The 264,869-nt window shown below is 39.6% G+C and overlaps 5 protein-coding genes and 3 long non-coding RNA genes across 14 annotated transcripts in view; 2 read left to right on the forward strand and 6 right to left on the reverse strand.

Annotated features, from left to right (window-relative positions):
* LOC103468151 (voltage-gated potassium channel KCNC1-like) overlaps positions 1-28,650 on the reverse strand; it is a gene marked incomplete at its 3' end in the record, with an annotated part of 38,255 nt that extends 9,605 nt beyond the window's left edge. Inside the window, 1 exon segment of the mRNA XM_081609639.1 lies at positions 27,806-28,650. Coding sequence (XP_081465765.1) covers positions 27,806-28,348 — 543 coding nt within the window.
* Positions 12,689-14,310, forward strand: LOC145552439 (uncharacterized). The gene is made up of 5 exons (XR_014088491.1): positions 12,689-12,927; positions 13,026-13,147; positions 13,244-13,331; positions 13,437-13,498; positions 13,914-14,310. It is a non-coding gene; the product is annotated as an uncharacterized LOC145552439 (long non-coding RNA).
* A 19,673-nt stretch (positions 28,651-48,323) lies between the features above and the next one.
* On the forward strand, positions 48,324-61,465 carry LOC103468149 (uncharacterized). The gene is made up of 3 exons (XR_534164.3): positions 48,324-48,413; positions 48,502-48,800; positions 60,968-61,465. It is a non-coding gene; the product is annotated as an uncharacterized LOC103468149 (long non-coding RNA).
* On the reverse strand, positions 50,146-68,834 carry aoc2 (amine oxidase copper containing 2). Its single transcript, XM_008415025.3, has 5 exons — positions 67,208-68,834; positions 64,053-64,171; positions 61,912-62,078; positions 51,273-51,405; positions 50,146-51,182 (listed from the first exon to the last, which is right to left on the reverse strand). The coding sequence occupies exons 1-5, from the start codon at positions 68,778-68,780 to the stop codon at positions 50,892-50,894; spliced, it is 2,283 nt and encodes a 760-aa protein (XP_008413247.1). The 5' UTR covers positions 68,781-68,834; the 3' UTR covers positions 50,146-50,891.
* Positions 68,835-77,249: 8,415 nt separating this feature from the next.
* LOC145552440 (uncharacterized) lies at positions 77,250-81,773 on the reverse strand. Of its 2 annotated transcripts, XR_014088493.1 has the most exons (4): positions 80,214-81,773; positions 78,169-78,297; positions 77,952-78,057; positions 77,250-77,853 (listed from the first exon to the last, which is right to left on the reverse strand). It is a non-coding gene; the product is annotated as an uncharacterized LOC145552440 (long non-coding RNA). The 2 variants fall into 2 exon arrangements; XR_014088492.1 differs by lacking the exon at positions 80,214-81,773 and having other exon boundaries at positions 78,169-79,955.
* Positions 81,774-108,920: 27,147 nt separating this feature from the next.
* On the reverse strand, positions 108,921-136,756 carry LOC103468148 (chaperone Ric-8A). Of its 2 annotated transcripts, none has more exons than XM_008415024.3 (14): positions 136,633-136,756; positions 131,424-131,523; positions 130,657-130,704; positions 129,860-129,877; positions 128,006-128,095; positions 127,049-127,551; positions 122,463-122,598; positions 120,492-120,680; positions 120,106-120,200; positions 119,842-119,992; positions 119,213-119,308; positions 116,730-116,874; positions 115,210-115,492; positions 108,921-111,906 (listed from the first exon to the last, which is right to left on the reverse strand). In XM_008415024.3, the coding sequence occupies exons 2-14, from the start codon at positions 131,511-131,513 to the stop codon at positions 111,741-111,743; spliced, it is 2,010 nt and encodes a 669-aa protein (XP_008413246.1). In that variant the 5' UTR covers positions 131,514-131,523; positions 136,633-136,756; the 3' UTR covers positions 108,921-111,740. The 2 variants fall into 2 exon arrangements, with proteins under 2 accessions (XP_008413246.1, XP_008413245.1); XM_008415023.3 differs by having other exon boundaries at positions 131,424-131,526.
* Positions 136,757-138,017: 1,261 nt separating this feature from the next.
* Positions 138,018-203,681, reverse strand: prr12b (proline rich 12b). Of its 5 annotated transcripts, XM_081609641.1 has the most exons (17): positions 203,408-203,620; positions 188,812-188,969; positions 180,065-180,226; positions 175,433-179,901; positions 171,780-171,992; positions 169,624-169,707; positions 166,440-167,253; positions 165,287-165,438; positions 164,849-165,157; positions 156,071-156,187; positions 145,937-146,070; positions 145,094-145,818; positions 142,810-142,929; positions 141,854-141,951; positions 141,607-141,738; positions 140,204-140,299; positions 138,018-139,040 (listed from the first exon to the last, which is right to left on the reverse strand). In XM_081609641.1, exons 1-17 carry the CDS (start codon positions 203,488-203,490, stop codon positions 138,906-138,908), a joined length of 8,001 nt encoding a protein of 2,666 aa, XP_081465767.1. In that variant the 5' UTR covers positions 203,491-203,620; the 3' UTR covers positions 138,018-138,905. The 5 variants fall into 5 exon arrangements, with proteins under 5 accessions (XP_081465767.1, XP_017161745.2, XP_081465770.1 ...); XM_017306256.2 differs by having other exon boundaries at positions 164,849-165,438; XM_081609644.1 differs by lacking the exons at positions 175,433-179,901; positions 180,065-180,226; positions 188,812-188,969; positions 203,408-203,620 and adding an exon at positions 172,703-173,154 and having other exon boundaries at positions 164,849-165,438.
* Positions 203,682-204,092: 411 nt separating this feature from the next.
* prrg2 (proline rich Gla (G-carboxyglutamic acid) 2) lies at positions 204,093-238,147 on the reverse strand. The gene is made up of 7 exons (XM_008415021.3): positions 237,997-238,147; positions 237,811-237,901; positions 234,880-235,052; positions 231,669-231,702; positions 207,238-207,376; positions 206,220-206,369; positions 204,093-204,443 (listed from the first exon to the last, which is right to left on the reverse strand). Exons 1-7 carry the CDS (start codon positions 238,036-238,038, stop codon positions 204,404-204,406), a joined length of 669 nt encoding a protein of 222 aa, XP_008413243.1. The 5' UTR covers positions 238,039-238,147; the 3' UTR covers positions 204,093-204,403.
* Between the last annotated feature and the right edge of the window lie 26,722 nt (positions 238,148-264,869).

Raw genomic sequence — 264,869 nt, forward strand, 5'->3', positions numbered from 1 at the left:
GCCCTACATATAAACACACACACACACACACGCAGGCACGCACACACACACACACACACCGCGCCCCCCACACACACACACACACATCTGAGCAGCTGTGGCTCAGCTAGGAAAAAAATATTTTTCAAGCATTTGGGAAGTTGTGAGTTAGATTTCAGTTTCTCTTCCCGCTATATTTCAAAGTGCACATAGGCAAGACACTCATCCCAGAGTGGCCTACCAATCTGTGGATCAAATTATAAATGTTTTTATTGCATCACATGGGTCATTGCATCACTGAAAATGTGTCAATGTGAGACATTTACCATCATGAGCTCATGCAAACATTGGAGATTCTTAGTTTAGAAGATTTTAGTTTGATTTTGAAGCACCAACTGTACACAGATGCACCAGTTTCCTCATTGGCTGATACAGAGATGAGGGATCATTATTTATTTTTTATTTGCAATTAAGTGTAAAGAGAGAGATTACCAAGAATTATCATAAAATTTGTGTTTCAAATGTTTAAAAAGTCAAAGACAGTAAGTATACCTATAAATAATTGCTGAGGGAAATTTATCAAATCTAGCAATTTAGATCAAAATTACCATGTTGGGGCAACACCTGGTTATCAGGAAATAATAGCCAGGTAGATCAGTCTCTTGTTCAGTTATCACCTATAAATACCACCCTGCTAAGGCTTAGGTATTAAAAAAACAATAAATGAAAGAATAAGTCAAGTACTGGCCACAAACAGCTTCACTGCAAGATCAACTGGTGAGTTAAAATATTTTAATTCAGACATAATGATCGCAAAGGGAAATTAAATGTTGTTTTAACTCATTAATTCAGATTCTTGAAAGAATTGCAGATGGTGATGATAGCTGGTAGGAATGTCTGTATTGCAGTGAATTTGAAGAAGCCTCTGCCTGAAGATATTCAGTTTTCTCAAGACTTGTGAAGAGAATTGTGAGGGTTGTCCATAATTTTCTTGATTTTCTATAAAATTGTTATTTGTATCATCATCTCCAAAGGTTCCACCGTTGTCCCCAGAAAAGAAGCAGAACAGAACCAGCCTTTTTTATCGAGTTGTTGAGTCTTTTTAGGTCCCTGGTTCAGATGCTGCAGCCCCAACAGATGATGGCAGCAGAGATGACGCAGTGTCTTGCTGCAAACCTTGAAGAATCTTAGCTTCCTCAAGAAGTACAGTGTGCTATGCTCCTTCTTATAGATACTTCACTGTTGTGTCTCCAGTCCAGTCTGTTGTCCAGATGAACATTAAGATATTGATATTCCTCAACTACCTCCACTTCTTCTCCCATGATGGAAATAGGGTTTGATCTAATCCTGTTCCTCCTGTAATCAACAACCATCTCCTTTGTTTTGTTCACATTTAAGACACCATGACACAAAGCGCTCCAACACATCTCTGTACTCAGCCTCTTATCCATCTCTGATACTGTGGTGCTCCTGTGTAGCTGACCACCTGGGGCCTCGTGCATAAAAGAGTGCGCAGTTTTCACACTAAAACTTGGTGTACAGAAAATTTTAGAAAAGTGTGGCGCTCAAAAAAATTCTGATGTACGTGGCCGCGCATCTTTCCTTTGTACATCCCAATTTGCAGGAAATTTAGCGTAGCTGTTGGTCCACCCTGTCGCCTTCATAAATACATTTGGAAATTAGTATAAATGCCGGGAAGTCAGCCACCACGTGAAGCAATAACCATGGCAACGTCTGTGTTTGTAGCAGTATAAATATGTATAATAAAAATAACTATATATTTTATTTAAAATGTGCTTTCAGGACACATATGGTCACCTCACAAAAATCAAAATAATAAATTTTAAAGAAAAAAATCAAAATAAATAAAGAGATCGTGCAAATGCCTGTTAGAACAGTAGCACTTTCAGCTGGGCAGACAGCGTGTCAGGGAATCATTTGAGTGGGAATGTGGACGTTTATTCTAAGTAGTAGAATCATGTGTATAAGTTGTACATTTACAGAATAAAGATGCCTTCGGTCCATAAAGGCGCATTCACAAAGCTGGCGGCTCCACTGAAGGATGACTGCAACTGACCGGTATCTGTAGCGCACGGCTCTTTAAGTTTTGTTCAAAGATAAAGGATGATCAGTCTCTGCAATCTAGACGCTAATAAACCATCAACATTTCACAGCATATCATTGGCGATGTTCTCCACAAGAGCCAAAGCGCTCCATATGTACGCGGCACACTTTGCGCAGCTACTTGAATACGTGTGATTATACACACTTTCATCACCTTAAAAATAATCAAAGCTGTCTGGAGTTAATCTGCTGATCCAACCCTGTTTTCTTTTTCAGTGAGAATAAAATTACCCCATAGATGCGTTTTACGCGCTTTGACGCACAGACCAATGCGATACATCTTTGAGACAAAAACTGAGGAAAATTACTATTTACATTCGAGCAAGGTTTTCACATACTTTTATTTTTATTTTCTTTATTTTGTGTGCATGTTAGCTTATTGTCTGAGGAAAAATGCGATTCAGTTTCATCATTAACGTTTAAACAATAAAATATTAAAATAATGAAAAAACATCAGCTTTGATGCTTCTTGGTCTAAATAACACCGAATGTAGTCAGATTTCAGTGTATTTAGGTGAGTTTTGACGCTTTGTAGTTTGATATTGTCCACAGAAAGAATTTGCGTGGCTGACGCACATTTTCACGCCAGCGAAAAAGTATGCGTATATTTACGCAAACTTTGACGCAAAGTTAATTTTTATACGTGCCGACTTGTGCGTAAAATATGCCGCTGCACAATTTTTGTGCGCACGCACTCTTTATGCATGAGGCCCCTGATTAGATACACAGTCCTCCAGGCTGGTCACTGTTCAAGTTTTTGTGATGCTAAAAGCACAACTACAACAAAAACAAAACAATTTTAAGTGTAAAGTATAGCTATGTTTTCCAAAGTCATTGCTGGAGACATTTAACTTGTTGAATACAGAGCAAAATTAGATGCATTCATACATGTTAAGTGTACAGTGAAACAAAATTATTTTAATACTTTACATCTCTTTTTTTTTTTTTTTGCAACAGACACAGCTTGCTCTGTGAATGTTGCCAAAGGTCATTCCTCCTGTTATGATTCGGCTAATTAAGTTAAACTGTTACTCAAAAAAACCCATTATAAATGGTTGTTACTTTATAGACAAAAATGTAACAAGAAATTCATAAGTAACACTCTGATGTCAATTTTATTCCCCTCTACATTGGAAAGAAAACATTTGTTTACAAATCATAATGTCTCTAAAGAAAATAAGAACCAAATACCTTTCTTTTCCACTCTTACAAAAACGCTTAAGAAATTTATTTCAGAATGATGTATGAAGTATTCCCTGTAATTACTTTCTGTAAAAGAAATTCAAAATCAAGAGGGCCTGAGAGAAAACCATGCTAACAGGGACACAAATGCTATAAATGTCTGGGCAAGGTGAGAGTTTATCTATTTAATCGCCGGAAATGAATACATAAACTAAAAGCTAGAATATAGACCTTTTTTATAAGTGTATTTGTGAGCTTGTGTCTTTATTATTAAATTGAATATTTCAGATTTTGGTATAAATTTTCTTCAGGTTAACTTAGAAAGTGAGTCATTATTGTTACAGGTTCATTTTCTAAACTACAGAAAAGTAATTGGTAGGTAAGCTCAAATATGAAAAGTTGGACTGATGTCGATATCCGATAGTAACACTGCTGTCATGTTAGATTTACCAATGTTTTATTTTATAAAATTTTTTAAATCAAATTATTCGATTAATCTTAAGAATAATCGATAGAATACTTGATTACTAAAATATTCGTCTACAGTCCTACATGTAAGTATCGGCTGATCACTCATCTCCCAAAAGTAAGGAAATCCACCAATCGATAAATCGGTGCACCCCTATTACCCACAATTAGCTGCATGTAAAATTTTGAGTTAAAAGGAATTATGGCAATGTGGTTTTTTTGGTTTGATAATTTAGAGAAAATAGTAGGTCAAGGCACAAATCAGTTACAAAGGTTTCAGATAAGCTGAGCACAAAAAAGAATAAATAAAAAATGAAAGACTAAAGGTACACCTTTGTACTAATATTGTACTAATTTGTATTCTTTACATCTCAGAAAATCCAGAGTCAGAAAATAAAAATCTTTCCCTTATAGTTTTACCCCAAATGATCCAAAATAAATTATGTAAAACATCCATCCATTCATTTTCTTACACCCTTGTCCCTTAGTGGGGTCGGGAGGGTTGCTGGCGCCTATCTCCAGCTAACGTTCCTGGCGAGAAGCAGGGTACACCATGGACAGGTTGCCAGTCTGTCGCAGGGCAACACAGAGACATGTGGCACTATGAAAGTGAGTCATGAAACTAGTAGCCCCCCCATTTTCCATTTTGTTTGTTTCCTTCGTAGAGTTTTTCTGTTTTGGTTTTGAAATGTCATCGTTTTGAGTGTTTGCAGCTAGTTTTCTGCGTTAGCTGCAGCTGTTAGAATTTATTAGATTTAACAATGTTTATTAGATTTAACAATGTTTGGGTTTCGCCATCGGAGGGCGCTCAGCACCATATGCAACAGCGGGTGACGCTCTGGCAGGCTGAAGGAGTCCGCCATTGCCGAGAGGACAGCTTGTTGCAGCAGATGTTGGGAGCGCTACTGTAACCGCTGTATTTTCTTTTCGCAGGTAAGCTGAGTATTAGAATGCATAGCTCATAACACCAGTAGCCTCCGATTGGGTACGGAATAACACAACAAAGGTGCCTCAGTATAGCTGCATTACCGAGCTAGATATAAAGCCAGAGTTAGCACTAGGCTAAAGTAGCGAGGCTAATGGCTCGCGCTTATGTGGGCTCGGTGGGTCGGCTAAATAGGGCCGTAAAATGTGTTCGAAACTGATGTATTGTTTGAGTTAATGAAAGTATGTTGGATGTAGATGTACAGTGATGTCAGTAGAGAGCATGTGTATTTGTTGTAGCACCATATGCAACAGCGGGTGAAGCTCTGGCAGACTGAAGGAGTCCGCCATTGCAGAGAGGACAGCTTGTTGCAGCGGATGTTGGGAGCGCTACTGTAACCGTTGTATTTTCTTTTCGCAGTTTACACTGAATAAATATGCTACACGCGGAGTGACTCAGCCCATCATTTCCTGAGGTGTAACAGACATACAGGACAAACAACCATCCACACACACACACATTCACACCTAGGGAGAATTTAGACAGATTAATTAACCTGACAGTTATGTTTTTGGACTGTGGGAGGAAACCGGAGTACCCGGAGAAAACCCACGCATGCACAGGGAGAGCATGCAAACTCCATGCAGAAAGACCAGGGCCGGGAATCGAACTTGTTCTTGCTGCAACGCAACACATCTACCAACTGTGCCACTGTGCAGCCCTGATGTAAAAAAAGCACCTGTATTTATATCTTCACACAGACACTTTTTAAAAAAGATTTCCTTCATAAACATAGAAACAAGTCAGTGAATGCAGCCACCAGAAACTGCTGATGTGAGTCACAATTAGGCCTGTCGTGATAACAAATTTTGCTGGACGATTGTCTAAAAAATTACCCTAACCCAAAAAATAATTGTTTGATAGAGGAAAAGCCTCTCAGACTCTGAGCCGAACAGCACTAAACTATTTTTTTATATTAGACAATTAATCTAATTTCACATAATTATCGCGGTAGAAGCCATTTGTTTGTTAAATACTTAATGAAACATATTTACCATGTTTGATGTTTGTTGTAAATGACGTATCACAAAGAACGAGATAATTAGTCCAAGTTTGTCGTTTATTCGTTAAGAAACTACAGCGACTGTGATGCGCCAAGACAAAGGTAAACAAAAGTAAAACAACCTGAACAGGTGATCAACTCTAAACCACTCGCACCTTTTTACTCTCCGTCTCTGTCATTTAAGCACACCCGTTGCCATGACAACAGTCTGCGCTACACGAGCCGACCAGAGATTACGTTAAAAACATAACATTCAGTCCGTTACGATATTAGATTTGCAGGCTTGATATTTATTTTGCGATCATTAATAAGCCTCTCATGAACACAGCAATGGTTTATTAGTTAATTTTAAACTCCTGCTCTGCTCATTATTTTAGTAATGGAACCGAAACGCACAGAATTGCGCAACTCCTTGTTGAAACAATAATTACTGAGATTATTATTGCTGTTGGGTCATAATTTGAACACGTTTTGTTGATTTTTCTTGTTCTTTAAAAAAGTTACGAACGTTTAAGCGAGCCAGAGGAGTACGTGCTGGTCTCAGTGTCCTGGCGGTGTTCAGTTTGTCTCCTAATGCCGAGATCGACTCAAAACCTTCCGCGATCGACATGTTGCACCTCTGCTCTAGCAAAGCATGAAGAGTTCAGAAACAATATGAAATGAAGAAAAAGCTATTTATTAACTGATTAAGTCGTGTTTTAGATTGTTCTTGAAAAAACTAATCAGTCACGGCTGATTAGTGGGTGCACTCACGGCTGCACAGTGAGCCCAATCATTTTTTTTTTTTTTACAGAATACAGCTGCTCCCCTCTCTTGCAGGTACTGCTGCGTACCCCCGCTAAATCTTTTAGGGGTATGCAGTACCCTGCCATACCCCCTTACTTTTACCCCTGGGTATAACAAACCACAAATACCACAATGCTTAGGACCTAGTGTTGTTGATACTATCTTATACTATATAAATAGTATTATATCTAATGCAATAATTATGTGTGATGGTATTGTGTGAATGAATGTTTGTAAGGGAAGGCACACAATTTCGTTATGGTCCATGTATTTTTACATATTTTTATAATAAAAGATATAGATCCTTATTATTGTTATTTTTAAAATAGTGTTTTAATTGTCAAATTCCTGGTCAATTTATTTATTAGAGTCTTTCTCCTTTGTTGCCTCCTTAATAAGTTTATCCTACAAACAATTCTGGCAGAGGATATTTCAGACATATTCTCTAAGTGTCATCAGGTAAATATAAAGCATCCAAGTTTGAGTATCATGACAAAGTTCAGGGGTGCAGTTGGTAGGTAACACCAACTGCACCCCTGAAGAAGGTTCTGGGTTCGATTCCCGGCCTGGGGTCTTTCTACATGGAGTTTGTATGTTCTCCCTGTGCATGTGTGGCTTTTCTCCGGGTACTCCGGTTTCCTCCCACAGTCCTAAAACATGACAGGTTAATTGGTTTCTCTAAATTCTCCCTAGGTGTGTGTGTGTGTGTGTGTGTGCATGGTTGTTTGTCCTGTTTGTCTCTGTGTTGCCCTGCGACAGACTGGCGACCTCTCCAGGGTGTACCCCGCCTCTTGCCCGGAATGTTAACTGGAGATAGGCACAAGCAACCCACCCGACCCCACTAAGGGAAGAGGGTGTTAGAAAATGGATGGATGGAAAAAGTTCAGTATTTTCTGCCACTCATTTCTGAAAAAGAAACTCACATAAAATATAGACTCATTACACATACAGTTTAATATTTCAAGCCTTTATTTCTTCAATTTTTTATGATTATGGGTTACAAGTAATAAAACAGCACCTCAGAAGATAACAAAAAGGAGAAGTAATAAATAGCATTTTTAATGTATGGGAAGACTGCTGACAGATCTCCAAGGATATTAATAGAACAAATGGAGTGAACAACAAAATAAGCATTTTTGCACAATCACATTATCTATAGCAAAACTCCATAGAGATTTGATGGTGTCATGATGTGGTGTTGGGGTGCGGTGAGGAAGGATGCCATGGACCCAGGTAAGAGATGAAACGTAGATTTAATAATGAAGATGCTCAAACACAGTCCAAGAATCTGGCAGCACGGCAGAGAAGCTAAGCTCAGCACCGGTAGCAACAGTACAGACTGACAACAAGAGCTGCGTCGACTCAGGACTTCACACTTCTACTGAGACGGCTAACAAATGACAAAACTCAAATTGACAATTGACAACTGACGTCTGATAAAGACCCAACAAAAGACAAGGACAAGAGGTGGATGTAAATACACAGGAGGTAATCACAGGGAACGAGACACAGCCAGGAACAATCAAGAGGGAAGACAAGACAACACGGAGACTCACTGGACAAAGAAACCAAAAGTAAACACACAGAAAACTCAAATCCTCACAGTTGGTATGTTGTCAACAGGGACATGGAAAACCCCAGGCCTAATAATTCAAAATACTCCTGTCAAAGCAACCTGAGCTTTCATTGCATCTTAGCAGAACCACAAGCTGATTGCCTTCATGCCACACAGCACTGAAGTCAAAAATGCAAAAGGACACCCAAATAAGCATTCAGTGCATAGAAGTGAATAAGCTTTTCAGAAGCCTGGTATTTCTGTTCAAATAATATTTTTATTGATCTTCTATTTTAATTTCTCACACACTCTAGATTTTCATTACTGTATGCCATAGCAATTAAAATTATTATAAAAACTAAAGGGGTGCTGCGGTGGCACAGGGATAAAGCACAACCCATGTATGGAGGCCTCAGTCCTCGATGCACCTGATACAGGTTCAAGTCCCGCCTGATGACTCATTGCTGCATGTCTTCCTCCTCTCTCATTATCCACTTTCCTGTCTGACCACTCTTAAATAAAGACCACTAGAGCCAACAAAACCCTTTGAAAAAATAAAAGGTCTATCAGAAACAGACCTCACTGTGTTCTTGTGTAAAATATTTAGCCAGCTGGAACTATTCACAAAGGACTAAGTTTCATATGCAACCCTTGATAAAATATAAAGGGTCAAGCATTCCCAAATAATTTTGGATCTGGCCAAGCATTTACTTTACATACAGTACAATAAATTATTTCACAAAAATGGTGTAATAACAGACCGTTCTTGAATAAAAAATTATTTTCCTTTTTAGTTCCAAATGCATTTTAAAACTCATCTAATCGTTTATTAAAAAATGCCTACAGACACATTCAAATCTGTTATCATATCTTTAACTCAGTCTGGCTGCTTTCTTCTTTTATTTTACCTTCTTCTTTTTTTCCATCTTTTTCATGTCACTTTTTAGCATATGAACCTCCAGGGGCATTTAGGACCACTACATTACCTCTGGGATGACAAGAATAGCACAAGATAATAGAGTCTAATACAATGCTATGGAGAGGAAAAGGAGAAAGAAAGGAAGGAAGGACAAATGTATTAAAGTAAAACAGAAAAGTCTTTTTTGTAATGACAACTTCAAGACATCTCCTATGTGGAGAAACAAGTCACTTGAATTGGTCAGGTGTGATTTTGACTCATTCCAGCTATCATCCTCAAATCATCAGGATTCCAGGGATCCTCACTTCAAAGTCAGATCATAACAGCTTTTTGACGAATAGCTAACATTTAATGTGTTTGAAGAACACATTAAATGTTAGCTATTTAACATTTAATGGGTTAAATAGCTAACATGTTAATGTTCACTAGATATGATTTATATCTAGTGAGTAGATATAAATCATTGTTGAGTTCTGCTGTAAGTCACTGACAGGTTTACATATTTGAAAATAGTTGAGAGACATATATGCAATCAAATTTATAAACATATCTGAAAAGTTATTAAATCTAATAAATTACTTCAACATAGCAATATAAATACTTTAAATACTTTGTAATGTAGCTGGTTGCAGGTTCACGTGAACCTCCTGCCACTGCAGCAGGCGATAAAGACCTTGAGGCCCCAATGACAGACCTGGACATGCACCACGCAGCCTCCTCTGGAACTTGACTGTCTTAGACGTTTGAGCTCCCAGCTCACCATCACCACTCGTTTGTGCTTAGCTGTAATGTAATGCAGATCTCCCCGGCCCCCACCCCAACAACGTGCACACACACGTGCGCGCGCACACACACACACACACACCCTTGTCTTTACCTAAATGCCCAAGATGTAAACCTGCAGGTGTATGATTGTATGACACACCGTTGGCCAAAAATCACAGAAAAAAGGATGTTTGCCGTTGCGTCTTTTTTAGATGGTGGGCTGAGTTAAAAAAAAAAAAAAAACTTGTTTCAGTTACTTTGTCTGCTTTAACCCCAGTGACAACAAAAATTACCATTGTACTATTCTTCTCAGCAGCGTTTTGAATGCTGCTATAAAAATATATGCACAGAAATCTAAATATAACACCAAAAACAAGAACATCACAAATAGAAAGATAAAATTAGAAATAAGTATCAGTACATGATCCACCACTAAGGGAAAGCTCATCAAATGCAGCAAACAAAGATGGCCAAAAATTAAGCTATGGTTGCACATACAAAGTTGAATGTGCTGACAACTAAATCATACAAAAACCATCAATGGAAATCAAATTTATTAACCAATGGAGGCCTGGATTTGGCGCCACACACAAAATTAAAGTGAAAAAACACACTACAGGCATGTCCAACTTTAATGTAATGTCCTTAAACAAGTCAAAATGAGGCTCAGTATTGTGTGTGGCCTCCACGTGCTTGTATGACCTCCCTACAACGCCTGGGCATGCTCTTGATGAGGTGGCGGATGGTCTCCTGAGAGATCTCCTCCCAGACCTGGACTAAAGCATCCGCCAACTCCTGGACAGTCTGTGGTGCAACGTGACGTTGGTGGATGGAGCGAGACATGATGTCCCAGATGTGCTCAATCGGATTCAGGTCTGGGGAACGGGCGGGCCAGTCCATAGCTTCAATGCCTTCATCTTGCAGGAACTGCTGACACACTCCAGCCACATGAGGTCTAGCATTGTCCTGCATTAGGAGTAGCCCCTCCCTGTGCTCACCTCTGAGGTAGCACAGAGGTGAGCACCCCTCACCAGAGGTAGCTCTGGTGAGCACATGGAGGGCTGTGCGGCCCTCCAAAGAAACGCCACCCCACACCATTACTGACCCACTGCCAAACCGGTCATGCTGAAGGATGTTGCAGGCAGCACACCGCTCTCCACGTGCTCAATCCAGACTGTCACGTCTGTCACATGTGCTCAGTGTGAACCTGCTTTCATCTGTGAAGAGCACAATTTGCCAATCCTGGTGTTCTCTGGCAAATGCCAAGCGTCCTGCACGGTGTTGGGCTGTGAGCACAACCCGCATCTGTGGACGTCGGGCCCTCATACCATCCTCATGGAGTCGGTTTCTAACCGTTTGTGCAGACACATGCACATTTGTGGCCTGCTGGAGGTCATTTTGCAGGGCTCTGGCAGTGCTCCTCCTGTTCCTTCTTGCACAAAGGCGGAGGTAGCGGTCCTGCTGCTGGGTTGTTGCCCTCCTATGACCTCCTCCACGTCTCCTGGTGTACTGGGCTGTCTCCTGGTAGCGCCTCCAGCCTCTGGACACTACGCTGACAGACACAGCAAACCTTCTTGCCACAGCTCGCATTGATGTGCCATCCTGGATGAGCTGCACTACCTGAGCCACTTGTGTGGGTTGTAGAGTCCGTCTCATGCTACCACGAGTGTGAAAGCACCACCAACATTCAAAACTGACCAAAACATCAGCCAGACAGCATAGGTACTGAGAAGTGGTCTGTGGTCCCCACCTGCAGAACCACTCCTTTATTGAGTGTGTCTTGCTAATTGCCAATAATGTCCATCTGTTGTCTGTTCCATTTGCACAACAACAGGGGAAATTGATTGTCAATCAGTGTTGCTTCCTAAGTGGACAGTTTGATTTCACAGAAGTTTGATTTACTTGGAGTTATATTGTGTTGTTTAAGTGTTCCCTTTATTTTTTGAGCAGTGTATTACATGTGTGTTAGGAGCACTGAAAAACTTAGTTTTGGTTGAATTGATTATATAAAACAAGAATATGCATGATTACATACAATAGACTTTTGTGAAACGTGATCTTACTTTGACATTCCTCCTATCTGAAGATTTATCTTGTGATGGGAGGAATTGCACAACTTAATCAAAAATAATAATAAAAACCATGTTCCAGAGTGGTAGATTGTACATAAAGTATTTTTGTGAATAATATTCAAACTAATGTTAATGTTTACTGATTGCTTTAAAGACCCAGAGTCATGCTATATTGGAGTGGTAGTGGTCATTCCACATCACAATACAGGACTTAAGAAATTACAGATTTTTCAGTATTCAGTTGCTTAACTCTCAAGTTTAAACTGAAGAACAAAATGGTTGAAAGTTTGTGATACCTTCTGATAGAGTATAAACATTTGTGTTCTTTTTTAAAAAGTTTTGTTAGCTAAGCACTAAATATAACTCACGGATTATGAATCATATTCTGTATAAACTAAAAAGGAGACAGCTCAAAGTAGAATTGAGTAAATAAACATATAATTAATTGCTAAAAACATTTTTGCAATTAATTATAATAAAAAAAAATATATTGTCACATAACTTGAAAAAATAACTTTTAGAATGTATTTTTTTCTGTCAACTTTCATTTAACACTCCAGTCCAGTTGGTGGCAGTAATGCGCTTTCATAGTCGATCAAGCAGCCGCCATTAAACTCCAGAGGAAGATATGCACTGGTGGTAACGAGTGCTAACTCCCTCACCCAACATGGACGAAAATACCCGTGCGTTGTGTGAAATGGTGGAAAAGGTCCTATTTCACGGAGTTACCTTTTCAGTATCGTTTTGATATTAAGCAATGTTCCGGTGGAAAACAACAGATGACACCGCGGCGGTCCAACAAAACCGAACTCACGGTAAGAAAGCTTTTATGAGTAGCATGTGGAGCGAGGCCAGTTGCTTTGTTTGTTTCTTACAGAAAGCGGTCTGTCGTTTTCTTAATGCCGAAACAAGTGTAGGGTGAGATTTTGTATTGTAATCTCTATTACATGTGATGTTCTGAACTCTTAAAAATACTCGCATCTTCTTTGATTTTTTCAGACCTGAAAAATGGCCAAGCCGTACCAGCCAGATCTCAGACCACGGTGCCGAGGAGCTCTTACGGAGTCCTCCAGGGCGAACAGAAATTCAGTAAGTTATGATTTCACATTTAGTGAATAGTGAACACTCGCATATTTGAAAGGAAAACTGATCTTCCCGTTATTTTATTTATTTTTGTTGTAACTCAGTACAGCAAGGCAAAGTGTGTAACGCAGTAAAAATCTACAAAATGGTGGACGGAGGACGGATCTGAGGACGAAGTCATGAAGCATTATGTACAATCACTGCGTTGATTCCCGACTGTATAATGGTTGGTTGAGAATAATTTTAACTTATTTACTTACGTATTTTTGAGAAAGCGATATATTTGCTTCAATATTTTTTCATTTTACATTTATTTCCACAGACTCCACAGAATGAGAGTCACATTTGTGTCAATCAGACTCTTCAGGAACGTTCTGATGTCCGTGATGAGGACAGAGATGCAACTGTGTGTGAGTATCTACTATTTTAGGATGTTGATATTTTATGCTTCAACATTGTTTATGTACATAATGTAATTATGCTATGTATTGACAATGCACAAAAATGTTTTCCAGCTGCATCCAGCTGGAAAACAGCTGGATTAGCTACATCCAGATGTAGCTAAAGAAAGAAGCAGGTAAGATTTATTACTAGAGATGTCACAATTGCATCAAATGCATCAGTTTTGCATGCATGTTTGTATATATGTGTGTATGAATGCAATCAGCAGTGAAAAGAAAAATAACATAACATTTTCTTAAGAAGCTGTAACATTTTGGGATAAGATGGTGTGCAATAATTTTAATGTAGCCTCAATGGTTAATGACAAATCACTTAAGTACTTTTATCAATGTTTTGTTAAATATCATGTTTATTCACATGATATTCAGGAGTTGATACTTTACCACATAGCCATAGTTTTCAATGACAAATGGATTACACCTCCCCATATTTGGTGTTTCTAAACCAAGACACTTAAAATGTCAGTATAGTTTAAACAATATGTTTTCATAAAGATTCTTTATGACTTAATGTCTGTTCTGTGTCAACAGCTGCTGGAGGCGAGGGAGAGCGTCCTGGCAGCAGAGGAGATTTTCTTTTGGGAAGGTGTCACCATTGACCTCATGTCTGATGAAGAGGATGGCGTCTTCGAGGGTGAATCGGGCTGGATTGTGAGACCACCTAGTTTCCGCAGCCAGGAGCTCGGCAACCTCTGCTCCAAACTACAAGAGAGACTTGAAGCCAACCCTAAGTACAGCATATTGCGTCATAAGCGTTTGTATATTTATTGTATTGTATGTATTTATTTATAGATGTGTGGTTTCTTTATTTGTAGATGTGTTTTATTTTATATATGTGTGGTTTCTTTATTTGTAGATGTGTGTTATATGCATGTATGTACATATTTCTTTTTCAACAAAAATTTAAAATATAAACTTATGCCTTGTGCTTGGTGTATTTTTATTTCTGGGTTATTTTTTATAATTTATTAGGGAGGGGCTTAACCAGGCCTGTAATTATAAAGGTCTAGTGTGTCCAATAGGGAGATATCTACCAACCAATCACATGTAAGTAATGAATTGTGATGACATTGTTTTTTCATCCAATGACTGACAATTCACGTGGGTCTCCTGTTGCTATTCACGTTAAGTAGAGTCGCTAAGCTGTAACACCCGCGTCAGAATACAGGGTCAAAAATCCCACTTTTCGTCCAGTGTGTTAGCTTCTTGGCACAGCTCCGTTCTCCTGCTACTGGTAGCTAAAATTTTGCTTTCTGTTGTTATCACACGCTTTTTCAGGATAATGTCTTGATGCGCAACAAACAACTGGATACAATCATCTCAGCGTCCTTATATAACTTTTTACTATTTTTAGAATATTGAGATTACATTTATTATTAATTGATTCTATGTAAAAGTACTGAACTGAATTAATTGAACTGACACCACTTAGGCATTTCTGAGAGGACCAATTGACATCTGGCCTTCTATGTACTCTTTCCAGTGTCACTAAAAACAGATTCAGAGAATCTGTTTTTAGTGACACTGGAAAGAGTACATAGATTTACATAATAAAAAAAATTATATATAAATTTCTCAATGAGAAATTTATAAATTTCTCATTGACTTTTATGTAAATTGACATATTGGAAGATTACTAACCTAATGACCAATTGCCCAGGAGAGTACTAAATTCAGGTACCAAAAATCAACATATTGTAATTTGCCAAATATCTGCAGATTTTTGGGAGAATACAGCAAAGCATTTAGCATGGTGTGTGCTTGCATGTGTGTCCATACATTGACTGATTTTAAGCAAAATGTGAAGTTCAGAATTAAACGTATTTACAAGCACATCAAAAAATAAGTCTCTTTGTCTTTGTAGGATTTTCTGCCAACTGCTGCCAGAGCTAAGTTAATGCAGGTATTTGCTTCGCACCAATTCTTATAACCGCTGCCACAAACGTTGGTGTTAGTGTTATCTTAAATGAGCCAGAAGAAAAGCCTTATGTTAGCTCAAACATAAGGGGCCAACAAAAAAACAATTAAAAAGTTTTGAGTGCCGTGATTAAAGCTCCTGAGCTGTTTTTGATCTCCCCGAATTAGGACAATTGATAAAAAGTACATTTAAAAACACTGAGAAAAGGCAGATCAGCAGTAAAATAAGGTGGACTCATCTTTTCATGATCCTGAAGTTTTTTGATATCACTCCACTATGGAGTGGTCCATCCATCCATCCATCCATCCATCCATCCATCCATCCATCTTCTTCTGTTTATCTGGAGTGGGATCACGGGAATAGCAGTAAGGAGGCCCAAACTTTCCTCTCCCCTGCCACTTGTTCCACCTCACCCGGGGAAATCCCAAGGTATTCACAGGCCAGACAAGAAACATAGTCCCTCCAGCATCCTGGGCCTTCTCCAGGGGCCCAGGAGAACACCTCACCAAGGAGGCATCCTAACCAGATGCCCAAAGCCACCTCAACTGGTTCCTCTCAATGTGAAGGAGCAGCGGCTCTACTCTGAGTCCAGATGATTGAGCTTCTCACCCTATCTCTAAGGGAGAGCCCAGACACCCTACAGAGTAAACTCATTTTGGCCACTTGTATCCATGACCTCCTTCTTTTGGTCATGACCCAAAGCTCATGACCATAGATGAGGGTAGGAACGTAGATTGACCGGTAAATCGAGAGCTTTGCCTTTTAACTCAGCTCTTTCTTCACCACGACAGACCTAATTAGACAAGAGATTAATTGGTTGAGATAGGGAAGGGTTAATAACCTCGCTTGTTGTCTAAAACAGCATTAATAAATTATGCCACAATAAGAATATCTGCAGGGATATTCAGGAAACGGTTATAATTTGTATAGGTTAATTCTTTCCCTGCACTACGATCCTTCTACCAAAACTGAAAAAAAAAAAAAACAGAAAAAGAATTAAACTTTCACTAGATGTTTATTATTATGTAATCCCAAGACACCAAGTTAGCTCTGGTGCTATGTAACCAAATGTCCTCCAGCACCAGTGCGTCCCCCACCACCCCCCCACACACTCACCTCCCTTCCTCTCTGGCAACAAAGAGAGCACTGTCGCAGCATTATCATGTAAAAATGGGGGAAGGGAACCCAGGTGGATATATTGCTTATATTGCATCAAAACCAGGAGGCATGTGGTGTAGGGATGGGATAAGAGCAGTACTAAAAAATTTCAAAGAGGAAAAATTTGTGTATGTCTACTATTGTGAGAAAAAAGATGGAGGGTGGAAATGGGATGAAGGGCTAAATGTGGTCTTCTATTATGCAGACTTTACTGTCCAGCATGAGGATTCGTCCTGATGACTATAAAAAAAAATTATCATCTAAATTTATTTATCTTTCCAATATTTTAATAAAATAAACATTGGTTTTTACCTTCAGTGGATATTCAACTGAAAACTCAGATGTATAATTTGATCCAAAATGCTTATGAATATCCCTCCTTGCCCAAATTAGAATGAAAAAGATAAAAGGCATGTAGTACAAGTGTAAAGAAAGGATAGTCGAAAGTGACCCCTATTCTGTTCTTTTTTAGTCTTGTACTGCTTCATACTCATGAATTTCCCACTCCAACTAAAACACCTCCCATTCTGTCACTCCCTCCCTCTCTCTGTTCCTCTCCTCCTCATTCTCTGCAGCACTCTAGAGCGCAGTCAGCTACTATGAAGACTGCAGTATTACGCTATAGCACAAGCAGAATGGGGGGCTAGGGGTTGGGGTTGGTCCAGGGAGGAGAAAGACATGCAGTGGATACTTGCTTGAAGGGACTTCATAAAGATATTGGGCTATGCAGCTCTCACTTTTCAAACTGTGAAAATCATAAGGACTCTGCTGATTCCAGGGAGAGGAAGGGGAAGAAAAGATTAAAAGAAAGCACAAAAATACAAAGTCATACTTTGAAACCATTTTTAAAGGGTGTCATATAAATTACATGGCTATACTACATCAGACGACTGATTGCTTCTTTTTCTTCCTTCTAAAACTAAGTGATAAATCCTTTAATTTTAAACCACCATAAACTACTATTGTAAACAAGACTTGTCTCCATGTTATACATTTAACAAATTAATGTTTTCATGTTGGCAGCACAAGGTGGTGTTGGACACATAGCTGGGTACAAATGTCAGAACAAAACTCATGCAGACTGACAAAGTTACTTTGTCCAATCACTGACAAATGCAGCACCTTGGGAGACATTTATTCATCAATAGCACTGGAGCACAGAGCAATTCCTCAAGTGAAATAAAGTACCTGCTATGTGTAATAATGTGAGTGTATAAAGTATGAGTGACCAATGAATTTCCCCACTGTGAGATCAGTAAAATATATATTAGTATTGTGTGACGCAGTTAGGAGTGTAGCAGTAAATGTATTCACACCTAAAATATCCAGTGCTAGTCTGTCAGTTTTTTATGCACATGTACCAAATCATTCTTTTATACCTAGGCATGTATAGAAAGTTCTTATGAATGAACTAAGTGGACCATTCTGTACTATTCTGAAGACTCAGGTACTGAGTCAGGTACTACAAAAACATAAGCTGATTTCAAAACATAGCTGTTCAACCGTTTCAAATATGGTAAATGGTAAAATGACTTGTTCTTTTATAGCACTGTATCCAAATCAGGATCAAAACAGCTTAATTTTATTTTTTATTATGAAAGAAAAGAAAACCAAAACACTTATTTTCAGGTGTGTTTATCATTTTCCACCCACCCGTCAGTCTATCCTTCTGTCCATCTATTCATACATACATACATTTTATTTAGCTATGTAGTGTGTTCCCCTTTATTCCCCTTTATTTTCATATAAAAAGTATTTCATATTTTCACAAAACAATTGTTTTAAAGATCTTTAAAGATCTGCTGTTATCAAGATGGAGTGGTTGATAATGAGAGCTGAAAGATTAAAAAAAGTAGGGAGTCAGCTCTCACTCCATAGGAGTCGACTCTTCTGATTCACTGCAAAGCACTGGCTCTTAGAACCAATGCTTTTCAACATGGCCTATCATTAACAATAATTACAAAAGTTCTGCAAAGTTTCAACAAGTTCCTTTTAAACATAAAAAAAAAATGTAATGCCTCCTTGAATGAAATTTAACACAGAGGAAATATAAATATAGGTGATGGTTGGAGGAACATGCTATATTACAATCAAACATAGCAAAAACGGACAATTCTGAGGTCTGTATGTGGCTTTTGGCAGTGGCTTTGTGCTTCCCTGCATATGGCTATACAGCCTTAACACCCATTGTGCTGAGCTTAAAAGTGTTTTTGCACAGAATGTACCTAGCCTTGTACGCGTTGGCAACACAAGACAGCCTGTGGTGGAGACGAATGCCATCCAGTCAACTGGCGATAAATTTCACCTTACCCATGAAAGACACAAAAAGCTAACTAGCTAGATGGCAAAAGTATTTTAAGAGTCTTAAGTGCCTTCAGTCATACAACATAATGGAGATGTCAGCAAGCAATTAAAATTTATGCCTGACAGAAGAGTAAGAAAAAAAAAACTACATATTGGAGAATATACAAGAATACATATAGCTGCCATAACAACATTTAAGAAATAATGTATATATCCATCCATCCATTTTCTTCCGCTTATCCGGGGTCGGGTCGCGGGGGCAGCAGCTTCAGAAGGGAGGCCCAGACTTCCCTCTCCCCAGCCACTTCTTCCAGCTCCTCTGGGGGAATCCCAAGGCGTTCCCAGGCCAGCCGAGAGACGTAATCCCTCCAGCGTGTCCTGGGTCTTCCCCGAGGCCTCCTCCCGGTGGGACGTGCCCGGAACACCTCACCAGGGAGGCGTCCAGGAGGCATCCTGACCAGATGCCCAAGCCTCAACTGGCTCCTCTCGACGTGGAGGAGCAGCGGCTCTACTCTGAGTCCCTCCCGGATGACCGAGCTTCTCACCCTATCTCTAAGGGAGAGCCCAGCCACCCTGCGGAGGAAACTCATTTCGGCCGCTTGTACCCGTGATCTCGTTCTTTCGGTCATGACCCAAAGCTCATGACCATAGATGAGGGTGGGAACGTAGATCGACCGGTAAATCGAGAGCTTCGCTTTTTGGCTCAGCTCTCTCTTCACCACGACGGACCGGTACAGCGGCCGCTTCACAGTAGACGCTGCCCCAATCCGCCTGTCGATCTCCCGTTCCCCTCTTCCCTCATTCGTGAACAAGATTATAATAATGTATATAAAGCTTACTTAAATTTTTCTCATGGAATCAAAACATTTTAAGGCTTTAAGACTTTTTAAGCAGGTATGGACACCGTGAATTAAAAGAAAACATTCCCAGGCAGAACTAATATAATTTTCATTTAAAATAAGAAACAATAGCACAGGATATGTAATCGAGAGAGCTGCTTACATTGGTGAAGAACAAACATGCCTGAAAACTGGTTTGCACTTTGTTTGACATTGGTCAAACAAAGGCCACTGTCAAAGGCCACAGAATATCATATTATGGTTTGTATACCATATTATGATTTGTATATATTATACTGTGGTCAAAAAAGTACTTTATACAGATGCCTGTATAAAGTACTATTTTTTAGCCTATAATTCATTAATTATAAGGTTAATTTATTCTATATTCACTGGCTGTCTGGCTTTATTGGTTGAGCCACACAACCAATAAAGCTGGTTGTGTGGCTCAAAAAGAACTACAAATAATTCAACTTATAGTGGCTCTTTTAGTGGTTTGTGTTGAGCGCGGTGAGAATGATGTGATTGCAGATATGATTGTATACAAAAGGATAATGTGTGACTTGTGCGTTTACATCTCACACAGAGATTGGTTCTGTGTCTGTGCTTGCTGCTTGATAAAGTTCAAATTCAAATTCAAATACAAATATACTTTATTTGATCCCAAAAGGAAAATAGAACTGCATACAGTTTTAATGGGTTTCTCGCTTGACCTGGAAAGTCCCCCATTTGAAATACCCCTCCCGGAACATCTCCCACTCACACACCCCTCACGCGTGTGTTCCTCGACCTGGGTTTTGCTGGCACACTGTGTGCATCGACCAAGTTGGCAATTTTTCAAGAAAGTTTTCAGCCCGAAGAGCATTCAGATGCAGGACAGTCCTAAAAATAAATTTGAGTTATACATTTATTTATTAAGAGTCTTTTACTGATGTTCACAATTAGCTAACTTGTGTCTTGCACCACTTCTGGTGCACAACAGGCTGGTGTTGTAATTGAAGAGGATTTAATGCAAAAAAAAAGTGTGAACATGAAACAATACAAAACAGAAAAATATATACAAATCATATTACGGTAGACAAACCAGTATGAATATCATACTGTAGCCAAAAAAACAGAACTTTATACAGACATGATTAGTTATAAGGATAATTTATTCTACATTCACTGTAGATTAAATTAGACAAGGTACGTCAAGGTTTAGACACATGTCACTTGCTGGCCAAAATAATTGTGGATATTGTTGGGATCTGTGTTTTCAGTGTTTATTTCTAGATTTTCTGTGTTCTGTTCCCTGTGAGTCTCTGTGGTGTCCTGTCTCATCCCCCTTGATTGTGTCTTGTTGCTTGATTACCCTCCATGTGTATTTAAACCCATCTGTGTCCTTTGTTCCTCGTCGAGTCCTTGTCGTAAGTCAGATTGTCGTTTGTCGAGTGTCGTATGTCTAGCCCAGGGGTGGGCAATCCTGGTCCTCGAGGGCCGGTGTCCTGCAACTCTTAGATGTCTCCCTGGTCCAACACACTTGAATTCAATAGCTGAATAACCTCATAAGTGCAGTCTAGTACTAGTTCTCAAAAGTCCTGCTAATGACCTCATTATTTGACTCAGGTGTGTTGAAGTAGAGATGCATCTAAAAATTGCAGGAGACCGGCCCTTGAGGCCTGGAGTTGCCCACCCCTGGTCTAGCCAGTCTTGGCATTTCGTCAGCTCTGGTGTCAGTCTCCTGATCTGTTGCTAGATCTGTAGAACTAGTGTTCCCGTTCTAGCTGTGCTGCCAGTACCTGGACTGTATGAGCTCTCTTCATTAAAACCATCATTTTCACCTCTCTACCTGGGTCTGCATCCGTCTACTTCACTGTCACACCACTAATCATGACAGAAGGACCCAACCAGAAATGGGTGAGGAACGCAAGAAGTATGGTCCCACCAAACGACGAAACCCCTGGCGGAGGTCCGGAATGGAGGCAGCAGTTCTCATGGAGGAGTTTTTTGGAGGAGCTCGTTCCAGCCCGAGGCTGATGTGGCGGTCCTCCCGCCAGACCTCCAGGTGTCTGCCTCCTGCATCGGTGCCGTCCGCCGGACTCGCCTCTTGGGTCCCACCGCTGACCACTGGAGTGATCACGGCAGGTTCCGCCCTGACTGTGTGGTGTTTTTTTTTGCCCCTCCCTGTGAGTCTCTGTGGTGTTCTGTCTTGTCCCCCTTGATTGTGTGTCTTGTTCCTTGATTACCCTCCCTGTGTATTTAAACCCACCTGTGTCCTTTGTTCCTCATCGGGTCCTTGTCGTAGGTCATATTGTCGTTTGTCGAGTGTCGTGTGTCTAGCCAGTCTCGTCATTTCGTCAGCTCTAGAGTCAGTCAGCTGATCTGTTAATACCAGTGTAGAACTAGTGCTCCCGTTCTAGCTGTGCTGCCAGTACCTGGACTGTATGAGCCTTCTTCAAATCAATATTTTCACCTCTCTACCTTGGTCTGCATGTATCTACTTCACCGTCACACCACAAATCATGACAGATATGGCTTCATTATATGGCTAAAAAGAATTACTACACTACCATGGGAAGTTATTTCTCATCTGTTGAAAATGTCAGGTCATGTGAAGGCATTTTACACGAAAAAAATATAAACATATGAAGAAAACACTGCAAACAAATGAACAGAAAAGAATCATAATAATAAGTCATTATATTATGATACATTCAACCATAACTGCACTAAGGCTGAATAAACAGTTTATATAGATATGATGGCTTAAATAGTTCACTTCATATTGATAAGATGTGAAGTGAACTACATGGAAGATGACCTGTCAATCACTGATGCTATAAGGAACTTTATTATTTGCAAAAGTAAACTACTTTTGCAAATAAGGTAGTTTAGATCAAGTACTTTTATTTAAAAGTACTTTAAAGATGTACCGCATTTTTCGCACTATAAGGTGCACCTAAAAACCTTCAATTTCCTCAAAAGCCGACAGTGCGTCTTATAATCCAGTGCGCCTTATATATGAACCAATATTGAGCCACAACAGGTCTAGCAACTACGGTAAGCATCCGCCGACTTCATTTTCCCCCGTAGAAGAAGAGCGCGGTGCATGCTGGTATAATGGTCAGAACGCTGGTTTGTAATCTATTAAAGTTTGACTGACCTATCTACCTATTGACCGTCTAGAATCAGGTCATCTGCGGGCCATTTAGCACCATTTTCTCCACGGACATGCTGCGCTCCGATGGAGAAGGGTGACCATCGTCCGGCCACGCCCCGGCCCAGTCGCGGAAGACTCTCCTCGCCAACTGGAGTCAGACTGTTTTGTTGACATTCCGTTTAGTGCAGCTCCATCTAGTGGATGCATAACATAACTCCAGCCTCTACTGTAGCATCTATCCTATGCGCCTTATAATGCGTTGCGCCTTATATATGAAAAAAGTTTTAAAATAGGCCATTCATTGAAGGTGAACTTTATAATCCGGTGCGCCTTATAGTGCGGAGAATACAGTACTTTTAATTACTTAAAGAATTGGACCACCAAATTTGTTTTTGTGTTCTGGATCTGGTCTCTCCACCAGACTTGAGAGCTTTAGCCATGGCCATTTTCAGGACTTGGAGTTCTTCCTACTTGTTTGCCAGTGATCCCACACTGTCCATTATGACTGTTGGAAGACATGGCTTGAGCATCCTCTTCCATTTCTGAATCTGTGAGTAACACAAAACACCCCCAAGGAGAATTGTTCCTAATTTGAAATAGGGAGTTTAATTTCTGGTGTTGGTATATGAGGAATGCACAGAATATTTTGATGTAAACAAATCTCAATTTGTTAAAACTCATTAGCACATACCAAAATCCTCATGAAATAAATCTGGATTCTCAATAGTCACAATTGTCAATTAATATCACAAGAAGAACCAGTGCTGGAAGCAACACTGATGCCAGTGATTTTGATAGTGACCTAAGTCCTCAGACTCTCCAATAGATAGTGTCAGCAATCCAATTGCAGATGTCAGGCTAACTGGCTCAAAAATATAGCAGTGGCTTAAGCAATAATGGTGAAATGAGCTGATCTATTTGTACAAACTATCCAATTCTACACACTATGAACCTTTGCACTGCAGCTCAGATGGTGTTCCTCATTCAGAAGAGGTAAAAAGAAAACTCAAGGAAGATTAATTGAGAAATGGTATGTAACATGCATTTATATAGAGACAATTCAGAAAACAGATTAGTTTGAATTGGACCAAAGCTAATCCTTAAATACAAATGGTTTCTCTATACTCCTGCAATGAACTATCAACCTGTCCAGGGTATACTCTGCCTCTCACCCGTTGACCGCTGGAGGTAGGCACCAGCACCGGTCGCAGCCCCACTATGTATGTATGTATGTATGTATGTATGTATGTATGTATGTATGTATGTATGCGTGTGTGTGTGTGTGTGTGCGTGCGTGCGTGCGTGCGCGTCTGTCTGTCTGTATGTACGTATGTATGTATGTATGGATGTATTTCTCAATACTCAATTATCTTGATGTTCTCTGAAGACAAAATTTTGAGATCCTCACAATGTGTCAAAACGAAAGAAATATTTTGAAATATGAGAAATAAAAAGAACTATTATGTGTTTCAAGCACAGGTGGAAGTAAAACAACACTATTAAACTAGTGACACTAAAGAATCCTCCTAACTCAGAAATGCTGAAACTAATTAGAAAATTAATTCTAAATCTCAGTCAGCAAAGGATCTGTGACCAACGACAGTCCTTGAGACGTAGGGGTTTTATGCTATGATGCAGTATATCACATTCCACCATGCTTACACTGGTACAAGTGTTCCTCTGTAGTAGAGCATATGTCGTCACTGCAATAATAGTGTGAGCATAATTCATATTACAAAAGTCTATTTGTATTGCAATAATTTTTGGCTAATATATTCCAACGACCAATTGTCATTCACTCCTTGTTGGTTCCTTCTGTTTAATCCCTGTTAACCCTGTTATGTACCTTGTGGTTTTGGTTGCTGGTTTTGTATTACTCTAGATACCTGTGAGTTTTGTTCTACCATCACTTTTTCCGATTTATTGGTCAGCCAATTTATCGGTGCCGAGTTCCTTCATTTTGGGAGATTGGTGATCGGCTGATACTTGCATGTGAAGCCGATCTTATCTACTATGTGTGTGGCAGAGAGGAAGATGGCAACCGGAGCAGCAGTAGTTAGTAAAAGTCTGTGCAGCCTGTTATTGTCGAACATAGGAACTATTAAACAGTTATCTCTTCAGCACCTCAGTGCCACCGTGTTTTCATGTGCTTCGCCCCCATCATGGGCAAAAGAGGGAGTTAACCCTAAAGAACACATCTTCTTTGGTCCTGGAGGAAATATCTCCCCTGTGTTTTCCAACTACAGTCAGAAGACAAAAGCAGGAACGGTTAACAATATAGAATATTCACTGAACTCCGATTCAGAACTGCACAGATTTCTGGGGGATGTAGGCAGAGGAAAGGTTTTAGCCACTCAGCCTCTCCTGGCTAGCAAAAACAAGGTGCTTTGGTTACCTAACAATAACCTGTTGAGCAATTTGCACAGTAGTTTACGGTTTGGCCACTATGACTCAAACTGCTTAAAAATACAAAACAATGGCATGGAGGGAAAATGGTGAATATAACAGGAAAGGTCACAAAACCAGTTTGGTAGAATTTCGGATTTTTAAAACAAAAGACTAATCAATAATTAATCGATATTGACTAATATGAAATATTGTATCATGATGGGTTAAGCAAGAGTGATTGGGGTTTTCATTATCAGTAAGTGATAATCAACAAGATTATTATAATTAAAGGTTTTAAATATTTAACTATATACTGAATCTGTTTAATGAGTTTAACTTTCTATGAGTAACTACAATTAACTTTTTCCACTATTAAAATTTTTCAAGATGCACCTGTTAGGCCTGCATGATATTTGAACATATTGTGAATGTAAGTCTGAAGTTTCTGACTTGAGAAAACAGTGCTAGATTGTGTTAAATGGACAGATGAGATCAAAATGATCCCCTCAGTGCTGCCTTCTTAATCCATATGACAGTGATTTTGATGAAGATGTACAATGCATTTTGACTTCAGCCCCAAGGTAAAATGCAAACTGCAGTGGGTGCTGAGAGGTACTTGTTTGCTTATTCAACCAATAGGATTCTGTCAGGACCTTAATAATGCGAGATGGTCAACAGGTCTAAGGTCATTAGGGACTGAATGATTGTCTTTGGTGCAGGATAGAATCCCACAGAGCTGCTCCTCAAAGCCCTTCATGACTGGGCTAACATCTCTGGATCTGCAGCATTGTCACAGTTCAGCTTTTTAAGCTGCCTCTTTAGTTGACTTCTAGAGACAGATAGACAGAATGGGGAGACAAAGTGATCACCAGAATGTTCTGGCTTTATTAAGAAGTAGCAGAATCCATGGATGAGCTGCAAGGTGACATATTTGGGGTGTGACAAGAAAGCTGTTGGTCAAAGTCGTGTAGGAGGAGGGATAGACCCTGAGCTTTTTGCTGAACTAAACCTGTTGAGGAATGAGTTTAGCAGAAAGGCTCTACATATAAATGAAAAAGTAACATATGCATGGATGGCAAGGATTCCCAGCATAACATTGCACAAAATATCATACTGCCTTCTTGCCACAGCAGATCCTTTGACATATGTTCCTTAAGGAAGCAATGTGGGCCCAATCAGCTATCCATGTGATACAAAAGAAAACATTATTCACTGAACAAGCCATTACCTTCCATTTATTGGTGGTCCATTTCTGACAGCAGTCAGAAGTCACCATAAGCACCTTGACTGGTCTCTGCTTCTATGCAGCACCATATGCAACAAACTGCAGTGCACTGTCAAAATACATAGTGCACCAGAATTTTCTTCTCTAGTAAGTTGAGCTACAGTAGCTCATTTATTGGATTCAATCGCACAGCTTCCACCCTGCAACCACCATAAATGCACCATGATTCTGTCACAGGTGTTCTTTTCCCTAGATCCTTTTTGATCAGCTCTGTCCACTGCAATCCAGAGACACCCCACAGAAACTGTCCTGTTTTCTTGCCATCACCATGTTGCCTTTGTCAAACTCACTCAAATTCTTAGGCTACCCAGTTTTCTAACACTTCAGATTTAAGGACAAACTGTTCACTTGCTGCTTAATATACATCACCCAACAGGAAGGGGTCATCAGTGTATCTCTGTGGACGGACTTTTATGCTTGAGTTGCATCAAAAATTGTCAGGAAAATAGAAAGACAAAAGAAATCTGCTTACAGATGAACATTAATATGTGTCTCAGTACTTCCACATGCAATCCACCACTCTCCATTCATTTCCAGACTCTCCATTCATTGCTCCGCTATGCACAACTAATAAAATAAACAGAATGCATGAGATTTCAACAGTCAGAAGTGTTGTTTTGCAATACAAAGCGTTAGATCTTTCCTCAAGAAGAAATCTACATATTGTAAATGTTTTTGTATATACTGTATCTTGGAATTTATTTAATTAAATTTTTTATTGATTTATTAATTATTATTAATAAAACAAATTGTATTTTTCTTTTATTAATAAATCCATAAGCAAAATTGAATTCTATTATTTAAAGTAAAGATGCCAGTATTAGTACAACAGATGCAAGGGGTGTTTCTTTAATATATTGTTTTAACAGAGTTTCAATTTCTGTTTCTCAGCATCAGAAGTCAAAAAGACTAAAAAACATTTTTAGCTCAGATACTAAGGAAATTATCAGAAACATACATGGACATATTATTTCGATTACCAGACATATAGTCTAATGAATCTGACGGAATATTTTAAGAAATTTACTACCTCCATTTTTACCTTCTAACGACAACGAACCACCAACCAAAAAAAGTAAAAAAAATGCCACTAATGTTATCAATCAAAGCATGCTACTGCACATAAATGGAAAAACATTTGTGACAAAGTAAGAATCTAAACTACTTGACGAGTACATAGTTACAACTACTAAATTGTTTAATGAAAATGTGTCCGTTTCTTTTGGGGGGTAAAGCCGCAGTATGCTTGAAATCTTTCAAACTGTCGAATCCAGAAGTTGAACATATGTCAAGGCCCAAATTAATAGAGCGCACAGAAACAAATTTTAGGAAAATTAGCATTTAAAAAAATATATTAAATAGATACTGGAGTTCTGTCCAGTCACTTACCCGGGCGTATTTGGAGGAGTAAGGGTCCTCGAACAGCGCCCACATTCTGGGCTGCCATACTTCCCACCAAGTCGCTTTGCGGCCGTCCTCCTGCATGCAAAGCCGCTTTAGGTCTCCATCCACTCCGCCGGTGAGCGCCGGGTCATCCTCAGGTACGTCTGGCTCCGGAGTCTCAAAGCTGTCCAAGGCTTCCTCTGCGTCGCGGTGCTGCCTGTAGTTCATCCAGCAGCACGCCTCCACGTCAGTTTCATCAATGCCCCAAAAGGCGAGCTCCTCTTCAAATAATGGTCCACAGACATCGTTTGGACAGTGGAGCTTACCGGTGCGGTAGTAATTTAGGATGAAAGCGAAGGTAGCTGGATGGCGGTCGAAAAAGAATTCGTCCGACTTAGGGTCGTAATCGAAGTTGCTGAAGGCATCGGGCTCGGTCAGCCAAGACAAACGCGTCCCAGGCAATGTCTTCAAAGTGCTCCGGTAGGTTTCGTGTCGGATCCCGCCGCAGTTTATCACAATCTTCTCGCTGTCTGAAGCCGAGCAAGTCATGGCTGCCCTGGGGCATGCTTCGGTCCTGCGCCCAACTGCTGTGGATGATGCTCTCCCTCATCCACCGTTGGTCCCTGCTCAGCACTCAGTCAGGACAGTGCCAGTGAAAAAAACAGGGCAGCAGAATTCACGAAAAGAGGAGGAGTTTGGTCATTGTGTTTCTGAGAGAGAGAACACACACAGTACACACACGCGGAGAGAGGGAGAGAGAAATGACAGATTTCTTGTTTGATGATTAAGCCTAGTGCAGCTTTTTGTTCAGTAGCATCGTGTTTTCTTTTGTTTTACTTCATCCTTTTTAAGAATTTGCCCAGAAATACAATGTACCTGAAGATAGACCGCACACCACCGATAAGTCTTCTGATGACTGCCTGATCACAAACTGCCATGCAGATTTGTTCACCCGTTGTGAATCCGCAAAGATAACGGATGTATGAAAGGATTCAATTTCAATTATCATTCATTCAAATTAATTCCAAGAACTGTCTAAAAACAATGTAAACCAAGACAAGGTCAGATTCAGTTCAAGTGAAGTGAATTTTACAAACTTTAATGTAACCACGCCAAAACATTTTTTCTTGAGTGACTGGTTTTGAATTGTGTTTTTAATACCAGTCGTTCAGTTGTTCAGTGGAAAGATGGCAGAAATCTTTCAAAAGTGCTACAGCCCATGTTCATTTGGTGACATGCATTTTTTCTATTGGAATAATTCTAGAAATTCTGTCTGGATTTGAAAGTTGACACGTTTTGGAGAAATTACTAATTTGATCATGTAAATGTAAAGATTATTGGAGAAAACATTCATGTGTATTCATAAATTTATATAAATTATGAAGTCCTGACATAATTTAAGTACAATTTGTTTATCTTACATTAAGGTAAGTTTTCATTACTAAAACACTTTGGTGTCCTTTCCTCCCTCTACTCCGCATCACTTCCCACTATCTTTCAATCTACTAAAGCACTTTACTTAATTAGAACACAGCAAAAGGAGTACGGAATAGCTTTTTATGCCCACTAAACATTCTCTCTCTTTTTTTCTTTCCAAGATTGTCCCTGTACCACTAACCAAAGAGGAGGGGGGAGACCAGAAGCAGAATGAGTATCTGCTGAGCATCACAGAAAATGCAGAAAATACTGCAGACCATCAGTTCATTAGACTTTTCTCATTTTTTCCACTCTATTTTCTTCAAATATTACATCCTTTTTCCCTATCAGTCAGTCTTCAACATCATCATCACATCGCCTCCCCTCCATCACACACGCATTAACACATACACATACACACACAAAGACGTATACCTTCCCCTCCCCACTTATCTCTGCCTCTTTCTCTGGTGCAGAGCTAATGTGCTGTGTCGGTCTATTGAGAAAAGCCTGCAGCACTGTGCAGCACACTACAGCATGAGCCTGTTCCAATATCACTGGAGCACACACTTGCACTCTATTGGGCTATAGCCTTTTCAGTTTGATGCCCTCAACTACCACATTAACTAGTGTCCACTGTTGATGACCAGACGGTGATTCATATCCGAAGATGACATGTAAGGAGAAAATTACTTATTCTTGGGACTGCAATCAAACATGTTTTACAGCATGTTCAGCATGCTGTTGAAGCCAAAAAGAATCTTTGTCAGTGGTCTCTAATAAAACAAGTCAGTGTGGGATTAGTTTTTTCTATCTGCGTGGTTTTTCCAACGTGGTTAGGGAGGTTGAGCTCACATGGGAGGCAGTTCCTTCCCTGACTCTCCAAAGGATGTATTCACAGTCCCACATTAGCTTGCCTGTGTAAGGGCAAGCCAGCTTCATAGGTGGACTGGCCATCTGGAGTAATTGGCAATGCCATGTTGGCCATCGCAATTCACGGCTCAAGGCTGTTATAACTTAACTAAAAAAGTCAAAATATTTTTTGTCGTCCTGATTTTCTTGAAGGCTAATCCAATAAAATCTCTCATTCTCTCTCCTTTTACCAAAGTTACCAGATTTTGCCATTTAACCTGAGGGTTAAAAGTGACATAATTAAATAAAAAATACATAATTAAATAATTAATGAAATGTAATTAAATGTTTAAGGAATGTACTGTATATAATATGTATATTAATTTGTGTAATATTGCATTAAATTTTAAAAATTTAAAGTTAAAACACATTATATGTATCAATAATATAATGTGTATTTATTTGCTTTATGGTTCCTGTTCCTGCAGTTCCACCATGATTTATTTTATCCGTCAAACTCATCCATCAAAGTTGAAGGGCAGAGTTCAGTAGTGGAACAAGTCAGAGTCGGGCCGGGGGGGCGGAGCTAATTACCAGGCCCTTTATATCCAAATAATAAAGTTCATGATAATATAACTTTACAATATAGACATGCCTGCAACAGCAGAGCTTACACGTTTCACCACCACAGAGAGCTAATGTTATCCCATCAAACAAACATGAACAAATCAAGAGAACAATAGATACATCAGCATAGACATGAATGAACATCAGGCTAAGGATGTATCTTAGCCTGATCATTTCCGTAGGGTCGTTTCACTAATGATGAAACGACACAAATTCAAAGCTGTTCAGAACCACACAGCAAATTCGAAAGTGTTAGATTTCCAGTGTAAGTGTTGTATGTTAAAAATACAGTGTTAATTCAACAACAACTCATGTTGTTAGTTTAACTCTTTGGAACTCACTAAAGAGTTCCAAAGAGTTAAACCAAAAGCAATCCAGTCCACTGTTGATTTCTAAATTAACACCAACAGTCTAAATCAACACTCAGTCTGGTTGTGATTTAGAAATCAACATCAGACAGTTCCTCCCACAATTGTAACATATTTGTGGCATCACTTCAGGGAAGGAGCTACACATAGGGTAGGGGTTGCAGCAGAGGGGACCTAGAGGGTGCTCACATGGGAGGCAGAACATGCCTTCAGAGATCCAATTTTTTTTATCACATCTGAAGAGAACTGTAAAGAAGAGCCATCTCCTGTTAAAAACTGATTACCATACCTCAGTAGGTTATATAGTAGGGTGCCCCATTGTTGACTCATGGTTGCTAAAAATCTTACCAGACTGACTGATTTTGGTGACATAGTGCAGGGTTTCCCCCAGTGTATTATAAGCCTGGCGGCCCGCCATGCTGTACTAGCCCCGCTGCCAGGTTAAGCGTTGCTTGTTTACATTTCTGGGGGGAGGAAAAAAAAAAATTGCTTTTTTTTTTTTTAAGCTGGGCTTCAAGCGTCTCTGTTGCTCTGAGCATTTCACTAGCAGAGCAGATTTATTCCTAAATGATTTATAATAGATAGGTTTATAGTTCATGCATTCACACAGCTGCCTTGCACGCTGCCGCTGCTTTACCTCAGCGGGATCGCGCTCCTATTTTCACTCAAGCTGGGCACAGGCTGACCTGTATGGATGTTTACATAAACCTACTGTGAGGAATTATGATCCTTTGGAGAACTCTAGGTAAGAGTTTAAAACCCGCCGCGTTAGCTCTGGTTGCACAGAATAACCGCAGGAATAACTTGTAGCAAATTCAGAGGTTCGCTTTGGGAAGTGTTGAGAATGATTTATCTTTGTGAACGAACAATTGTATGCAGCATTTACATCTCAACACGCTACCTAGCATGTGGCTCTGCGTCTGTCTTCCCTGTAAAGTTTATGTCTGTGGCCAGAGCGTTTGTAGATAGACCAGCACTAACCTCATCATGCAGGTTCAGCCCAGTGAGGAGCTTTTCCGCCCTCGGGTCTGTATCGCATCAAGCTGATTTTATATAATTTATTTTTTTTGTATTATTTCTCCGGTTACACTTTGCATCAAAGCATTTCGCGGCCACACGGAGATCTGAGAAACTCGTCCAGAAACTCGACCAACCAAAGCAGTTTCTGTGACGATTAAAAACTCAACAGACATGAAATGAAAGAGCTACTAAAGCCACATTAGCAGCATTGAATTAAATCTCCCATTTGTTGCGCATCTCTGCCCAGTGCGGATTACCTCATCATGCAGGACCGGTCCAAGGCTGAGGTCTTGAGCAGACTTTGACTTAGAGGCCCCTCTTGCTGCTAAAAACATCAGCACCTCTAACAGCTTCTGTGTTAGATTTAGTGAAATATAGGAGAAGGGAATAGTTTAATTGGCCAGCCTAAAAAGCAATCGCAGTTTACTAATTTGTGTAGATTCAAAGGTTAAACTCACAGCATCAGATTGTTGGTATGGTAACAAAACAATCTAACTATGAATATTGTTCTTTGAAGTTTTACAAAGTAAACTTGCCAGCTCCTTAAAATCTTGGATCTAAATGTTAAACAATTTCAAATCTTAATTTATGCCTGAACAATTGAATCGAATTTAACAGCATTGATAATCTCAATAAACAAGTGTTACATTTATGCATCTGTGGTCGGTTTTAAAATATTAGCGTTTATGGGGCCCCTGAAGCCCTTGGGGGCCTGATGGACCAGTTTGACACGCTCTTCTGAAATAACAAATTTACTCAGTTTGCCTTTAGTTACACATTATCAATAATGATTAATGATTCTCATCTATGGGAAGACACTGTTCACTTTAATGATTTCTCACAATAATTTGCAATGAAAACAAGGTGGGAAACAGATATCAATATTCAGCACGTTATCTTTTAATCTCAGTAATTGGGTGATTCTTTTTTTGCGGCAACATTTCGGCCTCAGGATTTTTGAAAAAAGAAGTGTTGTTATAAGTTTTAAATATTTTGTTACAACACTGACATGTTTAACAATAAGAAATTAATAATGGGCAAGCTCAGGATTGGATAAATTAATAATTACATTTGTTTTTTTTCACCATTGTCTCTGAATGTGTTCCACCCTGTTATGAACATTTACATATGGACCACAAATAGTTAAACATTTAAATTTTGAAAAATAATGACTTTTTCTTAGAAAGTGTGTCCCTTTTACTATATAATAAGTTTTATTCTTGAAATTGTAACACATCATGAAGTTACGAATCATTTATGACTGTATTGTAAAGAAAAACTGTTTTTTTACTCATTATTACTGAGAGCATTGAAAATATTGGTAATTTTAAAAACTTATACCAATATTTGCATTTATTGGTCTTCAACTCCCAACATGGCTCAGAAAAATTCACAGTACTTAATGTTTCTGTAACAATATTTAATAAAAGCATGTGTGGAATGGAACATAACATGGTGGATTGTCCCATAACAGGGTGGAAAATCAAAGTCTTTGATTCTAAACTCTGATTATTTTCATTATTAGTTGCAGGATTGGCTCTTTCAAGTCAAAATACATGTAGAGTATTTGTCCTAGCTCTGTTTGCCAAGAACATGTGATATCCCGGTAGTGCATTTTCCCATGACAGGTAATCATTGTTCCCCTCACAGGAGTCATTGGGGGTAACTAGTAAAATGAAAACAGACAAATGGCAAATACATCTGATAATACTTCAGACTACTCTGCAACTTTATTCCATCATCTGAAATATTTTTATTTGACTTAAAATTATCTCTTTTCACCCTAATTTCTACCTTATTTGGTTCATGAACATAACAGGGTGGAAAATAACAGGGTGGAACTTTTCAAACTAATTTACCTGTAGCTCTTTATGTGGTCAACATTTAGCTAGCTAACATTCAACAGAATAACAAACCTTTAATGACTAAATCTAACACTATGTTTTTTAAATTCTACTGAATAAACATTTTTCACAATCTTTCCTAACAGGGTGGAACATAACAGGGTGGAACTTTCTAACTAATCTACCTGTAGCTCTTTATGTGGTCAACATTTAGCTAGCTAACCTTTAGCAAAATAACAAACCTTTAATAACTAAATATAATAGGTTTTTTTAATTCTACTGAATACATTTTTCACAATCTTTCCTAACAGGGTGGAACTTTAAGCTTTACATATACAGGTTCAACATATTTAAGATAAGAAAAAGTACAGAGATGGTGACAGTTGAAGCTCACTTTGTTTTCCATGGTTGAATTCACATCAAAACCAATTGATGTCACTTACATTAAATGGTTTTTATGGAATTTTAGACTTTTTGAAGGCAGAAGTGAAACATCCTAACAGGGTGGAAAGTTAGTACTGGGACATGTATAATATGAAGAAAATATCAAATGAGAAAATAGTTTCAGTAGATTAAATTGCATATTAAAATAAGGTTTAGTCTAGTCAATCAACTTATTGAAGAAAAACATAAATATATATATTTTATAGTTTAAATGGTATGAGGAAGTCTATTACACTGCACTGGGGACACATGAAATTGAACATGTCACTCAACAAAAAGGTGTGTAAAGAACAAAATAATATTTAAAAGGCATTTCGTTTATATTTGAATAACGGCAAGGCAAACATCTAAATGTATAAGTAAAATACTTTGTTGTAAATATTTGGCACATTTTACAAAAAATAATTGTAAGCAAAACATGGGGACATGGAATGTTGCCGCAAAAAAAGAATCACCCAAATGTTACATTTTTAAATAACCACTTACATCTCTACATTTCATAGGAAAAATTTCCAATTTTCACTAGCCACTCACAAATATTTTTTTAACAAATTATGAACTATGTTGCACCATGCTTCAAAAAGTTATCAATTATGTAATGTTAAAGAAAAATCAACTTACATATTTTTAAATAAATCTTATCACATTTTGAACTCATGACCAAATCTGCTGCATTTTTAACAAAATTATAACTGTTATATGTCATGAACACACTTTTAAATTGAACACAATTCCTCAATATTTTAATTAAACTTTGCCATGACACTGCCATGTTGCCAATGACATCTGGTATTGGTTTCCTTATTAGTGAGAAGACTGGCATTGCATGCTGTTCACCAGTGCTCTGTAATCTGGTGTGTAACTTGAAATTGCAACTGTGAGTGCATCTGTCAGATGTGCATCAGTGAGGCATGTTCTGTGTTTGTTCTTGATGAAGTTAATGTCAGAAAACGCTGATTCACAGAGATAGGTTGAACCAAACAGGCTGGTAACTTTCATAGCTGCTGTGCATGCACCACTGCACCATCTACTTTACTTGGCTTTCAACACAAGCGGGATCTAGATTTAAATTGTATGTTTTTGTTTTTAAACTGTAAGTTTTTATTTTTTGTTTATTATGTTGTGTTTTAATGTACAGCACTTTGTATCAGCTGTGGTTGTTTTAAAGTGCCTTATAAATAAAGTTGGTTTGGTTTGGTTTGATAAATCTAGAGGGCAAAGTGGAGTCAAGTTATAATGTAATAATGTAGCTGTCACATTCAGTCTTCAGTTTTTTTAGTGGCTACGTGTATTAGCTGTGTGCAAGTTTTCCTGCCGTGTTGCCCGTACTGGACTGTGTTTGAGCTTCTCTTTATTAAATCATAATAAACATCATCATCGTCATCATCATCACCTGGGTCTCAGTGTTCATCCTCACCACCAACAACCACAAATCATGACAGTTTAAGTTTTGGGAGAATGTATGTGCATCTGAACAGCTTGATTGATACTTTATCTTGTCACTTGTGTTGACATTAGCTGCATTGTGTTTACAGCAGTGCTCCCTGGTGCAGCCCGCAACATCTCATGCAGATTGGCCAATGTAGAGAGGAGATACAGCTATTTGATTAACCGAAGTGGTGCAGTGGAGTCAAGTTATAATCTAATGCTATTGGGCTCTTTAGAGGTTCACCAGAGTCGATCATAGAAAATCTGGTGCAAATTGGATGAAGCCTGGTTGATTTAGAAACGATCGTAGACATGGCTGGCATTGCTATTTGTGATAAGGCACACCCACATGCTTCAGCTAGCAGCCAACATACACAGAGTTCATCATCATGTCATTTTATATCAATTTGCACAGCATTGAACACATTTGAATCAGAGTAAAAGTAAGACTTCCGGCAGACAAAAACAGGTGACTTCCTGTTGGAGGGGGTCGTGGCTAAGGTGATGTCATCATATGACATTGTGAATGTGATCAAGGCTGGTCAATAATGAGACATGGAAAGTCTGATGAAGTTGTCACTTTTCCTGTAGAAGTTATTGCATTTTAGTATTTCATGGCACAAAGCCAGAGTTTGACACTTAGCCACGCCCACATGCTTTGATGTACAATAATTATTTTTGATAAATTTTCGCCTTCCATGTCTTAAGTGTGTGCTGAGTGAGTTTGAAGTCTGTATCTCAAAAGCTGTAGGAGGAGTTCGATCAGATGCGATGTCTATGAAAAACAGGAAATGGCGGCTTTGACCCAAAATGGCCGACTTCCTGTTTGGTTTGGACCATGGCTCCAAGAGACTTTTTTGTACATCCTGACAAGATACACATGTGTACCAAGTTTCATAATTCTAGGTTAAAGCATGGCTTGGGGCTGATTATTTAAAATCTTCCGGGGGGCGCTGTTGAGACATTAGGCCACGCCCACCAAATATTGCACTGGATTCCTGTCTGGAGTTGGATAAGGATCCATCCCAGTGAGGTTGGTGCAGCTGGACTCAAAATTGTGGAATTCAGAGCCAAAAGTATAGACACGGCATTACAGGTAAATTTGCCACGCCTCCACGCACAACTGCTGCATCCAAACCAAACGGTGTTGGAGACCATTACACACCAACATGTCTTCCGTCTGTTGACACAGTTTCAAGTTGATTAGGCCAAAGGGGTCACATAGTGACCGTTCACAGTAAAACATGACACTTCCTGTACTAAGGGGGCGTGGCCTAGGTGATCTCAAAATTTCATGACTGGGTCTTGTAGGTCATCCAAAGGTGATCACACACAGAAAGATTGGTGGCTCTGTGAGTTTCTTTGTAGGAGATATAACTGTTTATTATTTTCTGGTGAGTCAGTGAACTTTGACCCCTGGTATCACCACTTCAGCATGCACGAAAACTCACCATTTTGATAACTTTGAATCGGGCATGCCTTATGAAACAACTGACCAAGATTGAAGCCGATCCATCAAAAGCCCTAGGAGGAGTTCGATCAAATGCGAAGGCTATAAACGGCCAAACTGGGGTGAAATTTGCAAATTCAATCCAAAATGGCCGACTTCCTGTTTGACATGCACTATGAGAACAATTATAAATTCTGAGTGCCTTGGGGAGTTCTACAAGTGTACCAAATTTCAAGTCTCTACAATAAAGTAACTGAATAGGAAAGGGTCTTTTGAAATTTTCTAGGGGGCACTGTTGAGCCATTTGTTTTGCAATTTTTGCATAGACCTTAAAATACGTAAATTTTTCAGAGTCTCTATGGGCCCACCAATTTCTGTGAGTTTTTGAATATGTTAAAGCCCCAAAAAAGGCAATTCATTTGACAGAAGAAAAAAAAAAAAAAACAACATTCGAAAAACAATAGGCCTTCGCAGCGCTTAGCTGCTCGGGCCTAATAATAAACAGCGCAATTACAATAGGCCTTCACAGCGCTTAGCTGCTCGGGCCTAATAATTTACAGCATGATTACAATAGGCCTTCGCAGCGCTTAGCTGCTCGGGCCTAATAATAATTTAGAGCACGATTACAATAGGCCTTCACAGCGCTTAGCTGCTCGGGCCTAATTAAAGCTCTGCAGAGCCTCAAGCGGCCCTCGTAGCCAAGCGCCGCTCCGGTCTATAGCCACCGCGGGGGATCCATCACCACCGCCCGCCTGCCACCGCGTATACTCTCACGCAATTTAAGCATGCATCAGCCAGGCTGTATGCACCGATGAGTTCGCCATGGTTCCCTGGCAACACACCACAAATTTGGTGCAGATCGGTTGATGTAGAGAGGAGATATAGCTCATGGAATGACCTAGGGGGCGCAGTGCAGTCAAATTACTATTCAATCCAGTTGGGCTCTTTAGCGGTACACAAAGGTCATATGCATCCAGTTTGGTGCCAATCGAAAGGTGCGTGTGTGATTCAGAGACAATCCTGTTCATATGGCAAGGGACAGCCAGTTGGCCATGCCCCCATGGGTGAGAGTTCATCATCAGAGTTCTTCATCATGTCATATTATGTCAGGTGGCAGAGGATTAATTCCATATGAATAACACAGTAAAAGTAAGACATACAGTAGAAAAAACAGGTGACTTCCTGTCGGAAGTGGGCGGGGCTAAGGTGACGTCATCATAAGACCATGAGAATGTGATGAGGGTTGGTCAGTAGTGAGACATAGGATGTCTGATGCAGCTGTGACCTTATATGTGGAAGTTATATCTGTTTGTTTTATGGCGAATAGTCAGTTTGGCACTTAGCCACGCCCACATGCTTTGATCTACAAAGATTCCTGTGATAACTTTAGACCTTTAATGTCTAAACTCTGTGCTGACTGAGTTTGAAGTCTGTATCTCAAACCCTGTAGGAGGAGTTTGATCAGATGCGACGTCTGTGACAAACAGGAAATGGTGGATTTGATCCAAAATGGCCGACTTCCTGTTGAGTTTGGACCATGACTCCAAGAGACATTTTTGTAGGTCCTGAGAAGATTCACAAGTGTACCAAGTTTCATATATCTAGGGTAAAGCATGGCGTAGGGCTGATCATTTTTAAAAATTCTAGGGGGCGTTGTAGAGAAATTTGGCCACACCCACAAAATATTGCACTGGATTCCTGTCGAGGATCCCAAAAGGATCGATCCTAGTGAGTTTGGTGCACCTGGGCTTTAAACTGTGTAATTAAAGGCCAAACGTAAGGAGACGGCGTTACAGGTCACTTTGCCATGCCGCCACGCCCACCTGCTGTATCCAAACCACATGGGGTTGTAATCCATAACACACCACGTTTTCTATCTGTGGACACAGTTTCATGTTGATTAGGTCAAAGGGGTCTGATAGCGACCGTTCAGAGTATAATGTGACACTTCCTGTCCTCAGGGGGCGTGACCAAAGTGATGTCATCATTTGACTATTGATTATTCTAGGGGACCCTATGATGATCAATCACTGAAAGTTTGGTGCCTCTGTGATCTTTTGTGTAAGAGTTATAACATGTAAGAGTTATAACAGTTTCGTTTTTCATGCCGAGTTGGTGAACTTTGACCCCTGGTATGGCCCCTTCAGCATGCACGAAAACTGACCGTTTTGATAACTTTGAATTGGCCATGCCTTATGAACGATCTGACCAAGTTTGAAGCCGATCGATCGAAATCCCTAGGAGGAGTTTGATCAAATGCGACATCTGTAAACGGCCAAAATGGGGTCAAAATCGGAACTTCAATCCAAAATGGCCGACTTCCTAGGATACTTGCACTATGACATTAATTATAAATTCTGAGTGTCTTGGGGAGCTCTACAAGTGTACCAAATTTCAAGTCCCTACGATAGAGTAAGTGAATAGGAAAGGGTCTTTTGAAAGTTGCTAGGTGGCGCCCTTGAGCAGTTCCTTGTGCGATTTTTGCGACGACCTTAAAATACGTAAATTTGTGGTTTGTTGGTGGATCCAAATGCAGAGAGGCTGAGATATCAAGTAGATGATGAAAGTTTTAATGAAAAAAATAGGGTGAAACAACAAAACTTATAGCAGTTGTTGGGAATGGAAATCCCGATCGATGAATCATAATTTGTATTGACACACGGAGCATAACATCAGCCAAGAAAAGCATTCAGACTTTACTTATTTTATTCACTTTCAGCGCTGAAAGGAGACGCTTTAACCATTGCATCCGAGAAGAGTTTCTAAAAAGTCTGTGCAGCGTCTGAGGAGGATGAGGAGGGTAGCTGATTATATGGACTGAAAACACTCCCTCAAATCACACCATGTCTCTGTGGCCTGGGAAAACGTTTCTTTTCCGTGAGAAATGGACCTTGGTGTCTAACAGAATCAAACATGTAACTTTTTACTATGGGCCTTTTGTCTAACAGCGTGTGACTCTTTCTCGACCTTGGTAAAGCGTCTCAACACAGTGAACACAAAATCAGGAACCAGGAACTCAAGGAGCATGACAAGGGGAATAGACAGGGTACACTGGGTGAACCAGCAAGGAATGTGAGCAGGAGAAAGGTTTAGTTACTGTGAGAGTTAATGCTGGAACAATAGACCTGGTATGGTGAGCTAACAGGCCTCTAGTGTGACAGAAAACAGAGAAACAGGAAGTGACACACTGGGGACTAGGAAATGAATCTGTCATAAAATAATAACTAAACATAATAAACAGCTAAAATATCCAGAAAGCACACAATGTTAAAGCAACGTTGAAAAATAGTTAGAATCGTTGATTTTTTGTTGAAGTCAACAAATGACAGTGGATCAAAATCAAACAACCATCCAATCAAACCGTTGAAACTGTGTCATTAAATCAATGTTGTTTTGTGGTTGAAATCTGACGACTGAAATGCCGAGGTCTGATTAATGGTTGATTTTTGGTTGAAGCCAACAAATGATGGTGGAGCAACCATCAAACAACCATCCACCTCTAGCCAAGTAACTAACGTTGAAACTGTGTCATTGAATCAATGTTTTGTTGTTGAAATCTAATGACTGAAATGTATTTGTCTTATCAACATCTCATCAAAGCACTTTACACTAGAGTCACATTCACTTAATGCACAGATCAGTTGGGGTTAGGTGCCCAGGGGTCACATGGGCACATTGACATGTGGCAGAAGGGAGCTGGAATTGAACTGTCAACCTTCCGACCACAAGACAACTGCTCTACCTACAGAGCCACGGTGGCTTACCAGGGAATCTGTCCCTGGTTAGCTTAAGTGATTGTGTCAGACGAGGGATACAAATGTATCGAACTTAATTATTTCAAGTAAAGTCAAAGTGAATCCAGTGTGTTTCAGCACTGGTCCTCCAAGCCCTGCAAGTTTTCGGCATTTCCCTAATTCGGCACACATGATTTTAATTGATGTCTGATTAACGGGGGTTTGCTGAAATGAAAACATGCTGGTCAGTTTGCCTTGAGGACAAGGTTTGGGGAAGAACTCGTGATCTAAATGTTCAATCAATGTAAGCTGTTTTCACACCCCTCTTCACACCTCCCTTTCCCCCCACCACCCACCCCTCACCTGGGCCCTTCTACCCCTCAATCTCCTCCCCCTTTCCACTCTCCTCCCCTCCTCCTTGGGCTCTGGGTGAAACAAAAGTAATTTTAGGTGAGGGTTTTAAATTTTCACGTTTTATTGGTTTCTAGTGGCCTTTATCCATCCATCCATCCATTTTCTTCCGCTTATCCGGGGTCGGGTCGCGGGGGCAGCAGCTTCAAAAGGGAGGCCCAGACTTCCCTCTCCCCAGCCACTTCTTCCAGTTCCTCCGGGGGAATCCCAAGGCGTTCCCAGGCCAGCCGAGAGACGTAATCCCTCCAGCATGTCCTGGGTCTTCCCCGAGGCCTCCTCCCGGTGGGACGTGCCCGGAACACCTCACCAGGGAGGCGTCCAGGAGGCATCCTTACCAGATGCCCAAGCCACCTCAACTGACTCCTCTCGACGTGGAGGAGCAGCGGCTCTACTCTGAGTCCCTCCCGGATGACCGAGCTTCTCACCCTATCTCTAAGGGAGAGCCCAGCCACCCTGCGGAGGAAACCCATTTCGGCCGCTTGTACCCGTGATCTCGTTCTTTTGGTCATGACCCAAAGCTCATGACCATAGATGAGGGTGGGAACGTAGATCGACCGGTAAATCGAGAGCTTCGCTTTTTGACTCAGCTCTCTTCACCACGACGGACCGGTACAGCGGCCGCTTCACAGTAGAGGCTGCCCCAATCCGCCTGTCGATCTCCCGTTCCCTTCTTCCCTCATTCGTGAACAAGATCCCCAGATACTTAAACTCCTTCACTTGAGGCAGGACGACCCCCCTGACCCGGAGAAGGCACTCTACCCTTCAGCTGCTTCTGGAGTCCCACAGGCCAAAAAGGCCCGGTAGGACTCCTTCTTCAGCTTGACAGCATCCCTCACCGAAGGTGTCCACCAACGGGTTCGAGGGTTGCCGCCGCGACAGGCACCAACAACCTTGCGGCCGCAGCTCTGATAGGCCGCCTCGGCAATGGAGGTACGGAACATGGTCCACTCAGACTCAATGTCCCCCACCTCCCCCGGAACGTGTTCGAAGTTCTGCCGGAGATGAGAGTTGAAGCTCCGTCTCACAGGGGACTCCGCCAGACGTTCCCAGCAGACCCTCACTACACGTTTGGGCCTGCCAGGTCTGACCGGCTTCCTCCCCCACCACCGGAGCCAACTCGTCACCAGGTAGTGGTCAGTGGACAGCTCCGCACCTCTCTTCACCCGAGTGTCCAAGACATACGGCCGCAAATCCGATGAGACGATGACAAAGTCAATCATCGAACTGCGGCCTAGGGCGTCCTGGTGCCAAGTGCACATATGGACGCCCTTATGCCTGAACATAGTGTTCGTGATGGACAATCCGTGACGAGCACAGAAGTCCAACAACAGAACACCGCTTGGGTTCAGATCGGGGGGGCCGTTCCTCCCAACCACGCCTCTCCAGGTCTCACTGTCATTGCCCACGTGAGCGTTGAAGTCTCCCAGTAGAACAAGGGAGTCCCCAGGAGGGGCACTCTCCAGTACCCCCTCTAAGGACTCCAAGAAGGGTGGGTAATCTGAACTGCCGTTCGGCCCGTAAGCACAAACAACAGTCAGAACCCGTCCCCCCACCCGTAGGCGGAGGGAGGCTACCCTCTCGTTCACCGGGGTGAACCCCAACGTACAGGCGCCCAAATGGGGTGCAACAAGTATGCCCACTCCAGCCCGGCGCCTCTCACCGTGGGCAACTCCAGAGTGGAAGTACGTCCAGCTCCTCTCAAGGAGACTGGTTCCAGAACCAGAGCCATGCGTCGAGGTGAGGCTGACTATTTCTAGCCGGAACCTCTCAGCCTCGCACACTAGCTCCGGCTCCTTCCCCACCAGAGAGGTGACGTTCCACGTCCCAAGAGCCAGCTTCTGCAGCCGAGGATCAGACCGCCAGGGTCCCCTCCCTTGGCTGCCGCCCATAGCACAATGCACCCGACCCCTTTGGCCCCTCGGACGGGTGGTGAGCCCATCGGAAGGGGGACCCACGTCTCCTCTTCGGGCTGAGCCCGGCCGGGCTCCGTGGGTAAAAGCCCGGCCACCAGGCGCTCGCCATCGTGCCCCACCTCCAGGCCTGGCTCCAGAGTGGGGCCCCGGTGACCCGCGTCCGGGCGAGGGAAAACGCAGTCCAAAGTTTGTATTCATCATAGGGGTCTTCAGCCTTTATTTGATAGTTAATTGACAAGAAAGGGGGTAATGAGAAAAGGGGGAAGACATGCAGCAAAGGTTGCCAGGCCAGGAATTGAGCCTGTGACGGCTGCGTCAGGGATGGGGGCGGGGGTGGGCAACTCCATGCCTTGAGGGCCGGTCTCTTGCAACTTTTAGATGTCTCTACTTCAACACACCTGAGTCAAATAATAAGGTCGTTAGGAGGACTCGGGAGAACCTGCCTGAACAGAGGAAGTGATTCAGCTATTGGATCCAGGTGTCCAAACCAGCAGCCACTTTGCTGCTGGTTTGTTTGCAACTGGCTTCTGAATTGAATTCTCTGAGCAGTTTTATGGTAAGTTTTTCAATATTACTTTGATCTTAAATGTGTTTATTGAAAAATAAGGGTATTGTTTTGTGCCCATACTAATCCTGGTTATTTTGGGGCAAAACTGATATTTTTAATAATTGAGGTCATGTCTCATTTTGTATTATTTTCATCCTGCCCACTTTTCCAGGCCTAAGTATGAAATCCTGTGAGATTTGAGTTTTTAAAATAGGGTGGGGCCTATTGTTTGGTCTGGGAGAGCATGTGGTGGACAAGAAAGTATAAGGCTGGCTGCTCCAGGTGGGCTTTAAATTATTGTGATAGTAATCACTTGTTTTTCATTATTTATTATGATGTGCTTAGGGACCTGCTTGGATGTGTCTCTGTTCCAGAACAACTGAGTTAGATGATTGCATGACTGTCTGCAGCCATCAAGAAGTGCAGAAGGTTGTTAATCATCCACAGATTAAATCCAGGTGAGGCAGTAAGGAAACACTTAAAACATGTAAGGCAGGTGAAACACTGAACTAAACCTGCTAATGACTGATTCAGTCTGTTGTTTCTTGGATTGGTAACTGGTTAAACTGAACTTGCCTATTATTACTAGTGTGGGATCTTTATCAGCATTAGTGATGGGTAAATGAGGCGTCATGAGGCGTTTCGACTCATAGCTACACTGTATTGATGCTGTGTCACTCAATACTGACACCTGCTGGACATTAAAAATTCCTACAGGCAATGTAGTGATTTGATGACCTAGTCCATACAATAAGATTTAAGTCTTTGTATTTTCTTGAATATTATATGTTGTATTTTGTCATATCTTCAGTTGTATTTAAAATATATTTGATATACAGTCAATAAAGAATGTGAACATGTACCATAAATTGAAAATTTAAGTGAATGTGTTTGGAATGAGGATGCGTGGACTGTTTTTTCCCACACATTTTTATTTAAAAGTTTTTACAACCTTTTGAAATTAAGCCTGTTACTCTTTTTTTGACAAAACTTCTGCTGTAGAAAAAAAATTTACTTGACAGTACATTTACAGCGAACCCTTGTTTTTCTTGGGGTTGCGTTCCGAAAATAACCCGTGATAGGCGAAATCCGTGAAGTAGTTACCTTAATTTTTTAGTTATTACACAGCATAAATAAATACTCTACATTGAAACCAAAGAACAAAACCTGTTTTCAGGTCGGCGGATGTGCGTGTGCATCAATCGGTCATTAATGTGATCCGCAGTCATGTCATTAAAGCGTCTCCTCCAAGCTGCCCCACGAGATTCACAGCTGTATCTACGGCAGAGCGACGGATCTCATCAAACGAGCCTCCGGTCGAGTTTTGCGCTGCCTCTGGCCACAGTTTTTTTTTTTTTTGTTTTGTTTTCCAGCAGACATTGAAAGTTTCAGTTTCCATCTCCTGTGTGGCCAATCTGTATTAAACACCGTAACGTTATTGGCACTCGGGTAGCGCGGAGACTGTTTTTACCAATCATATGGTCAATTAGGACTAAGAACACTGTGGAAAAAAAACTGCACAAAAAAAACTGCACAAAAAAATCTGCGAAGTAGCGATACCGTGAAAAGTGAACCGCGTTACAGCGAGGGTTCACTGTATATGAAATTTATAAAAAGCAACTGAGTAATTTGTAGAATGGCTGCATATCTGAGTTTATCTAGGTGTATCTGTGACTTCATTCTCATGCCTGGCCTCTAATGCCTCAGCATTGAAAATATGGATTTATTTAAATAAGACAGTTTAGTTAAACATATGCGACACTTAACCTGCAGAACATAATATGAAAGTAAACTAAAAGTTAGTTTCATCTGAATTTGGGTTCAGATGGATTAAGTAGAAACTGACAATAACCTGATGAAACGACAAAAATGAAAACAAATTTATTTTCCAATATAAGATCAAAATGGTCCCACACTGCGGAAACATTTCCTTTGAAGCTGCTCCATAGATGACAATGTAAAAAATCAAGAATTTGTTTGGCAAATGCTTTTGACAGATTCGCTTCCTTATAAACAGTTTGGCATCCAGTGTCATTTCGAAACAGTTCCTGTATTGGTCACGTGACTTGCTGAAATCAATACGCGCACCGACACGGGTGTTGGTCTATGGGCCTGATGCATGCGTCGGTGTTGCTGGACCCATCACTAATGAGCATATGGACATTTTTTAATGAATTTAATCTACTTATTTGCAAATATTTGTAGTTGATTGAAGATTAAACCAGCTATCTGATGTAAGTTTATTCTGTATAAAATAATTTTTCCAACTACAGTATAAATCACCTTTTGGTCTATTTATTTGTCTCTGATGTGTTAAATAAACCCTGATCCTCCCTGAGTTATCTTTAGGTTTTATGATAAATGGCCTTTATTTTAAATATTTCCTCATTTTAACATAAGTGCAGAATCATAAATCCTACACTAGACTGCAGCTTCATGGGTAAATGTAGTTGTATAGGTAAACATTAAGATAAATATTAATGAAAAATTAAGATAAAAATTAACTTAACAGTGAGTGTACATGGGGAACTATATGGTTTGTATTTCTCATACCTGTAACCAGTACACTGTTTAATCTTTCAATGTCTTTCAGAACTTTTCAAATGTTTATCATCTAACTGGCACCTTCCTCACTTTTTTTTTTTGGTTTTTCAGCCGTTGCTCTGCGGTTTGACCGAAAGCTGACTCTTGAGGACTGCAGTAAAACTGTCAAGAAGTGGCTTCATTACACGCCAGAATGAGAGGAAGACATCACAAGGAATCAAAGTGATGCCAACCAGAGTCAATCAACTAAAATCTCAGTTTTTTGGAATGGGGAACTGTTATAATGGTTTCATTCCAGGGGCAGCTGACCTTATAGACCCCTCGGCACAAAGAGCAGCGTTTCTCAATTTTGGTTCTCGGGCACCTCTACCCTCAATATTTTAGATGTGTTTCTGTTCCAGAACACCTGATTCAAATGATTCCGTGACATCTTCTGCGTGATAACAGCCTGTTATTCACCTACATATTTATGTCAGGTGTGTGGTAGAAGGGAAACACCTAAAACACGAAGTGCAGTGGTTCCTGAGGACTGGGATTAAGAAACATTGGCTTAGAGGCAACAAAGGGGACTAACGGATCTAGTTGACTCCCAAGAGGGTACAGGCATTCAATAAGTGACTTTGGCTCAAAATGGGGAACTCCTTTGCAGCATTTAACAAAAACTGTCCAAAGGTACATCAGCAAACCTTAGCATTAAAACACAATCTTGTTTCAGCTCAGTTAGTTTCTCCTGCTCCTCTACAGTCATGTCCTTTCCAAAAACTGATGATTATCTAAATGAGCCCCTAATCCAGTCAAGGCATTCAGTAAATGATGAAGAGAAATAAAATGAACACTTCTCCTCGAGAGTCTTCAGATGTTTAGCTATTATCTCACAAGTGCAGCAGTGTTGGCACCTTGCTGTTTCTTTGAGTGGAAACATCTCAAGGTTGGCGCTTTGGACATGTCATGTTATTGCCAGAGATCCATTTACAAACAGAATGCATTTATTTTGTCTGTGCTTGTAAGCAGGTTCTTATGTGTTCAGTTCATTGAGATGGTGAAATATATCTGCCATACCAACCTTTAAACCCACTCATCTCTAGTATTTGAATATTCAGAGTTTTCATTTGTAAAAAATACTCTTTAAATACAGGGTGGCCCATGAAAAAGTAGCTACTTTAAAAAAAAAATTTTGTACACTTTTCAAAGTGTACGCAAACAACCCGAAAACTTTACAGCTGTTGAAAGACAATATTTGTAATGCAATTCAGAGCATTGGTGCCCCAGAGTTGCATTGCATATATGACAATATGTCAAGACGTGCCCAAAACTGCATTGACAAGTGGATCATTTCCAGCATTTTCTGTAAAGAGTGAGTAAAAATTTTGGCATTTCAAGTTCTTTCTTTCTTTACGGAAGGCCGCCAGTAATACTATAGTAACGTGGGCTACTTTTTCATGGGCCACCCTTAGTTCGTCCCAACGCTCATACATGCAGTGCTTCACCTTGCCCTGCAACAACCACAGACCTCCATATGGAGGAACTAGGCTTTATGCTCTTCTCCCATTTCATCACACAAGGATGAAAATTTGCACATTTTCACAGATTGGATCTTAACAAAGTTCACAATGTGCACAGCATCATCCATCAGAAGAACTACTTCTGCAAGTAAGGTCTTGGCAACGAAGGCCTCACAGTGCAAAAAGCAATGCGGAATAAAAACATCTGGGTTTTTTTTTCCTTCACTCTGCTAGTGAATCTTTTGGTGCACCTGACCTTGGTTATATGAGTGTGTGTGTGTGTGCGTGTGTGTGTGTGTATGTGTGTGTTTGTGTTGTGTACCAGGTTGTGGGGTTATTTTGCTTTCTCTTCAGTTACCACCGTTCATCCACCAGATGGTGCTATTAGGCTGTGTTTTTCTGGAGGGCGTGCCGGCAGGTCCTGATTCTTCACATTTGGGAATAATAATCATCTTCACCAGAGGAGTATATGAGCAGCAGACTGCCAACATCTCGTCAGTGTTTGCCAGTTTTGGTACACTAGCCCCTCGTAGTTTTGCTGAGATTTTGGAGATCTTTCCGAGTTTTCTTGTGCTAACCGTTCTTCTTTGAATCCTCCTCAGGACACCTTCGAGATCCTCTGGGACATCCTCATGTTCTCTGGGTTCTGAAGAAACCTTCTCATGATGCCGTGAATCTACTCACCGGATGCCCGAGCTCCACAGTCTCACCTCTCCGTTTCTCTGCAAGTATCCAGCTGGCAGTCAGTCTTGCTGCACCTCTGTGCCGACGTGAAACTTACCTGTCCGCCCTCCAACCTCCATCCATCCTCGACCAGCCCTCGACCAGCCGGCACCATCAGTAGTTTCCCCACTTCCTAGTACCGCTAGACCCTCCGTAGGTCTGAATCTCCGATCTACAGGTAAGAGCTGAGATTTTATGTCGTGTGAATTCAATTCCCCACAGAGATTGAACTTATCACCTCTCTCTCTGTGTGTGTTCAGTCGTCGTTCCCTAGAATCCTGGCCGCAGCTTCCCCACTAAGTAGCATTGTTTTGTTTTTTGTCACTGTTAAACATTTCAATCTTTATCATTCTCTCCGTGAGTGTTTCTGCATGTAAAAATAAATAAATAAATATATATACATATATATATATATATATATATATATATATATATATATATATATATATATAATATAAAACCCATCATGACAGTGTGTGTGTGTGTGCGCGCGTGTGTGTTTGATAACAGTAACAGACAGTAACAATGAATTTATCCAGCAAGTTTTTGGCGGTGCTGACCGTCCTGTTAAATATCTGACCATCCATTATCTAACACTAACTTCAACACTGTGCAGCTCATCATTTTAAATAGGCAATACTTATTCATCACAGAAGGTTGTTTAATATGCGCTGAATGGCTTGTGTAAAGTCTCTATAGAAAACAACTGCAGTCCCGACTGCAGATCACTGGGTATGGCAGGCCATAACATAAATTCAGTTTTATTGCATTTACTTTATGTCTTGGCTCCAGCTTATTTAAATTCTCTCCTACAACTGGAGCGTAAAAAACTAGACAATTTTTACGCTCCAGCAACATTTTTCCCTTACATGTTCCATGTGTTCGAACAGAAAAAAGGAAGCAAGCAATCAGCGCAGTTTGAACTTAAGATGTCAGATCTTATTTCATTGTACCTTTTTCAAGCAGTTCTTAAAAACATGCAACATACTCATATCAATCAGTGTCATTGCTTTTAAACTGTCAATCAGGGTCACTGCTTTTAAACTGTTTTGTAATTTGTTCTAAATTTGCGCATGTTTTAATTTATTTTACTGTTGTGTAAGGTTGTTGTGTATTGCAAATTTCTTTCACTCTTAAAATTGGATCTGGATGTCCGTGTGGTTTACCTAAACAAAGGTAATAGAAACTTTTATTTTATTTTTTTGGTTTGTTTTTAATTACAGCTTGTCAGACGAAACCGAATTTATGTTAGACTGGCCTGCCATACTCTGAGGATTTATAGTGCAGAATTTTATGGTGGAAAATGACTTCAGAGCAAGCAGCACCCTCTGCTGTACAGTCAGCTGAATTATTGTTAGGTCTCATCAGTTTTGCTCCATCTGTGAGACCAATGGTGCAAAATTGGTGCAATGATGCACCATTGATCTTCATGCATCAAGAAATATGCATGCATCATGCATATTTCTTTATGCATGAATTCATCAAGAAATATGACTTAATGATCCTCCAGTGCATAATCAAAATCAAATAGTAATTTTTTATTTTTCAAAAGTTCTGTGTAATGGCAAAATGGTGACATGCAAGGATTTTTACAAAAATATGAGTAATTAAAGTGAAAGGCATAAAAAACAGTTTTAGAGAGAGAGCTCTCAAAAAAATAAGAGACCACTGCACTGAACCGCATTCAAAATCTCCTGGTTCTTCCACCAAATATTGATTTCTGAACGCTTTCTGAGTTCAAACATTTGTATTGTTGTTTCTAAATGAATATGAGCTTGTTTTCATTGCATTATTTGAGGTCTGAAAGCACTGCATCTTTTTTGTTATTTTGACCATTTGTCATTTTCTGCAAATAAATACTAAATTTTTACTTGGAATTTCAAAGACATTTGTCAGTAGTTCATAGAATAAAAAACATTATTTTACTCAAACATACACCTATAAAGAGTAAAATCAGAGAACTGATCATTTTGCAGTGGTCTCTTCATTTTTTTCCAGAGCTATATATGTATGTATTTATATCTATATCATTAGAGTTCACTAGAGGTAAAACCGTTTTTTTTATCTTTAGTGAAGGTAAAAAAAATTAGTTTTTCACCTGTAAAGAACTGTGTTAATGATACGTAAATAAAACAGCATAATACAGAGGGATTTGTAGGCCTACAATATACTGTGTATTAATTCAGTTTGTTACACTAAGTTAAACACATAGTGTAAAACTTTTCTTACATACTAAAATAACTGAAGATTTTGCTCAGCAACACATAAATCATTTCCAGTCCTCAAACTTCATGACTCCGTCAAAGCCGTGGTAGGTAAAGGTCTCCAGGGTGGGGGTACAAGTCTCGTGTGTTAAGCATGCCATCCTGTTGTTCTCACAGCTGCCTTCAGCACCAGGGCTGAAGTACACAGAATCTGTAGAGCTGATAGATGGGTCTTCATCAAAGTAGTTATGTGGTCGTAGTATGACTCCACCACCATTACCTACTGTCACAGTGTTGGGTATGTCTTCAGCATGAGGGATATGAAGGAAGCCTGTGGTCACCCAGGCAACAAGGTCCTAAAGACACATAATAAGGCATGTTATATTTTTCAAATTTGAGGTCTTTTGAGTAGTTACATTCTTTTGTCAAATCACGTCACAACATACTTGATCTTCAATGCTTTCATTGTCTTCAATATACTTGCTGAAGTCAACAGCTGGAGTCCAAACATCATTCTGACTGTAAAGACTACTGCTGGTTTGTTCCGAGTCCTTGTGCTTGGTGATGGCAACCTTATACCTGGAAAAGACCGAAAATATACTGTAACAAACAGATTTGTTATCTTTGATTGTTTAGAGAGCTCAGACTGTGATGTTAGAAAGAGATTTCAACTTCTGACATTGATTAATGACCTTGAGTTTATGTCCTAGGAGTTGCGTACTGACATACTTTAAGGCATAATTTCAGGGATTTTCCAGACCCACATGCAGAAACAGATGTAAAAACTGAATTTAAGAGTTAAATAGTTCATTTGCAAAGGAACAGAAATATGTGCAAAAGGGAGTGCCCCTGGTTCTTCCGTTATTATGAAATGTCTGAAGAAGGATGATGAGTGCAGAATATTAGAGAGTTTGTGTCTTAAAGCTTATGATACATTGGAGAACTTTCAACGTGGAGGGAGGAGAAAAATCAGTAGCAATATGTGGAGGTCCTGGTTGTCTTGGGTAACCAAAGGGAAGTGAGAATCATCTGATTCAAACCTGGATTGACCAGAAAGCAGAGGTTTTGTCCTGGGATGGAGGAAATATAAATAAACTGAGTATTTCTGTACATGACACAAGTCTCACTTGTGCTAGAAGTCTGATACATGAAAATAAATTGTGGGAGTACAATCCCTAAGCCACTCCAAATTGCCTCCAACATGCAGAATTGCAATTCTGGAATTTTAGAAAAAGCTTGAAGGCTGTAAAGCTTTTTAAAAAATTTTTTGCTGTTGAAGGTATTTCTTGCATTGGTGGGCTGACGGGATCTGCTGGCCTTAAACACTATCAGAATCGCTGACATACTGTATATCTCTAACATATATCTTCAACCTAAATTACTAATCTAATTATATTTGAAAAAGAAAATGTTTTTTATGTAATAAATTTAAAATAATCTATTACTGTAAGACCCATGATTATCCTAAGACCCATGATTAATAAAAAGAGAAACTATATATGTCACTAAACAATGACAAATCCAAACAACTTCCATACCAAACCAAACCAACTTTATTTATAAAGCACTTTAAAAACAATCACAGCTGATACAAAGTGCTATACATTAAAACACAATATAACAATAAAAAAATTTAAACTCTTACAGTTTAAAAACAAAACATACAATTTAAAACTAGATGTTGAAAGCCAAGTAAAATAAATGGGTTTTAAGACGAATTTTAAAAATGGATAGTGAAGCGGCCTCTCTGACCTGCAAAGGCAAGTCGTTCCATAACTTTGGGCCAATGACAGAGAAGCCCTGTCCCCTCTGAGCTTCCTCCTGGATCTCGGTACCTCCAAGAGCAGCTGATCTGCGGACCTGAGAGACTGATAAGGTATGTAGGGGTGAAAAAGCTCAGAGACGTAAGCTGGGGCAAGATTATGTAGTGATTTAAAAACAAACATAAGAATTTTAAAATGAATCCTAAAATATACAGGCAGCTAGTGACCCCTGCCCCTGGACAGGGGTCACATGTTCCCTCTTTCGAGTTCCTGTCAAAAGTCGTGCAGCTGCATTCTGAACCAGCTGCAGACGTGAGAGCAGCGACTGACTGACTCCCAGATAAAGTGCGTTACAGTAATCCAATCGAGTTGAAATAAAAGTGTGGATCACTGTTTCAAAATGCTGCCTGGAAAGAAAAGATTTCACTGACGCCAATCGCCTTAAATGATAAAAGCTGGACTTAACCACGGCTCTGATTTGGCTGTCCAGTTTAAAATCACCTTAAAACCAAGATCTGTAATAACAGGTTTAAAATAAACCTCCAAGCTCCATTGCATCTAAAACATTACATAGTTTCATTATATCCCAAAGGACATAATGAACGTAATAGAATTTTTGGCATGGAAACTCTTTTAGAAACTCTTTGGTTCCCAGAGTTTCTAAAAGTAGCGCCCATGGGATAGTTTGTTTTAACTACAGTCCTGTGAAATTCTTACTAGTAGGCAGGATGTAGACAGCAGCAGAGTAAGTGCTGCTGTCTATAAAATCCCTTGAAGCGATTTTATAGTCCAAGTTCAGTTATGCCATTTTGACTTGCAAGGATGTTCGGTTCAGCACATATTAACGCATAGGATTCTTTACATTGGCCCTCAGCAGAACCTCTTCAAAGTGTCAGGTTGACTTTTATTTTTCAAGGGAATGTACCTATGGAGAACCAAAACTTATATAATAAGAAAAAAAAGAATAAGTATATAAATAAAATAATAAATATATTTCCAACATATATAAATAAAATAATAAATATATATAAATAAAATAATAAATATATATCCGACATAATAAGAAATAAAAGAATAAATATATATTTTGATAAGAAATAAAAGCATAAATATATATTTAGTTTTTCCTTTTCCTTACACATGAGTTTCTGTCAAGAAAAATAGATATTTTGCTTTGTCTTTTTTGCTTTTCCATTTTCTGCTCACTGTTTTTCAGTTTGCTGTTTTTCTGCTGCATCGTTATGTTAATGTGGAGAGCTGCCTTCTATGTCTATTATTGGCCAATAGAGCTTTAGGACCAATGTCACTGCGTCAGACGTTGTGGGGCATTTAGGTGCAGTCGCTCTGTACACAGACCAAAACAAATTTTTATCCCGGCTGCAGTGAAGTGAACCTCTGAGCGATTGAGGAGGGAGCTAGAGAACGGCTCGCCGAAATTAGTGTTCATAAATCGGATCAATCTTGAGCTAAACGCCGCTTGCTCGGCAGATATTGGAAAATCCAATATCCAATTCGAAACTAACTTCACTGCAGTCGGTAACACAACAAAACCACCAGGATAAAGTTTGTTTTGGTCTGTGGCCTGCAAAGATGGCACCGAGCAACTGCACCTAAACGCCCCACAACGTCTGACGCAGTGACGCTGGTACCAAAGCTCTATTGGCCAATAGTAGACATAGAAGGCATCTTTCCTCATTAACATAACGATGCAGCAGAAAAGCAGCAAACAGAAATACAGCCAGCAGAAAATGGAGATGCAGAAAAAGGCAAAGCAAAATATCTATTTTTTTTATATTTTCTTGACGGAAACTCATGTGTAAGGAAAAGGAAAAATTAAATATATATTTATGCTTTTATTTCTTATCAAAATATATATTTATTCTTTTAATTCTTATCAAAATATATATTTATTCTTTTATTTCTTATTATGTCGGATATATATTTATTCTTTTATTTATATATGTCGGATATATGTTCTTTTATTTATATACTTATTCTTTTATTTCTTATGTCGATTTTGGTCCTCCATATGTACTCACATCAGTGGAGAGAATCTGTTTCTGTAGCACTTGTGGACCACCACTTCAGCAACCTGTGCTGGTATGTAGAGGGATTTTCCAAAAGACTTCATCTGATTGATATGTCAGTTCCTTCCCTCTACTTAAACTACGTAAGCAGCAAAGCAGTAAGCTCAAACACTTCGCATGAGTGCAAACCTTGCTTTACACATGAATTTTGTGTGCTGATAATTAACTTGGGAAAACAAATGAATGTTACCCAGCTAAGTTCTGTTATTTTTATGGTTGTTATTTAGAAACAGTGCTGGTTATAGATCTGACAGCTGGTGGGAGGAAGGACCTGCAATATAATTTACTGCTGCATGTAACCTGTTGATGAACCAGCTACATATCCAGTCACAGTGCAAAGCCACAATGTCCACGGAAAATCTTGGTTGACTTTAAAGTTAGTTCCTTTGGTTCCTGTAAAGAACTTCTTATGTTCAGGGCAACTGCCAAACCCAAGGTATAGCGATAAGTGACCACAAGGTCCCTTGTGGTCATGGCTTTCAGTTTTTAGGTTGAAAGCCATGATTTGTTACTCCAGTGAACATGTTTATTTTTCTCTAGCATCAACAACTATGTGATGCATCTATCTTCCCCCAGCTGCATCCAAAGGATTCCACTGCAGTTGTTGATGTTAAAGCTTTACACACAGCTGCTCAGACACAGAAACATTGCATAAAGCTCTCTCCAAACTGTTTTTAAGTTCATCGCTAGGCCACATGAAGTTAGGTCGGTGGTATTGACCTACACTACATATATCTGTTGTGGATAATATCAAATTTAACCAAAGTGAAGTTATTAGAGCGTGGAGGAGGCTGTGTGAATCAACTGGAAACTGGAAAACAGGTGATGACAGAAGCTGAAAACTGTGCACAGTCAAGACTAGAACTCAGAAAAAGTCCAGGACTCTAACAATTGGCCAGCTGGGCAAACCTTGATAGTCCTTAAGCTCACTGACTGACAAAAGAGTGACAGGCATCTAAGGACATCAAGAGAGAAGTGAGTAAAAGATACTACATTATAGAAAGCAAAATACGAAATTATAAAAAAAAAAAAAAAAAAAAGATGAAGGCGTATCACAAGTGACTAGATAACCATACTGGGTTATTTATCTGAATATGGTCTGAGGCTGTTAAATGGCAGTATGTAAACTGAACTCCACTGTTCCCATGATGCTCCTATTTAACCCTAATTTCTCATTGATTCATTTCTTTTGAGATTTTTTGTGCTCGATACCCAGCTGGGTATCTGGGAGCAAGTTGCCCCCAATTGTTCTGGGAGCAACTTGGAAAGTGAGTTTAAAAGATAACTGTGTGCATATAAAGATGGCAGTAGGACGCAAGTGAAGGTTCTGTGGACATCCATCTTAAGATAAATAAGGAAATGGTCTATAAAAATAACTAGTGACAAAAGCTATCATAATTGTATGAATCTATCGTGTGAATGAAATAAAACACATTTTGCAAAAACAAAATGATAACTTTAATGCATAATCATGAATAACCACAGGAATAAGAATTTAAATTAGTATACCAATAGTGCCCTTGGCATCAGCAATATTATGTTTAAGTTTCAGTGTTGTTGTGAATTATATTGTGTAAAGGCCTGGTTGACTGACTTTAGATTAGATATTTGGAATCATATTGGAATCATATAATGCCATTGTGAACAGACTAAGGGCACTGCGCCGAGAACATTGATCTGGTTTTTGACAAACTTAAGCTATCTGACTGACAATGACTCTTTCCCAGAGACTGGACTGACCCCAACAAACCGCGACTGCTGAGACAACGCCTCCATGGAGGATAGGATTACTTCAGTTAATACTAATTTTCTTGTGAGAAACCCAATAAATGAAGTTAAAACAAACTAAAGTCCATGCCAAAAATTCTATTACATACATTAAATAAACAAAAATATACAATGAAATATTAATGAATAAATGGGTAAGTAAATAAGAAAAGAAAAGGCATGTGGAAAAAAAGGAGAACCTCAGCTTTCCTTCTTTGCCCAGGAACTTGAGCCGGTCTTTAAATGACCCAGATAGCACATGATGTTAAATCAACGATGAAAAATAGTTAGAATCCTTGATTTTTGGTTGAAGTCGACAAATGACGGTGGATCAACCATCAAACAACCATCCAATCAAACCTTTGAAACTGTGTCATTGAATCAACGTTGTTTGGTGGTTGAAATGTGATGACTGAAATGCCGAAGTCTGATTAATGGTTGATTTTTGGTTGAAGTCGACAAATAACGGTGGATCAACCATCAAACAACCATCCACCTCTAGCCAAGTAATGACCTCTAATGACTGAAATCCGTTTGTCTGATCAACATCTCATCAATGTTGAATCAATGTTAACTGTTTTGCCGCATCCCCTCCCCTCATCTTCATTTAAGCTCTGGGTCAGAGCATATTATTACTGAGTGGGGGTTATGTTTTAAATTAAGCACTGAAGAGGATAGTCGGTGCTGATTCCTTTCTGTACATTTTCTTACTTGTTCATAACAAATCTCACTGACTGTTTGCATGGGATATATTGATACAAAAACATCTCCAACTTACTACAAGGAGTGGAGCGGTCCATCCCCACATTTACATGAGTGGGATGGCCCAAACACACAGCTGCTTCGCTGTTGGCTTGTTGGCAAAAGATGTTAATTCAATGTTGAATTATTATAACAAAGGTTGCATGTATGGTTTAGGTCATCAACTGATGGTGGATCAACTATAAAACACACTCTAAAAAGAAAATAGTTGAACCAACTTAAATGAATTGCTTCTGTAGGTAACATGCAATTCAATTAAGTTTATCCAACTGAATTTATAAAATTTATCCAACTTAATTTATTAAGTTTAACCAATTCAATATATTCTAATCATCCAACTCAATTTGTTAATTTATTTTTAACAAATGTATTAAGTATGTTTAAGATAACAGATTTAAGTCAGTCTTACTCAAATCATTTAGTTTACTTCAAAAATGGTAAATAAACTTACATAGCACTTTTACCACTGAAAGCACTTTACACTAGAGTCACATTCACACATTCATTTAATGTACAGATCAGTTGGGGTTAAGTACCCAGGGGTCACATTGACATGTGGCAGGAGGAAGCTGGAACTGAACCATTCACCTTCCGATGGCAAGATAACTGCTCTACCCACAGAGCCACAGTGGCTTACCAGGGAATCTGTCCCTGGTTAGCTTGAGTCATTGTGTCAGACGAGGGATACAAATGTGGTATCGCACTTAATTATTTCAAGTAAAGTCAAAGTGAATCCAGTGTGTTTCAGCACTGGTCCTCCAAGCCCTGCAAGTTTTAGGCATTTCCCTAATTTGGCACACATGATTTTAATTGATGTCTGATTAATGGGGTTTTGCTGAAATGAAAACACGCAGGTCAGTTTGCCTTGAGGACAAGGTTTGGGGAAGAACTCGTGATCTAAATGTTCAATCAATGTAAGATGTTTTTCACACCCCTCTACATACACCCCTTCCCCCCCACCACCCACCGCTCACCTGGGCCCATCTACCCCTCAATCTCCTCCCAGCCTTCCCCTCTTTACCCCCTCTCTTCTTCCCTCCCCCCATCCTTGAGCTCTGGGTCAGAACATTTTATTACTAAGTGGGGGTTAATTATGTTTCAAATTACGCACTACATGTTGAGAACATTGGGTTGTGATTCTTTTATTTAAATTTTCTTACTTGTCTATAAATATTATTACTGACTGTGCATAATGTGTTGACACAAAAACATCTACAAGTCTCTACTAGGAGTTGTACAGTCCGACTCTCACTTTTTACACTAGTGTTTTGTCCTAACCAAACAGCCATTTTGCTGCTGGTTTGTTTGTAACCAGCTTCTGAATTGAATTCTCCTCTGAGCAGTTTTATGGTAAGTTTTTCAATATTACTTTGATATTAAATGCATTGTCAGTGCATTGTTTTGTGCCCATAGTAATCCTGGTTATTTGTGGGAAAAACATATATTTTTAATAATTGAGGTCATGTCTCATTTTGTATTATTTTCCTCCTAGGCCTAAGTATGAAATCCTGCAAGATTTTGTGAGATTTGAGTTTTTAAAATAGGGCAGGGCCTATTGTTTGGTCTGGAAGAGCATGTGGTGGACAAGGAAGTGTAAGGCTGGCTGCTCCAGGTGGGCTTTAAATTGTTGTGATAGTAATCACTTGTTTTTCATTTTTTATTATGATGTGCTTAGGGACGTGCTTAGATGTGCCTCTGTTCCAGAACAACTGAGTTAGATGATTGCATGACCGTCTGCAGCCATCAAGAAGTGCAGAAAGTTGTTAATCATCCACAGATTCCATCCAGGGGAGGCAGAAAGGAAACACTTAAAACATGTAAGGCAGGTGAAACACAGAACTAAACCTGCTAATGACTGATTCAGTCTGTTGTTTCATGGATTGGTAACTGGTTAAACTGAACTGGACTACTACTGGTATGGGATCTTTATCAGCACGTGGACATTTTGTAATGAATTTAATAAACTTATTTGGAAATATTTGTGGTTGATTGAAGATTAAACCAGCTATTTGATGGAAGCTTATTCTGTATAAATTATAAATAATTTTTCCAACTACAGTATAAATCACATTTTGCTCTATTTATCTGTCTCTGGTGTGTTAAATAAACCCTGATCCTCCCTGAGTTTTATCTTTAGGTTTTGTGATAAATAGCCTTTATTTTAAATATTCCCTCATTTTAACATGACAGAAGAATCATAAATCCTACACTAGACTGCAGCTTCATGGGTAAATGTAGTTGTATAGGTAAACATTAAGATAAATATTAATGAAAAATTAGGATAAAAATTAACTTAACAGTGAGTGTACATGGGGAACTATATGGTTTGTATTTCTCAGACCTGTAACCAGTACACTGTTTAACCTTTCAATGTCTTTCAGAATTTTTCAAATGTTTATCATCTTTCTAACTGGCACCTTCCTCACTTTTTTGTGTGTGTTTTTCAGCCGTTGCTCTGCGGTTTGACCGAAAGCTGACTCTTGAGGACTGCAGTAAGCAGCAAGAAGCGGCTTCATTACACGCCAGAATGAGAGGAAGACATCACAAGGAATCAAAGTGACGCCAACCAGAGTCAAACTGGGGTTACCACAACTTGTGCCATTTCCCTGGTTCATATAGTACAAAGCTTAACCTCATGGACTCTGTTCTTCTGTGGACAATAGACTGTTGTTCTGACAGTCAAAAATGAGTCAAATATGTTTAAAGATTTGTCCCTCTTTTCTTAAATAAAATGTTATATCAAACATATGTTGTCATTTTTAAACTTTTGTACACAGTTTACCCATGATCTGCCAATAATATAGTGTTTAACACCAGTGGAGAAACTTTTAGTGGTATGTTATGTAGACCTATCAGACCTAAAAATGTACATAAATCCTTAGCTTTCATCCAATATGAAATCAACCCAAATCTGCATGTCGATCCACATTCAGATGAAGGTTGAATCAACATTTATTCCTGACTGATTCAATGTAGAATAAACACAAATATGTACTTAGATTGACATACAAATGATGGTTGAATCAACATTGATATGTCAGTTATGGTTGAAATCCTAACGTTGATTCCAACATACAAGTCACCGACCACTTTCGATGTCGTTTCAATGTCAGCATTCAACGTTGATTCAATGTTTCTGGCTGACATTGATTCAATGTTGTTTCAATCATTCTGTGCTATCTGGAGAGAAGAGTCAGCCATGATTATGAATGCAACAATGGAAATAAATTAATCTTGTGAAGTTCAGTATGGTGATCAGAGGAACCAATGACGGAAGTTGACTGTGCTGCTAAAAAAAGTACATGAGAATTTTTTAGAATGTGAGCTTTAAATAATTACTGCTGGACACAGAACTAAATCCAGTTAGCTTAAAGAACAGAAAACAAGAATGTATACAACTGAACTGGTAAAACCTTTCTAGCAATAACAAACACAGGATCGGAATAACAAATGGCAATTTGACGTAAATTAACAACCAGAATGTTTTAGTATCCGGGTCCTTTTGGGTTTTTGTTTTTTCCTCCTGTTCCGTAGTTCCTTCCATCGACCACCAGATGGAGCCATAGAAATGAGCTCTGACCTCACCATTCACCCCGCTAACGATCAATCAGCTCGTCAGCGGGGCTTTAAGAGATGTCGACTGCCAGCACACCAACTCCTGAGTGTTAGGGTTGGTGATGGTAGCTCTGAGCCCTCTTGCGTATTTTGTGTGCTTTCCCTTGAAGACTAGAAGTAACGTTTACTTGTTTGGATCCTTTTCAGATTATCCTGTGATTCAAAGCCTGGCTGTGACTCCGCGTTTCCTAGTGACGCCGTGGATCAGTACCCATTGGTGCCCAAGCTCATACTCACCTTCCTCCGTTGAAAAACTCCTTCAGTACCTGTGTGCTCCGGCTGGCAGTCCGCTCGCTCCTTGTGACGCCTTCAAGTCCGACTTACCTGTCCGCCCTTCACCGCACGGACGGCTCCCACCTCCAGTCCTCTCTCTGAACTACCACCAACCTGGGCTCTGTGTCCGGTGAGAATTCCAACAAGACCCAAAAGACCCAGACCATCAGCACCCAACTCCCAAACAGCTCAGTTTATTCCAAGAGTAAGCAGAACTACTTTCAAGTTGATAACTGTAATTTACCATGTCCTCAAACTCACCACCAGTTCTGTTTCCAAAGTGCCCTGACGTTCCAGCGTTCTTTTTCCACTATTGGTTATCTGAGACCCTGTAGTTGACTTACCTGCTTGTAATAAACCTCTTAAAACTGATTATATTTTTCCTGATTTGTGTTCTGCATGTGGGTTCGAAATCTTAAAAATGATAGAATGTGGTGAAAACAAAAACAAAAATAGCACACAAAACTCACACAACCAAGGATCATAACATATATGTACATTCCTGGTCAAGAGATTGCAAAAATAATTTCAAGGATACTTGCAATTATTTATTTTTTATTCAAATTTTGTGCTGCTGGACTGTAATCAGATTGCAAATTGTGAAAAAAAAGTTTGAGGAACCATCAATGTTTGGCTGATGAAGTATTAATTATAATGGCTATATTTAATAAAGGTTAGTAATTAAATTATTAATTATTAATAATAAATTCTCAATCAGTCAATAAGTGAGAAGCAGGTACCACATTAATAATGTAGTAACTGCACCATAGCAAAGATTTTCCTTTATTTATGTATGTATTTAATTTGTTCATTCCTACCTGGCCCAGGACATTGATCTCTCTTCAATCTGGCTCTCTGGTAGGTGGTCTCCTGCAAAACTAAACACCTGCAGTTTGTAGGAACGCTGATGACCCCAACGATTGGTTTTCCTGCTAGCAATGTGAAGATAGCGAGGTATCTTGGTGTCATAACGCAGGGCGGCCTCCTGTGGAAGAGTTCCAGAAGTCTGACAGTCAAAATCCAAGATGTGACAAATGGAATGTGCAGATTTACAAGCAAATTGAGATTTACGAGTGAGAAGCAAAATGATGAGTTCGGCATCCTACGGAGATTCAGTTCTTCATTCAATTCATTTAGTTTGCATATGTGACAGTCATGAAGTGCACATTAGCCTTTGCCTACCAAGAAATTCTAAAATCTGCCCACTGTCAGTGTTTTCCACTGAAGCTGTTCTTGCCATGATATGCGATTTGATTGTGGACCCAAAAGCAGAAAGGCAAAGACATTGAGTAAAGGAAGAATGTTTAATAAAAAACATTATCGACATAAACTTACAAAAACGTAAAAAAAAGTGGCACAGGGGGAAAGAGAGAGGGACAAGGGACTATGAAATGAATTTAACACTAAAGAATAACTAGACAAAAGAAACAATTGAACTAGAGCAACAAGGACATAAAATTGAATCATTAGGAAAATCTCAACTAAAAAAACAGAAACAAGACTGATCTAGTCAAAGAAAGAAACAAGTGAACACAGAATAATAAACAAACCTCGAAACAACCCAGAACATAATATCCCCGTCCCCCTCCAGCCTCTCATATTTAAATATGGCAACATAAATGTTGCCATATTCATGACAAAAGTCATAAATATTCGTGAAGACTCCTTCATGTCCATAATATGTGTTATGTTATGTTTTCAGAAGCCAAACGAGTGAGAAGTTTGGCCACATTTTCAATTAAAGAAAATGTGGCCATATTAGTCCTCAGACTAATATGGCCACATTTTCTTTAAAGTTGCTCTGCTTTTTAGATTGATCTGTGATCAGTGGGGAGGTGGAAACAGGATCTCCACATTTACTTTTGACAGATGGTTCAATACCTGCAGCAATTCTTGCTACTTTGCTAGCTAGACTATTTGTTCTTCTGGTTGAAATTCTCATGATGTCTGGGTGTTTGGTGTTTTTGTCATGGGGTTTTATGTTATTCAAATTCTTTGCTTATTTATCTGTAAGTTTGGGTTCATAGGCATACCTGTCAAGTTTTGGACTTGAGAATACGGGAAATATTCTCAAGTCCAATACCTCAGTCCTGTTAGATTCTATTGTCAGAGTGGGGAGCATCGGGGGGGCATTGGGAGAGGGAGGCAAAATACAGTAGTTTTCCGGAAAAACTGGAAATTTGACAGCTATGTATAGCTGGTGTCGTGTCTTGTTTCTCTGTGTTTTATTTAAGTTACATTTTTATTTCAGTTAGTCTCTTATCTTGTTCTCATGGCTGATCTTGTCTATTCATTGTTATCCTAATCTTCCTCATCTGGGTTCTGTTCTAACCATGATTATCATCCCTATACCTCGGTCCTGTTATGTTCTAGTATCCATGTTTTGGTTTTCTTTAGCTTTCATTTGTGTTCTGGTATCCTTTAATTGTCATGTTTCATTTTTTGTTTTCATTTGTTCCTGCATTCTCTGCCTAGTCTGCTTCTCCAGCTAAGTTCCTCGGATCAGTCTTCAATAGTCTCTGTAAACAAAACTGTCCTTAAAAAAATGTTTAGTTGAGACCAAAGCACCAGACTGAAGACTTTTGTCATCCAGGTTTTGGCAGAAAGAAAGAAAAGAGAAAAACAATAAATCATGCGAATACAAATTATTGAGTTTGTTCTAATTTATCATGTGAATAATTTATTTATTTCCTACAGTGACAGGCCTAATTATCATTCCTAAAAACAACAAGATTCACATTTTGTAATTATCTCCACGTTTTATAATAATGTTATTTCATAATGTGGGAGAAAGAATTACAAAATACTTCATTATTGCATAATGCAGTATTACAAAGATATAATGGATTCAATACTGTGGCACCCTATAAGCTGCCACAGGATTGCTATGCATCAAAAAGCAGACGTTATTTTAAATAAAATAAAAACAGAAGAATAGCAGAGGAAAATTAGGACCGACCTGTTCAGTTCGGAGCTGCTTTTCCACCAGCCGAGGCACCATTGCATATCGATCAGGCATCCAAGGCAAAGACACATTGGTAAACTCCATGTCTTTAGCCTGAAATACATTCTCCACTCCTGAAAATGAAAAGTAGATATTACAACAAAACCCAACAAATATGCTTCTGCATTTACTATTTTTACTTTTTAGAATTGTTTCATGCAATGGGTCAAATATGTACTGAAGATGTCAGGGTTTTGTTTTAGTAAAGACATTCCAAATATGTCCCAAATAATCCACACATACAAAGAAATAAATAAAAAAAATGAGTCCACAAAGGACATTTTAGATAGAATATTGGAAGGATAAAGGAAAAGAAGTTATGCCATAACAGAAATATTTAAAATATTATGAGAAAAATTACATTACATTTATCCAGTAATTTTTCCTTCAGTTATCTGAGGGCTGGCCATACTGTACGCTTTAAGACAGTTCACACCATTATGTTTACTGCTGCAGATTTTCCATGTGGCATGGTGTTTCTGTGGTGATATGCACAGCAATTCTTCCACTAAACTTGATGTGGAAGAGTATAAATGACCACAGCTCATTTCTACTCAGCTTTGGTCTCATCTCAGTATAAATGAGTTAATCAGATATGTAAATGTCTTGTCTATCTGAAAGATTTCTATTTACTGAGAAAAATAACCACAGGTTCAATTCCTTTTTTGCCGATTGTAGAGACACGCTGCAAAGTTTTGTCCTGTCCACAGCAAATGTAGAAATAATGAAATGGTTTACATACTGTGCATCACTGTTCTACTTAAGAAAGAACAGCAGTGTCGATATTTCCATTTTAACATGAAAAAATACACAGCTTCTCATTTCTTTTTACAGATGCCTTTTTGAAAGCATTCTAACCTAAAGCAGGAAATAACAGCACAGAAATCACTGGGAAGGATGGGAGAGGTTTTCCTGTTTCTTACTGGCTTCCTTTCAGACACTGCTGATGAAATGGGGATTGACACGTACAATGAAGCAGTGACATGTCCAATGTGATGCGAGGCATCGTTTGCTATATGTCACGTGGCTTTCAGCAAGACGACACAATCATCGAAGCGGGGCTTCATCTGACACACCTTTTTATTTTGTACATGCCTGGGAGCTTGTTGTATTCTTTGTCTCCAGGTCCCACTTACCTGTCAATCCGTTTGTGGAATGGAAACTCTTCGAGTACATCTGCAACTCTGAGGTTCTAATCTACCTGCCTGCTTTTCAGCAACAAGCTCTTTACCCTCAAAATCCTGGCCTCTCTAGATCCTCAAACACCCCTGGATGTCCAATATGACTTCGAGATACCAATCCTTCAAGCCCACTGCACAACGGGCCTGATCTGCACCTTTACCTTTTCCTTTACCTTACCTAACAGTAAGCTGCCTTCAGCAGAATTTAGCTGGGGGATTATGGCTCACTAATCAGACTTTGTATTTAATATAAATATGTATATAAACATTTATGTAAAATGAAATAACCACGCTGGTGATTAATACAAAATAAACAAGAAATGACAGTGACATATAAGTGTGCATGAGTCACCAGAAAATGCTACGTAATTATGCTCAGATTAGAATAAACTTTAGCTCATACATTGCAGAAAAGCTTGATCTGTCATGAATGTTTACTAGAATTTAGATATATAGGTAGAGTCCAACCTGACCCAAAATACATGGTTGACAATCATGTCAGTGTCTTGCTTCTGTGGTATGTTTTTAATAAGCCTACAATACATACAGAACAGATAAAACTAAATGAGAATGCAGGAGATAAAGATAATATCTTGAGTACATTAGCATATTTAAGATTTCCCCCAGAAAACGTGCTAAGCCTGGTGGCTGGGGTGCTATTCATCCAGCAGCCCTCTGTGTTTTTGAGTTAAAAAATATTTAATGTTGACAGGAAATTTAAAAATATCACTTGATATTTAATGTGTGATTGGAAGATTTATTTCTGAACACCAACTATAAAATCTTAAAAAATGCAAACATTTTTTAAAAACTTATAATAAACTAGGGGAAACCTTGATATTGATAATATGCTGATGTACTTATTCAAGTCTAAATAGAGGAGTAGGTAATTCACCCTGGTGAGCAAAAAAGAAAATAACATGCATTCTTCATACTGGAAGAAGTGCTGCACATTCAACTCAAACATTTCCTGCTGAGATGTTCCAGCATTGAGAATGTGGTATAGTGGATCATCAATTCAGCTTCACAGAACATGCTCTGAGCTGTGTTATCTTCTTTATTTAGTTTAAAGTGAGCACTCGCTTTTGACACTTTTTGTCTCTTAAATTCAAAGCTGGGCTACGTTATTAAACAAAACCCAAGATATCTACCGCAGGGCTAGAAGTTCATTGCATATAGATGTTGTGTACAATGATATAGCAATAATGAATGTGTGATATATTGTGCAGTATAGACCAGAAGCTTTGAACTTCTCATGAAGCACTGCCTCCAAAAATGGAAAGAGTATGACAAAACTCCAAACCTAAAATGACCGACAATGAAGAGCATGAAAGAGGGGGGAAGAGAGGATGGCAGGGAGGGCTGTATAAAGCTCAAAATTCTTTTGAGCTTTATATCATGTCATAATGCCATTCTCTCATCAAAAATATACCCGCTGTGTTATGCTGGAGGGTATAATGCTGATCAATTTGACTTGATTAATGTTAGTCAAAATAAATAAACCTGACTGATTTAAATAAAATAAATAAAAGGAGTGTTGTATATAAGGGGGAAATCTATTAACCTAATCACTCTGTAATTCACTGATCAATGGAATCTAGACAGAATTCGCTTTTTCATTGACAAAACTTTTAGGTCATACTTTTTTCTTTTTTTTCTTTTTTTTTTTTTTACAAACAATTACCATGGTAAATGTTTGTTTTAAATTAGCGTGGTTTTACTTATTTACCTCTAGGATAAATCAAAAAGTAAAAAATTTTTTCAATTGAATTAATTAGAATTTTAACAAAATTGTATGGAGAATAATTTTTTTCTACCTAATAAAAAAACTGTTTATTCATATTTCCATATGTTGCACATGTACAGAGAATAGCTAACAGAGCACTAATTTTCAAAGGTCAGTAAGACATTAAATAATATGATGCTTACCTGCCACATCTAGGTCCACCTTGAAGTTGATGAAGTGTGTGTGGATGTTCCCGAGGACATTTTCTGCCACTTGGTGTCCATACTTCAGATTACCATTGACCAGGTAGGAAGATGAGATGTAGCCAGTCGCGTGCACTTTGGCTTCTACTGATCCACTTTGATAAAAGATGAAATCCCACATGTAGTCATAGTTTCCTATAGCTGTTATTGTTCTGAAGACTAACGCGCTGTTCACCATCCCACCATAACTGTTGTGGAAAAAATCTGCGAAGTGTCTTCTCAGGGGTTGACCCATGTTGTGCTCAAAGATGCATATGGAATTCCTGAACCTGACTGGAACCGGGACATCGATGTACCGGTATGTGTCGACATAGTCAGCGTTATAAGGACAATCGACACCACGAACTAGTTCATGTGCGAAGCGCCCAATCCCGATACTTGAATCCAAAAACTTTGTAAGAATCATCCCTGGTGTCACTGAACCATACACCGACATCGCCTCCTGCACGCTTATTTCATAGGCGATTCTTTCACCATTAAACCTCACATCAAACACTCTCATACCTGTGAGAGAACTAAGTCCGAAAGCGAAGCTCCAGTCCAGGTACAAGACGTGGTTGTCCTGAATACCGTAGCGCTTTCCCTCTGCATAAAACTGCTGGGGTGGGATCTGCAGCGGCTTTTTTCTAGGCTTGAGAGAACCATAGTCAGGAGATTCCTTGTACACAGTTTTGTTCACTTTCCCATTATCATATTTCATCTTAAGCTCTTCCACCGTGTTAAAATATTCCCCGTTGTAAAGCAGCTTCTCCACTTTCCACTGAGATGCGTTTGTACTCTCATGGTTCAGCAGCACCTCGAAGCCCACCGGGTGAATGTACATGCCGCTCATGTCTCTGAAGAAGGAAACCCAAGTCTTTCTGTCCCCTGACTGAACCCCACGGGGCATTTGTTCAAAGGCATTCAAGCGTTTTTCCCCATCCACACCAAAACTCTCTTTCAGGAGTTTCTTTAACTTAGAGAAGACCTCAGTGTCAAAAAATTGAAACATTAAAGCGTACTCCCCAATAGTAACCAGACGCTTGGTGATAGGTAATCCCATCTTGTATCTTTCCAGCGTTACATCTCTGTGGTATGCCGGATTGGGGAGAGGCCCCACCACATACTCCTTGATTTGGCCCTTCTTGCCATAGAAAACCACCACTGTTGCTTCTCTCACTGGCTTTTTGCCTTTCCCGTCTAAGTACGCCATAGCCTCCGATTTCTTTGGTAGTGAGAGATCAATTAGAAATAAAAAGTTTTCCGACGGCATGGTGGTCTGTCTGGTGGAGATATTCAGCTCCCTCTGTTTAAGCATGTACTGCTGGACTTGCAAGTACTCCTCTTGAGTGAGATCAGCAAACACCAGACTGCGGTCGTCGTGTTTACCTTTCAGCTGGTGGACATGCTGACCCGAACATTTGGGCTTCCTACCCGAGTGGATGCCTATGAGGACGATGTTGAGAATGACTGAGAATAGTCCAAAAAGTATGAGCGCCCATTTTACAAGGGAGTTCATCCTCCGCTCTACCATTACACACAGTGTGGAAAAAAGACAGGCAAGAATTCTGAAGGGGAGGAGGGCTGTGGTAGCTAAATAGTGTGGGAAAGGAGAGGCGTGTCTTGAAATGTAACCCATCCCTCTCCACATGGGCCCTTAACCTCTTGACACTCCTTTTTTCTTGGAATTCCTTCTCTCTCTCTCTCTCTCTTTCTTTCTCTTTCACTCTCTTTAACATACTATATAAAATTTGGAATCTTATTGCAAATTTCTCCTTGAAATTAGTCATTTATTTATCACCTCAGACAATGTGTTTACGTTATAAATACTACTTACTAATAGCTTTCACACACATTTTAGATGTTCATAAAAATTACTTTAAGCATTTTTTAATATAATGAAAGGTTAGCATAACTATTTTTACATCAGTAAACAGGTCATCATTTGGGATACTTTAAAACCAGTTTTAAACTGGATAAATTATAAACAGCACTTTGCAACCTGCATGCCATACAAATGCAGCAAGTACAGCAACTTGCTTTGGATTGAATATATCAACGCCACAGTCACTTAGTCTTCATTAATTCTAATCTTATACCCATTTTATCCATCTATTATTAATTATTAATTATTAGTTAATTACTAATTAATCAAAATATACACAGTAAAAAAAAACACGTAGATTTTACGCTAAAACGCGTAAAATCTACGAATGTGAAAAAATCTCTTTTTTCACATTCTAGTGAACTCACTATCTCTCGATAGTGAGTTCAGGGGTCGTGGAAAACGGCAGTGTCAGAATAAACGGACTGGTCTTGGGTGAAGGTAGGTCTTGTCTGGGGGGAAGAATCACTGTGGTTACTGGGGTTTGGTTCAGGTGGAGGGTTGCTGCTTCACCAATGAAGAGGTTGCGGAGAAGGGTGGACAGGTAAGTTTTGGATTACAGGAGGCGAGGAGCAAGTAAGAGTTGTCAGTGGAACTCGGGCAACCAACATCCACAGCGTCACGAGGAATAACCTGAGGAAGAGGCACAAGGAGATATCACTTGAGGTACACAACAGGAGATCACAGTGAGAAGCACGGAGGGCTGGAGTACCAAATACTGGCTAACACTCTGGAGCTGAAGTGTCGGCAGCTCCCTTCTCATATACTCCTCGAGATGATCTGATTAATTACAGGTGTGCAGGAATCCAGGAACCACCGGCAACGCCCTCAGGAAGGAACAGTTTCTTGGCACCCTTTGGTGGCAAAAGAGGGGGAAAGCAGCAAAAAGGAACCATTTCAACAACCCTGGTTCCCAACACCATAACTGTTTTTACGGTGGAATTTCGGCAACCCCAGCTGCTGGCGTTTTACCGTAAAATCTATGTTTTTTTTGTTGTTTTTTTGTTGTGTTTTTTTTACGTTGTGGGGTTGCCATAATTCCACTATAAAACCAAATTACGGATAAAATCAGTTTTTTTGTTTACAGTAAAACACCGGCAGCTGGGGTTACCGAAATTACTCCATAAAAAAAAAAATTATGAGTAAAATATGAAATATGAATTATCCCGAGCCACCTCAACTGGCTCCTCTCGACGTGGAGAAGCAGCGGCTCTACTCTGAGTCCCTCCCGGATGACCGAGCTTCTCACCCTATCTCTAAGGGAGAGCCCAGGCACCCTGCGGAGAAAACCAAGTTCGGCCGCTTGTATCCGTGATCTCATTCTTTCGGTCATGACCCAAAGCTCATGACCATAGATGAGGGTGGGAACGTAGATCGACCGGTAAATCGAGAGCTTCGCTTTTTGACTCAGCTCTCTTCACCACAACGGACCGGTACAGCGCCCGCTTCACGGCAGACGCTGCCCCAATCTGCCTGTCGATCTCCCGCTCCCTTTTTCCCTCATTCGTGAACAAGATCCCCAGATACTTAAATTCCTCCACTTGAGGCAGGACGACCCCCCTGACCCGGAGAAGGCACTCTACCCTTTTCCGACTGTAGTTTTTTAGCTAGAGTAAATTAAAGTTGCTGACAATAGTAAAAAATTAGGTTGAATCGCCCTTTACCCAACTTCACCTTCGTCCAAGCAGCAGGACCTAACATACAGTTCTCTAAATGTATGACAAATCCATGGTCGACATAAAATTAAATAATCCCAAATGCATAATTTAATCAAACTCTCTCATAAATGATGGAGGCGTCAGCTGTAGGAGTTTGCCCTGCAATCAGTGGATTGCACTTTTCCAGTCATTTTGACCACTGAAAGCACATTGATCACATTTATTTAATGCACAGATCAGTTGGGGTTAAGTGCCCAGGGGTCACATTGACATGTGGCAGGGGGGAGCTGGAATTGAGCTGTCAACCTTCTGATCACAAGACAACTGCTCTACCCACAGAGCCACGGTGGCTTAGTAGGGAATCTGTCCCTGGTTAGCTTGAGTCATTGTGTCAGACGAGGGATACAAATGTGGTATCGAACTTAATTATTTCAAGTAAAGTCAAAGGGAATCCAGTGCGTTTCAGCACTTAGGCATTTCCCTAATTCGGCACACATGATTTTAATTGATGTGTGATTAATGGGGTTTTGCTGAAATGAAAACATGCAGGTCAGTTTGCCTTGAGGACAAGGTTTGGGGAAGAACTCGTGATCTAAATGTTCAATCAATGTAAGCTGTTTTTCACACCCCTCTACACACACCCCTTCCCCCCATCACCCACCCCTCACCTGGGCCCATCTACCCCTCAATCTCCTCCCCCTTTCCACTCTCCTTCCCTCCTCCTTGGGCTCCGGCTGAAACAATTTTAATTTTAGGTGAGGGTTTTAAATTTTCAAATTTTATTTTGTTAAAGATTTTTTGGCTCTAGTTGCCTTTATTTGATAGTTAAGTGACCAGAAGTGGGTAATGAGAAAAGGGGGAAGACATGCAGCAAAGGTTGCCAAGGCCGGGAATCGAGCCTGTGATGGCTGCATCGGGGACTGGGGCAGGGTTGGGCAACTCCAGGCCTCGAGGGCCGGTCTCCTGCAACTTTTAGATGTGTCTCTACTTCAACACACCTGAGCCAAATAATAAGGTCATTAGCAGGACTCTGGAGAACCTGCCTGAACAGAGGAGGTGATTCAGCTATTGGATCCAGATGTGTTCTACCAGGGAGACATTTAAGAGTTGCAGGACACCGGCCCTCGAGGACCAGGATTGCCCACCCCTGGACTAAAGCCTCCATGTGTGCAATCTGTGCAGTTTGTTGCACCCCTCATCACTTTTTCATCTCCCCCTACTCCCTCCCAAAACTCCCCACACCCACTTGCTCCTCCCAGCCTTTCCCTCTTTGCCCCCTCTCACTTCTTTCCTCCCCCCATCCTTGATCTCTGGGTCAGAACATTTTATTACTAAGTGGGGGTTAATCATGTTTCAAATAACGCACTACATGTTGAGAACAGTGGGTTGTGATTCTTTATGTACATTGTATTACTTGTCTGTAAATATTATTACTGACTGTGCATAATGTGTTGACTCAAAAACATCTACAAGTCTCTACTAGGAGTTGTACAGTCCGACTCTCACTTTTTACACTAGTGGTTTGTCCCAACCACACAACATTTTGCTGCTGGCTTGTTTTGCAACCAGCTTCTGAATTGAATTCCCCTCTGAGCAGTTTTATGGTAAGTTTTTCAATAGGCAGATTTTGTGAGATTTGAGTTTTTAAAATAGGGCAGGGCCTATTGTTTGGTCTGGAAGAGCATGTGGTGGACAAGGAAGTGTAAGGCTGGCTGCTCCAGGTGGGCTTTAAATTGTTGTGAAAGTAATCACTTGTTTTTCATTTTTTTATTATAATGTGCTTAGGGACGTGCTTAGATGTGCCTCTGTTCCAGAACAACTGAGTTAGATGATTGCATGACAGTCAGCAGCCATCAAGAAGTGCAGAAGGTTGTTAATCATCCACAGATTCAATCCAGGTGAGACAGAAAGGAAACACTTAAAACATGTAAGGCAGGTGAAACACAGAACTAAACCTGCTAATGACTGATTCAGTCTGTTGATTCTTGGATTGGCAACTGGTTAAACTGAACTGGACTATTATTACTGGTGTGGGATCTTTATCAGCACGTGGACATTTTGTAATGAATTTAATAAACTTATTTGGAAATATTTGTAGTTGAAGATTAAACCAGCTATTTGATGGAAGTTTATTCAGTATAAATTATAATTTTTCCAACTACAGTATAAATCCCCTTTTGCTCTAAACCCAGATCCTCCCTGAGTTTTATCTTAAGGTTTTCTGATAAACAGCCTTTATTTTAAATATTGATTCCCTCATTTTAACATGAGTGCAGCATCATAAATCCTACACTAGACTGCAGCTTCATAGGTAAATGTAGTTGTATACGTAAATATTAATGAACAATTAAGATAAATATTAATACAACAGTGAGTGTACATGGGGAACTATATGGTTAGTATTTGTTCTCAGACCTGTAACTAGTACACTGTTTTACTGCAGTCCTTTTCAGCCATTGCTCTGCAGTTTGACCGGAAGCTGATTCTTGAGGACTGCAGTAAAACTGTCAAGAAGTGGCTTCATTACACGCCAGAATGAGAGGAAGACATCACAAGGAATCAAAGTGATGCCAACCAGAGTCAAACTGGGGTTACCACAACTTGTACCGTTTCCCTGGTTCATACAGTACAAAGCTTAACCTCATGAACTCTGTTCTTCTATTGACAATAGACTGTTATTCTGACTGTCAAAAATGAGTCAAATATGTTTAAAGATTTGTCCCTCTTAAATAAAATGCTATATCAAACCTATGTTGTCATTTTTAAACTTTTGTACACATGATCTGTCAATAATATAGAGTTTAACACCAGTGAAGAAACTTTTAGTGGTATGTTATGTAGACCTATCAGACCTAAAAACGTGCATAAATCCTTAGCTTTCATTCAATATGAAATCAACCCAAAGCTGCATGTAGATCCACATTCAGATGAAGGTTGAATCGATGTTGATTCCTAACTGATTCAATGTAAAATCAACAGAAATATGCATGAAAATTGACATACAAATGATGGTTGAATCAACGTTGATTCCTGACTGATTCAATGCAGTTATGGCAATGACCCCAAAATGGAATGAATTACATGTAATTCCATGTATTTTCTACGGTAATGAAGTGCTTTTTATATTACAGTCAGCAATCGTAATTATTTCACCATTTTTTACTATAAATTTATGGACTTATTTTGCAGTGTTGACTTATGGTAATTCCATGTATTTTCTATGGTAATAAAATGTTTTGGATATTACAGCCAGAAACTGTTGGTATTTTACGATTTTTTTACTGTGAAAGTTACTTTTTTTTTACAGTGTAGTCAATTTTGAATTTTATTGAGATCCAAAATTTGTTATATTGAACTGCATGTGCAGTTTATATCTAATTTATAGTTGCCACCATCTTTTACACATAGTATATTTTGAGGTCCACTCTCCATCACTGATGCATATAAAATAGTGTGGGAATCTGTTGGACTTGGATTTGCTTTCTTTGTTTTGATTCTGGGTTTTTGTTGTTCCTGTGTTTTGTGTGCTTTCTTGGGATTTATGCTTCTTCTCACTTGTGTGCTAGATAGATTTTGCTTACCCATTGTTTTCCTGTTTTTTTTTTTGTTTTCCATTGTGTTTATTCAGTCATTATTCACAATCAGCTTTACTTAGTTACATCTGTGTTCTGCACCTCATGTACTCCTACTCAGTGATCAATCAAACCTATAATTTTTCCAAGAAATCAGCTGTAGGTCAAACATTCCTGTAAGTTCACACATTCAAGCTCCTGCTCTTCTATCTGTGCTGCTGCTGTTGTTGCGTCACAAAAACAACCACACACAAGTTACCATAGTGACTTATTTTGAGAAGCTTGCCAGGCCAGCTGCAGGCATACAATGAAGTTTAATGGTGGAGGAGGGTGTTTTACATTCTATTTTACATTTTCAGCTACTGAAAATTAACATGTTTGCTGCATCTGGTTTAAGCAACTGTAAGCGTTCTTGAAGGCTGGACTTGGGCATCCCTGCCTTAGATATTTTAAACAATCTGAAGAGAGTGAACTGAACTTAATGCCCTGTTTGATCATTCTTTCTGAGTGGAGTTGGAATTTTCTCACTGTGCTCATATGTTCTCATGCTGTCCTGTGATGAATTATCAGCCCAGAGAGCACATAATGTTAAATCAACGTTGAAAAATAGTTAGAATCATTGATTTTTGTTTGAAGTCGACAAATGACGGCGGATCAAACAACCATCCAATCAAACCGTTGAAACTGTGTCATTGAATCAACGTTGTTTTGTGGTTGAAATCTGATGACTGAAATGCCGAGGTCTGATTAATGGTTGATTTTTGGTTGAAGTCGACAAATGACGGTGGATCAACCGTCAAACAACCTCTAGCCAAGTAACTAAAGTTGAAACTGTGTCATTGAATCAATGTTGTTTTGTCGTTGAAATCTAATGACTGAAATGCATTTGTCTGATCAATGTTGAATCAATGTCAGCTGTTTTGCCGCACCCTTTCCCCTCTCCTCCTCATCTGAGCTCTTGGTCAGAGCATTTTATTACTGAGTAGGGGTTAAAATGTTTTAAATTAAGCACTGTCGAGGATAGTCGGTGCTGATTCCTTTCTGTACATTTTCTTACTTGTTCATAACAAATCTCACTGACTGTTTGCTTGCGATATATTGACACAAAAACATCTCCAACTTACTACAAGGAGTGGAGCGGTCCACCCCCACCATTACATGAGTGGGATGGCCCAAACACACAGCTGCTTCGCTGTTGGCTTGTTGGCAAAAGATGTTAATTCAATGTTGAATTATTATCACAAAGGTTGCATGTATGGTTGAGGTCGACAACTGACGGTGGATCAACTATGATCCACCGTTGATCATAGGTGGATGATCACCTATGATCATCCACCTATGATGGATGATCATCATAGGTGGATGATGATCATCCATTTATGGATGATCATCACATACCCCTGGGTATGTTCTCCCAGGGTAACATCTGGGAGATTATACCCTGCCTCCCACCTGACTGCTGGTGATACCACACCCCCATCAATCGTGGATGGATGGATAAGGAGTGGAACAATTTACCTCTCACCTCTTTCCTGCAGGGGGGAATAAATAACAACAAACAAACTCACTCAGTTGTCTTAAAAATCATTCACGTGTGTGATATTCACAGAGAAATCACTGGAAACATAGTTCTGTTCATTACACTAACAGCCATAGATTCAATTCTCTGCATCTTTTAAGTATCATCTGAAAAGTTTTGCAAGTAAAACTTTTTGTTTGGAAAGTGTTTGCTTGATTGTTGATTGTTATTCCGTGTGCGTGTACCCAGAGTCATTGGTACATGACTCTAGGTAGAAGATAGTTTGACTGTAGCTATAAGTGCTTTCTGTTGAAATACTTAGTTAGGACTAAGTATTTCCTAACTTAGTCCTAAGTTAGGAAATACTTATGACTAAGTATTTCCTAACTTAGGAAATACTAAAATACTAGTTGTATTTTAGTTGTAAAATACAACTAATATCTTTAGATTTGTCTTTATTTATTGCTTCCATATAAAGGTCGAGATTAATTTGCCTTTGTTGCAGTTAATGTACCGTGATGTAAATTGCACCACAAAAGAAGCAAAAGAAAGCAACATTTTTTGTGCATGCTTGGTAATAACTTTCCCAAATTGTTGTGACCAGCAACTGAACTCTGAAAAGATGAATATCTTGTGAGCAATTCTGCTTATACAATTCATTCTTTGGATTCTTGTGACTCCTGGTCTGACTCAACTCCACACTTCCTCTGTTTCTATAGTTTTAGCTCTTGGAGAAGCTCAGCTTGGAGAAGCTGGGCTTCTCCAAGTGGAACATTATGGCCCTTAATAAAGGGCCATAATGTTCCACTGTTTCAGTGATCCATGTTTCTATCATCAGTATACTATTGAGCCCAAGTGGATCATAACTTTTTCCATCAAGTTCTTGTCTCTCTAACTTGCATCACATATACATGATGCAACAAAAATAAATCGGCAAATAAATAAACTGTATACCCTGGTGAAAATTTAATGTACTATGTTAAATTTGAACATACTTGAGCATACTTTAAGTCAGACTAATCATGAGTATATTTCAAGTATACTTAGGATTAGTTAAAGTGACATTTTGGAACAACTAATTTTGTGCTTAGTGTACTTTATAATTTAAAGTGTAGTACATACTTCAATGTACTTTTTTGGGACAACTGAAGGTGAACTTAGTGTACTTTAAGTATATTGCTTTTTATGTAATATAAACATGCTTGATTAGCATATTTTGAGTATTGTGATTGAATTACATTTAAAATATACTTAGAATGTATTTTAAGTATATTGGCATTACATATTTAATATATTAGTAGTGTGATTACAGTATGTTACAATTACACTTTTGGTTTATTAAAATTGTTAATTAAGTACACTTTTTAGTTACTTAATGCCTTTATTATCCTGCTTTGACACTTTGTACATTACATGTTTTTTATACACACTACAGTACTGCAAACACATCAGGCTACCAGAACACAGAAGGATCACTTACTACACACTTTATAGGTGAATCAAATTACATTGTGATTTCAATACATTACCATTTTGGTAACACTTTATTTGATGGGCTGTGCATAAGACTGACATGACACTGTCATAAACATGAAGGAGTCTTTATGAATGTCTGACTGTTGTCATGAAGTGTAATTCAGTAAATAGCGACATTCTTAATGCAAAGTTACTATAAAAGTTGGATTAAAAGTCCAATGTTACCCACATTTTTCAAGAGTACATTGCCAATATACTATAACAGAATTGTACAAATTGTCAATATGTTCAAAGTTTACAGTCAACATGCTTTTGAAAATTGGCACAATAAAACAATAGTTACACTTTGGAGGAAATGTGAAAAATATTTCACCAAGGACAGAGTATTGTTTTAATACGATGTCACAGTATTACTGCAGACAAACTGACATTTCTCCTTCCTAAGAAGAGTGAGGATCAACGACAGAACATTCCCATTCACTGCACTTTACAGAAACCTGCAACAAAGAACAATAGAGCAATTAAACAGAGAACAGAGAAAGAACTTGTATTTTAAAGAGTACAGAAAAACGGCAAGGAAAAAAGTAAGACTTACAATTTTAAGATGTTGTAGACTCGCTATGTATGTGACATCATCAGAACTGATGATGATTGGGAACGGATGCCTGGGGTGGAAAAACATTTCTGGGTATCTTCTTTACCTGTTTATATTAGAAGTAGATAAAAAAAACTGTCAGCAATTTCACAGAGTCAGTTGATGTTGGCATTAACTATGAAGCTGTTTTAAATGTGGACTTAAGGAGAAAAACTACCTCAAAACCATAATCTGAAGACGTTGATCCTTGCCGGGTGATGAGGGGAGCTGGTGGTGCCCATTTCCAGCAGCCATCAGATGAGAGGCAGGGTTCACCCTGGACAGGTCACCAGTCCATCACAGGGCCCTGAAAGCCAACAATGAATAAAATGCATAACAAGGGGAATAAATTCTGTCCAATTATTTTTAAATCAAATCATGTTTATTAAAACCTGTTAAGCCCGACGGACCCAACGGCGGGTCCAGCTGTCATGTGACCTCGACTCGCTCTGTAAACAAAGACTCCACGTGCCTTTAAAAAAATTTTTTTTTTATTATTCGCTAAAAAAAGCTTTAATCTTTCAAAAACTATTCTGCATAAAGGTTTTGCCCAAAATGTTAAGATTTTAGAGCTATTTAAAAACAGCTGATGAGATTTAAAGGTCCTCGGGCGATGACGCAACTGCCCGGAAAACCCCCGATCAGCTGATCATCACGGCCATTTTATGGCTTCACGAGACAGTGGAAAGACTCTCAGAGTATGGCACAAGATGTCGGCTACGCAAAATCATGAGGTATTTTCCGGAACCCGATCTAAATGTATGCGTAATTTATGCGGTCACGGTGCGCTCTCCGTGCGTTAGCAGGCGTGGTATACGGGAGTCTGAGCACGTGGAGTTATCTCGGTTCCGTGAGTTCAGTTTTGATTTATTTATGATAAATCGATCATAGCAGCAGAAACTGGACGATTTAGAGGCTTTTGAAGGCTTTTGAACAACAACGGTTTTTCGATTTGCTACGAGTGGAGCTAGCTCTTCTGATAGCTGGTGGGATTCGGACGAGGAGGAAGAGGAAGAGCCGGACACAGCTGACAGACTTGATCTCGGTGATGTGTAAGTTTCCCCCCGCAATTTCACACAAAATATTTGATGTTTTGGTTCTATTTATTTATTAATTTCAGTGATTATATGCTTGTAATAACGGCAGGAAGTAAAACCATGTGGTTATTTGTTTATTTATGTTTTACTAAAATATGTTTTATTTTACTAGTAAGGATTTCATGTTTACTTTGGTTCATTACTTTGTAATAAACCTCTAATTCTTCAAATACTTTATTTTTATTTATAGTCGAGTGGAAGCCGAACCATCAAGCTCAGGGGACGCTGAACCTCCCCCCACCTCCCCCACCTCTCATGATTCTTCACCTTCTTTGAGGTAAGATGTCCATTTTTTTGGTGGTGATGGTGGTGGTGGATTTTCAAAATTGTTTATTTGCTCTTTTAAATTATTCAAAAAGTATTTTTGACTGTTTTATCTTGTTTCAATAAAAGTTTTCTATTTGGAGTCAAAGAAAGAGCTTTCACATCATCATTATTATACATATTACACTGTGCACAATGGTACATTTTGCATATAAATGGGGTAAATGTCATGACCAATGGTTATATTATATGTAGAAAGTGTCATTAGATGGTAATAAGCTATTTAATTTTAACAAACCCCCAGTATTGATGTAAAAAACACATTTGGCACAGTTTGGTGACATTTTGGATAAATGTGCCAAAATGGCCTCTCCGCCTAAGAAATTTCTCACTAATACCATTCTAAAATAAATATGATTCATCTGATTGAGTCCAAATTTGGTATACTTTTACACAACATTTAGATTTAAAAGTCTGTACTACTTTTTTGTGTTACAAATACTATTTTGGTAGTGTTTTCAATGTTTATTTCAAAGAAAATTTTGGCGAGGTTAAAAAAATGCAAAATATTTTGTATTTTGTCCCTAATATTTCAGGCAGGGTCAAAGCTACAATGGTGCTGACACCAGAAAACCATTCTATGACATCTTACCTTTACAGAGGTACCAAAAGTTTCTTATTAAATCTAATAGCTGTGAGGCTATAAGTGATTTACTTTTGTGTGTTTTTGTCAGGCGGAAATTTATTTATACCCCTTAGGGTGTAAGAGGCTAAGCACTTAGTGTTGGTAACACACCAGTGTTCTGTTAAAACTGTGGCTGGCTGCTCAGTAAAAGAAAAAAAAAGAAAAAAAATGTCATACCATGAAGACGATGTGGAGGTTCATTCTCAGGACTGGTTGGTAATCTGGTGGAGCCAGAGCCTCTTCTGAGACAGAAAAGTTTTTATGTTTTCTAATACCTGATCCCTGGCTTCCTCTTTCACCTTCATTTGCTTAGACTGCAAACATATGTTGAAGATAAAAAGCATTGATGAACGAGTTATAACAGCAGCCTCACAATTAGGCCTGTCGCGATAAACGATAAATTTAATTTATCGCACAATAAAACCTCGACCTCATTTTAATTATCGTATTTATCGTCTCTTCCTGCCTTTTATTCTTTCTGTTGATGACACTGAATGAAATAAGGCTCAGCTCCTGTGCTCTCCACTGACCCTCCTTTCCTCATTTCCTTAGTCTAATGTCCAGTGCACACTACACGAGTTGTCGGCCCATTTTCAAAATCTCAGACACCTTAGCTGACAGAAATCCTTGTTATAACGGTTCGATTGGGTTCATCGTGCCCTGTGGTGTCCAGCCACATGGGCCCAAAATAATGGCTACAAGTCCAGTTAACTAATTTTAAAACCAGGCATTAATCAATGTTTTACTAGAATCTACTTGTGATGCATGTGGTTAGAGTCAGCGTAAAGTCCTGACTGAATGAAAATCATTATAACCTATTTATGTCACGTTAACAAAGAACAGCTGAAAACTTGCCGGGTTTATCAACTGCGGTAGCAATTTGGCTCCAACTCCTCCCCTGGTCATTTCTATATTCTTTGCATGAAATGTTGAATAAACATTAATGCTGTTTCCACATATCATCTTCAATGTCCACTGGACTTCGGGTTAGGCCCTGTCAGCTGTTTGGGAATCCCTTCCGTAATTTCCCCTCAGAAAGCGCGGAGAATAGCTTTCTGATTGGCTACCTGTCACATTCAACGTTAACGATCCCTGTCAGGGAAAACTCCTGATTTAGATCGGAGCGGCCACGAAGATCTACTTGTAACATGATGATTGGTTACAAATCACCAGCGACAATCTTAGATCGGCCAATGATCTAAGATTGTCATAAGGGGAAAATAGAGGCAAAAAATCATGTAGTGTGAACTACTGCATTAGGTAGTCGGATGTGCCCATCTTCTCTAATTAAATCTAATGATTACTGAAGGACAATGTAGTATACAGACTTCATAATCTGCACTCTTTTGGTTGAATGCAGTATTTATTTCCACTTTGGCTCTATGCTGTTTAGTTTTTATTCAAGTACGTTTTTTGTTAATGGAGACTGAGAATCCATTTTATTTTTGTTTTTGGTTGTTTTGTTTATTTAGTTTATCAGTTCCAGTGTTATGTGTTTTTTTGAAAATAAAGTGGCTTAGGTGACATTTTAATCCCTTATTACTGAGTGCAGGATTAGCCAACAGATCAAGGCAGAGTTAATTATATGAATTCATCAGAGGCTGGGCAAAGAGGCTGCCTGCTTTCCCCTTGGGCCAAGACCTACCACCCACTCTTTGTGCGCACACACACACACACACACAAACACACACACTGAGAAAAATGACAAGTGACATTCTATTTATGAGACACCAGCTAGCTTCTTATTAGTGATCACTTATTAGTGATGTAATAATGGAAATTATTACATCATTTCCATTAAATCAGTGTCAAAAAGTCTTGAAACAATATTATCGTTTATCGCAATAATTTTTTAGACAATTAATCGTCCAGCAAAATGTATTATCGTGACAGGCCTATCACAATATCAAAGTTTCTTTGGCATATTGAGCTAAATTAAAACTAGTTTATGAAGAAAACTATTAAATTGCAACAAACAGAGCCTTTATGCAGTTATAACATGAAGCTGAATGATTGTTATAGTAATAATCATAAAAGTCACAATAACATTGATAAAATAATTAATTCTGGAACCAACGTAAGTTTGTGTATATCTTTACTGCACTGTTTATAATTAAACTAAGATAATTAGCATTTTGAAGCAAACTTACCACCAGCTAGCAACATGTTAACAGCCTTTGTCCCTTCGGTTTCTTTCGTGACCCACATTTCGTTTCCATCCGGTTCTTCTCCAGTTGTGTTGTCGTCTAACTCGGACTAGCACGTAACAAGCTTGAATTTACCAAAAGTACTAACTATTATCCCTTGACATTAGTTAGTAGTTTTTTTCTATTTTTAAGGCAATATTCTGTGAGTAAAAATGGCGAATCTGAACAGCATCTGTTCTCTGGCGCATATCTTCTTCTTATTTTCTTTTTATGGCGCTTTTCAAAAAAATTTAAAGTGTGCAAACCGCCACCATCTGGTCTGGAGTGTGAACTGGAGCTAATGCTGATCACCATAGACATGAATACGTATTCTTGCATAGACATGCATTAATACTATTCATGCATGTCTGGGTCATGTGAGCACAACAATGTATATTTTCCTGTTATTTGCAGAATATTTTTTTATTTTAAACATTGTAGTCGGTGGATGATGCCTGTAAAAGCCCTTGTCCAGAGGCAGAACTCAATACATTATAATAGTTTAAAACTATTAAAGAAATATTAAAATTATATATTATGACAATTAAGTATAAGTAGTCATATAAATAATTATAAAGGTATCAATAAATTGAATTAAAAATAATTTTTATATATTTTCCAACTCCATTGAAATTTGTCCCTAGTTTTTGTCAACACCGTCAGACATGAAGAGAATGTAAAAAAATCAGGCATTATTGGGGGGCACCAGAACTTCTGAGGACCCCATGACCACTTCCTTTCTCTTCCTTTGCTAAGAGGGCTAGTTAGCTCTGGTTAGCTTATGTTATTCCTTAGTTTTTTAATCTTTTTATTCCTAAGTTGTTTGTCACAACCATAATGTGTCAACACCATAACTGACAATTTACAAAATTTTGATGACATTTTGTGAAATAAAAGCTTAATTTTGGTAAAATGTAAATATTTCACGGACCTGATGAGCTAGAATAACTCCATATAAATTGAGGTAGTTTGGCTTTTTGTCAACTCCGTTAGATGTCAACTCCATCAGAGTTTTTCTGACTCTTTCAGTGAAATTGTTGTCAAATCTCACTTAAATTTGCAATTCATTCATTTTAATGTATTTTACATAAATTGCATTACTTCACATGTACCAAGTTTTTCCTTTTACTCATTAGTTTGACAGCACCTTCAGTTCTGTGTCAACTCCGTCATGCAAACCCAGATAGCACAGAATGCTTGAAACAACATTGAATCAATGTCAGCCAGAAACATTGAATCAACGTTGAATGCTAACATTAAAACAACATTGACAGTGGTCGGTGACTTGTATGTTGCATCAGCGTTAGGGTTTCAACCATAACTGACATATCAATGTTGATTCAACCATCATTTGTATGTCAATCGACATGCATATTTGTGTTGATATTGCATTGAATAAGCTAGGAATCAACATTGATTCAACCTTCATCTGAATGTGGTTCTACACATTGAATGTTTATTTTACATTGAATTAATGTTGATTCAACACTCATTTGACTGTGGATCTGCATGCATATTTGTGTTGATTCTACATTGAATCAGTCAGGAATCAATGTTGGTTCAAACTTCACCTGAACATGGATCTGGACACATTTCTGTTGATTCTACATTGAATTAGTTAGGAATCAACATTGATTCAACCATCATTTGTATGTCAATTTACATGCATTTTTCTGTTGATTTTACATTGAATCAGTTAGGAATCAACATCGATTCAACCTTCATCTGAATGTGGATCTACATGCAGATTTGGGTAGATTTCATATTGAATGAAAGCTAAGGATTTATGTAAATTTTTAGGTCTGATAGGTCTACATAACATACCACCAAAAGTTTCTTCACTGGTGTTAAACTCTATATTATTGACAGATCATGTGTACAAAAGTTTAAAAATGACAACATAGGTTTGATATAGCATTTTATTTAAGAGGGACAAATCTTTAAACATATTTGACTCATTTTTGACAGTCAGAATAACAGTCTATTGTCAATAGAAGAACAGAGTTCATGAGGTTAAGCTTTGTACTGTATGAACCAGGGAAACGGTACAAGTTGTGGTAACCCCAGTTTGACTCTGGTTGGCATCACTTTGATTCCTTGTGATGTCTTCCTCTCAACACTCGTGTAATGAAGCCACTTCTTGACAGTTTTACTGCAGTCCTCAAGAATCAGCTCTCGGTCAAACTGCAGAGCAATGGCTGAAAAACACAAAAATAAAAGTGAGGAAGGTGCTGGTTAGAAATATGATAAACATTTGAAAAGTTCTGAAAGACATTGAAAGATTAAACAGTGTACTGGTTACAGGTCTGAGAACAAATACAAACCATATAGTTCCCCATGTACACTCACTGTTAATGAAAGATTAAGATAAAAATTAACTTAATATTTATCTTAATGTTTACGTATACAACTACATTTACCTATGAAGCTGCAGTCTAGTGTAGGATTTATGATGCTGCACTCATGTTAAAATGAGGGAATCAATATTTAAAATAAAGGCTGTTTATCAGAAAACCTAAAGATAAAACTCAGGGAGGATCAGGGTTTATTTAACACGCCAGAGAAATAAATAGAGCAAAAGGTGATTTATACTGTAGTTGGAAAAATTATTTATAATTTATACAGAATAAACTTCCATCAAATAGCTGGTTTAATCTTCAATCAACTACAAATATTTCCAAATAAGTTTATTAAATTCATTACAAAATGACCATGTGCTAATAAAGATCCAACATCAGTAATAATAGACCAGTTCAGTTTAACCAGTTACCAACCCAGGAAACAACAGACTGAATCAGTCATTAGCAGGTTTAGTTCTGTGTTTCACCTGCCTTACATGTTTTAAGTGTTTCCTTTCTGCCTCCCCTGGATTTAATCTGTATATGAACAACCTTCTGCACTTCTTGATGGCTGCAGACTGTCATGCAATCATCTAACTCAGTTGTTCTGGAACAGAGGCACATCTAAGCACGTCCCTAAGCACATCATAATAAAAAATGAAAAACTAGTGATTACTATCACAACAATTTAAAGCCCACCTGGAGCAGCCAGGCTTACACTTCCTTGTCCACCACATGCTCTCCCAGACCAAACAATAGGCCCTGCCCTATTTTAAAATCTCAAATTTCAAAATCTCGGAGGATTTCATACTTGGGCCTGGAGCGCTGGGTAGAATGAAAATAATACAAAATGAGACATGACCTCAATTATTAAAAATATCTGTTTTGCCCCAAAATAACCAGGATTACTATGGGCACAAAACAATGCCCTTGTTTTTCGATAAACACATTTAAGATCAAAGTAATATTGAAAAACTTACCATAAAACTGCTTAGAGGAGAATTCAATTCAGAAGCCGGTTGCAAACAAGCCAGCAGCAAAGTGGCTGTTTGGTTCTTCTTCTTCTTGTCAGTTTCATGGTGGTTGGCAAGAAACTTTTAGTAGCATTACCGCCACTTACTGGTATGGAGTGTGGTTTGTGATGGTTTAAATATTTATCCTCATCTATATATACAAATATTCTACCATAAATTCTATCTAAACATACACTCACACATTCACACTTCAAACATACATACTTGTGCATGACTTTGTATATCATGCCTTAATTCACAAACACACTTACTATAATTAAATAATTTAGTTTTCTTAAGAAATCGAATAATTATTTGTATATGTTTACTCCTTAAATTCTTCCTCAATATATCTAATAAATTAACTTTCTCTTTAATACTTTCAAACTGTCGCTTCATGTATCTTCTCTCCATTTCATATTTATGGCATTCTAATATAGCATGCTCTATGGTTTCATAGTTATCACAATAGTCACATTTGCCAGTTTTATGTTTTTGAATTTTAAAAAGTGTATAATTAAGTCCTGAATGTCCAAATCTTAACCTTATCACTCTTTCCTATTTCTTCTTTCTCCTACATTGTTGTTGCGCAACACCTCCCTCCCCTTCTCTCTCTCTCTCTACTTCCCCTTCTCAGAGGAGGGAGATGTGCAGCCAGCTCTCCATCTAACGGGTAAATTTAATTTTCTAAATCTGATGGGATTTACCCTGTCCAGAACTAAGTAAACTCTGCTTAAGCTGGCGTCGAGAAAGACTAGCCTGGTTTCTAACGACCTCCGCCTCCAGATGTCCCACCCTTCTTCACCCTGTGAATTAGCCAGATTGAGCAGCCTGCAATCAACTAGCTTCACAGAGCACACCTGTTAACGGTCGCTCTTTCTCTTTATTACAACTTGCACTTATTACTGAACCAGGTTGGTTTTAGTGACTTTAGTGAGTCCCAAGGGTGTTGTTTTAGTTTTGGCTAAAAGCAACCTATAAAACATTTTCCACTTTTTCCTCCCAGAATCAAACTTCATAGCTATTTTACAACCATCAAAAGAACTTTAAGGTGACTCAATTGAATGTCCACAACATCTTTTAGATTTTCTTAATGCTATTTTATTAGTAAGGAAATTTTGCAAGAGTCGGAACAGCTTAATTCAGTAGCAGAAATAATCAAATAAGTAAAATCAATGATCTAGCCTATCTTTCCCTAATGCTGACACTGAGAACTAAAAGAGGGAAACTTTGAGAGAGACGGACAGAGTTTGGCATTTTGAACCCCAGAACTGGCCTGATGATGAAGAAGGTGTTGCAGCAGCAGGAGGTTCCCAGTACAGGAAGAGTACTGACTTAGAGTGGCAGGTCTCGGGCCTCAGGGTGACTTCCTCATGCTTGTAGAGGTCCTCAGCTTCTTGTCTTGCTGCTCTGTAGCTCCCTTCTCCTCGTCTCATGATCTTCCTGGTCCCACGGAAGGAACACACCAGTTCTTCCTCTTTGCCTTTGTCTTTATCTTTGTCTTTATCTTCATCTTTGCCTTGGTCTTTGTCTTTGGGGGTCTAAACCCAGCTGATGTGAGAAGTGCAATTTGAAGCCACATGTTGACATGCTAACGGGTTGGTCCCCATGTGCAGAACAGTCTTCAGCTCTGTGGCCCCGGCTCTTCTTCAGCTGCAGAGTCCTTTGTCCATCTCAATCTTGGCTTGAAGCTGCCTGAAGGATCCAACCAAAGATTCCTCTTTTGCACCCACCTTATAAAGGGTTTATCCATCCTTTTGGTGTATTTGCATTGGCTAGCTTTGTTGCTGTGCCTGTTTCATTGGCTGACTGCTTGGACAGATGATCTCATATCCATCACCTTGGAGACCTCATGACCTGATGTCTGTGCTAATGTCCCCGAGTTGCTCAAGAGTCCTCCTATGCCTGTTGCTTGCCCAAACTTTTCGTAAGGAAAGTTGAAGTTTAGCAATAAGGCCTTGGTCATCTCCGCTCTCCTATCAGTTCCTCCTTTCCCCTGACTTTTCACCTTTCACCTACCATCTACCTTCAACACAACATCAGTGACCTTTAATTACAGTTACAACATTTTACACCTTTTGAAGTTCAATGTCAAAATCACATTTATAACCTTTTAGTTTCTCTGACTTAACATTCATTTATAATGTTATAATAACCATAACTTATTAGTTATTCTTATTATAATCATAATGTGCGTTATTACAGACATTTCTGAAAAGAAACCAAGAATATCCATTACTACAATTATCTGATACAAGTAACTGTAGTTACTTGTTTCACGTTTAAGTACTTCCACACGTGTAAGAGTAAGCGTAAATATTCTTATAGTCAAACCAACATCAACCACTGGTTAAACCAATATTAATTATTGGCCCAATTATAAGTCATTAATTTAAGTATTTTACTCTGGGTTTTATCCAATTACTCAAAATGTTTAGATTTTATTCTTTAAACCTTTAATGCTTTAAAATAAGGAATGGTCTGAACTATTTTTATACTGATGCAAGATAGAAACTTCCTCTTTATTAAGGAAACCAGATCTTCCTGTTCCATGACTCTCTTTCTGCCTGACTATGATTTTTTACGATTAAATAGAAAAAAGTAGAATTAAAGCAAAGTTTGCAGGACACAATAACAACACACACAATCAGATTAATTTTATTACCGTCTGACTCTACTGTTGGGTCTTGATGTCACCTGTGTAATTAATTTTAAGGTAATTTTATTTATTATTACTATTAAACTAAAATCTCCAGCATGGGGAAGTGGGATGAGCTCGACTTTTCTCGACAACATTCTTCTGAATTTTAAAAAGCCATCTTCCCGTCTTATCTTCATCCCACCTTTTTTGCCAAACTTTTATCAGTTTCTTTTTAACAATACTCTTTCCTTCAGATTTACTTATTTTAACTGTGAAACTAATAGGATTTTTAATTTCCCTCTTTGCCATTTTACCTGCCCTCTCGTTTCCTTCTACTCCAATATGTGCTGGAACCCACACAAATATAACTATCAGACTCATGTTTTGTATTCTGAATAGTGTATGATATATTTCTAATAAAATGTCCATCCTACTATCTGTTTGATTATTTTTTAAACTTAATAATGCAGAGCTTGAATCTGAACATATCGTTTTTAATGGTTTTATGTCTTCTACCCATTGTAAAGCTAATAATATTGCCAACATTTCTCCTGTCTATACTGATAATCCATCTGTAATTCGTTTTCCTGTTTTTATATTGAATTCTGGTACTACAAACGCTATTCCTATTTTCCCATTTATTTTTGATGCATCAGTATAAATTTGAACATATTTATAATAATTATTTAAATATAATTTTACTGAATAACCATCTATGATGTATGATTTATCTCGTTTCTTTTCCATTATTGACATATCTACTGTTGCTTCTGGTAGAATCCAGGGTGGTATAATTGATATTGGTGTTGTTTGACTAATTTCTAGATTATTCATTTTAAATTTTTTTATTTTATTTTCAATTATCCATCCAAAACTCATTTCTTTTTCTTTTTCCCAACGTGGATTTAAAATTTCCAGAGTTGGATGATCGCCGTTATTTCCTCGCAAAATTTAACCAATAATTAATTTCTGATTTTGTTCTTCTTAAATCTAACAGCATTTCTCCCATTTCTAATGCTGTTGTCTAATGTGTGGTTTTAAATGCTCCAGTACATAATCTTAGTGCCTGATGTTGGATAATGTCTAATTTAGCCAGATGTGTTTTAGCTGCTGAAACCGTAAACTAAACAACCAAAGTCTATGTTGGATCTTATCATGCCTGTGTAAATCTGTTTTAGTGATTTCATATCTGCTCCCCAGTCATTGCCAGCCAAACATCTCATAATGTTCAAAATGTTCTTACATTTGTCAACAATTTTTTGAATATGTATATGCCATTTAAATTTTTTATCAAACCATAATCCTAAAAATTTTATACACTTTTCTTGCTCCAACTCTTGATTATGTAATTTCAATTTTATTTCCTTGTTTATTTTTTTCGTTTTATCAACTGAGAACTTAAATCCCCATTGCAATGCCCATTTCTCTATTTCAATGATAACCTCTTGTAATTTTTTAACAATAAAATCAACGTTTTTCCTTTTTCAGCTCCATCATCAGCAAAAAGTGAACAACCCATGTCTTTTCCAATATATTTAAATACGTCATTTATCATAATTGAAAATAGTAATGGACTTATAATACTCCCCTGTGGAGTTCCATTTTCTACTACATATTTTCTTGAGATAATTTCTCCTATTCTAACTTGTATTTTCCTGTTTGTTAAAAAGTCTTTAATACATTTAAATATTCTCCCTTTAATACCCAACTTGTATAATTTAATTAATAATCCATCCACCCACATCATGTCATATGCCTTTTCTATATCAAAAAATACTGCCAGTACATTTTCTTTATTTACTTGAGCTCTTCTAACTTCATGCTCTAAACATAACGTTGGATTGTTTGTACTCCCTTTTCGAAAACCACTTTGATATTTTGATATATCCTTAACTATAAATAATATACTAGTCTATTATTAATAATTTTTCCATTATTTTACATAGATTTGATGTTAAAGCTATTGGTCTGTAGTTTTCTGGGTTTGAATTATCTTTTCCTGGTTTGGCTATTGGTATTATAATTGATTCCTTCCAATTTAATGGTAATTGACCCTCCTCCCAAATTGTAATATAATAAGATATATTACAACTATGTAATATATCTTTAGATTTTTCACTCAGTTGCCTAATCATTCTATACCAGATTTGATCTTTACCTGGTGCCGTGTTTTTTGTCTTCTTAAGTGCATTATTCAATTCCGTTTTTGTAAACTCAACATTCAACAAATCATTTGTTTCTTCATTGCTCTGTAATAAATCTTTATATATAATTTTTGTATGCTCTCTTCCTTTTCTTCCCTTTTCACTAATATTATTTGAACTATGAATTTTACTAAACGTTCTTGCCAATATTTCAACTTTGTCTTCATCTCTTATTATATTTGTATTATCTATTTTTAGTATAGGATATTCAAACTCTCTTTTTATACCATTCATTCTTTTCATTACTTTCCAAATTTTCTCTATTTTTGTTTTTCCCTATCGTATTACAAAAATTTCTCCAGTATTCTCTTTTTGCATTTTTATAGTTCTCCTTACTATTGCTTGTTATTGCCTTAGGATTGCATCTCTGCTTTTTGCGGATGATGTGGTCCTGTTGGCTTCATCGGAACGTGATCTGCAGCTCTCACTGGAGCGGTTCGCAGCCGAGTGTGAAGCGGCCGGGATGAGGCTCAGTGCCTCCAAATCCGAGGCCATGGTCTTGAGCCGGAAAAGGGTAGAGTGCCTTCTCCAGGTCAGGGGGGTCGTCCTGCCTCAAGTGGAGGAGTTTAAGTATCTGGGGATCTTGTTCACGAATGAGGGAAGAAGGGAGCGGGAGATCGACAGGCGGATTGGGGCAGCCTCTACTGTGAAGCGGGCGCTGTACCGGTCCGTCGTGGTGAAGAGAGAGCTGAGCCAAAAAGCGAAGCTCTCGATTTACCGGTCGATCTACGTTCATCTATGGTCATGAGCTTTGGGTCATGACCGAAAGAACGAGATCACGGGTACAAGCGGCCGAAATGGGTTTCCTCCGCAGGGTGGCTGGGCTCTCCCTTAGAGATAGGGTGAGAAGCTCGGTCATCCGGGAGGGACTCAGAGTAGAGCCGCTGCTCCTCCACGTCGAGAGGAGCTAGTTGAGGTGGCTCGGGCATCTGGTAAGGATGCCTCCTGGACGCCTCCCTGGTGAGGTGTTCCGGGCACGTCCCACCGGGAGGAGGCCTCGGGGAAGACCCAGGACACGCTGGAGGGATTACGTCTCTCGGCTGGACTGGGAACGCCTTGGGATTCCCCCGGAGGAGCTGGAAGAAGTGGCTGGGGAGAGGGAAGTCTGGGCCTCCCTTCTGAAGCTGCTGCCCCCGCGACCCGACCCTGGATGAAGCAGAAGAAAATGGATGGATGGATGGATGGATGGATGGATGGATGGATGGATGGATGGATGGATGGATGGATGGATGGATGGATGGATGGATGGATGGATGGATGGATGGATGGATGGATGGATGGATGGATGGATGGATTGGATTATGTTTGAGTACCTTAAATGCTTTATTTCTTAATTTTATTGCTTCTTTGCACTCATTTGTCCACCGTGGCACCATTTTCTTATCATTCTTACTCCCTGATTTCTTTATGGTAAGATCTGCTGCTTCCGTTATCTTACAAATTATTACATTTGCATAATTTATATCCATATTTATATCTACCTTTTCCAAGTTTCCAAATATCTAAAATTAATCCAGTCTGCCTTATTAAAATTGAACTTTGATCATGTCAGTTTTGTGTTTGGCTTGGTCAGTGCAGTTGATAACAAAAGCTATAAATAATAATAGTTTTTCCACTGGTATTGTGACATTTTCTCCTGTCTGTACTTTGCTTTGCTGTGCAGTTTGACTCACCGTTTGTTCAATCTCTCGTTTTCTGTTCCTTCACATTTTTAACTGCTTCTGCATAGCTTATGTTTTTAGTCGTTTTAATCTGTACGATTTCTTTTGCACTCTTCCTTCACACCTGTTACGGAGTGAAGCTTCTTCAAACAAAACGGAGGCTCGTATGTCTTTTACTGAACCTTTCTGTTCAGTTCTTTATTGAAGAGAGAAAACGGCGACAGCTGATAATGGCAACAGCTGTTCGTAACCAAGGCAACCAAAATATCAACAAAGCAAGATAGTGACAAAACAGAACCAGATACTTAAGCATTCTTCAAAATAAAAGACTTCTTCTATTCAAATAAATCATGTAAATAAATCATGTCTTGCACTTAAATATATTTCACTTCATCCTTGTAATTATATACAATCATGTTCAATTCAATTAATAATAATCATGTAATTTATGCTTAACATATAATTGTAAATCAGTCACTTATCATACTGAACAACATATAAGTGTAAAAAAGTCACAACATCCTCCCGCCCGATGAACAACTGTTCATTTGTATAAGATTTACCTTTCATTTAAAATACCTCTAAAGGATACAATAACTGAATAGGCCTGTGTAACAAGCCACCAGTCGAAGTACGAACATTGCATGAACGTATGAGACCATCCCTGCCTGGAAAGACCTCTACGATTCTACCCATTTTCCATGTCTGTCTGTGTGTATTGTCCTCTCCCAAGAGAACTACGTCTCCTACTTTAAGTAGTGTTGGAGTAGGACTGTTCACCCTGTGGGCTGATTTCAAATCCATCAAATAATCTCTGCGCCAGCGTTTGCAAAAGCCTATCAAAAGTTTCTGTTGGTATTTCCACCTTCTACCTAGCTGTTCACAGTTTGCAGTGAGTACCTGATTTAGGTGAGGTGAAGGAATAATCTTTGGTGGCAAGGAAGTTAAGCGTTTACCAACTAGGAAATGAGATGGGGTAAGTGGCTGGGGTTCCAATGCATCACTAGTTACATAGGACAGAGGCCTAGAGTTCAACACTGCCTCAACCTCAGTAAGAACAGTTGTGAGTTCCTCAAAGCTCAAGGATGCTTTCCCCAGTACCTTTCTTAAGCATGTTTTTACAGATCTCACAAGCCTTTCCCAGAATCCCCCCCACCAAGCTGCTCGCTCAGCAATAAACTTCCATGTGATTCCCTTGTCAGTGAAAAACTCTGTGAGTGTCGATCCTTGGATATTTTGCCACAACTCTTTTAAATCTTTGTCCGCCCTTTTGAATGTTCTAGCATTGTCGGAGTAAATGATCCTACATAGACCTCGTCTTGCGATGAATCTCTTTAAGGCCAATAAGAAATTCTCTGTAGTCTGTAGTTCTGGATTTGTGATCCCTTGTATTTCTGCCACTCTGTTGCTCACAAATGGTTTCCATCGTCGTGATGAGTTGCGGATCCAGTGAAGCGTAATCATAGAGTCCGTCCACATGTTGAGCTGGTTTTTCTCCATGTTCAGTGGCTTAAGGAGGCTGTATCCTAATCTTGCTCCAATAAGTGCACCCATGAGCTCCAAGCGAGGTAATGTCATTTTTTTTAATGGTGCTATTCGTGACTTGGAGGCCACAAAACTGGTAATAATCTCTCCTAGGTTGTTTTGTCCTTGAAGATATGCCACAGCACCATAAGCCTTTTCACTTGCATCACAGTAGATATGTAACTTTACAGTGTGTGACTCTTTGTTTATCTCAGTGTGGTACCATCTGGGAATGGACACCAGGTGTAACAGTGGTAACTCCACACACCACTGCTCCCACTTCTTTGCCAAGTCAGTGGGTAAAGGTTCATCCCAGCTGAGCCCCCTTTCCCACATCTCTTGGAAAAGGCACTTTACTCTGACTGTAAAAGGAGTAAGAAACCCAATAGGGTCGAATATACGGGCTGATGTTTGTAGTACACTTCTCTTTGTATTTTCTCTGTCTTTCAAAATGTCCATTAGCCCCTTTTGATCAAACACAAATTCATCGTTTTCCGGTCTCCAAACCAGTCCAAGTACCTTAAGCACATTTCCACTGGACCCTGTATCACCAGTGAGCTCTACTCCATTCTCTTTCCACATGGCTCTCAGATTAGTTGAGTTAGTAACCCATTTGCAGAGGATCATGCCTGCCTGAGAGAGAATGTCCTTTGCTGCAGTTGTCATGTGAAGAGCATCCTGCACAGTAGGTGAGCTTGAAATAAAATCATCTACATACATAGTCTCTGAGAGCCTGTACTGCTCTTGGCTGTTCTCTTTCAAATTGTTTGAGGTGTTTTCTGATGGTGGCGGCAAGCAGGAATGGGCTGGGAGTCACTCCAAAAACAACTCTTTTCATCCTCAGGACACGCACCTCATTTTTACAGTCCTTAGTTAAAGGTCCGTGCATCCACAAGAACCTGACAGCGTCTCTGTCCTTTTCTGCTAGTGAGATTTGAAGAAAAGCCTTAGTTATATCAACAGTAAATGCTATCTTGTGCAATCTGAACTTTATGAGCACATCTAGCAGGTTTGGATTCAGGTTAGGTCCAGTGTGCAGACAGTCGTTGAGTGATGGACTGTTTGTCTCATGTGAGGATGCATCAAATACCACTCTAAGTTTGGTTGTGGCCTTTTCTTCTCTTACTACAGCATGATGGGGCATGTAATATTTCACAGTCTGTTGATTCATTTCTGGTTTTCTATCTGCAACCTCTTCACAGATACCATTTTGAAGATAGTCCTCTATTACATCGTTGTATCTGGCAAATAAATTTGCATCAGTCTTCAGCCTTCTTGTTAGATTCTCAAAGCGTTTCTTTGCTACCCTGAAGTTGTCTGGAAGGAGGTCTTTGTCACATTGCCAGGGTAACTCAACTTGGTACCTTCCGTTTTCAAATGTTGTTGTTTGTTCAAAATGTTGCATAATTTCTGAATCCTCTGGATTTTCTGACTGTTTATTTACAATACCCAGGGACTCCACCTCCCAGAATGCATGCAACTGCTTAGACAGCTGGGTGTCTTCAGTCAAACTAATGTGCATGCATGTGGTGTCTGTAACACTGGAGGTCGTCACTGGTCCCTGTAAAGCCCATCCAAAAAGGGTTTCAACTGCCACTAATGAATCTGTAACCCTTTGGACCTTTCCAGTAACTGCCTGCCAGTAGTAATCTGCTCCAATTAACACCTGCAACTCCTCTTCATTAGCACCCTCTAGTGGGAAGTCTCCAAGCTGCAGCCCTCTTTTCTTAATCTCTGCTTGAATGGGCTCACTTGGTACCTTTATTACAGCAGTGCACACCTCAGGGGTCTCTACAGCCTCTATTTCGATTTTCCGTTCAGTGTTCCACACATTTTCAAGTTGAACTCTCACTATGTTGCGTTTCTCTGTTACAGGAGAGGTGGAACCAAAAACATGGAGGTTTAGTGTCTCTTGCCTCACAACTGGCAGTCCTAGGGCTCGGACAATGTTTCTGTGAACAAAACTGCGCTGGCTGCCTCCATCTACCAGACAGCAAATTATTTTTCTCTCTTTTGGTCCTACAGCCCATGCCTTAACCGTTTGGAGCAATACTGTTTTCTGGGTATTTGTCTTCACTTTGACTGAGCTGGTCAACGAAGACAACACAGCCTCTGCATTTCCACTATTGCTGGTACTGTCGACTTCTGGTTTAGCTGCAGATTGTTCACAAACTGACAAGTGGTGTTTTCGATTGCACTGCCTGCACAAATTCTTCACTCTGCAGTATTTCGCAATATGTTTTGGACCCAGGCACACAAAACACCGTCCAAGCCTTTTCAGCTTCTCTCTGCGTGCACTTATTGTGAAGTCAGGACAGTTCTCTGGTTTATGGTCATTACTGTCACAAAACACACAGGTTCGCGGCACGACGCTGGCTGTGTGCAAAGCAGTCACTGATGGGACGCTCCACTTTCTAGGTTGTTCACAGGCATAGGATGGCTTACCCACATGCTTGTGTTGTGGGCTCGGGCTCTTCCATGTGTGGCTTGGTCTGGTAAGCTGAAGCGCCCGTTCTCTGCTTTGCACTTCATTTTGCAGAAACTGAATCAATTCTGGGACTTTCCATTCATTGGTTGAGTTTTGTTGCCGTGTATAAGCAAGTGCTATGTCTTTTGGAATAAGCTGTAGCAACACTGGACATAGCAGACAGCCGTAAGTATCACTTTGCACTTCAAGAGACTCCAAGCTACGTATCTGGATTTCACATTCATCATATGATGATGAATGTGAAATCCAGCTGCAACATCAGAGGATCTTCTCACAGGTGTCAAGTTCAGTAATTTGGACATATGAGCACTTATCACAATATCCTTCCTCCCAAAACGATTCTGGAGTAATTCTATTGCAGCGTCGTAGTTGACATCTGTCATTGTCAGTCCTGCAATAGTCCAAGCAGCTGCTCCAGTCAGGTAGGATCTCAGGTAAGTGAACTTGTCCGTTTTACATAGTCCATCATTTCTGTGAATAGCTGATTCATACTGTGACCAGAATTCCTGCCATTGGCTTATTTCTCCATCATACTTGGTTATCGTTAGTTTGGGCAGTTTAACCGTCTGTTTGGATTGTGATGAAAATGAGCCGCGGTTTACGTCACTCGCGCGCGCTCTCAGGGCGTCTCCAGCGGTCTCCTGCAATCTAATAATGTTGGTGGTGCGAACCTTCCAAATGAGAATCTGGTCCGTGTAATCCTGTGAGTTCGTTATCTCAGTGTCCAAGTCTTCAGTAGACGTTTCATCTTCTATGATCTTGTCCAAATCCAATAAATTTTCCTCCTTAGAAGATAAAACTGCCAGGAACTCACGCAGTTTATCAATATCTGGATTCTCTTTGCCCACCTCCTCCTCTAGTCAGGTTAACAATTTCGTCGTTGCTGTTCGGATGGTCGACCGTTTCCTCTTTAACCGCTCCAGTCCTTCCGTCATGTTGGCTGCTAAACTGAGCCTTAGCTTCACTTCGTTCAGAAAAATCAAAAATGTCCTTATTCCCGGGTTTCGGCACCAAAATGTTACGGAGTGAAGCTTCTTCAAACAAAACGGAGGCTCGTATGTCTTTTACTGAACCTTTCTGTTCAGTTCTTTATTGAAGAGAGAAAACGGCGACAGCTGATAACGGCAACAGCTGTTCGTAACCAAGGCAACCAAAATATCAACAAAGCAAGATAGTGACAAAACAGAACCAGATACTTAAGCATTCTTCAAAATAAAAGACTTCTTCTATTCAAATAAATCATGTAAATAAATCATGTCTTGCACTTAAATATATTTCACTTCATCCTTGTAATTATATACAATCATGTTCAATTCAATTAATAATAATCATGTAATTTATGCTTAACATATAATTGTAAATCAGTCACTTATCATACTGAACAACATATAAGTGTAAAAAAGTCACAACAACACCCTCCAAATGTCACTATGATTCCCTCCATAGTTACATTTTTCTTGTGCTTCTTCTTTACAATCTTCTAACTTATGATCTTCTCCACATTTTGGACATCTCTGCTTCCCTTTACATGCTGCTGCTATGAGTCCATATCTTTGGCATTTGAAGCACCTAAGTGGTGGAGGTACATAGGGTCTGACCTGATAATTGAGGTATCCTATTTTGATGTTTTTTGGTAACTCTTTTTCTTCGAACTCGATAAGGATTGATAAACTTCCAACTCTTTCTCCATTCACTGTTTTTGACAATCTTTTCAAGTTATTCACTTTTGCACCTGCAACACTTCTCTTAATTTGATCAAGATCTTCATCTAGAGGGATCCCATAAATCACTCCAATTTTTTTATTTTCTCCCATAATGTTTTTTTCTCCAGCACAGATCTTTTGCAAATATTATCCACACTTAAAGCCTTATTCTTTTGTTCTACATCTTTACATACTACCAATAGGTTTGGGTCTCTCAAAATCTTTACCATTTCAACATCTCCAATTTTCTTTTTAATTTCTCTTGATACCACAATGGGGCTGATTTTATCCTGTTCTTCCTCGTTCTTAAGTTTTAATATTACTTTAAATTTCTCCCTCACCACTTTCCTCCTCACTGTCCTTTCTTCTTCTGAGCTACTTCCTTCCAGTTCCCATTTATTGCCTTGGGTATCACCAACTCCCTTTCCTTCATCCATTTTATTTCTTCCATGACCTCTCTCTCTCCATCTTCCCACTGACGTCCACCCTTCAAGCTCTCCTTCTTTCTCATTTCCTACCTCCATTTCCATTCGAACCATTCACATACCAGTTTATGCCAAAACCACCTTTTCCACAAACGATGTTTCTATTTTTGTTTTTTCCCCGTTGCTCCAACACACAGCTCTCCAGGTTCCGCGTCTCACAGGTGCAACCAATCATCAAAGAAGGAGTCCCAACAAGCCTGAGCAATCACCTGGCTGTTTGGTTGGGACAAACCACTAGTGTAAAAAGGGGGAGTCGGACTGTACATCTCCTAGTAGAGACTTGTAGATGTTTTTGTGTCAACACATTATGCACAGTCAGTAATAATATTTACAGACAAGTAAGAAAATGTTCATAAAGGAATCACAACCCAATGTTCTCAACATGTAGTGCATTATTTAAAACATGATTAACCCCCACTTAGTAATAAAGTGTTCTCTGACCCAAAGCTCAAGGATGGGGGGAGGGAAGAAGTGAGAGGGGGTAAAGACGGGAAGGCTGGGAGGAGCAAGTGGGTGTGGGGAGCCTTGGGAGGAAGTAGGGGGAGATGAGAAGGTGATGAGGGGTGCAAAAACTGCACAGATTGCACACATGGAGGCCTCAGGGGTGGGCAATCCTGGTCCTCAAGGGCCGGTGTCCTGCAACTCTTAGATGTCTCCCTGGTAGAACACACCTGGATCCAATAGCTGAATCACCTCCTCAGTGCAGGCAGGTTTTCCAGAGTCCTGCTAATGACCTTATTATTTGACTCAGGTGTGTTGAAGTAGAGACACATCTAAAAGTTGCAGGAGACTCCAGTTGCCCAGGCCCCTCAATGGCAAACCCAGGCCCTCCAGGCCTGGAGTTGCCCACCCCTGCCTCAGTCCCTGACGCAGCTGTCGCAGGCTCAATTCCTGGCCATGGCAACCTTTGCTGCATGTCTTCCCCCTTTCTTGTCAATTAACTCTCAAATAAAGGCCACTAGAGCCAAAAAAATCTTTAACAAAATAAAATGTGAAAATTTAAAACCCTCACCTAAAATTAAAATTGTTTCACCCGGAGCCCAAGGAGGAGAGGAGGAGGAGATTGGGGAGGAGATTGAGGGGTAGATGGGCCCAGGTGAGTGGTGGGGGGGGGGGGAAAGGTGTGTGTGTAGAGGGGTGTGAAAAACATCTTACATTGATTGAACATTTAGATCACGAGTTCTTCCCCAAACCTTGTCCTCAAGGCAAACTGACCTGCGTGTTTTCATTTCAGCAAAACCCCATTAATCACACATCAATTAAAATCATGTGTGCTGAATTAGGGAAATGCCTAAAACTAGCAAGGCTTGGAGGACCAGTGCTGAAACACACTGGATTTGATGCAGTTCATCTTATGGACTTATTTACATTAATTTCACTTAATTCTTTTGCTTTTGCTATGACAACTTACTTTTTTGTGTTTATTTAACTCAAAACTTACACATCTTAACCTAAAGGAACTTTTCACTTTGACTTTACTTGAAATGATTAAGTGTGATACATTTGTAGCCCTCGTCTGACACAATGACTCAACAGCGAAGCAGCTGTGTGTTTGGGCCATCCCACTCATGTAAATGTGGGGATGGACCGCTCCACTCCTTGTAGTAAGTTGGAGATGTTTTTGTGTCAATATATCCTATGCAAACAGTCAGTGAGAATTGTTATGAACAAGTAAGAAAATGTACAGAAAGGAATCAGCACCGACTATCCTCTAGAGTGCTTAATTTAAAACATGATAACCTCCGCTCAGTAATAAAATGCCCTGACCCAGAGCTCAGATGACGAGGAGAGGAGGGGAAGGGGTGCGGCAAAGCAGCTGACATTGATGAGATGTTGATCAGACAAAGCATTTCAGCAGTGGTGGAGAAAGTACTCAAATAATGTACTTAAGTAAAAGTACAAATACACAGACAAAAATGTACTCAAGTAAAAGTAAAACTACCACATTAACATTTGTACTTAAGTAAAAGTAAAAAAGTACTGGCTTTTAAAAATACTTAAGTATTAAAAGTAAAACTACTTGCTGAATGGATTACCTAATCGCTAATATCATTAAGTGAACCGGTCGTATTTCATTTTAATACACTAGAAATGTGCCATTTTAATGAACAATGACACAGATAAAGTATGTTTTTATTGTGTTTACTCTAACATAGTTTAGACTTAGATATGTGATTCTATGCATCATAATTTCAGGGATGGAAACATCTTGTGTCCTACCCTAACATAACATGAACTTCACTTTTTTGCCACTAGTGGCATTTATTTTGAAAGAAATCCAACAGAAAGGAGATGGAATGAAGGTGGGCGGGAGAGGACATGGAACCTAGGAGCCACATGGCAGAGTTGTAGTCAAGACCACCTACCCAAGACCAAGTCAAGACCAGCACCTCGCACTACGTGACACAAAAAAATTTACTTTTACCTATCAAAATTGCTTCTCAAATTGATCTGAAAGATCCACATTCCCATAAAAAAACTAGATATTAAATACTTAGAGCTGAAATAAATTTAATCAGTAAAGATCCGTCCAGAAGAATCGGATCGTTCCTGAATATCGTACCACTATATTGCACTTTGGTACCAGTGTTGTCCCATATTTGCCACACCTGAGTCAACACCTCCACACAATAATTCAGAGCATGATTGGCAACTTCTTTTTTTCATCGCAGATGCAACATGTGTCTCTGTACAGCTAGCTTTGCTAGCATTGCGTCCATGGATCTTACCTTTCTTTAAGCTAACCTTCCAAGTGACGCTAAAAGATGGACGAAGTCCCCACCGTCTGTGAAAGCGAAGCTGCTGATTTTACATGTCGCCATATCTTATGATTTATGCAGCGCTATTATATTACTGATGATTAGACAGACATCTCCTCCTGCTCAGAGGAAACAACTGCGCATGTCTTGGAGCTCCGCATGCGAGTAAAGAGGGAGGCGATGGGTGACAACAGACACTAAGTCACGTTATTGCTCGGATTTTACGGCGCCACCTTAAGTCCCTGAACTTCACATTTTAATGGAAAAAAAGCACAACGCGACTTGGATGTAACGAGTAACGCGACAGTTTTGTAGAAATGTAGTGAAGTAGAAAGTACAGATACTTACTGTAAAATGTAGTGGAGTAAAAGTAGAAAGTATCCATTATTAAATCTACTTAAGTAAAGTACAGATACACGAAAATTGTACTTAAGTACAATTTCACTTCCCATTGTTTTTTGTTTTAAATAATATTTGTTTCTTGTGAAGCATTTGTCTGTAAAATGAGTAAAAATATCATTAATAGGGTCATTAAAAATATTTTTTATTTATTTTTGTCAGATGGTGATGACAATGTTCTGGGTCAGGTCGATTAAAAATTTAATTTTTTTAAAAAAATGTTGCAACTGGAATTCTGCACCTCAGCATCTTTACATTTCCAAAACATTATTTGTCATATTTTGCATACATAAGGTTGAGAAATAACAAAAAAAATTATGGGAAAATTAAAACCAATTTTGTCCCTATTCTCAAGAATCACTGATTTATAGGTAGTACACTTAATAGTTAGTAGACTTAAAATATACTTACACAAGTGTAAGTATATTTGAAATATACGGAAGTACTTTTTTTCACATGTGCATTTATGCATTATGGAATATGTATCAGTTTAAATGGTTCAGGGTAAATCCTGCTAAAATGCACCATCTGCTGGTAAAAATTTTATTGCATTCACCTTAGAAAGAGCGGGGTATTATGGGTAATCCTCAGAGCCATGAGGTTATCACTGACGAGGTAATGTGACTCTGTTATGTGATAAAGAAATATTATTTATGCACTTTATAGAATATGTTTATGGTTTTCGTTTTTGCGTATTATTGAAATATGTTTAATCCAGTTCACGTTAGTTCTGCTATTATATCGTTTTTGTCGTGTTTTAGGAGTGTTTAGTGCGTGAGAAAGTGTGGTGGGAATTTCCCACGCGGTAACATTATGGCTCCTCCTTGCAGGAGCTTGTTTTATGCTAGAGACTGACCTTATCTCGATGCCCATTGTGTGAAATGCAGGGATGTTTTACCAAATCTCATGTAGCAGATGGTTAACATAACGCTGAGTTTTATATAAACAGCTTTATATAAAGATACGGTTCATTTATGTTTCTGCATTGTTTCAAGATGCAAGTTTATATAAACTAAAATATAAAAATGGCTTCCAGTAAATAAAATGTCAGCATTTTATTTTATTTTTCAGAACATTTTAATTAGTTGCTTTATTTTCTTTGAAAAAGACACTCACTGGTTGTTCTTTTACTGTAAACAAAATCCACTATGAGATCACTGTAATTTTAAATGATTTTATTGTGGTTACTGTATTATGGGTAATCCTCAGAGCCATGAGGATCACTGATGAGGAATTTGTTTTATGCCAGAGACTGACCTTATCTCGATGCCCATTGTGTGAAATGCAGATGGTGAATAAAAGAGACAACTGATGCCAACTTGAACTGCTCCTTGTCGTTCATTACCACACCAAGAGAAGCCACCAGATCCACATAGACCACATTGGTGCCGTCTCTCGTCCAGAACTACATCGGACCGGGCTGGTGACTTCTGATCCTCACGTTGCTGGAGCTCCACTGTGCCACCTGGGTTTTCAACAGTAGTCTAAGTAACGCATCTGAGTGTGTTTATAAATCCTTGTGAAGGATTATTTCTTTTGAGTGCTCTTGGATTTTTGTTAATATGAGTTTCAGTAATTTTTTACAATTGAACATGACTCATCTGTATGCGTAGAGGTAGAGGGTTCTTTAACACCCCTGTTCCATTTTCATTGGGTGGCCAGACATTGGGTGGGGCATTACTTGATGTGCATACTGTAAATGACTCATTGGTGACTGGGGAAACTGTTACACCCAGTAGTCGGACCTGTCCTAATATTCAACCTCCTCAGTGTTCTCACACATCTATCCCAGATTCTCATGTTAATAATGCTGGGTTAGTTGATCAGACGAGCACTATTGTCCAACAAATAGGACAACAGCTGGCTGATAGTGTTATGGCACACCTTAACTCAAGCAACCCAAGTGGAACTGCAATGAAAAAAGCTCAAAATGAGAGCCATCAAGTCCCATGCAGCTCATTAGATCTTTCTCAGGGTCCAACTCGACTCCAGAAGCCAGGTGAAGGAACCACCTATTTTTAAAGGGGAGAGTTCTGATACAGTTACAGTTGATGAATGGGAAGACTCCATGAGAAGTCACATCAAAATTTAATTATGTAAAGCACTTTGAAATGCCTTGCTGCTGAAATGTGCTATACAAATAAAATTTGATTGATTGATTGATTGATCAAAAGGAGTGGTGTACAACAAGAACACCAGGCTGAGGAGATCCTCATCCATCTTAGAGGCAGAGCAAGGGATGTTGTGAGGTGTAGAATACGCAACTGTGGAATTGATGTTCAGCGCAATCCACAAGCCATCTATTCACTTCTGTGCAAACATTTTGGGTCCGATCAGTGCTGCACTGTACCACTTGCTGATTTTTACTCTACCCGGCCAAAAGAGAACGAGGATCTGTTTGATTATTGGCTGAGATTGAATGGAGCAGCTGATGTTGCTGTTAGCCGACTTAAAGAACAGGGTAAGACCTTTGACAATCCAACTGTTGAAGTTACTTGCATGTTCATCAGAAACTGTCCATGTGAAGATTTAGCTCTCACCTTCAGATCCAAGACCATAGAAAAATGGTCAGCACAAGATGTTCAGGAAGTGTTGGATGAGTATTATATTGAAAAGGGACTGCGGTCTGCTGAGAAAGAAAGAATCAATGTAAACCAAGCAGAGGTGGACTGCACAGCGCCCACATCTGTTCATAAGCAGGAACTGCAACAATGTGTAGCCCCAGACAATTCCACTGTGGATTGTCATGTCGGAGAAAATGCTACTTCAAGCCTATGCCCATTCCAGCAGAAGGCAACCTGTTAAAAGCTGTTTGCCAAATATTAAAGGACTGAACGACATACCATGTTCTGCGTGTAATAATTCTCACACTGCAAGTACACACTGCCGCCAGAATAATCTGTGCTTCTTACTGGCCATTCAAGTTGAAACTGCCGTCAGAGAGACCAGCTGGCTTCCCACAACCAGTCGGAAATCTGAAAGATCTGCACGAAGGGGAGGACAGCGCAGATCGTCTTGGTGACACTCCCACCTTGGATTCTTCTAATGATGACTGTGAGACACTGTACAATTAGAGATGTGCTGATCAGGTTTTTTTTCTGCCGATTCCGATCACCCATCACCATTAATTATGTGATCGGCCGATTACCGATACCGATCACATAATTATTGTTTTTTTAATCATTAGCACTACCAGTTACATTATGTGGAAAAAGGAAAGATGAATTCACCTTAATTTAGATATAAAACTTACTTTAAATAACTTTTTCCAAGAACAAAACAAAACAGGCATTGTCCAAATTGTACTGCTATCTTTAACAGACTGAAAACTGAAAACATATGAAGGCTCTGAAGACGCTAAATGCAAAGAGTCAACAAAAAAACAACTCAACATTGCCAAAAAATTCAAGTATAAAACTTAACATTCAAAGGTGAATACAGGTTCCATTTGTTGAGGAATAGAGATCTGCAGTAGAGTTTCTGCTCACACCCCTGGGGTCTTATCATTAAAGACAGGAGGTCATAAATTAACATATGCAGGAAGGTGGAGGACAGTATCACTCGAATTACTCTGAGAAAGGGAACTTTGGTCGGTTCACGTAACCAGGATGAGAAGTCTTCCAAAACTAACATCTGACATGGTGAAAAAAACTGAATATAACATAAAATGTTTTAAATCACTAACATTTAATTTGTAAGAGACTTTTCTTAGTTATTAATAACATGTTTTGACTAAAAATTGTATTATCTTGTTTTAGAATTAATCTAGTCAATGATGAATGTATTTGAAATTGTATTATTTCTGACTATATTAGAATCAAATGAAAATGTTTTGTTTAGTATTAGAAAATACTTAAGTTTATGGTGAATGAATGTCTTGATTCTTATTTGTTTCTAATTCCTAATTAGAAGCAGGAATTGTACTCCATTATTTTCTGTTAATATTATCTATTGCTTTTGTTTGATATTAGGACTAAACTTTGGAGATGCTGAGTGCAGAAGAACAAATTGGGTTTTTGGAGATAACTTTTCATTGAATTAAAATACAGTATTAAAGGTTTGTTCCTGGCAGAGCAGAAGAGAAACCAGAATTTCACAGCTACCTGTGAGGTTCCTTCATCTGTTTCTCTTTGCCCAGATGGCTGTAGAGCCGGATAGTGTTAAGAAAATAAATTTAAAATAAGTTAGTTTTAGAATTTATCATGACTTGATTGAAATACCATAATTATAGTTTTAAAATTCATAACATATTCTGACCTATTGATCTTTATTTTACCTGTAGTTAAATCAGATGGTTTGCCAAGATCTCTGATCTGCTCTTTGTCTGTCTGGGAAACAATCAGTAGGAAGTTCTAACTTTTCACACTGATTTGTGAAAGCCATAAACCACCATGAATTCGGAGAGTCTGCTTCTACCTTATTCAACAAAAGGTGTTTGATCTTGTGAACAAATTGCGGGACTTTTTCTAAATTTAAAAGGGCCAGAGATGCCTTCCAATTGGTCAAGTAGAGATACGCCTTATTTGAATACATTAAGAGGAAAACACACCTACAGGTATAAAAGTTTGTGCACAAGGGAAACAATTCAGAAAAAAGCTGATTTTATTTTACTTCTGCACCAGCTCTTTCTCCAAGGACGTCCTTGATATTTCTCTGTTTTCTTGTCTCAGGTAATGTTTGTATCTGTGTTTCTTCAGTTTCCTGTTCTATCTTTTACTTTCTTCTGATTGGATTAAATTCTGTAATTCTGTGACGTCAACACGCATTGTTGTGTTTTTGTCCCCACACGTGACCACGCGAGAGAACCCGGGATCAAAAGGAAGAATCAGAGCCAGAGTTTTTTCCTAAATTTAATTATATAAGTAATTCTTCCTTAACACGTTACAATAAACAATCCTCCATCCATCCATTTTCTTGCACCCTTTTTCCCTCAGTGGGGTCGGGAGGGTTGCTGGTGCCCATCTCCAGCCAACGTTTCGGGCGAGAGGCGGGGTACACCCTGGACAGGTCGCCAGTCTGTCGCAGGGCAACACAGAGACACACAGGACACACAACCATGCACACACACACTCATACCTAGGGGCAATTTGGAGAGACCAATTAACCTAACAGTCATGTTTTTGACTGTGGGAGGAAACCGGAGTACCCGGAGAAAACCCACCATGCACAGGGAGAACATGCAAACTCCATGCAGAAAGACCCCAGGCCGGGAATCGAACCCAGAACCTTCTTGCTGCAAGGCAACAGCTCTACCAACTGCGCCACTGTGTAGCCCAATATATATAAATATATATATAAACAATCCTGAGTTACTGAATAAAAACTTCCTGATATCATGGCTAGCTGATTACTGCTAGTTCTGAGTGGCTGTTTCTGACTGAGCGGAGTAATTATGCAGAACAGGGAGGAGGCAGAGGAGATAAATTATTTTTTTCAGAGATTATCTGTCTCATGTTAGGACAGCGAAAGTTTTAATACGTATGTAAAATGTATTTTTTTTAAGTTAGATGCTGCAGCTTTAAGCAGCTTGACAGAAAGTGACAACGGGGACCCTCGTCTGGTCAATCAGTGTTGCTTCCTAAGTGGACAGTTTGATTTCACAGAAGTTTGATTTACTTGGAGTTATATTGTGTTGTTTAAGTGTTCCCTTTATTTTTTTGAGCAGTATATATATATATATATATATATATATATATATATATATATATATATATATATATGTGTGCTGTGTGTGCGTGTGTGTAAAAATATGCTTATGTATTTGTATGTGTCTACAGGTAGACACATACATGTAGTCTGTATGTATGTATGTATGTATGTATGTATGTATGTATGTATGTATGTATGTGTGTGTGTGTGTGTGTGTGTGTGTGTGTGTGTGTGTGTGTGTGTGTGTGTGTGTGTGTGTGTGTGTGTGCGTGCGTGTGTGTGTGTGTATATGAATGTATACATACATAGACATGTATGTATACATAATACATAATTAATAAATGCACATGTATTTACATGTACATTGGGACTGTTTTACTTCATCAAACGTTTGTACCTATTTGCTTAATTAGGTCTAGGTGGTGACTTGTTTTTGTTGTTGTTTTGTGTGGGTTTTTTGGCCAGGCAGTGTATTTTCATGACATAATTACATTTTTAACAAATATTGACATACTGACACTTTAGCAATAGCTGAAGTAGTTGATGAATTAAATTATTGTGTTTTATTACAGCTGTTGGTGATGTCTGAGCTGTCCATCTGAAAACATGGTATGAATTTATGGGGCAGGAGTTCATTGTCCTTTTTGAGCATCTGATTATTGTGGTACAAAAAATATGTGTCTTTTGCATTTCTTGTTCATGTGTGTGATTTTGTTCTGCTATCATGTTTGAGATAAATGAATTAAATGTATTTGAATAACTATGCTCTAATTTTGTTTCTATGGCTATTGTAACTTAATTTAAATTTTTTCCTGTTGTGGATTTCCAGAACTTGCATGCTGTCTTTTCAGTCTAGTTACAGATCAGAATTCTTATGAACAGCTACGAGTTCAGATATTTATACTTGGGTGGGAGTTTTCCTTTCTTAACGTTCGCAATTGCTTCCTTTACTATCTCACACAGCACCTTATTTGGTCTTTGGATTTGGGATGCTAAAAAAAGAGGAGGACGAGCACTTGGAATGTTGTCACAATTCTGCAGCAGAGCACAACCTTATGATACACAGATGCAGAAAAAAATACATGTGCATTGTTACAGAAAGATCGTACTTCTTTATAGCAAGCCTTTTCCTGAATACTCATCAAGTATCTCAAAATGTTCTTGCACAAGATCAGTGGAAAAAAAAACAGGAGAGGCTAAATTTCGCAAAGTTTTCTTCAAAACCTTCCACATGGAAATGTAAACTAAGGGCATGTCTGTTTACACTAGCCATTTGGACATTGTAAATACTCATGCATGTTTATACAATTTTTTGGGTCAACTGAAACAGCAATCTCCTCACACCATTCTTTCCCCTCTTCCAAACGTATCTAGAAATAGTGTAAAACGTTGACCTATCTTACTATTGACAGACTACCGGGAGAATGTTCTCACCTGTAGTGATTCACAGTCAGTGTTACAGAATATTAACGGCAGAAATGTATCTGCTCCTCTAGAATTTATTCTGCTTTGGGTTGTGTCACATTTAGACATTTCAGATAAAATACCATAACTTTCTTAAACACACAACACAGGTTATGACAGTAGGGGTGGGCAAATTGAATTTGGTTTTATCACAATATTTTGCAGTACTATTAATAACAATAAACGTGAACGTAAAACATTCCTTATTTCTTTTTTAGATGGCTAAACGGCTGTAACTTTGTGTGACAGCAATTGTAGAACCACAAACATATACTTTTCTTGAAAAACATTCCCATTTGTATGTCTTCTTTATGTAACAGCTTTTACATAAAGAAGCATTATTTGTCTCACTAAACTTCACTGAGAAACTTTTCTGTTTCAAATTTAGTATTTATTGGTGCTTTCATTGTACAGACAGTGCAGACAATAGTAAAACTATCAATCCCGACAACAACGGCAGTTTGAGGGGGATTTAAAACATTACTAGTTGAAATTTATCATCACAAAATAAATTTTATCACAATAAATCAAATTCTTATTCTGATATGAAATTTATTGTGATAAATGATAATACAATAAATGCCCAAACCTAAATGATAGCTTCTGTTTCTGTTATTGAAGTTTGCTGTACTTTTGTCATGTCTGTTTTTTCTAGAAAAATTATTTGAGACTTTCTCTCTTTCTTGTGACTTAATGTTTTCCACATATGGCAGAGTTGTGGTTCTAGGTAGACTTCTGACCCACATGCACAATTTGCTCAGGTGGACAACAGTACATTTTAAAGAGTTTATTTCTAAGAACAATGTAATCGTCTTGATCTGGAAGGATTCTCTCAGTGAGGGGAAAACAGGAACACACACCCAGAGGAACAGGAGAGAGGCAAGCTGAGAAAAGGATCCAGAAGGTGAGTAACTGGGGAGGATTCTGGCGTGAAACCACCAGGGAGGAATAAATAAATAAAATCTGGGCGGTTGGCCCACATTAGAGATAATCTTGACAGAAAGTGAAACAGATGGAGTATAGGTTGGAAGAGGATAGACAGGTCATGGGAAGAAAAAGTATTACTAGTTTTGATCAAACCTTCTATGTTTTCACATATTGGTCACTATATGGGAGTTTAAGAGTTCAAATTCATAATATTCACATAACAAGACAGGATACAGTAATGGTTACAAGTTTTGGACACATTTTCTCACTTTCTTACATTGAATATTCTCCAAGAGCATTGCTAAACAATGAGTGGACAAGAATTATATTCTACAAAGTAGCAATTAAAAAACATGACTAATACAGAAAACAATTTAAAGGAACTTCATTTCCTTACCCTTGCTGTGGAAAACATCATATATAATTTACAATGTGTAAACAGCTCAGATGAACACATGGCATTCCTAAAGAACTTAACAGTTTGAATGCAAATAGAAAATATGAATTCAGTTGAAAATAGTCATTTTTACATGTTTAATTTTTCTTTCCTTCTGACATAATTGACACATCTGAGTTGCTGTAGATGCATCAGCAGAATGATCACTCCGATTTAAGTCTATGAATAAAAATCTTAAAATAGGATGAAGCAAACAGCATGCTGCAGTATAATATCCTGAAACTGGAACATTTCTGAAGAAATTTAAAAGGGATCTGCCAAAGAGTGTGTGTCAGTTAAACCCAGTGTTCTGATGCTGAAAATGAGCAACAATGCTAATGTGAACTAAAATGTAGTCAATAGCTTGTGGAGTATCATTATTATGTTGAGTAACATGGACTTACTCTGTTCTGTATGACAATATTGGTGTATATACTAAAATTAGCTTAAATGCTATCAGTAGCACATGTGGTAACAGGATTTTAATTTACATTGACTGGAAAAACATAGCTAATAAATCAAATATTAGCTAAAATGCTTAGTTTAGGTTCAAGGATAATGTTAGCATGAGAGTTACTAGCATATCAAATGACTTTGGTACTACCAGTAGGATGAGGGTTATCACTAGCATATTGACTAACATAAAATTACTCCATTCAGTATGCAAAACATGAGTGTATAAGCTAAAATTTGTTAGAATTTTACCATAGATTCTGTCGTTAGAATGTGTGATATTAACAATATGCTGACATACATGGACTTACTACATTCAATATGCTAAACATAAATGAAAAAAACAGGTAAAATGTTTATTTTCTATCAAGCTAATTTTAGCATGATAGACGAGCATAATGACTGACTAGCATGTTGATCCTACCAGTAGGATGAGGGTTACTAATAGCATGTTTAATATTAAATTACTCTAGTCAGTGTGCAAACATTAGTTTAGGAGATAAAATTAGGTTAAATTATAAGGTTAGCTTAACTGCTGTCAGTAGCACGTGGGGCATCACTTGTATGTAGACTTACATTGACTTACTACATTCATTATGATAAACATATGTAAAACGTTTTCAAAATCATCTAAAATGCTTATTTTAGCTATAGGACTAATGTTAGCATGAGCATTATTATTGTGCATGTTGAGCAACTAGCATGTAGACACTAGTTGGATGTATGTATTATCATCAGCATGTTGAGTAACATCAACGTACTTAATTCATTGTTTTGTCTTATATAAAGCGTAGCTTTTACATAAGACCTAGCTAAAATAGTAATGGTAACTTAAATGTGGTTTCACTAGCAAAGTACTAGCATATTACCCTACCATTAGAATCATGGAGTCTTGGTCCTAAGCCAATATCTCATTGAACAGTTCTCTCAACTTAAAATGTAGTCAAGAGCAAAGAGGCTTTTATTTTGAAATTTTTAGTAAGCTTCGTTTTAAAAAGCTACACCAATCCCATATGTAACAGTGGTTGCAGCAAAGTAGTAATTACCTGCTGCGTAAAATATGAGGGCTTTTATTTTGTAGGGTGCATTCTTTTCCATTGTAATTCAAAGCCATATTGCTGCCATGTTTAAATGGCAACAGAAGTAATAACTCCCTTCTCAAGATTGGGCAGCACGTTTTAATGTATATTTTGTGGGGTTGCACGCAGTGGTTTGAGCCGCATTAATGGTGACGGAACAAAAATAAATATTAAAGAGACCAAAGTGTAGAATAAGAGGGCCCCAATAAAGAAATGATAATAGTTCTCCCATACTTGCTTGTTCATTCTCATACTTGCTTGTTCATTTCTGAGTGTAGCAGAAACATATTTTTGCTATTTCATTGTTTTGTCTTTCAATCCCTGTGGCATAGAACTCAAGCCCTGTTCTTCACACTCCTCTTCCTCCTCTTCTTTTTCTTCTATGCAGCTCCTTATATGGCCCCAAAGAGGAGCCAGTCTCCCATCTCTTGTCACACTCATTGGCTGAATGATTTGGTCTCTGAATGAGAGAGAAAATACAAACAGAACATCTGTAAAGCTTTCACAGCACTTCTACATTTTATTGACAGGTCACCAGTGCATCGCAGGGCAACATAGAGACAGAAAGGACAAACAATCATGCACACACACAAATAAGGAAAATTTGGAGAGATCAATTAACCTAACAGTCTTTGGGAGGAAGCCAGAGTAGCTGGAGAGAACCCCCAGCATGCACAGGGAGAACATGCAAACTCCATGCAGAAAGACCCTGGGCCAGGAATCAAACCCACAACCTTCTTGCTGCAAGGCAACAGAAGGTTGTGCAACCTCAGTTTTCCTCTTTACCAAAAAAAAATTGTTTTCCTCTTGACTCAAAGAAGACAAAATATAAGAATTTCAAATTAATACCATATTAAACAGCATTGATTTTTATTCATTTTTTTCTTTAGTTGAATTGTATGTGGCCCAGCCTAACTGATCTAAATGCCAAACTTCATAATGTAAAACCTGAATTTGTTTTTCATTATGATTTGTGATTTTTTTTAAACAAAAAAAAAAATCACTTGTACACAAGTATTCACACTGTAGTCACTCGGTCAGTCTCCAGCCAGGTCCTTCAGACCCCAGAGATTCAGCTGCAGTCTCAAAGCTCCTTCGTCATTGCAAGCCTCCATACCATCACCACCCTCCAAGGATCGAGCTCCTGTGGCCACCAGGCTCCAAGTTCCTGCACCGCTGGGTGGTAATGGTCTTCATGCTCTGAGTTCCTTTGACACTGGCCTCTTGGACCTCTGCGCCATCTTGGTTTAGTCGGTCCTTGTTTCAGTACTTTTTTTAATCCTGACACCATTGAGCTTTGCCAATTGGCCTCTTGCTCACCTCTCTGACCAAGGCCTTGTTCTATGATTCCTCAGGTGGCCAGATGTAGAGGGGGTGTGGAGACATTGGGGGACACTGGTGGTTAAAAATTTCTTACATTTCATAAAACTTTTTATGGTTTTGTGGTGACCAAATTCTTTTCTCCAAGGGGCCAAAAGCAGAAAAGTTAAATTAGAGGTTTGTCATAAAATTCAATAAATTAAAAATGCAAAAACTAGTTTTATTTCTTTTCTTTTTTGTTTTACCTGCTTAATAGTAACAATTTAACTAATTAATTCCCAAATACCTAAAAGATATAAAAGGTTTCATGCTGTTGTCTTATTTGAATAAAAACATGCCATTAAGAACATTTTTGGGTCTTTAACTCAATTCCATTTTGTTGACTAAATTTTTACCATTCTTGAATTGTGGTCAAACAAAATAATTTCAATAGCCACACTTTGGACACCCCTGATCCTTTAGATCAGTGTTTTTCAACCACTGTTCCGCGGCACTATAGTGTGCCGTGAGTGATCGTCAGGTGTGCCGTGGAAATTATTCAATTTCACCTACGGTACCGTATTTTCCGGACTATAAGATGCAACTTTTTTTCTAAACTTTGAACCATGCGGATTATAGCCCGATGTGGCTTTTCTGTGTATTTTCTCTTCAACCACCAGGGGGCTCTCTAGCAGGAAGTGAATCATTAGAAGTCAAAATTGTAAATCAAAAGAAGAACGTGCTAATTTTCAACCACATGCTAGCAGCAGGCACGATGGAGAAATGTTTTCAAACTCGTATCATGCAGGTTTTAAGTTGAGGGCTGTCGATCTGGCACAACAGGAGGGAAATAGAGCCGCTGCATTTAAGCCCGGTGTGAACGAAACCATGGTTCGGCTTTGGAGACGGAGGGCTGCGTCCTTAATATATGCAGCAGATTTATTAGGACGCAGCCCTCTGCTGGGTCCTTATGGAAAATCGAGAACAGCTTCCAGTTTTTGTTTTGTTTTGTTTTTTTCAAAAAATTTTGTGAAGGTGCTAGTATGGTGCGCTCTATAGTCCGAAAAATACGGTAATTGATTTGAAAAGATTTTTTGAAAATGAATTATTTGCAAATAATGCCATCTTCGTGTGTCTGCTGTAGCAGTGACTAGCGGCGCAATCATGTAATTTTCTTACCACTAGATGGCAGCAGGTACAGAGCATTTTACATTACAACAAGAGAATTAGTGATGCATGAATGTTACAGGTAGCGGTGAGAGCATCGTACCTAGCAAGACTGTGACGACAGTGATGGAAAAGACAGAGAAGCTCAGCAGTAGTTGGGTTGGAAAGAACATGGGTCCATTTCCCACAACATATCTGTGTGAAATTGAGCTTCTCTAGTCTAGTTACTATAAAAACTAAAACCAGAGAGAGAATGAGAACTGTTGAGGAAGAGCTTTGTCTTTCTTCAATTTCTGCCAGAAAATCAGCTGTTTTCATCCAAACATGCACAGGTTTCACACCAGGTGGGTAAAATATTGACATTTTGTACATGCAACTCTTCATATTGTAACGGTGAATATGAAGTGAAATGTTTTCCAAATATTATTGCTTCTTTCAGAATAAGAATTATTTTCTGTATTCTGGCTAAAAGAATGCTTGTGGATTAGTTTGTAAAACAGTTTGAAGTTTTCTACAACTTCTTTAAATTGAACACCACAGTGCTTAGGCACTGTTCAGGGGTATTTTTGTAGTGTACACGTTAAGTGCAATTTGAAATAAGAAATGTAAAATGTGTTAAAAATGCATTTTTGTGTTGATTCCTATTCAAGAGACTTTGATAAGAATGACTATAAATGTAATATAGGCGGCTACAGAGTATCTTTGTTTACATTTTTGGTTGGTGGTGTGCCTCAAGATTTTTTCAATTAAAATAATGTACCTTGGCTCAAAAAAGGTTGAAAAACACTGCTTTAGATGATCCTTTAGATGATCAGTGGAAACAAGATGAACCTGAGCTCAATTTATAGTCATGGAACAGGGTGTGAATACTTCTGTCCATCATTTTTGCTTTGTTGCCTTTAATAAATTTGCAACGCCTTGTTTTTTGCCTTTGTTGTTATGGGTCCATCCATCCATCCATTTTCTGTACACCCTTGTCCCTTAGTGGGGTCTGGAGGGTTGCTGGTGCCCATCTCCAGCTAACGTTCCGGGCGAGAGGCGGGGTCACCCTGGACAGGTCGCCAGTCTGTCGCAGGGCAACACAGAGACACACAGGACAAACAACCATGCACATACATACTCACACCTAGGGAGAATTTGGAGAGGCCAATTAACCTGACATTGGTCGTTATGTTTAAAACATTTGCTGTATCATAAAATATAGAAAGAGGGAAACTTTCTGAGTACTGTACTCTAAATAACTGAGCAGACAAAAGGATACTGGAATTATGAGTAGTATCATATCAAATGATCTCACTGTGATAGTCTGTTGATCATGCAGATGAGACGACAGGCCTCGTCCTCCTTCTCTTCTTCTGTCATGCCTTCCATTGGGTCGGGCTGCTCTGCCTCCACCCTGCCTGTCACCAGGTTAATCTTCGATCTGGCCTGGCGGTACTCCTCTGTGTCTGAGTCGGAGTCGCTGGAGTAGTGGGAAGCAAACTGGCCATCCCCAGAGTTCCTCCTGCCGTTCAACAGACCCCGAGCTGCCAGCAGCCCTGCAGCGTTCCCATAGCCAGTGTATTTAACAAAGCGGCTTACTGCAAAGACACACAGAATGAGAACAATATTGAGGCAACTCTTCACAAGAAAGATTGTATTTCTTTCCTTAGCAGAATGTTTTCAATAATATTAGTGAAAAGAGAGGGTCATGAGCAGGTATGTATCTTAAGAATACATACCTGCCATAAATACAATGGCTGTGATTGTGTCACAGCCATTGCAACATCTTATGGGAGACAGCATGTGTGTGCCCCTCCCTCCGGTTTATTTGAAGACACTGGAATGGATGGGGGGTGCCAGAAAGTTGGTTCGTCCAGGGTGCCAAACAAGCTGGTTGTCAAGGTTACCCGCATTTATCTTGCTGTTTTAACATTATCTAGCACGTTGTCAGTCAGTGTCCTACAACTGTTTAACACGATAACTGTTTAGCTTGTTTAACTGTTTAGCATAATAAAATGAGTTATTCTACTAAATTTACATTAGTGAATGAGATGTGTCTTAAGCATTAAATGGAGGTGACAAGATAACAAGCCCCAAATGCTGGACATTACCAATTAGCAATATTAAAGCCATTTATTCACAGTGAGATCAATGAGATATGTCGAGTCCCTCTAATAAGTTTTCAATTAATTCCCCGCTCAAAAGTTTTTGTCTCTTACGCTGATTTCTTCTAACATTGTGAAGCTCTACTTAGAACCTTCTTAAGATCCAATAGTGCAAAATGCAAATTCTTGCAGTTTTTTAACTGGTCTTATGATTTTGATCATCAGTGTATAATCAGCTGGAGGTGTCATAGTTCTATATGACACCTCCAGGTATCTGATGGCTGAGAGTGGTCAGCCATCAGACCACTCTCAGGTCTGATGGCTGACCTCCTGTTAGTCTCCATCTGGCAAAAGTGTGTGTAGAACTTCCTTCTTTTTTTTTAAATAAAGTAAATTGTTGTGTTAACTTTCCTCTACATTTGAGATGCATCATTAGCAATCACAAATTAATACGATTCTGATGTTCAATTAACATACATGTCTGCCTATCGCTGTACAAGTACTTCCTCTCTACAACAAGGCTTCATATAGAGTGCGAATGAAATAAACCTTGCTTGTTCTTTAGAAATACCATTAGATGACCATGACAATGCCTGTTTTGTAGAACAAAAAACTTTCAAGCATTTATGTTGACTCACAATCACTAATATCTTGAATGACTGGAAAGAAAAACATCTAAAAATAAAACTTTTATGAGGACAATAACACAAACATGTAGAATGTAATGTACCATTTTCTTTGCAGAGCACAAACAGCAGCTCTGCTGCACAGTCCTTAACATCTGTATCAACATGTGTCATCAGGCGGACTAGCTGGCCTCTAAGAGTACTGTCCTGCTCAGGCCGAACTGCAACGTCCTTCAAAGGAGGTAAGATCTGAGACAAAAGGTTACAAGAGAAAAAATACAGTTCTGATTCAAATCGTAATGTGTTACTGTACCACCAATGTGTTACTGTCATAGAAAAATATATGTTCAAAACTTTGTTCACAACAAATAAGAATTCATTTACCTCAAAAATATTCACAAAATTAATAATATCCCATCCAGGAGTGATGCAGTGCACTACCTTGCTTCTCAAGGCAGTGCATCACTCTCCTCCTATGTTCAGGCCCCAGTCAACTCAAATAATTATTATAGCTGAAGGTTTAACGTTAGCATGAGGCCTATGACTGGAATGTAGAGCAAGTAGCATTTTCGCAGTAGCATGTGTGTTATAACTAACATGTTGACTAACAGTGACTTAATCAAGTTAGTATGCAAATATTAACATGTAAGCTAAAATTAACCAAAATGCTATGGTTAGCTCAAATGCTGTCAGTAGCATGTGGGTTATCATTAGCATATTGACCTACTAGCATGTTGACGCTACCATGAGAATGTGTTCTATCATAAGCATGGGAGTCTTTGTTCTAAACCAATATCCCATTCTAGTCATTTGTCAGCTTCATATGTCGAGTAAGGAATAATGAAGCTTTTATTTTTTAATTTTTCAGTAAACTTCATTATAAAAGGCCACATTAATCCCATGTGTAAAAGTGATAGGGTTAAACCAGTCATATAAAGCTCCAAACAGCTTTATATGACTTTATTTTGTAGAATATGTGATGCTTTGTTTTTGTTTGTTTTGCTCAATGTTTTTGTCAGTTTAGGGCAGTGGTCCCCAAACTATGGCCCGCGGGCCGAATCCGGCCCGCCTCCACATTTGGTCCGACCCCCTGAACAATACCAGAGAGCAATCAGATTATTTTTCATATACCGTATTTTCCGGACTATAAGTATAACTATAACTTCAACCACCAGGGGGCTCTTTAGCAGGAAGTGAATCACTGGAAGTCAAAATTGGAAATAAAAGAAGAAAGCGCCCATTAAAACGGAATTAGGTTTTAATAGGGAATTGAAATTTGAGAATGTTGTTGATCAGTTAAATAGCATTGAGGGGAAAAAGAAGATTTTTTATTTTTTTTAAATAATACAGGGATCATTATGAGAATTTGAAGTATAGATATTAGGATCCAGTAGATGGCAGTAGTGCAACAATAATGGATGCAAGCTGCCGTTGAGATCTAAAGAAGAAGAAGAAAGCGCCCATTTTCATTTAGCACATGCTAGTAGCAACACGAAGGATCAGCACGTTTACTGTTAGTTACCGTTCGGAAACTACCGTAATCAGTTCAGTTAAATCTAAACTTGGCAACTTTTTCTTTTTCAACCGTAATAAATGTGATATTCAATTGACCTGTTATGACTCAAATTTTGGGTGTCCGCCCCCCTCTGCTGCTGCTGCATCGTTGTGGAAAACCTGGAGCGGCAGAAATATCTGCCGCTTATAGTCCGGTGCGGCTTATATGTGTATGTTTACTGGTTTTAAAAAAAAAACAACTTTGGTGTTGTGGCTTATTGTCCGGTGCGGCTTATAGTTCGGAAAATACAGACTATGTTCCTTCCTGAATTTTTTATGTAAAGAACCCAGAGAGGGTTATTTGATTGTTTTCTGGAAAACAATAAATTTTTACATTTAGGCACTCCTACAATCGTCACACTTTTTCTGTTACAAACTGACTCCGACCCCCCACCAGAGAAGGGAAAAGTTATGTGGCCCTCACAGCAAAAAGTTTGGGGACCACTGGTTTAGGGGCATCAAGTTTCATGAGTCACATATTCTTCTCATGCTCTTCTGCCATCTTGCCTGTAGTAAGTGTTCAGTCAAGGTGGCATTTATGTAGTTCTAACTATCAGCTCTGCCTTCCTCAGTAGTAAGTGTTAAAACTACAGAGTGAGAGAGAGGGAGGGATAATTCTATCTATTTGAGGCAGTCAGTTTCACTGAAAAAAGCAGCATTCAGGAACCATAAGACCTATCCGAAAACCAATGAAAGGCCATTTCTTAGACTGACGGCTTGTTCTACATGGATGTGACTGTTGGAGGCAAACATTCCCTCAAAGCCTTGGTAGACAGTGGATCAATGGCATGCACCATGAGTGAGGAAGCTGAAGCAAAACTTTCAAGCTATCTCACGAACCTGGATAAGAAACCAGCTGCTGATTTTCAGTACGATCATGATTCATATCGATATCTGTATTTACACAGGTTATTTTTTTATGTGGTTTTATGTTTGAGGATCTGGAACATTCAGAGATGATAATAAAAGCAAACACAGAAGAGAAATATAATAAGGAATGCCAGTGCAGTCAAAAAAAAAAGAAAAATTTTACCTTTTGCCTTAAGTAGTGACGTGTCTCCCTGTGAGCCCGAGAACTCTCTGTCAATAAACTTAGAACAGGAGTCAGCTTCTCTTTCAGCTTCTGACCCTTAAGAAAAAAATAAGTTTGAAAGTTTTTAAAAGCCTATGAGACTGCATCCATCATAAAGAGCAGGCTGAGTCCATTCTATGGCCATGCCATCGAAAGCTGAGCAACACTATTGCAGGCAGTTCCTGGAGCATCCAGGAACTGGATTTAAGAAAATGGATGTTCCAGGTATTGAATGTTGTGATACAGTCAGTAACAACAGGGTGGAAGTCAGCAGATGCAGGAGATACTTGAAAGATGCATTCTCATCATACAAGGGAGTTTGATTAGGCCACATTATTGGTTAGCATGAGACCAGATGGTTTTACAATTACCAAACCATGTGAAGACACCACAGCAGAGAAATATGTGTCTACTTGAATATCTGAGGAAATTCAAGTAATTTGGTGAATATATGGCAGAAAAATTGCAAATAAAAGTATCAATCTCATCACGTTAGTACTGATCTGATACCAATAATCAACTTGGTGTTGATAAGATTGATCTTTAGACCAATATGCCCAGTTTCTTCCTATGACAGCACATCTACTTGCCCTGTTCAGTCGTCTGTTCATGAAGAGCAGCAATGCGTGTACACAGTCCATGTTGACATCTTCATACTTATGAGACGCTTGTCCTACAGGGACAGCCAGCAGGACATCCAGGCAGGTCAGGGGCAAGGCTGACAGGATGTTTACTGTATGTCTGAGGGGAAAATACTTTATGAATGTCCTTCAACTGTTATTAGTTCATTTTTCTCAAGCATATCTGTAACATGTATATAACAATGAGTTCTGGGTTAAAGATAACCCTCTGACCCTTGTAGTTCCTCCAATGTGTCTGCTCCATCACAAGACAGCAGCAGACAGTGGTGTAGGACAGCTGCCAGGCGGCGATATAAAGCAGCTTCCTCCTGTAAAGACATCCTTCAGATTTCATCTCTGACCAAACCTCATGGACTAAATTTGGATGTCATCTTAAATTTCACCACAAAAACAATCCTCTATAAAGGCATGGGCACATGAAGCACTCTGACAATTCTTATTATGTTTGCTGCGTTAGCTGATTTTATTTCATTTGGTTAACCCATTCCACCCTAAAATGTTTTACTAGCCTGGTCTAACCAACTCTATGAAAACTTTCTGAGGAACCCCTGCCTAACTATTTAGATGTTTGCCTAGCACTGGTGGCTTTGTGTTTTCACCTCATCAGGTTCCTGCCTGTAGAACCTGTGAGCAACGTTGAAGATGGTCTTGAGAATCTCAATAACATCCTGGGACACCTCCTTGGAGACAGGAGAGGAAGTGTTGTCAGTGATCAGCTGATTTCCATCGGCCCATCTCAAGACCAGGCGCTGTTCCAAGGCTGAGGTCAGAACCAACACCCCACGCTCCTGAGGCAACCAAAGCAAAGCACTGAGTTCTACCTACAGACTGTGGTAAGCAAACTTCTGAAGCATTAGTTGTAATAAAGAAATTGAGTGTTTGTAAAAGTATTCACACCCTTTGAACCGTTTGCATTTTGTCACTTTATAGCCACATAATTCAATGTGTTGAATTTGGATTTGATGTGACAGACCAACACAAAGTCATACATAACTGGAATATGTTTGCAGATTTCCCAAGGACCTTGTGGTTCCTTTTCTGACTGAATATTTCTTTGCTCAGCTTTCACAAAACATTTATCCTCAGACGATGTTTACTACTAGGCAACTTCTAAATCTAACCGGTCAGTCTGGAGTTTATTTAAGGGTCTTGAAATAAAATGGTCTCAACAGAAATTGATAATTGAAATCATGGTCAACTAATTTGGTAATCAATTCATTGTTAACTGGAGTGTATAGACTGAAAAAAAAGCCATTTTCTGAAAGAACATTATCAGAGTAGTAATTAAGTCAAACCTATCCAAAAAGCTATATACATTTTGCATTAAAGTTGCAGCAAAAAACTTTTTTTCAACCAAAATTTTTCATATGGTAGTTTTAGCTTCTCCCAGATCTAAGGTCTGAGCTTTTCATATGTAGATACTAGAATTATGTAATTAGCTGTTGATGCATCCTTTACATCAGCAGAGTTCAAACATTCACTATAGGAATTAATTATTTTGGTAATACTTTATTTGAAGGGTGTGCATAATACTGACATGACACTGTCATAAACATGACACAACACCTGTCATGAACATAAAGAAGTCTTTATGAATGTTTGACTGTTGCCATGAAGTGTTATTCGGTAAATAATGACACTTTTAATGCAACGTTGCATTAAAAGTCCATTAAAAGAGCCAGCTTTGCATGATTTTGTAAATTATGATAATATAATGCAAAGTTGGCATTTTTAATGGACTTTCGATGCAACTTTGCACTAAAAGTGTCATTATTTACTGAATGACACTTCATGACAACTGTCATAAACATTCATAAAGACTTATTTATGTTTATGACAGTGTCATGTCAGTCTTATGCACACCCCTTCAAATAAAGTGTTACCATTATGGGTAGTTACCATTATTTTTAATTGCATTTTTTAAATATATTTCTATAGCTAGTTAAATGAACAATCTGCAGAATGGGCCAGTTTTTCTATCAAATTAATCATCAAAATAATCAAGAGAATAATCAATTATTACAACAATTGTTAGTTGCAGCTAAACAACGATGAACTCAGAGTTTTATGTAGAAGTTTTTTTAAGCTATCCATCATTTTTTCTTCTACGTCACCATTATCACAAACTGAAAATTGTAGTTGTGACAGGGGGAAAAAATTAATGGTGGGAATACTTTTGCAAATTAATTTCTATAAGTGAATTTTTGCATGCTCAATGTTCCACAAAACACAAAGGTTTAGAGTAAATGAGTTGGTACTTGTATAGCACTTTGTTAAGTCTAGAGGACCCCAAGGTGCTTTACACAGCTGGCTGCCATGCACCGGCGCCAACGGGCCCTTTGACCCCCACCACCAGGCAAGGCTGGTGGCAGGCAAGCCTTGCCTGGTGGTGACAGACATAATGACAGAGGTGGGTGGAGTGGGAACCAAACCAGAAATCTGTCCATTGCTGGGCAAACTCCTACCACCTTCATCACCATTGCCCCAGAGTAATGGTTGAGATTAGCAGTAGACTGAGATAAACTTTAGATGAAGCCATTTATAACTGTGAGAAGGTGAGGAGTGTTTACCTGCTGCAGCTGCAGCCTGAGCTCAGGTCTCAGGGCTGTTAGTAAGAAGAGAAGCCTCAGTTTGTAAAACTGGCCAGTGGGTGGTGCCCCACTCCAGATTCCCTGCTTCAGACTCTCCCATAATCCCTGTAGAAGCCTTCCCATGGAGACAGACATTAAGCTTTTAGTGAGGCAAGGGGTTGCTAAGCAGCTGTAAAGCACCATTCATTAAATCTTCAGAGCATCTAAGCTTTTGGTAGAACATGTAGGAATAGCCCTTTGGTGCTCCTCAAATGCAGAAATGACGCCCCAGTATGCATGGACTGGGATGGTGATGTCACTGGCAAATCACAAAGAGATGTGGTAACCCTCATTTCCATACAACCACACTGATTTAACTAGTAGATGCATAGCTTTTTGTAAAGAAAATTATAGCAAAAATTATAGCTCCTAATAGCAAACCATGGATGTCAAAATTGTTGAAAAATCTGTTGAACAAAAAGGCATTCAGTGAAGGAAACCTCACAGAGTTGAATTCACTTAAAAGTGAAATTAAGAATGACATAAAAAAAGGCTAAATTGAATTATAAGGAAGAGCTGATAAAAGACCTTGCCAATAATATATTAGGCCCAGTTTGGAATGGTTTAAAATAATTGTTGCATCAAAGATCAAGTGCAACAGAACTGTGGTTATTCCTGGTTTTAATTCTGATATCTAATTGGCAAATTAGTTCAATATGTTTTACCCTAATTTTGATTCTTCTGATTTTAGTAATGAGATCTAGATTCTGAAAAACCAACTTCTCTGCTCTGATCATGTCCCATTTGACATTATGTCTGTGTCTGAATCTTTTACACACTGTAAGGTTGGAAAAAGCCCAGGTTCAGGTAATACACTACCTGGCCAAAAAAAGTTGTCACCTGGATTGAACTAAGCAAATTGAACCAAACCTTCTATTGGATAATTATTTTATAGTTGATTATGTTCCAGCTGGTAAAAAGACCCCAATTGGTGCATTAAGTTGCTTCTCATTTCTTAAACAACCATGTCTAAAGACGTGGAAAAGATGTCAGTCTGTTTGAGAAGGGTCAAATCATTGGTATGCATCAAGCAGAGAAAACATCTAAGGAGATTTCTGAAACTACTGAAACTGGGTAAAGAACTGCCTAACGCATTATTAAAAACTGGAAGGAAAATGGAGACCAGTGGTCTTCAAGGAAGAAATGTGGCTGGAAAAAAATCCATCCTGAATGATTGTTATTGGCGATCACTTAAATGTTTGGTTAAATCAATTCAAAGAAAAACAACTGTAAAACTCCGGTCTATGTTTAATAGTGAAAGTAAAAACATTTCCAGATGCAGAATGTGAAGGGAAGTCAAGGGACTGGGACTGAATAGATCTATAGCCTTAAGAAAATCACTGATCAGTGAAGCTAACTGGAAAAAAGGCTTCAAACTGCTAGGGAGCATAAAGATTGGACTCTGGAGCAATGGAAGAAGGTCATGTGGTCTGATGAGTTCAGATTTACCCAGTGGGCCACATCAGGTTAAGAAGAGAGAGGTGCCTGCTGAAGCAGAAGTCAGTATTGTGGTACTAGAAGTTGGTCTTGGTCTCGATACCGGTCTCGGACTCGAACGCATTTGGTCTCGGTCTTGTCTCGGTCTCGGGCGCTGAGGACTCTGCATTTTATTTCAAGACCAGTCGAGACCGCAACTGTGAAAATGTCACTAAACGTACAGCATACTGTCCAGTGTATTTGTTAACATCTTTGTTTTTCAGTGGATGCAAAACGCACCGAATAAAATCCAAGTAATTACGTGTTTCTGTTACTCCCCGTCCTCCTCCCCACCTTTCACTCGCATGCGGCGCTCTGAGACATGAGGTGGTTTCCTCTCAGCGGCAGAAAATGTCTGTCTAATCATCAGTAATATAATAGCGCTGCATAAATCATAAGAAATCCGATGGCCACACCTAACTCAGCAGCGCTTCGCTTTCACAGACGGTGGGGACTACGTCTAACTTTTTTCGTCACTTAGAAAATTAACTTAAAAAAGGTAAGCTCCGTTGACATGATGTTAGCAAAGCTAGCTGTATAGAGACATACGCATCTGTGATGAAAAAAGTCACTCACTGCCTGAATTATTGTGCGGAGGTTTTGACTGACTTGTCGCATATATGGGAAAACGCTGTGTCCAAAAGTCTGCAATATATTGATGTGACATTCAGAAACAGTCGATTCTTCTCCACAGCTCTTTACTTATTAGATAGGACTGGAGTGTCACTCACTGAGAGCCGTTGTTCTATCAGATTACCATACGCTGTCAGAATAGCATACATGCAGTGAGTACCAAGCCTGCGCATGCGCATTAAGAAGTCCGACCGTCAGAGGAGTTGTCAGTTCACCATACGCAGCAAGTTATGACGAAAATAAGTCATTAAATTGTTTTCAATGATAACTATATAGATATACACGTGTTGTCATAGTTTCAAAGTGTATTTAAAGCAGGGTCTGGCTGCAGCTGCAGTCAACTACAACACATGCCCGTGTAAAACTCATTAACCTACTTAACCGCTAAGTCAGGATGCCATATAACTGTTAATAACAAAGTCTATGACGATCTACGTCTTGATTCTATGTTGCTGATTAAATGAAATTTTATGGTAATGACGTGTCTGACAGATATAGCCGTTGTTCTGTCAGATATCCATACGCTGTCAGGATAGCATACATGCAGTGAGTACGCAGTGAGTATGCCAGCGCATGCGCATTAAGAAGTCCGACCGTCAGTGGAGTTGTCAGTTCAGCATACGCAACAAGTTATGACAAAAATAAGTCATTAAATTGTTCATAATATGACATAATATGATAACTTGATAGATATACATGCGTTGTCATGGTTTCAAAGTGTATTTAAAGCAGGGTCTAGCTGCAGCTGCAGTCAACTACAACACATGCCCGTGTAAAACTCATTAACCTACTTAACCCCTAAGTCAGGATGCCATATAACTGTTAATAACAAAGTCTATGACGATCTACGTCATGATTCTATGTTGCTGATTAAATAAAATCATATGGTAATGACAGCGTATGCATGTCTGAGCTAAGCATACGCTTAGCTCAGACAACGTATGCTGATCTGACAGAACACCGTGAGTTTGTGCTAAGCGTATAACGATCTGACCTGACCCGTTCTTTGTTCTTGTAATGCTCTGTGTACTGCATCATTATTTTATTTAATTATGTACGTTGATATTTAAATTAACAAATAACTAAAACACAAGATCGAAAGAGCACGCACAGAATGCACATTGCTCTTTGATTGTTTTTGTTCAAAGTGGCAGCTGTAATGTCTGCCATGGTGTCAGACTTCCTGGCTTCATGTACCGGGAGAGAGAATGAAAACAGTCACAATGAGCGCCTTCTGTTTGGTTACTTGCCTGTTGCTCCTTGGTCAGTGTTCATAGTTGAGCGTTATTTACCATCAGGGCATTGCCTCAATTGCTAATTGCTATGTTTAATGGTGCAGACGGTGGTGGTTTCTTACATGACCAATATAGACAAATGCCCAGGGCGTTATCTTTTTAGGGATGACACGAGACCATCACACATTGTAGCACAGAGATGGAATATTTAATATTGGTAAAATGTATTAAGTATTTAATATCTAGGTGTTTTTGTGGGAATATGGATCTTTCAGATCATTTTGAGAAGCAATTTTGATAATATTTAACATTTTATTGTGTCATGTAGCGCGGGGCGCTGGTCTTGGTCTTGACTCGGTCTCGACTTCCCTCGGTCTTGGTCTTGACTTGGTCTTGGACCCTGAAAGTCTTGGTCTTGTCTTGGTCTCGGGGTAGGTGGTCTTGAACACAACACTGGCAGAAGCATTTCAAAACAATGGCACAGTGAAAGCATGCTGCAATCAAAGCTAAAGGTGGTCCAACAAAATATTAGAGTGTGACCTTTTCTTTGGTGGTGACTTTCTTTTTTTTTTTTTTTTTGCCAGGCAGTGTAAGTGGTCAACTGCTCTCCTCGTGTGGAACAGTTGGCTCCCATTTTGTATCAAATCTTCCAGATGTCACTTAACCAACAGAGAGTGCCAAGGTGCTGGAAGCAGTCCATCATACCTGTGGCTAAGACTAGCCAAACAAAAGTTCTTCAAAACTTTAGACCTGTTGCACTGACTATGAAATCCTTTGAAAAATTGATAAAGAGCCATCTCCTTATTCAGACTTCACACTTACTTTACCTTTTGGTTGTCTGGTTGTGGGGTTGAGGATGACACCGCAACTTTACTAAATGTGTTTTAGACATCTTGAAAGAAACAAAAATTATGATAAGTTGCTATCTGTAGACTTCTCATTGGGTTTTAATAAAATCTAGCTCCACATTCTGATCGACAAACTTTTTAACTTTCACTTAGATTTCAATATGATGGGCTGAATTCTTGATTTTTTTAAACATTTAACTGGATGGATTGTGTAAAGAGGAATGGAAAATATCTCTGTCTGCTCCAATAATCTCTATGATTTTGTGTCAAAACTAACTAAAGTTTTGAACTTTGACATAATACAGAAACAAGAAGACAACTTTAAAACTGTCACCTCAGTGAGCTGGCTCTTTCCCGGGCCTGGGGACTGTTGTAGATTATATTACACAAGACTTTCATGGCCTCCTTCCTGCACACCTCCCCATCATCCACTTTTCCGTTTTCCTCACTGTCGTCTTCCCAGGCATCTTTTTTCCCAGGAGCAAGCACAAGGTGCCCTACGTTCCCTCGCCGGTTAAAGGAGTGACACTCTGAAAAAGAAACTGTACACCTCTGATCGGAATCTACTGCTCCCTGACATCCACTTGCTTCTTTTCCATGGATCTCTGTCTGTGTTCTGTCACACTGATCTTGAATTTTTGTTTTGTCCTGCTGCTGGCTGGGCTGCCGAAGATTGATACCTCCCAGGTGTGTCAAGGTGAGTAGGGCGCTATCAGTGACCATTGGTCCCAGAGCTCTACGGTCACGGGAGAGGATTCGCAGAGTATGCAGACAAGCTCGTAGCACAGCAGGCTGCAACTGACCACCGACAAAGCCCAGCAGGGCTGCAGCCAGACCCTGCAGGGAAAAATATTATGATGAAATCTAAGAATTCAGCCTCAGCGCAAATCAACTACATAGACATTTAAAGAGTCTTAGGTTTATTACATGCGCTGCAGCATCAGAGATTCAATTCAAATTCAAAAATACTTTATTAATCTCAAAGGGAAATTAAATGTTGTTGTAACTCATTAATTTAGATTCTTAAAAGAGTTATTGTAGCTAGTAATGCCTGTTAGCAGGAAAAATCTCCTACAGCGCTAAATCTGAAGAGGATGGTCAGGGTTGTCCATAATTTTCTTGATCCTATGAGGAATCATTTGAATAATCATCTCCAGAGATTATGGAAATGATTATGATTAAACAAATCAATCTAGATACAGGTAAATCTGCTGTAAAAGATGACTGGAGGTTCTGGGAAGTCCAGAGGGTACAGGAGAACAAACAAACCACATCAGTTTACTTGGCCTACCTCTCTGAGAAGAAGATTCGGCCTCTCATCATCTGAGTCAATGTCCGAATCAGAGTTTGAAGCACAGTCTCTTATTTTGTTCTTTCTGAACTGATGAACCAAGAGATGGGAATTAGTAACACTGCACATAACATCAGTAATAATGGGTCACACTGCTATATTGCTTTCATGCAGTATTTGTACTCTGTTTATTCCCTGGCCTGTTCCACTCATATGGGTGGTTCTCAGAAAGGATGATAAATCCAACATCGCCCCCCTCTGGATTTCTTCATAATATCTTCTGTCCTGTTCAGGCTTACTGGCCTTGTCTATATGGGTTACTTCACACAGAGAACATCATTCAGCATTGAAATACACTTTTTACAAATTTGTTTCATCAATTATAGATTGTTGGTTCCAGTGTTCAACACTAAGCTGGCCACCAATTACTCTCTCTCAAGTCAGTGGTTTTCCTTCCTTCTTTGGACTTTTAATGGTAGACCTTAAGACACTAATAACGTCCTAGAAGAGCTTCAGTTGCAAAGATGCATTGACCTTGTTGATTAGCCATGGCAACACAAGGATCTATTTTCAATATGTTGACCAGATACTGCTGGTGTGGGTTGTTTAAATCAGTGGTTCCCAAACTTTTTTTCTTGGGCCCCCCCCAGTGGTTTCCCAACATTTTCTGCCCTCCCCCTCTCCCCCCCCACCTATGGATTCCAAATAGCTGTCTGGTTGAATGACATGGGGGTGGGTGGGTAGGGGGGGTGGATAGGATTCTTAGAGACTCCCTGTCTCTAAGAACGGGGCGGGGCGTACAAAATAAATCTATGTAGCTGAACATAGACAACATCATGCACAACATCATCCACCCCCTTGCATGACCTTGGGTGAGAGCTATTTATTTTAGCTCTCACCCTAAAATAAATATTTCTGCTATTTCTTTCTTAGTGAACTAGTGGGTAAAATAAGCATTTGAGCTATTTTTGATTCATTAGCCATGAATAGAGGAAGTCTATTCCATACCTTGGGGTATGCTAGTGATACCCCAAAGTCACTGCTGGTAGCATTTAGACTAACATTAGCATTTTGGATAATTTTAGCTTATCCACTAGTTTTAACATATTGAATGGACTATGTCCATGTTAGTCAATATTCTTGTGATTCTCCACATACTATTAATATTATTTTAGCTAAGCTTAGCATTGAAATTTTTAGCAGCAGAATGTTGGGTTCAAACCGACACTTTGGTAGGCCCTGTTTAAATTTCTTCAGAAATGTTCTAGTTCTATCTAGTCTTGTGCAAGATTCTTGTGCGTCTTATGCCTGTAATTTGGTGAACACTCATGGCAAGTGTTTAAGTTAAATAAATATTTGTTTACATTTCGGCTCTCCCTTGCCTCCGCCTTCACCAATCCTGACACTTTATATAGATATGTGGTCAGGAGCCCACTATTTCATGGGTTAAAAGAGTTATTTTTATATAGTTTTTGTATGTTATGTGTTAAAGGTGAGTTGCATATGTAATACCCTTCACATCATGTCCCCCTCATGGGGATGGAAAAAAGTTAAGGCTCTGGATTTTTTTTCACTATCAGCCCTGAACCAAACCCACCAAAAGAAATAATTCCTATTACAACAGAGTCTTCTGCACAAGCTAAAGCATACTACGAAAGTGAAGGTCAAAACAGGGTAATATGATGAGTGATGAGGTATCTAAATAGCTTTGGAACACATGATTAATCGCTTTTGGAGGACACCCATCCATTCACACAGAGACTGGGTGTGACTAAACAATTTAAGCACCTTTTCAGATTAATGTAAGAAGGTGTGATCATTGTCAGCACAGCTCTGTCTGGGTGATTTATTTACCTCTTCCAGTTGTTGTTGCTACAGACAGGTGGTCCGAGAATGAACAGCAACAGATGTATAATAAAGAAAAAGATAATAAGTGTAAGACTTAAAAAGAGAAGACAAAAACAAAGAAGTGGTGACATTCTACTATTGACATTTTGGACTTGGACAGTGTCTGGTCAGGAAAATGGGGATTCCTGTTTTGCTATGAAAAAGATGTCCAGAAAAAGATTCAAAGAGAATATGACATTTATCCATTTTGATAAGAAGTACAGTCAACATGCAAGACTGTGTGATGCCTCCATGGTGCTGCTCTCAACAACTGAGGTACTGTGCAAAAATTTTCATATTCTTAAAACTGTGGACACGGGTGTGGTCATCATTGATGACCAAACGCAAAGCTGGAGTCTGTCCAGTATTACAATGACAAAAATACAGTATAAACATTCTCAATCAGATGACAAAAAAATGCTTAGGAAAGGACTTCACATGGAGGTTGCCCATTGTCTTATTTTATAGCAACCATTTCTGTTCCAGATGTTCTGCAGCAGGGAGATAATTGAGGATAGATGGTCATGAAGGCAGGTGGAACATGAAGGAAGTCTAAGCTGTCAAGACTCAAAAGTGCAGCAAGCTCAAAAAGGAGGCAGTTTTTTTGGATTACAATTCCAGGTTTTTTATTGCCTGATCTGCTGGTTCGAGGGATGCTTATGGGGAGGGAGTGTGGCTCCACTCTGTAGGTGGGGAGTTTCTTAACTTTATATGTGAATATTTTTGCAAGATGATTCACAGACTCAGACATTTTGTTTACTGACCTTTTTTCTCTCTTGTGCCTCGGTATTGAAAAAGAAGCACTCTGCGTACTGTGGAGAGATAAAAGAAAAAAGATGTACTGAATATTTTACAAAGATCAGCATCATTTGATAAAGATAAAACTTAAAGCAAATGATATACTGAGAAAATACTACAGTTATGACAGCAAGACAATAATCTCAGTGTCAATAAAAAAACATGGTAAAATTATAAATGGGTGACATTTCTACATTGCCTTATCAAGTCAGAGGACTTCAAAGCTCTTCATACTTCGGTCATTAACCCGTTCACACACTGATGATGTGAGCTACATTGTACTCTCAGCTGCTGTGGGGCAGACTGACAGAGGCATGACTGTCATTCAACTGGTCCTACTGGGCCCTCTGATCCCAAAAGTCACAATGGCAGAGATGTATAGGGAGGGGGTTCAAACCACCATTTACAGGATGAACAGCTGTATTCATTCACTTGATTAATTTTGTCACAATATACCAAAATTATCTTGGTATTTGGAAGTAGAATGGCTGTTCAAACAGCAGCAGCAGGAGTGGAGCAGAGAAAGAGAAGCGATGAATGCTCCAACATGTTTGTGGACGATATGAAGCCAGAGATGGAGCTGACCAACTTGGTGCTCCTGCAGACATTTCAAACATTCCTCTAGGCATCGACAACCATTCTCATCGTGCCTTGCACATTATTTCCATAGTTACAAAAGAAGGAAAATGTCTTATGCCAAATTGAGGCAGTCGTCATAGCAACCATCAGTAACCTGGGTATTGTAGTTGCCCAGTAAGAGCTGGACAGCGTCCTGGTCTCCGAGGCTGATGCTCTGGATGATCTTCTCCACGTTGGGCACCATGCCTGAACATCTGCTGCAGAAATATACAAAATTATTTCCTGTAATCAAGAACCAACACTAAAGTAATCACTTTATGCAAATGTCTTTATGTATGCACTTACATAAGGGCTCAGCAATTATAAAAGTAACTTTTACATAAGTGTTTTTTCAAACTTTTTCAGGCTGAGAGTCACTTAACCCATCGAACAAACCCTCCCAGACAAACTAACTTGAAATTTCTCCTCAACAACGCATCTTAATGTATACAAACTTAAATTAAAATATTAGCATCTTAACACACTTATTGCTTTCTTTTTGCATCCATTCTGTTTTGTAAATAGGATCTGCCAAGTCGACTCTGGGTGTTTTGAGTTATTTAAAGATTTCGAAAGTGTGGATTTTGAGCTTTCCAATGACGTCAAACACATGGAAATCAAAAAAAGAAGTTGTTCTTTACTACCAAGTGTAGTGTGCATTTATAGCATTTTACGGCTATTTGCACAATAACAGAAAAATAGATTTTAGTTGCTTTGACAGAAACAAGTCATTTTCTGCTCTATGAAATGTAAAGTTATCCACCAATTTCTATCAGTTGTATTTATGCATTTAAATTAATGCATTTAATTAAATCATTTTTAATTAAATAAAAACAATATATGTTGTGTGAGCAGAGAAATATAAGCAAACAAAGTCGTAAGAACAAAGAACAGTTTTTACTGAGACTGGAGTCTCAGTAAATGAGACTCCAGTCTCATTTAGAAACCTCTCAGTAAATGAGAAGTTTCTAAAACCTCTCATTTACTGAGACTTCTTCCCTGAATGGTCTCCAGGGAAGAACTGGAGACCGTTCAAAAGAATCAAATTGCTCGCACATCAGCAGGCATGACATTTTCTGGTGTTGTTTTCTTTCAACCAATATTTTCAGCTTTTATTTTATGTGACCTGGTATTAAACCATTTATCCATAATTATTTTTAAACACAATCCTTTGGTAAGTCAATTGTATGCATCGCACTTTTATGGAGGACCAAAACCGACATCATAAGAAATAAAAGAATAAATCTATAAATAAAAGAAGAAATATATAAATAAAAGAAGAAATATACCCAGCCAGCATACCTAGGTGGGCCCCATATGGAGAAAAGGAGGGCAGACTATATGGGTCCCATATGGGTTTGTCCGTGGTTTCCATGGTGGCCCCACATGGGTTTGCCCATGTAGAGGCACTGCCCACATGGGCAAACATGAAGTTAGTTTCAAGTTGGATGTTGGATTTTCCAATATCCGCCGAGCAAGCAGCGCTTAGCTCAAGGTTGATCCAATTTATGAAGGCTAATTTCGGCCAGCCGTTCTCAAGCTCCCTCCTCAATCGCTCGGAGGTTCACTTCACTGCAGTCGGTAACACAATAAAACCACCAGGATAAAGTTTGTTTTGGTCTGTGGCCTGCAAAGATGGCACTGAGCGACTGCAGCTAAACGCCCCACAACGTATGGAACCAGTGACATTGGTACCAAAGCTCTATTGACCAATAGTAGACAAAGAAGGCAGCTCTCCTCATAAACATAACGATGCAGCAGAAAAAATAGCAAACGGAAAAACAGCGAGCAGAAATACAGCAAGCAGAAAGGGGAGAAGCAAAAAAACAAAGACAAAGCAAAATATCTATTTTTCTTGATGGAAACTCATGTGTAAGGAAAAGGGAAAACTAAATATATATTTATGGTTTTATTTCTTATCAAAATATGTATATATGCTTTTAATTCTTATCAAAATATATATTTATTCTTTTATTTAATATATTTATTCCTTTATTTATATATTTATTCTTTTATTTATATATGTCGGATATGCATTTATTCTTTTATTTATATATTTATTCTTTTATTTCTTATTATGTCGGTTTTGGTCCTACATACACTTTTGAGTCCACATCACGAGAAGGACCTCGCTGTAGCAAACAGAAAGGGGCGGGGACGGACCGCTGTCAGTCTCATACCTTATTTGGAAATGGGACCATTGCAATCCGAAAGTGAAAGGGGCGCTATTTCCTACACTTCCGTTTTTATTTTCTTTTGAAATCTGTGATATATTTTCACCTTTAGGAAGGAGTTTCACTCTCAGAATGTATTTTAACTTCTTTCTTTTATTTACTTCCCGGCAGCTGACAGTTTTTAGAAAATTCTGTAGCTTTCGGTGTACTTCTAAATCTGCTCAAGTCGCATCTTTTCGGGCCTGCTACTGCCTCTAGTGGCGTGGGGGTGGAAACACGACGAATCTTATTGCATTACTAAATCAGAATACCACAAAGTCTTTATTACTTATTATTAATTCTGGCATTACTGGAACAGTAAAATATAAATTCCCTCAGAAAAGAACATGCCTTTTCATTTTCTTAAGGAAGTAGAGCTAATTAAATGTGATAAACAAGAACTGAACGTGATTACAGTTTCACTTGATGGCCAACTTGTTGAAACTGTGGCAAATTTTAAATACCTCGAGTAATTCCTGGACAGTCAGCTCAACTTTGCTGAAAACACTGACTATAAAATACTGACAGACTTCTCAGAGACGCTACCTTTTAAGAAGACCTTGGGGTTACCCAACTGGAGGTTGTTGAGTTAAAATGTTAAAACTTAACACGTGTAATAATGTGATTCATGAATATGATTTATCGTTTTAGAGTCAAAGGAAAATTTCCTCGTTGATAGGCTTCATCTTATTTTTTTCTATACATAAGACTCTACAACGAAAAGTCTCTCAATAATATACTGTAAAAACACTGTAAAAACAAAAAATGAATCTTTGCTTATGTCTGTTTAACAACTCTGATTGTAACAACCTGGGTTGTATTCTTCTGTACCTAATTCCATCCATCCATCCATTTTCTTCCGCTTATCCGGGGTCCGGTCGCGGGGGCAGCAGCTTCAGAAGGGAGGCCCAGACTTCCCTCTCCCCAGCCACTTCTTCCAGCTCCTCCGGGGGAATCCCAAGGCGTTCCCAGGCCAGCCGAGAGACGTAATCCCTCCAGCGTGTCCTGGGTCTTCCCCGAGGCCTCCTCCCAGTGGGACGTGCCCGGAACACCTCACCAGGGAGGCGTCCAGGAGGCATCCTTACCAGATGCCCAAGCCACCTCAACTGGCTCCTCTCAACGTGGAGGAGCAGCGGCTCTACTCTGAGTCCCTCCCGGATGACCGAGCTTCTCACCCTATCTCTAAGGGAGAGCCCAGCCACCCTGCGGAGGAAGCCCATTTCGGCCGCTTGTACCCATGATTTCGTTCTTTCGGTCATGACCCAAAGCTCATGACCATAGATGAGGGTGAGAACGTAGATCGACCGGTAAATTGAGAGCTTCGCTTTTTGGCTCAGCTAATTTATTTGTTTGTTATTGACTTTTGCTCAATTAAATTTCTTATGTATACAGCTCTACACCCTCAGCAGGGGTCCTGGAGGGTGCATGGGAGTTCGCCCAACCAGTCTACATGTGTTTTGTGGACTTGGAGAAGACGTTCGACCGTGTCCCTCGGGAGGCCCTGTGGGGGGTACTCCGGGAGTATGGGGTACCGGGCCCTTTGATACGGGCTGTCAGGTCCCTGTATGACCGGTGTCAGAGTCTGGTCCGCATTGCCGGCAGTAAGTCGGGCTCGTTTCCGGTGAGAGTTGGACTCCGCCAAGGCTGCCCTTTGTCACCGATTCTGTTCATTACTTTTATGGACAGAATTTCTAGGCGCAGCCGAGGTGTTGATGGGATCCGTTTTGGTGGCCTTAGGATCGCATCTCTGCTTTTTGCGGATGATTTGGGGTTAGGGTTAGGGTCTAGTCTATCGGCTGGCCTGGGAACGCCTTGGGGTTCCCCCGGAGGAGCTAGAAGAAGTGGCTGGGGAGAGGGAAGTCTGGGCCTCCCTTCTGAAGCTGCTGCCCCCGTGACCCGACCCCGGATAAGCGGAAGAAAATGGATGGATGGATGGATGGATGGATGGATGGATGGATGGATGGATGGATGGATGGATGGATGGATGGATGGATGGATGGATGGATGGATGGATTGCAAATGGTATTTTTATTATAGTTGATCCTGTTGTTTTTCATGTCCTTATTTATTTTGTTCCTCCTATAATTGATGGAGATATGTAGATATTATTTATAATGTATGAAAGTGTTGTCATTTAATTAGCTCTACATCCTTAAGAAAATGAAAAAAATATGTTGTTTTATAATGCCAGTAATGCCAGAATTAATAGTAAATAATAAAGACGTTGTGGTATTCTGACTTAGTAATGCAATTAGATTAGTTGTGTTACCACCCCCACGCCACTAGAGGCAGTTTCAAGCCCGAAAAGATGCGACTAAAGAGCAGATTTAGAATATTTTCCCAACTGTGGCTAAAGCTGCTGCTAGCTGGTTTACTCTCTGATCTGAGGCTGTTTATTTTATACACAGTCAGAGAATGGTGGATTGACAATGAGTAATAACAGCTATCTAACACTTAAATGTTATTATTAACATTTTTATTATATCCTTAAGATAATGAGTATCCGCGAATTTTTCAGTCAGGTTTCCCGAGGCAAAATCACACCGGTAGTAAAGATACACCTCTTCGAGTTATGGCGGCCATTGTCTGACGTCACTGTGAAAAGGGACTATTTGCTAAAAACTGTGAGCTTGCGCTAAAGTAAATAAAAGAGAGAAGTTCAAATACATTCTGAGAGTGAAACTACTTCCTAAAGGTGAAAATATATTAAATACAAATTTCAAAAGAAAATAAAAACGGAGGTATAGGAAATATAGCGTCCCCGCCCCTTTCAGTTTGCTGCAGCGAGGTGTACTTGCACATCACTGCAAATGGTCGTTTACATACAGTACTTTGCGGACTACTAGAGGGCGCCCACGGACCACCAGTGGTCCGGAGACCACAGTTTGAGAAAGACATACATACTCCTACATAATATCGAAAGCAATAAACGACCGATAGAAAGCAAATGATAATGTGGTCTCTGCAGCTGCAGTTATTTAGCCATCAAGCTGCTATTAAAGCCAATTAATGTGAATTGAAAGCACTACTTTCAGATACTTTGAAGTGGATCATAAGAAATAATTCTCAGTAACATTCAAGGCACTAATGTCTATGAACTGTTGCACTTACTTGTTGGTGTAATAATCCACTCACACCGTCAAAGGCAGTGTCTCTGTCCTCCAAATAAAATCGTGTCTGTAAGCTTAATGTCCTTCCTCCTCTGCACATCCCCTCCTCCTCTTCACCCACTAATCCTTGGATATACTCACAGCCCCGCCTTAACCCAGTCCAGCCCCAGAGCACTGTTATATCATCTGTTCTACATTTCAATAGGATGGAGAATTAAGAGTTTTTTTTGACATATGCTCAAATATAGTCATAAGACAAAGATAAAGCCCCCCATCAAGCTTCAAGCATCCATATAACAAATTACTGTGTTCATTTAAACTAGATGGTTTCCTGAACCAAAGTTTTTAAACTTGTACGAGATAGCATTTTTTGTTTTTTTTACATATTTTAAAAAAACTGTTACTATGTTGTGACAGTATACCATAAAAGACAGATATTCTGGAAAAAATGTGCTCCTCTCCCCCCTCCCTGTGGTACAGGGAGAGTAGAAGCAGTGCTTTTCTTCAGAAACAACCAATCAGCACCATGAGCAAAAGTCTTGGTGGGTCTTTGTGCTGTCAATCACGCTAATGCACACAGTGCTTAGGATTGCAAGTTTGCTAATAGCAAACAAACGTATACAATTGCAGGAGAACTGTTTATCTGCCGTTATCGCTGGGCATGCGAGGAGGCAGAGGAGCTAAATTTTTTAATACAATATCTTTGTTATATCGCCATGACATATTGACGGTTTTAATAAGTTAGTTTTAAAAAAAACAATTTTTTAATCAAAGTTAGCTACTGCAGTCCATAGAACTTAAGGTCTCATATGGCTCTGACATCAGCAGGATTGATCCCAGGACCTTACAGGAAGCTTCATGTTAGCCTGCTTTATCCACTCTAAAACCAGATCTCCTGCGTGTTTAAGATCACTGTCCTATTAACCCATCTGTGTCCAAGTGTAAAGTATTTTAATTGTTTATTTAATTGTTTCTTTGCACTGAATTTAAGGAGTTTGGATTTCTTCAATATTCCATCCATCTTGTGCAGTCCACCTGCACCACTGGCAGTGAAGTAGTGGTGAGGAACAAATCAGTCTAACTAAGTTCTGGAATGTCTCCAACCTCTAAAGACGATGTCTAAAAGCTTTGTGTGTGCCAGCAAAATGAGGCATGAAATTTGGTACCCCAAGACCTACAGAAAAGTCTCATGCACCCGTATCCTACATGAAACAGAAAGTTGGCCATCTTGGATTGAATTCCAATTTTGACTTCCTTTCTTTTGGCAAATGAGCTCTACTATTTTAGCCTGTGCATGACTGTGACATTCGGATGATAAGTGGAGGATGTGAATGTTTTATACTCACATTCTCTCAAGGAAATGTGAAAAACTTGAACACAATGCTGTTTATTTTTCATCACGTTTGTCATTTTGATCAGTTTTATTTCCCTTTTGTCAAATACAGGAATTTCATATACAGAAGAGTGACTGCCAGCTTGAGAATGGGGCAGCTGTACAGTATTTACACACTGAGTCTTCAGGAGAGGCAGAACAATAGGAACTATCAATTAACAAGAAACAGATAAAAATGACCAACATTAAAACACTGACATTTAGGCTGCTGAAGGATCTTTTCACCTCACATTTCTTTAGAGAGAAGCATATTTATTTTTTCATTCCTTCATTATTTGTAGTAGTAAACAGTATTTTAAAAAGAAAAAAAATCATTGTTTGGAGAATACATTTTATGTCGTTTCAAACAGCTATTTATTCTTTTACCTTTGCTGAAGATTGTAAAAACATCATATAGTGCACTAAGACCTCATTTTACCTCATACATCCCCAGTTTGAAAACTGCGGGTTGAACGGTACAATAAAGCAGGGTGACCCATTTATATACATCATTTGAAAATATTCTTCAAAAAGTAAGAACAACAAACAACCCACAGCTAGGGGTGGTCATTTTTAAAAATGTCACTGTATAAATTATACAAACAATAGTTATCCTTACAAACAGCATCTCTCATTACGCTGCTCACGTGACTTCCATCAATAGAACTTTGGGGAAAATCCACCATATCCACAGAATTCATTATCTTCTATTTGTCAATACAAACTTTGAACTCAAGAGGTAATATGGACTTTACAACAAAATATGTACCACAAACAAACTGACACCAACTGCTCAGTTTGTGTAGTGGGATTAATTCGCGTTACTGACTCCAGATATATTCTGCTGCTTGATACTGTGTGTGGGTCCAGGAGTTCAGAGGCTAAGACTGAGGCTCTGATCTTCATGCTTTGGCGCCAAGGGTGAGCAGTTCAACAAAGGAGCTAAAAAGCTTCTCCTGCCAGGCCTGGTTGGCCATGCACTGTTGCACCACCTCCTCCTGACCAGGGTCCTCAGCTGCCTGCTCGATATTATCTGTCTGGACAGAAAACAAATAACATCACAATAATCAGAACATTACTACAACATACCCGAGGGGATCTGTGGAGAGAGGTTCTATGACATAACATAGGCATAACAACAATTTACAAAGGAAAATGGGTTTGACGACTATGATGAAATGAAGTATAAACATTTCTGTTTGGAGTCATAGACTGAGGTGCAGGAAGTTTATATGTTCAAAGTACTTTATTGAATGTAATAGTCTATTCTGGATGTGTTTCTACCAGCTGTATGTCTACAGTTGTTTATGTTCACACTGTAATGTACTGTGTCTAGTTTCCTCTACATATAGTGTTTTGCCGTTTTCTTTATCAGACCTATGGTGTCCCCTCACAGAACAGCTTGGATTTATAGTCAGATTAAATCACACTCATCTGGACTGTGTACTGAAGTGGTTCCACAGAATTTAATTCCAGGTACCTGAGTTAAGAGGACTGAATACACATCACACTTTTTAGATTATTATGCACTACTTTGTGTTGGCTTATCAAATTAAAATTGAATAAAATACAAAGGTAACATATTAAAATGTGAACAGAACATAGGCAGGTTAAGGCCTTCAGTTATTTTTATTCATTCACTAGTTTTTGTTCAGTAAATCTTTCTAAACCAGAAACATCAGAACAAAACACTTCACATTATCTTGTCTCTAAATAAATGAAGAGTCAAATGTTTTAAATGGCTGATTATTACATTCTAGTGTCTGCTTTACTGTGCTGTAATCTATGCCTAGCACATGGACATGCTGGGGTTTGAGATGAGAAGGAGTTTCCAATGGTTCACTAAGTCTACTCAAAAATCTCACCCATCATTTTGGTAAAGGAACAAGGCTTTGAAGCACAAGTCCCTCATCTGTCACAAAAGGTGAATTTTAGGTTTAAGGTCCAATTTGTAGTGGCTCATACTTTTTGCTCAGCAAAGTGAAATTCAACAACCAATCAAGCATATTGGTGAAAATACTGCTGATATTTATTAAGTGCAAAAAAAGTTATGAATTTGACAAATCAGAAGCAGAGGAGTGAAACCGAACAAAGCAAATAGCCAGTTTTAGATTCTACAACATTCAAGTAAAAGACACAAAACAGCCGCAGGATAAAATCACCAAACTGAATAGAGATGCATGCATGAAGCCTTCCTTACCTCTTTCTTGCAGTGCAGGAAGGTGTGATACTTGTAGTGGTGGAGAGAATGATACAGACTGTATAATCGACAAGTTTCGATAGAAAGCTTTATATCCTGAGGAAAGTTGAAAGAGAACAGCTTAGCAGTTATCTTCTTTACCAGTTCCAGAACATTTCAGCTAAACAGGAAAAATATCAAATTTTCCTGAACTATTCCGGTTATAAAATGAATGGTCTGCTTTTGACCCAGCAATCCACAGAAAGACTTTAAAAGTGCTTGGTTTATAAAGAGTCATTGTAAAAAGTAATTCCCAACTTCTTTATTTAAGAGAACCCTACTAGAGTTTAAATCAATATGATGTCCAAGCCATTGTTTTAATAGCTGCCTTCAGGTCATCTGCATTTTAGGTTCTGGTGTATGGTCATCTTCTTCTTGACAACATGCCATAGATTTTCTGTAGGGTTCTGGTCAGGCCCGTTTGCTGGCCAATCAAGCCCAGTACCACCATGGTAATTGCCAAAGGCTTCTGGTACCTTGTAGTGGTGAAGAGAATGGCAATGTGGGCTGGCACCATTACAGTTTGTGGGCAAAAGGAAGCGGGTAGATGGACATTGACTGTGGACTTCAGAAAGTCCAGTGGACCAAAACCAGCAGATGACATAGAACCTCAATCATCACTGACTGTGGAAATTTCACACAGTTCAATCAGTGTTTTTTCCATGACTGTGTAACTTACTGACACAGACTGACAAACTGTGTAGAGACTCAGGAAACCTTTGCAGGTGTTTAGAGTTAGCTGATTGGTGTGAGACACCATAAAGTTACATTATTTAACTTTTTCATAACAATTACATTTTCTGAGACGGGGAATCCTGAGTGTTTATCCTTTCTAAGCCAAATTCATCAAAATTACAAAAAATGGCTGTATGTGTGATGATTCTACATGAAATTCACAAAAAGGACATGGCCCAGGTGCATTGCAACTGATCCCACCCACCCAGAACACAAACTGTTTGTACCGCTGCCATCTGGGAAACGGTACAGGTACAGAAAAACAACCACGTGGTGAAAGAACAGCTTTTTCCCAAGAGTTGTGAAATCTATCTGTCCACCTTCCATCTCCTCTGCAGACACACTCACCCCCATTTGCTGCACCATAAGGCCCGATTAAGACTTTATTTGTCTATATATCACCATTCCAATGTCATTATGTTCTAGATACATAATGACAAATAAAAAACCTTACGTCTAATTGTTTGAGATGTACCTGAATACAATTATTAGATCAAAAATACAGACATTTCTAGTAACAACCACATATGATTTCTGATTTCTTTTTTAAACCATTGTGATCCTTAGCTCCTGCTAAGTGAGCTCGACATACAACACCTGTACCTCAGTGTGAAACTACATCACCTCACCTGTTGCTTAGGAACACTTTTCTTGACACGACTGAGGGTCTTACGACTGTAACCTTCACCACCCAGATGAACTCTGACAGCTCCAGACTCCAGAGGGTCTGCTGTCATTTTGGGATACATATGTAAAACCTCCTGGGGGAAAAAAGGGATGTTTCAGCTGAACTCTTCCAGTAGTGTTTGGTAATAATGATCGTAAGGTTTTGGAATGTAACTGAGAGACCACAGAAGAAAAAATGTAAAGGCCCACCTGATGCTGAACACTCATATTGATTCTTCTCAACAGCCTCTTCTTATGTTCACTCAGCAAGCTGTCGATCTTCCTCATTGGAGGGAGGTACAGCTCATCTAAGTAGTCAGAACAACAGTCCTTCACTTTTAACTTTGCCTTCTTCCTATTTTTTTTATAATGATGGGTTTTCTTTTCATGATGAATAATAAACAATACAGCTTCTAGGATTTTTTTAATTATAAACAGAGCACAAAATCTGTTCAAAGTTGTACCTGCAGGCTTCAATATCTACATATGTCATTACCTAAAATTGGGTTAAATGTCTTTTAGCAATTTGCAGAAAAATAACCCATATTCTAGCCCTTAACCAAGATTTGAGCATTATTCTCTCACAATAACTTAAATGTTGTCCTTTATTCAGCTACAGAGAAAGACCAGGAAATCATCAAAAATTGCTGCTGATGATGGGGGTTTATGATATCTGACCAACATGCAGGCTCTTTACTCTGTATTATGGTAAGCAATCATGTTTCTACAAGTCTGTAGTTGTACATTGCAAAAATCTTACCAAGTACTTTCTAGTGCATAATGTCATTGTACAGTTGAAATAAAACAAAACTCATTTACAAGTAACTTTTCAGCATGAAATAGGAATGTGTGGTAAGTCAATAATTCCTTAATATTGATAAAAAAAGTACTCATTATAAGTGAAATAATCTGCCAGTAGAAAAATAAAATTTTTCCATATTAAATATAAATGAAAATTTCTTTTTCCAACGGCAGATTATTTTACTTGTTGCTAGTACTTTTTCATCATTATGAATTAATTAATTATTGACTCAAAACTATTATGCTGAGAAGTTACTGGTAAGTTAGTATTTCAAGTATGCTATGACATTTGCACTAGAAACTAGACCAGAAGCTGCTTGGTAAGATTTTGTGTTTTTGCAGTGCGTTGTCCATGTGAGACTCACCATCAGTGTCCTCCAGAGCCTGGATCATATCAGGGTCGAGTGCTGTGCTCACCAGCATCTCCACATAGCTCTTGAACATCTCCCTCATTGCCCGGCTGCTGACGCCTCCCCACACCGGGCCTAGAGCATGGAGACGCTGCAGTGAGGGGGGTGGACACAGCGCAGCGGCAACTCTTAGTTTTATAGTTTTTTGTTTTTTTTTAGCAAGTAATATTTGTATTATTTTTTAAGTAAATGGCTTGTACTTGTGTAGCTCTTTAGCAAGATCAGAGGACCTCAAAACGCTTAACACGACATTCAGTCATTCATCCGTTCACACACACATTCACACATTAATGGTGGCAAGCTATGAGATAGTACCCAGAGTTTTTGCTGGAGCAGTCTCACCCCAGCAGAGGCCCTCTGACCCCACCAGCAGGCAGGGCAGGTGAAGTGTCTTATTTAAAGTGTACAACAATATTTGCATTAGAAACTAGACCAAAAATACATGGTCAGATTTTGTGTTTTTACAATGTGTTTCAAAAAGGGGCTCAGATCAGCAGAGGTTCTCAACTGCTGGAGAACTTCAACTTTTCTTCTCCACATGTCCCAAACAATCAGAAGGCAAATTCATTTTCAGAAGTCTTCACCTGTTCGTCTTTATACTTCAGGCAGAATTTCAGCGTCTATTGATAGTTTTCTTGGATGAAAAAAAAAACTCCTTCCTTTGGACCAGGAGAAAATGAGTTGAAAACTGTTTTCGCACATAAAATGTCATGTACTATTGCAGTATTTTGGTGCACATTCAACTTTAGATTATGATGGGTGATGCCAACATAATCTTTAAAGCCAGATGTGCATTGTATGTGCTCACACACACGCTTCTAATGAGCTGTGGAGCTCAGTGGTGTTTGGGATTGTGGGGACCTGAACGGACCGTTTCTAGGTTAGTTTTGCCTGGCTTTAAGACTAGTTCTTAGTAATCATGCCTTCTTTGGGCAGGACTGATAGGTGGTGTGGTGTCTTTTCTGCTCTCTGGGTGGGCGTGTGGGCAGACACGTGCTGAGGGTTTGGGGTTTTCACCGACCAGGAGGGCCGGGCTTTGGGGCAATGCCCACAAGTTAGCCGTGCATGCAAGCAAATTTGTCATTTGCTTGCATGTTTTGTTTTGTTATTTTGTTTCTTGGTTTCATTTGCATTTTTTTTTTTTTTTTGCTGTTTGGTGTGTGTGTATTAGTATTTATTTAAATGTTTTCATATAATATATTTAGAATTTCACTTTTTCTTTGGTGGTTTTTCTTTGGTGGTGGTTATTGCATTAGGTTGTTTACTAATTTGGGTGCACACATTTAGTAAACGCCTTATGTTTATTTAAGATCATTAACTATTTTGTTTTGCTGAGTTTAAGGACTGGCTGGGAGAAGGTGGTTGGTCGACAGAAAAACCAGGAAGTGGAACCATCAGGCTGCTGGAAGCAGGGGACAGGATGTGAAACAATCTGCCTCTCTGTACTAATAGCATAATTGCTAAAACCTTTTTGGTATTAGGTTATTTTGGTTTTTATAGTTGTGTTAAAGTCAAAATGTTTTAGTTTAAATTAGTTATTTATGTTTATACATTATTTGTCTTTGTCTCCTTCCCCACCCCTCCTCTTTGTGTAGGCTAGCCTGTTTGTATAAATTCCCTTGTGTGTTCATTGTGGAAGGTAAGTTTTTGGTTTGTTATCCTGAGTTATGTTTGCCTTAGTTGATTTCTTTTGGGCCCATTTTGCTATATTTTTTAGATCTGTTGTTGAAAACCTTTTGTTAAGATTATTTTTTTTAAATAAATAGAAGATATTTTTTTATATATGCCTTTGTCCTTGTGCTGTACTGGTCGGACCATCACAGTGTGCAATGTTCTTTTTTTACTTTTTTGCAATAATAATTTTTTGTTATCGATTGGGTTTGAGGATACAATTTATTGTTGAAGAGCTAATATGCAATATATATGTTGTGTATTTGGTGTAGTTTGTAAATTGTACTTTATGCAAAGTAATAATCCACCTCTCTGTGTTGTCTTGACCTGTCACAGCCTTTTTCTAAACAGTGGGAATCTGAATAGTCCTGAGCCTATAACCGCAGGTGGAGTTGTTGGTCATAATATTTCATAATTTAAATTTCAGACAACGTTTCTGTCACACTATGTGTATCCTATGCAGTTTCACCACAATCTGAAAATAAAACTGAAGTCATAAAAACATTTGCGTCACTGAGAGCGGACAGAATGAGACAGATATGTACAGCCATATTCACACAGAGCTGACCTTCATCGTCACTGGGCCGGTAGGAGTCAGACTCAGAGGATGAGGACGGTACCTCCTTCAGCCACTTCTTCCTCTTCTTTGGTGGAGGCTCGGCTCTGTCTTTAGAAATCTTGTTTTTCTCTCCTCTCTTCTCTTCTTTCACTCTTAAAATGTCCAAGTTGCTATCTTTTCCTTGTCTCTTTTCTTTCTCAACATCTCTTCTTTCTCTTCCTTTCTGCTCACTCTGCTTTTGTCTCATTTCCTTCTGCTGTTTGAGGATTTCCCTCCTTTCTCCTTTCTCTTTCTGTTCTTTCTCCTTCTGTTCAGTCTCTTGTCTCAGTCTTTCTCTTAGCTCTTGTTCCTGTTTCTCCTTCTCTCCCTTCTCCATCTGCTCTCTTTCACTGTTATTTCCCTCTCTTTCTCTCTCCTCTCTCCCTTTCTGCTCATTCATCCTTTCTATCTCTCTCTCAGTTCCTCTGAACTCCCTCTGTTTTCGCTCTCTTTCTCTCATTATTTTTTCTTTCTCTTTATGCTCCCTCTCTTGTTTCTCCTTCTCCTCTCTTCTCTCTCTCTCTTTGAGCTCCCTTTCTATTTTCTCTCTTTGTTCTCTCTCTCGTTCCTTTTCTCTGGCTCTCTGCTCCTGCATTTCTTTTTCTTTCTGTCTATCTTTGTCTCTGTCATCTCTCTCCACTCGGGACTGGTTCTGACTCTGAATACTCTGCACCTGTTTAGTCAGAGACTGCCGTCTGTCAGACAGTTGGATGGAAGAAAAGGACAGACATAATGAGCGCCTCTCATCAGGCTCAAGGAGCTGGATAATGAATCTGAACTCAGTAAGAGGAGAAAGTGAACCTGCAGCCTTACCTCAGGGCCAGGCCAGCTCGGTGCCAAGGCTTGCGAGAACAGACCCGGACATAGTCCTTCTTGTTGACGTTCTCCAGGAACTTCACGTACAAACGCTGGTAGCACATTTTGGCATCCCCAAAGTAGCCCAGATACTGAGGAAAAAAGTTATTCACTTGCTCTAGCTAACATTAACTTCTGTTATGAGTTACTGCAATTTTATGTGACAGACACACCAAGTGCATCCATGTGATGTGGAAGAAAAATGATTAATCATTTTTCAAATGTTTTCAAATGAAAATCTGAGAAGTGTAGCAATGAACAATCAACCTAATTTACTTTGACACCTCTAACATCCAGCACAGAGAAATTTAAAGTTTTAAGCTCACTGGACCACCAGTGAGCTTAAAAAAAAAGAAAAAAAAAGGCTTTAAGCACCACCAGTGCTAAAAAAAAATTGGCACTGGTGGTCCAGTGAGACCACCAGTGCCAATTTTTTTTATTGACTTTGCAATTTAATACCTTGATATTTGGTCTCTGTCTCTTTAAAAAATCCTACTATTTCTGATACTACATCTTCATTAGTTTCAGAAAGCAACTCGCTATTCAGGAGTTGCACCGCAACTCCTGAATAGCGAGTTGCAGGGTTAGGTGACCTGCAGGGTGGAAGGGGAGGGGCACCCTGAATAGGACTCCTATTCAGGAGTCCTATTCAACTCCTGAATAGGAGTTGCAACAGCACTCATTGTAGCTTGTACATTGTACAATGTCACCCTAATTATAGGGTGACAAAATGCAAAAACAATGAGCTTGTACAATGAGCGCAGTTCCACCAGGAGTTTGCTAATTGTTGCTGGCTAGTCTGAAGGAGCTGACTGGGGAGTTGTGGGGGAGGGCTGATCTTAGGTGGAAGCTCTGAAGTTTGGAAATTACAGCTCCGTGGAGGAGCTGGTTCTTGAAGACAGAGCTAGGGCCACCCCAGTGTTTGCACAGCTGAAAGATTGCCACGGGAGATTAAGGAATTTCTCAAACATGAATTTTAAAAAAAGACGCAGCAGTCTAGATGTGTTTTTGATGAGGGAATAATATAACATTTTGAAAACTCAAAACAGTAATTTTTACATAATACTGACCCTTTAATAAAAGTTTGTATAGAATGGACTCTTGAGGAACCCTACTATGGAGAGCCATTTCAGCCAAAATTAAATAAATTAATAAATGGGTGAAATACATAAACAAATTAGTCAAATAAATCAATAAATGAAGAAAATTAGTAAAATACATAAAAAATTTGTTAAATAATTTAGCTTTTTCATTAACCCAAGTTTTCATTTATTTATTTTTCATATTATCAATTTCTCAATTTCTTTTTCATTTATCCCTTTATCCATTTAACCATTTATCATTAATCTATTTTTCATTTAACCACATTTCAATTTCCCTTTTTCATTAACCCAATTTTTCATTTATTTTTCAGATTATACATTTCTCTATTCCCATTTTTCATTTATCTAATTTTCATTTTATCTATTTTTAATTTGTCCATTTTTCATTTATCCCTTTACGTATTTATTCATTTTTCATTAATCCATTTTTTAATTTAACCATTTTTTAATTTCCTTCTTCCATTAACCCGATTTTCTATTTCCCAGGTTTATTAAACATTTTCTCATATATCACTTTTTTATTTACCCATTTTTCTTTTATCTATTTTTCATTTAACATTTGTTTGAAAAAATTTTTAATTTTCCCATTTTCCAATTTCCCTTATTCATTTACTATTTCTTTATTTTCTTAATTATCACATTCTATTTTCCCCGCTAAACTCAGAAAAAGGGGGAAAAGAATAAATGCAAAAGAGGAGGGGCACGTCATCAGGCTACAACTTCCCCAATCGGTTGGTTAGCGTCACACCCATACTTTGCTTCAAGAAAGATGGCGACCTACTAACGGGTTATCAATAAGCTGAAGCTCATTAACTTCATTAGAAAATAGTGTTATTACTCCTGACTTTATTTTTCTGTGGCCGCTAAGATAGAACGTGTTTCAGTTGGCGGCTCTCATGGACTCAGAGCTTCACTGTCGGGGTTTTTATAGTTTGGACGAAGCGGCCGCTGAAGTTGGCTTCCGATTGATGGTTCGGGACACCTTCATAGCTACCAGCTATAAGGAGCAGACTTTAGGAGCAGAGCAACTATAAGGAGCAGACTTTACTGTACATCGTAAGTGAACTGCAGTATCCAGAGGAAGCTCTATGGAGCATCGAGCTGAGAGAATGAGAGTGGCAAGCCTTGGAGATCTGCATCGGAGGCCATCTTTCAGACATGCGCTGCTGCTGTCCGTCCAGGATCCTCCGGTTGCCCAGACGTTGCACGGTAAGCTAACGCTGATGTTTGTTTTCCAACTACAGTCATATTTAATCAATAGGGGGCTCAATTACGATAGTGGAAGGTTTTGAGTTGATCTCAGGAGTAGGTGACAAACTGAACGCCGCCAGGATGTTGAGACCAGCACGTCCTCTGATCCAATATATCCTCTGATCCACGGTGTTGCGCCTTTCTGTGCATTTCGGTACCATTACCAAAATAAAAAGGGACTCAAAGACTCTGATGAGCAGAGCAGAAGTTTAAATTGGCTAATCAGCCACCACTGTGTTCATGAGAAGAGATGCTTGTTAACCGGGAAATAAATATGAAGCCTGAAAACCTAATATCTTAAAGGATCCGTTGTGTTTTTAACTAATCTCTGCTGGGTTTGTGGGTCGCAGGCGATTTCCACGGCAACAGGTTGATTAAATGACAAAGAGACGAGAGTAAAAAAGTAGGAGAGGTTTAGAGTCGATCGCCGTTGTTTTATCTTTGCTGTGATGCATCACAGCCTCTGTAGTTTCTCAACTGCAATAAACGACTAACTTGGACTAACTACCTCGTTCGTCTGCGAGTATATTTCATTATGTAACAAACAAATGGCTTCTACCGCGATAATTATGTGAAATTAAATAATTTTTTTTTTTTTAATGTTTTGTGCGCTCTGGCATCTTGCTTTGAGTCTGAGAGGCTTTTTCTGTATGAAACATGCTATTTATTTAGTGGAAATATTGATGCAATGAAACTCTCCAAAATAACCTTTCAACTTTTAAAGCTCCACTGTTGAAAATGAGAAGCTGACATTCACAAATGACATTGAAATAAATTCTAGTCCAACTTCTGGTTTGTTGCGATTCCTCTGGATCCCGTTGGAGGAAAAATATACCAACTTCACAAGATGTGGCTTTAACCTAATTCCTGTCAGTCTGAAGTTTCTCATATTTAGGTAATCAAACCAAACTTCAGATCTACCATAACTGACTGGCTTTGAGGCCAGCAGGTGATCGCCACCAGGTCGAAAGTACAGCTTTTTGGTGCAACACATTCATTAGTGTTTCTATCATGTATGTTTTCAGATGTTAAGCTGTCACAGCACACCATCCTGCAGGCCTCTGGTCTCTGTGTTTCCCTGCAGACTCCCAGTGGGCTCACAGCTTCAGGATGACCAGAGGCCTTCACCTTTCTGGAGCAGGAACACCCAGCCTAATGCACAGTGGTGGGAAGTAACGAAGTACAAGTACTTCGTTACTGTACTTAAGTACAGTTTTCGTGTATCTGTACTTAAGTAGATTTAATAATGGATACTTTCTACTTTTACTCCACTACATTTTACAGTAAGTATCTGTACTTTCTACTTCACTACATTTCTACAAAACTGTCGCGTTACTCGTTACATCCAAGTCGCATTGAGCTTTTCTTCCGTTAAAATGTGCAGTGGTTTCCTCTGAGCAGGAGGAGATGTCTGTTTAATAGCTGCATAAATTATAAGATATGGCGACATGTAAAATCAGCAGTGCTTCGCTTTCACAGACAGCGGGACTTCGTCCAACTTTTAGCGTCACTTGGAAGGAAAGCTTAAAGAAAGGTAAGATCTGTGAACATGATGCTAGCAAAGGATCACGTCCACAGAGACGCATGTTGCATCTGCGATGAAAAAAAAGTTGTCACTCATGCGCTAAATTATTGTGTTGACTGAGGTGTCGCATATATGGGACAACGCTGTGACCAAAGTCTGCAATATAGTGGTATGACATTCAGGAACGATCCGATTCTTCTGGACGGATCTTTACTAAGTCCTAAGGACTGAAGCCTCACTTAGAGCTGTTCTTTGTTCTTGTGTACACTGCAGTTGATATATACTGCAGTATATATATATATATATATATATATATATATATATATACACACATTTATTTAATTGCTGAATAAGTAAAAGTTGAACGTAGGAACACAGAGCATGCTCATTGCTCATTGATTTCGTCTCCTGTCATGGTGGCAAACATTGCAGTGGGAGGGAGGGTGAAAACAGTCACGGTGCTCATTCTGCTTAGTTACTTGTTGCGCCCTTGGACAGTGTTCATAGTTGAATGTTATTTACCGTTAATTGCGATGTTTCAGTTGTGGTTTCTGACTGCCCAGGGTGTTATTTTTCTAGGGATGGCAGGAGACCTCTGCGGATTGTAGCACAGCGATGAAAGCAAAACAGAATGAAGTGAGTTTTAATTGATACTGGTAAAATATATTTCAGCTCTAAGTATTTAATATCTAGGTGTTTTTATGGGAATGTGGATCTTTCAATCTGAGAACCAACTTTGATAGGTAAACTTAATTTTATTGTGTCATTTAGCGCGGGGCGCTGGTCTTGGTCTCGGGTTCGGTGGTCTTGACTACAACTCTGCTACATGGCTCCTTGGTTGCCTCCCCTCACCTTCTTTGCATCCCCTTTCAGTTGGATTTCTTTCTAAATAAATGTCACTAATGAAGTTCATGTTATGTTTGTACAGGAGACGAGATGTTTCCGTCCCTGAAATAATGATCCATAGAATCACATATCTAAGTCTAAACTGTTACAGAGAGTAAACACAATAAGAACACGTTTAATCTGTGGTAGTGTTCATTAAAATGGCACATTTCTGATGTATTAAAATTAAATACGATCGGCACACTTAATGATATTAGCGATTAGGTAATGCATTCAGCAAGTACTTTTAATACTTAAGTATTTTTAAAAGCCAGTACTTTTTTACTTTTACTTAAGTAAAATGTTAATGTGGTACTTTGACTTTTACTTGAGTACATTTTTGACTGTGTATTTGTACTTTTACTTAAGTACATTTTTTGAGTACTTTCTCCACCACTGCTAATGCACTGGTGACACATTCATTTTAAAAAATGTGGCTGTTCTTATAGCATTGATATGCAAGAACTGTCTGTATTTTACTGTTTTGAATAAACAAAATATGTTTGATTATTATGAAATCTGTGTTCCTTCTCATCTGTGTAGTTCTAATTTAATCAAATCTCATGTTTTCGTGTCCCAGAGACAATAAAATGGATCGTTTGTTTGTGGCTTAAAATAAACGAAACAGTCTTAATAGAACAAAGAAAATAGAATACAGATTGAACGTTTTGGACCCGTTTAATTTTTTGGTTTCATTACACTGAAGATTCTTCAACATGAAGCTAAACAGTGAGTCGAGTACCTTGTATGTACAACAAGGTAGAAATGAATGCTATCGTTTGCATCAGGTGCTCTGGAACAAACACTTTTAACATGTAAAATGTTAATGTCCTGTATAACAAGAGTGATATAGACAAATGTTTTCATCTCACTGTGTCATTTCCACTCTATAGCTGAAGTTCATCACATTTCTGGATGTTCTGTGTTTCAGTTAAATTGAAGTTAGCAGGTTTTTAATCAGGGCCACAACACCCTGTGTGTGTTGGGTTTAAGAAAAGAGGCTGCTCTGTTGAGCACCAGCATTAATTTTTCCTCTGATGTTTGGGTGAACTCTTCTCTGTGGAGGTCGGCCATCTCTGACCAGTTCTGGTGCTGCTCACAGTGCAGACGGTTCTCCTCACTGTTTGCCGTGTCAGCCATGGTCCCTCTCTCAGCCAGAATCTCCAGTCATTCTGTTCCTTTGCCCTTGAATAAACATAACAGAATATGTTCTGGGTGTTATGATTCATTTGTTAATTGAAACAATGTTTAATATCAATAAGATTAATTTATTTCCTTAATAGTTCCTTCTCCTGTTCCCTCAGAAGGGCAGAGTCTAGGAGTGACTAATAACATTTACTCAAATATAGTTGAGTAACTTTTTGAAACTCAAATGAACTTTTAGGAATACTCTTACTATGCTGAACTTTTTACTTTTACTCAAGTAATTTTATTATGAAGCATCCATCCATCCATCCATCCATCCATTTTCTTCCGCTTATCCGGGGTCGGATCGCGGGGGCAGCAGCTTCAGAAGGGAGGCCCAGACTTCCCTCTCCCCAGCCACTTCTTCCAGCTCCTCCGGAGGAATCCCAAGGCGTTCCCAGGCCAGCCGAGAGACATAGTCCTTCCAGCGTGTCCTGGGTCTTCCCCGAGGCCTCCTCCCGGTGGGACGTGCCCGGAACACCTCACCAGGGAGGCGTCCAGGAGGCATCCTTACCAGATGCCCGAGCCACCTCAACTAGCTCCTCTCGACGTGGAGGAGCAGCGGCTTTACTCTGAGTCCCTCCCGGATGACCGAGCTTCTCACCCTATCTCTAAGGGAGAGCCCAGCCACCCTGCGGAGGAAACCCATTTCGGCCGCTTGTATCCGTGATCTCGTTCTTTCGGTCATGACCCAAAGCTCATGACCATAGATGAGGGTGGGAACGTAGATCGACCAGTAAATCGAGAGCTTCGCTTTTTGGCTCAGCTCTCTCTTCACCACGACGGACAGGTACAACGCCCGCTTCACGGCAGACGCTGCATCAATCCGCCTGTCGATCTCCCGCTCCCTTATTCCCTCATTCGTGAACAAGATCCCAAGATACTTAAACTCCTCCACTTGAGGCAGGACGACCCCCCTGACCCGGAGAAGGCACTCTACCCTTTTCCGGCTCAAGACCATGGCCTCGGATTTGGAGACACTGAGCCTCTTCCCGGCCGCTTCGCACTCGGCTGCGAACCACTCCAGTGAGAGCTGCAGATCACGTTCCACATCATCCGTAAAAAGCAGAGATGCGATCCTAAGGCCACCAAAATGGATCCCCTCAACACCTCGGCTGCGCCTAGAAATTCTGTCCATAAAAGTAATGAACAGAATCGGTGACAAAGGGCAGCCTTGGCGGAGTCCAACTCTCACCGGAAACAAGCCCGACTTAATGCCGGCAATGCGGACCAGACTCTGACACCGGTCATACAGGGACCTGACAGCCCGTATCAAAGGGCCCGGTACCCCATACTCCCGGAGTACCCCCCAAAAGGCCTCCCGAGGGACACGGTCGAACGCCTTCTCCAAGTCCACAAATGAAGCATCACTATTCTTATTTAAACAAAATTTTCATTTTGTCTTTAAAATACCAAAATATCCACTGAACTTTATATTTTGGGCCCTCTAATTTAATTTTTTTAGATATGAAATAATTGATAACTTGATCAGTTACTCAGTACTTGTATACACTTTTTACCAAATGCTTCTTTACTCTTGTGTAATTTCTTATTCAGCTACATTTTACTTTTACTTGAGTAAAAACATGATGAATTGCTACTGTTATTCCTGGAGTACAAATTGTCGGTCCTCTGCCCACTTCTAAGGAATAGTAACGAAATGTTGAGGCACACATGTTGACCAAAAACATGCAAACTAAGGTGGGCAAGTTATACATCCACAAAGAACTACTTAAATTAATAGCCATATTTACTTTATATGCATACAACATGTATGCATGTGGGCCACACTTGGCACAATTCAGGGATGTAACCAAGAGAGGCAAAGATTGTAGCACGAGTTCAGCTTTTATCCATTCTGTACCATCACTAAAGGTCACTGTATTCAGGTAGTCTGTTTACAAAGGCAAAACAACGGCGATCGACTCTAAACCTTTCCTACTTTTTTACTCTTGTCTCTTTGTCATTTAATCAACCTGTTGCCGTGGCAACTGCCTTCGCCCCACAAACCCAGCAGAGATTAGTTAAAAACACAACGGATTCAGTCCGTTAAGATATTAGGTTTTCAGGCTTCATACTTATTTCTCGGTTAACAAGCATCTCCTCTCATGAACACAGTGGTGGCTGATTAGCCAATTTAAACTTCTGCTCTGCTCATCAGAGTCTTTGAGTCCCTTTTTATTTTGGTAATGGTACCGAAATGCACAGAAAGGCGCAACACCGTGGATCAGAGGATATATTGGATCAGAGGACGTGCTGGTCTCAACATCCTGGTGGCGTTCAGTTTGTCATCTACTCCCGAGATCAACTCAAAACCTTCCACTATCATAATTGAGCCCCCTATTGATTAAATATGACTGTAGTTGGAAAACAAACATCAGCGTAAGCTTACCGTGCAACATCTGGGTAACCAGAGGACTCCTGGACGGACAGCAGCGGCGCATGTCTGAAAGATGCAGATCTCCAAGGCTTGCTACTCCCATTCTCTCAGCTCGATGCTCCATAGAGCTTCCTCTGGATATTGCAGTTCATTTACGTTGTACAGTAAAGTCTGCTCCTTATAGTTGGATCACAGCTGGTAGCTACGAAGGTGTCCTGAACCATCAATTGTAAGCCAACTTCAGCGGCCGCTTCGTCCAAACTATAAAAACCCCGACAGTGAAGCTCTGAGTCCATGAGAGCTGCCAGCTGAAACATGTTCTATCTTAGGGGCCACACGAAAAATTAAGTCAGGAGTAATAACACTATTTTCTAATGAAGTTAATAAGCATCAGCTTATTGATAACCAATTAGTAGGTCGCCATCTTTCTTGAAGCAAAGTACGGTGTGACGCTAACCAACCAATTGGGGAAGTTGTAGCCTGATGACGTGCCCCTCCTCATTTTGATTTATTTTCCCCCCCTTTTTCCGAGTTTTGCGGGGAGAATAGAATGTGATAAATAAGAAAATACTAAATGAATAAGGAAAATGGGAAAATTAAAAAATTTTCAAACAAATGTTAAATGAGAAATGGATAAATGAAAAATGGGTAAATAAAAAAGGGATATTTGAGATTGTTTAATGAAACTGAGAAATGGAAAATTGGGTTAATGGAAAAAGGAAATTGAAAATGGTTAAATTAAAAAATAGATTAATGAAAAATGGTAAATAGATAAAGGAATAAAGGAAAAATGGACAAATGAATAATAGATAAATGAAAAATGGGAATAGAGAAATTTATAATCTGAAAAATAAATGAAAAATTAGGTTAATGAAAAAGGGAAATTGAAAAGTGGTTAAATGAAAAATAGATTCATGAAAAATGGTTAAATGGATAAAGGGATAAATGAAAAAGAGATAAATGAAAAAGAGAAATTGATAATATGGAAAATAAATGAAAAATTGGGTAAATGAAAAAGTAAAACTAACAAATTTTTTGTTTATTTTACTAATTTTCTTCATTTATTGATTTACTATTTTTTTTTTTATTTCACCCATTTATTTATTTAATTAATTTTGGCTGAGAAGGCTCTCCATACCCTACAGCTGAGCTTTTTGTTTGTAAAAGTAAACAAACAGCTTAATAAATGACAATCGTGGTTCACCTCACCTCCCAGTAGAACAATAGTCCTAAACATACAGCCAGAGCTACAGGGAGATGGGCTAGAACCAAGTACATTCATGGGATGGAATGATCCTGTCAAAGTTCAGACCTAAATCCAACCTAGAATCTGCAGCAAGACTTAAAAACTGATGTTCCAAAAACATTTCATCCAATCTGACCGAGTTTGAGTTAGGAAGAATAGGCAGAACCTTTGTGTATGTAGTAGAGACGTAACTTTAGTGAAAGGTGCTTCTAAAAAGTGGAATTCAAGATGGTCAAAAACAAAAACCTGACTTTTGAGCAATTTATTTTCAAAATAAATTAAATCCATTCTTCCAACTTCTTTTTAATTCATGATTCTCTACCACTTCATGTTGGTCTGTCGCATAAAATCTCATGAGACACACTGAAATCTGAGATTATAGGGTGATGGATGGATGGATGGATGGATGGATGGATGGATGGATGGATGGATGGATGGATTATAGGGTGACAAAATGCAAAAACAATTCAAGGGGTATGAATACTTATACTAAGAATATGTACTTTGGAAAACTCACATTGCTGGTTGCGCAGAACTGTCTTTGGCCGTCTTTAATCTCTGGGCTGAATTTCTGGAGCAAAGCTTTCTGGACTCTCCATATTGGTGGAGGTTCTCGGCCTGTCTGCAAAGCCATCTATAAATACAAAGAAACAACTCAAGTCATTTGATAGTGAATCTTTTATTCACACCACTTTCAGTTGATACCAGATACACTATATTGAATGTATACAATGGATAGAAAAGTGTTTGTTCATCCATCCAAATGATCAGAATCAGGTATTCCAATCACTTCCATTTTATACACGCAGGTGTATAAAATTAAGCACCTAACAATGGCTCATTCTCATGAGCTCAGTGAATTCCAGCATGGAACTGTGATAGGATGCCACCTCTGCAACAAATTCAGTTGTGAAATTCTCACTCCTAAATATTCCACAGGCAACTGTCAGCTATATTAAAAGAAGATGGAAGCCACCAAGTGGTAGGCCACGCAAACTGACGGAGTGAGGTCAGCTGAAGTACATAGTGCAAACTTTATAGTTCACCAACCTTCTGCAGAGTCAATCATACAGACTAAATATTTGTTTTGTCTTAATTTCTTTTTTAGACCCAACACCAGGTGAGATTGTGCAGTGCTACAAATCTCTCCTCAAAGCATTTCCAAAGACAAAGACCGTGATGAAAGCTTTTCAGAAGCACAGCATCGACAGAAACACTGTTGTGTCCACTTCATCAGTTGGGGAGCTTTCTTAAAATAAGCTTTTATAACCTGCTAAAAAGTTACTTATGAGTTAGCCTTGTCTCATTCCAAGAGTACGTAGATATTTTCACTATAAACTAGACCAAAAATACTTGACAAGATTTTTTGTTTTTTCCAGTGTATAGACATTTTTTTTTATAACGTTCTATTAACTTTCTTCAGGTACAAGGCGGTTTCTATCCATCTCCTCAGTGTTCTAAAGAATTGCCTTTTAAAATATACTGCTTTGGTCAAATGTTCTGAGTTTCCTTCCTCAAGTGTCTCATAATGGTTGCTGTACTATTGGCCCATTCCTCTTGACAGAACCAGTATAACTGGATCTTATTTGGAAGCCTTGCTTCCACATACATCTCCAGCTCTGCCCATAGGTTTTCTATGGGACTGAGACCAGGGCTTTGTTAAGACCTCTTTAACACATTGACTTTGTTATCTTGGAAGACACTTGAGACACTAATTAGGTGGTATGCTTTGGGTCATTGTACTTTTGAAAGACCCATTACTGTACTGTCGAGGCTTTAACTTACTGCACATAACACCAGTTTTAAAGTACCTACACTGTGGCTCCCTGTAGCTCAAAGAATAGACTTCAAAATACTGTCGTTAGTTTATAAATCACTGAATGGTTTAGCACCACAATACATTAAAGATCTGTTATGCTGTACCAACCGTCTAGACCCCTCAGATCTTCTGGTTCTGCTCTGCATACCCAGAATCAGAACCAAACGAGGAGAAGCAGCATTCAGCTTCTACGCACCACAAATTTGGAACAAACTTCCAGAAAACTGTAAAACAGCTGAAACACTGGATGCCTCTAAATCTCAACTTAAAACCCACCTGTTTGTGGGTTTTGATGTCTTTGATGTTCTTGATGGTTTTTTTGTTTGTTTTTTTATCTCTTTAATGTTTTTATCTTTACTTTTTAATTTCTGTTTTAGTGCTTTCTTAAAAACTATTTTCTTCTCTCACTGTTTATTCAATGTCACATGTTGTTTTTATTTTAATTATGTGAAGCACTTTGAAATGCCTTGCTGCTGAAATGTGCTATACAAATAAAATTTGATTGATTACTGGCTGGTGTCTTGATATCATGCTTCATTATTTTCACATAATTTCCTCACAATCTCATTATAGTGTATCTCATAGTTTATCACTGATACCTGCAGCAAAACATCCACACACTGTGATGCTGCCATACTTTTAAATAACTTCCCTCAGCAAAGTGTGCAGCAGAGGAGAGACGCATGCAGTGTAAATTCAGGATGACACAGATGTTGAGTTGCATGAAGCAGTAATACCAAGAAGGCCCGCCTGCACAGTCATTTCAATTCCTCTCCTTGGCAACTTACAGGGCGTGAAGACGTAACTTCACAGTTTACAAGTCTCAACAGGTGCTCCCGCAGTTTTCAAAGGTAGCACCGACAGATACCTATCTAAATGCACTACGGCAGGAAAGTGTGACAAGGTCGCACTGATCGTCAGAACACTGTTCTTTATGTTCCCAACTGTGGAGTTGTTTCTCCAGCCCTGGCCATCTAGCTTTCAGCATTTAACTTTCAGCAGAGGTGGGACCAAGTCACTGTTTTGCAAGTCCGAGTCAAGTCTCAAGTCTTTGTCCACAAGTCCGAGTCACGACACAAGTCAAGACGGGCAAAAGTCCAGTCAAGAACTTGGAATTTCAAGTCATTTCGAGTCTTGTTTTCAAAAACAATGTTCCAACTAAGCTAAATGTAAATAATAGACCATGTGTTTGTTTTAAAATTAAACTTATGTACTTATTGCAAATAAAGCACAGTGGTTTTGAATTTGGGTGTGATGGTAAAATAAATATGTCAGTCCATGTGGGGTTAAATCTACAGCCAATTTCACATCTCAGTATTGATAAAACATGTTGCCTGAATCAAACTTGCCAGAATCACTAACCAAGACACAAAATAATGTGCTGCATTACCATCCAGAAACACTCAGAACTACCCAACTACCCTTCAGGAGCCTTATAATTGTACAATTTACTTTTACAACGATTTCTGAAAGATAGCAAAATTACTGGATTTTGATTTGTTTTCTAGTAAAATTATACCACTTGGAAATGGGTTCTGTGACCATGCCGCCATTTGAAGAGTTATTACTGAAAAAACGGTATAATTTGACTGCAGTAAACAATCTATTTATTGTCAATATAATTTCCCAACATAGATGTCTTCAAAATACACCCGTACCTGTCAAATTTTGGATTTGAGAAGAATATGGGAAATGTCTCTGTCCAGCGCTACTGTCAGAGGAGGGGGACAGTAAAACTAATGTTAAGAGCTGTGGGGGTGGGGGGTATTTATGGAAAAATACTAATACGGGAGCAGGGTGGAAAAGGGGTGTAAGGAACCGTAGTTTCCCTTATGAATCCACCATCCATCCTGTGATGGAACTGGACATGGTTCATCATTATGATGGGTCAGAGAAACTCTCTTCCCTGAATTCAGATACCGAACCTGCTTTCTGAACAGGTGTTCTGTCTATCGGGCTTCCTGAGCTAACAACACGCTGCACATTAATGTCGATACGTTTGAATCACCGGATTTATACAGCATGACTAAACATAGCATACAAGTGAAAGATAAGCGATATCACAAACGTAACCCAGAGTTGCTAACACGACGTTAGCAACTCTTTTACTATGAGAAAACTGTCTCATAGTAAAAGAAAATTACCGCTTACCTCTTTGTACAACTGTTAAGAAAAATATATTTAAAATAAGCTAGTTTTAAAATTTAACATGACTTGATTGAAATAGCCTAATTATAGTTTTAAAATTTATAACTTATTCTGGCCTATTGACCTTTATTTTACCTGTAGTTAAAGCAGATTGTCTGCCAAGATCTCTGATCTGCCCTTTGTCTGTCTGGGAAACAATCAGTAGGAAGTTCTAGCTTTTCACACTAATCTGTGAAAGCCTTAAACCAGCAGGAGTTCGGAGAAGCGTTCCTTAGACAATGGGAGCAAATAGCTTCAGAAAGAGGGTCAGAGACAGGTCCTGGTTGGCTGAGCAAAGATTCGCCTTATTTGAATAAATTAAAGAAAAGGAGATAAAACTTTCCACACAGAGTAACAAATCAGATTTGTGCTTGCAATTCTCCAAAGACGTCTTTGCTGTCTGTTGTTTCCATCTTTTGTCTTTTTCCTTTTCCGAGGTAAATTCATGTGTTGTCTGTGATCAGAGTTTTCTGATGTGTGATGTGCTTTTCTGGAGGTAGTATGCATCTGTCTTGAATAAATGCTGATTATTGTGACGCTATCATCTCTGTGTGGCTTTTGTTTCCACGCATGGAATCATTGAATCCGGGAGCACAAGAGAATATAACAAGCCAGAAGTTAATGATTTTATTCTCTTAACAACAACTTCAAATGCCAAACAGTTTGAAGTTGTTGTATCTCCATGTGAGATCCTGGTCCTGCAGATTTTGTCATGATTTGGGTTTTAGCTTGGTGAGGTGAGAAGCAGGATGCAGGCAGACGCAGGTTGAAATGATGAATGATTTAATGAAAGTCCAACAAAAGCGGCACAGGGAAACAGACTGAAACAGTCCACGGGGAACAAAAACAATTACTCAGTCCAAAGAAAAAAAACAAAAAAACAAAACGCACGGTCAGGGTAGGACCTGCCATGGATAGTCCGGCGCGCAGGAAGCGGAGTCCCAGAGGCGGGTCTGGCAGGTGTCCCCGGCGCAGGAAGCGGAGTCCCGGAGGCGGGTCCGGCAGGCGTCCCCGCAGGAAGCGAAGTCCCGGAGGCGGGTCCGACGGGCGTCCCCGGCACAGGAAGCGGAGTCCCAGAGGCGGGTCCGACGGGCGTCCCCGGCACAGGAAGCGGAGTCCCAGAGGCGGGTCCGACGGGCGTCCCCGGCACAGGAAGCGGAGTCCCAGAGGCGGGTCCGACGGGCATCCGAGGCACAGGAAGCGGAGTACCGGAGGCGCGTCCGACGGGCGTCTCACGGACCCCATGGGGCCGGTTGCAGGCTCAGGGGGCTGAGACTCGTCTGCAAACTCAGGGTTCGGAGCCACAGGAAACTCTGGAAGCTCTGGAAACTCTGGAGGTTGCTCACTAGCAGCGGGCACGGGAAGCTCTGGGGGCAGAGACAGACACCGCCTCGGCGCAGGGACCGGAGGCAGCTGCAGGTGGAGCCCGGGGCCGGGACCTCTGGGCAGCGGTGACGACTTGGCCCAGGGGCCAGGACCTTTGGCGGCTCAGGGCAGCGGTGACGACTTGGCCCAGGGTCCGGGACCTCCGGCGGCTCAGGGCAGCGGTGACGGCTTGGCCCAGGGGCTGGGACCTTCGGTGGCTCTGCTGTGGGGATCGCCAGCCGCAATCCCCACAGCAGAGCTCCGCCACAGAACTCCTTCAGCAGGACTGCTCCAAAGCACTGCCATGGGCTCCACCGTCTAAGCCGCATCATGCGTCTCTCACCTTCTGTTTGGTCGGATCCTACTGGCATTATTTCTGGTTTGGTTTGGTGACGTGAGTAACAGGATGCAGGCAGACCCAGGTTGAAGTGATGAATGATTTAATGAAAGTCCAACAGAGGCGGCACAGGGAAACAGACTGACGACATACACGAGGGTGACACACGACGAGGATCCGACAAGAGACAAAGACAACAGGTGGATTTAATACATGAGAAGGGTAATCAGGAAACTAGACACAGCTGGTATCAATCAACAGAGAGGACAGGACAGAGACTCACAGGGAAACGGGACTAAACACAGAAAATCTCAAAATAACTACACAGAAAAACACAGATCACAACAGGCTTTGCATGTTACACTCAGTTTTTAGTTGGATAATTTATGATTGATGTACCCAAAAGAAATTACTCACAGGAGCATATCTGCTTTGAGCATTTTTTTGTATCTCATTTTATTCCCCCGTTGTTATTTTTAAATCCAGTTAATTTGCTTGGTTGTGCTGCAGCTACACACTATACATACAGAGTGTGGAAAAACAGAGGGACGGTCTGCGCATGTTAATATGGAATGAGTGAAATGAATTAATGGGGCCACTTTATAAATAATGTGTTTTAAATTTTAAGACTTTGAGTAAAATATCAAGTCTTTTCAAGTAAAGAGCTTCAAGTCAAGTCCCAAGTCAATGGTGTGCAAGTCAAAGTCAAGTCCGAGTCTGAGTATTTTTTCAAGTCAAGTCTCAAGTCTTGATTTTAACGACTCGAGTCTGACTCGAGTCCACGTCATGTGACTCGAGTCCCCACCTCTGGCTTTCAGTGATGTTTAACTACTTGGTTCATGTCCATCAGTATGCATTAATATTTAATTAATCAGTTAAAACTATGTGTCATGAAGGAAAAAAAAACACAATTCCCTCCTGACTATTACACAAAGAACCAGCCAAACTATGAAAAAAAGTCCTATTTATTGTCCAGAAAATATGGTATATGTGTCGATACTATGTGCAGCTACATGGACTGGATCTCCACTTAGTGTTAGTCTTGTAGTTGAACATGGATTGGGGTGAGTTCAATGTAGTGGTGAGGGCGATTATATAGATATAGAAAATATCCTGATAATCCGAACTGACTTGAAATACGAAAGGTTTAGTTGGATATATTGTAACATAGAGCAAAAATACAAAATCTTACAAAGTATTTTTGGTCTAGTTTCTAGTGCAAATATCTTAATACAGTTGAAATAAAACTAAACGAACTTACAAATAACTTTGCTGCAAGATTTAGGAGTTTGTTTTAAGTCAGGGATGTCAAAGTCAAATACACAAAGGGCCAAAAAAACAAATTTGCTACAAGCTGAGGGCCGGACTGGTTTAATGTTTATTAAAACATATTGAAATGATTGCACATATCCTATTGAACCAAGACCTAACACAGTGTATATTATTTAACGATTAAATGAATAAAGCAATATTTTGTTATGGCTCTGTCAGTAACTTCAAGGGAAAACATTTTTCAAGAGGCAAACAGCAACAAATTTAATTGTTTTTAAAAACAAAATATGTTTCTTAATATCAAGATAAATGCATAAATCAAAGTGCATGCATTATAAACTGAAAATGCATTAGTGTGCTGCTCTATGATCCTACCGATCACTGCTTTCAAATAGTAAAGTAAAAAAATAAATCAAATCAGTTGTATTCTTTCTCATGGCTCTTATCTGCAATTTTACCTGAATCCATTCAACTGAAAAATAAATACAATAAAATAAAATAAAATACAAAAATATATGGCACACAGACAAAACAATACTTCATTCAAAGAAAAATCACGTCTTGTAGAAACAAATATAAAAATTTAACTGAAACTTATAAACTGAAAATACTGAAAATTTTAAAGGCCTTCACTGTACTGTACATATCAGAGATGACACGTCCCCGTCCCTGCAGCTGCAGATTCATCACATTCAGATGGCTCGTGATGTCGCAGAGAAACGCCATTTCACACAGGAAAGTTTCATCTCGGAGCTCTGTTGTGTCTTTCCCCTTGCTTTCCATGAACAGACAGATCTCCTCACGTAGCTCGAAACATCTTTGCAGCACCTTTCCCTGGCTTAGCCATCGCACCTCTGTGTGATACGGTATGTCACCGTACTCTGTATCCAACTCGCCCAGAAATGCCTTGAACTGGCGGTGATTTAAACCTTTGGCTCTGATGAAGTTAACTGCTCGCGTTATGGTGCTCATTACATGTTCCATTTTCAAGGCTTTGCCACACAACGACTCCTGGTGTATAATACAGTGATAAGCTGTCAGCTCATCTGTGACGTTTTCCTCCCGCATCCTCTCACGCATCCTTGCCACCAATCCACTCCTGTGCCCACACATCGCGGGTGCTCCGTCTGTGGTTAGTCGCACGAGTTTTTCCCAAGGCAGCCCCATCTCATTCACACATCTGGTTACCTCTTCATACAGATCTTGTCCTGTAGTTGTGCCATGCCTACTACGTAATGCCAAAAACTCTTCTGTTATGATCATGCTGGAGTCTACTCCACGGATGAAAATTGACAGCTGAGCAATGTCTGATGTGTCCGCGCTCTCATCCACAGCAAGAGAATATGTCATGAAATCTTTGCCCTTTCTCACAAGCTGTTCTTTTATGTTGGTGGAAAGCTGGTCTACACGTTCAGCAACGGTGTTTCTGCTCAGACTCACGTTTGAGAATAGTTGTCTTTTGTCTGGGCACACTGCGTCACAAACTTGAAGCATACAGTTTTTGATAAACTCTCCTTCTGAAAAGGGCCGGGCTGATTTTGCGACCTCTTTTGCCACAATAAAGCTGGCCTTGACAGCAGCCTCGCTTTGAGATTTAGCATATGTGAACATAGCCTGCCTGGATTTAAGGCCTCGTTTTAATTCTTCCACCTTCTGTAGCCTTTGTTCATAATCCATATTCTTGTCTTTGTCTGTGTGTTTCTTAGACGTTTGATAGTGCCTTCTTAAATTATATTCTTTCATTACAGCCAAATGTTCTCCACACAGAAGACACACAGGTTTGCCTTTTACCTCCGTAAACATGTACTCTGCCTCCCACCTGTCTTGAAACCCCCTGTTCTCAGCGTCCACCTTACGTTTGGCCATTTTTGAGGAGGGCGGTACCTGAAAGAAATCTGAAAAACCTGAAATCTCTGCTCTGACTGCTGATAAATAATGAAGCCGTTTGGGCGCGCTGTAGTCACTTCGCGGGCTACCGTTGCATTATGGGAAATGTAGTGTTTGCGGGCAAAACACGAGCGGGCGGCTCTGGCTTGCGGGCCGGTTCTCATAGTAATTAAATATCATTCAGGGGGCCATAGATAATTGATTTGCGGGCCAGATGTGGCCCGCGGGCCTTGACTTTGACATATGTGTTTTAAGTCAATAATTCCTTAACTTTCATATAAAAAAGTAAGACATTCTTGCAATGTTTTTTGTGTTTTTGCAGAGTAATAAAGGCTACCTGCTTTATGCAGTTTATCTATATTATCTATATGGTTTCAACTGTAGAAACACACACACAGCTGTGAAAGCTGTGTGTGTGGGGCGTTTACCTTAAGAGTACCAATGTCTTCGGTTCGAACCACAAATTCGTCTCGCTCCCGGAAGATTCCCTCTCCTTCACTCCCACTGTCCTCCTCTTCGCTTTCACCGGCAATGGCAGCGTCAGCCTGCTTCTTTGCCAGGTGCAGAGAGGTGAGGCGCTGCTGGGTCTCCTCCGGAGTTGGGGGTGACGGAGGCTCAGAGGACGATAGGGAGGGTGAGGAGGCAGACTTTGAAGAAGGAGAACATTCGCTGGCTTCATAGTCCTGGTCCTGATCGGAGGACGAAGGGGGGGGCGTGGTGGAAGGAGGGGAAATGGACTGGGGAAGGTTGGAGAGGGGGGATGATTGGATGGCCGGGGGGGAGGTGGAAGGAGGTGGGGAGGTGGAAGCCTGATGATAGGAGGACAGCTGAGGCTGAAACTCAGAGGACAGGAGCACTGGACATACCTCGTCCTCGCCCTGCTGGATGGGCAGTGGTGAGGGGACGGACAAACTCAAAGTGTGGAGGAGTGAGGGTGAGGAGTAGGTGAGCGGTGTACACCGGACAGAAGGGGATTGAGATGAAGGTACTGGGGCGAGTAAAGGTTCTGGTGGAGGATCTGAAACACAAGTTAGAACATTTTCTACTGAAGATTAAAGGGGCAGGCAATATTATGTATTTTCCAGCCACATAGTGACATTTTATAGCACAACCAAGTAACTTTGTTACCTTCATAAAAACGATACATATATATCAAATGTGGCTTAAAATACATTTTACTTCCTGATTAAATGTCTTTAAATTGGACCTCTGTCTCTTTAAAAACTCCTGCTCTTTCTGAAAGTAAGTCTTCACAACATGGCTCCTCTATCAACCCTTTAACAACTTTTTTTACTAGCGTTTCATTGAGACATGTCTCGTATAATGAGCTCAACAAACTACAAACATACAAAATCCTATCAAGTATTTTTGCAGTTTCTAGTGCCAATATCTTAGTACACCTGAAATGACACAATACTAACTTATAAGTAATTTTTCAGCAAGGAGCTAGTTTTTAGTCAATCATTTCTTAACATTGATTTTAAAAAAAAGGACTAGTTCTACTGGCAGATTAATTGATTAATAACATGGGAAAGATGTCTTGTGATAAGTGAAATGATCTGCCAATGAAACTAGTACATTGTCATCAGTATTAAGGAATTAAGATGGGAGCTTAATTATTTAAAGTATGCTCCCCTCTCTTGCTGAAACGTTACTTGTAATTTAGGATTGTGTTATATAGAGTGTACCAAGATATTTGCAGCAGAAACTAGACCAAAATTACTTGATAAGATTTTGTTTCTTCTAGTGCAGCTTCACAGTTCCACCAGAAGTTTGGAAACTACATGCCCGAGCAGGAGCTGTGTCTTGAAGGCGGCGCTCGATCCACGTAGGCGTTTTGCACAGCTGAATGGTTGCCACAGGAGATTAAAGGATTTCTCAAACATGCATGAAAGAATAAAGCAACACTCCAGGTATGTTTTTGATGAGAAAATAGCATAACATGATGTAAAAGCTCATAAAAATCCATTTTACATAAAACAAAATAGTCATCATTCATTTCCTACTGATTTTTTTTACCTTCAGCATTACAAGCCTCCAGACCATCAGTCAGTTTTTCCTCCACCTCCGTTCCTTGACTCTCCACATTCTCAGATTCTTTTTTTACTTCCTCATTATTTCCAGACTCTTCCCCTCTCTCCTCCTCTTCTCTCTCTTCTTCTTCCCATTTCTGTGCATCTCGCTCCTCTGTTTTTAGTCTGCTTACCCATGTGGAGCTAACCCTCTGATCCTCATCCCCTGGTATCTCCTGCTGACCATACGCCAGCGACTCCTCTTTTATGTTCTCTACAGTGGGGACAACAGGAGGCCCAGCAGGTAGACGAGGGCTCACAGACGCCCCCTGAGGCATCAGTGGGGAGGGGGTAGACTGGGTCTTGATTATGGCGGAGGCCATCACTGCAGCCAATGAGTGTGGGGTGTCATAGAGGGCCGAGATAGCAGACGAGATGCTCTTCTGCAGATCCTGGTTTTTGCTCACAGAGTCCTCCTCATCTGAGGAGAAAGACGGCAGCGTCTCCAGGTTCTGCTTCAGCTCCTCATCCAGAGGCTTGCAGGGACTTGGGCAGCCACTGAGCACCAGCTCAGTCCCCTCCTCACTCTGCCTGTCCCGGCTGAAGTCTTCAGGAGATGGCTGTGGAGAAGGTGGAGGTAGGGAAGGAGGAGATGAGGACATAGGCCTGATTCCTCCCTTGAGAGAGGAACAGGCATCCAGGACTTCCTGCTCAACTTCATCTTGTTCCAGCATCAGGTCAGACTCTTTCTTGCCTGTCTTTAGGAAGTCCAGAAAAGACGCCATGAATCCAGGTTTGAAGTCCAAGTCTTTATCATCAGCCTGGAAAACATTAGAGTCTCACCAGTGACCATATTTAACATTCTTTATTACAAGATTGTCCTATTTCTGATGTTGGTGTTTATACATTCTCTCCCTATGATTTTACTACACTATAACTATATGATGCTATCACTAAACTATAGAATCTTCTGCAAGTAGGCTTTACCCTTCAACATTTCAGTCACATTTACAACCACAAACATCTACACTGTTACTCACAACATTGTACTTACTTGAAAAGGCTGAGTGACTATAACTTGACTTTGGTCAAAATTTTTGCTAACACTCAAATAAAATAAGTTCAGTAAATTTTTGAGTGCATAGTGAATTGTAATGTTGACTTAAATAGAATAAAGTGAATAGAATTTTTATTATAATACTTTGATTTTAATAAGTTCAGGCCCTATTGAGGTAAACACATTATAAAACCAGCAGCAGGAACTAATTAAACCACCTTTTTATTTGTCATAAAACTTAGTTTCAAGATATTTAAAGTGAAAAGGTAGACTCCAAAGCTACATATATGCATTCAGTTCATCAAGAATGAGCCACTTTCAGAGCAGTACAACTCTTACTAGCTGTTTTTTCTATCAAGTAATTTTATTTTTATGCAAGTAGTTTCAAGATATAAATAAAAAGTGATTTTAGAAAACTTTGGGATTTATTTATATATAAAAAAAAGGAAAAATGTTTTGGGTAATTTTTAATTATAACATACTCAAATGTATTAAGTTAACATAATATATGCTCACTAGAATTGCTCAAGTTAATGTTACTCAATCGGTTAAATGAAAACAAAAAAATTCTGAAACAATGAGTTTGCATATATATTTTAAGTAAGGAGAACTAAGTCACAATGTACAGTGTGTCATTTGTAAAGTTAGAATGTAAAAAATTAAAAGCAGTATATAGAGAAAAGAGAAAAATGGTCATTCATTTCTCAAAGTCATATTTTAAATGTAGAATTTTCAAACAAAATATTTAGCAAGTACACATGGGTGATTGACAACACTAAGACCCTCTGATTGGTTGTTTCTGATGTAACTGTATTTCTGCAAATGGCACAGGGAGGGGAAGAGGCGCTCAAACTTTCACAAATTATCTCTCTCACTCAGCAGAGTGACAGTTTTACCAAACCTGTAAAACATACTGCAGCTTTCATGTTTCTGTTTCTGCTATCCTGTCGTCCTGAAATAGGGTTACCTGTTTGAATAGTTGTTTCTTTTCTCTTTCTCCTATATTGATGAATCATTTAATTGTCTTTATATACATACATTATTTTATTTTGGTGTTATTCTGCCCAGTTACTGAAGTTTTTAAGAAGCCTTTTTGCTCATGTTTGTTCATTTGAAGCAAAAGCTCTTAATCTCCAAAATACCTGTCAAATGAAAAAATAAATCAATTCTCTAAACTGAACCACACTAGAAGATATATACTTCAATTGAATTCAAATCTGTCCATTGATATGCTTGAGTTGTACTGTATCACTGTATTGACTTCTATAAATAGAATCCCAATAAAGTACACTAAATGTGCTAAAAGACACTGTTTGGATATCACGTTTGGGATATGGAGGTATTCTGATTTGAGCCACAAGGTGGCGGTGATGTTAAGCTCACCCTAATGGAAGCAACAAGCCTCATATTTCCAAACTGTGTATTTGCTTCATGAAATCTAACTTGTTAACCAAATCTAAAGTATATGATATCGGCAGTTGTTTTTACTGTATTTGAGCTCCACGAAAAAGAGCGTATTATAATACATTATAGAGTATATTAGCTGAATGTCTAAGATGAAAAATTATATATATACAAATCATAACTCATAACGAGATCTACAGGATGTAATATTTTGCTTCACTTATTTTACCTTTTAAATAGTTTCATATAGTAAGAGCCTACATATGCTAATCTGCAGCCAATTTCACCCAACAGACAGCAGGTGGTAGCAAGGGGCCTGTGCCGAAAAATGCAGTAACTGTGGCAACAGCTGCCGTGGTAACACGTATCTCTCTCCTCTCTTTTGTCAGTCAGAGAGTTGGCTGTCAGTCAACTGTAACCCCCTTTTATCTAAACCTTAAATCAGAGAAACAGAGCTGAAATCTTATTCAGATGTTACATTATTCCCTTTATCTGTCAGAGACACAACAGGAAATAAATTTTTTATACATTCATGTTTCAAAACACCTGTAAGTACCTGTACATCAAATAACAACATAGAGAGTGGAAAAGCACCAATAGGCACCTAAGGTGTGAATCAGTTAGAGAATTTCCTTTCTCTACCAGAGGCATTAGTTTGAATAGATGAGGTATGAATTATATATCAGGCTCCGAGCCTTCTTCATTTTACAGAGGGTGGAAAGCAACTTACTGAATTGGTGAGTTTCTGCAGATCAGCCCAGGATTCAGGATTCAGTGGATGGTCCATTTCTTTTTTCCAGCTACACTCCATCGTCTGAGTTGACATCAGGGAAAACAGCTTTAAGGTCCTCAAACCTGAGGTTTGCCACAAACTGCAAGGTATTGTTCATCAAAATCGCTTTGAACGACAGCATAGTTCTCGTTTATAGTAAAATAATAATTTTTAAAAAATCTGTTTATGGTGCTATTGCCAACTAAGAACCACTGTTTTTCTCATAAACTAAATGTTTTAGATAGTCAAACTAATTTGAATTTTCCATCCATCCATCCATCCATTTTCTTCCGCTTATCCGGGGTCGGGTCGTGGGGGCAGCAGCTTCAGAAGGGAGGCCCAGACTTCCCTCTCCCCAGCCACTTCTTCCAGCTCCTCCGGGGGAATCCCAAGGCGTTCCCAGGCCAGCCGAGAGACGTAATCCCTCCAGCGTGTCCTGGGTCTTCCCCGAGGCCTCCTCCCGGTGGGACGTGCCCGGAACACCTCACCAGGGAGGCGTCCAGGAGGCATCCTTACCAGATGCCCGAGCCACCTCAACTGGCTCCTCTCGACGTGGAGGAGCAGCGGCTCTACTCTGAGTCCCTCCCGGATGACCGAGCTTCTCACCCTATCTCTAAGGGAGAGCCCAGCCACCCTGCGGAGGAAACCCATTTCGGCCGCTTGTACCCGTGATCTCGTTCTTTCGGTCATGACCCAAAGCTCATGACCATAGATGAGGGTGGGAACGTAGATCGACCGGTAAATCGAGAGCTTTGCTTTTTGGCTCAGCTCTCTCTTCACCACGACGGACCGGTACAGCACCCGCTTCACAGTAGACGCTGCCCCAATCCGCCTGTCGATCTCCCGCTCCCTTATTCCCTCATTCGTGAACAAGATCCCCAGATACTTAAACTCCTCCACTTGAGGCAGGACGACCCCCCTGACCCGGAGAAGGCACTCTACCCTTTTCCGGCTCAAGACCATGGCCTCGGACTTGGAGGCACTGAGCCGGGGGAATTTGAATTTTGAACAGGAATAATCAGAGTAAATACAAAACATCATTTTCCATTTTTTAAATTATGATTTCATTCATTAAGGGAAAAGAGCTGACCAAACAAACATTGCACTATGTGAAAATTGTAATTGGTCCCTTGATGAATCATGAATTAATTTGGATACAATATTTTTGTTGCTATTCACACCAAATCCAGATTTCTATCTGATCTACGTGATCAAAAAGACACATAAATTTGGTGCTATTTTTGAGCAATTTTGGTTCAATTTCTAGAACTGCGCCGCTCAGGGTGGCAGATTATTCAAATTCAAAAAAAACTTTACTAATCCCATTTTGGGCAATATTTTTCATATTTTTGCTATTCTGTTATGATGCACAACCATAGCAACAGGGTAGCTTACAAAAGGAAGCAGCTCATCATCAGAAAAGTTGAAATAATAGTTGAATAAAAGCCAGAAATCCCAGAGGAGCTGAAAAGGAGGCGTCGTGGACGCAGAGCAGGAGCAAAAAGGAGAGAAAGGAGGAAATCCAATCCATCTCTTCCATCCATCGTAATGGCCAACATAAGATCGTTGGCTAACAACAAATCTCTTGTAAAATCAGACTAAATACACTATTCTAATGAAATACAATAGGGTGATTTCTATGAGGAAAGAATCAAAACAAAAACTTGAATTTTTAAAAATAAAATGTAAAATAAATTGGTGGTGAAATTAAAATTAAAGCAAAAAAATTGGTTATTAAAGATGAATAGTTCTTGTTACCCAAGTTTTTCATTGTAGCAGTATTTTATCTGCATAATTTTATGATCAGTGAGAATTTCACTTTTTTTGTTGAAATAAATCTGCTATTCTTAAAGTGGACAAGGGCTGCACTGCAAATGGCCTGAATAACGTACTTTGGACACCCCTGCACTATCAACAGACATGTTCTTATTTTTGCTCATTGTTTTCTAACGGTATTCTCTTATCCTTATATTTTAATTTATCTGTATGTTCTATATGAACAAGCTGTTCCACCCACAAAGAAGACTTTTAAAACTGTGTGGAAAAACAAAAACGTGCAATAATCTAAAACCCACTGTTGATCAGGTAAATTGACATGTCAAAGTATTCTCTACCTCTCCTACTCTGTGCTGCTGCTTCATCACATTGTCTTGTGTCTCATCATGGTCCTTTCTTCCAACGTCCATGATGCCACTTGGTCCAGGACTCATGCCCAGAGATGGTGCCGACCCTACTGATCCATCAGACAGAACGGGCTCCCAACTGGACAGAGAGTCTGTCTTCAGCAAGGACTCTGACGGTGGCTTGGTGGAATGTGGTTGTTTGATCTGAGACACAGACAAGTAGGATGCTGATGAGAATTTTAATTTCTAAATATTAATGCTAAAATGTTGACATTAGTAAGTTCATATGTCTGCAGCCCACATTTAACTGCCTGAATAGTAATGACTTCTTCTGTGTGGTTCAGGTGAATATTTTACTCAGTTCATAGCTGGTGTAAATGGGAAAGAAAGGAGTTCAGCTGTGCATTCAACCTCTGTCTGAGAAAGCCAGAGGCTCAGGTAGAACAAAATGGTGTTCATTTTATTAAACAAGGTTTGTACCAGTGACGTGCGGTGAGGTTCATAGCTGGTGAGGCACGCGACTTAATCATAATCAGATTTACAAATACAGGACCCCTGCATATTATTGTTTACATAAGGACATTTTGCGCATGCGGACAACGCTGGAGGGCAAAAAGACTATTATGTGATAAAGACATGTGATGCTTAGCCGCGCTGCCGTCGTAGAATAATTCCGTTAACTCAATCAAACTTGGACATGTAGATATTATTAATTTCGTGCTGTGCTCCACAGCAAAGGAAGAAACCGTTAAAGTACAACTCAAAACCACTTCTTTTTCGCTCTCTGTATCCGCGCAGCTACTGCTTGGCTAACTCATTGTTACTGTCTCTTACTCTGCAGTTATGGAGTCACAATGTCTTCCCAGACATCACGAGCTCTCCCAGCGATAAGACAAGAGAACTGCCTGCCTCACCTCAAGTCTGTTCTCTGCCGTTTATGATCGCTCTCCTCAGCACACGAAAACACGATACACACAAAGGGCAGTGGCGGAGCCCGAGGGGGACTGCTGGCCCCCCCTTTCATCTGATTGCCCCCCCCCCAGTGGCTCCCCTGATGATTGACATGTAACAGCACCAGGTCATTCCTGTACATTATTTGGAATCATTCTAAGCCAACTTAATATCTAAAGAAGAAAAACAATAATAAATATATGAAAAGAAAATGTATAAAACTTTATATAAGTCCATGTGATGACATAAATAAATAGATTTATATCAGGCGCGATACCAGCCTCCTTTATACTTGCACTCATAAAAACAAGCAGAAATTGATCTCCTGGATGTTTCAGTTGTGCTGTGTTGCGGTGCAACTCAAAGGCTAAAGCACACTTCATACCTGGTGGTTGTAAAACACCAATAAGTTATTTACTGATCCTCCGCAAAAAAAAAAAATATATATATATATATATATATATATATAATTTTTTATTTTTTTTTTGCATGGTTTCGCTTCTCCAAAACGGACAGATGTTACGTCTGCCGCACTCCTCATGAGCGCCGCTCTCCTTCTGGGTGCGGGAGGGTAACGTCTTCACCTCCATTTGTTAAAACTGCAGGGCGAGTTAAGTTTAATTCTTCGCAGCGGCAGAGCCGCGTCCAATGTTTTGCAGCCGCAGCGCATGGAACTAATTAACTTCTGCACCTTTATTTATTTCCTCAAAATAAACTGCTGGCTCCTCTGTTTAGACTATACCTGGATTAAAACAACCTTACATTCTCTTTAGTTTTCTCTGTTCTGTACTTGAGACTGGAGTTAAAGGCGCCATTTTAACTAAAGATTTGCAATGAGCTTCCTAACCAAGGTGTCCTGTCCATAACTCTTCAACACGCTGTCAGCTCCTGGTGAGAAAGACGCATTTAGTTCAGAGTGAGATGATATTCAGAAAGGATTTTTTTATTGAAAAAAATAACACATTTTAAATTTTGCCCCCCCAGAGGTAGTCCTGGCCCCCCCAACTTTAAAAGTCTAGCTCCGCCACTGACAAAGGGTAACATTTTATTTGAAGGGGTGTGCATAAGACTGACATTACATCTGTCATGTTATGTCAGATGAACATGAACGAGTCCTATGACTGGTGTCATGAAGTGTCATTCGGTAAATAATACTTTCAATGCAAAGTTGCTTTAAAAGTTGCATTAAAAGTCCATTAAAAGTGCCAACTTTGCATGATTTTGTAAATAATGACAATTTAATGCAAAGCTGGCACTTTTATGGACTTTCAATGCAATTTTTAGAGCAACTTTGCATTAAAAGTGTCATTATTTACAGAATGACACTTCATGACAAGTCATAGACATTCATAAAGACTCATTCATGTTCATGACACTGTCATGTTTATGACAGTGTCATGAACTGACAGTGTCATGAACTGTCAGCCCCCTAACCCCCACCCACCTCTCCTTGTTGAGAAGAGATGGGTGGAGGTGTATTAAAACTATGTTTAATACACCCCAGCATCAGACTGTAGCTATGGTAACATACCACAAACAAATAATCAACATTTATTTATTTATTGCCGTTTTGCAGAGTAAACTTGCCAACTCCTTTGGATCTTAAATTTAAATTTGAAACATTTTAACATTTTAAATATTTTAGTTTATCTATGTTGAAACCATTAAGTCAATTTTAGTAGCATTGCCATTCTCAATAAACAAATGTAGAAATTCTACACCAATTTTTACATCTCTGATGGTGGTAGAGATAAAACAGAACTGGTCAACAGATCTGCCTCTGATTTTGATTCTGAAAAGAACCCTAGGATTAAAAAACAGATATTGAAAGACCAAAAACTGGAGAAACCTTGTTTGCTGGATGTTAGGGCTTATTATTGGGTTTTAAATTTTGGGATTATTCAGACACTGGTTGCAGAAAAAACGTTGCATCCTTGCCTTGTAATAGATGCAGGTCGCCGCTTCTATGTACCTTGTCTCCTTCATTTTTGTCTCACACTCAACATGCCTTTGGCTACAAAAAACATCTGCATATTGCTCTTAATTTAATAGCAATTCGACACCACTTTGGATTTAAAGCATTCTTAGCTACTGTGGTCGACAATCCGTCATTTCTGTTTTTAAGACTGACAAGAGACTACTACTCAGAGGGATTTTTTTTATCTTTAAGATACAGATGTAATTTTGCTTTGGGTTTGTTAGAAAGTGAAAAAAGTGTAACATCAACGTTACTAAACTCATTATTCCACCTTAAATACACAAAAAATAGAGCAAGCATTTGAATTTTTCATCTGGCTACACAAAGGTATTCAACTGTGCATATTCCTGTGCTTTTCCATGTGTGGAAGTAGTTTGGAGATTATTGGAAACAACTAACAATCAGCTGACTGATAATAGTTGGCACCCTCAGCCATTGAGGGTGTAGTAACGTGGATCTTGTTCAGAAAAGAAAATGTAATGTCCATCTGAAATTAGTCAAATATCTCCTAATATAGCACTGTGTCTCAAAGATATGAACCTTTTCAAATCTAGTTTTGAACTTTTACTGCTAGAATACAGATTGTTAGCATTCCAATGGCTTTCCTGTCGACCACAGGTAGAACAGCCACTTGTAATAATTTCACTGAATTGTGGCTTTAAAAAATCCAAACCATTCATTTAAATATATTTTTTTCTAATTTTGTTGCATTTACCTTGATTGCTTTAGCTAAGTCTTGCTGGGATGTATGCTGCTGTCTTTCTTCATAAAGTTGATGGTGGTGCAGTTGGTGGGAAAAGGAAACTTCCTGCTGAATATGGTGGTGATGCTCCACATGTTTGTGTGGAGCTTGATGAAGATCAGCCTGTTGGCTGTAATATTGTTGTGAATGTTGGATGTGATGCCGTTGGCTGTACTGTTGTTGTTGTTGGTGTTGCTGCTGATGATGATATGGAAGACTTTGTGCTTTGTTCATGTTTCTGTGAGTTTTCACCAGTCCTTCCTCTCGTCTACCCCGTCCCCTACCTCGCCCACGTCCTCTCCTTGTTTCTCCAATAGCTAAGCCCATCAAACCTCTGCAGTAAGGAGGTTCTGGAAGAGGGCGAATACGTGGTCTGCCTCGTGGCCGAGGAGGGCCTTCACGTTTTGGCTTGGTTGGTTTCCTGCCCCTTTTCTTAGGGCCATCATGAGATAGGATGTGTGAATTGTGCCCAATTAGAGTGTAGGTAGTAGGGTGGCAGAAGTCAACATCACTTGTCATTGGACTGAGTCCTGTAGCCCTTCTACAACTTGATACCAAATCTGGCAACAGGTCTGGAAGTCGCCGGCTGTTGAGACGAATATCTGCTGGAGCATCGGCTTTATCTTCATCATCTTCAAATTCATACTCTTGAGAGTAGTTTTTCTTTGTTTTGGGTTGTGGATCACGTCGCTGTTTGAGCAAATGAAAAGAGCTAGTCTTCAGTAGTTTTTTGGGTCTAGAAGAACAAAAGATAGGTGAAGTCAAACCAATAGTGCTGGAACTTCCAACCACAGCTCCCATTATTTTGTTAGCAGATACATCACCTTGGGCTGCTGAACTCAGTGCTATAGAGTGATTCTGAGACTGGATAAGGCCAAGCTGGTCAGCATTCACAGTAGAAGGAAGCTCATGGGTCTTTACAGAGTCAATGTCTAAATGCAGATTGCCATTACCTGTTCCTGGAAGGGTGTGACAGTACTGTCCATAAACTTGATCAGTGTGATGATTACCCAGATCATATCCCTGATCTCCAACCTTTAGGTCTTCTACATCTTCCTGTGATTTCCCACAACCCTGATTAAGAGTTTCTTGAATAGCTTGTCCTGCCCCAGAATCCCCAGCACAATTTGACTTATATTCAGATGAACAAAACATGTTCTCCACCTCAGGAAAGAATGAGCGACCCTCATCTTGTAAGAGTGAATCTGGAAAGCAGATAGATGATAAAGGTGGAAACCGTTGCTGTTGCCGAGTTTGATCCAGTCCAACTTTATTTGCTGGGGTAATTGTGTCAAACTGGTGCTGTTTGAGCTGGTCTAACCGGGAGTGTGTAAGTTGTGTTTCATGTTGTCTTTGTTGAGCTTGCTGTGGATGGTGAGGAGGAGCCATGTTTGCTGACATTCCATGAGGTTGCAGATGACCTAACTGTTCATGTGATACCGGCTGGTGAATGTGTGCTTGTTGCCCTTGGCAAGCATGGGAGCGGGTGTGGGCAGGTGGTGGGTTGAGGTGGTGAAGGGGTGAAGATGTGGATAAACCTAAATCTGGTTCAGCAAGAAGATTATGGAGATCTGGGTGCTTTTGTTGAGAATGATGCTGAGGTGTAAGTCTGTGCTGGTGTGCATACCTTTCTCCACCACCTCCCTTGATTACTGGAACAGTCATACTAAGTTCAATTCTGTTGAGTGGTTCACTGGAGTCAATGTTATTGGCCCGTGAAAAAGATTGGTCTAGCATTTCCAGACGAGGCATTGAATTCTCACTTGTTTGAAGCTGATCTCTTGCTTGAGTAGCAAGTCTGTAGTGGGAATCTATGCCTTGGTTCTGCAGTGGAAGTGGCAACTGAGGAGAAATGTTCTGTGAATTGGATTCCACCTCAGCAATCCTCACTTCACCAATTGTACCAATCATACCTGGCTGACTCAAAGGGTTATGTGGTTGCTGTTGGGGCTGAGTGAGTACTTGCTGAAAGTCCATTTCAGTGCAGGGGTTATGAGAATGTGCAGACTGCATCACATGTGTTGACTGAGAAGGGTCTGGTGGATTTGTCAAAGAAATGGGGGCCTGACTTTGGCGAGCCTGAAGCAAGTCAGGTGTATTACACAGAAAAGCATTGTCATTTGTACTTGGAGGCTTTTTTTGGTCAGTACATGGATTGTTCCGAGTATGGGAATTGGCCTGACAATGCTGAGAATGTTGAGAGTGCTGAGTAAGTTGACTGTGCCGGGATTGCTGGGTAATTTGATGGGAGTGTTGAGCGTGCTGCTGAGAATATGGGGACACATGTAAAAGATAGGAATGTTGGTGGTGTGGGTGTTGGGTATGGGGATCCCCTCTTCCATATTGTACTAAAGACTCCAAAGACTCATGTTGCTGTTGATTGCTCTGGATAGTAAGGGAGCAAGACAGAGATTCAGAAACTCCTCGTACTTCTCCAGCAGGGGACTTTGATACAGTCAACTCTGACCTGATCTGTTGTTTTTTCTGGGATGATTCTAACTGTCTGTTAAGGTCATTTGCTGTTTCAGTAATCATTGACTCTGAACCAGAATGGTTTGTACTGTTATTGGTGTGAATGACACTCTGAGAATGGTGGCGCTCATTTGAGAGCTTGCTGATATCAAAGTTCATCCCCTTACTTTCACTATCCCTAGCCTGTGATCTACATTGGGATAACTGTTGAGAATGTGATTGATGCTGGGAAAGATGAGGTGTTGCTCTTTGTGTCTGTAGTAAATGTTGGATCAGGAAATCTTCAGTTTCTTCTGCTTCAACTTGAGATTGATCAGCTGCCAATAGTTTTGAATCAGTTTTTGGTTTGGTTGGCGTTGAGTGATAGGTGTTGCTTTGAGTTTGTTGTGTATTGGGAAAACTTTCTGGTGAGGACATAAAAGCAGGAGACAAGATAGAAGGCAAGTATTTAGTCCCTCCTGAGCTACCAGAGGACGGTGAGGGGCAAACAGCAGCAGGGGAATGTAAAGTAGAGTGACTGAGAGTAGAAATAACAGGTGATGTACTTGACTCAGGCAGTTGATAGGAGCTGTTACTTTCTTTACCAACAGCTAGAGTAGCACTCCCTGACCCTACAGATTCAATTCCATCCCTTTGTGTAGCTGCTCCTGATAAGGGTCTCATCCTTGATGATTCATTCCCATATTCCAAAGGACTGCTTGCCCTTCTGAGAGAAGCAGAGCCATAATTGGAGTCACCAAAGACTATTTCTGCAGAAAAAGAGTGTCCTCCAGAACCTATATTGGTGAAAGCCTTTCCTCCAGTGACTACTTCCCCAGAACTTAAATCCTCGGGATGAGGTGAGCTAAATCCTAAAAAGCTCTGGGCCATGTGTGCAGATGGCGCTTGGGTGGGGGAGTAAGACTGGACTTGGGGAGATGGAGAGGTCTGGTTTGGCATGACAGTGCTAGATTTCACCAGAGATTGAGAGCCATAGCTGGTTAGGCATTGTTTAAGAGCAGGCTGTTGAACAAGGGAAGATGACACCACTGGCAGTAGAGGTGGTGCTGGGACTAGCTGAGGACCATGCTGCTGACGAGAGCATGTGAGCAAGGAATTGCTGTTTGCCTTGGAACTAGAGGAGGATGCTGATGGTGGAGTGTGTGCAGTACGGGTGGAAGACGATGAAGAACCTGAAGTGTTGGAACTGGAACCAATGGGTCCCTTTGTGGCAGATGAAGAGGATACAGAGGAACTAGGTGGTGAGGTTATGTAGGGAGTTTGGATAGTCGGTTGATATGACTGAGGTTCCATCTGAGGTGAGAGCTTAGGATCAGTAGACAAACTTTGTTCATCCAGGGGACTACAGGGCATTCCAGCATTCTGATGCTGACTGACTAACTGTTGGTATCTAGATGACCCACCACAACTGGTATATTGGTGTAGACCTGTAACAGACTGAGCTTGGGGTGAACGCTGGTAATGTTTGATCACACTGTCTTGCTGAGAAACTACCCTCTCGGGAGCAGACTGTGTCTGGGGAACTGCTGCCCCCAGCAGGGCCGGAGAAGAAGAGAACATGGATGAAGTGCATAATTGAGAATGCCGACTGTGAAGTTGAGAGGACAACAGGTTGAACTGGGGAGGAGGTAAGTGGCAATTAGTGTCGTCGGATGAAATTTGGTTCTGAAGAGCCAGGGACTCCTGCGATCCCCTATATGTGGCACTTTGAGAAGAAAGCAAGCGATCAAAGCCCAAGCTGGACTGGGAGGGGGTTTTAATATGCAGGAGAGAATCATGGGGGGATAACAATCCATTAGACGTTGGGCTATATGTAGGGGCATCCTGCAAGGATAGAGAAGGAGTGAATGATCGTCCAGGGAAGGAGCCAGGAAGTTGATAAGCGGAAAGGGATGAAGAAGAGGGAAATGATCCAGAACCTGGAATAGCCCCAGAAATAAAGAGCTCCGCAGGGCCTGGTGTATGCATTGCTAGGGGGCACAATGATAAAACAAAAAGTGTTATTTAACACACAAAGGTAATTTTTGATTTTCAAATCAACAAAATTTTCATTTTACATGTTTGCAAATTAGATTTGGGAAAATTTTTGTGGAATTGAATAATCATTCAAAGTTGAGCAGATCAGACACTCACTCGGCTGCCAAGAGGGTGTCCGAAACTGAGAGAGAAGAGAGGAAGAAGAGGGTGTAGCCTGTGGACCCCGGGACTCTAGTGCTGAGATCAGATTAATGACAGCAGGATCAGGACCAGAAGTGCTGGCGTGGTGCAGGCTGGTGTCAAACAGCTCAGAAAGACCTGGCAACAAACAATAATTGAGTTCAGTTTAATTCCATTTTTAAATGGCTGTAGTAAACTACAAATATCACCTCAAGGCACTTTAGAAGTGCCTTGATATGACAGTGCAGAAACACAATAGAGACAGAGCAAATAAAAACTCCTCTTTGACAGGAAGAGACTTGCAACAGATCTTAAACTTGACTTAGTGTTAGCTGGCATCTGCAACAAAGACAGTATTTGAGAAAACATAGTTTACAGACAAGAAAATAAGCTAACACACTGAAAGAATACTTTCTTTAACAAAAAGAAAGAGATAATGGTAAGTTAGTGGTTTTATCTAGGGCAGTATTTCTCAACCCTGGTCCTCACCGCCCCCCGTCCTGCATGTTTTAGGTATTCCCCTTCTGCCACACACCTGAATTCTATCTCTGGTGTGTGGCAGAAGGGGAATACCTGGGTGATTAACAGGCTTCTGTAGTACTTGATGGTCATGTAATCTTTTGAATCAGCTGTTCTGGAATAGAGGTACATCTAAAACATGCAGAGCAGGGGGGCGGTGAGGACCAGGTTTGAGAAACACTGATCTAGGAGAAAACACAAAAAAACTCTGAGCTGGTTTTTAAGTGTTTAAAAAGAAAGAGAGCATAAAAAAATGTGATAAAGACTAGAATATTGTTAAGTTCTTAATTTTTTGTCACTCATATCATAAAGTGAAACTTAAATATTTTAAAGATCAATTGCACATCTAGTGAATTATTTCAAACCTCTATTTCTTGTCATTTTGATTGTTATTCTTACTGCATTAAAGTTTCAGGAGGTAACTTTCATAAAAAATACAGTAAATTTGCCCCCAAAATCCCAGAAATTTCCAGATCAATTCCAGACACCATCAAGAAAAAAACAAGCAAAGCTAAAAATCTGAAAAGTTGCAAACCCACCAGATAAAAATCTCAAACCTTGAGATCAATCTCAGAAATCTTGTGAAAGTGTATTATTATGTGCTAAAGTGGAACAGCTTTACACTTTAGGTATATAGCTTCTATAACTATGCTTGATTAGTAAAACTTGAGTGTTCCACTTCGGTAAAATATATTTAGAATATCTTCTAAATTTATAAGCATTATATCGTTTATATATTAGTACTGCAATCACATTATGTTCCAATTAAATTTTTTGTTTATTATAATTGCTAATGAAGTAAACTTTTTCGTTACTTTTATTATTCTTTTATTATTATTCTTTGCCACTTTGTACCAATGTACAATGATTCATACACACTGCAAAAATATCAGGCTACAAGAACACAGAAGGATCAATTACAACACATTTCCGAAAGAAACAAATTACAATTTGTATTCATTATATTTACATTTTTCAAGAGTAAATTGTTAATATGCCATCACAGACTGCGAATATATTATGTTTACAGATATTCTTATAAAAACTAGCACAATACAAAAAATGTATACACTTTATTGTAAAATATTGTTTTAATAAGTGTTCCCTCGCCCGGACGCGGGTCACCAGGGCCCCACTCTGGAGTCAGGCCTGCAGATGGGGCACCTCCAGGCCTGGAGGTGCACCACCTCCAGGCCTGGTGGCTGGGCTTTTACCCATACACACCAGTTGGGCTCAGCCAGAAGAGGAGACATGGGTCCCCCTTCCAATGGGCTCAGACAGCTGTCGGCGGGGCCAAAAAGGTTGGGTGCAGTGTGTGATGGGTGGTGGCCAAGAGAGGGGCCCCTGGCGTTCTGATCCTCGGTTGCAGAAGCTGGCTCTTGGGACGTGGAATGTCACCTCTTTGGTGGGGAAGGAGCCGGTGCTGCTGTGTGAGGCTGAGAGGTTCCGGCTAGAAATAGTTGGTCTCGCCTCAACGCATGACTCTAGTGCTGGAACCAGTCTCTTTGAGAGGGGCTGGACATACTTCCACTCTGGAGTTGCCCAAGGTGAGAGGCGCAGGGCAGGAGTGGGCATACTTGTTGCCCCCCATCTCGGCGCCTGTACGTTGGGGTACACCGCTGTAAATGAGAGGGTAGCCTCCCTCCACCTATGGGTGGGGGGATGGGTTCTGACTATTTGTGCTTATGGGCTGAACAACAGTTCAGATTACCCACCCTTTTTGGAGTCCTTGGAGGGGGTATTGGAGAGTGCCCCTCCTGGGGACTCCCTTGTTCTGCTGGGGGACTTCAACGCTCACGTGGGCAATGAAAGTGAGACTTGGAGGGGGGTGGTGAGGGCCCCCCCGATCTGAACTCAAGCAGTGTTTTGTTGTTGGACTTCTGTGCTCGTCACTGATTCTGTGCTCATCACGGAACATGGTGTTTGTAACGAACACCATGTTCAGGCATAAGGGTGTCCATATGTGCACTTGGCAGCAGGACGCCCTAGGCCGCAGTTCGATGATCGACTTTGTCATCGTTTCATTGGATCTGCGGCCATGTCTTGGACACTCGGGTGAAGAGAGGTGCGGAGCTGTCCACTGGCCACTACCTGGTGGCCAGTTGGCTCCAGTGGTGGGGGAGGATGCCGGTCAGACCTGGCAGGCCCACACGAGTTGTGAGGGTCTGCTGGAAACATCTGGCAGAGTCTCCTGTGAGATGGAGCTTTAACTCCCACCTCTGGCAGAACTTCAAACACATTCCGGGGGAGGTGGAGGACATTGAGTCTGAGTGGACCATGTTCCATACCTCTATTGTTGAGGTGGCTTATTGGAGCTGTGGCCACAAGGTTGTCGGTAAATGTCGTGGCGGCAACCCTCAAACCCGGTGGTGATGAGGGATGCTGTCAGGCTGAAGAAGGAGTTCTATCGGGCCTTTTTGGCCTGTGGGACTCCAGAACCAGCTGATGGGTACTGGCAGGCAAAGCGGCATGCGGCTTGGGTGGTTGCTGAGGCAAAAGCTTGGGCGTGGGAGGAGTTTAGAAAGGCCATGGAGAAAGACTTCCGTACAGCTTCGAGGCAGTTCTGGTCCACCATCCAGCGTCTCAGGAGGGGGAAGCAGTGCAGCACCAACACTGTTTATAATGGGGATGGTGTGCTGCTGACCTCGACTCGGGACGTTGTGGGCTTGTGGGCAGAATACTTTGAAAATCTCCTCAATCTCGCCAACATGCCTTCCATTGAGGAAGGAGCCTGGGGAATCTGGGTCGGGCTCTCCTATCTCTGGGGACGTGGTCGCTGAGGTGGTTAAAAAGCTCCTCGGTGGCAGGGATGGGTGTGCAGGGTTGTGTTGGCTGACACGACTCTGCAATATTGCGTGGGCATCGGGGGCAGTTCCTCTGGATTGACAGTGGAACTGTTCAAAAAGCGGGACCGGAGAGTGTGCTTCAATTACAGGGGGGTCACACTCTTAAGCCTCCCTGGCAAAATCTATTCAGCGGTCCTGGAGAGGAGGGTCCGTCAGATAGCCGTACCTCGGATTCAGGAAGAGCAGTGTGGTTTTCGTCCTGGCCGTGGAACACTGGACCAGCTCTACAACCTCAGTAGGATCCTGGAGGGTGCGTGGGAGTTTGCCCAACCGGTCTACATGTGTTTTGTGGACTTGGAGAAGGCATTCGACTGTGTCCCTCAGGGTGTCTTGTCGGGGGTCCTCCGGGAGTATGGGGTACCGGTCATACAGAGTGTGACCCCTCTGCACGACCGGTGTCAGTCTGGTCCGCATTCCCAGCAGTAAGCCGGGCTCGTTATCGGTGAGAGTTGGACTCCGCCAAGACTGTCCTTTGTCACCAATTGTGTTCATTCCTTTCATGGACAGAATTTCTAGATGCAGTCGAGGTGGGGAGGGGATCCGTTTTGGTGGCCTTAGAATCGCATCTCTGCTTTTTGCGGATGATGTGGTCCTGTTGGCTTCATCAGGTCATGATATGCAGCTCTCGCTGGGACTGTTCGCAGCCGAGTGTGAAGTGGCCGGAATGGGGATCAGTGACTCCAAATCAGAGGCCACCCTGGCTGGGCTCTCCCTTAGAGATAGAGTGAGAAGCTCAGTCATCTGGGAGGGACTCAGAGTAGACCCCCTGCTCCTTCACATCTAGAGGAGCCAGTTGAGGTGGCTCAGGCATCTGGTAAGGATGCCTCCTCGACGCCTCCCTATTGAGGTGTTCCAAGCACGTCCCACTGGGAGGAGGCCCCGGGGAAGACCCAGGACTATGTTTCTCGGCTGGCCTGGGAACGCCTTGGGTTTCCCCCAGAGGAGCTGGAACAAGTGGCTGGCAAGAGGGAAACCTGGTAGATTAACCAGGGGGAAAAATTCTGTCCAATTATTTTTAAATCAAATCATGTTTATTAAGCACGTAGTGTTGGAAACACATCAGTTTTGGCTGTTAAAAAGGAAAAAAGACATGCCGTACCCTATGAAGACATGGAGGTTCATCCTCAGAATAGGTTGGTGATCTGGTGGAACCAGAACCTCTTCTGAGTCAGGAAAGCCTCAGAAAAGCCAGGGATCAAGTTTTCTAATTCCTGATCCCTGGCTTCCTCTTTCATCTTCATTTGCTTAGACTGCAAAAATATGCATGAGATAAAACTGTGATTATCAAAGTGTCTTTGGCATACTGAGCTTAATTAAATCTAGGTTGAGTTTATCTAGAAAACTATATTAAGTCAAAACACACAGAGCCTCCATGCAGTTATAACATGATGATGAATGATTGTTATGAAAATATAATCATAACATCTGTTAAAATATCTATTTCTGAAACAAAGTTTGTTTATATATATATGCTGCACTGTTTATAAATAAACAAATATAATTAGCAATTTGAAGCAAACTTACCACCAGCTAGCAACACATGAGCAGCCTCCGTCCCTTTGCGTTCCTTTTGTGACCCACATTTAATTTCCATCCATTCTTGTCCTGTTGTGTTATCATTTAACTCTGACTAGGACGTCATCAGGTTAAATTTACCAAAACTACTATTACAGCATCTCTTCTCCTCCCCAGCTCACGATGATGCCGGGAAAAGTGCCATCTTCTTTTAAAGCACTTTTCAAAAAAACTGAAAGTGTGCATTACCACCACCATCTGATCTGGAGTGTGAACTGGAGCAAATACCGTTCACTAATAGATAGATCTTACACTATACATCTGAAAATGGACTGGGCAAAAATAGCTTCTGTGTTTTAATTAAAAAAACTGAAAACAACGGATCATATTCAGAGAGATGTAAAACTGAAAATACCTGCTACATTTAGTGTTAAGGACAAGTATTGTTTTTGATGTATAACCTCTGTCACTAAACTGTCAATGTTTGTTTTGAGGCATGAACACATTATTTACTTTGTTAAACAACATTACATTAAGTTCGATAAGGATGAAGTTTTTTTATTCTTTGCCATTTTAACAAAATAGTAAAAGATTAAGGCACCTAAAAAAGCATAATTCATCAGCTTAAAGTATACACTGAAATGTAATTTAAAACATACTGAAATTTCTGTATATTTAATAGTTTACCTTTAAAGTAAACTTTAATTAAGGGAATTTTAAAAAGTTCTATTTTGAGCATATTTTTTAAAAATATACACACAATATATTTAAAAGCATATTGTTTGATTGGTACACTTGAGCATATACAAATACATATTTTGTTCACTAAAAGTATACTTTTATTTAATATATTTCTTAAAAGTGTATTGTGGTACAATTATATTTCAGTGTGTTTAAAGTTATGTCAAAATTGATACAAGCATGCTGTTACTATACACTTTGTATATATTTATATGTATTATCAGGGTTTCCCCCAGTGTATTATAAGCCTGGCGACCCCACATGCTTTACTAGCCCCGCCGCCAGGCTAAGCGTTGCTTGTTTACGATTCTAGGAAAATAATAATTTCTTTTTTTTTTCAAGCCGGGCTTGTCTCTGTTGCTCTTAGCATTTCACTAGCAGTGCAGATTTATTCCTAAAGGATATGTTTATAATAGATAGGATAAACCTATCTATTATAGATAGATATATATCTATTATCTAACCACGCCAGCGTATTAGTCCACGCCAGCTTAGTCACACGGCGTGGACTAATCACACAGCTGCCTGGCGCGCTGCCGCTGCTTTACCTCAGCAGGATCACGCGCGCCTCCTTTCACTCAAACTGGACACAGGCTGACCTGTATGGATATTTACATCAACTTACTGTGAGAAATTATGATCCTTTGGAGAACTCTAGGTAAGAGTTTAAAACCCGCCGCGTTAGCTCTGGTTTGCGCAGCTCAATGTGAACCGCAGGAATAACTTCAGAGGTGCGCGATGGGGAGTTGTGAGAATGATTTATCTTTGTGAACGAACAATTATATATGGCGTTTACATCTCAACACGTTGCCCAGCATGTGGCTGTGTGTCTCTCTTCCCCGTAAAGTTTATGTCTGTGGTCCCGTTTGGCCGGAGCGTTTGTGGATAAGGAGCAGCGCTAACCTCATCATGCAGGTTCAGTCCCGTGAGGAGCTTTCGCGCTCTCCTCGGAGTCACGCATCACGCTGATTTCATATTATTTTATTATTATTTTCCTGGTTACACGATGCATTAAAACCATATCAAATGTATATTGTCTACTTTGTTGTCTACTTAGAGTTAATGCGCGCGGCCGCGCGGAGATCTGAGAAGCTCGTTCCTTAAACTCGACCAACCAAAGCAGTTTCTGTGACGACTAAAAACTCAACAGACACGAAATGAAACAGCTACTAAAGCCACATTAGCAGCATTGAATTAAATCTCCCGTTTGTTGCTCATCTCTGCGCAGTGAAGCGGATTTACTCATTGTGCAGAGCCGGTCCAAGGCTGTTTGAGGCCTTGAGCAGACTTTGATTTACGGGCCCCTCTTGCTGCTTAAAACATTAACACCTCTAACAGCTTCTGTGTTAGATTTAGTGAAATATGGGAGAAAGTAGTGTAATTGGCCAGCCTAAAAAGCAATAATCGCAGTTTACTAATTTGTATTTGTAAATTCAAGGATTAAACTCACAGCATCAGATTGTTGCTGTGGTAACAAAACAATCTAACTATGAATATTGTTCTTTGAAGTTTTACAAAGTAAACTTGCCAGCTCCTTAAAATCTTGCATTTAAATGTTAAACAATTTAAAATCTTTTAATTTATGTATGCCTAAACAATTGAATAAAATTTAACAGCATTGATAATCTCAATAAACAAGTGTTACATTTATGTATCTGTGGTCTGTTTTAAAATATTAGCATTTATGGGGGCCCTGAAGCCCTTGGGGGCATGATGGACCTGCTGACTTAATTTGGATTAAACAGAAGTGCAAATTTGTTGTTTTTAGACTAGTTGTGGATTTAAATAGCATTTCACTGGAGATGATTTCCCACAACATATAATTACACAGCAACACTTTTACATTTCCTGTCAACTTAAAATCTTTTAATACAAAAACATGGTGGACCGCCGGTGGATCTCCTCGACGCCCCGACCACCGGGCTTAGCAAGTTTTCTGGGGGAAACCCATTACACTTAATACTTAGCATACTTAAAATGTAAGTATGTTTGAAACTTGTTTGAAATATACTTTTTTTTCTCCACTAGGTAGATACCTAGTGGAGAATATTCTGGCAATATTCTGGAGATCCAGAATATTGCCAAAATTGGAAATATTCTCTTCTCACATATAAACCCCTTAGTCAAGTGCTATATAACGTCATGGCTTCCCACACTTGAAAAAGGAGGACTTGATGAGACTTCAGGATTTCACTCACTCAATTTTATTTACACCGATGAACAATGAAGGGTGAAAAACCTACAAAACACATCCAAACATTTCAAACATACATTTTAGAGATATTTAGATTAAATTTAATAAATTCTTAGTTATCATTCCATCATTAACTTTAAACATGATTTTTTTTTCACAATTTTAACCAGATGGATTTTTTTCTCTATTTATTTTTATTATATTTTTTTTAAATTCAAGGACATAAGGACTGAATCATTGACTCCTTTCTTTGATTAAACCAAATAAATCCTACATAAAGTCAAACATTTTTCCAAATTAGATTTAAACTTGTTTTTCTCTCAGGACATAATTTTTACATTAATTGAATTTTAAATATACATACAATAGAGCCAAACTTTAAAGCCAGCAATACAAATTGTTCCTTCAATAAATTCTATGTTTCTCTTACTCAAATACAAAAGCAAAGCCACACTACATTTTCAGCTGAGTCCAGTGAAAGGCTTACCAGCAGTCCCTATAATGTATAAGTTCTTTTCCCATTCATTTGATCAGTTTGCTTTTGAAATGCAGCTTTGGGGACTGTTTATGCCTTCCTCAGCTCTATTGCAAAACAAGACAAATGATTGGTGGATTCCTTATATTACCTTAGTTCAGGGTGCTGCTGATTGGACCAGATTGCTTTCATCTGCTGAGAAGTGCTGCAGAGTGGCACACATGTTTATGCACCCACTTCTGCACCCATGAGCAGATCTGCGCAACACCCTTAGTACACATACCATTACACCTCTGCCTCATTTGTCTCTCAACTTTGAGGACAAAGTGTTCCCTTGATGCCTATTATATTGGCACAACTAATCAGATTTTTATATTTAAAAAAAAAAAAAAACAGGAATTTCAAATAATAGACACAGCAAGCAAATCCTCACCTATTGTCCGTCCAGGAGGACCCCAGGCTCCACCCTGCCTGGAACTTCCAGGGTGGTGGTTGGTTGCATAGGCTCGGAGGGGGTGAGGGGAGCCATAGGTTTGGCGGTGGAGAAGTTCTGAGTCTGGGTGGGATGACCTGGAGCTCCCATATAAAAGGCTGCAGAGCATATTTAGAAAGTTTGATTTTAAGAATAGTGTTTATAACTTTTTATTATAGCCTGCTTTGACATAGAAACTTTACACTAGCAATATACAAATAATAATGATAATATTGTTTAAACCCTTTTTATTTTACTAGTTTATTTATCTCACATTTCACTACAAAGGTTGTCTTGAGGCACTTTATGAAAAATAATTTAAATTCAATCACATATCAATTCCAATTAATCCTAGTTTAATAATAATAATAATAACCTGAGTTTATTATTCAAATTAGTTTAAAGAAATTTTAACTAAACCCACAGTAGGTTGTATTGTGTCATTAACTTGCAGCATTCACTCATCCTGGACCAGCACATAGTGACAGTAGACAACTACTGCCATTTTGTAGATGACTTTACAACAATCCCTCATACTGAGCATACAGTACAGACCAAAAGTTTGGACACACCTACTCATTCAATGAGTTTCCTTTATTTTCATGACTATTGACATTGTAGATTCACACTGAAGGCATCAAAACTATGAATTAACACATGTGGAAATATGTACTAAACAAAAAAGTGTAAAACAACATTTAAATACGCCTTATATTCTAGTTTCTTCAAAGTAGCCACCTTTTGCTGTGATTACTGTTTTGCACACACTCTGCATTCTCTTGATGAGTTTCAAGAGGTTGTCACCTGAAATAGTTTTCACATCACAGGTTGTGCCCTGTCAGGTTAATATAAGTGGGATTTCTTGCCTTATAAATGGGGTTGGGACCATCAGCTGTGTTGTGCAAAAGTCAGGTGGACACACAGCTGATAGTCCTACTGAATAGAGTGTTAGAATTTGTATTATGGCAAGACCAATGTCTAATTGTTAGCAGCATTTTCTCAATTGATTCTCTCCTCGAGGAAAGTGCCAGACATCCAACCTGTAAACACACCTATTATCTGAAACATTTACTAGCAAATTTTGCTTGCCATTTAGCAAAATTTGCTAGATGGCCAGCAAATTTTAGACTGCAGAAGACTTTTCTAACAGTCTTCTGAAGTCTGTTAGAAAAGGGAATAAAATACTAAATAAGTATGTGTTCACTGCAGACAATCCAGAACAACCAACAAAGTTGTGGATTACAGCCGTCTGTGGAAAAGAATCCATTAGCCTAAGTTTAGCTTAGATTAAATTTATTAGAAATACATTGTTAGCGTAAGTTTACTTGGCACATCTAAGCTAACTGCATGCTTTGGTCAGTGTATAATTTCAGGTTAGTATCATACCTATTATTTGTTTTTTTAATTACCACAGAGTTTGAACTGACATATACGTAGTTTTGTCCATACTATATTCTTCAAATAAGTTTTGAAGGAACTTCTGTCAGTGGGATCCAAGTGGATTCTGTCAGTGGACAGTAGATTCTGGAAAGTCTGGATATGTAAAAAAGGAATAATAATTAATTCTTTCACAAATTATTCCCCTCTTCAATATGGCATACAGCTTTTATGTTCTCTTATATTCTCATTGTCAGACATTAAAGCTACAGAAGGTAACTTTTAGAAAAAGTGTTTTTATTTTTATTTTTACATACTTAAGACTTTTACTATGTTGCATATTCTGAGATAGCTCTGTGAGAGTATCAAGCTCATCTGCTTCCTCAATGTGGTACTACTGCTATCTGCAGAAATATATCACTCATCTGCCATGTCATCACCATGTTACCTATTGGTTCTGGTCTGCTTTGTTTCCTGAAGTCCACAGTCCACACAGGACACTTTGGGATATTGTACAGCACTGCATGTTTCCTTCATGACAAGTTGTATGGAAATGATGGTTTATTTTTCCAGCAGGAAATGACCATGGTGGTAGTGTGCTAGATGGGCAGCAAATTTTAAGTTTTTATTCTCTGTAAGCCATAATCATCAAATTAACAAGAAATAAAGGTTTGAAGCATTTCTCTCTAAGTGTGGTGAATCTATATGCGTTTCACCTGCTAAAATGAGGCACAAAAAATATTAAACTTTTTTATAACATACATTTTTTTAGATTTACCTCTTCTAACAAGAAATACATAACACTTATAGTGTAACATGCTTGACAAGCTAAATCAGAACTTTTCCTGGTTTTTATTTTGAATATATCTTATAGAAAATAATAACTTGCAATTTGGGCAATTTATAGTGAAAAAAAAGTGAACATAATGTAATACTTCCAATAATAACCTGAAGGATTTTAGTAAATTTGTTGGTCTTCTGCCACACAAGTCCCCAGCCTGGAATAGACACCATTGTTTAGCTTTAGACCATAGTCTCCGATTTAGATTTGCTGCTTCACATTTGGCTGCAAGCCACACAGATAAGTACATCTTGTAATATTAACAAATAAAAATGTTTGTTTGTACAACTTCCTTTTTAAACAAATTGGTTGATTAGCTGTTTGAGGAATGATAGTTATTGGCTAAACTTGGCTCCATGTGTGCATTACAAATATATGTAAGTGAGGATAAGTACATGCACAAATTAAGTGAATTTTGCCATATTTAATTTTATACCAAATTCAGACAGGATGTCAAACCATAATTCTTCAAATAGAATAATCAAATGAATTGATGCTTCTTTTTTGTATTTAACTTCTGATTAATTGTTCTCTTTTTATCTAGATTTTTATATTGCCTTGCTGTTTCAGGCCAATGTACGAAGAACTGGGTCTTTAAAGGCAGCTATCTACGAAACCAATTGGTGGAGAGGAGATTCAATAGCTCAAAAAACTAACAAAAAATAATAAATTAATAAATAATGGTAAAAATGTGCAGTCCTGAATGGTTCCCTTTGTTTGTGTCCTGTATTGAGAATAAAATTCAGAAATATAAATAATAGCCACACCTCTGCACCCTGACTGTCTCTTGTTATTTGAGAGACTTCCCAATAAATAAATAAATGGGTGAAATAAATAAAAAATGAGTAAAATAAATCATAAAATGAAGAAAATGAGTGAAATAAATGAAACATTTGTTAAATAACTTAGCTTTTTCATTAACCCAATTTTTCATTTATTTATTTTTCATATTATCAATTTCTCAATTTCCTTTTTTTCATTTATCTACTTTTCATTTATCTATTTTTCATTTACCCATTTTTCATTAATCTATTTTTCATTTACCCATTTTTCATTAATCTATTTTTCATTTAACAATTTTTTAAATGTAGCTTTTTCATTAACCCAATTTTTCATTTATTTATTTTTATATTATCAATTTTGCAATTTCTCTTTTTCATTTATCTATTTTTCATTTATCCCTTTATCCATTTTTTATTAATCTATTTTTCATTTAACCACATTTCAATTTCCCTTTTTCATTAACCCAATTTATTCATTTATTTTTCAGATTCTCAATTTCTCTTTTTCGTTTATCCCTTTATCTATTTACCCATCTTTCAGTAATCTATTTTTTAATTTAACAATTCTTCAATTTCCCTTTTCCATTAACTTGATTTTCTATTTCCCAGTTTCATTAATCAATTTCTCATATATCCCTTTTTTATTTACCTATTTTTCTTTTATCTATTTTTCATTTAACATTTTTTTGAAAAATAGTTAATTTTCCCATTTTCCAATTTCCCTTATTCATTTAGTATTTCCTTATTTTCTTATTTATCACATTCTATTTCCCCGCAAAACTTAGAAAAAAATAAATGCAAATGAGGAGAGGCACGTCATCAGGCTACAACTTCCCCAATTGGTTTGTTAGCATCACACCCATACTTTGCTTCAAGAAAGATGGCGACCTACTAACGGGTTATCAATAAGCTGAAGCTCATTAACTTCATTAGAAAATAGTGTTATTACTCCTGACTTTAGTTCTCGTGTGGCCGCTTAGACAGAACGTGTTTCAGTTGGCAGCTCTCATGGACTCAGAGCTTCACCGTGGGGAGTTTTTATAGTTTGGACGAAGCGGCCGCTGAAGTTGGCTTACGATTGAAGGTTAGGGTCATCTTCGTAGCTACCAGCTGTGATCCAACTATAAGGAGCAGACTTTACTGTACATCGTAAGTGAACTGCAATATCCAGAGGAAGCTCTATGGAGCATCGAGCTGAAAAAATGAGAGTGGTAAGACTTGGAGATCTTCGTCGGAGGCCATCTTTCAGACATGCACCGCTGCTGTCCGTCCAGGATCCTCCGGTTGCCCAGACGTTGCACGGTAAGCTACCGCTGATGTTTGTTTTCCAACTACAGTCATATTTAAACAATAGGGCTCAGTTATGATCGCGGAAGGTTTGAGTTGATCTCGGCAGTAGGTGACAAACCTCCAGGATGTTGAGACCAGCACGTCCTCTGATCCAATACATCTTATTAAGGATGAAATCAACAAAACGTGTTCAAATTAATGGCCCAACAAAATTAATAATCTCAGTAATTATTGTTTAAACAAGGTGTGTGCATTTCTGTGCATTTCGGTACCATTACAAAAATAAAAAGGGACTCAAAGACCCTGATGAGCAGAGCAAAGTTTAAATTGGCTAATCAGCCACCGCTGTGTTCATGAGAGGAGATTCTTATTAACCTAGAATTAAATATGAAGCCGGAAAACCTAATATCTTAACGGACTGAATCTTTTGTGTTTTTAACTAATCTATGCTGGGTTTGTGGGGCGCAAGCGGTTGCCACGGCAACAGGCTGATTAAACGACAGTAAAAAGGTAGGAGAGGTTTAGAGTCGATTGCCGTTATATTACCTTTGTAAACAGACAACCTGAATACAGTGACCGTTAGTGAGGGTACAGAATGGAGAATGGATAAAAGCTGAGCCCGTGCTACAATCTTTGCCTGTCTTGGTTACATCCCTGAGGTGTTCCAAGTGTGGCCCACATGCATATGCATATAAAGTAAATATGACAATTAATTTAAGTAGTTCTTTGTGGATGTATTACTTGCCAACCTTAGTTTCTCTGTTTTTGGTCAACATATGTGCCTCAACATTTGGTTACTGTTCCGTAGAGGTGGACAAAGGACCCACAATTTATACTCCAGGAATAACAGTAGCACTTCAACATGTTTTTACTCAAAGTAAAAAGTAGCTGAATAATAAATTGCACAAGAGTAAAGAAGCATTTGGTAAAAAGTGTATACAAGTACTGGGTAACTGATCAAGTTATCAATTATTTCATATCTTTAAAAAATTACACAATTAGAAGGCCCAAAATATTAAGTTCAGTGGAAATTTTGGTATTTTTAAATAATAGTGATGCTTCATAATAAAATGACTTGAGTACAAGTAAAAAGTTCAGCATAGTAAGAGTATTCCTAAAAGTTCATTTGAGTTTCAAAAAGTTACTCAACTATATTTGAGTAAATGTAATTAGTCACTCCTAAACTCTGCCTTTCTGAGGGAATGGGAGAAGGAACTGTTAAGGAAATAAATTAATCTTGATATTAAACATTGTTTCAATTAACAAATTAATCATAACACCCAGAACATATTCTGTTATCTTTATTCAAGGGCGAAGGAACAGCATGACTGGAGATTCTGGTTGAAAGGGACCAGGGCTGATACGGCGAACAGTGAGGAGAACCGTCTGCACTGTGAGCAGCACCAGAACTCCTGATGGGTCTCCTTCAGGAAGAAGCTTAGAGACGGCCGACCTCCACAGAGAAGAGTTCACCCAAACATTAGAGGAAAAATGAATGCTGGTGCTCAAACAGAGCAGCCTCTTTTCTTAAACCCAACACACACAGGGTGTTGTGGCCCTGATTAAAAACCTGCTAACTTCAATTTAACTGAAACACAGAACATCCAGAAATGTGATGAACTTCAGCTATAGAGTGGAAATGACACAGTGAGATGAAAACATTTGTCTATATCACTCTGTTATACAGGACATTAACATTTTAAAGTGTTTGTTCCAGAGCACCTGATACAAATGATAGCATTAGCTCATCCATCAGACATTTACTAAGGCCAGGTGTGATAGAAAAACACCTGAAACATGCAGGTCAAACGACCTGAAGACTGACTGGTTAAACTATTTCACTGACACTTCAGATTGCAGATTTCCAATTGAAGGCGTCTGTAAGTGAACACAATCATTATTCAATAAACCAAGCTGTGTAAAATAACTGTTAGGGTTGCTATTAAGAACCCAATATGTCATGTTTGTTCATTTCTACGTTGTCGTACATACAAGGTACTCCACTCACTGTTTAGCTTCATGTTGAAGAATCTTCAGTGTAATGAAACCAAAAAATAAAACAGGTCCAAAACTTTCAATCTGTATTCTATTTTTGTAGCTTTGATCTATTAAGATTGTTTCGTTTATTTTAAGCCACAAACAAACGGTCCATTTTATTGTCTCTGGGACGTGAAAACATGAGATTTGATTAAATTAGAACTTCACAGATTAGAATAGCGGTTCTCAACGTGGGCGGTACTGCCCCCCAGTTCAGAGGACAGCAGGGGGCGCTGGCAGACATTTTTACAAAGGGGGGCGCTGGGATGCCTTTGGGGGGCGTTTGGTCGAAGGTAAACTTTACACCTTAAATGCACAACAATGCCAGTTTAGACTTTGAGCAAACTTGGTAAAACTGTATTGTGTAGCATTAAACCATGCTTGGCTGCAACTGTATCGATGGCAGTTTTTCTTCTATTCAGTGTTTGTTAGCTTCTGTTGGCTTCTTGGCGCAGCTCCGTTCTCCTGCTACTGGTAGCCAAATACCCTCACTGTGTATCCCTCTGAAAAATGTACCCATTTAAATAAATCAAGAAATCCCCCCATGGGTGATAACACGATAGAAAGCGTTCATTTTGTAGCGTTAACACCGGTGCTGTAAGTGGTCCGGTATGAAACGGGGGTGATAGAACAACACAGCACTTTTAAATTTCAATAATCAGAATGCAGAAATTGTTTCCGCTGTTTTAAAAGGTTTATGTCAGTCTGCCTTATCCCCATCAATACGCTTCCCGACCGCCCTGCACCTTAGGGGTTTAAAAAAAAACGACACGCACATTGCGCAAAACTCTGAAACAGGAGAAGCGGGACATAAAACAGAGCGACGAACTGGATGTGAATTATGACATAAAAACAGAGAATCCGACGTTGAATAGTGAAAAAATCAACACATGATGTGAAACACATGACGATTAGGCAGCGCAGCAGGTGATGAGTGAAAATTACTGAGCATCAATAAATGATACAATAAATTTAGCAACAGGAAAGAAACTAAAGTGGACATAGCAATAAACCAAGAGAGGACAATACTAATCAAAGGAAACTAAATGGAAATGAATGAAGAACAAAATGCAAGAATAAACTAAGAAACTAAAGTAAATACAGAGGAATAAACTGGTATGGCAAGACCTTTCGAGCAATAATTAATATAAAGGACAGAATGGCAAGAATAAACAGACACTATTTCCAGATAAAAGGTAAAATAATATTGCTGAAGTGCCATGGGTTTGTTGAGACCACATCTAATACTGAGAATAAATATATCTTACAGACCATAACAGTAAATAACTTATCACTTATTTATGTTTTTAATTAGATTTGATATATTTATTTCTTCAATATTATTTTTCATGTCAGTGTTTATGTCATGGTGGTGTTCAGTGACTCCATGACACTTTCAATTTGACTCATCAGGATTTGATTAAGAACCAGATTTGTTCTTTGTAATTTCTGTCCAGTAAAACTATTAATCTATAAATCAATAGACAGGTCTATATAAAGATATAATCCATGTTTCTGTCTCATATTTGTATGGCATTAAAAGGACCTGGAACTTTTGTTTTTCCACTGAAAGCTCTGGTTTGCACAGTAAATGCCATGTGGGTGAAGTTTTATGGATGATACTCTGATGTCCCATTCTCCTGAAGGCAGCACAGAGCTGCACCACCAGAAACTGACAAACACTGAAGAGAAGAAGAGTTATTAATGCAGTTACAGTTTTATCCATGTTTTAATGTTGCAGAGCTCAGTCGTTTTGCAAATAGTTCAAAGTTTAAACTGGCATGTTGAACATCTTTTATCTGGTCATTTTGTGTAATATTTAACAACTAGAAAATGGCACAAAATAAGAATATTTTTTCCACTCTGATTGGCTGCTGTTGGGCCTACCAATTTTAACTTGAATGTTCATTGCATTTTTTGTAGACGCCTGTGAAAATAATTTATATTCCCATGACTTTTTTGTTCTCTGGGAAATTATTTTTGATGAGAAATTCAGAAACAAGCATAAAAATCAAAACATCCACAATAATGATAGTAATATTAATGATAAAATAATGGTCAGTGCAAAGTAGCCTACAAATTCTTTGGTGGGGGGCGGTGAGGGACCTGGATAAAGGCTAGGGGGGTGCTGGGCCAAAAAAGGTTGAGAAATACTGGATTAGAAGGAACACAGATTTCATAATAAAACATTTTGTTTATTGAAAACAGAAAAATACAGACGGTTCATGCATATCAATGCTATAAGAACAGCCACATTTTTTAAAACTAATGTGTCACCAGTGCATTTGGCCGGGTGTTCCTGTTCCATAAAGGTGAAGGTCTCTGGTCATCCTGAAGCTGTGAGCACACTGGGAGTCTGAAGGGAAACACTGAGACCAGAGGCCTGCAGGATGGTCTGCTGTGGCAGCTTAACATCTGAAAACATACATGATGGAAACATAAATGAATGTGCTGCGCCAAAAAGCTGTACTTTTGACATGGTGGCGATAGTACCAGTTATGGTAGATCTGAACTTTGGTTTGATGACCTAAATATGAGAAACTTCAGACTGACAGAAGTTAGGTTAAAGCCACTTCTTGTGAAGTTGGTATATTTTTCCTCCAATAGGTTTTCAGGCTTCATATTTATTTCTCGGTTAATAAGCATCTCCTTTCATGAACACAGCGGTGGCTGATTAGCCAATTTAAAATTCGCTCTGCTCATCAGGGTCTTTGAGTCCCTTTTTATTTTTGTAATGGTACCGAAAAGCACAGAAATGCACACACCTTGTTTAAACAATAATTACTGAGATTATTAATTTTGTTGGGCCATTAATTTGAACACGTTTTGTTGATTTTACCCTCAATAAGATGTATTTGATCAGAGGACGTGCTGGTCTCAACATCCTGGCAGCGTTCAGTTTGTCACCTACTGCCGAGATCAACTCAAAACCTTCCGCGATCGTAACTGAGCCCTATTGATTAAATATGACTGTAGTTGGAAAACAAACATCAGCGGTAGCTTACCGTGCAACGTCTGGGCAACCGGAGGATCCTGGACGGACAGCAGCGGTGCATGTCTGAAAGATGGCCTCCGATGCAGATCTCCAAGGCTTGCTACTCTCATTCTTTCAGCTCGATGCTCCATAGAGCTTCCTCTGGATATTGCAGTTCACTTACGATGTACAGTAAAGTCTGCTCCTTATAGTTGGATCACAGCTGGTAGCTACAAAGATGACCCTAACCTTCAATCGTAAGCCAACTTCAGCGGCCGCTTCGTCCAAACTATAAAAACTTCCCACGGTGAAGCTCTGAGTCCATGAGAGCCGCCAACTGAAACACGTTGTCTGAGCGGCCACACGAGAACTAAAGTCAGGAGTAATAACACTATTTCTAATGAAGTTAATGAGCTTCAGCTTATTGATAAACCGTTAGTAGGTCGTCATCTTTCTTGAAGCAAAGTATGGGTGTGACGCTAACAAACCAATTGGGGAAGTTGTAGCCTGATGACGTGCCTCTCCTCATTTACATTTATTTTTTTCTAAGTTTTGCGGGGAAATAGAATGTGATAAATAAGAAAATACTAAATTAATAAGGGAAATTGGAAAATGGGAAAATTAACTATTTTTCAAACAAATGTTAAATGAAAAATAGATAAAAGAAAAATAGGTAAATAAAAGAGGGATATATGAGAAATTGATTAATGAAACTGGGAAATAGAAAATCAGGTTAATGGAAAAGGGAAATTGAAAAATTGTTAAATTAAAAAATAGATTACTGAAAGATGGGTAAATAAATGAAGGGATACATGAAAAATAGATAAATGAAAAAGAGAAATTGAGAAATTTGTACAAAAAATAAATAAAAGAAAAATTGGGTTAATGAAAAGCTAAATTAAAAAATGGTTAAATGAAAAATAGATTAATGAAAAATGGGTAAATGAAAAATAGATAAATGAAAATAAGGAAATTGATCATATGAAAACTAAATCAATGAAAAATTGGGTTAATGAAAAAGCTAAGTTATTTATTTAACAAATTTTTCATTTATTTCACTCATTTTCCTAATTTTTTTTATTTATTTTACTCATTTTTTATTCATTTCACCCATTTATTTATATATTTAATTTTGGCTGAAACGGCTCTCCATACCCATCACTCTGAAATGTGTTGAAAATTATATCAACGTGCCAAACTCAGCTGATCCAACATCAGTGAAAATGTGTGAATGCTTTAGAGCAAGTGGTTCTTAACCTGGGTTCGATGAGTCGGTCTCAGGGGTTCGGCGGAGCCACTGCCGCGAAGGTAAAGACACTTGTGTAAATTCGTGATGACGCCCCGCTTTGCCATCACTTGCCGCAGAGGATCACGTTACATTGCTTAGCCAAACAGAGCTGCGGAGGAGCACTGATTGAAGGAGTTCCACTCTTAGCATGGATTTGAACTTGTCTTTAATTACTTCAGCAAAGCTCACCGTTTTTACCAAATTCTGTAGCTTTTGGTGTACTTCTAAATCTGCTCCTTAGTCGAATCTTTTCGGGATTGGTACTGCCTCTAGTGGCGTGGGGGTGGTAACACAACTAATATAATTACATTACTAAGTCAGAATACCGCAGTCTTTCTTATTTATTAATCATTTTTCATTCTCTTAAGAGCTAATTAAATAATCTAAACAAGACTTTAAAGTGGTTCCAGTTTCTCTAGATGGCCAACCTGTTGAAACTCTAAATACCTTGGGTCATTCCTGGACAGTCAGCTCAACTTTGCTGAAAACACTGACTATATTTTGAAGAACTGTTCTCAGAGACTCTACCTTTTAAGAATAGTTGTTTTTTTCCGCCAATCTTGACACAGTTAGAAAAACCTGTAAGAACTTACTGATAAGAATGAAGAAGACTCACTTATTTTCTATTATGCTTTGCAAATTCAAATAACACCTTCTTGATTTAGTTGTGGCATGCTCTATAGGCTTATGTCTTGAATTTGGGGGCAAATTTTGGGGGAAAAAAATCATATTTTATTTATCACTACAGAAGGGTTCAGTGAATGCGCATATGAAACTGGTGGGTTCGGTACCTCAAAAAAGTAAAGAACCACTGCTTTAGAGGGACAATCTTAAAACTGTATTTTGCAGAGGCTCAGAGTGAATGCTAACCTTTCTAAAATCTTCCTTAAGCTGCAGTAGAGCTAAATCACATTAGCAGGAGGTTCTGTTGTTGTTCTAACAACTTCAGCTTCTAAACTGAAGTTAGTGTATCACCCGTGATTTGATAGATTCCCTGTGTGTGTTTTCCACCTGAAACAGCTTTATGTGACTTTACCTGCTGAGTGGTTGTTGGACCACACTTCTTATGTTAATGGGACAGGGAGATGTCATAATAGGTTGAAAATGAATAAATGTTTTTAAAAATATCAGAAAAATTTCTTTACAATAAATCAAAATTTTGCTACTTGAGCCGCTGCCTAACTGTATCAGTGGTGGGTTGTCTTTTATTTTAGAAATTGCAACTAGATATCCAGCAGACTGCTGCTGCTGCATGATCAACAACAAGTAAATCGAAGCTACACTGGTCCTGAACAGATGTCCTGTTATGTGCCACATATTTTACACACATTAAAGTCCTAAAAGTACATTTAACTGCACCAAAAACATGGTCATACCTTTTAACTCATCTAAACTTCCAGAGAGAATGAAGATATCAGTTATTTCATTTTCATATGATTACAACTTTACTAGAATTTGGTCTTTCCAAATACCAGTGTCTTATATAGAACGCTATTATTATTATTATTATTATTATTATTATTATTAGTTTTATTATTATGATTTTAAAAAGTTTTCACAGTGATAATAGATGCTGTTTTTACAGGAAATATAGACTGCGTACATGAGTAGTGATTGAAGTTGGACCAGCTTATTCACATAACCTGTAATATCAGTGATTCTTGAGAATAGGTCCTATGGATAAAGCACACAATTTGAATAAAGTATACACAAAATATAATTTTTTCAAATATCTGACTAAACTAACCTGGGTCATGTGAGCACAACAATGTATATTTTCCTGGTGTTTGCTGAATATTTTTTTATTTTAAACATTGTAGTAGGTGGCTGGTGTCTTTAAAATCCATTGTCCATGAGCAGAACTCAATACTTTATAATAGTTTAAAACAATTTAAATTATATATTATGACAATTAAGTATACGTAGTCATATAAATAATTATAAAGATATCAATAAATTGAATTAAAAATCATTTTTATACATTTTCCAACTCCATTGAAATTTGTCCCAAATGTTTGTCAACACCGTCAGACATGAAAAGAATGTTTAAAAAAAATCAGGCATTATTGGGGGCCATCAGAACTTCTAAGGACCCCATGACCACTTCCTTTCTCTTCCTTTGCTAGGAGGGCTATTTAGCTCTGGTTAGCTTATGTTATTCTCTAGTTTTTTCTTCTCTTTTATTCCTAAATTGCTCGCCACAACCTTGATGTGTCCACACTATAACTGACAATTTACAAAACTTTGATGAAATTTTGTGAAATAAAAACTTAATTTTGGTATATTGCTAAGATTTCATGGACCTGATGAGCTACAATATGGCCTCCTTCAGAATAACATCATATGAAGTAGTTTGGTATTTCGTCAACTCCAACAGATGTCAACTCCATCAGAGTTTTTGATACTCTTTCGGTGAAATTGTTGACAAATCTCACTTAAATGTGCAATTCATTTTAATGTATTTTACATAAATTGCATTACTTCACATGTATCAAGTTTTTCCTTTTACTCAGTTTGTCACCACTTTCAACTCTGCGTCAACTCCATCACTGACAACTCCGTCAGATGGACTTTTTGTTGTTTTTTGTTTTAAATAATATTTTTTGTTGTTTCTTGAGAAGCATTTGTCTGTAAAAATGAGTAGAAATATCATTAATAGGGTATATTAAAAATAATTAAATATTTTTGTCAGATGGTGATGACAAAGTTCTGGGTCAGGTCGATTAAAAATGTAATTTAAAAAAAATGTTGCAACTGGGAGCCTGCACTTTAGCATTATTACATTTCCAAAATATTATTTGTCATATTTGTATACATAAGCTTGAGAAATAATTAAAAAAATTTGGGGAAAATTAAAGCCCATTTTGTCCCTATTCTTAAGGATCATTGATACATTAACAGTTGGGCCGGAAGACAGTGGAGTAAACCACAATCTCACTCCAATCAGCTTGCATGACTAGATGGTAGACTGATGTGGTTGTCAAGGCGACCGCTAATGTGGACAAAAGCTAACACGGAGCTATGCTAACTTTAACGTGACTCTCAGACCGCCCTTTAAAGACAGTGTGGACGTGAAAGGACGCTGCATTTTATCTGCCTCTCCCCAATTTACAGACACATACCCACAAAGTCTTCCGTGGGCTTGATTAAAAACACGACGTACCCGTCAACGGATAGGTCTCCAGCCTCCTACCGTGGGAAACATCCTGCGAGCAGGAGCCGAAACTATTAACATTGTGGAAGTGTTAGCCCTACCGCGTAAAATTAAACGGCGTGATATCCTGGGCAACGTCGTCTGTCATGTGACATTACTGTAAAGTATTATTCACTGATGAGGAAAGAACGTTCCCACCTTTATGTTCCAGTTGCATCACTTGATTGAGCTCGAGCCGCTCCGCGCACCTCGGCAGGTACACGTCTCGAGCAGAGACAGGGAACTTTTGTTCTCCACTCAGATCAGAAACAGCGTTCTCTTTCACTTGTCAGTGGATCCGTGTCTTGTATTACTTTGCCTGATGGCTGCTGACAGTAAATCTTTTTTAATTTTGAACATATCTAATTAAGTGGCGTTCCAGTACAGCAGCCGGGGAGACCTGTCATGCACTGGTGAAGCCAATAAGCAAGACAAAGGTGCAGCGGAGACAATGCAGTGATGAAACCTGCAAGTCATTTCTCTTATTTTTATTAGTCTCTGCTTGAAACAACCCATCCCCCTTCACATTTCTCCTCTCTTTGGTCTTCAGATCACTATTAACCTTCCAAAGCATTCCATGCATTTTAGTTAGACAGCCCCCGACACCCCTCCCCTTTCCTGGATGACAATACTGCTTGCTGTACCTGAGACTGGTGGCCATGAAGCGCCAGCAGCAGCACCGTGCCTCTGTGGCTGAATGCAGCGGCGCAGGCAGCTCTGTTCACTAGCATTGTTTCATCTTGAGTCTCCCTCCTTCCCACCACCACACGCTTACCTTGCTTTCGTCGATCTGTCGTAACTCCATCCTGTCCCAGCCCCTAGGTCTCCAAATCTTGCTGTGGGATAATTCCTCTCCATGAAAAGAACAGTCTGGATGAAGATGGACAGATAGCGCGCGCGCGCGGTTGAGAGAGAGAGAGAGAGAGAGAGAGAGAGAGAGAGAGAGAGAGAGAGAGAGAGAGAGAGGACCGTCCTCTCTCCTCAGCGCTCGATTCTGTTTATTTCTCTGCTTGACGAGCCTGTAGACTCGGAGAAATGGGGGGGTACAGCAGCCAGGAGCACCTCCTCCCCTCGCCTCTCTTCTCCTATATTTCTCTGTCTATTGTCTGTTGAATTGAGTTGATGGGCCACAGAGCAGATGCTGCGTGTTCTTCGGCTACTTTGATGAGCCAGAGTCTGGATTCAGTCGCACAGCTGCTCCTGCCTCACAAGTACACTGAAGCTATTTTCCCTCATTTTGTTCACAAGACGCCATTTTTCTGAGATGAAAAGACTGAGTTTGGCGTTCACCCTTATCTGTGTAACACATAAATACACTGCATGTCTAACATGTATTGGAAGACTGTAGATTTATATCCCTGTGAGGAAATTATCAAGACTCAGAGCCAACACATATGTAGAGAGATTCAAGGACTCCCAACATTTAGGTGAATATGTGGGACAAATTCAAAACACCTGGACACATGTCTATACATTTATTTTTATAAAACATTGCACTGTGTAAAAATAATGTCAACCTTTTTTTAGTTCTTTTGCATAAATCATCTTGGGGTGAACAGCAGAACCACCAAAACCCACCTCAAAAATAATCATATGAATCTCATATGTGCACATTGTTTAACCAGGTGTGAGCATTCTGGGGTGGATGTGTTCTACCATAAATACGCATTCATCGTGACCAAACAAGTAACAGGAAACAGAAGGCATAAAGTTCTCTCAGTTAGACATCAGGCACAGAAAAAAGACGCTCCGACCAGGGCCACCTTTCTCGTTAGTCATCTCCTGGTACAGTTGGTTCCGATGGCGCCCCCCTGTGGTCAGAGATAGGAAGTATAAGTATAGAATACATAGCAGTCTAGTGTAAGGGCATAAAAGACAGTGGTGTCTGACATGTTAGAAAGTGATGAGGTGATATAAGTGCTACAGAATACAACACAAACCTTCAATCAAATGCATACATACATTAATTATGCGTAACATCATTACAATTTACTGCATATGTGCCTTAGCAGCAGTCCAGTTTGTGTTCATACTGACTTGTCCTCAGAACAATGGAAGAAGGCAGTTTGGTCCAGTGGATTACATTTTCTTCAAAATCAAATGGATGCCAGGGTGTGAGTGCATAATTCACTAGAAACACATGGCATCATGATGCACGATGATAAAAAGGTCCATCCAGTGGAGAGAGTGTGATGGTGTGTTCTACTGAACCTGGGTGGGGAATTCACTCTTTGAGACTGTGGGCTCCCCACGAATGGTTCACAGCCCGTTACAGGAACCTCAAAGGGTATGCGCTCTCACTCGAGATCAGAAACCATCCTGAGCAACAGGAACTATCCTTCATGGATGGTGTATGGTGTTTACGGTGTGCTCAAAGGCACCACCTATTTGTTTTTGTATGCGCTGCATGGGCTGCGTAGAATATGGCTGGCATATTCCGGTGGGTGTAATTGCCTTCTCCAAACTGAGTTCAGATGGAGGCTGGAGTGAATTGGTATGTTGGTGTTGTTGATTCAAAAGGAAGAGAAGAGGGAGCTGGACAGTGGCAGGTTCCTTCCATGGATTCCTAGGAAGTGCTACACATTGTGTAGATCCCTTTATAGAAATCTTATAGAAAACTTTCCACCAAATAAAAACACTTCAGGAATGACCCCACTCCATTTTTGTTTCCATTTTGTGAAGAAAAAAGTTGTGCTCCGTTTTCTTCAGAAGTTTTCATGCTGTTTCCATCAGTGGTCCCTGGTACAGTGCAACTACAAGTGAAGGCCTGAAACAGGTGTCAAAGTGACAGTGTTTCTGCACTGTGTCAAATTAACTCATTTGACACAGTGCAGTTTGAAAGTGAACCGCACCAACTGAAAATGTAACAAGTGTCAAAATGTTGGTCCCCAATCGAACCGAGTCTACTGGTCCACAGATGAAAACACCCACTCACTTGTCTAAGTCCTTACCAGGCATGTCAGTAGATGGGCTACCAAGTTTTGGTAAGTTTGCAGCTGTGCCATAGCCTGCCATATAGATCACACTCAGGTGTACTTCATTTACCAAAGTTGTTAACTTCTGAAAGCAGTTAGTACACTACATATTATTACCGGGTATCCAACTAGATGGGATGACGGTTTGCCACAGTTAACAGACATTTATTCTATGCTATTGTTTTGTATATTTCACATTACAATATATTATGGAAAAGACACATAAATAGTACTATTTCTATCCACCTTGTTTCTGTTTTTCCACATTAAATTCTTTTGAACTCAGATTGAAGTTTTGTGATTGTAACAAATATGAATATGCAGACGGTCTGTTGAGATTAGCCCCCTGTACACTAGGTGGCAGAGTTATTCCACTGAAAACCCATGACATTGCGGTGAACACTGCTATTGAATACTGATGAATGAGGTTGGTGAATGAGCTCTCCAGCCAGGGGTTCCCTGTGTTTTGCCAGTCATGAAAATGTTTAAGAGATGTTCAACAAAGTCTGTTTGCCGTCATAGTATAACTGGGGCCACATTTGTTTTCTTAAGTTCCATCAGAGTATTGAACATATTGGACGTTTGTACATGTTGACTACCCCACCCACTTACCCTGAATAAGGTGGTGGAGGAGCATCATGCTGTCCACTGTGGATCAAAGCTTCATTGTAGCTGGGTAACGGTGGAGGTGGGACCACCACTCCAGACAGGGGCACCGCCTCCAGGACTGGGGCTCCATCTGCTCCCATTCTGACTGGAGCACTAGAGCAGAACAAGGACATCAAATAAAAGTACAGAACTGAGGAAGCTGACTAGCAAAACAATAGAAAGATAGAAATGTTCTAAAATTGGATAAAAATATATTCATTTCATAAACCAATGACATCAGCTTGAATCACATCTGTTTCCTACACATACAGATACATTTACTGCCTGCTTTGCAAATGGGTAAAATCTTGATAAGGTCACATTAAAAAATCCAACCATTAGAGTACATTTATTCAATGGAGAAGGATAATCCACACTAGTGTTTTCATCAAATCACTACAGACACAAATAACTACAGACTGTGTACATCCTTTTATAGAAAACCTGTTTCGAGCAGCCAGTGGCCTCTTTCAGCAGGGTAATGCCTCCTCTATGGGGGAATTTTCTGCCATAATTTGAAAGCACATATTTTCTGTCAGAAAGCAGGACTTCGTGTCTTTCTTCTCAAAACTTGTAATGCTTATACTCAAAACTTCTGCTCTCTTTCAAAGATTCACTGTGCTTTCTCAAATCTTTCTCTTCGCGCTCAGAACTTGTCTGATCACATTTCCGCTTGCAAACATCTGCTCGCTTGAGAATCATTTTCTGCTCACGGTTGGAACAAAAGAGCACCATCACCTGGCAACCTCTCGGGAAGTAGAATGAAAGAGTTATACTGGGTGAGTTTGTTTCCTTCTAGTGGGCGTACCTGTGTGACTACCATTTAATTCAAAGGGCACATCTAGAAGTTTCAGGACTGTGTCCCTCCAGAAATGCTGTTTGAGACCACTGCTTTAGCATCAACTGTGTTTAAAATTGACCTTTTATTTTGATGATTTGTTCTGAATTTTCAGTAAAATTTTGCACTTCGATGTAAACGTACCGGCCAGACCTCGTCCTGGGTTTCTTCTTGCTTTTGTAGCAATAGACTCCAAGGACCGTGGCGATAACAGCTGTCACTACGATGGCCAGGATTCCCGCCACCAACCCAGAAACATCCAAGTTGGAGGTATTTGGATTTGCTAGAACAAAATGTTTGTTACAAACAATAAAAAACAAAACGTGTCTGCACTTTATTGAGCTGATCTGCTTTCATAATTTATCTTTTACTGTGAATTCTCACTTCTTATAACAGTTCTGTTTGCTGGCAACAAAAACTCCCTGAAATTTGTAATATGCAGACAGTTGACTGATGTTTTTGAAGATGAGGTTAAAATGTATTGCTTTTAACCAATAATTCAATAAAAATTATTTCAAGAATAGTTACACAGTTTTCCAAAATCCTAGCAAAACAATGGATTTGGTCTTTCATTTAAGCTTTTTTTTTTTCAACAGACAAGCAAAACTGAAATGATTTAATGGGAATATTCAATTCATTGTTTTACTACATGTATTGTTTTATTCCTGGTTTCTGACTTTGTTTTTAATGGCGCTTGTCTTGGTTTCTAGGAACCTGTTATGTGTTTTTGTTTTGTGTTTTATGGAGAGCCATGTCAGCCAAAGTTAAATAAATGAATGGGTGAAAAAAAATGAGTAAAATAAATCAATAAATGAAGAAAATGAGTAAAATAAATAAAAAGTTAGTTAAATAATTTAGCTTTTTCATTAACCCAATTATTTATTTATTTATTTTTCAAATTATCAATTTCTCAATTTCTCTTTTTCATTAATCTATTTATCCATTTAACCATTTTTCATTTCATTAATCTATTTTTCATTTAACCACTTTTCAATTTCCCTTTTTCATTAACCCAATTTTAAATTTATTTTTCAGATTATCAATTTCTCTATTCCCCTTTTTCATTTATCTATTTTTCACTTGTCCATTTTTCATTCATCCCTTTATCTATTTACCCATTTTTCATTACTCTATTTTTTAATTTAACCATTTTTCAATTTTCTTTTTCCATTAACCCGATTTTCTATTTCCCAGTGTCATTAATCAATTTCTCATATATCCCTTTTTATTTACCCATTTTTCTTTTATCTATTTTTCATTTAACATTTGTTTGACATTTTTTTTAATTTTCCCATTTTCCAATTTCCCTTATTCATTTATTATTTCCTTATTTTCTTATTCATAACATCATATTTTTCCTACAAAACTCGGAAAAAGGGGGACAATAAATGCAAATGCACGTCAGGCTACAACTTCCCCAATTGGTTGGTTAGCGTCACACCCATACTTTGCTTCAAGAAAGATGGCGACCTACTAACGGGTTATCAATAAGCTGAAGCTCATTAACTTCATTAGAAAATAGTGTTATTACTCCTGACTTTAGTTTTTGTGTGGCCGCTCAGACAGAACGTGTTTCAGTTGGCGGCTCTCATGGACTCAGAGCTTCACCGTCGGGGGTCTATATAATTTGGACGAAGCGGCCGCTGAATTTGGCCTACAATTGAAGGTTCGGGACACCTTCGTAGCTACCAGCTGTGATCCAACTATAAGGAGCAGACTTTACTGTACATCGTAAGTGAACTGCAGTATCCAGAAGAAGCTCTATGGAGCATCGAGCTGAGAGAATGGGAGTGGCAAGCCTTGGAGATCTGCATCGGAGGCCATCTTTCAGACATGCGCCACTGCTGTCTGTCCAGGAGTCCTCTGGTTGCCCAGATGTTGCACGGTAAGCTAACGCTGATGTTTGTTTTCCAACTACAGTCATATTTAATCAATAGGGGTGCTCAATTACGATAGTGGAAGGTTTTGAGTTGATCTCGGGAGTAGGTGACAAACTGAACGCCGCCAGGATGTTGAGACCAGCACGTCCTCTGATCCAATATATCTTAAACAAGGTGTTGCGCCTTTCTGTGCATTTCGGTACCATTACCAAAATAAAAAGGGACTTAAAAGGTGCGTTCACACTGCAGCCTGAAGTGACCCAATTCCGATTTTTTTTGACGTAATGAGACCTGTATACAATCTTTTCATGGCAGTGTGAACAGCACAGGTCGGATTCTTTTTTGAATGCGACCCATATCCGATACGTATCCGATTCAAATGCGACCTAATTTCAGGTCGCATTCATACTAACTGAACGTCACTGATTCCCAACAAATCTCACTATTCTGCGTCCTGATACGCACAAGTGGGAAGAAAAAACAACCATGACAGACAGTTTGAGGATTAAGTTGTTAATATGCTGCTCCAGCCGGACAACAACTTCAAATATGTAAGCTAAGCTCCACCGTAGGCCTCCATGTTTACTTCCGCAAACACTGAGCACTACTACTTCTTTTTATGGCAATTGGTAGAACACTGAGAACGCTGACGCTATTGCGTCCTCTAGTGCGCATGCGGGACACTTTCAGGTGGTTTTCCCGTCAGACTGCAGAACGCATACAGGTCGCATTTAGTGGCAGTGTGAACGACCCCGGCGAAAAAATTGGAATTGCCAAAAAATTGGAATTGGGTCACTTCAGGCTGCAGTGTGAACGCACTCAAAGACCCTGATGAGCAGAGCAGAAGTTTAAATTGGCTAATCAGTCACCGCTGTGTTCATGAGAGGAGATGCTTGTTAACCGTGTCGAGAAAAGTCGAGCTCATCCCACTTCCCCATGCTGGAGATTTTAGTTTAATAGTAATAATAAATAAAATTACCTTAAAATTAATTACACAGGTGACATCAAGACCCAACAGTAGAGTCAGACGGTAATAAAATTAATCTGGTTGTGTTTGTTGTTATTGTGTCAGTGTTTGCTGCATCACAAACACTGACACTGTGTTTGCTAAGAGCTGCTCTAGCTTGTCTGGAGCAGCTCTTAGACAAGCTCAACAAGATGATCCAGTAATTAGCGAAGTATTGAGATGTGTTAGTGCACAGGAAAAGCCAAAACATGGCTGGCACAAGGGCAATAGGAGGGTTGCTGCTCTAATGAGACAAAAACACAGATTATATATCCACCGCAAAACAGAAAGTCGCTCACAACTCCTTCTACCACAGATATATCATGTCATGCACTTGTTTTTAAGGAGCTTCATGAGGAGATGGGTCATCTTGGAGTTGAGAGGGTGTTGCATCTCGTCAGAGATCGCTTCTATTGGCCTAACATGCAAGGTGATGTCGAGCACTATGTCACAGTAACTTTTTGAAACTCTAATGAACTTTTAGGAATACTCTTCCTATGCTGAACTTTTTACTTTTACTCAAGTCATTTTATTATGAAGCATCACTATTCTTATTTAAACAAAATTTTCATTATGTCTTTAAAATACCAAAATTTCCACTGAAGTTTATATTTTGGGCCCTCTAATTAATGTTTTTTAGATATGAAATAATTGATAACTTGATCAGTTACTCAGTACTTGTATACACTTTCTTACCAAATGCTTCTTTACTCTTGTGTAATTGAGTAAATGTAATTAGTCACTCCTAGACTCTGCCCTTCTGAGGAAACAGGAGAAGGAACTATTAAGGAAATAAATTAATCTTATCTTGATATTAAACATTGTTTCAATTAAAAAATGAATCATAACACCCAGACCATATTCTGTTATGCTTATTCAAGGGCGAAGGAACAGAATGACTGTGGAGATTCTGGCTGACAGAGGGACCACGGCTGACACGGCGAACAGTGAGGAGAACCGTCTGCACTGTGAGCAGCACCAGAACTCCTGATGGGTCTCCTTCAGGAAGAAGCAGAGAGACGGCCGACCTCCACAGAAAAGAGTTCACCCAAACATCAGAGGAAAAATGAATGGTGGTGCTCAAACAGAGCAGCCTCTTTTCTTAAACTCAACACACACAGGGTGTTGTGGCCCTGATTAAAAACTTGCTAACTTCAATTTAACTGAAACACAGAACATCCAGAAATGTGATTAACTTCAGCTATAAAGTGAAAATGACACAGTGAGATGAAAACATTTGTCTATGTCACTCTGTTATACAGGCAGAATTACAGGCCGATCTCCAACCTCCCATTCATCAGCAAAATTATTGAAAAAGCAGTTTTTAAACAATTAAATAACTTCCTAACAATAATGAATTGCTTTGACTCCTTCCAGTCTGGTTTTCGTGCTCACCACAGCATGGAGACGGCCCTTGTAAAAGTGTTCAATGATGTCCATATAAATACAGACTGTGGGAGAACCACAGTGCTGGTTCTGTTGGACCTCAGTGCAGCTTTCGACACTGTTGACCACGACATTCTACTGAATCGACTGGAGAGTTGGCTCGGACTCTCCAGTCCAGTGCTCCACTGGTTTGAATCTTACATAAGAAACAGGGATTTCTTTGTTTCAATCGGAAACAAAGAAATCATCAGAGAGATCAAAGGTCACATGTGGGGTACCCCAAGGTTCAATCCTAAGACCCCTTCTTTTCAACATTTATATGCTCCCACTGGCTAAGGTTATAACAGGACATAGGATTACCTACCACAATTATGCGGATGATACACAGCTCTACATCACGATGTCACCAGGTGACTCTCAACCCATCCAATCACTGAATAGATGCTTAGAACAGATCAATGTGTGGATGTGCCAAAACTTTCTCCAGCTGAACAGAAACAAAACTGAAGTTATTATCTTTGGACCTAAAGAGGAGCGAACCTAAATCAATGAGCAGCTTCAGTTATCACAACTAAAAACCAGCGATCAGCCCGAAACCTGGGAGTAGTGATGGACTCTGACCTGAACCTTCAGAGCCACATTAAGACAGTCACAAAGTCGGCCTTCTATCACCTGAAGAACATCTCCAGGATTAGAGGACTTATGTCTCAGCAGGATCTAGAGAAACTCATCCATGCGTTTATCTTTAGCCGCATTGATTACTGCAACAGCGTCTTCACAGGTCTGACTAATAAATCAAACAGCTGCAGCTGATCCAGATGCTGCTGCTCGCGTTCTCACTAAAACCAGGAAGATAGAGACATAACACCAGTTTTAAAGTCCCTACACTGGCTCCCTGTAGCTCAGAGAATAGACTTTAAAATACTATTGTTAGTTTACAAATCACTGAACGGTTTAGCACCACAATACATTAAAGATCTGTTATTGCTGTACCAACCATCTAGACCCCTCAGATCTTCTGGTTCTGCTCTGCATCCCCAGAACCAGAACCAAACAAGGAGAAGCAGCATTCAGCCTCTATGCACCACAAATCTGGAACAAACTTCCAGATAACTGTAAAACAGCTGAAACACTGGGTGCCTTTAAAAATAAACTTAAAACCCACCTGCTTAGAGTTGCTTACGGCTACATTAGGATTAGAGTGCTGGTTTTGATGTCTTTGATGTTTTTATCTTTACATTTTATTTCCTTATTCTCACTGTTTATGTTTTAATGAAGGTTTTAAGGTGTGAGTACCCTTGTTAGATGGCATTCCTTTTCTCTTTCTCACCGTTTATTCCTGTTTTTATTTTAATTATGTAAAGCACTTTGAAATGTCTTGCCAGTGAAATGTGCTATACAAATAAAATTTTATTGATTGATTAACATTAACATTTTACATTTTAAAGTGTTTGTTCCAGAGCGCCTGATGCAAACAACAGCATTCATTTCTAGCATGTTGTACATACAAGGTACTCCACTTTAGCTTTATGTTGAAGAATCTTCAGTGTAATGAAACCAAAAAATAAAACAGGTCCAAAACTTTCAATCTGTATTCTATTTTCTTTGTTCTATGAAGACTGTTTCGTTTATTTTAAGCCACAAACAAACGATCCATTTTATTGTCTCTGGGACACAAAAACATGAGATTTGATTAAATTAGAACTACACAGATGAGAAGGAACACAGATTTCATAATAAAACATCCATCCATCCATCCATCCATTTTCTTCCGCTTATCCGGGGTCGGGTCGCGGGGGCAGCAGCTTCAGAAGGGAGGCCCAGACTTCCCTCTCCCCAGCCACTTCTTCCAGCTCCTCCGGGGGAATCCCAAGGCGTTCCCAGGCCAGCCGAGAGACGTAATCCCTCCAGCGTGTCCTGGGTCTTCCCCGAGGCCTCCTCCCGGTGGGACGTGCCCGGAACACCTCACCAGGGAGGCGTCCAGGAGGCATCCTTACCAGATGCCCGAGCCACCTCAACTGGCTCCTCTCGACGTGGAGGAGCAGCGGCTCTACTCTGAGTCCCTCCCGGATGACCGAGCTTCTCACCCTATCTCTAAGGGAGAGCCCAGCCACCCTGCGGAGGAAACCCATTTCGGCCGCTTGTACCCGTGATCTCGTTCTTTCGGTCATGACCCAAAGCTCATGACCATAGATGAGGGTGGGAACGTAGATCGACCGGTAAATCGAGAGCTTCGCTTTTTGGCTCAGCTCTCTCTTCACCACGACGGACCGGTACAGCGCCCGCTTCACGGCAGACGCTGCCCCAATCCGCCTGTCGATCTCCCGCTCCCTTCTTCCCTCATTCGTGAACAAGATCCCCAGATACTTAAACTCCTCCACTTGAGGCAGGACGACCCCCCTGACCCGGAGAAGGCACTCTACCCTTTTCCGGCTCAAGACCATGGCCTCGGATTTGGAGGCACTGAGCCTCATCCCGGCCGCTTCACACTCGGCTGCGAACCGCTCCAGTGAGAGCTGCAGATCACGTTCCGATGAAGCCAACAGGACCACATCATCCGCAAAAAGCAGAGATGCGATCCTAAGGCCACCAAAACGGATTCCCTCAACACCTCGGCTGCGCCTAGAAATTCTGTCCATAAAAGTAATGAACAGAATCGGTGACAAAGGGCAGCCTTGGCGGAGTCCAACTCTCACCGGAAACGAGCCCGACTTACTGCCGGCAATGCGGACCAGACTCTGACACCGGTCATACAGGGACCTGACAGCCCGTATCAAAGGGCCCGGTACCCCATACTCCCGGAGTACTCCCCACAGGGCCCCCCGAGGGACACGGTCGAACGCCTTCTCCAAGTCCACAAAACACATGTAGACTGGTTGGGCGAACTCCCATGCACCCTCCAGGACCCCGCTGAGGGTGTAGAGCTGGTCCAGCTCTACAAATATAATAAAACATATTTTGTTTATTCAAAACAGTAAAATACAGACGGTTCTTGCATATCAATGCTATAAGAACAGCCACATTTTTTAAAATGAATGTGTCACCAGTGCATTTGGCCGGGTGTTCCTGCTCCAGAAAGGTGAAGGCCTCTGGTCATCCTGAAGCTGTGAGCCCACTGGGAGTCTGCAGGGAAACACAGAGACCAGAGGCCTGCAGGATGGTGTGCTGTGACAGCTTAACATCTGAAAACATACATGATAGAAACACTAATGAATGTGTTGCACCAAAAAGCTGTACTTTCGACCTGGTGGCGATCACCTGCTGGCCTCAAAGCCAGTCAGTTATGGTAGATCTGAAGTTTGGTTTGATTGCCTAAATATGAGAAACTTCAGACTGACAGGAATTAGGTTAAAGCCACATCTTGTGAAGTTGGTATATTTTTTGTCCAACAGGATCCAGAGGAATCGCAACAAACCAGAAGTTGGACTAGAATTTATTTCAATGTCATTTGTGAATGTCAGCTTCTCATTTTCAACAGTGGAGCTTTAAAAGTTGAAAGGTTATTTTGGAGAGTTTCATCGCATCAATATTTCCACTAAATAAATAGCATGTTTGATACAGGAAAAGCCTCTCAGACTCAAAGCAAGATGCCAGAGCCCACAAAACTTTTAAAAAATATATTTATTTACTTTCACATAATTATTGCGGTAGAAGCCATTTGTTTGTTACTTAATGAAATATACTCGCAGACGAACGAGGTAGTTAGTCCAAGTTAGTCATTTATTGAAGTTGAGAAACTACAGAGGCTGTGATGCATCACAGCAAAGATAAACAAAGGTAAAACAACTGCGATCGACTCTAAACCTCTTCTACTTTTTTACTCTCGTCTCTTTGTCATTTAATCAACCTGTTGCCGTGGAAATCGCCTGCGACCCACAAACCCAGCAGAGATTAGTTAAAAACACAACGGATCCTTTAAGATATTAGGTTTTCAGGCTTTGTATTTATTTCTCGGTTAACAAGCATCTCCTCTGATGAACACACTGCAGTGGCTGATTAGAAAATTTAAACTTCTGCTCTGCTCATCGGGTTCTTTGGGTGAGTTCACACTGCAGCCTGAAGTGACCCAATTCCGATTTTTTAGAAATTCCTATTTTTTCGCCGGGGTCGTTCACACTGCCACTAAATGCGACCTGTATGCGTCCTGCAGTCTGAACGGGAAAACCACCTGAAAGTGTCCCGCATGCGCACTAGAGGGCGCAATAGCGTCAGCGTTCTCAGTGTTCTACCAATTGCCATAAAAAGAAGTAGTAGTGCTCAGAGTTTGCAGAAGTAAACATGGAGGCTTACGGTGGAGCTTAGCTTACATATTTGAAGTTGTTGTCCGGCTGGAGCAGCATATTAACAACTTAATCCTCAAACTGTCTGTCATGGTTGTTGTTTTTCTTCCCGCTTGCGCGTATCAGGACGCAGAATAGTGAGATTTGTTGAGAATCAGTGACGTTCAGTTAGGATGAATGCGACCTGAAATTAGGTCGCATTAGAATCGGATACGTATCGGATATGGGTCGCATTCGAAAAAGAATCCGACCTGTGATGTTCACACTGCCATGAAAAGATTGGATACAGGTCGCATTGCATCAAAAAAATCGGAATTGGGTCACTTCAGGCTGCAGTGTGAACGCACCTTTTAAGTCCCTTTTTATTTTGGTAATGGTACCGAAATGCACAGAAAGGCGCAACACCTTGTTTAAGATATATTGGATCAGAGGACGTGCTGGTCTCAACATCCTGGCGGCGTTCAGTTTGTCACCTACTCCCGAGATCAACTCAAAACCTTCCACTATCGTAATTGAGCACCCCTATTGATTAAATATGACTGTAGTTGGAAAACAAACATCAGCGTTAGCTTACCGTGCAACGTCTGGGCAACCGGAGGACTCCTGGATGGACAGCAGCAGCGCATGTCTGAAAGATGGCCTCCGATGCAGATCTCCAAGGCTTGCCACTCTCATTCTCTCAGCTCGATGCTCCATAGAGCTTCCTCTGGATACTGCAGTTCACTTACGATGTACAGTAAAGTCTGCTCCTTATAGTTGGATCACAGCTGGTAGCTATGAAGGTGTCCCGAACCTTCAATTGTAAGCCAACTTCAGCAGCCGCTTCGTCCAAATTATATAAACCCCGGACGGTGAACCTCTGAGTCCATGAGAGCCGCCAGCTGAAACACGTTCTATCTTAGCGGCCACACAAAAACTAAAGTCAGGAGTAATAACACTCTTTTCTAATGAAGTTAATGAGCTTCAGCTTATTGATAACCCGTTACTAGGTTGCCATCTTTCTTGGAGCAAAGTACAGTGTGACGCTAACCAACCAATTGGGGAAGGTGTAGCCTGATGACGTGCCTCTCCTCATTTGCATTTATTTTTTCCCCCTTTTTCCGAGTTTTGTGGGGAAAATAGAATGTGATAAATAAGAAAAGAAGGAAATAGTAAATGAATAAGGGAAATTGGAAAATGGGAAAATTAAAAAAATTTCAAACAAATGTTAAAAGAAAAATAGATAAAAGAAAAATGGGAAATAAAAAAGGGATATATGAGAAATTGATTAATGAAACTGGGAATTAGAAAACCAGGTTAATGGAAAAAGAAATTTTAAAAATGGTTAAATTAAAAAATAGATAATGAAAAAAGGGTAAATAGAGATAAATGAAAAATTGACAAATGAAAAATAGATAAATGAAAAAGGGGAATAGAGAAATTGATAATCTGAAAATTAAATGAAAATTGCGTTAATGAAAAAGGGAAATTGAAAAGTGGGTTAAATGAAAAATAGATTAATGAAAAATGGTTAAATGGATAAATGAAAACCAGATAATGAAAAAGAGAAATTAATATGAAAAAGAAATAAATGAAAAATTGGATTAATGAAAAAGTTAAATTATTTATTTTACTCATTTTATTTATTTCACCCATTTATTTATTTACCATATTTTCCGCACTACAAGGCGCACCGTATTATAAGGCGCATAGAATAGATGCTACAGTTTGGGTTGCCTTACTCTATTATTACACATCCACATTTGTAAAGAAGAGGTACCCTAGTACTTTATATACTAGGGTACCCCAGTCATTGTCACGGTGTTGTGATATTGTGTCCAACTGCTTTCTGGGTAACACAGATAAGCTGCCGCCGCAGTCTCTGTCTCTCTTCCCCCGCCCCCCTGGCTTTAAATGTATTATCAAACTTTGTTATCAAACCAGCGTTCTGACAACTATCCCAGCATGCACCGCGCACTTCTTCTACGGGGGAAAATGAAGTCGGCGGCTGCTTACCGTAGTTGCTAGACCTGTTGTGGCTCAATATTGGTCCATATATAAGGCGCACTGTCAGCTTTTGAGGAAATTGAAGGTTTTCAAGTGCACCTTATAGTGCGGAAAATACGGTATTTAATTTTGGCTGAAATGGCTCTCCACAGTGTTTTAGTCTTTTCTCAAGATGTAATTTGGTTACCTAGAAATTTATTTAGCTTTAATAACACTATTTTCTGAATTATTTTGCATTTGCAATTGCTGGGTTTCAGATGACGTAGCACCGACGTCACCCAATGCACATGAAGGGCCAGAAGTAAATTCAGCCCATTTATTTCTGTTGCTCCAACCATTCAAATAGAGAGAAAGATAAGTTATTTTTGTGTTTCGAAGGTAGTTGGTCGCAAGGGAGTTAATTTTAAAAGAACTTACTGAAAAAAGAGGAGAAAAGTGGATCAAGAATCCACAGCTAAAAGCAGGAGGTGCAGAAACTAACAATGCCAGAGTTTGCCCTTGGTACCCACAGTTACTGGAAGGCCTTCTCTTTTCTAGTGCTAAGAATAATGCCCAAACTTACATGTGAATGCCAGACTGTCTTATTCAATAAATTAGGATTTATGTCCTGATCAGGGCTTGTCAGATTAATAGTACCTTTCGAAAACAATCTTTAAGGAGGTAATAAACAGACTAAGAAATATAAATATGTTAAAACGGAAGTAATCTAAGTAATCTATATAATGTCTTTCACTTGGTGATGGAACTGCTGACAAAGGAATTTTCCAGTCATATGGAATCAACCTGTTGTTGGGTTCTATGTTTCTGTGTATTTGTTTCTTGGTTTTTTTCTGTGTCCTGTTCCCCTGTGAGTCTCTGTGATGTCCTGTCTTCCCTGTTGATTGTTCCCAGGTGTTTCTCGTTCCCTGATTACCCTCCTTGTGTATTTAAACCCACCTGTTGTCTTTGTTTGTTGTCGGTTCCTCGTCGTTTGCACCTTGTCATCGTCTGTCTCTTACTTTGGAATTTATTCAATAAACATCTTCATTATGACAACCTGGGTTTGCCTGCGTCTCCCTCATCGCTCACCACCACCGATCATGGCAGTAGGACCCGACCACTACATGACTGTAGGACCCGACCACAACCGAGGTGAGGACGCCAGCGCTATGGCCCGCGAGGTGTGGGTCCAGCAGCAGCTGGAGTTGGTGCGACGGAATCTCTATAGGGATGTAGAGATCCTGAATTCTCCCCTGCTGGTGGAGGAATTGGGTCTAACCTCCGACCTGGACTCACTAGGAGACGGAGTGAGTTCAGGTCGTCCCTCCATCCTTGGGCCTCCCCCGAGTTTTATGGACTAGCTCCTCCCAGCCCAACGCGTTGGAGGGGATCGCGGCTGGTGATTTGCCCTCCCGGGTGTGGACCACGCCTCTACTGCCACCCTGAGCCGCTGGAAATCCCGGCCCCTGGGTCACGCCATCACCACCGCCTTGAGTAGCTGGAGATCCCGGCCCCTGGGCGAAACCCCCGCTGCTTTCAGCCGCCGCCTGTCCCTGCGTCGAGGCGGAGCTCACCGCAGCAGCTGCCTGTCCCCGCACCAAGGCGATAAGCACCTCTACCGCTGCCACCAGTCCCAGCACCGAGGCAGCGTCACTCCCAGCTGCCGCAGGTCCTAGTGCCCGCTGCTAATAGGCAGCCCCCAGAGTCTGCAGCTTCTCTGACTCCCTGTGCCCCGTCCGAGCTTCCTAGTGCCCCGTCCGAGCTTCCCACACAAAAAAGGACTGACAAACACCAAACAGAACATTCTGTCCGTTACAGATTTATGTTTTTGAATTTCCATTTTGCAATCATTAGGAAGAGATCGCCTGAATATTAGCGGTGGTTGATTAGCCATCTTAAACACCTGCACTTCTGATTATCTGTCAGAAAATGTATGTGGGCCGCCTTATTTTTGTGTTAATTGAACCGAAATACTCCGAACTGTGCAGTAAGTATCTGTACTTTCTACTTCACTACATTTCTACAAAACTGTCGCGTTACTCGTTACATCCAAGTTGCATTGCACTTTTTTTCCGTTAAAATGTGAAGTTCAAGGACTTAAGGTGGCGTCGTAAAGTCCGAGCAATAACGTGACTTACGTGTCTGTTGTCACCCATCGCCTCCCTCTTTACTCGCACGTGGCGCTCCAAGACATGCGCAGTGGTTTTCTCTGAGCGGGAGAAGATGTCTGTCTAATTGTCAGTAATATAATAGCGCTGCATAAATCATAAGATATGGCGACAAGTAAAATCAGCAGCGCGCTTTCACAGACGGTGGGGACTTCGTCCAACTTTTAGCGTCACTTGGAAGGAAAGCTTAAAGAAAGGTAAGCTCCGTGGACTTGATGCTAGCAAAGCTAGCTGTACAGAGACACATGTTGCATGCGCTGAATTATTGTGTGGAGGTATTGACTGAGGTGTGGCAAATATGGGACAACGTTGTGACCAAAGTGCAATATATAGTAATATGACATTCAGAAACGATACGATTCTTCTGGACGGATCTTTACTAAGGTTGAAAGGACTGAAGCCTCACTGAGAGCCGTTCTTTGTTCTTGTAATGCTGTGCGTACACTGCAGTAGCTATTATTTTATTTCATTAAAAAAAATTTTTTTATATATATATATATTATTTATTTATTTAATGGCGAATAAATAAAATAAGAACGAAGAGCATGCTCATTGCTCTTTGATAGTTTTCATCTCCTGTCATGCTGGCAGACGTTGCAGCAGGAGGGAGGATGAAAACAGTCACGGTGCTCCTTCTGCTTGGTTACTTCTTGCTTATTGCGCCTTGGATAGTGTTCATAGTTGAGTGTTGTTTACCGTTAATGCATTGCCTTAATTACTATGTTTGATGGTGTAGACAGTTGTGGTTTTTGACATGGGCAGTATGGGCAACCGCCCAGGGCGTTATTTTTTTTTAGGGATGGCAATAGATCTCATAGAGATGAAAGCAAAACAGAATGAAGAAGAGTTTGAATTGATACTGGTTAAATTTATTTCAGCTCTAAGTATTTAATATCTAGGTGTTTTTATGGGAATGTGGATCTTTCAGATCAATTTGAGAAGCAATTTTGATAGGTACACTTAATTTTATTGCGTCACATAGTGCTGATCTTGGTCTTGATTTGGTCTCGGGTTCGGTGGTCTAGACTACAACTCTGCTACGTGGCTCCTTGGTTCCATGTCCTCCCCTGCCCACCCTTTCAGTTGGATTTCTTTCAATATAGAAGCCACTAGGGGCAAAAAAAGTGAAGTTCATGCTATGTTAGGACAGGAGACGAGATGTTTCCATCCCTGAAATTATGATGCATAGAATCACATATCTAAGTCTAAACTATGTTACAGAGTAAACACAATAAAAACATGCTTTATCTGTGGTATTGCTCATTAAAATGGCACATTACTGATGTATTAAAATTAAATATGATTGATTAAATACATAAATACATAATGATATTAGCAATTAGGTAATGCATTCAGCAAATACCTTTTACTTTTAATACTTAAGTATTTTTAAAAGCCAGTACTTTTTTACTTTTACTTAAGTAAAATGTTAATGTGGTACTTTTACTTTTACTTGAGTACATTTTTGTCTGTATTTGTACTTTTACTTGAGTAAATTTTTTGAGTACTTTCTCCACCACTGGCGCACAGCAAGTCACGTGATGTCCATCCACTACTGAGGAGACTTGCCATGTACGTTTTACAAATGAATTCTAAAAAGCATTATCTGGCTGTTAATGCTTTGAATACAGCGTGCAGCTGCTGCCGAGTTACGTAGATGCAGGCACATAAAGAAAAAAAGGTGCAGAAAATATTGGTGGGAACTGTCCCCTTCATGCCAGAGTTGGTGGGAACATGTCCACACCAGTCCTTCAGGAAGTTAAGTGTCTTCGTGTCTGGCCACCAACTATACTTGCCAAGCAGGGGCGATTCTAGGACCTGTCCTTCAGGGGTGCTTAGCCTCCAGCAGGGCTAAGACCCATGAAAAGATACTCGTTGGTGCAGTTTTCTAAATCTAACTGCTTATTTACATGCATTCACATACATTTATACATAAAGCCAATGCTGTACACAATTTCATTCATAAATGTAAAAATAATTCTAAATTAAGTACTGCATTGCCACTTAAAATTGCCCATTGCAAAAAATCACTAAGCATTATATTTTGCATTACAAATTGCCTTCTGAATAAAGGTGCTGATGATACAAGTCTGCTCCCATATAGCTGGTTAAAAAAAATCTAGAAAGGTCTTTACTGTTTTCTTTGGAGGCTGGTTTACAAACCAAATTTAGAGGGGCCCGTGTAGTCAGTGTTTTTTATGAGACACTTAAAAAAGAATTAAATAAAAACAGAGCAATATTTTATCATTTAATATTGTGAATCAAAGAGCCACTTGTGCCTCCAGAGATTCAGGTTTCAGATCCTGATCTAGCAGATGGAAAGTGTGGTCCTATCTCCATAGAGCAGCTAAAAGTGCAGCACTATGATTTTTAATTAATTAAATTCATTTTTATTAAAAATAATTTTAATGTATTTTTAATAATACATTAAAAATAAAGTTAAGTTTAAAAAATATCTACCACTGAATATTTAAAAAAGACATTTATTTATTATAATTTTTTCAGAACCCCTCCTGGCCCCTGGCCTTTTGCATTTTTGCTTAGCAATTGATAGAAAGTCAGATTATCCAAACTGGTAAACCACATTAAGTATTAGTATAAATTTGTTCTTTAAGTGGCCACTTATTTTGGCTAATGCTATTATTTATTAAATATATTCCAAACTCAACATCCTAAGCACATAATCAAACCAAAATAGTCCACTAAAATCACAATAAGAAACTTAATCAATCATAGCAAAATGTTCTGTACCATATCAGCCTCAGGAGGATGAAGAGATGTTGAGGTCTGGTTCTAACGGTTCTGCAGTTCCTCTCCTGATGCATTCTGTCTATCATACAGCAGCACACTGCGCCACGACGGACGCACCTTTTTGTCGATCGATGTACACAGTATCAATCCTAACGGAAATTTTTCAGCTTATAATGCACATATTTTGACTCACGTCTGTATTTTTGAAAGCGTTTTTGCTTCTAAGGACATGGAACCGGGTAGATGACATTTTAAAAAGATGGGAGTGGATAGCAGCTCACTGCGGCTGCGTAGTGTCCGTCTCTAGACAACCGTGACATTAAGTGTCGGTCCGTAGCTTTCAGGGCAGGGTTGTGGTCAAGACCACCTAACCCATAGGTGGTGGGCAATCCTGGTCCTCGAAGGCCAGTGTCCTGCAAATCTTAGATGTCTCCCTGGTTCAACACGCTTGAATGCATCAGCTGAATATTAAGTGCAGTCATGTTCTCCAGAGTCCTGCTAACGACCTCATTACTTGAGGTCATTAGCAGGACGACCTGCTAACATGTGTTGAAGTAGATACATACCTAAAAGTTGCAGGAGACCGGCCCTCGAGGCCTGGAGTTGCCCACCCCTGACCTAACCCAAGACCAAGACAAGACCAAGACCAGAGTGTATCGAGACCGAGACAAGACCAAGACTGAGGGAAGTCGAGACCGAGTCAAGACCAAGACCAGCGGCCCGTGCTACATGACATGATAAAATGTGAAATATGATCAAAATTGCTTCTCAAATTGATCTGAAAAATCCATATTCCCATAAAAACACCTAGATATTAAATGCTTAATAAATTTTACCAATATTAAAAGCAGAACAAACTCTACATGAAGCCAGGTAGTCTGACACCATGGCAAACATTACAGCTACCACTTTAAACAAAAACAAAAAAAGAGCAATGCGCATCCTCTGTGTGCTCTTTTGTTCTTGTGTTTTATTTGTTAATTTTAAAAAATCAATGTACATAATTAAATAGACCTGTCCAGGGTGAACCCCGCCTCTCGCCCGGAACGTTAGCTGGACATAGGCACCAGCACCCCTCCTGACCCCACTAAGGGACAAGGGTGTAAAGAAAATGGATGGATGGATGGATGGATGGATGGATAATTAAATAAAATAATGATAGCTACTCCAGTGTATGCAGAGCATTACAAGAACAAAGAACGGGTGTTCTGTCAGGTCAGATCGTCATACGCTTGGCACGAACTCACGGCTATATCTGTCAGACACGTCATTAGCATATGATTTTATTTAATCAGCAACATAGAATCATGACGTAGATCGTCATACGGTTTATTAAGTTGTATGGCATCCTGACTTAGCGGTTAAGTAGGTTAATGAGTTTTACAGGGGCGTGTGATTCCAGTTGCAGCCAGACCCTGCTTTAAATACACTTTGAAACCACGACAACGTATGTATATCTATATAGTTATCATTGAAAACAATTTAATGACTTATTTTCGTCATAACTTGTTGCGTATGGTGAACTGTCAACTCCTCTGATGGTCGGACTTATTACTGCACATGCGCAGGCATGCTATTCTGACAGTGTATGGTAATCTGATGGAACAACGGCTCTCAGTGACACTCCAGTCTTATCTAATAAGTAAAGAGCCGTGCAGAAGCCGTGCAGAAGAATCTGACTGTTCCATCACTATATTGCAGACTTTTGGACACAGCGTTGTCCCATATATGCGACAAGTCAGTCAACACCTCTGCACAATAATTCAGCGCAGTGAGTGACAACTTTTTTAGTGCTACAGCACCCCTAAAACATGGCTAGAAAAGCCACTGCTGGCCAGACACGAACATGGAGGTTTCTGTAGATCGTGCAAATCGTTGACCTACATTGGACCTGAATCCAGCCTTCTACAGCGAGCGACTCAACATTAACGTACAACTCCAGCAAGAATTTGGGTTTAAGCTAAATAAATTATTTACCAGGAAATTCAAGCCACCACCCCAGGCCACCCTATAGCTCCGCGCCTGGTGTGGCGGATACAATGTATATATTTCAGACAATAAAAGCAAACAATATGCTTTTATTGTGAAGGGGAGATGGTGAGGTGTGAAGACACCAACATTTGGCATTCATTCGATTTTTGGGTTTGGTTGGAAAACATTGAGAATAAATCAAGACTCAAATTACTTTTTTGTCTTTTTCTGCTAACTTCCTCATTAGTGACCCTGAACATCTGCGAACATCTGAACATGTTTTTTAATGAGAACTCAACAGATGCTGCTGCGGCCGCTTCTCCGCCAGCTGTGGTTTCGGACTCAGTTTCTTGCCAGGCGGCCGTTGCTACAACCGCAGAATCTGTTTTGGCTGCCGTTATCAAGCTTCCAGAGTTCTGGCAGCACGATCCAGAACCATGGTTCCAGCATGTGGAAGCCCAGTTCCATCCCCGTGGGATAACCACAGATGAGACCAAGTACTTCCATGTAGCTGTTGTGTTTCCATCCGCCATCTGATATGTCTGCTGAGGAACCCACCAACCGCTAAGAAATACGGCGCGTTCAAGGAGAATCTGCTCTTCCAACTGTCAGACGTGGAGCGGGCCGATCGCTTGCTCTCTCTGAATGGCTTGGGGGATCGCAAGCCATTCAGGCTCCATTGCAAGCTGATGGAGAACACGCTGGCATTACTTCGCTCGGGAGATGTTTCCTTCCTTTTTACACATCTGTTTCTGCGCCAGCTTCCTCCAACTGTTCGCACCGCGCTGGCCAGCTCCCCGCTGATTAGGGCAAAGGACTATCGCTCCCTGGCTGAAGAAGCGGACTGGATTTTGTTGGCTTCTAGGCACTACAGTGTGAATGCATTTCTACCAGGTGCGACTCAAGGAGAGTTGGAGCCTGTTGATGCAGTGGCTGCAGTTACGGAGTAACGGAAGGCTGAGCTTCTCTGTTTCTACCATCGCCGATGTTGCGTCAATCCACGTTTTCCCATCAGATAGGTTCCCTCTGCGTATTCTTGTCGCTCCGCCCCGACCACGGGGCAAAATATGCTCGTGATGACCACTGAGAAAGCACAGGCTTGTTCGGCACGCTTATCTGGGGAACTACGGACACCGTGAAAGCTCAAACAACATGCTTCGGCAAAGTTGTCACACTTTCTTTAAATTTTTACGTGAAACTAATAATAATAAATAAACATATATGTTATATATATTATAATTATAATAAATAATATATATATGTTTATTTATATATATATATATATATATATATAGAGAGAGAGAGAGATCGATCAATAGATAGATGGATAGATAAAAAGTGCTATACGAATTAAAAACAAGGCAATGCATTTTAATGCTCAATATTACCCATCAGATACCATTCCCCCTGTGGTAAAGGGGGGAACGGTATGTGATGCCCATATTTCACCCATCAGATACCGTTTCCCCTGTTTTAATGTGGGGGAACGGTATCTGATGGCCATAAATCACCCATCAGATACTGTACCCCCCTTTAACATAGGAGAAACGGTATTTGATGGGTGATTTTAACATAGGGGGAACGGTATCTGATGGGTGATTTATGGCCATCAGATACTGTACCCACACTTTAAAACAGGGGAAACGGTATCTGATGGGTGAAATATGGGCATGACATACCGTTCCCCCCTTTACCACGGGGGGAATGGAATCTGATGGGTAATATTGAGCATTAAAATGCATTGCCCTGTTTTTAATTCATATAGCACTATCTATCTAATTTATTTATTTATTATAATTATATATAACATATTTATTTATTATTATTGTTAGTAGTAGTATTAATTTCAAGCAAAAACATGAAGAAAGTGTGACAACTTTGCCTAAGCATGTTGTTTGAGCTTTCACGGTGTCCATAGTTCCCCAGATAAGCACACCGAATAAACGTGTGCTTGCTACGCGCGTGCTTTCTCAGTGCTCATCACGAGCGTATTTTGCCGCGTGGGCGGGGCGGAGCGGCAAGAAGACGCGGGGGGAACCGTATCTGATGGAGAAACGCGGATTGACGTAACACCATTTCGGAGTGAAGGCGAAGCGCTGCATAGACCTTACCACAGGGGCCGCTTTTCATTGGCTAATGCCCATTTCACGTCACAGCGTAGCTACCACGTGCGTGACCGACTCACAAACACAAGCTACAGTAGTAAACACATCATGTTAGCATCAGGCCTAGGGACACTCAAATATTTGCCAACAACAGAAATCACTGGTTTCAAAAGTAACCCTCAAAACCACCCAGCCTTGCAAGAACAATAGGCGTCAGTGATCTTGTCCGCAGTTATATTTATGCTGAGCGTGTGAGGATCTGAGGTTTTCCTCATCTACCTGTAGCATTTCGCTGTGGCGCGCGCAATGTTGGAGGCATCGCATGGCTAAAACACCTTAATGTCAACCAAAGAAGATTACATGAACTTATTGGTTCCCCTGTCCATTGTCATGGCTGATATATTGTGAAAATCCGGCAGAAATGCTAATCTAATCGACTCAGAAATACTCTGCAGAATCAGTTAAAGTGAAAGAAGCCATGATTACATAGAAACTAAGCTCCACGAGGCTTTGTTTGTGAGACATGCAGCCACGTGGGATTTTAGAGGGCATTTCTGGGCAGAGCTTGGTAAGGTCCATTCCTCCATGTTCATTTGTGCGTCAGGGAAACGACAGAGCCGCCGCTCGGTAGCAGCTGTGTGAAAAGGTGTTCTGAGGACAAGCTGCTTTCCATCATGGATGAGGCCTCGGGACTGCGTTTCCTGGTGGACTCAGGTGCACAGCGGAGCATCATGCCAGTTTCAGCAGTGGACGTTTTGTGCTTAAGTAACGGACCGCTGCTGGACACGACTAACGGCACCCCGATTCGCAATTTTGGATCTAGGTTGGTGTGTTTCAGCGGACGTCAGTTTAAGTGGGACTTTGTAATAGCTTCTGTGTTTTTACCTATTTTGGGTGCAGATTTTTTGTGTGCTTTTAGGTTATTAGTGCATGTTGCTAATAGCTGCTTAATAGATGCTGTGTCGTTTGATACGTACCCCTGTAAACTTGGCGGTCCTCTCGCCAACATGTTTGCCACAGGTGATGAGTATCAGCGTCTGTTAGCAGAGTTCCCATCTTTAACGGTTCCCACATTTTCTGCTACTGTGGCAAAGCATGGAGTGCAACATTGTAAAACTACAGTCGGTCCACCGGTTTTTGCACGAGCGCGCCACCTACACACTGCTAAGTTAGTGAGAGCAAAGGAGGAGTTTGCAAACATGAAGCGTCTTGGCATTGTACGGCGCTCCAAAAGTCCATGGGCGTCTCTGTTGCACATGGTTCCCAAAACAAACGGGGGTTGGCGACCCTGTGGGGATTTTCGGCGCCTTAAAAATGCAGGACTTTTCTGCCCGCCTGGCTGGAGCAACCGTGTTCTCTAAGGTGGACTTGGTGCGAGGCTACCATCGGGTTCCAGTCCATCCCTTAGATGTACCCTAAAGTTATCACGCCTTTTGTTCTTCTTGAGTTTTCAGAATGCCTTTTGGTCTTAAAGGCGCAGCACAGACTATCCAGCGGCTTATGGATACGGTCATCCAGGTTATGCCGTTTTTGTTGATATATTGGTGGGTAGTCCGTCTGAGGAACACATGAACACGAACACATGGTGCACCTTTGTCCGCTGTTTATTAGGCTCAGTGAACATGGTCTGATTGTGAACCTAGCTAAATGCCAGTTTGGACTGCTTGCTGTTGAGTTCCTGGGAGACTAAGTGTCTCCTCAAGGGGCGGTTCCCATACGTGGAAAGGTTGAAGCAGTTTCTGTTTTTCCCCGCCCTCCCTCAGTGAAGCCCCTGCAAGAGTTTTTGTGGATAGTTAACTTTTATAACCGTTTCATCCCAGGGGCAGCTCACCTCATGCACCCCTTGTATGAAGCACTTAGTGGCAAAAAAAGTTGGACCAGTGGACCCCCGAGAGGGTGCAGGCATTCGATGATCCCAAAAAGGCCTTGGCTAATGCTGTGCTTTTGGCCCACCCAACTCCAGTTGCTCCTGTTTCTCTAACAACTGATGCCTCTGATTATGCAGTTGGGGCAGTTTGTGAGCAATGGATGAATGGTGTCTGGCAACCTCTTGCATTTTTTTAGCAGGAAACTCCGGGATGCCGAAAAAAAATATAGCAATTTTGATAGGGAACTGTTTGCGCTTTTTCTGGAAACACGCCATTTCCGCTTTATGTTGGAGGGCAGGGATTTTACTGCTTTTGTTGACCACAAGCCTCTCACTTTTGCAATGGCAAAGGTTTCTGAACCGTGGTCAGGTTGGCAACAGCAGCATTTGTCTGCCATCTCGGAGTTCACTACTGACATTCAGCATGTAGCTGGCAAGAATAATCTGGTGGGTGACTCTCTGTTCAGAGCAAGGGTTGCTTCTGTGCATTTAGGTGTGGATTACCTCGCCATGGCCACAGACCAACTGACCAACCAGGAGAGTCTGGCCTTTAAAGCAGCTGAATCCAGTTTGCATTTGGAGGAGGTCTCCTTTCAAGAGTGTGGCTCAACCCATATTTGTGATGTCTCGACTGGCAAACCTCGGCCTTTAGTCCCTACTAGTTGGTGTCGGCGGGTTTTTGATGCAGTTCCTTCCCTTAAACACCCGGGCGTTAAAGCTTCCGTTAAACTGGTAGGGGCAAAGCTTGTGTGGCCGGGACTCCATAAAGATGTACGGACATGAGCGGCTTCCTGTTTGGCTTACCAGCGTGCCAAGGTGCAGTGGCATACTAAGGCTCCACTGGAACACTTTCCTGTTCCGCAACGGAAGTTTGAACATGTGCATGTGGACTTAGTAGGGCCGCTTCCACCTTCCAGAGGTTTTCCCTATCAAAAGATAGGTCAGACAGAAGTACCCGGTGGCCAGAGGCAGTTCCGCTGTCATCAACCACTTTGGTTGATGTGGCTAGAGCATTTATCTCCTCCTGGGTGTCTCAGTTTGGTGTGCTATTGGTCCAACAGAGGTCCCCAGTTCACTTCAGAGTTGTGGACTGCAGTGGCAGAGAGCCTTAGGGTTAAACTCCACCGTACTGCTGCCTACCATCCGCAGGCCAATGGTCTTTGTGAGAAGTTCCACCGCACAATGAAGTCTGCATTGCGAGCCTCGTTGGTGGATAATAGTTGGATAGATCGCCTGTCTTGGGTTTTGTTGGGCTCCAAAAGAGGACCTGCTGTTTTCTTCCGCTGAGTTGGTCCTGGGTCAGCCCTTGAGGGTACCAGGGGAATTTCTTCCGGGTCCAGCAGGTTTGCTTGATTCCCAGGGGAGTAGGAACGATTCTAAATGGGGAATCTATATCTTTTACCCCATTGGCAGCACATCACTGCCTTCCACAGGTGTTTGTGCCAAAGGACCTAATGTCTGCCGAGTATGTATTTATCCGCCATGACTCACACCGCTCACCACTTCACCCTCCTTACGATGGTCCATTCCGAGTTTTGGAAAGGGGACCTAAGGATTTTTTGGTGAAGTTGGGGGGCTAGTCAGGAGAGTATTTCGGTGGACTGTTTGAAGCCAGCTCGTGTTACCAGGGGACCCAGTTGAGTTGGCTCATCCACCTCGCTGTGGTCATCCCCCAGTTTCTTTACCCACTCTTCCGGGTCCTTCCCTTACACCTGGTTTGTCCCCCTCAGGGGGACAGTTCAGTAGCAATCGATCTGGAGAGTCTCTTTTCTATTTCAACCCCTCTTCCTGTGAAAAGAAGCTGTGGTGGTCGACTAATTAAGCTCCCTAGCCGTTACCGTTAGGTATTTCAGTTGTTTTGTTTGTCTCTGCTGTTTAGTTTTTCGTTTAGTTTTTGTGTCTGTTTTCTTTTATATACTTGTGATGTTGTTTCACATGTCATGTGCTTTTGTATTTGTAACAAGTATGTTCAGGGGGAGGGCATGTGTGGTGGATACAATGTATATATTTCACACCTGAATGTATGCTTTTATTGTGAAGGGGAGAAGGTGAGGTGTGAAGACACCAACAGTTGTCATTCATTCGATTTTTGGTTTTGGTTGGAAGACATTGAGAATAACTGTCTTCAAACCAAAAGACTCAAATTACTTTTCGTATTTTTCTGCTGACTTCCACAATAGCATCCTTATCATAGACTACAATTACTTATAATAGCACAATTCACTTCTCACCCGGCAGAAACAAGTCGACAGCCATCTATTGCTGCTTTTGATCCTGAATGCTTGATCCAACTTGAAATTAAATGATTGTATTCTCCAGGTTTTTGAAAGCTTTCTTCTGGCTCATCGTATAATATGAGGTAGTTGGTTATGTGGATTGCCTCGACACCGGGTAAATCCTCAAGATTATAAGAGAAGTCTTTTTTTACCAAGATAATACAGATCATATCCTAAATATAAGCATATTTTTTCTTTTTTCGAGATACCTTGGCTGTTCCAGCCTATTTAGGGCTGTTGTTATCACATACTCGTGATCACATACACAAGTATGTGATCACGAGTATGTGATCAACTTTGCTTTGTTTTGAACCGGAGAAATCCCCTTCTGGATCTCCATCTGAATTTTGTGCGTCATCCGGGTCACATGACTGAAACCCAGCAATACATTTTGTTCAATGTTGCTTTATTATTCCAAGTCTTAGCTTCTAATCTGCACTGAAATTGTCATCAACGTCTTACATATTAAGTTGAAACCAGAAGTTTACATACTCAAACAAAAAGAAAATTTTTTACAGGCAGAAGTTAAATTAGACCAAATGTCTCTTATTTTAGGTCAATTGGGTATTGCCTAAAAGCCAGAAAACGTAGCAAGAAGATTTAAGAATCAGAAGTTTGTCTACATAGTAATTGCTATCTTACCAAACAATGAGGGAAAACTGATCTGATGTCATAACTTGAAAACTTCTGACAGGTTAACTGACACAATAATGTATGTATATGAAATTAACTGGACCTGTTTTATTATGAATTAAACTGAACTTGTGGATTGTAAACTCATCCAGAAGTGTGTTGTTGCCTTCAGCGCACTAAAAACATATCCATTCCCTTCTCCCCCCAAGCCCCAACACTTAAATTCACTTTGGGTGAGCTCAACCTAAAGCCATGCAAAAAAGAATGAAGAGGAAAATTTTTCTAACCTGGTTTCTTATCATATGTACTCCAAAACTCTCTCTGAAAAAAGAAGAAAACAACCGGTCAATAAAGTGGCCTCTGATTGTGTTCTCTTTAAAATATTTTCATTCACTTATTTTTCATATTTCCTTTCCAAGCTGCCACACTTTACTTTTTCCAGTGGTCTTCAGTCCCTCTACAGATTTTCTGGGGGTTTTAGAGGATTGGATCAATGTGAACATGGCTTCCACATTTCAAGGTGTTGTGTACAAATACCCTTTATAAACATCTTTCACATTTTTTCATCTCACAGACATAAACTTCAACTTCTTTTCTTCATATTTTACATTTGTAGCACAGATCAATAACATTTTTGACTGTGTGTGCCGTGTTTTTTTGGAAGGAAGGAAAAGAAATTGTAATAAGATTTTGGATCTTTATTTTATGTATTCGCTTTTTTTTCTTAAAGATCTTTTAGTTAAATTCACGGTTTTGCATGCGCCCTTTACTTTTCCAAGAGTGCTTCGAGAATGACACAGCTACTTGATCATAAAAAAAGTCTTTAAATTAATCTTTTACTGTCGTCATAGCAGCATATCTTTGGAATATTTAGGCGACTTAAATTGTGACCTTATGTTTAGGGTTACTTCAACAATGTTTAGGGCAGGGCCGTGCAGAGACCACTAAAGGGGCAGGTGCTCAAAAAATGGGCACATCTAACTCCATTGTAGGACAGAATATTAAGAAAGTCACACAACTTTGAGATTTTAATAAACAATGATAAATAACAAAATTGTGAGATATACAATCAAAGCTAAGGAAAATCTCTAAAGCATACAACTATGCTTATGTAAGATATTTTATTAGTAATTTTTTTCTGCAGCTCTATTTTGTTATAAGAAAATATTGCCATATTCAAACCCACAATTTAGCAGGACATGTAAATCAGGGCTAGACCACCAGACATATTTTGTCTTTACAGAATTACACTATTAAAAATATAAACAAGGGCACAATGCAACATTTTAGTGACTGTAATCTATAAAACAAAGAGCTGCCTGTTTGCTACACTTGCAGTGGAGATGAAGACGGTCCATTCAGGAAAGCAGAGCTGCATCAAACGTGGAACTGCAGAAAAACGAAAAAAAAAAAAACATGCAAAAATTGAATTGTTAATGCATGTCACCATGAGAAAAGCCTACTGAGTCTTGCTTAAAAAAACTTTTTTCTCACATGACGTCGTTGAATCGCAACAAAATATTTCTGATGTGTGCAAATAATATTTATGTTTGGCAAATAACTTTAAGTTCACGAGACAAAAAATTTATTTAATTTAGAAAAAAGTCATTTAAACAAAACATTTTGTTTTTAAAAATGAAATCATTACAATTCCAAAAGTTTTGATTACAATTTTATTTTACTTAACTGAGGTTAGTTTTTTTTTTCATTGAATAATTGGGAGAAAAAAAATTACTTCATACTCTGCGAACCAAACCCTAAATTTACTTAAAGTCTGGATTGAGTTTTCTCTCCTTCATTAATGACACGCTTTTATTACATTATATCTATCATTGTAATTCAGGGTGAGTTATTTTTAATTCTAAATGAATATCCTTGTTGGACCTATATTTAAGTGCTATTTTCCTTCAAGACACATTACCTAACGCCAGAATAAATGTACAGTAAATTATACAGCAAAGGAAATTAGAAGACATATATCCATTATGGAGATGATCGGTTTTGGATGGGCGATGTGCCCCTATTGCGTAAGCGACACTGAAGAATGACTGATATCATTAACGACACAGGGAAGAAGCTTTTAGTTATCTTGCTTTGCTAGCAAAGTTGTTAGCTAGCAGCTAGCTAATAGCAGAACAACAACAGCCTAATGTCTGTATGATAAAAATACTGAATCGATAGATAAGAACAGTTTCTCCTCACCTGCCTGTCTCCTCCCGCTCAGTAGTTCTTCAGAGAAAGGCAGACGCAGAGGCCTGTCAGTGTCTGTTGTATTTCATTACCTCTCTGCTTAAACCGCTACTCCGTGCTGAAGCAGAAACGATACTTCAACATTTTCCGTAATCTGACAAGTAGCAAGTCTTTATTCACGAAAAACTTTTTTTTTTTTAAATTCACCAAAAACTGTTCTGTATTCTGGAATGTTTGCTACATTGAGCTCCAGTTAGCCGCCTTATCTCACTGCGCGAGAGGCAACTGCGTCATACACCACGGGCAAAAGGTCAAAGGTAACAAGGTAATCGGGGGCCTTATTATGTTGTACAAAAATAAATAAATAATTTTAGTACATGTTATTATGTGTCAGAAAAGGGCTTAGAAAATAATAATACCAATAAAATAAAATAAAAAATTGACCAAAAGGGCACTTGGGGGCAAGGAGCAAAAGGGGCAGGTGCTTAAGCACCCCCAGCCCCCACCTCTGCACATGCCTGGTTTAGGGTCACAGAGCAGCAACAAAAAGGCTACTGAAAGAAATCCCACAGCATGATGCTGTCACCACCATTTGCAGTAATGGTGGTAACATTACTGCAAATGTTGTCACCATTGACAGTGCCTTTCAATATATGTTGAAAGGCACTGTTAGCCTTTCAACATATATTGCACTTTGTATTCAGGCCTCAACAGGTTTTCTTGACCTCATCATTAGCCCCATCCATCTTCTGATCAATTCTGATCTGCTTTCTTGTTGCTGCTGAACAAAGGAAACTCCAGAGCTTGATAGCGCCATTCATCCTGTTGTGTTTAAAATATTTATGTTTCTATATAACCCAATAAGTTCTGGAATGGTCTAATCCAGGGGTGGGCAACCCTGGTTCTTGAGGGCTGGTGTCCTGCAACTCTTAGATGTCTCCTTGGTCCAACACATCTGGATCCAACAGCTGAATCACCTCCTCAGTGCAGTCTAGTTCTCCAGAGTCCTGCTAATGACCTCATTATTTGACTCAGGTGTGTTGAAGTAGAGACACATCTAAAAGTTGCAGGAGACCGGCCCTCGAGGCCTGGAGTTGCCCACCCCTGGTCTAATCTAAGTAGAACACATCAGGCGGTCCACCATCTCTCCATGTTGAGATGATGGAATGAGATTTGTGGCTGTAACATGGTAAAATGCAAAAAGGTTCATGGTATATGAATACTTTTGTTAAGACAGGTAGTATTTTCAGTACATACTAACTGATTTGTTTCAGGCATAACATCTGAATGAACTCTCAGCATCCTTACTGTCTTTTCATCATCTTCAAAAACTTCTCTGGCCTCCTCATAGTTGCACGTTTCATCTATGCATTCCCTCTGCAGGTCACCCTGCATCACCAGCTCAAAGTCCCAGTAGTTAGCAAGCAAGGAGCGAGACATGAAGGATGTTGCTGACTCTGCATCCAAAAACACTGGATCTCCTGCAGGAATCAAGTCATTTTTCAGATCAGTGAAAGAAACCAGACTGTAACAGGCTGCAGTGTTGTGCTCACAAGTGGAGGTCCAATTCTTGAGAGGTTTTAACTGAACAATGTTTGAGAACTTTAATCGTCAAACAGCGACTTTGGGGTGTTTTTAGGAGTAAACTTTTGGCATGTGGCAGAAAAAAGTCCACATAACTTTCTGAAGGATTCTGAATGTAGGATTGAAGGACTCCGATTCCGAATGTGCTTAAACAGAATCAAGAGTTTATCAACAGGAAAATAGTGGTGGTTTCACTCCTTTGTAAACAAAAATACACAGAGAACCTGAAGTTGTTCTGATTTTATAGGCATAAAATTATATATATATATATATATATATAAAAAAATAGGTCAGAGCGTATCAATCCAAATATCAGAGTGCATGCTGGCACATATGATGGAATTAAAATTTCCTGACACAGAAATAGAAGTTTCTGGCAGAGGTTATTTAGACAAACAAATCTGAAATATCCAGATAATCCCCATAATAAATTTATGCTTTGCACACTGTCATCTGTGATCAGAGATGCAATTTTAGCAGAACCAATTAAACTATTATTATTTATTCAAGGAACTGACAAAAATCTTTCTGGAACACAAAATCACCCATTTTGGTGTTTTAATGAGATAGGAGGATTTCCTCTTCTCCAATGGTGCAAATTTGAGCTGAGCAGATTGGCAGAGAAACAGCAGATTTTTATAAACAGGTTCTTCTTTAATGGTAACTCATTTTCATAATTTTTGCCACATAATATTCCAGTGTGGAATTTTTATTGAAGAATGATACTCAAAAGAAGTGTGTGCTGTTGCCAATTTTATTTAAAAATACCGTTCATAATTTAAAGTACATTGCATTTCCTCCACCTACTTCATGAGTTTTATGGGTTAATCAGGTAATCTTTTCATATATAATGATTTTTATTCCTCCAAATAAAAATAACATTGAATTTATTAATAGCTTTAATTATCTTGGCTAATACAGGAAGTAAATTCAAGCCGGCTGACCTTCTAGTCTGAGTTAGACGACAACACAACAGGACAAGAACTGGATGGAAATGAAATGTGGGTCACGAAAGGAACCGAAGGGACGAAGGCTGCTAACGTGTTGCTAGCTGGTGGTAAGTTTGCTTCAAAATGCTAATTATCTTCTTTTAATTAAAAACAGTGCAGTACATATATAAACAAACTTACGTTGGTTTCAGAAATAGTTATTTTATCAGTTGATTTGTAATTTCTATGATTATTATAACAATCATTCCTCGTGTTATAACTGGATAAAGGCTCTGTTTGTTGCGACTTAATATAGTTTTCTTCATAAACTTAACTAGGTTTAATTAAGCTCAATATGCCAAAGAGACTTTGATATTGTGAGGCTGCTGTTATAACTTGTTCATCATTGTCTTTATCTTCAACATATTTTTGCAGTCTAAGCAAATGAAGGTGAAAGAGGAAGCCAGGGATCAGGTATTAGAAAACCTAAAAACTTTCCTGTCTCAGAAGAGGCTCTGGCTCCACCAGATTACCAACCAGTTCTGAGAATGAACCTCCACATCGTCTCCCTTAAGTTCACACTTAAGCCACACTTTATAGCTAATGCCAGCATCAATTGATTTTATGATATTGCTGATTATTTTTTCTACTTTTAACATATACAGGCAAAGAAGTCCTCTAGAAATGTTTTTCCACCCCTCTGCAAAGTGCAGTGGTCCAGTGAACGGGAATGTTCTGTTGTTGATCCTCATTGTTCTTAGGAAGGAGAAATGTCAGTTTGTCTGCAGTAATACTGTGATATTGTATTAAAACAATACCCTGTACTTGGTGAAATATTTTTCACATTTCTCTAAACTGTACTTATTTTATTGTGGTGCCAATTTTCATAAGCATGTTGTCTGTAAACTTTTAATATATTGACAATTTGTACAATTCTTTGATAGTATATTGGCAATGTACTCTTGAAAAATGTTAATATATTGAATATACAAAGTTTTTTTGTTTTTTTTTTCAATTGAAAGTGTGTTGCAGTTCATCCTTCTGAATACTGGTAGCCTGATATATTTGCAGTACTGTAATGTATGAAGCATGTAACGTACAAAGTGGCAAAGCAGAATAATCAAAGACATTGATAAGTAACTAAACAGTGTACTTCATTAGCAATTATAGTAAACCAAAAGTTACAGTGATCATAGTACTATCATTTAAAATATATGATGCTTATAAATTTAGAAGACATTCTAAATATTTTTTATATGTAATTCGTTCACAAAAATTGTACACTTAAGATATACTAATCAAGCAAATCATTATTACATAAAAAGCTGTACACTTAAAGTGAACTAAGTATAACTTTAGTTGCATACTAAAGGTATGCAACTAAAAGATCCAAAAAGCATGTGATAGTACACTTAGTACACTTTAAATTGTGATTTTCTATAATTTAATTACAATTAAAATACACAAAATTACGAAATTAGTTGTTCCAAAATAACATACTTGAAGTTAAATAATCCTTAAACTTGAAGTGTAAAGATTAAGGAAGTGATGATTAGCTGATGTCATCAGCTAATCATCACTCAGTTTCAACAGTCATCCCACTTTGCATAGCAAGATCATAATCTCACACAGGCATGAGAAGTATTATATTTCAGATTCTTCACTCAAAAAGTTTTCCTTTTATAGTCGGTGGTGTTTGTTTGCTGTGAGCGGAAGAGTTCTTTACCTGGTGCTTGTTGGTTACGAACATAACATTGGCTTGTCTGCAGCAAGGACAGCAGCGCGATCCAATGCAATACTGCCATCAAGAAAAACGCCTAGAAGAGAAACAGGAAAACATGGACAAGTCTTTAGGGTGAACTCCTAAGATCTGAGATCAGCAGAATATGGCACAAATAAAAGGAGCACTCACCTGCCCAACAGGACTGCACCTCCAACCGTCAGAGTGACCCATTCTTCAAACCCTTAAATGATAAAAGAATCCATTAAACACTTCAGACTTTCAGCAAAATGGGAGGAGCTATGAAGCCTGACACTGAGCTGGCTCGATACTGCGGGTTGGGATGACCACAAACCTGTTCTGCAACATGTCAACTGAAGGCAGGAAACTCTCAAAACCAGTCTGAGTGCCTGCCTGTTTCTCTGTTTTACTCACTGGCTGCGTAGGGAACTGAGCCAACAAAAAAAAACAGGGACCAGAAGAGACAGTATTAGTTCTTCTGGTGAGTACCGCTCAAACTGAGTCAGCATGGCACAATAAATCTCATGATTTATTGTGTTTATTGTGAATGAAGAGAATTCACTTCATTCTCAACACAAAAGGGTTGGGAGTACAGCAGACCTGTCAAACTTTGCTGTACGATAAATTGCCCCAGTAAATATTGTTATTATTATTATTATTATTACTATTATTGAGATAAAAGGTAATGTTATTTTGAGACCCTTTTCAAGTAATATATCGATCAATTTTGCCCTCTGAGTGACCAGTGTTAATTCAACAACATGAGTGTTAGTGGGTGTTAGTTTCCCTAACACTCACTAAAGAGTTCCAAAGAGTTAAACAAAAAGCAATCCAGTCCAGTGTTGATTTCTAAATTAACACCAACAATTGTAAACAAAATTGTAAACCCCAGACTTTTAACTCAGTCTGGTGTTGATTTAGAAATCAACATCAGACAGTTCCTCCCACAAGTGTAACATATTTGTGACATCACTTCAGGGAAGGAGCTACATGTAGGGTGGGGGTTGCAGCAGGACCCTGACTTGGACCTAAAGGGAGCAAAGAAGGGAGGCAGAACATACCTTTAGTGATCCAATTTTTTTTAATCACATCTTACTAAAACTTTAAAAGGAGAGCCCTCTCCTGTTGAAAACTGTGTACCTTTCCCCCAGTAGGTTATATAGTAGGGTCCCCCATAGTTGACTCACGGTTGCTAAAAACTTTACCAGACTGACTGATTTTAGTGACATAGTGAGTGTAAAATATTGAATAAAATGTTGTACTACATGACTGGCTTTATTTTCACTCTTATATTTAACTTTATGACACACAAAACTACAAATGAGTCGTCCTTATTGTCTCCAGGTGCATTCTGGGTGAAACTTGGCACCAACGTCATCATCAGTCACTTGGCAACAAATGGCAAACTAACTAGAACTTCTACGGACTACGTTAACATGTTTTGAATTTGTGTTGTTTCATCATTAGTGACCAGTAGCCTGATGTTTCTGTTCTTCTCTTGGTTTGTTGTACTTCATGTCAGATGGACTTCAAAATGACATAGTCGCTCTTTCTGGTGATGAAACTTCTTAGCTCCGCTGTTGCGGGCATGTCTATGTTGTAAAGTTAAATTATCATGAGCTTTATTATTTGGGCCCGGTAATTAGCCCAATCCCCCGGCCGACGCCGTCTTGTTCCGCTATTGCGTCACATGTTTGCCTGAGGAGTGGAGGCAGCAGTATGGCGTCTTGTCTGGAGCTTATTATAACAAGTTAAGTTCCATGTTAAAATTATCATGTTTTTGACTATTTCTTATGGAGGCATTATTTTTCCGTTTACACAAGAGTATCGATTCATATACAGTACATAGTTTGCTTAATGTACGTTTATTTGTTTATTTGTTTGTTTATTTGTTTTAGAATTTTCAAAAAATTCTGAAAGCTGACTAATTTCTTTAGTAATTATTTCTGACTTTTATATGCTTTATCTTGTAAAGCGGGTGGGCAGAGTAATTTGAATGAATATGATGGTGACACACAGGTGAGTCTAATTAGTTTTGTTCACACTTCTTTTTAAAATATGTATTCATTATCCTAATTTTTCTGCTATATTTCCTGTTTTTCCTTCCAGGCAGGAAGTCTTCCTCCTTCATGTTGGCGAAAACAAGAGCAGCACCAAAGACGCTTCACCATCAGTGATCACAAGACCATCCATGGCCGCTTCCAATGAACTTTCAAAGCACACTTCACCTTCAGTGCAAAGTACCATGAATGAATGACCTTTGTTGTATATTGCTGTCAATGCTGTTTGATGATTTTTTGAAATAAAAGATTATATACTGCAAATGGCACTGGTGTTTTTGTAGATTCAAGTGGCATCTAATGTCTTTTAAAATTAATTTGGGGATTATTGATGGCCAGTAGTTTCTAGAAAAAAAAGGTTTTAATTGCTCTAATGGCTTTTATTTGGTAGTAAATTGACAAAAAAAAAGTAGGCAATGAGAGAAGGGGAAGATTGGGAAGCGAACCCACGACACTCGCATTGAAAACTAGAGCCTCCATTGTGGATTGTGCTTAACCCCTGCGCCACCACAACACACCCTGCCAATAGTATTTCAAAACTCAGATTTCTATGTTAATATATACTTTACACTTATGTGTTATATTAACACATTCATAGTGTTAACTTTTGACAATATACACTAGTGTTGAGTAAGTCAACACTGATGTGTGTTTAATTTCAACTACTGTGAGTGTTGATTCCTACACCATCCAGACATATAGACACTTTCAAATTGTTGAATTTAACTCTGTAGGAGTTGATGGAACACTTCCAAATTTGCTCTGCAGCCTCCTGCCTGAGGGGAGCAGCTGGAGCCGTCTGTGTGCAGGACGGGTGGAGCATCGTGCTGCATAGAGGTCAGAGCTGGAGGAAATCTGCTCCTCACAGTCCTCTGTGCAGCCTTCTCCACCCTCTTCAGAGCCATATTTACATTTTGACCTATCAACCAAGAACTTCAACTGTGACACAACATAGTTTTGTGTCTCAGTTGACTGGATAAGCTAACACATAAGCTGGATTCAGTTCTAAATATCATTAAAACTGGTTTTGACTGGTGTATTGCTGTGCATTTGAAGGTAAAAAACAAAGAATTTGCCATTATTAATGTCTACACACCATATGAGTGTCCCCAGAATGAAGACATTTATTTGAATAGACTTGCTTTCTTGAACTCTTTTATTGATGACCATTATTTTACCTTGGTGTATGTAGATGATATGAATGCAGATATATCTGATGAACATTCTACATTTGCCAAACATATTTTGTGATGATAACAGTCTATATTGTCCAGTCAGCTCCTGCCACCTGCAGATAGCTATACCTATATAAGTGAAGCTTGGCATACAACGTCATGGCTTGTCCATTTCATTAGCTCTGCTGATGCCCATGCTGTTGTAAAGTCAATAGAAATCTTATATTAATATTCTATGTCAGATCATGTTCCATTTTTAATGATGCTGGATATTAAAAGTCTTCCTGAGTTTATATGGGGGGTAAATAGTTTAACACAGTTAAATTTCAATGGTCCAGACTCTCTAAAGATGACTTATTAGCATATCATATGAAAACTGATATTCTTTTGAGTAAAATAAGGCTTCCTCTTCAATCTATTATGTGCTCAGATGTTGATTGCAGTGATATTTCTCACTGTATAGACCTTCATACTATGTATGATGGCATTGTGGGTGCTTTGAATGAGACTGTACCTTACATGCAGAAAGACTAATAACATCAGGCCAGGTTGGAATAAACATGTGTCAGGATACCATGCAGACTCTAAACAAGCATATAAGATGTGGATACAAGCAGGTAGACCAAGAGATGGGACTCTCCTAGATTATAAAAAACTCACCAGTGCAAAGATTAAATATGCCATTCGATACATTTCCAAATCTGAGCAGAACATGAGAGCAGACTCCATGGCTGAAAAACTGCTTTGTAATAATGCCATTTCCTTTTGGAATGATGTCAGAGCTTTAAACAGGTCTGCTGAATCACTCCCCAGTACTATAGAGCAGCGGTCCCCAACCCCCGGTCCGTGGACCAATTGGTACCGGGCCATGCAAGAAATAGTGAAATATTTCCGTTTTATGTTTTATTTGAGTCTGGATTATCTTTTATTTTGAAAATCATTTAACCGGATTCTCTGTTACTTGTGCGCCAACATTGAGCCCACAAACAGCAAAATGAGTAAGAAACAGATCAGATGTCTTTGGAAAGTTTCTTTGCAAAGGGGAAAAGGCCCAGAGAAGAGACAGGAGGATGGATTTATCCCGGACCGGTAGGTGAGTCCCACATTACAAGCCGCTCTGCGTAACATGCGGCGACCGGCTGCTAATGAGGCAATGAAGCTTCAAGCTGCTTAGCCACGTAGAAACCAAGCAGGCTGTAGATATAAGCAACACTTAGGGTGTCATTGTCTCCCATCACTCCCAGATGGGACCATCTCGTTGCAGAGAAACAAGCTCAGGGCTCCCGTTAGTCAGTATCATGAGTTAAAATTTTCACGAAAGTAAAATGTTCGTTTTTGTGGCACATCTGTATCTTATTTTGAAGGGATATATAAACGTTACCATAGCGACCAGAGTCAGAAAGCGTTTGGGCAGTGGTCGAGAGGAGATGAGTAGAGCTTGTGAGTCTTAAGTCTGGTTTAGACGACAAGATTGTCGGCCAATTCTCCAAACCTCTATGACCACAGAGCTGATAAAAGTACAACAGGTTCGACCGGTTTGTGTCTCCAAGGCAGGAGCAACACGAACCGATTCCACTCACGAACATCCCGATTAAAGAGGATAATCCAGTAAAACCCCCGTCTAAACCAAGTCTGGTTTAGACGGAAAGATTTAAGAATGTCAGTCGATTCTCCAAACCTCTGTGACCACAGAGCTGATAAAGTCCAACAGGTTCGATCGGTTCGTGTCTCGCAAGGCAGGAATTTAGAATAACCAAACACGGATGACGATGTAGAAGCAATAGTGAACGTTTGTGGAGTCATTTTAAGAGATAAAAGACGTAACAAAAAGAAAAGGCGGTGGATGAAAGACGACGGGAGCAGCCGCTCTATTTGCTGCACTATGATTTGGAGGTGAATATGTTTTTTCATAGTTAACATTTTTAACTGAATAAACATAATAATGACCTTTAGATTTAGTAATAAACATTTCCATATATCATCTCCAATATCCACCGGTCTCTCAGTTGTGCGATATGTCAGCTGTTTGGGATTCCCCTCTGTTCTTACGTCACCGCGCTTTCTGATTGGCTACCTGTCACATTCAACAGGTCTTATTCTTGTTCCCAGTCAGAGAAAACCCCACAGGCTGCGATAAAAGGGCCAAGACAACCCAAATTGGGTATATTCAGGATTTAGCGGGAACACCAACACCGCCTCCCCATTTCACTCCACCTCTTGTTCTTTTGATAATTAATTCTGAAAATATTGTCCCCAAGGTTCACCTACACCCTCCAACCCAATACTCCTGGCCCACTGAGAATCAGCAGTGTTCCATAATTCCAAAAATGATAGGAACTCCATCCTATCATTTTCCACAGTCATTAAAAGAATAGCTTGAGTTGGGCCTACCCAGAGATCAAGTTCGAAAACATCCCCAGGCTCAGAAGAATCCACTATCAATATCATCTGATTACTACGGTGATCATAAATGTTATTAATTAGAGACCTCCTGATACGACAGGCATACACACAAATTACATGTGAGCAAAAGCACCAGACATATTGCCAAAGCAAGAGTGGGGGGTATGAAGTACGTTTCAGCAGTTCCCGATATTCCATTAAAAATATCCCACCAATGATGTGCTGAAGACTGCTCAATCATTTTTGCAGCATGCTTCACCTTTCCTGAGGTTATCAATGTGGATACCTTGAGACTGGAAACATTAGACATATGTGACTGAATCAACTTCTGCAGGACTGTGGACCCATTTAGAGCGCACAGCCATGAATCGGGAATTACTGGTGAAATTTGTCAAACAATATGCCTGGTTGTTCCAGCGCCAAATATACACATTATTCAAACACCCAGAAAACGGTACAGTAGGTAATTGAGGATGACTCTTTATTGTAGCTACACACAGAGAATGTGGGCTTATCTGCCATAGCATGTTCCTCGCTGTTTCATGAGTCCAATCACACAACACCTCGTCTCTAGTTAAGCATGGATTAAAATGTCCCTGTTGTAACATACACACCACCCCTTGGTCAGCATCATTACATTTATGCAAGTCACAGGTGAGGTTTGTCTGTGGCTCAAACCACTCACCTGTCATGTGTAAAAACCAATTTCCCAATGTGGCTATAACGGGCAATACATAATATTGGCATACAGTTGTCATCTGAGTTACATAATATTGAATCCAACGACCTTCACACCTTATGTCACTACATTTGGTTTTGTCTGGTTCCAAATACACCCAATGATCTTCGGTGATGTTCCACAACCTTCTCCATTCATCAAAATTATTGGTAGTTGTTAGGTATTTTCTGAAACCTACATGGAAAAAGAGAACCACAGACAACGTATATGAGTTTTTAGCCAGCTTCTGCAGAAGGAGAAAAACTCTGTCAACTGCTCCTCCGAGCCATTCACAGAGCGTTCTGAAGATCTTTGGGTAGAGCTTGTCTTTTATTTTCAAACTTCAAAGAGGGAGGATAGGCAAGATAAGACGGCAGAGGAAACAGCTGAGGTCGTAAAACATTTTACCTAAACACAGCAAAGGTCGTAAAACAATTTAACATCTGACCCATTATCTGAGCCCGGTTCAAATCTCGGTCAAACTGTTTCACATGAAGATAACAGGCAGCTGTGACCTCCAGGTCAGTTCACACATACAGTTTAAAGAAGAGAACACTTTAAACTGACTAACATTAGACTGAATATGAACTAAAGTAACAACAAGATGATAATACCAAAACATCCCTATCATTCCCCCCTTTTTATCATTTTACCATGTGTATAAACCTTAGTCAAAAGCCAAGCATAGAAAAGAAAAGAAATAAAATAGAACCAAGAAATGCAAGATATATATATATATATTTCCCAGACTAAACATAAAAATTACACCATGAATATAATGAATAAATGAAATGAACAAAAACAAAAGAAAGAAACAGCAAAATAAATCAAATGCAGTTTTCTCATCACTAACACCACTTGTTTTCACATTTTTGGTGTAGGAATCATTCAGCAAATGAATTAATTTGTTTATTGATTACAGAACATCATCATTGTTCAGAAAATCGTCAGAATCTCGAAACAAGTCACCTTCATTTGTCTCATAGGATGCCTTTGCTAGCTGATAATTGACAACAGTTGTGTTAATCGTTTTAAACATCATACTTCGTAGACAAGGAATAATGCAACCCGTAAAAAGACAGGACAGAACCAAAACAATCAGAATAGGTGTCACGAGCTTTAACAGTAAAGTCCACCATGGACCAGACGTGAGCCATGAAAACAAATTTAAAAAAAAATGTGATCATTGCGTAGCACCTTCTACACAATGTTTAAGTTCCTCCAGGCCATGTAGAGCATCAGAAATAGTTCCACCAGTTTCTGTTTCGTCAGGAACAAATGTACAGCACGCTGGGCCAATGATTTTACAAACACCTCCCTGAGAGGCTGTGAGCAGGTCCAGCACAACACGATTTTGCAAAAACATGTTTCTCAGTTCAGTCAGCTCTCTCATGGTGCCGTTTGCCAGCTGGTGTGTGCTGTTGATGAGTCGCAGTAATCCATATCTGTTGATTTCAACGTGGTCCCAAACCTCTCCTACTCCGACCCATGGAAAGAGGCCTTGCATAAACTTTTCTCCACCGTTCCAGATCTTGAAATTCCCAAGGAACTCCAGTGTCTGTAGTGAGGCCTCCCCATCTGTTGACCTCTGGCATAACTGCACGCTTGGAGCGGGCAGCTAAGCTCCATTTCTACACAGGAAGTACCAGTCTGCCATCACCCGTGAACCATAGTCTCCTGGCACTATGGCGCTGCACAGCGTTGTCTCCTGTTGTCCTCTGTCCGATGTGTGATGTTGAAACTCCTCTCCTGAAGCAAGTTGTCAAAGTCTGGGTTGTCCTTCCGGATTTTGCAGTCGGGGGTCGCCCTCTGACCCCTGCAGGCAATGCAGTCGATGTAATCTGGTGTCGTTTCGCAGTATGTGTAAACTATGTTACACAAATTCCAAGGTAACTACCCAAGAGAAATGTGTCCGTTGTTGAACACGCAGCTCCTCAGAGACCCGGGTTTAGCTCCTGCTAAAGAAATGGTCTCTGGTATTTTCCATGCGGTTAGTGGAAATGGAAATACGTCAGCATTAAAGGAACAGTTCATAGATCCAAAAAGTTCCTTCGCGGCATCTCCTATCCGAAGTAGAACAGAATAGTAATTTTTGCACCATTTGCATCCCTTTAGCATGGAGACGCTGAGTCGTGGTTGTGTGCTCAGACATTACTGTTTGTTGTCAGTAATGTCACCTGGTCGGAGGCCTGAGTTGTGAATAGAAACCGGCAGCTGCGCACACACGTAGCAGTTCACAGCATGTCCCTCATAGGCGGTTCTATTCATCAGTTTCCACCACAGGTTGGTGCTGTAGTCGTGTTTGTGGAACTCAGGCTCACTTCCTCCTCCAAACATCAAACATGCTGCAGTCACAGCGCAGTAGAAGATCCATCTGGCATGTCAAAACCCCCAAACTAAAGACGGGGGAATCTTAAGCGTTTCTTCACCGGGTTTGAGACGAGCTACCCTAAAAAATAGCCCCCCTTTGAAGTCCGGTCTTCCTCCCTCCGCCTACTTAGGGGTTCAACACTCCCTGCAGCTTGCAGTGACTGAGCTGTATCCAGCTGGGTCTTTCAGCAATCTTTACGACTGTTGGTGTGGTCATCAGCACCTGGAAGGGTCCTTCCCAGTGTGGGCTGGCCCCATTCTTTCTTTTGATGACCTTTATGTAGACCCAGTCTCCTGGTTGGATGGGGGTGGTTTTATTTATTTCCTGTAGAGGAGAACAGTCAGACGGCAGTAAATTTGCATTTAACACCTCTTTCTGTTTCAGGATCCTGATCGTATAATCTGCCAAAGTTTGCTCCTTATCTGCTTTCTGTAAATCTGAAGGAAATATAGGTAATCTATATGATCTTCCATGAATTATTTCAAATGGTGTTAACCCTTCCTGTGTGGGTGTAATTCTCATATATAGTTTTACCAAATCTAAACAGTCTGACCTTGGCTTGCCAGTAGTTTCCATGTATTTCCTCAATCTGCTTTTCACAGTACCATTGGTTCTTTCCACCAATCCTGTACTCTGGGGGTGGTAGGCACAGTGATTCTTTAATGTCATTCCTAAGTGAGTAACCATGTTTTGTACTACCTGGTTTACAAAATGTGGCCCATTGTCACTATAAATAGTTTGTGGGATGCCATGTGTTGGAATAATAGTTTTAAATATAGGTTTAGCTACTGTCAAAGCATCTGCATGCTTTGCTGGAACTATTTCAACCCATTTAGAAAAAGCATCAATCATCACCAAACAATATTTGTATGGCCCACTTTGTGAAAGCTCAATAAAATCCATATACATAGTTTGAAATGGATAAGATGGTTTCGGGAACCTGCCTCGTTTTGGCCTTATGTTTTCCTGTGGGTTATGTTTCACACAGACTGGACATGCAGTACAAAAATTTTTTAAGTAAGAATTTAATCCATATGTGGTAAAATGCTGTTGTAGCATAGAGATCATCCCCCCTGTTGACACATGACTATGTCCATGTGTCAAAATCGCTGCCGCTCTAAATAGAGATTTTGGAAGGACCGGCTTCTATTTACTGAAAAAATGCTATCATCATTCAGTGTCGCCCCTTTAGTTAACCACATTTGTTTTTCTGCGTTTGGAGCATCATCTTGCATGTCTTTTAACACAGCTTTGTCTATCACCTGAGGATCTTCTGTCTGTATTGAGAAATTGTCTCCCCCATGCTTCCCAGCTGCAGCTTCCCTTGCTACTTTATCAGCTAATCTATTGCCATTTGAAACCTCATCCTGTCCCGTGGTGTGCGCTGCACACTTACAAACTGCTAGTTTAGCTGGTAAATGTATGGCCTGCAAAAGATTCTTAAGCAAGGATGCATGGGTGACTGGTTTCCCTGTAGATGTTATCAAATTTATCAAAGCGTAACTCTTTCTAAATAAAAATGACCATCCTGAAATTAAACCAAAACCTCAAATCTTCTAATTTTCCATTTCTTTATAAATTTAACAATCATCAATTAATCAACCCTAGATTAAAAGTTTTAAACTTTAGTCTAGACTAGAAAATTCCTGCAGAAATTTTAAAGGGGCATGCCAAAGTGTGCCCGTCGGCTTTGAGCCAGTGTTTTTATACTAAAAATTAGCATTAATGCTAAAGAAAGCTGCAACGTAGTCAATAACCTGTGGAGAGGCAGAAGCATGTAGAATAATCTGTACTTGTACCATTCATTATGTTAAAATTGATGCATATGCTAAAATTAGCCAATATGCTAATGTTAGCTCAAATGCTGGCAGTAGGATGTGGAGCAACACGACCATGTTGTTTTAATTTTACTACTCTATTCAGTATACTAAACATTTCTAATTAATGAGAAAATTAGGTAAAAGCTAACTTTAGGTAAAAGTGCTAGTGCACTAGTCATAGACAGTGAAATGCTAACTTTTGTACAAATGCTAATGACCTGCCTTGCTGAGCATCACCGCTCTTTTCCTACGAATCCTCTTCTGCTCTCTGTCAGGTTTGTGATCTGTAGCATCGCAGGCGCTGCGTCTGTGCCGCTGGTTCCTTAAAGGAGCAGCGACGTTATTTTCTGTCCATAGACTTTTAATCAGCTATTTATTCTTATTTATGTCAGATTTTAACATGGGGGGACATATGTGTAATGGTTATAGTCTTGAATCAGTAGTATAATGCTGAAAACACAAGCAGTTGTAAATACCAGTAAACCCTACAGTGCAGTCCTGGGGAGCTGCAGTTCCAGACACTCTGTTCTTCTGTTGCTATGGTAATTAATCCCCTGCAGCTGTGAGAGCCAAAGAGCGGGAAAATCCTCTTCAGACACAGTTTCTATACTTGGGAGACACCAGGCGTCAGTCTGAAGGACCCTGACAAAAAGCATAAGCCCTAGCAAATTTTTGTAAACATTGTACATGAGCAGGCATGTGTATCTATGTTATGACCAACTTTCAGACCAATAGGGCGATATTTATGCCTGTGAGGGGGATTTAAAAAGGGTTTTTGAGTCAGCCATAAACAGTCCTGTGTGTGTGTTTCATAGAGAAAGATTACTGATTCTGTGAGACACAAAATCTCAAATTTTTTCGTTTTTATTAATTTATGTAATCATTTTAACTCCAATCCCCAATAAAAGTAATAGCTCACTTGCCGGGATTGAGCCGCACGTTTTGATACCACTTTTGTGGGTCAGCATGCAGCGGTACGAGCCGCATTAACGGTAACGGAAGAATAATAAATTATATTTATAATAATAAAGAGACATTCTATTGGGTGTAGAACAATAGGTGCCTGCCATGCAATGCATGGAGGCAGTACTGACTTGCTTCGCAAGTCAGTACTGCTCTCCTTATGCATTGCTATGGCATGCCCCTAAAAAGATTGCTTTAATTCAAAATCATCAGTTTGGAGTAACTAATTACATCCACTAGAGTGGCTTAAGATATCAAATTGTCCTTAACTTTGTATTTCGGTCCAACTGACAGTGTAATTTTTTATGTTATTTTTTTTAAAGTAAATGATTAATAATTTGATTAGTTACTCAGTTCTAGAGTATAGTTTGTTTAATTCCTCAGAATCACCTCCACATACAAGCGACACTAACAGAAACATAAAACAGATTTGCAGTCAATCAAAATTTTATCAGTCAAACTTTCAGTCTGTTCTTATTGCTTTCTTTGGTGCTTATTGCTTATCATATTTTAGTTGTTTATCATATTTTAGCTTAAGTCTGTTAGTTCATTGCTGAGCTTTTAGGGATTGCAGTTTTCCCTTCACAGCTTCCCAACCTATGGCTTGTGGACCCTGAGAGATCACTGATCACTGTTAAGGACTGAGTTAACGGGTACAAAGTGGACGATTTTGTTTAACATTGTACCTAAAAACCTTCAATATGTCCTTTTCTAGCTAGATAATTCCTACCTGCTAGTAAGTAAGCAAGCAAGTCCTCATTACAGTAGCAGTGTGTATCACAGCAGTGCGTGTGTATAACTTATCTCGCATTTCTCTTTTCTGTCTTGCTTCTCGCTTCCCCCTCCTGCTGCTGGCGTCGCTGCAGCTGGTTCTCCCTCCGCCCCTCCTCCAGCTCCCTGTCAGTCCAACTAGCTCTGGTGTTGGATTATTTATAAGTTGTCCAGACTGTCCCTTTGTCCACCAATGAAACAAGCGGCAAACAGTTCAGTTTGCTTTCTTTTTCCAAACGTCTAGCAGGACTCCATACAGTAGTTTTGCTGCATGGCAGTTCCCAGATGTCAAGGAATTAGGACCAGTGGACACTTTATTGCCTTCAGTGTCCAGTTGGTAGAAATCGTCCTGTCCTTTTTCGCTTCTTTATCAACTGGCTGGTGATGAAGGAGGGACGTCATCTGATTGGCAGGACAGATCAGAGCTGAGGTCAGACGCAGCGCAGCGAGGCTCAGACAGAGGAAAAGGAAAGAAGCAAATAAGAGTCAATTAGGGTTTGCTTGCTTTTCTGTGTTTTTTTTTCTTTATACACAAACATTTTCCATATAACATTTTTTCTTTTCATCGTATAGTTTTAGCCACTTATTATCCAACTTTTTAAGAAGTCATAAACCATTTCCTTATTCAAACACATATAAACATGAAACATGTTAAAAGCTGTAGTCTCTTTCATCATGTTCACCATTAACTTGTAAAATGTAGAATGTACGTTTAAGTTAACTTCATCTAAGACACGTCTCACCAGAGAACAATGGATTTCTCTAAATTTGTTGATCTCAGTGCTGCAGACTGTGAAGTCAGCGGGCAGCCCTCCTCTCAAGGCCTAAGAGAGTTACGAGGCTGGATAATGTTCAGGTCGGTACCTTACTCTGACCGCTGACCCCTCCAGCTATACAGCCAAGGATCGTTTCACCAAGTTGGTGTTATAATCTAGTCACGACACAATACATTAAACATTGTTCTCTGAGGAGAATTTTATTATTTAGTTTTATTTTTCAGCATCTCCTCCTTCAGGAAAGTCATGATTCCACTTTTAGCATACAAAGAAGTTGTTCTAATGTTTTTATTTCAGTGAGACCTCTCTTTACTGGTTTTTCTTTAAAGGTGTAGGAATGCTCAAAAAGAAAAACAAAACAAACATCAGTATTTCTTAAAACAAATTATTTCTCACTTGTGAGGTTTAAACCAAATTTTTTAGTAACATTAAAAATTATTTTGCATACACTGATTTCTTACAGGAATTCAATTTCTTTTATGGTTTTACTTAACGTGTCCCAAACTGCATGCACATGTCTCTACCATTTCATCAATTTGGTCTGGTGGTTTGTGTTTTTGGGGTGTGGTAGAGTCTGATCATGCTGAGGATTTCTCCTATTTGTGGTCTCCTCGCTCCACCACCCCTCTTGTTGCCCTGTGCAGCATTCTTTGACGGGCAGTTTCTTGCCCAGTGACCAATATTGCCACAAATCCAGCAGCCTTTTGAATGCCGTGGATTTTGTGGGGTGTTATTTTGGGGTCGTCGCCTATCGTGACTTCCTCTGCCTCTGTCTCTTCCACGGCCTTTTGTCCGGTCGTTGGAAAAGGCAGAGGTATCTAAACCTCCAAATTTATACAGGTAAAAAACATCTGATACTTTCACAGCCTTCCTGACCTCTTCTAAGGTACAGGGTCTAAAAACATATAAGTTTTGTGTCCCTTCCTCTAGTGAGGGATACAGTCGTGTTGCTGGAACAGCAGCGGCTGATACTGGGGCAGACGGAGCTGCTGCAGCAGCAGGGGGAGGGGTGGCTGCAGGAGCTTGCTCTCCCTGCACCGCTACAGCATTCCGTGTGCTTGGAATTACTTTATTTTCTTCCGTCTCTATAATTACGTTTTTAGATTCATTTAACCATAATTTAGCACACCTCAGCTCATTCTCCTTTTTAGATTTTTTTATTCCCATTTTTCTTTCTACACTACTCTCCAAAATTCCCACAATTATTTGCCATTGATCAATTTTTAGCTTTCCATCTATTTTATATTTCTTTCTCCATTTTTTTCATGTGTACAGTGCTACCAGGAAACCTGGACAGCATGTACTTTTCATCCCCATCGGGGCCCTCAGCAAGTGAGGAATTACAAGAATGTTTATTTCCCATTATTTCAGTACTGTAATTAGCTTACAATGGCTTGGTATTTTGTGCTTTTTCTTCAAAGAGAGTGCTCTAAGTGAGCGCTTAGTGTCCCCTGAAGAACAGTCTTCTAGGCCAGACTAGTTCTGGTCCAGTTCTTCACCTAGGATTCTAATTCCGAGGACAGAAAGTTTTACTCTCAATGTTGAGCACCATTCACACTTGCACACACACACAAAAAAGAATATTCCTGCCTACGCGAGGATCCCTTTAAGGGCCACCTCATCCAAAGGGGGACTCTAAATTACCCCTCCTTCCTTTTCCCTGCCTACGCGAGGATCCCTTTAACCCTAGGTTTTGTAAAACAAATGAAGATCATCCCAGTTCTAAAAAGATTAGAATTTTCTGACTATTTTTTTTTTAATGGTCAGGTTTTATAGGGTCAAAGAGATTTCCTCATCCAGAGAGGGGCTCTAAAATACCTCTCTTTCCTTTCCCTGCCTACGCGAGGATCCCTTTAACCCTATATGTTATGTAAAACAAATGACCTGGCAAATTTTATTTATTTATTTATTATTATTATTATTATTTATTTATTTATTTTTTTCTCTTGCTTTAAGACTATTATTGATGGGCCAGGCTTTATAGGGTCAAAGAGATTTCCTCATCCGGAGAGGGGCTCTAAATATACCTCTCCTTCCTTGGGACTCAAACCCGATTTTTTGGGACTCAAACCTGAACAGCTATTTTTACTCACGTTTCTGTTGGTTCGTTTTGTCTGTTCGGATCTCGTCAATCCGTCGTTGGCAGACAAAGTTGGACCTAGGACGCTGGCCTGGCGAAGAATTCACTTCCCGGGACTTTGTTTCCAGGTTCTGTTGACTCTGGCCGTGCACGGTTTCAGCGCGTCGTCCTTTGTCTGTCAGCGAATCGGGTATGTTGAGATCCGGGTCACGGCACCAACTGTTAGGTATTTTCTGAAACCTACATGGAAAAAGAGAACCACAGACAACGTATATGAGTTTTTAGCCAGCTTCTGCAGAAGGAGAAAAACTCTGTCAACTGCTCCTCCGAGCCGTTCACAGAGCGTTCTGAAGATCTTTGGGTAGAGCTTGTCTTTTATTTTCAAACTTCAAAGAGGGAGGATAGGCAAGATAAGACAGCAGAGGAAACAGCTGAGGTCGTAAAACATTTTACCTAAACACAGCAAAGGTCGTAAAACAATTTAACATCTGACCCATTATCTGAGCCCGGTTCAAATCTCGGTCAAACTGTTTCACATGAAGATAACAGGCAGCTGTGACCTCCAGGTCAGTTCACACATACAGTTTAAAGAAGAGAACACTTTAAACTGACTAACATTAGACTGAATATGAACTAAAGTAACAACAAGATGATAATACCAAAAAATCCCTATCAGTAGTCACAATTCTCTTAAATGATTTCCTTCTGTAAATTAACATGTATCATGCGCATGTTACACACAGTCCAGTTCAGAGCTTGAGAGATGGTTTTCCACATCTCAGAAGCAGCGTTCCACATCTGTAAGTCCCACCTTAATTGCTGCTTGAAGATCTTAGCCATTTCTTCTTGTGTCATTACTGTAGAAGGCATCCAGATGCCTATTTGATGGACCGCTCTTGCTGCATGTTGTCCGGTGTTGGAGACAGCCGAAGTTGTGTGACTTGCACCGTCCTGTTCCCCAGTGTTTCGAGGGTGAAGCAGGGCATCACCGGCAATACCGTGGCAGTGAGGACATGGCACCCCACAGCAGACACACCTCTTTTGGTGCTTCCCATGGTTGGGGTCATTGTCCATGCCCCTGACTTGATCCGAACAGCAGGTGTCATGGGAACATGTAGCTGAAATGATAGTTAATATACTATGACAAAAGACAAAAGAAAAATTTGTTTTCTCTCAAATAACACTTTGAAACTGGCACATTCACCCACTTTTCCTCCCTTGAATACAACACTGACACAGTTGCATCATTGCCTTGCGCAATGATTTCAGCGGCCCTTGGTGGACCATTTTCTTGTCTCACCCAAACTTTTGCTCCAGGTTTATCTGTAGAGCCAAAACCGCTGTCCCCCTTCAATGTCACCTAAATGTGCTAATGGGGGAGAAACAACTTAGAATTTACAAGAAACCGTTTATCTGCCATCATTGGTAGCTATGCTAACTAAACTGAGCATTCACAGTTTGAATCTGCACAGCTCTGTGCTATGCTAGCTGCAGCACGGCACAAATCAAGGGGGAGGAAGGATGAGCAGCAAAACATGAGATTGTGATTGACAGCACTAAAACTCCTGCTACTGACTGGTTGTTTCTAGAAACCCATGGGAGAAGGCAGAGGAAATAGATTTTTCACATTACCTTTCATACCATACTGTCACAACATGACAGTTTTAAAAAAATGTGAACAAAAATTACATAAAAGTTACATACTGCAGCTTTAATTTCACTCAGGATAGGATGGATCAGGAGGGACATGAGTTAGAGCTGCTGCTGACTGACTCATCTGTTGTGCCTGTACCTGTAAAAGGTACAGACAAGTTAAATATATGAATATGTTGGTAATTTTGTTTTCCTTAATTCATTAAATGCTAGTGAAATGGAGGCAAACAGTAGTTTGTAGCTAAGCTAACTCAGCTAAATGGTTGATAATCTCACACAGTCTACCCACCTCTCGGAGAAAAACTGGGTTATAAATTAACACTCTTGCCTTTCTCTATTTTGTTTTTGATAACCTGATTTTACAACTTTTCTTGTGTTTTTTTTTTTGGTCTGGGAGAGGTAACATAAAATTTTTACTGCTAAAAACAATCTTTGAAAATACAATATAATTAATTTTGTATTTGACAGGACTCCATTTTTTTTTTCATTTTATTTCTATGAACAAAATATAAATTGTGGAGGACCCCCTGCTGGTCAGGGCCCCTAGAATTGTCATCACTTTTCACCCCTTTACCACGCCCCTGCAATCACTACAAGTTATTTGACAAACAAAGAGGTGTTCCAGATAAAATATGAATTTTAGCTTACTGGTATTCAAACCAGAAAATGCATGTAAAATGGGGTAACATCTCTGCTTCCTTTGGTGTGAGTAACGGTGTGCATCAGGGTGGGCTTCTTTCACCTGCACTGTTTAACTTGTACATGGACGACCTGTCAAAAGAAATGAACCTCTGTAAAACTGGATGTATGATTGGTGATACCCTGATCAATCACTTTATGTATGCTGATGTAACCTACATTACATCTAGGAACAGTTGGGTAATTGAGAAAATAATCCAAGTTAGATCTAGTTCGTCTGCTGGAGGAAGTGGCAAATTGTACAACACAGAGACAACCAGATGGTGCAAAATTAGTGAATTGTATCATTCACAATATATACAGATTAGTCGAACAGTTAATGAAGTCCAGAATAGTTCCTTAGTCCAATGAATTCAGTAGTTTCTTGCTGGTGATGATTGGAACAAAAAATATAATCCAGTTCTTTCTGGAGCAGGTCAGTCCAGAGTGAAGATTTTATGGCTGAGTGTCTCCAACCAATTCAGATGAAGTTTCGATGATAGGAAGTTGATGGGGTGTGGTATTTCCGTGATCCGCTGATGGGTTAGCTCAGCAGTCTGGTCGTCATACCAGACAATCCAGGATTTATCCTAGATCCTGAAGCAGACTGCTTGAATGGGAATCTGCAACAAACCTGGCCTGTATAAACAAGTCTAAATAATCAATTCCACATGTACATGTCTTATCCTACAATGAAATGAGTTTACATAATAAACTTATGCAAATACTCAATTTCTCTTTACACAGCAATAATGTTTTATAAAGGTAAAGAATTTCAGTTTGAATGTTTCATCTAAATTAGCGGTTCTCAACGTGGGCGGTACCGCCCCCCAGGGGGTGTTCAGAGGACGGCAGGGGGCGCTGGCGGACATTTTTACAAAAGGGGGGCGCTGGGATGCCTTTGGGGGGCGTTTGGTCGAAGGTAAACTTTACACCTTAAATGCACAACAATGCCAGTTTAGACTTTGAGCAACTTGGTAAACCTGTATTGTGTAACATTAAACCATGCTTGGCTGCAACGGTGTAGATGGCAGCTCTTCTTCTATTGAGTGTTTGTTAGCTTCTGTTAGCTTCTTGGCGCAGCTCCACTCCTGCTACTGGTAGCTAAAATTGCGACACCCTCACTTTGTATCCCTCTGAAAATGAACCAATTTAAATAAAGAAATAAAGAAATCCCTCCATGGTTGATACCACAATAGAGAGCGTTCATTTTATAGCGTTAACACGGTGCTGTAAGTGGTCCGGTATGAAACGGGGGTGATTGAACAACGGTATCGCAGCACTTTTAAATTTCAATAATCAGGATGCAGAAATTGTTTCCGTTGTTTTAAAAGGCTTATGTCAGTCTGCCTTTTCCCCATCAATACGCTTCCCGACCGCCCTGCACCTTAGGGGCTAAAAAAAAAAGACGCGCACATTGCGCAAAACTCTGAAACAGGAGAAGCAGGACATAAAACGGAGCGACAAACTAGATGTGAATTATGACATAAAAACAGAGAATCCGACGCTGAACAGTGAAAAAAATCAACACATGATGTGAAACACATGACGATTAGGCGGCGCAGCAGGTGATGAGATTACTGATGGTAAGCTTCAATAAACAATAAAATAAATCTAGCAACAGGAAAGAAACTAAAGTTGACATAGCAATAAACCAAGAGAGAATAATATTAATCAAAGGAAACTAAATGAAAATGAATGAAGAACGAAATGCAAGAATAAACTAAGAAACTAAAGTAAATACAGAGAAATAAACTGGTATGGCAAGACCTTTCGAGCAATAATTAATACAGAGACTGTGTGGCAAGAATAAACAGACACTATTTCCACATAAAAGGTTAAATAATATTGTTGAAATGTCATGGGTTTGTTGAGACCACATCTAGTAGTGAGAATAAATATATCTTACAAACCATAACAGTAAAGAACTGATCACTTATTTATGTTTTTAATTTGATTTGATATATTTATTTCTTCAATATTATTTTTCATGTTAGTGTTAATGTCATGAGGCTGATGACTCCATGACACTTTCAATTTGACTCATTAGGATTTGATTAAGAACCAGATTTGTTCTTTGTAATTTCTGTCCAGTAAAACTATTAATCTATAAATCAATAGACATATCTATATAAAGATATAATCCATGTTTCTGTCTCATATTTGTATGGCATCACCCACACAATAAATGCCATGTGGGTGAAATTTTATGGATGATACTCTGATGTCCCATTCTCCTGAAGGCAGCACAGAGCTGAACCACCAGAAACTGACAAACACTGAAGAGAAGAAGAGTTATGATTAATGTAGTTACAGTTCTATCAATGTTTTAATGTTGCAGAGCTCAGTCGTTTTGCAAATAGTTCAAAGTTAAAACTGGCATGTTGTACATCATTTATCTGGTAATTTTGTGCAAGATTTAACAACTAGAAAATGGCACAAAATAAGAATATTTTTCCACTCTGGTTGGCTGCTGTTGGGCCTACCAATTTTAAGTTGAATGTTCATTACATTTTTCTTAGACACCTGTGAAAATAATTTCTATTCCCATGACTTTTTTGTTCTCTGGGAAATTATTTTTGATGATAAATACAGAAACAAGCATAAAAATCAAAACATCTACAATAGTGATAGTAATATTAATGATAAAATAATGGTCAGTGCAAAGTAGCCTACAAATTCTTTGGTGGGGGGCGGTGAGGGACCTGGATAAAGGCTAGGGGGGCGCTGGGCCAAAAAAGGTTGAGAAACACTGATCTAAATGATGAAACGTACTTAGATCAGTGTATGACCGAGCTCAAACAGGCTAGGGAGACTAGTGCTAGCATGCTAGCTCCCGAACAATAACACTGACCAGTTCCCACTTGACAAACTGTGATCGCTAGAACGTTTGGCTGAACATTCACACGTCTGCAAGTTAAAAGGCACACGATTGAGGGATGCACAATAGTGATGGGTCCAGCAACACCGACGCGCCGGCGCATGCATCAAGCCCACAGACCAACACCCGTATCGGTGCGCGTATTGGTTTCAGAAAGTCACGTGACCAATACAGGACCTGTTTCGAAATGACACTGGATGCCAAACTGTGTTTATGAGGAAGTGAATCTGTCAAAAGCATTTGCCAAACAAATTCTTAATTTTTTACATTGCGATCTATGGAGCTATGGAGGACCAAAACTGACATAATAATAAAAAAAAGAATAAATATATATCCAACATATATAAATAAAAGAATAAATATATCAATAAAATAATACATATATATCCAACATAATTTATTTCTGTATTGTTTTCTGTATTTATTTCTGTATTGTTTTCTCGCTGCATCGTTATGTTAATGAGATGGGCTGCCTTCTATGTCCAGCTCTCTATTGGTCAATAAACAGGAAAGAGAACGATCCGTGTGCAGATCGATTGTGAATGCCTGCGCTGTGGTCCTCTTCGGAGAGGCTTATAGACCCTTTTCACAAGACGTCAAACATCTGTTTAACATCCTAACATCCACTATCTATACATAATCTAAACTGGACAAATTCCTCGCTGATTGACACCAGTTTGACTACGAAGGTACGTGTTTTGGTTTTTTTCTAGCTGTTAGTTGATATGCTAGGCTAGCAATAGTACTTTGTTAGCTGGCTAAAATTACGTAGCCTTTCTGTTTTGGAAATAGAACGTATTTAGGCTCTAATCTTAATCACATTTTTATAGTATAGACTGGGGTTGCCACCCGTCATGTAAAATGCGTGATCGTATTAAACTCCCCTCACTAACGCTAGTTTCACCACCCGCTCAGTAGCAACATTACCTGAAGGGGAAGGGGGGTGGGGGGGGGAAAGCGTCGCTCCTTCACCCTGACGTTCCTTACCTCATGGGGGGGGGGGACGCCGATCTATGTTTTCGCATCCACCTGAATAATGTGTAGTTGCGCCACTGCCTGCAACGATCAAGACATGAGGAGGAAGACACTGTTTTAGATAGATAGATAGATAGATAGATAGATAGATAGATAGATAGATAGATAGATAGATAGATAGATAGATATTAACGTTTCATTGGAGAAATGTGATTCTCTCTCTTTCTCTCTCTCTCTGTCTATATATATATATTAGCTCATTTAAAAAAAAAAAGAAAAGCATTTTAAATATTGATTTAAGCGCCATCTGCCAAATAAGTTACATATTCTGATGTGATTCATAATTTCTCCTTGTTTTGTTGTCCATCTTTCTCAACAGTAGCCGACCTAACAACCCACCATATCTAGGATGGTCGTGTTCCTCTGTCCATGGCAGGTTCAGTCAATCAGCTGTGGGACATCTGCTGCCTAGTCAAACTATCATGGGCCTCTTGATTTAAAAGGAGACAAACCAGTACAGAGCCTCCCTGCTCCTGGAAGAAATCCTTCTCGGATGAACAATCACTACTGCTAGCAGCTGTTAGAAATGAAATCTTTGTGTACATATATATATGTATATTAATAAATGAATTGATGTTGTGTAGAGTTCTGTAAAAAAACTATTGTTAATAGCTTCTCTTGACTAATCTACATATGTGCAACTTTTACATTTAAATTGCTTTTTGTAAATTTTACACATCTGGCAAAGTATGTGGAGGAGAGGAAATGCTAAAATTAAAGCTGCCATTGTGGACAAAAGACATAAGGTTTGTGGCCGTTTCTTGCAAACATCTATGTAATATATTAAACACTGTACATGGTTACTACATGACACAAACGTAATTACCACAGTTAACAATTTAAGTCATTGATAGAGAAAATGTATTTACAAAAAGCATATCAATTTTATTTCAACAGTATGTACTCAGGGTTTACAACTTAAGAAGACGTCCATGTAGGGTCCCTGGCGGGTGCCAGTCTGCAGTGAACTGGTGGATGACAGAGACAATGCTATACTGTAGTGAGCAGTTTGAAGATGAAGTCCCACCATGTGATCCACAGGGTTTTCCCACCTGAGCACAAACTTCATGCACCTTGTTTCCACAGGCACCACAGCAGAATCAAGTGTAACCTGTTAAAAGGGATATGAAGTTGTTATTCCTATGTTATCAATTTTCTACTGCCAAGTCTACAACCACAGGAAAACAAAAGTATAAGAAACTAAACCTTCTAATCATAACATTTGATAAATATTCATTGGGGAAATGTGAAGTTAATGAGCTTATATATATATAGAAAGAGACAATCACATTACTCCAATGAAACGTTAATATCTATCTATCTATCTATCTATCTATCTATCTATCTATCTATCTATCTATCTATCTATCTATCTATCTATCTATCTATCTATCTATCTATCTATCTATCTATCTAAAACAGCGTCTTAGACAGATAGTGGCCAGAGGCAGCGCAAAACCCAACCGGAGGCTCATTTGATGAGATCCGTTGCTCTGCCGTAGATACAGCTGTAAATGTCGCAAAGCAGCTTGGAGGACGTTTTAATGACATGACTGCGGATCACATTAATAAGGCCCGATTGATGGACATCCGCTAATCTGAAAACAGGTTTTGTTCTTTGGTTTCAATGTAGAGTATTTATTTATGCTGTGTAATAACTGTAAAAAATAAAGGTAACAATTTTCGCCTATCACTGGTTATTTTCGGAACGCAACCCCTAAGAAAAACAAGGGTTTGCTGTAAATGTAGTGTTTACTCAAAAAAGTGTAAGAGGCTTAATAATGTTTTATTCTTGAAATTGTAACACATCATGAAGTTACGGTTCCCCCAGCCACCGCTGATGCTCTGACGGAGCAGCCGAATCTGTCCTCCTTGAATTACTCAGTGTGTCATGTTTGGCTTTGCTCACAGACAAAGCACAGAAATCTGTTGATTGGTTGCAGCGAGTAGATCATGGGTCTCCAACCTTTTTGAAACTGAGAGCTACTTCATGGGTACCGAGTCATATAAAGGCTACCAGTTTGACACGCTCTTCTGAAATAACAAATTTACTCAGTTTGCCTTAGACATTATCAATAATGATTAATGATTCTCATCTATGGGAGGAAACTGATCACGTTAATGATTTCTCACAATAATTAGTAATGAAAACTAGGTGGGAAACAGATATCAATATTCAGCACTTTATCTCTTTTAATCTCAGTAATTGGGTGATTCTTTTTTTGCTGCAACATTTCGGCCTCAGGATTTTTGAAAAAAATATTGTTTTAAGTTTTGAATATTTTGTTACAACACTGGCATGTTTAACAATAAGAAATTAATAATGGGCAAGCTCAGGATTGGATAAATTAACTTATTACATGTGGGTTGATTTCACCATTGTCTCTGAATGTGTTCCACCCTCTTATGAATATTTACATATGGACCACAAATAGTTAAACATTTAAATTTTAAAAATAATGACTTTTTCTTAGAAAGAGTGTGTCCCTTTTACTATGTTTTATTCTTGAAATTGTGACACATCATGAAGTTACGAATCATTTATGACTGTATTACAAAGAAAACCCTGTTTTTTTACTCATTATTACTGACAGCATTGGAAATATTGGTGATTTTAAAAACTTATACCAATATTTGCATTTATTGGTCTTCAACTCCCAACATGGCTCAGAAAAATCCACAGTACTTAATGTTTCTGTAACAATATTTAATAAAAACATGTGTGGAATGGAACGTAACATGGTGGATTGTCCCATAACAGGGTGAAAAATCAAAGTCTTTGATTCTAAAATCTGATGATTTTCATTATTAGTTGCAGGATTGGCTCTGTCAAATCAAAGTAGAGGTAGAGAATTTGTCCTGGCTCTATTTGGAAAGAACATGTGTTATCCCTGTAGTGGATTTTCCCATGACATGTACTCATTGTTCCCCTCACAGGAGTCAATGGGGGTAACTAGTTAAATGAAAACAGACAAATGGCAAAGACATCTGATAATACCTCAGACTACTCTGCAACTCTATTCCATCATCTCAACATTTTTTATTTGATTTAAAATTATTTCTTTTCACCCTAATTTCTACCTTATTTGGTTCATGAACATAACAGGGTGGAACATAACAGGAAGGAACTTTTCTAAATAATTTACCTGAAGCTCTTCATGTGGATAACATTTAGCTAGCTAACATTCAACCGAAAAACAAAGCTTTAGTGACTAAATCTAACATTATGTTTTTTAAATTCTACTGAATAAACATTTTTCACAATCTTTCCTAACAGGGTGGAACAGAACAGGGTGGAACTTTCTATCTAATCGAGCTGTAGCTCTTTATGTGGTCAACATTTAGCTAGCTATCCTACAACAGAATTACAAACCTTTAATGACTAAATCTAACATTATGTTTTTTAAATTCTACTGAATAAACATTTTCACAATCTTTCCTATCAGGGTGGAACATAACAGAGTGGAACCCAACAGGGTGGAACTTTCTAACTAATCTACCTGTAACTCTTTATGTGGTAAACATTTAGCTAGCTAACCTTCAACAAAATAACAAAGCTTTAATGACTAAATATAATATTAGGTTTCTTTAATTTTACTGAATAAACATTTTTTCACAATCTTTCCTAACAGGGTGGAACTTTAAGCTTTACATATACAGGTTTAACATATTTAAAATAAGAAAAAGTACAGCGATGGTGACAGTTGAAGCTCACTTTGTTTTCCATGGTTGAATTCACATCAGAACCAAGTGATGTCACTTACATTAAATGGTTTATATGAAATTTTAGACTTTTTGAAGGCAGAAATGAAACATCCTAACAGGGTGGAAAGTTAGTACTGGCACATGTATAATATGAAGAAAATATCAAATGAGAAAATAGTTTCAGTAGATTAAAATGCATATTAAAATAAGGTTTAGTCCAGTCAATCAACTTATTGAAGAAAAACATAAATATAAATATATTTTATAGTTTAAATGTCATGAGGAAGTCTATTACGCTGCACTGGGGACACATGAAATTGAACATGTCAGTCAACAAAAAGGTGTGTAAAGAACAAAATAATATTTTAAAAGCATTTTGTTTATATTTGAATAATGGCAAACATCTAAATCCATCCATCCATCCATTTTCCTTGTCCCTTAGTGGGGTCGGGAGGGTTGCTGGTGCTCATCTCCAGCTAGCGTGCAAACATCTAAATGTATAATTAAATACTTTGTTGTACATATTTGGCACATTTTACAAAAAATAATTGTAAGCAAAACATGGGGACATGGAATGTTGCCGCAAAAAAAGAATCAACTTACATATTTTTAAATAAATCTTATCACATTTTGAACTCATGACCAAATCTGCTGCATTTTTAACAAAATTGTAACTCTTACAAGTCATGAACACACTTTTAAATTGAACACAATTCCTCAATATTTTAATTCAACTTTGCCATGACACTGCCATGTTGCCACTGACATCTGGTATTGGTTTCCTTATTAGTGAGAAGACTGGCATTGCATGCAGTTCACCAGTGCTCCATAATGTGGTGTGTAACTTGAAACTGCAACTGTGAGTGCATCTGTCAGATGTGCATCAGTGAGGCATGTTCTGTGTTTTTTCTTGATGAAGTTCTTGTCAGAAAACACTGATTCACAGAGATAGGTTGAACCAAACAGGCTGGTAATCTTCATAGCTGCTGTGCATGCACCACTGCACCATCTACTTTACTTGGCTTTCAAGACCAGAAGGATCTAGTTTTAAATTGTATGTTTTTGTTTTTAAGCTGTATGTTTTAATTTTCTTATTATGTTGTGTTTTAATGTACAGCACTTTGTATCAGCTGTGGTTTTTTTAAAGTGCTTTGTAAATAAAGTTGGTTTGGTTTTATTCCACTTAACCTACAGGGCACAGTAGAGTCAAGTTATAATGTAATATGTTGCTGTCATATTCAGTCTTCAGTTATTTCAGTGGCTACCTGTATTAGCTGTGTGCAGGTTTTCCTTCCGTGTTGCCCATATTGGACTGTGTTTGAGATTCTCTTTATTAAATTATAATAATAATCATCATCATCACGGGTACAAGCGGCCGAAATGGGTTTCCTCCGCAGGGTTGCTGGGCTCTCCCTTAGAGATAGGGTGAGAAGCTCGGTCATCCGGGAGGGACTCAGAGTAGAGCCGCTGCTCCTCCACGTCGAGAGGAGCTAGTTGAGGCTCGGGCATCTGGTAAGGATGCCTCCTGGACGCCTCCCTGGTGAGGTGTTCCGGGCACGTCCCACCGGGAGGAGGCCTCGGGGAAGACCCAGGACACGCTGGAGGGATTACGTCTCTCGGCTGGCCTGGGAACGCCTTGGGATTCCCCCGGAGGAGCTGGAAGAAGTGGCTGGGGAGAGGGAAGTCTGGGCCTCCCTTCTGAAGCTGCTGCCCCCGCGACCCGACCCCGGATAAGCGGAAGAAAATGGATGGATGTTTGTACATGATCGTTTTGGTAAAACACTTGATGGGTTTTCTGGCCTTTTAGGTCGTTTTTTTCTTTTTTTCTTGATGGATCAGATCCTCCACTGGATCTAAGAATGGCGAGCTATGAATAAGGTCAAGAACTTTATGATCTTGGAATTGATTAATTTTTGAGTTAATTTCTCTCATTGTGCATTTGAATTACAAATGCA

The sequence above is a fragment of the Poecilia reticulata genome, chromosome 8 (genome assembly GCF_904066995.2).
Source record: "Poecilia reticulata chromosome 8, P_reticulata-male-v2, whole genome shotgun sequence".
NCBI classification, from domain to species: domain Eukaryota; kingdom Metazoa; phylum Chordata; class Actinopteri; order Cyprinodontiformes; family Poeciliidae; genus Poecilia; species Poecilia reticulata.

What these genes read in the sequence shown, in the direction of transcription:
- LOC103468148 (XM_008415024.3), bottom strand. Translation starts at nt 131,513, where the DNA reads ATGGTGCCCAACGTGGAGAAGATCATCCAGAGCATCAGCCTCGGAGAC. An exon ending in TGGGCAACTACAATACCCAG is followed by an intron (nt 130,705 to 131,423) that starts GTTACTGATGGT and finishes ATCTCTCCACAG; the next exon opens with TACGCAGAGTGCTTCTTTTT. An exon ending in TGTGCTCTGCAAAGAAAATG is followed by an intron (nt 115,493 to 116,729) that starts GTACATTACATT and finishes GTGTCTTTGCAG; the next exon opens with TAAGCCGCTTTGTTAAATAC.
- prr12b (XM_017306256.2), bottom strand. Translation starts at nt 203,490, where the DNA reads ATGGAGAGGAATTATCCCACAGCAAGATTTGGAGACCTAGGGGCTGGG. An exon ending in AGTTCTGCGCAACCAGCAAT is followed by an intron (nt 146,071 to 156,070) that starts GTGAGTTTTCCA and finishes TTTTTTCCTCAG; the next exon opens with TATCTGGGCTACTTTGGGGA. An exon ending in TCCTGCACTGCAAGAAAGAG is followed by an intron (nt 139,041 to 140,203) that starts GTAAGGAAGGCT and finishes TTTTCTGTCCAG; the next exon opens with ACAGATAATATCGAGCAGGC.
- prrg2 (XM_008415021.3), bottom strand. Translation starts at nt 238,038, where the DNA reads ATGGGTCACTCTGACGGTTGGAGGTGCAGTCCTGTTGGGCAG. An exon ending in TTGAAGATGATGAAAAGACA is followed by an intron (nt 231,703 to 234,879) that starts GTAAGGATGCTG and finishes TTCTTTTTTCAG; the next exon opens with AGAGAGTTTTGGAGTACATA. An exon ending in CCTCCACCACCTTATTCAGG is followed by an intron (nt 204,444 to 206,219) that starts GTAAGTGGGTGG and finishes CTCTGACCACAG; the next exon opens with GGGGGCGCCATCGGAACCAA.
- aoc2 (XM_008415025.3), bottom strand. Translation starts at nt 68,780, where the DNA reads ATGGTAGAGCGGAGGATGAACTCCCTTGTAAAATGGGCGCTCATACTT. An exon ending in GGTGGACCTAGATGTGGCAG is followed by an intron (nt 64,172 to 67,207) that starts GTAAGCATCATA and finishes TTTCATTTTCAG; the next exon opens with GAGTGGAGAATGTATTTCAG. An exon ending in AGATCAATGTCCTGGGCCAG is followed by an intron (nt 51,406 to 61,911) that starts GTAGGAATGAAC and finishes GGTCTTTTCCAG; the next exon opens with GTATAAGGTTGCCATCACCA.